Below are 288,358 nucleotides of genomic sequence, written 5' to 3' on the forward strand. Positions count from 1 at the left end.
TTGCAATCGTGCCTCTGAGATGTAGAAGCAAAATCAGATTCCACTGGAGTACCCCAAGTTCTCTGAAAGAGATGGTTTTGCTGTTCTCCTACATTAATTCATTTTAATAAAGAACATCTAAATCCCTGTAGTGATACTGATGGTAGAAAAGAGCAGCCAGAGAGTTGGTTGCAGTCCCAGGTAACTGAGTTCCTTTGCCTCAACCTTCAAAAAACAGGAAGGCATTCTTTTCATTTGGCAGAAAGCCCTCAGGCTGCAGGACTCTCTTCCCCTCTAACACCATGAGCCTTCCTGACTGGTGGTCTGTTGCAACTGCTCAGATCCTTGCAGGCAGCAGCAGTGAGCACAGCAGATGAACAAGGAAGGACCCTTGCCTGGGAGGAACAGCCCCTCCCACAGGGCACTGGCCACAGGCACTGCAGACCTACTCTGCAGTGTAGCAGCAGATGTGGGCACTGCCCCAACCCAAATTAAATAACAGCTCAAATGCTCATAAATAGATTTTTTTTTTTAATTGGCTTGTTAATGTATACACATGCAGCGCTATCCATCTGCAAAGCATGGTCTTGGTGGGACATGGGCTGCAGGAGCAGCCATGGGATCTGTGTGTGTGAGAAAAGCAGCTGATTGATGCAGCCACTGTGCTCAATGATCTCATGACTGAGTGTCAGTGCAAGGGGCTGCAATGTCACCCAGAGCCTCCTGTGATGGGGTGGAGGTTTCAAAGCTGTCTACTCTGTGCATATATCTATGCTTGGACTGCCTTCCTGGAACCTGGGCAAGGTGGGCCAATGCTCCTGCTGTTGGTTTCAGTAAAGGAGATGTAAAGGAATAGCCAGGCTGAGGATGCTGTAGAGATTGGTTTAGTGCTTTTCAGCGGGGGAGAGCACAGAGCTGGTAGGCAGGAGGTATGTTGCCTGTCCCACTCAGTGTTGGGGTTATGCTGAGCTCCTGGGGGTCGACAACAGACTTCAAGGTAAAGTTCTGCAAGATGGTGGCTATGAGTAAGAATATCTCCATTCGTGCCAAGCCCTCTCCAGGGCATATTCGCTTTCCTGAAAGTGGAAGCACAAACCAGCACTCAGTAGGTGTTTCTAAGTAGACCAGAGTTTGTACTAAGCAGATGTGTTGCACAGCTTTGTTTACTACCCACAGCCACAGCAGTGAGATGACTGTCAAGATTTACTAAGGACATTTTCAAGAGAAGAAAGTACCCTTGGCAGTTTGGATGGGTGTATGAAGGAAGAACAGGAGTAGGAGAAGTCTCAAACATGGAGACAACATCACAGGAGTGAAGATGAGAGAGAGCAAGGGGACATAAAGCACAGGTGAAAAAGTGGAAGGTTGAGGTTATTTTTAGGTGAGTGGTTGCATGTAGAGGTGCTGGGAAAAAGCGGAGCTACCACTGAAAAAGGTTGGTTCAGGATGACTTTGGTGGTTGTATAGGAAGGTGACAGGTATTTTAGAAAGTGTCAGTGGATCCCATTCACATCATTACATTGGCAACTCCTAGTAGGAAATTTGGGAAGCCTTCAGGTCTGAACAAGGTGGGACATGCCACTGGAGATGGGAGCAGCAGGGAAGAGTCATCCAGAGAGCAGTGAGCCCCGAGGAAGCCCCAGTGGGACCATGTTGAGAAGAGGCAGTGTGTGTTACAGGGAAAGGCCGGGTAGTCACCAGAGGAGAAGGCTGACAGACAGAGAAAAAGAGAAAGCCTGTGCTTTACCTGCTGAGAAGGGCATGAAGAAGTTGCTCTTCTTAAAGGTGCCATTCTTGTTCAAGAAATGTTCAGGGTTGAACTCATATGGATTTGCAAACTCTTTACTGTCATGGAGGACAGAACTGAGGACAGGATAAATTGTGGTTCCCTGAAGTAACACAAGAAGAGCAGAACGTGAAGGGGAGGTAACTTAGATCACTCAATTTGACTGCCTGCCAAGTTAAAACTGAGATTCCCAGTATAGCCCTACCAGTGCCTTTGGTTTCCCTTTGGGGACCCTTCTTTTGGGGAGGCAGCGTTAGGGAGACCCTAGTGGATGTCACAGCAGTGACAGTTGTTGGCTGCTCTTCCTTAATGTTCCCTCTCACTTCCAGAACATTTATCCTCACCTTGCTCTGGTCATCAGGGGACATCAGAGCTAATTCTTCCTCTTTCTTAGTGTTTCACAATAATGAACTTGTAGAGGCACCATGTCCCTTCTTTTCTGTGAGCCTCAAAAAGCGAAAGCACACAAGGTTGTGGAAATGAAGCTCACTTCCCCTCCCCTGACAGATTTCTCCTGCCACAATCCTCTTCCTGACCAGGCATTGATGGGGGCTGGATTAATCGGCAGTGATGACAGAAGAGCTCTTTGCTGGAAGTTGAGCAGTTCTCTGGATCCTGCCTTGTGATTTTACACAGACAGCTGGAAATCACAATGCCAACAGCACATGTGCTGCTGTTTACAGTCACCCAGAAGAGCAACGAGCATTGCTGCAGTGGACCAGGCCAAGCCATGGGCTGCTGTAACCCACCAGCCTGCCTCTGGCAGTGGCCAGCAGAGACTGCCTCAGGAAGTATGTGAGAACAGAGCAAACAGGTTTTGCTTGTTCCATTGAATGGAAACATACCCTCCAGCACTTTGTGGCTCAGGGGCTTTCTGTGCTCAATAACCAGCAACTGACTTTGCTCCCAAGCATGTGCATAGGCTGTCCTGGATGGTGGTGAGCAGCTCCATGACTTTGCTGCTCTGGGTTTTTGTGAACCCACTGTGCTTCCACAGATAGGTAAAGCAAGGGAACAAATGTGTTGGTCAGCGCTACTACTCTAGTCTTGGCCCATGGAGTGTCAACAAGGGAGTGCAAATGAGCTACAGAAGCCTGAGGATAAAACCTTCAACTAGGTCTGGGTGAAAACAAGGTCAAGCCACAACAGTTCTGGCTTCTGGCTGTAACAGCCTAAGGGCAAATGTACTGCCACCTCGTGCTGAACTTAAGGGAGCTTGCCCACTAACCTTAGGAATGATGTACTCTCTGAAGGAGGTGTCTTTGGTCACAGTGTGAGGGAGAGCCAGGGGGACAAGAGAGATGAAGCGCTGGATTTCATGGACCACCGCATCTGTGTAGGGCATCTGGGTCCGGTCAGCCACACACGGTTTTCGTGATCGTCCTATTACTTGGTCAATCTCTTCTTGAACTTTCTCTGTCATGAGAGGCACAAACCATAAAATGGGTAAATATAACCAAACCTACATAAATAGGTTGCCCTAAGCTGTTTACAAATCGCAGATGGCAGGGGCATTGATGTTGGTTTTGGTGTTCACTAGAACACAGTTCCACTGCTGCCCATGAAAAGAAAGTTTTCCTATTGACTTGGCTAAACAGGAGTACTGGGAGATAAAGGTGTGGACACAGTCAGGTGCCAGGCTGTGAAGGGACTGTAGATGATAATGATACCAGTGGAGCTGAGGGGCCTCCATTGGCCACCATGAGGAATGACAGTGTAAGGATTTTGTCCATTTGGGTAAAATATGCGAAAGAGAGAGAGAGACAAAGGAAAAGCTGGGAGAAGGATGTGGTGTGAGGCATGTGCCCAGCCCAGGGAAAATGCTAGAAAGGAAGAGATCACAAACTGGTACCTTGTATCTTTGGATGTTTGAGAAGCAGCAGAAGCCCATATCGTATGGTGGTGCTTGTTGTCTCAGATCCAGCAATAAACAAGTCAAAGGTGCTTGTTATCAGGTTCTTCAGGTGGAAACTGGAATCCGGACGATCTTTCTCCTAGGGAAAAGGCTGGGTTGTTTCTCTGGCTAAGCTGAGAAAAATGGCCCTTTCTCATGTCATCCCTGGCCTTTCTTTTCACCTAGACCTTTTGCATTTTTGTGTTAAAGTGCAGCACCATCTGGGGCACAGCAATGCTACCTTGAGCAGTAAACTCAAACTGCCTTGATCAACCTTCTTTCAAGCTGAGCATCGAATGGTACTCAAGTGCTTGTTTGCCCTTGCTATACCAACTGCTTTCCAGTGAAAGAAGTGCAAGACTAGAGTGAAAATGTCCTGTGTTATGGTGAGAGCAGATGAAGCTCTCCCTGTCCAAGCAGCTGCAGGTAGTGGGGGCTGGGGAGCATGCACACCCAGAACTATAAGCTCTGGCACAGGCAATATCTGGGATATGTCTTCCCATTGCACAGCTGACAGGGAAGGGGTCATCCCAATGTCTGTGTTACTTATGAGAGGGAACAGACTCAGCATAGGTGTGTTTGGGGATGAGCTGGTGCTGTATGCTGTCTCCTTACCTCCTGCATTTTGCTGAGGAAACAGTCGATGAAATCCTGAGGGGAGTTGGGATCTAGGGAGGCTTGGTGCAACTTCACCTCCTCTGCCACAAAGGCTTTGAGAGTCTCAAATTCTTCAAATATTTTGTTGTGTGGGCCAGGCAAGTAATCCATGATCTTTGAGAACATCTGGTAGAGCTAGAAGGAAAGAAACAGGAAGGTTGCTAGTATGACCATTAACGCATCCTTTGATATTAAGAGAAAAAACAAGGAAAGCCACAACCCTGTCAACTGAGCCAAGCAGAAGGACTATGAGCCTGGGCAGTCTGGCAGGGCTGTAGGGGCTTGCTTAGTAGTAATAGGAACCTTAGAGTTGGAGAAGAAGGGTGTTCAGGACTAATGGGAAGCTGCACTTAGCAAAGCCAATTCCATTGGTGAGGGTGCTTCTTGCTCTCAAATGAAATCCCTTCTGTGCAGCAGAGCATTGATGGGCTCCTAATTAGAAGACTGAAATGGAACTTCATTGGGAGGGAGGCCTCCTGCTCCTCTGGGAGAATGTTGCCACTGTGAAATGGCTACTGAATGTACCTGTCCCCAATGGGAGCTCGTCATCTCAAAGATGTTGTTCATGTTGTTCATCAGAGCCAGGAACTTCTTGTCTTTGTAATCATACCGTTTCCCAAAGACGATGGAGCATATGACATTGGAGACAGAACAGCTCAGCATGAAGGTTGGGTCAAAAGGTGTTCCTGTGATTTCAGGAAAGTTACAGCTATAAAAAAAACTCACAAAACTATATTTACTTATGGCTACTGTGGGTAATCTGAACTCTGGTTGTTGGTGGAAATATCAGATCACAGTCTCTGAGTGACACAGAAGGGTCCTCCAAAGAGAACAGTACATGATCATGAAATTATTTACACCTTTGTAATGAGGGGTATCTGATGCATGGACCAAATCCATAGGAACTTCAGTTCTTTGCTAAAGACATGAGCTCCCCTACTACAGTAAATTTTTTTCAAACCTAAGATATATTAAAAATGGACCATACCCTTTGTTTTGTTTATCTCTTCCAGCAAGTAGTCAGATTCCTCCTGTATCCTCTCTTCGATGCTCCTCTTCCCCATTCCAAAGTTCCGCAGAGTGGTGAGAGCAAACCGCCGGACTTGTAACCACGGCTCGTTGTTGCTAAAAATAATCCCTGCAGACGAAGAAGGAAGAGGGAAGACCTGGTTTGGGCATGCTGGGTGTGGGATGAACGGTGGCTCACAGTGACAGAGAATCCTGTCCCTGGAGAGCACTGACATGGTAGGGTCACAGAGTCCTGTGGTTTGGAGGCAATCTCTGGAGGTTCTGTAGTCCAACTGTCTGCTTCTGGCCTTCTCCACTACATACCCAACCTCCTTGTGAATAATTGATCACTCATATCCACTCACAGCTTCCCTTGCTGCAGCTGGGAGCTGTTGCCCCTTGCCCCTTCCCAGCCCATCTCTGAGAACAACTGGCTCCACTTCTCTGATACCTCTCCCCCTTTGGGTGGTGGAAGCCAGGAACTACAGCCCACTTTGCCTTCCCTTCTCCAGGTGGGACGCACCCACACCCTGCAGTCTCCCTCATGCATGGTACATTCCAGCTCTAATCTGCTGAACACACCCTCACAGCCCTTCCCTTCTCAGAAGGAGGTCAGTCAGCAAACAGACCTAATCCATTGTTGGCCCTCTCTCCTATTGGCATGTGTCCTCTGGCAGCAAACTCATCCGCACGATCAACCAAAGCTTCTTTCACCACATCGTGTCCGTGCAGCACCACCACTGGGTCAGAGCCCAGGTGCACTGTGAACACTGGTCCATACTCTTCACTGAGCTGTAAAAATGCAAGAGAGAACACAACCATGTAGCAAATAGGAAGGAAGAGCTGAAAAGTGTCCTTGCTGCTGCATCCCACTGCAGGCAGTGAGCCTCACACACCAGCAACATCGAGATTTGGTCCTCTCGTGATAAATGTGGCTACAGAGAGGAGTCCCAGCTATCCAGCCCTGAACAACCAGGGCAACAGCAACAAGGGGGAGCAGCTGCAATCCCCATGACTCTGCTGCTCCTCTGGGATTGCAATTCATCAAGCTATAGCCAGAGGTTGTCCCCATGCATAGGTGCCACACGTTTCTCATCCACAGAAGAATGAGAGAAAAAGAAAGTGGCCTTACCTTCTCAAGGGTTTTGGCCAAGTTACTTGGTTTTACATGCAGCAAGTTACCTAGAATGGGAAGGGGAGTTGGTCCTGGAGGCATCTTCCCCTTTCCAGATTTCCCTTTCCATGATGCAAGGGAGAGCAGGCAAGCAATGCAAATCAGAAGGACAACAGTGGCTGCTCCCAGGAGCTCCATTTGTTTCTGCAGTTCAGGAGAGGGTGAGTCTGGCTGCCAGAGTTCGAGTTATATACTCAGGGCTGTGTTAGCTCAAGAGCAGGTTTTAGGTCACATGGCTGAGTTAGTCAGTGTTACTAGTCAATCATTTGTTACATTGCCCTGTGTTATGAAACTAAGACTTTTATTGCTATTAATTGGTCATTGAAGACACGCCTCATCTCAAACAAATTTAAAATGTGCTCATAAATCTTGTTTTGTTTACCCTACAGTTAATTGTTAAAGAGATCACACCAAGGGTGCATTCTTGTACTGAGGCGCTCACAGTAATTCCCTCTCATGGGAGCATCTTCAGTGCCATTTAGGATTTTAATTCTTCAGTATCAATTGTGCAAACTCTCAGTGATGTGAGCCATCCTTGATTGTTCCTGAAATCTTCCTGACACTGGTAGAGTTTGCGCTGCATGTGACTTGCCAAAGGACATACAGAAAGTGCACAGCAATTAAATGCCTCAGTCTCTCTCCCTAGGGGTGTCTGGCCTCACAAGAGAGGAAAGTGTAAAATATCCATCTAGCATGGGCAGAAAGGTCTCCAGACATCACAGTAGACAAAGACATAAGAAAAGTGGATGAGACCTTGGGACTCTGACCTCTTCAAGGAGAGGAGTTTTCTCTAGAGGAGAAAACAATTGAGAAAAGCAGGCAGAGAAGAGAAATTAAGAACTTGAGAGGGTCTCTGGGGAATGGCTTCCCAAATTGTGACAGAGCAGAGGCTGAGTATAGGTTAGTGCAACCTGGCAACTAGTCCTTGCACTTGTAATGACCAAAGAAGATCACCCAAACTACTGCTGGAAGCTGGCATGCACAAGCTCTTGTTTTGTTATGTCTGACTCCACTAGGAGGAACTGCTGCCCCAGAAGGTCCATAGGTGCTCTGAGAAACAGCAGAGCATGTCTGGGAAAGGACCCTCAAGGTTGTTCTCAGCTTGCTCAGTCTGGCCTTATCCCACTGTCTCTCCTGAACTGTGACACTTTTGCAGGCAGACAGATCCAACTGATCAGGTGTTGCAAGAACAGGGGATGCAGGACTTGGCAGGAATTAGCAAGAGGCCTGGGTGAATTGAGTGCTTAGCTGGACTGTGCTGGGTTTGCTCTAAGTCCGTGTGTTAATGTGAGTTTCCCCTTCCACTCAGAGGTGCTAGGGAAAGTCTCCATCCCTTGCAAAAGTTTCTGTACCTTCCCTTCCCTATGAGTTCTTAAGTCACCCTCGCTCTCTTGCATAGGTGCAATAATTTGCTAATTGTTCTTTTTAAACCTCATTTTACTTCTTAAAGACCCACACTAGATATTTTAGTGGGAAAACTGAATTACCAACAACTTTTGGCTGGGTGCTTATCTGCTGGCCTAAATTCCTGCATCAGCTCAGATGTCAGGGCAGTTCATGGAAGTTCATGTAGCTTTATGGACTTTCACCTGATAAAAGTAAAGTTCATGAGAGTTTGCACTGCTATATGAGGTAGCTGCCAGCTAACAGCAATCATGAACTTTCCACCTTGTCTGTAAAGTTCCCTTGTTCCCATGACCCTCACTGATCAGCTTCAGGCTAGTGGACCACAGAGACATTTGCTTCTCCTGTCCTCATCCTCTCCATGTCCTGTTTGTGGTGGTCTTGGGTGCTGCCTAAACTGGTGCTTACAGCTGGGTCATTGTAATGCACGAGAACTATCAAATGGGTGAGGAAAAGATCTGTGAGGAAGAGAAACCTGCCTGTTTTATCTCAGCCAGGCTGCTTCCCACTTTCTATAACAACTTCTTTCAAACAAAGCATTTCACTTCCATGAATTTCAGGCTCATTTCAAGTGCCTCTCATCCCTGTCCAGTGTGTGTGTAGGTATTAGGAAAGGACAATTACCTGAAACTGTTCTCAGCACAGGTATTGCTTGTTGGATCTACAGCACTCTCAGGGTTCTTTCATGTAGAATTATTCTTTATCTCCATGTAGATATTTTTCCTGTCAGCATAAACAAAATATTAATGGGTTAAAGAGTAACTAAAGCTACATCCCTATAGCTCCAAAGTATTTTGTTTGTTATCTTTTACCTAATTATCATCAGGTAATGCAGTCAAATGAAGCATTCAGCAGTCAAGCAGTGGCAGTGCGATCTGAGCAAGCGCAAGACTCAGCTTCTACAAAGATGAAGCCTGCCTCCCTGCCAAAGTCCAAATGTTCTCCCTGCCAAAGTCCAAATGTCTTCCCTGGGTGCCTCCCCAACATCTCTGCCCAGTGCCCAGGCAGGAACTGTGGTGAGCACACTTGGTTCATGTGTGCTGCTCAAACCACAGCCCATTGAGATCCATTTGCTTGGGTTCCTGCTGTGCAAAGCAGCTCCGAAGGTCTTGTACTTTGTGGAACAGCCATCCTGACTGGTGCATGAAATTAGCAATGTGCAGGGTAGGCACAGTGATGTTCTTCACCCAGCTGGGATCATGGCAGCCTGTATACTTGCAGAGCAAAGATGGGCTGAGGTGAAAGAGCAGAGGGAATGGCTCCCACAGACTCAGTTACTGTCCACCCTTCCTGTGGTGAGGACTGGCTGGAGGGACAAGTGGCTGACTGCTGCACAGTGCTGTGCAGACATCCAGGAGCTGGAGGGTCTGATGAGGGCAGAAGCATGAGTGGCTACCAATGGAAGCACATTATTAAGGGTCAAGATTAGAAATCCCACACATCTAACGCACACCATGTTGGGATGTCTGTGTGTTGATCGACTCCCAAAGAAATAAGCAGACTACAAAAGAACATGGATGGCTCAGGCTATGCCAGCACTCCCACTGCAAAACATGGGGCACAAAAAGGCATGCACAAACACAAATGTGTGCATCACTTCTGCAACAGTGTAAAAACATTCACACCTCCATTGCATGAATGCAGAAACATCTGTATGGAAAGATGGACAACGAGGTGTGTGGCTGCCTGGTGCATGGCTAGGGAGAAGGCTCTACATGAGACACATTGCAGTTACAGGCAGGCAACGGGTGCTGGAAGGGCACAGTTTTCTCGGGGATCACAGAGGCTCCCCTTATGTGTGTTTCAAGCCCATCTAAGGGACCCCCTGTAAGTTTTTGGGAGCGGGGATCCAACAGAGCATACAGTCCTGCCACCTGCCAGCCAGGCCTAGACCAGTCCTGCAGCTTATCCCTGCACAACCACACTGCAAACAGGGCTGTAAGTCCATAGCCAAGAGTGTTTACAGGGAATCACCACCTTTTAGGTGTGCAAAGCCTCCTGAGCTCCATAGTTTCCCACAGATTTCATGTGAAGGGCTATTTCTGTGCTTTCATGTCAGCACCCTACATCTGGCATTTGAGGCAGTGTCAGCTTTAAGAGAATAAAAGAGCAAAAGAGCACTGTCACTCAGTTTCTGGCACTCATGCCTTGTAATGAGCAATTAGAGCAGCAATAGGGCACCTGGGGAAAAGCAGCCAGATGTCCTGCATGTCTCGGCCGTTGGAAGAACTGAGAGTGACAAAAAGGATTTGAAGACCCTGCTGGGGGTCTATGAATACAGACCCATCTCTTGACATACGCTCAGCTCTTGCTCTATGGTTTCCTCCAAAGGGTGCAAGCAGGCTCTGTTGGGTTCAGGTGAGGGCAATGACAGGTGCTAAAAACTGCTGGGCTGGGCCCACCTGGACACTTCAGGGATTTCTGATCCCAGCTGGCTCCACAATTTAAAAGGGCTAGGCTAAGGACAGTTACTTCATGGTCCTTAGCAAGAGAGCAGGATGGGTGTTGTAGGACAGTCTGGGGCTGCATTGGGTGCTGTGCTTTTCTGGGTGCTTCTTGGTCCCCTAGCTTTGGTTATGGGGGCTCGTAGTGTTTTTTCTGACCCCACCCTGCTGATTTGTGGCCAAGAAAGCTTACAGCTCACCTTACCTCTGGGCTGGGAAGGGAATGCTTCATTGGTGCTGACTACTTGGGGTAAGTGAGGGCAGTGTCCAGAGGCATTTTTAGCCGTATCTTTGCACACTGCAGAGGTATGCCTGGAAAGAGGAGGAAGGAGTGGGTTTTGATGGGAAGTGTTGCTGAACAGCTTTCAGTGCATCTTGTATAATCAGGGGGCTGTTTATATGACCCCGTAGTCAAGGGTTTTGGTGAAGTACTGTGCCTGGATCTAGATGGTCTTGGCTGCTGGATTCTCTCACATGCACCCCTCCTGGTCCAGACCCTAATACTGTCTAGGTCCCTGTTTCCTACAGAAAGGTAGGATTGTAGTGGACCCTATCTGTAATGTGGGATGTTAAAGCCACTGCTGCTGTGTCTTCTCTTTCCATAGATACTGAGGGGAAGGCACATGCTCTGCAGAATGACTCTGACTGTGGGCTCTTGGTATCTGAGACTCCAGATGGCTCCAGGAAAGTATTGGTTTCTTATACTGGCTGTTATATCTTTGAATGGGTGAGTGACCTTATGGATTCTGCTGGGACTGTGACTACTGCTGCTCTGGCTGCCCTGACTGGTGTGGCTTTCCCCTAGAATGGTCATTACCTTCTGCTGGTTGGGCTTGAAGGAACAGATGCTGCTGAGCAAAAGGTTCTTCATGAAGAGACGCTGCTCAGGTGCCCTGTGGACCTTCCTGGTAAGATTCTGATAGTTGCTTGTATCTTGTGGGTGATGAGTGCCATGCCTTTCAGTTGGCTGTTTCTGGTCAGTCTGGGGGCTAGGAAAGGAGACTTTCTGCTGGGCAGAAAACTCCCTGCAAAAGGGTTTGGACATAGGAACCACCAACTTGCTGGGAACTTGTGCGTCTTTGCAGGATCGGCAGGTGAACATGTTCACTGTGTCTCTAGCCATATTTTGACTGCTTGGGTCCCTGCAAGTTCAGGGATTGAGCCAGAGACTAGGTACAATGATTTTCCTAACTACCAAGAGTTGATCCAAAACACTGTATTTTGACAGATCTCATACAAGTCCAGTCTCCTGTACGTGGCTTCTAGGGGAGATTCTGTTCCAGGGAAATGCATGTCCCTTCTGAGCAGGCTTCCATGCCACCTCCAGGCCATGTGTTTAACCCTCACCTGACTTTAATTTCCCTTCATTTTTATGCAGAGTCACCAGGACATCTTCCACCAAAGTCCTTTGTCTTTGTCCCCCTGCTTTTGTGCTTTAGCTGCAAACTCCTGCTGTTTTTTTTTCCACCCCTAGATGCTCCAAGCAGTAGTGTCTGTTCGGCCGTTCCCAGCCAGGACCGGCTGCCATGTGCCTCCTTGCCTGTCAGCCAGGGAAACTGTGAAGTGCGAGGCTGCTGCTATGACCCTAGAGACAGGGTAAATCCTTGCTACTTTGGTAACACAGGTAAGCCTGAGCAGCTGTCCTCCCCTCCTGCTGAGTTGCTTCAAAACAGGATTCCTCACTTTGCTGTCAGAGTGGAGTTGGTGTATTATCAGTCCTGCAGGTGGCTCAGGGCTATGTTTTTGCCTGTCAAGAATACCATGTTCTATTGAGGTGTCCAGCCTTCTCAAGTGTATTGCAACAGACCTGGGTTTATGGCCAGAATCGATGTTGCTGTTAGAGCTGGTTGTACTTGTCTTGCCATGCTTAGCAATTGTTTCAGGGCTTAAAGGCAGGAGAACTCGCAAAACTTGCTGGCCTCATCTTTGCTGTGATGTTTTGAGTCTTCTTTCCATTCCTCTTCTTCCTGAGCTTAAGACTGATTGTATCTTTTCCTCTAGTGACAGCTCATTGCACACCAGATGGCCAGTTTTCCATTGCTGTTTCTCGAGATGTGACCCTGCCACCCATTGTCCTGGACTCTGTGCAACTGGCCAGTGGGCACAGTACTGGCTGTGTTCCTACTGTGAAAAACAATGCATTTGTTGTGTACCAGTTCCCACTCTCTGCCTGTGGCACCACTTTTCAGGTAAGAGTTGCAGCTGTCACTAGGCTGCAATAGCAGAAGCTGTCAGACCTGGCACAACCTGACGTGGCTTTGGCTACTTAATGGACACCCTATAGACTTCCAGAGGCCAAGTGGTGTTCTCCAGCCTCATAGTGATCCAGCTTGACTTTACCACAGTGATTGATGCCTGTCTGTTGTTCTAGGTGACTGGAGACCAAGCCATATATGAGAATGAGTTGGTGGCATCCAGGGATGTGAAAACTGCAAGCCTTGGCTCTGTCACTAGGGATAGCACTTTGAGGTATTACCCTGGGGCTGATGTTGCTGGGTGCCATTGTGTTCAATGTTACTGGAGAAATTCCTGCTTGTCACAAGCTCTGAATTCACAACAGGGCACTGGAGTAGACTAAGGACTGGTATGTCTCTAGTTAGTGGGAATAAAGCTGGTGCTGATCAGTGACAGTCTGGAGATTTTCAAATCTGAAGTCTAAAGAGAATGTCAAGTATTTCTTAAAAGAAAGTGTTGGAAGAAAGATTAGGAATATTAAGAGTATAACGAATTATAGTAGTTATTTTGTTGCCATATTGGGGAAAGGAGATATCGGAGTGACTTTTCTTATCTCCCTGATATGGAGCTTTCCTTTCCTACCAGGTTACATGTCCGATGTAGTTATTCCACCAGTGGGAGCACCATTCCCTTGAGTGTTCAAGTCTTCACATTGCCACCACTCCCTGTTGTGTCCCAGCCAGGTCCTCTGTCCTTGGAGCTGCGTGTTGCCTCAGGTAGGAGAGGTTTGCAGGACTTACTCAAGCCTCTTGGTGCAGGGCTCTGGTCTCTGAGTAATAAGGGAGTATTGACTGGTTAATCCAGCACTATTTCCCAGCCATGGTGGGAACTTACAGATATGGCTATAAAGGACTCTCTCAGGATACCTCTGCCTGTTTCTTCCTGCTCTAAAATGGCTCTTGGGTTTCTTCTGTTCCAGATGGAAGTTATACTTCCTACTATACTGACAGTGACTATCCTATTGTGAAGACTCTGAGAGACCCTGTTTATGCAGAAGTCAAAATCCTTCAGAGAACAGACCCAGACCTGATTTTAGTTCTGCACCACTGCTGGGCCACACCAAGTACCAATCCCCAGCAACAGCTGCAGTGGCCTGTTTTGGTGGATGGGTAAGTTACTTTTAAACAACTTTGGGTCAGGGGAATAACTGGCTCTTTTTTCACTGCTCACCTCTCCTCCTCAGGTGCCCTTATGCAGGGGACAACTATCAGACACAACTGGTGCCTCTGAATTTTGCCTCAGGACTACTGTTCCCCTCTCATTACCAGCGTTTCACCCTCTACACGTTCACTTTTATGGACTCCACTTCCCAAGAGAAGCTCTCTGGGCTGGTAAGATCCTGTCCTGGCTGCCTAGCTTCCTATTGAGGACAAGTAAAACATGAGCAATAAGAACCACTTTATAACTATGAAGTGCTTGGCCTCCTTGTGAGGGACTGGGGGGGCAAGGCAGGGGCAGGAGCAAAGACTAGGAAAATCCCCTCTTGAAACAGAAGAGGATAGGTTGATGCAAACTTTATTCCCTGAGATGAATATGGTAGAGGTAAGATACATCTCTGGAGGGATGTGACAGAAAATGAGCCTATTAGAAGGGTAGTAGTTTGCTTAACCAAAGGCTATTTTATTGCCTAAGCTGTTCTGGTGAATTAGCTTAAGTTGTGTGCTCTAGCTATATTAATCAATAGTCTCTAAACCAAATTTCTTAGCCAAAATGACTTGAAATAGCTTTGAGTATCTGTGAAGCATCTGGGTTTTGAATATCATGAACTTCTGCACAGTTAAGGCATATGAAGTTCACCATGCCTTGTGCTGTTTGCTCAGTGATCCTGGAACCAATTAATACTCAAAACAGGTCACAGCTGTATCCAACATTGGTCGCAGAGTAGTGGTGCTCGGGCAGCTGTATCCCAGGTGGGTGGGAGAAGTGCTGTAATGCCAGATTTCACCGAAATCTGTAAAGGTACCGAAGCTGCCTTGCAGTGGACAGCAGAGGGCTCCAAGGCTACAGCTTGGATGTGAAACAAGCCAAACCGATCTTCCTGCCTTCTCCTTTCTGTGACCTGGTGTGCTGGGTCTGGCTGATACGGAGTTAACTCTTCTCGTAGCAGTCCACATGGTGCTGTGTCTTTGGATTTGTGGCTAAAACTGTGTTGAAAATACTCTGATGTTCTCACTGTTTGCTGAATAGTGCTTGCATAGCAGCAAGGCTCTTTCTCCTCTCTCTGCTGTCTCTCAACCCCAAGGAATATTCCATGCTGGATGACTTCATGCCCAGCAATAAACACTGAGGGATTTCATCTTCCAGTGTAGCTGATGCTCTGATGTCTGGGCACCAGTCTGCCTGTAGGAGCAGAGTGGGTGATTTGCCTTTGCATCACTTGTGCTTTGGTTTTGTTCTTTTCTCTCCTCTCCTTCACTTAGGTAACTGTCTTTACCTCTCCAGCTACAGGTTTTCTTGCTTTTGCTCATCCTATTCTCTCTCTGTCCTACTGGGGCAGAGCAGGGGGAGTGAGGAAGCATCTGTGTGGGTGCTTAGCTGCTGGCTGGGGTCAAAGCACCTCAGCAGGCTGTCACCTGTCTATAGACGTTGCCTGAGTGATTCCAGGCTGTGTTCCATTCTTTCTAGGTGTACCTTCACTGCAGTGCTTCAGTGTGCCACCGATCTGTACAGGAGTCCTGCACCTCCACTTGCCCTGCTAGAACCAGTAAGTGTCCTACCCTTCTGCTTCCCTATCCAAAGGGGCAACAAGGTTCTAGTCTCCAAGATGCACAGGCAGGGGATATAAAGAGTATGGACTAATTCCCTTGAGCCATGGACAGCTTGACAAGGCTTTTCCTGCTCCTTTCCACTGGCTAAAGGCCCTTGCTCTTATGCCAAAAAGGCAGAGGTCTTCATAGGCTCCTAATTCTGTGTGGACTCACATGGAAACTTTTGGCCTTCAGAGCTTTGTGTGTGTTGAGAAGCTGACCTTCAGGGTTATACATTTTCTCACCTACAACCTTTACATTGCTCTGTAGGGGGTAAAAGGAGTGCTGAGCATCACTTTCAGGAAGGTGCCTCCCATGTCTCCAGCAAAGGCCCTGTGATTTTCCTCCAGGATGAGCTAAGATGGGGCACAGCTAAGGGTGGCCTTGGTAAGTGTGGCAGCCCAGCATAGCCAGTCTGGGGAAGGGGGCTGTTCTAAGGCTTTTCTGCAGACAGACTGCACCCCTAAAGCCTCCCTGTGCCTCTCTGGGAGCATTAACTGGGTTGTTTCTCCCCCACAGGAGCAGCTGTGCATGCTGCAGCCCCCTGGGCTCTGGGGTTTGCTGCTGTGGCAATCGGGGCAGTTCTGTGTATGGTCCTTGTAGCTGGTGTGCTGTGGCAAAGGAAGGTGTCAGCAAATGAAATCAATGGATTGCAATAAAGTGGCTGTCAAACCATTTGGTCTGTGGTACAGCTTCTCCTAGAGACCACAGCTGCAAAACTTTATTTGCAAGGCAAAAATTATCCCAATGGCTGTGAAAGCTTTCCAAATGCTCTGAATCCATCTCACTTTCTGGAATTCTTCTGCTGTGGGTTTGGTGTTAGCTGTCCACCAGTTACACGAGGGAGCCGTTGTCATGGCCTGGTCTGCAGACTGAGGCAGGAGTGATGCTGGGTGGTGTCTGCATTTCTCTCAGTGGCTGAGGTAGCCTTCAAAATTACTCTCCTTTCAAACACTGAGCAGAAGTGCAGCAAAACTAACTAAAAGTGGATCCTGCGACTCCTTCTCCTTTGGGAATGCAGAGCAGGTATTGTGTCTGTGCAGAGGAGCTGGAGATTGCCTGCTTGCCTGAGTCACTCGGTAAGTCAGGGCTGTCCTCATGTGCCAGGACTAGAAAGCAAGGATGCCAAAGCACTGCACAAATGGACCTTTCTATTGATGCTGTATGTGTGAACTTACATCTCTTGCCCTAGAAATAGAAGGCAGCAAGTGGGATTTTTCTGGGGAATGAGAGCAAAGAAACATAATTCCAACTGGGAAAAAATTCCCAAAGGGCCTAGGTGCTTTAAACTTCAGGGCAAAAATAATCAAATCTTAAAGATTAATCTCAAACCTTCATGTGAGACAAGGCAGTTAAGAGTCTTCAAGGTCTTGGATTAAAGCTTATTTCACATCACTGTGGGCACAACAGTGCCAGAGAAGTGCTGCTTTTTTTTTGAGATGAGAAATAAAACTTGCTGTTTTAAGCACTGGGGCAGTTCAGTGTGTTGTCAGTCACAGCAGCTGGGTAGCACTGTTCTTAGCTTTTTGAGGTCCTGAGTGAAAGCAGTGCAGCAAAACTCTCCAGGCACTAGAAGAGGAAAGGGGCTCCACCCCTCTCCTTCCTGCCCAGCCTGGGGTAGCTCTGGTGCTTGCATTCACACTGAGATCCCCTAATAGCTAATGGAGTATTCCTTGACAGGAAGGAAAAATGTATTTCCCTTTTCCTCTTTTTCCCCCACAGCCTTGATCAGAAATTCCCCCTGTTAAGGCAGGAGAGAATTCTTAATTGTACTGCTTTGGGGCCCCTAAAGGGGAAGAGTAGCACTTATACATGTGCTACTGACCAGTAGCTTGTTGAGGTAGCAGGTATTGTTTTTTTTAATTAGGCTACATGCTGTGTGATTAGAGGGTGTTAAGGTGCTGGAATCTGCTTTTTAATTCCTTTCCTACTCCAAGAAACTTCAGGAATCATGTTTTTATTTTTCTCACAGAACTGCTCTTCCCTGGTACTTTCCAGATAATGAGTGACTTAGTCTTGCCTGCTTTTAAAACTAATCAGAAGACAAGACTGTTTCAAGTTGTATGGTGGGAGGGTGAAGGAGATCATAGGCTGGAAACAATCTTCAGCTGAAGATAGGTCGAACAGCCTCCTCCTTTAAGGAGTGGCTCTAGCAATTAAATGACCTTGGTACAGGTGGAGCTCTGTCTGGCAAAGCAGAGTGTAAACATAATGTGCCTTATGACAAGTCTTTAGCAGCTGTCTGTAGTGTTAATTAACTGGGTAATTAGAGGAGTAATATAAACCACACCTTTTCAGCCCCCCAGGCAGGGTGCTCTGGCGCTGGTCTTAATTGAGTGTTCAAGCGGAGACTTAAACGCCTCTCTGGCTGCTGCTGGAACCTTCCTATCCCTCAGTAAGGGAGACAGAAATATTTACTTAGAGAGCTTGGAAACCTGTGTGGATACTGAAGGGGCTAGGAGAGCCAAGTCCCTGCTGCCCTCCATGGTGTTGCTGAACCATCCCACAGTAGCTGGGAGCTCTGGGGTCAATAGCCTCTGGGAATCAGACAGATTTCCCTGCAGGGACTGTCCCTTCTAGTACACAGCTGGGTCTTACTGTAATGGACCTGCTGCTTAGTGTAGGGTGCATGCAGTGCCAAGTGGGTAAGCAGAGAAGTGAACTTAATTCTCTTATCTACTCTGGGAAGTCTTCTGTGTTTAAGACTTGCTACTTGGTCAGGAGGACAGGGCAGGAGCAGCAGAGGGATGTGAGCTGTTCCTGTGAAACCCTGGCACAGGGTGAAAGGTAGGCCACGTGGAGATTTGCTCCACTGGTGTATTGGTCCTATCTTCCTTGCCTGTTCTCCAACTCCACTGGGGTGTTAGTGGCTCTTATGGCTCCTGCTATGTGAATTTTTTTTTTTCCTTCTGTGAAAGTGTATTATTTTCCTTCTACCTTCACAGGTGTGTTTCTGGCTTATTTTTTTCTAAGCCTCTACTTTCCCTAGTTGGGTCTCATTGACTTTTGCTTACTCTGTACCACCTGGTTGTGCTATTGAACTAAAGGTGGTGTGAGGTGCTATAGACAGTGGCTTAGACTTCTGCAGGTGAAGGAAAGCTGCTCTGTCCAGGAGGGTACTGCTGGCTGGGAATGAAGGAGCTGAGGAAAAGCAGTCCTGAGGCCATCTGTCAGTTGAGGCTGTTGTGCAGTGCTGAACCCAGATTTATGGAAAGAAACCCTGGTGCTGAGCATCAGCACACTTTGTCCCTAGTGCCTTCACTGGTTCTTCTTGGAAGTGGTGTGTGTGCTGCCTGTCTGTGGCTGCCTGCTCTGGGGCTTTGGAAGCACAGCCCAGCAACAGCACCTAATACAGGGCTGCTCAAAGTTAACACCTACACTTTGCTGTATCTGAATTTTCCAAAGGCTCTCTTTGCCATCTAGATCTTTAAGAACAGCACCTGCTTCAAAAGAGTAAACTTGGTTTTTTGCCAGAGTTAAAAGTTCTTTAGAAGCTTGGAGGTAACAATTCTTTTCCTGACCAACTATGCTCACCTGAAACCCTAAAGGTGTGGTAGTTGCTATACTACAAGCCAGGTGTTTGTTAATAAAATCTGAGGACAATTATCATAATAGTGATGCTTTTATTAAATTTCTTATGCTTGCATTACAATGCATCCTGGAGTAGAGAACTATACAGTATGTTACACATTATAAATACATTTATTTCTGAAAATACATGAATATATTTAATATAATGCTGTAATAAAAAAAGAGTGCTAGCTCATCTGAGTTTAAAAAAATCCAAACCAACAAACTTATAACATGAATGGAGATGGTGGTAGGAAATACCAGTTCATGATGCTACATCTTAAAACACATTAAATTCAGTTTGCACTGATTCACATTCGTTACAGTCTCTGTAAAGCTGGAGAGATAATGGGGGTGTATGTTAATGCAGGATTTTTGTTCCCTGTATGTATGGAGATATACAGATTATTCACAGAATAATCAAGTAATAAATCTTTCTAGCTTTGGATGAAGCTAGCAAGATACACAGTGAATAACCAAGTCCTGCAGCAGCAGCCGCTACAACTGAAACATTAAACACAGCACCTACTTTAGGGTGCTAACTTTGAGTCAGCACAGACCTTTTTCTTTTTAATTGGGCTTTGGTTATTTCGTTTGGGGGTTTTGTGGGGGTTTTTTTTGAGGTGCTAAGTAACAACAGTAGCAACCCTTCTGAGTACTTGGAGCACTAGGCGTGGGCTACTGCCTTCACTCATCCCTACAAACCACAGCTGCCCTTGGAGAGCATGGCTGAGCTGCTCTGAATTCCAGAAAAGATCCTGCTCTGGTTTGGAGGACTCCAAGGGCTCCAACTGATCTGGATGAGCAACGGTGAAGCATCTGTTACCGAGAGACCTTGTCTGCTGAAGCTTCTTAAATCTTGGTTCTCAGGCAAGTTTGGGTTGGGGAGAGATTTTTAAACACCAGTTGCTTAACTTCTAATTAGATTTTAATTTACGGGGTAGAATGATGCTTTATCAAGTGGCAAGTTTAGTTTACTTAAATCTTTACTCTGTGTGCATTAATTATTTTGCTAGTACCAATGAGAGCTAGTGCACAGAGACCACTGCAACCATGGGACTTTCAGAAGCATGCACTGTCTGTTCCTTGAGTCTGGAATCAGCAAACACGTGGCAATAAGGCAGCCACCAAATACATTAAGAACTGTATAACAGTACAAGTGTATCCCAAAAGAGCAGCAGTTTATAAAGAATGTATTTGAATAACTGCCTTGCAGCTCTGCTCTCCTTCTCACCTTTTCCCATCAGAGACTGCTGGCTGAGCCACACAGCAGCATGACTGCTCCACCTACAGCCTCAGGCTCTCACCTGCACAGACAGAGGACTTAAATGTAACTTAAAAGTAGGAATTCAAGCCTGGTGTCCCACCTTGCCCCTCCCCCTGCCGCCAAAAAAAAAAAAAAAAAAAAAAAAAAAAGGAAAGAAAAATTAAAAGACTGGTAGCACAAGAGTTGGGCTGCCCAGTGAAGCAGAGGCATTGCCCTGGGTGTGCCCTGCAGTCTCTGGAAAGGCTGATTCCTGCATTACCTCTCACTCTGGTCTCTACAATGAGCATGCACAATGCCAGCTTCTGTGTAGGGTAGTACTGGAGTCTGGGGGCCCCTGCAGAAGGAGTAGGCTCACAGGATGGGAAGCTAGTCCTGGATTAAGGAATGACTTCAGCTTTACACACTTGGTTTTCCTGTTGGATTCAAGCAAAATGGCACAGCTGGCCATATGCTGCTCTGAAGGGAGGAGCTGTGCTGGGGACAAGCAGAGACTGCAACTCAGACCCCCAGAAGGAGGAGGCTCTCCTTTCAGCAGCCACTTCTGCACTGGGCAAGGAATCCCTGGCACTCCTTTAGATGATGCTGTGTCCCATAAAGCTTACATTTATTTCACCTGGAGAAAGTCCCCAGAAAGCAATGACAGTTTAAAAGCTTCAGTGTTTCAGGTAGTTCTGTTCCTAACCCAGACTGGAGGAAGAATTTCTGAGTCTTAAAAGTCTCTGTTGGTTATGTTGCTATGATGCTAATAGAAATTTTCATCCATGACTTTTGTAAATACACTTCAAGTTCAGGAGCGAAGCCAAACATAGCTGAGGATGCCTCTGCCCACAGACCCTTCTCAACCTCCCCCTTCCCTCTTTCCCTTTCCATGCTCAAATCAGAGTTGCTCTGTTGACAACTGTAGGATGCAGATTGCACAAAGTAACCCTGGAGTTCTTGGTTTTGTGTCCTTTGGTGTTCTCATGTTGCCTTTCTGAAACAGAAACATACAGTGAATGTGAGATTAGGGAGAGTTTTTCTGCATTTAACCGGTAGGCTGAGTTGGGAAGGTGGCAGATGAAACAGAGGCTGGTTCTCATTTAGTCTTTATTAGGGACAGATTGTCTCTTTCCCAAGACATCTGGTTGGTTTATTATTTGGGAGTCTTTTGACTGACTGTAGGTAAATGAATTTGGTGCTATTTTTTATTTTTTGTAAAAAGGCTGTGTGATGTAGCCTGTATGACTACAGTTACCTTTAAATTGTGGGTTAAAATAAAAAAACCCAACAAACCAAAAACTGGAGGACTATAAAAATGAAGATATAGGGGCCAGTCATCAGCAGGTGTAAACCCATATAATCTGAACTTCAAAAATGAGACCTGTTGCTGTCTTTGCATGATGGACTGTGTCTGGAAGAAGGAACAGGACTACCTCATTTCTGTGCTGAGAAGAGGCAAAAAAATCCCCCAACCCACAAGGAAACACATGCTGCTTTACCTTGTTCCATTTGACTCGTGTTATCAGAAAGGCCACATGTTTTCATTCTTTGTATTTTGTCCCAGAATGATCATGGAGTTCCTCTCAGTTTTCTTCAGCTCCGAAGACATAATATCTGGCCTTAGCAAATGGAAAAATACAATTGAATTTGACAGGGGTCAGAATGCATGGCTGTGTTTTTAACGTTAATATGCTGTGCATATGTACCCAACATCCAAGCTGTACCCAAAGCAGCTCCCTCTTCTCCAGTCTGAAATTCCAAAACAGATGCTGTCCAAATATTTGTGGCAGCGTGCAAAAAAAGAGAGAGCCACAAAATGCAGCACTTGGCATGGAGTCACACTAATGGATGGACACAAACATCATTTTGTTGAGAGCAACCAGTATTTTCTGCCTAGCTAGCAGCCAGGGCACAGACTCATGATTCAATGTCACAGTGAAGTTAAAAATTCTGGCCTGAAGTAGTAAATAGGAAATTAAGTGTTTTGAAGAGCAACACTAAGCTAGCTGCTGTGGACTGTCTCCAGCCTATTTTTTTGTTCATTATTTATTACACATGATTGAAATAAGTATAATATATCCTGTTTGGTTGAAATTACTTAGCTTAGGCCTCCAGGACTTGTGTCCTTTTAGAATACCTTCTAAACATTTTTTAAAATAGCTTCTGTTTAAGAAAGAAAAGCTCTAGTTTGGGGTTTTTTTTAAGCAGTATTTGAAAGTTATTTACAGAAAATAAATGGCTATTTACTTCAAATATTTGATTTGAAAAATTTTCAACTGAAAGTCCTGACTGATGTGGTGCAGACTCTTTTTGTTGTCAACTACTATTTTGGTTTTTATCTAAATGTTGCATGTTTTCCTGTTTGTTCAGCTCTTAGTTCTTTTACAATGGGATGGTCAAACTTCTGCATTGATGATGTTCTTTAATTCTTTGTCTGTTTCTCAACACTGAGCACAGGGATCTCCCTTAGTAGTAATTTCCCAAGTGAAAAGCAGTGTTCAGACCTGGGTCTGAGGTTCTAGGGACCTTTTCAACCTTTGCTGTACAGTACTGAAGATAGGGGTTTGTAATACAAGAGCTGCACTTGTCATTCCTTAATGACTTTGCCCTAACCACAAAGTAGGTGTCATACAGCAGCAAGCTTTTGGTGGCTTCAAACTGAAACTATTATCTTTACCATGAAAAATACTGTATTTGAGGCTAGCTCATGCCCATGCAGCTGTATTAAAGCTATAGCTCCCATAGAGAGCCAGGTGGGTATGTCTGCACAGGAATGTCAGGAGGGGATTGCTCAAAGCTGCTCACATCAGGTCCTGTCCTGGAAAGCTGGGTCCATGTGCTGCCTAAGTTCATAACACCATGCTCAAGTCAGTCATCAGCCTGTTCTGCCCCTTTGCACAAAATAGATGTTGCTTTGCAGGAATAAATGTACTAGCAGGAAAAAGAAAATGAAATGAAAACCTGAGCCTGTTTAGAACAATGTATGACAAACCACTGAGTCCTGTGCCAGTATGTTTACCTTGGCAGGCCCCCCTCTCTCCTGCTAAAAGAACCAAGTTCTCTCTCTACTATGAGAATTCTTTTGTGGATGTTTAAAACAAAAAGAAAAAAAGGAGACAGAAAAGAAAAACAAAACAACTGCCCTGGAGTAGATCATTCATCATACACAGAGTGGGAGCATAAAAGGGGATTTGCTTTGACCTAGTTACAAAAACAAAAACAAAGAGACTTTCTCTAATTGCCCAAATGACTCAAGTGGGACTGGGTGTCAAAAGCAACAAACTCTTCTTCCTTGGGAGCTGTGTTAATATAGGGCACCGAGATCCAGCCTGTTCCAGTTTGAGACCTGGAGCCCAAGGAAGCCCGGGTAAGCAAAAGCCAGCCAGCTCCATATGCCTGCACGTATAAACAGGACTAGGAGCCAGGACAAACATGTTTCATAAATTATAACAAAGACAGTGGCTTTAAATGCTGAGAGTATCAGGCCTTCAAGGTTTGCTTTGCCAAGAGCTACAGATGAGTGAGACCTTCTCGCTTTACAAAGGGTCTGTCTTTCTGTCCAGCAGCATTTGCCAGCCTGTCATTGATCCATTAAGCCTAACTTTCTATTTCATAGGAGCCTGAAGGCAACTGCATATCCAAATGCCACGTGACCAAGGTGCCCAAATTTTCCAGGTCAGTGTCAGTACATTGTTATTGCTGGGTTTGGGGTAAAAAGAACAAGATCAAATACAGATAGGGCTAGGGAATAAGGAAATGGAGGCAGATAAAGGGGCATAAGTAGAGCCAAGGGGTCCATGTAGATATACACGAGAAGAAAGTTAGTGAAAGAAAAGGCCATTCATCAGCTATAGAAAGCAGCCTGGAAAAATCAGTGTACAAGATGTCTGGGGCTGCCCAGTTACAACCAGGTAAAAAATTGTCCATTTGGCATCTCACTGTATAGCATTTCCATGACAGCCATAGTTCTCATGGAAATTTCTAGGGAGCTAGAATTTCTGTTAGGAGCTATTGGGCTGGCCCTTTTTTGGAAGTATATCAGTTTAGGCACCTGAAGATCTAGCCTTCAATTCTCATGCAGAAAGCACTGGCACTGGCCTCTGTGCTGCAGGGAAAAAGCCAAGCAGGAGGTTAAAGAGACAGAACTTTTCTGAAACCCAAATAAAGTCCTGATTCTATTGAGGTTTAGAGGAAAGGTTCACAGGAGTTTGTATTTTTTCCCCAGCTGGTTCACCATCTATTTTAGATGGAACTGTTTGATCTCTTTCTGCTTTGTGTTTCTTTCAGTTTCCCAAACAATAGGAGGAAGTTCGCCTGTTACGTGTGCTTGGGCCCCAACCAAGCTTTTCCCAGCTGGAAAAGTCACTCCATGAACTACAGAGGGGTTTTTTTGAGCTGTAATTACAAGATTCCCAGTTCCCTTATGTATTTTGTAAGGTAGGTACAGGCTGTCTTAAGGGGAACAATAGGACATTCCTGAGTGCTTAAACAACTGCTGTTTCCCTACCATCACCCCCTCTAAAACCTGAGGAGGGCTTAAGCACATTTGAGCTGTTCTGCCCAAGGTTACTGAGACCTCAGCTGAAAAAACATACAGGGAGGTGCACAGCTCCATGTAATGCTCCTGCTTTGGTGAGTAAGATACCCAGGCTCTTCCTGTTACCTGATTATATACACAAACACTCCAAATTCATCAGACTAGCTGGGAGAACTTGGCAAGCACACTGGGAATATCTGTACAAGGGGTAGCTGGCAGCACTGTCAGATAGACGTGCACCACACAGTACAGCTCAGAGGCCAGCCTGTAACTAGCCTGGTAGACAAGCTTGTCTACGGGACCAGCATGGAACCCTTAATAGAAATAAGACCTCGTGCTTGACCCAAATATTCATCTACAGCAACAAGCAGGTCCCACTCATGAGCATATGCTCAGTAAACTTCATCTCCCTTCCTCTGACAGGAAACCATCCCGCTGATCCTGACTGTCCCATCCCATCACACATCAGGTGCCATATTGGTTACTGTTCACTGGATGAAAGGTGGGAAAGTGGACAAAGGAGAGCATTAACCTTGACTGTAATGCTTAGGAGGGAGCAGAAAGACAAGTAATTAGACTACAGAGTGGCTCTGGCTAATTGTCATCATCCCCTTGTCCTGCTGGGGGGCAAGCACCATCTTTTAGGGACCCTAATACTTCCATTATTCTTACACAGGTAACATCAAGTTGGGATCTTAGAGCATCTGGGCACTAAGGAAGCAAATGGCACTACTGGCCACGACCAGCATATGCAATGGAGAGAAGGTAAGGAGTGGTCTTCTCCAGGCATCAACAACGAGAGGTAAATCTTCTATCACCTCCTCCCAACACTGAGTGAAAATCTCCCGTAGCATTGCCTCACCTGTACAACTGTGGGCAGGACCTCTTCAGAGCAGCAGAGGTCAGTCCCAGCTTGTTCTGATTTCTCAACCGTGTCTTTCTCATAAGATCTCTCATTCTCCCCCAAGCATGGCTCTCACCCTAGGGAGCAAAAAGAAACCACAACTTGAAAGACCAGTGGCAAATTGCTGGCAGACCTCATCTGGCCAACATATGATACTTTGGGGTACTCCAGGGTGGTGGGAAGAGGGCAACTTCTTTCAGACAGATAGGGGGCAGGTCCCACAAAAGAATTTTTAACACTGTGCAATGATACCTAGTGGCCAGCCTGTACCTATACAGGAAACAAGGAGACAGGATGGAAGAATTGTGAGTAACACCATCCTTTTTTTGTATTTTGTTTGGTAACATTTCCCTGTCTAGGACGCTGCTGTTCTATTTGACTTCAGGGTTCAGAGAGTGAGGGCACCTCAGTGGTGAGTGCTAAGTAGCTGCCTAAGGGCAGTTTTACCCTATTGTTATACTGTACTAAAGGAAAAGATCTGTTTGGTTTCCTATCTACTCACATGCACCCAGGGGGCCTTTACAACAAAACCCAAAAAAGTAGTTTGACTCTCTTATCCTTTCTATTAGGCCAGGTGCACTGTTATCAGCCCTTTTCAAGGTGGTGACTTTTGTGGACCATGAATTAGAAGAGATCAGGCTTTTTTTTCCCCTGTCACGTCTGCAAGCCACAGCTATTGGGCCCTTACATTTGAAATGCTAATAGAGATTATCAGGAGGTCAGGGAGTCTCTGGAGGCCATCCCTAATGTTTATTCTCTCCAGGCTGAGGTCATCTGGACTCCTGAACTAAAAGGAGCTAAGCATCAAAAATTTTAATGTTCTTTTTCTATATTGTTTTAAATTTCCTAAAGTGATGGCTGGAAGACTTTGGGAACAGAACAAAAATGATCATGCCCCAGAACTAGCATAACGGGTAGAAACGATTCCCATTTCACTAAAGTTCTCAAACCATTATCACGGTTGGAGTATTGTTTTGCCCTGTCCCAAGGTTCCTGCCCACTGTGCCACCTGCAGAGCCATTACTACAGGAGTTGTGGCCACTTTGAGAGCACAACCTGGCAGCTGCCCAGCCACACGTACCAGCCCCAGCAGTGCCTACTGCAGTAACTGCTTGGGGCTCTACAAAGTTTTCAGTTCAAAACTTCAGATGAGGTCACAGGCTCAGCTGAGAACTGCAACACAAGATTCTGTGCTATTGAGTTAATTGCCTGTAAACGAGACTGTTTACTCATGGAAATAGCAAACCTTTGTGTTTACTACTAGGATTAATGTGTGCTGTAACAGGGTTTTGGAGGCCTCGGCAGTTAGTCCCTCGTTGTGCTGGTGCTGTCTCAGAAAAGCAAGAACAGCTGATACCGCAGAAAGCCTGAGCAGTTGCCTGCTCCTGAGGGCTGTCGTCTGCAGTGGGGGTGGCAGAACAAGGGGCCACACGGGTAAGTCATAATACTTGTGTGTCTGTTACTTTGATAGTAAACTTCGGGAGTCAACAAACCTCTTTTGTTCAAGTACAATGCTGTGCAGTACAGCAGCTTGGTCCCTGATAATGCAGGCACAAGTTAAAAATATTCTGCAAAGACAGTACGTACCGAGATGTTCTTGCTGACATCCAGACCCTAAAAACAAAAGGCAAATACATTGATAAATAACAAGCCAGTGAGACCATCTCCCATTGTTGGCAAAAGACTAGGCTTTGTTCTCAGCTCTGCCCTGGCATATACCCATAGCCTTGGTCAAGTCCTTTATCTCTTTACTGTTCAGTCTCTCACATGTGTGATAATCCCTTCTTTCTTTTACCACCTCTCATCTCTCTTTTGTATTTAGACTGCCAGTTCATGTCTATAGTACTTAGTACCCTTAGGATGAGCGTAGCAGACAGAATTCCAATACAGTAGGAATAAATGGGGCATTTCATGTTCAGGTTACAAAATCTAATACTAAGTGACAATACTAAGGTGTGATGTAACAAAAGAGCATGGATCTTGTTCTTCAGTCCTGTGAAGTCATCAGGACTTTCCGTGTGCTTAAAATACTCTGTAAACTGGCTGGACACGAGCCAGAACATGGAGCACCTTTCAGAATTCAGCCTTAATTTGATTTCTGAAGTTCATCGAAGTGTTTGTGACCTATTTCCAACTTCAGGGTGGAAATTTCATGAGAAGGTCTTTCCCATGAGAGACCTACTCCTTCCTCTTTCCTGTTGGGCTGGGAATATTCTGATTAGAGTCTCTGTGCTGGCATTTCAGCACTTCTGATCCCCACCGGAACATGAAAGTGCTGAGGCAGCCACAAACAATGGGAAAGAAAGGGAGAGGAAAGCACTCATCCTGGCTCCCTTGGACTTCAGAGCCATGGATTCCCTAAGATATGCTTTGGGGACTGGAGCTAATTACATTGATATACTGCTAGTCTAGTAGTAAGTGTGGCCAGCTAAGGATTGATCCACTAAAATTTTTTTATGTGGTCATGAATGCTTGGTTTAATCTCACTAACATCAGTAGTGAAGATACTTATGACAGAGTCTACACACTGAGCTGTTTGGAGTTAGTGAGGGCTAAAACCCATGCTGCTCTCTGCAGTGTTCCCCTCCCCTGCACCAGTGATCCATTTGTGCCTTTCTTGGCCTAAAGGCAGTCCTTCATTTAAATCTGGGAGTAGAGGGACACAGACCACCCTGGCCCTCACTGCCCCAGCCCTGCTTGATAGCAGACAGGTTGGTTTGTTCCCCTGGTACCCCACACTCATCTGCCTGAGCAGAACTTCTCTCTGCTTCTCCCATAGGTCCCACTCAGGGTCTGCCTTCAAGCTTATCACTCACCTTTCTTACTGAAGGGTCCTTTGACGGAAAAGCCTGTCCCTCAGCCATACTGCCAGCTTCTCTGAACTCATTCTCCTTGTTCCTGTTGTTTGATGACTTCCTGAGCCCCACCATCAACTGGCTCTTTCCTGATTCCGAGTCTCTCTCGCTTCCTGCAATAAAATGCAAGGACTTGCTCACTTTTCTTAGCAGTGTCCTGCTAGGATGGCCTCTGGGCAGTGCTTCCAGCAAGTTACGACTCCAGATGGGATGAGAACGCTAAGGACTTAAAGATGGGATGAGACTACGTGTGTCTTCATGCCACACTGCAGTGGAGAAAAGGTTAATGCTCTAATAAAGTGCCTGACCATGGCAGGACTTTCTAAGGGTTTCTTCGTGATCTTATTTTCCTTCCAAGCCTGCTCTGAAAGTGCCAGGAAAGGATAATTTTGAGCCTCAGCACTAGAGATCCCTAAGGCCAGTTATACCCTGACTCAGTCCTCCTAGGAGGTGTGCTGAGGTTCTGGGTTTCACTGGGTATTAGAGACAGGCTGAAGTCCAAGGTTTGAAATAAACTCATTAGCCTCACTTAGTGAGTTGGTTGACATCTAACATTGGATCCAGACTTTTCATCTGGCTTTATCATCAGTAGGCTGAGCCCAGTCTTTCTCAGCCTTCTGGGAAAGTTGGTCTCTGATCCAAGCTTTGCAGCTGGGGCTTATTTCCACTTGGTCTGTAGAACAAGTCATCCTCCAGGAATGTGTTCTGTGCCTACTTGAGAGGGTAGGAGACTAACAACAGGCTTAAGGCTTTCCATCTTAGATCAAATCCTACCTTGCCTGGGAAGATTTTAAAGCCACACAGAGGGGCTCCACTAATGGGCCCATTTGGGCATGCTAAGTTTCCAAAAGAAAGACCTATTTTATAATGCATTTATCCTGATCTTTCTAGCCACAGCTGCAGAGCAAAAAGCCCTGATTCACACAAGTGAAGCAGCCAGTGTTAAAATCCTAGGTATAGACAAAGCATTTTAAATTGCTTCTCTTGGATTTCCAGCTAAGGTTTAGTTCTACTAACACCTTGCTCTGTCCCCATCTGTCTTTCCTAGGGAGAAGAAAGTGGCTGGTCAGCTTATTTGACCAAGTGGTGGCAAACAGGAGGGCAGGTTAGGCATATCTGAACTCACCATTGCAGCTGCTCAGCTTTTCAGTGTTCGCTCCTATTTCTGGAATGATGGAAAGATCAGATGGGTTTCCAGTCTGAACCAAGAGGCTGTGAGGTCTGCTCCTCCCAGCAAACATTGTTTTAATGTCTTGATGTGAGCTGAGGAAGATGCTGGCAGCTCCACAGGAGCAATGCTGCAGAAGGTATTCCTATATCAGACAAAAAGAAAGTATGCAGGCTTTCAGGCTGCAACAGCCTCAGGTAACTGGGCAGCGTGATAGCACAGACAAATTGCAATCATTCCAGCCCAGGGATGTCCATCCTTGTCCTGAGACCCACTAGAACCCAGACAAATTATTTAATTTTCTAAAAGGCTGAGAAGCCTGGAGTTGGTAATACAGAGTTTTCATGGATTCATTAGCATTTAACTTAAATTGCCCGATACTAAGCATCTTTTTGGTTTGTTTCCTAGGAAGAACTGAATACAAGTGTCTAAACACAGAGCTGCACAGCTAAGGCATTAGTGTAAATAAACAGATCCATTATAACAATGACTCAAATTTTAAGATAATGTTATTTGTTTTGGAACGTGCACAGACAACAATATCTTGTATTTTTGTTGGTGGGATGCCACAGTTCTCTTGCATTTTATCAGTCAGATTGACTGTATGTGGTATTTCAGCCAGTGTACTTCTGCTGTAGCTTGTGGGGCAGAAAGGGGAGATTTTCTACCTTGCATGACCATGTTGCACAAGAATTTAGTAGGGCAGGAAGCAAGAAGAGTTTTATCCAGCCGAAGCAGAAAAGGAACCACACTGTTTATTGGTTTTGGAACCAGGACAGGCCAACACCAGTTTAGCTCCTCTGGAGACAAGCAATTGACAGTTTCAATGTCACTTCTCATCTGGTTATGTTGTCACAACAGCATGGCACTTTGCGTTACTTATACCTTTGGGAGGTGCTTTGAAAATCTGATGAAAGATGCTGGGTTTGGCCCATGGTATTATAGATTTCCCTGTAAAGCAAAGAATGGGGAGCAACACTGTTCCCTTTGTGTCCCAGGATCGAAGTGTCATCAGTCTCTGTGGTGATGTCTGTACTACTCTCAAGAACAGCATTGGGAGCACTGGTTACCTACAATCCTCATGACCAGCTCTTAATACCACACTAACCAATCTCTGCTTTGGGGGTTGTGTCTTCCTGAGCCATGGCTGGGACATGGAAACCTTTCCATGCTCATGAAGAGTGAACATAGTTTGTAAAGGAGCCTTTGGAATCCCTCCAAAAATATGATGTGGACAGCAATCTTCACGTCCCATGCCAAATGGGGTAGTAGTGTTCCTCTTCTACACAGAGGGGCTATGACTAAAGAACAAAATGGCAGAGAGCTGCTCAAATATAGGAGATGCAGGCACCACAGAGATACCTGGGAGAGCATCCAGTTTGGTAGAGCACACGGCAAGTGCTGAATGTTACAACTGGGGATCCAGTTCCCCACTGAACAGTATGGGACAAATGCATCTCCAAAGGCACTGCTGAGAGATCTTGAAGAGTACCAAAAAGATCAAAGTTTGAAATATTTAAATGAAAGCACGGTGCCTTTCATTTCAGTGGGAGCTGGGGAGGGGGCACATACACCAGATGAGTTTGCAGCTTGGAAGAGTTACTTTGAGCAATGACTCACAATTGTAAAGCTCCAGGAAATGTGTTAACAATTCCCAGGCTCTATGTAGGAGGCTGCATTCCTCTGAGCATGAGATGGGTACATGGAAATTACGAGCTACTTTGCTCTGCAACCTGACTCAGAACTTGGCTTTGGCTCTGAGGAGGAGTCAGTCACCTACTGCAGATCTAGTCCCAGCAGGTGGGAGAGCAGCACCAGGGGAAGAATGACGCTATCGGGAGAATAAAAGACTCGCCACAGCACAGCTGGGAAGAAATAGTTGAGTGTGACAAACTCCTTCTGTTCCTTTGGGGAGTGATAAAATAAATAGAAAAGCAGGGGAGGAAGAAAGCTGGAAACCTTGTGTGGTGGCTGAAGAAAAAAAAAAAGAGAAGTAGAGGTGGGGTAGAGCTGAACAAAATATGCGGGGGCAAAAAAATGCTGTTTAGGTGGACACTGAAATGATTTGCAAATTTCAGTCAAATTCCTCAGCTAGCTCTGGCTGATAAAAATGACAAATGGGAACACTGAGATGTTTTGTGTCAGAGATTCTTCATCTGGCAGCTCAGAAGCACAAGAAGGGAAAGAAAACATGGAGTTGGGTAGTAGCACCACTACTTCTCTTTCCCATTGTATCGTTTTGTGAGAAATTCTGGGATTTTGACATTTGAAGGAAGAAATATCTCTTAATTCAAAACACAATTGCTAAGGAGGTCTGCAGATTTCGTTTTGATAGCACTGAGGAGAGGAGATGTGTTCCTGGGAAGTTTACAACTGTAGAGAAGTAAAAGCTAATGACTTAAGAGCTGGCCATCGCATGAGGTGAGAGGGGTGCTTTTTAAGTCAACAGAAGCAAGCACATCTGGGAAGCAAAATTGAACAGGAACAGAAACCCAAGCCCACGCTCAGGAAACTAAGCCCATTGTGGTGGGCAAGAGTTCCCTGAAGACCAAAGTATCCAGCCCAGGTGGGTGATGGATCTGGTAAATTAGCATCTTCCCTCACACAGAACTTTCCATCTGGGCCATGACTATATAATTTAATGGAAGATGCTATGGTGTCTGCTTACCTCTTTTAACTGGCACATCTTCTGCTCTTTCTGCAAGCTGCACACCTGTTTTTGGAGACGCAGGTTGTGCTCCTGCAGCTGCCCAATCTTTTCAATCAGTTGGCAAATGTGTTCTAGGTATCCCAGACCAGATCCCAGGGCTTTGCTGTTACCTTGGTTCACCTGCAAAGACAATGCATCTTGGACCATGGAGTAACAACAGAGCAATTCTTACTAGCAGCTAAGAGACCTACACACTCCTTACAGTCATGTGTGCTTCCTCTTGCAAGGGACTTTGGTCATAGACAGATTTGAGCTACAGCATTGCTTGCTGGAGCTCTTTTCTGGATTACTCAGCAATATCCACCATCAGAGGGACTCCTGACTGATCACAGCCTGACACAGAGGAAAACCTCACGACAACTTGTTTCTAGTTCCACCTCTCAGGCTAATTTTTCTCTTTTAGTACACACAGGACCCTTACAAACAAATATGATTCTACTGTATGGTATAGATGGCTGGGGCTAGTATGGCTCACTTAGCCCATAGTCCTCAGTGCAAATCATGCTTATGTGTACTGAGGTTGAGCTTGGCTCCTACCCAAAGGCACGTATCTGCAGGTTGCATTGATTTGCTGCACTGTGGCCAACCTGAGGGTACATTTTGTCTGATGTACTCCGACTGGTACATCACAAGTGAGTCTCTAAGAGAGACGTGTGTCTGAACCAAGCTGCCAAAGAGAAAGAACATCTTTCCACTGGTCTTTACCAGATGCAAACTTACATCCCTGTTGTTGTTTTCTCAGTCTTTAAGAGATGCCCAAAGAAAGTCTGCAGGATCAACTTTGCTGTCTGGCTGTAGTAGGATAATCTCTACTACCACTCTCTCTTCACCTGCCGGAGTCTCACTGCTGCTCAGCCGAAGGCAGTGCCAGAGACTGAAATCCTGTGGGAGGGGAAAGGCAATGATGCTTCCCTGCCCCCTGCTCTGCACCTCACCATTTCTGGTCCCAGGACTTCCCTGTGCACAGCAAGTGTCCTCCCCTGTGCCGTGAGCAGGCTGTGTCGAACGTGATGCAAACAAACACATGCAGAGGCTCACTTCCACCTTGGCGCTGCCTGCTGATGTGCGTGTGATATCAGTAAGTAAAATAAGCTTCGATCTTTACAAAAGCAGTGCTCTAAGTTTATCTTACTTCAAAAAATAAGTTCCCTCTACAAAAGCAGGAAGCTTACTCTGTCTCCTTTCCCACAACAATCTACATTTTTGGGGAAATGCCAGCCTTAGGACTCTTCCTGTCTTTTCATTATGTCAGAAAGCTCATGGTGTGTTCAAAAATAATCAACATTAGGATTTACTTCTTTTTAAACAAATGATGATACAACGTTATTTATAAACAGGTATTATTATATCCAGATGGTTTTGTGTCTGAGGTTGGGACAGAGGTTGTTGACTCCAAGCCAACCAGTCATTCATATTCACGATTTTTTGTTTCCTCTCAGGCAGAGCCTGCAGAAGTGATGGCAAGACAAAAGTTACTCAGCCACGAAACTGAGTACTCAGTGTGGCTGTGCAGCGAGAAGGAGCACAGCCCCAGGACCCAAAGGGAGACCAAAGCCTGTGTGGTGTCCGGTGAGAAAAGCTTGAATCAAAAGCACTATAACCAACATATCTGAAAGCAGCTAGGGATTTGGGGGTGCCTAGCTTCAGAAGCATGATTTTCAGAAAGTACATGAGTATCAGCTTCTGAAAATTTGGCCATTTTGAGCAGTCCTGAAATGAATAGCAATTTTTTGTATGCTGTCCCAATGGGTTGTCAGATGTTCCTCATTAGCCTTGAAAATATAAGTTTTCTGCCACACTGCACCCTCTTTTTGCACATCTAGCAACTCCCCTTCCTGCCAGTTTGCTTTTGCATGACTGTTGGCACGTCTATTGCCTTAAGGAGTCACTGAGCCAAATCTAACTCCTTATATCTGTGGAAACAAAAGGGGAGGGTACAAGGGACAGAGGAGGTCTTGGAGAAGAGGATGATATAAAATATTTAGTTCTAACTTAGATTGCAGAAAAAGCATGAAGCATTTGTGACCTCTTTCAGTTAGAGATCCTCTTTTTGTTTGTCCTGTACTTAATGCTGTACGGTCCTGCTTCATGTCTGCAGCTGCTAGGTTGGTACGGCAAAATGGGCAGGGTGAAGAGAAGAGAAGGTGGCCCTGATTTCCAGTGCTCTGTGTCTAGGGCTGAAGGCACTGGAAAGAAAAGGTGTATTTGGGGCAGACATGGAGAAAATCTGGCTTCTAGCAAAAGTTAGACAGAACTTCTAACTCCTGAGAGTAAATTCAGGTGCCCAGAAAATGAGAGGGAAAAGGTGCAGAGTAGTTGCTCCAGGTCTTAGGTGGATCTACTCCTGCAGAGGACCTAAACCAGACTGAAGGTTGGACTCAATATGCTAAAGACCCCAGACAGAGGAAACAGCCAGCTTTCAGAGGCTGCTTAGGGCAGGCAGTTTGGCCTATTTGATAGGAAATTTATCTGCATTTTATTGAAGTGATCCCAGAAAGTGCAAATGAGCAAGAGGAAAATCAGGCAGAGCCTCCTGTGCCCGCACATTCCTGCAGGGCCAACCACCTCAGTGGTCAGCATGCAAGAGTAGAAACTTTTGGGGGGGGCTTGCTTCACCTGGCTTGCCCTGACACAGAGCCTGTTTAGCTTCAGAATTGCTCAGATGTGGTAGGCGTTTGATACAGAAAATTTGTGCAATGTAGCTGGTTTCCCCCAAAACAATTGCACAGAGAGGGCCTCTCTAGGAACCCTTCAAGGACTTCGTTTTTCCATAGACTAGAAATACCTAAACAGCCCTTGATATCTTCTGGTGATACCAAGTGCATAGAACCTGGTCTGTCCTATTCTGGTCTAAATATTTTCCTTTCAGCACCTGAGACAGTTTTATGCTAGTAGTGAACAGTAAGGAACCATAGAAAAACTGCAAACATTTTCCAGGATGAGTCTCTTCCACTTTCTGTCCTTCCAGTTGAAGCTTCCCAAAATATTCACCTAACAAGACCGAATTTTTTCCCACTCCACACATGGGAGTTATCAAGTAGTGTTGGAACAAAAGCTGTATGCCCATTTTTGAGCTGATGAAACCTACAAAGAAGGAAAAACACCTTGCCTACTTTTCTGCAAGGTAAAGATGAGAAGGATCAGACAGACACAATTTATGAATCGAATGGTTGAAGTTGCTCTAGGAAAGTAACGATATAATGTATAAGTAGGTGCCAGATTTTGCTTTTAGGTACATGAGACTGAGCCAGACCCTCATCTGGAAGAAAAGGAGTCAAAGGCACTCAGCTATGCTGTGCTGAGTTACTTCCATTACAGTTTTGACCCTGCAGAGTTGAGGTGCACTACACTGACTTTACACCTGTGTAACTAAAAAGAGATCTCTGCCCTTGTCAGTGCTCACCTGAGTAAGTTTTGGGGACAGCTTCTCAGTACATGTGTCTCTGGCAATAAACCATTACAGTTGTGCTGGCCCACAGATTTCTTAGGAAGTTTAAAAATACAGGATCAGTATCTGCACTGGGAACTATGGCTAATCCAGAGCCCTCCAGGCAATATTTTGACTAGTGTAAAATCACTTTTCCTCTGAGGCTACCCAAGTTGCAGAGGTGGAAGCCTGTCTCTCTTGTCTGTGTAACATTGTGCTCACTGCAGCATCTGAGAACTACAAAGATTTGAAGTTCAGTGGGAGATGCAAGAATGACAGTTGCTTTCAAGCCCCTTGTCCAATTGATCTATAATCAAAATCTGTATTTCTGGTCATCTAATCAGCAGTTTTCCTGCCTCATTTCAGCCATTATCTGTTACTTGGATACACATGGTGTGCTTTTCGTCAGTTGGGCTCAATGGAAAACTGTCCTGGGCTGGACCTGGCAGCAGGAGTTTAAGGTGATGGGCAGCTTGCAGGGGAAGATTTTCTTCATTCAGACAAGAGCTCACTGATGTATTTTGCATTGACTTAGGTTTCTGCACTTCACGCAATGCTCTTCACTTTCTCTTGTGGATAGTTTTTAGTTATACTGTGCTCCATCCTCCCATAAATCCCTCATTGCGTGCTCTTGCCACATTAGCATGGCCGGTACAGAGGCAGCACAGTCACTGCACCGACTGCCACCAAGGAACATAATTATGAACCTCCCATCACGGACTCGGAGCGACTGATTAGCGACGCCACAGGCTGAGCGGGAAGCATTTGTCACTGAAAGCTGACAGCACCAGGAGCCTTGTGAATAACAGGAAAGAGAGGGATTGTGCTGTATATTTCTGAGTGCTCCACCCTGCTGTCCAGGAGGGGCTGTGCTTGCTGATAGCTTCTGATTTCCTCTGAGCAGCATGCACAGGCTATGGGGATGACCATCACAGGTTGCCCTATTCTTCCCCTGAACCATACCACTCTGTAGAGAAGCATTTTGACTGCTTTGGCCCAGGATAAATTGCACTGCATGAATAATGGGGTTTTTTTCATTTAATGATGACAATGTTCCCACCCTCTCTCTTCGTCTAGGATATGGGCTGGCTTTAAATGTAAACTTTATGAAGTGTGAGGAAATGTTTGTAAAGCAAAAGCATCAAAAGCTATGTATCTTCAAACTGACCCTGAACATTTAATTTTGATTAAAAGGAAATGCTTTTATTTAGGCTTCAAAGTTCTTTCTCTTGTTGTTTGACAGCTTCTACTTTCTTTCATCTTTCCAAATGCAGGCAAATTTCAAAATAACAATAGTTCAAAACAAAAGATCAGAAAGTTTTGTTTAAGAAATGCTGGACTGAAATGATTTGATGTATATTTTCAGCCAAAGCTATTCACCAACTGAATCCAAATGGTCAAAACATTTGGTCATTTCCAGTCTCTCTTTTTCAGTATTTTCCTTCCTGTTCTCTTGGAAGAGGCCTCAGCAGTGAGGGAGGTCAGGAGGACATTAAGGGGCAACCTCATCCAGAGACTGAATCCTTGCTGGGCTGTGGTGAGCTGGTAAGTGCAGCGCTGTTGGCATTGCCACAGCCAGCTGGGCTAGGGAAACTCAACTGTTCTCCTCTCACATAAAAGCTCTATTCCCAAAACAAGCAACAGAACTGAGGAAGTTGCTGTCACCTATAATTAAATAATGCTGTCACTTAGCATTAAATATAAGCCAGTGTAAGCATGTCTATCAACATTATTGCAGCAGGAATTGATTTGATGGAGCAATTTGGTTGGCCATGTTCTTGCCAAGCAGGGCGGGCATACCCTGTACTGGCCTGATTTCTTTCAGACAACACTGATTGCATTTCTAGAGGTATCTGAGTCCCTCAGAAGACATCAGGCCATAGAAGAGATTGGCTTCTAAGTACCATGTTGTGTCTTGGGACAGGTTACAGGCAAATGTGAAAACCACAGAGTATGCCTGAAGCAGAGCCTCAGCTGGGATGAACCAAGATGGATTCGTCAGCTGCATGGACAGATGATCATCTGGACATTGCTTCTGAGCAAGTCTCACTGTGTCCCACCTCTGTTATATGACAGTAAAGGCAGGTCAGCCTTGTGCAGATTTGGTGAGGGCAGAAGGCTCTGCAGCTACAAGAGGCTGTCCTGATGTTCTGAGGCACACAGAGCAGCACCAGCCACAGGGCTGTGCAGCAGCCAGTGGGCATTTCTTGTCCCAGTCAGCCTGAGTGCTACCTGGCATCCCAGCAGTTTAGAGTGCTGCTCTTGAGATACAGCAGCCTGGAGGTGCTCTGTGAAGAGGGGCAAACTTCCTTAGCATCTAGGTCACAGCTGTATTTATACAGCTCAAAAAACAAAGACAGAAAAGTGCTCTGGGGCACAGAGCTTTAGCACTCAGCCAGTGAGGATATTAAAAAGGAGGGGAGATAAGCCACCAAGAGCTTCATTTCCTCTTCAGCTTCTTTCTAATTTATTCTCGTGTTTATTTAAATGCTCTGCTTTGGGAAACTGAGACTCCATTTCACAAAGTATTTAAAAGAATTTCACAGGCATAAAGAGCTGTCAGACAAGACCAATCTGGCTGCAAACCCTCCAGAGTGCAACAGAGAATTTAGGTAACTTTTTATGAAGTCTCCTTATGGTCAGACTCTGCTGCTCTGATCCTTTCTTGAACTCTCTGCCACACGAACAGATCGCTGACTGTTTGGGATCTGTGAGAAATAGGTATCTGTCTTCTGCCATGTGTGAGACAGCTCTGGGGAGGAAGAGACTGCTCAGATGGATTGTGTGTTGCTTGTACTGCCTTGATATGCAATGTTAACAGAGATGGGACATCTCTGACCTTTCTTGCTGCTTGAGAGGGTTTGGCATGCTGGAGAGGAAGTCCAGCGCCTGATAGTTCATGGCTGGGGCAGAGAGGTCATGGTTAAATTGTATGCACAGCACACATCACTTGCTACTTGGCTTCCTCCCACCCATCTCCCATTCCAATTCATCGCTATTACTGCAATGAATGCCCTAAAAAGAAATCCCCACTATGCACGGTTTGATGCTGGTTCCTGGAATCCACTGCAGTGGGCAGACAAGGCAGGGACCTGTCACCACTTCAGCAGCATGAGCCTTCAGGCAAAGCACTGGGGTGAGTGCTTGCCAGCATCTGCTATGGGAGAAGGTGCACAGAAGAGCTTTTTATTCTCCCATCAGTAGCACAGTGTCCTCAGCAATAGGGAATAGAGGAACTATGGAATGGGACAACCTGCTGAAATTATGTCTTTGCAGTTTGGTCCATCACAGCTGTGCTCGTGAGTTAAAATGGCATCTCCAGCTCCAGCCCTGCAAAGATCTGAATTTGTGCATTAGCTCCCTGCTCATATATTATTTGGGAGAGCTGGCTCAAGAGGACACAACAGGCCTGGACAGAAATGAAATATCCCTTAGACAAGTTCTGTCCAAATTTCAGTGTCCCAACAGCAGTCCAGCTGTTCCCAGGGATGATGACTAAGTTCACAACCTTCATTTTGAGACCAGAACCAAGTCCATTCTCTACTCTGGGGCTTTTTGAAACATCACATCTCTAAGAGCCATTTGTCATCCTTACCGAGACCTGATATTTATGAATTACTTCAGAATTTTACTGCTATGAAAAGCCATCTTAAAAATCAATTACCATTATTTATGGCTTACAACAGTTTCGGGGCAGGTATTCTAAACTCACTCAGATGTGTCTTAGTTCGTGACAAACAGGACTTGAACCCTGACTGGGGTGTTTGGACAGGCCTAGGTCTAATATTCAGTTTAGGTGCTTCTTACCTCACTCAGTCTACAGCATTCATCCATGTATTCATTCAGACTGTCACTTGTGGGGTACTTCTTCAGCGGATGTTCATGGATCTGAAGGTCTTGCACGCTGCCAAAATTCTCTGGGAAATTGTCAGCAATTGTCTTTGGCTCTTCTATGGGACCTGGGGTGGAAAGAGTGCTTTCCCTGGAAAGGTCCATCTCTGGGGTAGGTTCCTTTTCTGGAAACTGCTTGTCACTCTGGTCAAAATCAGGATTTTCTTCCTGAGGGACGCTGAAGTCTTCAAGGGAAGCTGTAGGACCCTGCACAGCATCTGCCTCCTGGCTGTAGTAATCATCTTGGTTTTTGCTCTCTGGATCTTGGAGGCTCACTTTTCTGGCATGTTCTTTACATGTTCTCATTAGCTGATGGTCAATTTCTGGAGAAGAAGAGGTGCTAAGCACACCCGAGTCACAAAATGAGTCTCTGCTGTGAAGCACAAAGCTCTTCTCTGAGCCAGTCGGTGTCGATGGAGAATTAGCCCCACTTGGCAATTCAACCCCTGAGTCCTCAGATTCAAATTTGGAGAATCTATGAAGCCGGCACTTGGACTCAAAGGCGCTGAGGTCAGGCAGGGTGGGTACGTAGTCAGTGCTTGCCGGGCCATCTGCACAGTTTGGATCTGCCGGTGCGGCTGCTGCATTTGGATTTTCCAAGCAGTCTGGTGGGAGGCTGGCGCCGGGAAGATGGGACTCTTCTGTGCAGGCTGTGTCAGCTGGAGCCTCTGGGATTAACCCTGGGTTTTGAATTCCTTCATTGCTCAATATCTTCATGTGTGTTAACACAACTTTGTCCTCAGCAGGTGGGCTCTTCTTACCTGCTTAAAAGAAAACAAGCAGAAGGTCACAGAAGGCAACAAAACTCAGTGTCTAATGCATCCCCTGAGGAATGTGGAACATATAACTGCCTATACTAAGGTGATAGAAGGGGACAGCCCTAATTTGTTTTTCTTGAGCTATATGAAGTTTTCTTGTAAGCTTTGCTACAACAAAAGTGTTGTGTTTCATAGCCCCAGAGTCCTTTAGGGGGACTCAAGTGCACACAGAGTTCTGATTTAGTAGATAGGTAGAAAACAACACAGGTAGCCAGATGACTTTTTAGTGATTACCTGCATATAGATGCAGAGAAGTACATGTTCCTTCAGCATGATAGATATTAATTTAAGGCTAAATATTTTCTCTGATTTAAATGTATTCTGAACCAGCAGAAAAAAGAGTAAAACAAAATCTGTCCACAGGCTTAAGTGAATTTGGGGTTGCAATAAGCAATTTGCAAACTGTTTGGTAATCTCTGCAGTATTCTCTGCACACATACAGGTGACAAAAAGCAAGTCCTGATAAGAAAAGCAAATGAGGCACTGTAAATCTTTTTCACTCCCTGAATGGTTTTAGCTATGAAGTAATTTCTTTAAATGAAATTACTATTACTCTTTACCTATTTGTAAAGAGTAAGGAGATGGGGGCAGCTTTGTTCAAGAGCTTTTTGCACACAGACAAAGAAGACTTGTTTTCAAATCACAATTATTTTACACAGTAACCTGGTAGAACAGTCTCTGGATGAAAAGCTGATCTTCAGGAGATGAAGATCTGCCCCAGGTTTTCTTACAGCTTTTTATTAATATAATATTTCATAGTGCAGACTTCTGGATCACAGTGGTATGAGAGCCAGTGGGAAAGTTCTGCATCTACCCTTTAGCAAACTGCAAATCTCAGTTCCAAATCCATCTGATTGTGGATTTGGAACCAAGAATTACTGCAGTACAAAACTTCAGTTTCTCTGGTATCTTTTCCCTTACTAGTGCCTAACCCAGAGCACCTCAGAGGGCTACAATGCGTACACTTTTCTGGATATCTTACTTCCTACTTCATTTCCGATCATTCCCCCCTCCTCTTTCCTTTTTGCCTGAATCAAACCAGCAGCAGCTTCACAAACTCGCTCCCAGTAACGTAACTGTGCCTTGGATCCACACCACCAGTGTGGAGCAAGTTCTGCTGTGCAGCTCTCCTTCATAGTAACCTAGAAAAATTCCTGTTTCAGAAATAACCCGTTTTCCAGCCTTCCCTCCTCCAGCTTGCTTTCTGCAATATACACAGACAAGGCAGACTTTTACTCATTAAGGCCAAGCTAACTAGTACATGGACATTTTCTACTGTATTTAAATTTCCTTTTATTTGATCTTTTGAATTTCCTGGGATGCCACTGAAATGTGCCCTTTGCTGTTCATAGACACCCACAGATTTAATATTTTACATTGGATTTTCATAAAGGGCAGTGAGTGATAAATAATCCCATCTGATGGGCTTTTTTGTGGCACTTGGGCACACAGTGCTTACAACACCTTATATAAGATCTTGTTTATCATATATAGAATTGCACTGCCTCTCTTAGCAGGATTCACAGACATCTTTCCAGTGCAAAGAGTCACATTTGGGACAGTCAGTGCCAGACCTCAGCAATACAACACCAGTACATTGCTGTGGTGAGGGACAAGAAAAAGACATTGCCCACAGAAATGCTCAGGGAAGTTCATCAGGAGCTGCCTGTGCCGGGCTGTGTTGTCATTCTTCCAATTTTTGGATAAGCATGAGGGACCCTGAACTGAGGACAAAGAATAGGATGGCTGGTTTGCAGCTTCACACACAGCAAAACACCAGCTGTAAGAGAGAGCTGAGTGCCAGGTCTTGGAAGGAGGTGGAGCTGAGTCACTTTTGATTTGAAGTGAAGAGGATCTACCTGCTCAGCTGCAAACATCTCTTGGCAGTGAGAAGCAAAGCGTGTATCTGCATGAAAAAATACAAGGCTTACAGGCTCTTCTGATGGCATCACCACCCCAGCTAGCCAACAAAACCACTGAGAGTCAGGAGGACAGCAGTTGCACTCCTCCACTTACTTTTAAGAACAAACCATAGAAGTGTCACTCTTACCAGGAATTACTATATGCAATAGTAGTTCCTTCCCACAGACTGATTGCCTTCACTTATTAATCATGCCATGCTGGATTCTCTTACTTCTTTCAATCTGCCCCTTTTTCTTCTTGCTTAACTGGTTTTGCTCTGGCCTACACAAACATTTCTTTGTCTGAAATCAGGAAGCAGCATGTTAAAATGAGGTCTTGCTACTTACAGAAGATGTCAGACACTTTAATTCATATCTTTTATGACTACAAAAACTGCAACATGTACCAAAAAGTTTGGCTGCAGTAGAAAAAAAATAGAAGATGAGATGAAATCTCTGACTCTCTGTGTGAGGATTGCCTTGATGCCAACAACAAAGCCCTTTGCTCTCCCCCTACTGTGGTCACTAACAACATCACATGGTTTCACAAAAACTTCTTGTTTATCTGTTCTAGACTGCAAACCATTGATCTCAGCACTGTCATATCCTGTTAACCCCAGTGTTGAGTATTTCTTATTTATCCTCCCAACCCTTTGTGATGATGCAAAATGTTATCATCCCCCTACCACAAGAGCAGAATAGAGGCAAAGGATGGCAGGATTTTGCAACACACTTAGGCACCTCATCCTCATTCATTCAATGATACTTTCCCATGGTCAGTGAGGTCATCTGTGCTACAGCAGAGATCTCCCATGATTAAGGCAGTGACCTGAAACTCAAGTTATTCTTGTTGCACCTCACTGACACAGCAGTCTCTTTTCTTCCTCTCTGTTAATTGAGTTATGGAATCTAAACCATGGGGCTTCCAACAAGCAGATTTTTTCTGCTACATATCTTGAAAGAGGCATACAAAAGTGCTCAGTTCTTTCAAGCATATCGCTAACAAACACCAGAATGGTGCAAATAAAGCTCATCTGCGCAATTACAAAAAAAAAAAAAAGTGAGCCAGAACCTCAGCTGCTATAAATTTACTAATTTCCAGGGCCCTTAACAGAACTGTGTTAGCTAGCTAATTTTGGCTGAGGACTTGGCTTGTAAGTGCTTTGTTAGGGGCCCTAAGCAAAGCAAGCAAGGGAGATGAACTTCTGCCTGGCACGGAGGGAGCATGCTGTAGGGGTATGGTTACAATCCTGCTCAGAGACTTCTGAAAGGAGGTGTGAAGAACTTCAGAGAGCTGAACAATGGCATTAACGATGGTAAGATGTATTTAATTGCGCTGGAGGCCAGCCAGGTTTGACACTGCTGCTCCTGGGAATTCAGCCAAGATTTTTTTGTTGTTGTTTTTTGTTTCTTTTGCCCTGGACTGGTTTTCCACACCCCTCTGGGGTGGGGGTAAGGTATCAAACACTGCAGCTTTTAGGCAGCTGGCTGGTCCACTGGTATGGCAGCCAGGGAAGGAATGGAGTTTTGTGTGCATGTTTCAGAATAAGTATAGCTTCCTCAAGCATCTCAGCATGCGTGCCCAGGCCAAACTTTGTCTCAGGGTAGCTTGTGCTACTTGCCTAGTAGCCCTCTCAAAGGATTATACGGCTCTGTAATCACCCTAGAGATAAACAGGGTTCCCTGCATTGAAATATATGCTGTAACTGACAGTGACTGATTATGTATAACCTTGGGAAAGTTGCTGGGTTTCTTGTGCCTGTACAGCTGGAGAATAATATTGCTTCCCAACTCATGGGAAGGTGGTAACACTGAAGTAGCTATTAGCTGAAGGTCATTATTAGGGAGTAAAAGGAATGGATGTGTCCCACCTAAGTCTGTAGAACTTTGCTTTGAATCGTTTTCAGATCGTTTTCTAGGATATTTCTCTGCTGGCAGTTAGCATAGCCTAACAGGGAAACTTAAGTCTTTCAAAGGTGAATACCCTCCCATCAGCTCCTGTCCCAAGGCTTCCCTTTTTTGGAGTTTTAAGTCCAAGTATATTTTTCCAGTTGCATAATAACTAGCAGCTGCCACAGCTCAGCCTCATGCATTAATACAGAGATTTCTGACCAGGAGAAAGAGGGTGAGTATCTAAACATGAAATTGCTTTCAAGCATTTTCTTTATCCCAAGTAACTTGCATGCAAGAGATGAACAACTGCTCAGGCAAAACTCCTGTGTGTTTCCAGTCCTGCTCAGGCCCAATTCCTGCAAAAGCTCCCATCTTTCTAGTAAACCAATCTAAAGTCTGTATCCAAATCCCCATGCTCCAAAGCACTGGAACCCATGTCTGATTTTTTTTCCTTTTCTTTTTTGCATCTATGCCTGTAGCTCAAAGCTGTGTTTCATTGGCATTTTCTTCAGTGCAAGCCTTGTTAAGCTACATCCCTGAGAGGGTCCTTGGCCTCTGATGCACTGACTTAAGTATCATAGCACATGGTCTTCTGATGTATCTGGCTAACTGCTGGATGGGAAGAGGCCAGGCTGGCAGTGGGATGAGTGCTCCTAGTGGCAGTAAAGAGCTATACTATACAGCACTGCCCTTTGCTGCTCTCCTCCCTTCCAATCTCTGCCCACCTGTCTTCTCAAAATGTTCATCTTCATTTGTAAGTTACTTGGCAGAGGAGGATCTCTGTTAAACATGTGCACAGTGACTGGCACAACTGGAACCAAAGCTTTCCTTGTCTTCATCTGCTGCTGGAGCAGCATTAGAGCTGTGGCAGCCTTCTGCTTGTCCCCAGAGCTGATGCAAGGTCTGTGTGCACAGTAAACCCATCCACGGTGGGTGGTGCTGGCGGGGTTGTGCAGGGTGAACAGTCCAAAGATACTCAGAGAATCTATTCCTCCCTCTACTACTGTCTGCCACAAGACATGCAACACCCTCTACACTGCAGTTCTTTCCAACTGTACTGTGTCACAGGAGCAGAGCACCAAAAATAAAGGGCATCCCCAATGACTTGGGTTGTTAGAGTAGAGGGACTTTGCATAGCTGCCTTGCAAAGGAAGACCAAAGTCAAACCCCAGCACTCCTACCAATCTGCTTAGCCCTCAGTACAGGAGTAAGATGCACATGCAAAGCCGCAGAAAAGGTTTTTCATCATCCTATAGGGAACGCACACAGCCTGCCTAGCAACTCCTCTCTGGCTCCAGCTTAAAACCCTGTGCCATGCAAGACTGGTTCTGTGATGAGCCTGTGGCCTTCAAGTAACAGACTAGAGATGATTGTCAGCTTTTGAAAAATCATTAGGTAGCAGTGACTGGTGAGCTGGAGTCAAACTCATGACCTAGAAATGGAAGGCTGCCTCTCCCATTAAGTCCTTGCATTCCCTCATTTCCCTTCCTTCCTTTACAAAAAGTCTCCCTTTAGTTCTGTCACTGTGCCACATTCTCTAACGCTGCTGGCAGTACAGCTCAGGTGGTATTTCCCTTTAACTTCGAAGAGGTGATTTTTTTTTTTTCTCACCAATGATGAGGTCTCAATTTCCCAGCATTTAAGAGAAAAGGGGTCACTTCCTTTCTGAAACAATAGGCATTTTTTGCTGCTGACTCTTCCCCCATATGTGCTGAGGGGTGGGGCTGGGTGCTGGGGCGTGCTGGCACCTCCTCAGCACCAGCAGCCCCCACACAGTGCCTGAGGGAGCTGTGTTACTTTCCCGGCTGGGCAAGGGCTGTCCCTTGCATAGCCCTGTGGGCACAGAGAGGCACTGCATAGACAGGACCTCAGTACTCACAGGAACTGGATTACTCTTATGCTGCCAAAAAACTAAACCCAAACAAAACAATCCAACAAACGAAAGAAATTCCCACCCCAAAAAAATGAGCAATTACTACCAATCGACGCTCTGGGAAGAAAATCTGTCTCTACAGAGCTTTGCCGTGTATTTCCATGGGCCAGGGATCTCCCCAACCACCTGGCGCTTTAATGGACTGTTGAAGACCTGATCCCAGTCCCGGCAATGGCAGGGGTGCTGCTTGGCACTAAGGGTCTGCAATCTGCCTTCCCAATGCCTTTCAAGCAAAGCATGCTGAGTATGCTGCTGGATCTTGGGCTGCCCAATCTGAGCAAAGGCTTCTCCTTAACAATTAGGGCAATCATGAGCCTAAGAATTTCTAAGAAGAGCTTATCAGAAGGTCTTGTGTCTTCAGTGCACCCGTTACTGCGACTGGAAAATTCACATTTGCAGAAGAACACACTCCCATGTGGTAACTGAATATTTGCACCATAGACCAAATTCTTGAAATTTCAGTTTATCCAACCAGGAAACTGAAATGCATGTGGATTTCATGAGAGTACATACACAATTTGATTTGCTTGAAATTCGAATGCAAAGGCATAGTTATGACAAAGCTGAGATTTTAGACAGTCCTTGGAAAAAGCACAAATTTTTTGGATCTTTTGGCTCCAAGGTGGTCTCTAGTCTCACTGTTAGTTAAGTGTGTGAAGTTCCTTTGGATCCTAGTTCAGTAATAAAATGTGACCAGAAATTTTATAGGTCAGCACAGCTGCAGCTGGTAATGATAAATCCATATAAAGTAGATGCTGAGAGAAAGATAACACGGTTCAAGGACTCTGACTGAGGAGGCATTCATGACTTTAGTACATATGTTTTAGAAGAGGAGGAGATAATTATAGCTCTTTGCAAGCATTTGAGGAGGAATGAGAAGGAGATTGATTGTTTACTGATTGATACAGTTGGGTGAACTAAAGAGGAAATGGATTTCCAAGTGGAGAGGCCACTTGACACTTTTACAGCTTGCTTCTATTCATTCCAAGTGACCTGTGAAGTTTTTGAAACCTAAAGACAGGTCTGATAGATTAGTGACCTCTGTTAGAAAGTCCCAGGGCACAGCAGGTCCCCACAGACCACCTGGTTTATCAGTTATTTGTGTAGGCTGTCAGTGTTCAGTTTTTAGACCAACACCTGACCCTGTGCATAGTGCCAGCTGAAGAGCCTGTCTCACTCATTACTGCATTTACCCTGCAACTTATTTCTTTATATATTATATATATGTGTTATATATATATTAATATTTATATATGATATATGGCCCAGTGGGAAAACTGGGACAAGGATAATTTCAGTGCACAAGGATCAGTGCCCAAGTCCTCTCCACTCTGCAATGTAACCACTCCTGATGTTGGGGGTAGGTTCAGCTCTCACAATCACCTATGGTGCTTATTTGTGAGATTTTGTCAGGGAGATGACAGCTGTCACTAAAATCCTTCTCCTTGGAAATTCCCATGTGCTCCTTCAGGAGAAAGGTTCAAAACATTAACTAAATAAAACAGTGTTTTCAGGAGTAGCCCTGTATAACAGCAAAAGATTGTTTAGCACACAGGTCACAGATGTGTCTGACCAGAAAATGAAAACAATGGAAACAAATATACCACAAATTAGCAAAGACTGTCTAATTTAGGAGATCTTTTCCATGTTCATCTGATCTGCAGGCTGCCTCAAATCATGGAGGATTATTCAACCAGAAATGAACTGGGAGACAGGAGGCCCTTTGCAAGGAGGGAACGTGTCCCCCAGGGATGACAGGTATGTAGTAATTCAGGTTTTATTGCCTATAATAAGCTTGGATAAACAACTGTTCAATAGCCCCAGAGACCAAGGCCATTTAGACACCAGTGCTTCAACTGAAGCCAGAGGAACCCATGAATTGTATTGGAAAGGTCACTGTTAACCCATTCTTCATGTGCAGTCATTGCTGTCCTTAGGCAAAACCTGGAGAGCTGCTTCTGCTCAAACAAGGTAGCGATGGACAGGTGTGTAACCATACTCTTGCATGTCTGAAATCTTTTATGGTTGCAATAAGAGCAGTGACGGTTTTGGGGTTTGTTGCTCATGCTGAGGCCACAAAAGGACCTTGGGGAAATGATGAGGTGGTGGTGATGCAGAGTGATTCTGTAACTGCAGTGAACTGAACTCGCAGGTACAGAAGCTCCTGCCACACTGACACTTCTGCTCTAATAGCCCCCTCGGGGGGGGGGGGGGGCAAAATCCAACCTATATCCCTGTTACTGAGCTGCCACTTAAAAAAAAGTTTTGTTTGGTTTAAGTTCTCTATCTTAGGCTGCAGCTGGAGATACAACTTTTTAAGTCCCTGCCACAAAGCTTGCAAGAAAGAGCATTCTTGGTTCTTTCTTAGTAGAGATGTGGTCCAAACCAGGATATATATATATAATATTTGGTGCCTCCTTCTAGCTGAGGTGATTAGGGAGCACTGTCCCTGTTTCTTATTTGGAGAAATTCTAGCTGAATCTCTTTGATTCCTTAGTCCTCTGTGTGATAAGTCTGTTCCTCCACCAAAGCTTTCACCTATCCTGCCAACAATACTGCTGTGCCTGGGCGATGAGGGACATTTCCAGGTGGAAGAGCAAGCTTCCTTCCCCCCCCTAACCCTACCATTAGGTTTGCACTACATATCTTGGAGGGAATAAGTTCATGGTCAAATTACATCCAGGGAAAAATGGAGCAGTTTCTTCCATACTGTGAAATGACATCTCTTCAAACACTTCCCACATCTTATGGGCATGCTGGCATGCTCTCACAGCAGCACTGCTCTAGAGCCCTTCGTGTCATTGGGTAGCAGTCTCCAGACCAAACCCAGGCAGAGCAATGTGCTTCAGTAGCCTTGCTGGCAACAGTGCTCAGCAGTTACCTGCTAGGGCACTTCCGAGAGGCTCCAGTTCACACTGAGCTCTAAGTAGCTGCCCCAGACCAGGATAGCTGGGAAACACAATCCAAGCCTTGAGTACCTGAGTGGATGCCCATGGATGTGGTGCCTCCGGTGACTCTGTGGGAACTGCCTGTGCTGCAGCAGTCCAAGGAGATAGATCTTTTTTGGCATAAAGATGGGAAGTCAGGACTCCAGGAGGCAAAACCACCCCAAACACAGTGTTTTGCAACATCTTTACCATCCTGCTGTTGTGCAGCAGGCTGCATTTAGACCCTGGCAAACACTGTCTGGAGCCACCTCCATGCCAAGCAAACCAACCCAGTGCAGTGATGCTAATGGGACAGAAGCTGCTGGTCTCGTTTACAGCTGACACAGGGCAAGCTGAGGGGTGAACAGGGATGTTAAAAGAATTCTGCTACCTGGGGCTTGTGATCTCAGAGCCTGTAGCTCTGGCTAAGGAATAAAATACATTGGACCCGTTACGCCTGAAAAAGACATACTGAGACCACATAATTTGCTTTCACAACAGACTTAAAAAGTTACAAAGTGATCAGCTGCAGAACCATAGCTGCCTTCCCTGCCAGGGTCACCTCCTCTGCGCAGAGCAGGAGGGAGCACGTAGAACATTTCGAACCCGCGATAGAATTATCTATCTGCTGCACGGGGATGTACCAGCCTAGAAAGCGATCCGATGTCCGCTGCCCGCGCAGTGACGGGCGGAGGGCAGCCCCGACCCGAGCGGTGCGGGGGGCAGCGTGTGCCCAGCGCTCCGATGGGTGCCGGTCCCTGGGCAGCACGGCGCTCGGAGCCACAGCGCTCCCACCTCCCCTGCTCCTCTCTCCCAAGCTTTGCCGCGCTTACCAAGGCGAAATAAACCCATTTAAAGAGGGAAATCAAACCGGTTCCTGAACCGCGATCCTTGTCCCCGCCGGACCCGGGGCAGGAGCGGAGGGGCCGGAGGCTGAAGCGGGAGGGGACGCGCTCATGGCAGACTCACCTGCGTGGGGACAGAGGCAGCCGGAGAGCAGGGAGCGCAGCATGGGGACGGGGCGGCCGCGGCGCCGTGCCCGGCCGGCGGGGCCCAGGAGCCGGGCGGGCCGGGATGGGCTTGCCCTAAGTACCGTCTGCGCGGCCGCTGAGGGGAAGGAAGGGGGTGGCGGAGAAGCGGCTTTGGGGAGGTGTTGGCAGCCGCGGGGGCCCCGGGGAGGGCGGAGGACTCACCTCTCCAGGGCGCTCCCAGGGTGAAGCTCCGGTGCCAGCTGAACATCCCGGCAGCAGCCGCCCTCAGGGGCGGGCGGGGCACGGGGACGGGGGTGCCATCGCTGCCGGCTGTCCCCGAGCTTTGCGCGTCCCTCGGCGGGCGAGCGGGACCGGGCACCGGGCTTAGGGCATGGCCGGGCAGCGGGGGCAGCGCGGAGCGGGCAGTGCTGCCGGCGCGGAGGCTGCGGAGCGGAGGGCGGGCGGGCGCCCGGCCAGCAGTGACTTATAAAGGGAGCAGCCCAGAGGAATGCATCTCCTGCGCCTGATAAGCCGAGATGACTGGAGGGGTTTGAACTACCTTTGCAGCCCCCAGAGGGGGGGGGGAGAGAGGGAAAAAAAGGACGTGAGAGGAAAAAAAAGAAAAATATTTCAGTACTTGCATAATGTCAATAAACAACTCCCCTCTCTAGTGGCAGGGAAGGCTGGAATGTTTTGGGTGGGGAGGAGAGAGTAAAGTGGGTTTGGTGTTTTGTTTTTGTTTTCTTTTCAGGTTTTTTCTTGTTCTCTATTTAAATCACACGTTGTTTGTTCATAATGCAAAAGTGCCTTGGTTGTCGCTGGGGCTACAGGTTATAGGTAAGAAGGGTGAGGAGGAAGCGGAAGGACTGCCGCGGGTGCAAAATCTCATGGGCAGGTTTGTGGTGTCACCCCACTGGAGTGAACTGGGAATATGCAGGCCAGGCATGAAGAGTTCTGGGCACGGTTGAGCTACCTGGAGTGCTGCCTTGGGAAACATGTAGGAAATTACTCCTAGGCTAGGTTTAAGCAGTACAAGTTCCCTACAACCAGCAGCCCCATAACCTATTTGGGGTCTCTGCTTGCTAAGAGAGCACCAGTCCCTGCATTACTCTCCCATCCAGACTTCTGCTGACACAAGCACTCTCAGGAGAAAATGTCCTGCTCCACCGGTTAAACCGGCCTAATTCTGTGGACTTCAGCTGTCCATAGGATCAGTGGCCCCAAGGAGATCACAGAGGGGCAGTGGTGCTACAAATACCATAAGAAAGTGAGGCGGGGGGAGATCAGTCCAGTTGCCCGCTTGCTCTGCAGGTGCAGGTCCTCCCGTGCCTCTGCAACACTCATCTCAGGACAGGTATCAAGTAAAGTAAATTGACTTTTTGTTGTAGCAGTCACTGGAGTTTGCAGATTAGCACCAGTTACAATCTAAAGACAGGGTGTTTAATTGGCCCCTTTTCTCCACCACATGCTTTATTAATTGTTCCCAAACTTGTGTCATCCAACAAAGGGCATCCTTCCTCCCCAGGCTGAGAGATTCTTTATATTGCTCCCCCCTTGCCTCCCACTACAGTGGGACAGAGTTTTTGTGGGCTGCATCTGATTTTCTTGCAACACTCCAGGCACTCACTGTGCATCCAGTGCCTGTTCATGTTTTTCTGAGAAACCAAAGAGTGTGGGTTTTTTGTGTGGACAGAAGCGGGTTTTCCACACTCTTTGGGCTGGTGAGAAGGAAAGCTGTAGGTTCCCTTGGGGAAGGAGGTCCCTGTTTCCTGCAGTGAGACAGTCCCAGGCCAGGGAGGTGTGCAGGACTGTGGTTAGTGCTGTGTGCTTGGTGTGAGACGTGCTGCCATGTTCTACACGTGCAACCAGCCCAGGCTCACCATCTCAGCTCCCAGCTGCAGTGGGCAGACTTAAATTATTAGAGCAGCAGAAGAGTAGTTTACAGATGCCTTAGCATGAATTCAGTAGCATTGTTAGCAGCCAAAGGAATTCTGGAGACCAAGTATTATTCTCTCACCTTCAGCTCTGCCACCCATATACCATTTCATCTCCGTTCTTTCTGCCCTCTTGCTGTATTGTTTTGTACACTGCTGAGCACATCACACTCCTATATTACCCAGAAACTTTTTTTTTTATAGTAACTATTTTGGAGAAGGAAAAAAGCTACAATGCTGAGGTCTGTAAATAGCTGCAACCCAAAGTGCTCTGAAATGTATATATTTTGTAGTAAGCAAAATGTTTTATGCTGTCAGAAATCTAGATTTCTAAGGAGAGTCTCAAGCTGGCTTGAGACTCAAGCTCAGTTTACCCCCTTGTGTTCAACAAATGCTTGAGGCCAACAGAAATTACTGTGTTACCAAATATAATAAATAAAAGAATCCACTGACAGTAAGCTTTTGAACAAGAATAAAACATCCCTTGGAATGTGCACAAGACAAGTGCTCTAGCCCTGGGCTAGGGCAAATATGGAATGAAAATGGCTGGCAATGAGCACAAGATTTTAATGCTCCAGGTATTCTCACAAGAGGGAGTGTTTGTGTGTATGAAACTGATAATTAAATTGGAAATGCCCTGTGTTGACAAAATATGGGACAGTAGCAAAGTTGTTGTTAGTTGTTGTACATGGTTATTTTTGTCTACACTTAAAAAGTTTTAGTAGCATAACTGTGGTTTTTGTATTTTTTCAACTCAGATTTATTTGCTGTATTAGCATCAAAATGTTTTACACTTGAATAGCTTAGCACTAAATCGGGAAAAAGCATTAGCATGCTTTGAACTTTTATTCCAGTGTAAAAGCATCTACCTGGAGGGAGATTTTACCATTTTATTCTTGTATTATTAATAACAGTGAAACCTTCCAAAGGGTGGACACCACTGATTGCAGCCCTCATCAAAAACAGCCCACAAACAAGAAATGGAAGTGATGCCTGGTTTTGGTGTCCAAACTTGAAAAAAGTGCAGAAAAGGGAAACTGATTATTAATGTGCTTTTGTCTAAACCTTGTGAACACCCTTGACACGGGAAAGGTCATATCCCCTATGTACAGAAATACATTGAACCTTGTTGCTGCTATAGTACGAAAAAGAAAGGATGCCTCTATCCTGCAGCCTCATCTCTTGTCTGGCAGTGAGAGTATTGCCAGATCTCACTATTTAATTGGGAGTTTTGAGGCACATTGGCTCATTTTCCCTAAAGTCCAGCCTGTTAGTGAGGGGACTGTGGGGCGCTGGGGCTGAGCTGTACAGTGCTGTGCTGGGACTGAGCACAAGAATGGAGAGGAACCTGCCTCAGGGACAGCCTGAAGACTGGGGACACATTACCACTGACTTCCAAAAACCTTGTGGGTTTTGGTACATGCTACATCTGCCCTTTCCCTGCAGCTGCCGGTTCTTGTGCTGTGTCTCCTTCCCATTCATCCGGGTGCTGAGAGTATGGGATGGGTTCTCCAAACTGTAACTGGGCAGGAAATTCCCTCTTGAGCTGCACAGGATGTAACAGGAAGAGGAAAAACCTCTTAGTCAGCATCAGCTTCATTTCTGATGGATGCATCAATTTCCTCAGTCATAAGAAAACCCTCCACCCAAAGAAGTCCCCAGTTGTGGAAAGCTGTTGTGTCTCTGGATCCCCTGGGCATACAGCTGCATCCTATCTTTCTTGTCATCTTTGTCAACTTGGGGCTTCTAGGAAGCATCTTCAGAGCAGAGGGCACTTCCCTACTGTGGAAAAGTCAGGCACAAGCTCTCAGGGAGCTGCTCACACCAAGGAGGGTGGGTGAGGGTATTAGCCAAGGTCTGTTTATAGTGTAATTCCCAAGTTAGGCACCTCGAAAGCAAGAGAGGTAAAAAGATTTCATGGTGCCTCCTAAAAGTATGTGGGCCATTGTGTTGTTCCCTCATGCCCCAGTTAGGGGCGTGTGCAATCCCAAATCTTCCATAAAAATGATTGCCACTGAGATGCTCTGCAGGATGCCTGTCAAATGTGAGCCATGCTTCAAAAAACTCCCCAGGAGCCAAATTATGCAGTAGCAGGACAGAGCCCTGAGCAAGTGCAGCTCTGCATGGGTGAGCATTCCTGGTTGGGACAGGTGTTCCTCTGCTGTTTGGCTTTAGGCATGTCCCATGTGCAAATAACTTCATCTCCTTCTGCTGCAGCTTGTCTGGGAGAACAGGATTTTTCTAAGTAGTTTCAAGACCCATCTTCTTTAAGTTGTATGGCCCCCAAATCACAGGATTTCTCATGCATGTAAAAAGCCTCTCCACCTGGCGTGAAGTATTTGTGGTGACGAAAAACACATTCCAGTGTCATTGTCACTGTGGTTTTCACACTGAAGCACATAATGAAATAACTGTCAACCTTTCATCATATGTATATATTAGACCTTGTTTTCCATCCCATTCCCTGACCCCTCAGTTAAAGGCTGGATCTGGACAGGTTGCTTGACTAGGTCCCGGATTGTTTTGTACACCTGCAGTGTGGCAAAAAAGGACCCTGTGTAATTCAATCACATCCTTGACTTGAATATGATTTCTTTCATTCTGATACAACAAGTTTTTGAGATGTAGCTGGCAGAGGGACATCGGATCTGTGTAATGGTTTGGGAAAAAGGGGTGAATTTGATGTGGTGTTATGGGGAGGCTCCCCAGCAGCAGAGAAAGGACAGGGAGGATATGGTCTGTGCAGCATCCATCAGGGTTGGCTTGGACCTGTTCCCTATGGGTGACTATAAGGAGTTGCTCTCTGTTTTAAGTTTTAGCTACTTTTGCCATGCCAGATCAGCCATGCCAGCAGTGCTGTATTGATATCACTTAAGTGAGCACTCGCAGCACCTTCTGCATGAGGGTGTCAGTGCCATCCTGGGGGTAGCCTGGTGCCATGGGGCTCTTGCCTTGCACTGCACCTGCATGCATGGCTCAGGGGAGCCCTTGCTGTCTCAGTCAGGAGCCCCTCGCAGGAGGGCCAGGTCAAGGGAAAAAAAAGAGGTGTGGGTTCAAAGAGAAATTGCATTATATTTGCATTCCTGTAAACAGAAGTTTCCAGAACACTCCAGCTTCCTGTGAAATGGTTCTCTTGCTAACTTGGCAGTGGTATGCATGTGTACAGCTTGTACGGGTGAAGGTTTGGAATCACACAAGAGGAAGTTGTTTTACTGCCATGCACTTATGGTGCAAAAAATAGATTGCTGGGGTAGTGACCAGCTCTCAAATCCGTTAGCAGTAGTGTGTTAACTCTTGCAAATCTTGTGTTGTGCTCCAGACACTTGTTTTAGTCTAAATACATTTCAGTTTTTGCCCTTCCCTCAGGGAATCAGATATGCTTAATTAACACTTATTAACCCTTAATACTCAAAATGAGAAAAAACCCTGTCTGTACAAGCAAAACCCCTCTGTATCTTCTCTGCCTCTCTCATGGATGCTGCTGTCCCAAGCCATTCCCCAAACTGAGCAGGGAGAAATCTACCACCTAGCTCAGCACCAGTTCTGCTTGCTGGTGTGTCCACTAGCATTTTCAGAGCAGAGAAGGCTCAAATGCCAGGTATGTTTGGATCCTGTAGCAGCTGTGTGGTGCCCACTCCTCCCTGCTGTGAAAGGAGCCCTGGTGAACCACAAGGGAAGCAGCTGCCCAGCACTCTGCCCTCGGAAGTCAGGGCCAGTGGCTTGCCAAGAACATTGCTTCCTCTGGTGCATAATGGAAGCACCTTTGTGCTCACTGAGCTGGGCTGAAGGGACCACTGAGTTCCAAACCTTTTGCAACAAGTGCTTAAGCTCAGGTTGCTGCTCCCTAAGGCTCCAGGGCCAGGACAGTCCCCTTCACTTTCCTATGGACTACTTGCCCTGAGCATCCACACCTTTCCCAGCCAAGGGACAAACTGGCATGCCCCATCAACACCTTCCAAAGGCAGGCTGAACTGCACTGTACTGTGCTGTGCTGCTTATTTTTCCACTGGGACTTCAGTATCCTGGGGGTGCCAGTGGGTTGCTTCTGTGGTCCTAACAAAGGACAAGTCGTGGTCAGGGACACTCTGCTCCTGGGCTCCCTGGAGACAGTGAGCCTGGGCTCTGCCATCAGTCCAGATCACAGCTTTCTCTGGAGCTGGGCCAAGCTGTGTGCCTGTTCCCATAAGTCCTTTCACAAAGACAGCAGTGAGCGACACTGAGTCCAACCTCACATCCTTGTGTGCACGCGCTGGCCTGAAAACACTGGGATGGAGCAGGGAAAGGCGGGGGGTCGCGGCACATCAGGGCTGCGTGCACGGCAGCAGGAGCCCTTCCCCTCTGCGCAGCCCTGGCTGAGCACACTGGAAGGAGGGCATACTTTCATTGCTCTGTTTTGTCAAGAGGAGACTGGTAAAATGAGATGGTAATCCAGGGGACCTTGACAGAAAAGACAGAAGGCATGAGGGAAGAATTGAGGAAATTGTGTGAAAAGGTGATGAGGAGGAACTCAGAGGAGGGCTGTTGCTGACCTGGGCCTCCCTTTTCACCCTCTGAGGTGTCTGCAGCCCTGCAAACCTTCAGCCAGGCCTGGGCTTGGCTTGTTTCTCTATCTCCATCATGACTCTGCCCAGTCCAGAAAAATGGGTGCCCTCTGCCCTCGCTTGGTCCGCTGCTGGGAGGCAGCCAGTCTGGGCAGGTTCTGCTAGGCATGTGCCAACACTGTGTCCTGGGCCAGAGCTGGGGAGCGAGGGGATTCAGAGCATCCCTCAGACTATTTGTTTCTTTGCTTTTAATGCCTGGGGAATCCCAGGAGCTGTGAAAATGCTGCTTAAACTTTGCAATTAATGGGGCTGAGCGTGTGGGGATCTATGCCTCATTTACCTTGTTGCAAATGCTGCATTGTTTTAAATGCTGCAATTGCTTTAGTTTGGAAATGCTCACTCTCAGTTTAAAGCAATCTGTTTCAGTGGAGTACAACAGAAGAATTTCTAAAACATCACCAGAGTTTAAAGCAGTAACAGTAGCAATTAATGAAATCCTGGGCAATTTGCATTGCTTTTCCCTGAATATATGTGCAGTCATGAGTAGAACTAAATATTTTTCTTCTATAACAATTTAATTAGAAGTGATTAAAGTAAACATGTCTTGAAGGTTTGAATATGATAGCAGTGCTGCATTATAAATGTCATTTTGATTAAATAATGGTTTCTTTGCTTGAACGGGATAACTATCCACCCAAAACACGGAGGTGAAACTTTAGTTAATAATAAAACTCCCACCAACTTCAATAGAGTTATATTTCACCTTAATTGTACTCATAATTATGCTTTCACAACTTGATTACAGAATTTACTGTTTCCTGCTTGGAGGGGGTATACATTGTACACTTTCTACAAAAAAAATGGGAACAGAGGACTGTTGACATGCAGTACGTGAGCCGGGATTTCCCCCATTCAGTGAAATGATGGAGCTCCCTTGTCCCAGGATTCAACAGGAGCACTGAGAGTTGCCACATGGGCTCTCACTAAAAAAGATACCATAAGATTATCCTGGAGCAGTGGTTGCCAGTTCCTGTGGATCTGGCTGCTCCGGTACTGGGGAGAAGTAATTGAGGAAAGCAGGCTGACTTTTAGCAGGTTTAATTACACTGCATGAGACCTGACCTCCACTAGTAAAGTATACAGGGGCTTCCCAGGCTGAAAAATGTTGAAAACAACTGTCCTTGATGAGCAGATAGTGTTCAGTAGTCAAGGACCTGTCTGGATGACCCCAGGACATACTTCACAAATAGCATCTGTTTCTGCAAACCTACTGTTTAAAAAATCTTTTGCTGAAGCCAAATCGATGCTCTTTCATTTGTGTACAACTCTGATATCCAGTTCTTGGGTGTGTATTTCCTCTGGACATCCCGGAGGATATCTGTGGCTCCACTGTTTGTGAACTGAAGTTTGTAACGTGACTGTGGATCTTACACCATGGTCTGTGTACATGACTGTGCAGCAGCAGGTGACAGCTGCTGTGTGGTCCCACAGCTGGCACCTCTTCATGCAGTGGAATGGGCACAGGAGCTCAGATTTAGCACCAGCACTGAGGTGCTCTGCTTCCTCAACTCATTGGTTCGGTGCTCACTCTGTACTTTTCATCCCCCTACCTCAAAAAAGGAGGTAAACCCTTTCTCCTTTGGAAAGCTGGCTGGGCATTAAAGCTGTGAGTCTGTATTAAACTGTCTGTTTGTATAAACATTAAATGACCATGGCTGCCCAGAGTAACAAAAACAAGTTCACCATTAAGAGACATTTTTTCCCTTCCAAACTAACCCCAAAGCAGGCTCTTCTAGGTCTGAATGGGAAATGTCAGTGATATATTCATATTCCCTCTGTTCAGATCTGATTTAAGCCCACCATAGAAAATTAAATACTACCAAGGACTTTCGGGGTTGGGACATTTGTGAATTTTATCTTAGCAGTGCTATTTGTGCTTTTATCTATAAAATTCTGCTTCTCTTTGTATGCTTGTTTAGTGGGGGATGAATGGGGAGAGTCTGCTTTTTTACTGCAGACTTCCCTGTACTTACTAATTTAAGACTGCCATTCAGACTGAAATTTCCAGGTTGGCTCATGATGAATCCGCAGTCTATATGCAGCTCTTGGGAGATATTTCTGTATCCTGAAATAACAGGAGGCTTGTGATACATCATTACATGACTTTGCAGTGCTCTGCAACTCATGAGATGGAGGACAGATGTCACCAAACTGTTGTACACCAAAACAGTCACTGCCAAACTATCCTTCATTGAAAGCCAATACGACTGAACTGATGCACAGGCTTCCATGCCAAGTAAAAATAATGGGCATATGTCTTTTTTGTGGATTTGTATAATGAGAGCTTTCCTGGGTACCTTCCACTGGTAGTGCTCTTAAGAACAACAGCAACAACAACAACAACAACAAAAACAAACAAACAAACAAAAAAGAGAATACTGACCTCCAGATGACCCAGCTTTGAAACTTCTTGATTTGAAGCCTGGTAGCACAATTTGCTTGCCCCCAAGGTAGTTTTAATGTGAATGAACAGGCAAAGACACAACAAAGTATTGTCCCAAGTTTGCAAACTAAATCAATCAAGATCCAGTCTGTCAAAATCAGCAGTAGGTAGGGGCCAGCCTTACCCTTGCCCCAATAACCTGCATTGTGCAGGCTGAGGAGGCAGCAGGAAACAAGGGCTCAGGAGAGCTGCAAAGGGCTGCAGAGCAGATTTCAGGTGAGCTTGACTGCCAGGGAGGCGCTGAGCTACAGTCTGATTTTTCAGAAAAAGCTCCGCATCTACCTGTTTCAGGGATATTTAAAGTAATGCTTTCAAATCACACCATTAGAGAGAGCCCTCTGGGAATCACCCTCTGGCTGGTGATTTTAGTGCCCAAAAATGCAGGCTAAACTGTTCTGAAGATCTAGCTCTGTTTGTGGCTGCTGAACTGTTTTAAAAACCAAACCTTTTTTTTCATATAAACACCAAACTGCCTGATGTCAAGTCAGGTTTGCAAGATAAGATAAGAGTGCTTCAGTGAGGAATAAATGGAGGAGAGTTTATGGAAACCAAGTTATTGTAAATAGATAGCACCAGGAAGGGGGGTTTATATGGTGCTGTGCAGAGCAGAGGTACATAGGGAGTGAATACATATTTTTTAGAGCTGTGGCAAGAGACAATGAGTGGGAGGCCAGGGTTTCCCACCCCTCTCATTCCAGTGGCCAGGAACCCCATGGCACAGGTCTAAGCAAGGGGATCTGGAAGCCAGTGCGCTGCAGCAGCACGGGCTCAGTGTTTCAGAGGCAAGCTCAGAGGGTGATGAGAGGAATGGAGGGAATGTGATAAGGCCAAGGGAGGATTCGGTGAGGGAACGAGCAGGGAAAAGGAGAGGGTGTGGGGAGTGCCCCTTTCCACTGTCTCCCACTTTCCCCATGCTGAAGGCAGGTTTGGGTCCCTCAGCTGAAACAGCAGGGAACTACTGTACTGAGGGGTGTCCCTGATGCTCTTATGGATGAAGCAGATACCCTGACTAGTGTCTTTTCAGCCAACCCTGATGTCAAGAACAGTGGACAGTGTGCTGCCAACAGTCACTGGCAACCAGCAACTAGCCACTAGCAACCTCAGAAATAGCAAGCCTTTGTTGTCATTGTCCTTGTGTTTGTAGGTGACTTGGCCTAAGCAAAGATGAAAGCCAGTGGAAATCTCTAAGCTGCTGTGGATGTTCCTGTGAAGACAGACCAGATTTGGAGGATCATACCTTAGAGGGTTTTTTTTTAATAGAGAGCTCTTGTTTTTTGAAAAGGTGGAGCAGTGTAATTCCACAGCACAGAAAAAAGCTCAGGGGATCACAAGTGGTTATGCTGCCAGCCCCTGGGAAGCTGCTGAGCTGCACTATGTGACCATGGTGTTCCTGAACGCTGAAGGCAGAGCAGACACAGTGGTGCACCGTCACTCCCCATCAGATCTGGTGTAACGTTCCTGGCTCCAGTACTAACCAAGTGTCTGCACATTTTTATCAGCAAGACTTGCAGGTAGCATTACATGTTTGTCCACTTGGCATAGAAATATTCCTTAACTCTGAACATCCCTGGCCTCTCTCTTCATATGTTAGTCTCTCTTGGTGGACAGTAGATTGAAATATTTATATTTAACATTTCTGGCTATATAAATTCATGTCTGCAATGACTCACAACCATAATGGCAAATGTATGAATGAGTTTGTAACTTGCTATCCCAACACATGAGAGCTAATAACCTGAAAATTTTGATATATAACATAACCCAAGCCCTATATCTGAACAACTGGACATTTACAGGGATTTAATACAGATTTCAATTGGGTAGCTCATTACCACTTTGAGAAAGCTCTAGGAGAAGGAGAAGTAATCTTTAAAGGCATGGGTGGAAGAAAACAGAGGGATATAAGACAGACACAGCTAGACAACCTAGACAGCTCTAGTTAGCACTTGACTGTGATTTTTTTAGGAGATTCTTTGGCATAGATACAAAACTTTTATGATTAATTGATCAGTTTTAACTGTCAGTTTCTTGCAAGCCATCATACTTTTAGCTGAAAGAACTAGAAGGATGGTGCTGGCCTCCTAGAGCAGATCAGACTTCACTTCTGGCACAGAAAATCCTATGTGGAAAGAATTGTGGTAAGCAAAAGATTTCACAATGTCAGTAGTGCCCAAGGGAGGACAAGGTGGAGCTCTCAATGAGTAATATGAGGTTTGGTACCAGCAGGTCTAAGTATCTCAGATAAAGTTTGTGATTTCATCCTGATATTTTGGTGAAGACCTGGCCACCCTGCTTTCTGCTCACAAAAAAAAAACAAACAAACAAACAAAAAAAACAACCAAGGAGTAATCTCCCCTCCATTGTTATCAACATCCTGGCCTCCTGCAAGGGAGAGTGCTATATCCCTGTTCTCAGTCCATGCCACAATCCAGGCAGCACAACAGTCTCCTTATCTTTGCAGTGGTGCTTCCTAGACATCTCTTCCTATATTGAGTGGGCATATCTTAGGCAATCTCTATCTCTTCAAAACCACCCTACTTTTCCCCAAACCAGATGCTGTTTTCCCACCACTACACACACTAACCATGCTCTCTGCTGCAAAATACACTAACAAGGGTTTAAGTCAATGTCAGGTGGATCCTGAAATGTAACATCTATCTGAGAATCAGGCAGCTGAATTCTGTTTGCGCTGCAGCAAAGGGCCATGGAGATAGATCTCAGTGGGATATTTTGATCTTAGTCAGATGATGTGCTACTGAAAAAGATGTGTGATTGGTGTGCTGTCATTTTGAGTTGAAGGAGAAAATGGTGAGGAGCCTGCATTAATTAGTATTAAACCGCACTTGGCAGACGCTAACTCCTCCACAAAGTATCCGTCGCTAGAGGGCATGAAAATATACCTGTTGAGTTGGATGGGTGAGGTGCAGAGATAGTGCCAGGAAGCAGGACTTACACCAAGCTGGTGCAGAAACCAGCATGATATTCTTGGGTGAAAAATCACTTAAAAGCAAGTAGCGATGTTCATGAATTACACCCCCCTTTTCACTTGGGCACTGAAGTCAGCAGCTATTAGAAAGAAAATGGTTGGCCTGTTCTAGGCAGGAAAATGTGACTGTGATGCTAAATGTCTGAGAACTCTTGGAAAAAACATCCCAGGATGTGGAAGTGACAATGTGTCTCTACTGGTATTTTACCAGCAGATCTCAATGTGTTTTGCAGCAGAAGTCTCTATGGTTATTTCCACTTTTCTGTGGGGAATACGAAGTTCAGGTACCTAAGGGACAAGGAAGGAAGGGTAGTCAGGCATTGTAGTAAACCTGCATAAACGGTTACCCTCTTTAGTAACATAGGATCATTAAAGCAAACTTAGAGAGCCTTTGGCTGCCACAAGGTTTCAATAAACTAAAATCAAGGTACCTGCAATTCATTGCATCAATTTTGTGACAGTCATTCAAGTGTAAGAACATTTCTTGTACAGGAATGGGTAATTTTTATTTTCCTGTTTACCTCTTTCCAGCAGGTGAAAACCAGGGTTTCCAATAAAAAAACCAAAACAAGTTACCAGCATAGCTGACAATGGTAATAACTCCCTAGGCTCTCAGGTTGGTCTCCATCTCCTAGGAACCTCTGCCTCAGTCAGTCATGTGGGTGTATTCAATGTTCATAGTCACATTCTCACAAGTTTCAGGGGAAAAGAAGTGTCACTTCATTGTTTTTCCCCACAAATCTTTGGTTTTACCACCACCCTAACAAACACTGAACACAATAGATCGTTAAACCTAAATTGATGTGTTCAGTATTACTGGAACACAAGTAAAGAAAATTTCAACACAGCATTAAAAATACATCACCTTCACTGCAGCACTGTACAGGAACAGACATGACTTCTTATTTTATTTGCCCATGGAAAGGAACTGTCATTTTCATTGCTAAAATATTTGTCCATTGGATGGAAATAATTACAAGTGGAACAAAACAAAATGTTTTGATTAAATACTGGGCTGGTCTTGTTTTTTCCAGTAAATGTTTCATGTTTTCAATTCTCTTCCCCCTCTGCTGGGGATAATATAATGGACAGTTAGAGATCACCTTCTGCCTCAGAAGAGCCTAGATTGCATAGGGATCCCTTCCTTTGCCACTGAAATTTTGGTACCCAGGGAGCAAACACCAGTGAGCAATTTATTCCCATAGAGTACCACAGTGAAGGTGAGTCATCTGCTGCAGAGCAGGGGAGTTTTCAGGAGACAGACTCCAGTTCATAATTCATGCCAAACCCAAGGGTTAACACTGAAGTGTCAGATCTGACTAGCCCATGGCTGAGGAATGAAAACCAGCAGCTGTCTGAATTCCAGGGATGGTGCTGGGAATAGCTGCTATGAAACAAAGTCCCACCAACTTTGATCTTGGATCTCCTGTACAGGATTAAAGGAGTAACTGAGTTTGGGCCTGAGGCACAGACATTTGGGGAAGCAGCAGGGGGAATTCACTAACTTTTCATGGGGGTTTACTAAGCATATGTTGGTAAAGCAAAGATAACTCTTTTATCATTGCAATCCATTTCTTTTAACTGAGTGCTTTGAGGCCCCAGCAGGATCACAGCAGATTTGCAGTGCTCCCTGCATAGTGCTGCTTTGTTTGGATTGAAGAGGTGACTTTTTGTCCTGGATCGACCTTGTAAATAAGAATGGAGCAAGATGAGATTTGTTTGTGAGGATCCAAATACTTTCATCATTTCTTCTGCTTCCTCCCAAACTTGATGTGATCAGTTCATATACCTGCCACTTCCCTAGGATATGAGCAGTTTCCAGAACCCTCTGTGGTTGCTGTCACTCTGACTCAGGGCATCTTTGCAGGAGTAGCTCCAAGAGAAGAGAATGTTGTCCATGCAGATACAGCATTTGATCTCCACCATTGTCAGAGCAAGGAATCATATTTCCCTCACCCCTGCCCTCGGGATAAGAAAAGGCAAACTTATCATAAAGGTACCATAATAAGTCTGCTAGAGATGTCTTTGCAGCCTCTTTCTCCTCCCCAAATTGGAATGTGCCTAAGCTCCTTCTGGTCTGCTTATTTCTTTTTTCTAGCAGCCCTTGGGGAAGATACCTAATACCTTTTCGTAAACATTATTTGTGGACTCAGAATGCCAGAAATGTGTCTTTACAAATAGTATGTACAGTATGTCCTGAGCCCTCCTGTCTGGCACCTACTTATGTCAGTCCACAATGGACAGATTTCTTTGGCTTTTTGCTGTAAGCCAAATTTACTGATGCGAGGTTGTTTCCACATGAGCAGAGTACTGTAATGACCGATGAGCTGCACTCATGTGACTTGCACAGTAGCAAGTCCTGATTGTTCATGGTTCCTGGTGATTCCTGCTTAGGTCCTAGAGCCGATGTTTAGCGTTTCAGGGAAATAGGAAGGTCAGTGCTAGCCCTGCAGTGCCAGTGTTATGTTGCACAGCACCCCAGAAAGCCCCACAGAGCCCGCTTGATCTATAGTGGACCACCTCTTACCTAGCACCACTGCTTTCTGCCATGTCTGTATTAATTAGATTCATGTGGGTGCTCTGTCTATCTATCCAGCACTAAGGTTAAAGAGCAGGTTCATACCAGAGAGGCAGCTGTATGTATACTTTTTATCAAAACCACCTAAAAACCTTCCTTTGGATTAAAATCACTGGCTTTGTTAGTATTTCTGTCTTTTCAGAATCAAAACCACGGTACAAAAATCTTCTGAAAGAAGCTTAGTGGGTTTTTCCATTTCTCTTACCTAAAATGAAGAGGAAAATGCTGCCCTTTCACACTTTTATAGCATTTCCCATTCCCTGCGAATCTGGAATACTTTATAAATGAGGTAGATCTTGGTCTCAGTGTAAGAGTATTAAAGGAAATGCCTCACTTCCAGTCAAGAGTTTAAGAGAAAATGGAAAACTGTATCCAAATGAAACCATAGGGCATTAAAACTGATCTGAGCAAGAATTTTGTCTGGGTGCGTATATTAACATCTATTATTCAGTGAATACTGCATGGCTCTTAATTACTGTAGTTGCATGAAAACTTCAGTTTTACTTTTAAATTGAAGTGCAGTACCTCCACCAGCAAAGGTCTTGTAGGTTATCCTGTGTTGTTTTCACTTGTAGCTTGTACTGGAATGCCTTCTGTGACTTGGGGGTTAAAAAAGCAGAGCATCACTAGGCTACCTCTTATAATGGCTTGTCTTCTGCTCGTCCTTTATGTTGAGTCATTCATTCTTGGACTGTACAGTCTCACAGAAGAAGCTTTCATCAATAGCAGACTCTAGTGGTGCATAAAATTTCTGGTAAAATCCTGAGACTTTTGACAGACATTTGGTGAGGAGAGAATATACTCTGACAGTGCAAAATAGCCAGTAGGTTCACTGAGGCTGGGATTCCTTCCAGTTACCCTTGGATGTTTGGCTGGCCATCTCAGTCCCTCACCAAGGCCTCACCTACACTGACTCCTGAACCACTGCACTCCTTGGTTTTTCTTTAAAGGCTCTTTAAGACCAGTGTTTTCTGAATACTGGCAGAAAGGATGTGACTTGCTGACTTTGGACAAGGTGCCAAAGCATGCAGAGGGTACTCTACTGTAAACAATCTCTTAGAATTCATTTTAAAATGAGAAAGGGATGAGGGGAGGAAAAACAAAATACTTGGAGGTGCTGACTTGCCATCTACAGGCATCCTCCCTTACTGGTGATTAATCATCTCTCCCTTTGAGCCCAACAGACCAGATACACACATTCCTCATTCTCTATGTTGATGGAAAAATTTGATTTTTGGCATGCCTTTTGTAGGATTCAAAATACCTTTGTGCTGTGGTGAGTATGAGAGAAGGGAGTTTCACTTCTCAGCAGATATGCTAAAAGCATGTATTAAAGGCTGGGCTCTCCACCCCACTAAGGTTGCAAGGAGCCATTTGTGGCTGCCTGATCCCACAACTCTGGTACATGCTGGACTTACCAGGCTGGAGATTCTGCACGTGTGTATGCTGCTGCCTGCTGCTGGAGATCAACGCACTCTTGCATAGTGGAAGTTACTTATGAATCACCAAAAATTGAGTGTGGAGAAATCAGAAGGAATGGGATTTTAAATGAGATAAGTAAATGTGATGAGTAACTTTCCTTTGCTGTCTGCATGCTGTAAACTAAGTGAATTTCAGGTCCTATATTACAAAACATAAATAAATCATATTAATAAGTACAGTTGCAGGCAAACCATGTACCAAGTAGATTCCCCTGGAGAAAATCTAAGCTTAGTAATAGTGTTGACTAAGCACAGGGAAAAAAAATTTTAATGGCACTGACAGGTCCCTTGCCACCATGGCTGTGGTTCCAGAGGTTTTTGAGAAGGCAATGTGAATGTGAATCTGGCCCTCCTGATTGCTGGGCTTAAACCACGGATTTGCTAATGGTGCAGCGTTTCCTGATATTTGTAATGACAATTAAATAAGTAAAAAAACATTAGCTGGTGATAAAGCTTGACTCAGTTCTGAAGGAGTTACCAAAAGAGAAGACTGATTATCTCATGCAAACCAGCTGTCATCCAATGCAGCTGAATCACCGTGATCAAATGCCACAAATGCCATATTACCCATGGACAGAGTTTTGTGAACACTGTGATGCATGGACCACTCTCCTATGTCATCAGTACTGGGTCTGCCTGTACATTAAGTGTCTCTCCACTCTGTGTTCTCAACTTGTAGTAAAATTTCACCATGCTTGTTTGGTATACATTGAGGTCACAGATGTTTGTGCTCCCCCTTTGCCTGCCAGCAAAAATTTCACAAGAGTGTTTTTTTTAGCATGACTTAGTAGAGGTCATTAGAGGTCATTGTCTCATGTGACACTGAAAAATGTAATCGTTCCTGGTTGGAGCTGACTCTGACCATGGGGAGAAGCAGGGAGTTGGCATGTTCAAACCTAGGTGAAGACTCTCTGAGTCCACACCTCTGTGGGTTGCTGTGCAGCACATGCAAAGCTGCACCTGTGATCAGCTTTTCCAGATCCCTTAGAAACAGTCTGTGAACTCCCAGCATCCAGTAGGTCACAGGCTGCAGTTGGTGGGATGCTGGGACCCCCAGGCTTCACTGGCAAATTGTCAAGAGTGATGGACAGGCAGCAAACTGCAGCACAGCAGGATTTCTGTGCTCTTCCTCGTTGCCTCACCCGTAACATTCTAATTTCTTGCAGCCACAAGCAAAGAGGTGGTTTAGGGACCAGGAGCTTTGTCCAACATGGTTGGATGCCTTCCAGGGTTTGGTTCTACCTTGCCTACCTGGGGTGCCTGGAAATGAAGTCATAAGCATTGATCCTAGTACATTTATGTGTCAAGTGACAGCAGAATGTAGTTTTGAAGCAGAAGGTTATCAGGATGAGTACTGTTATTGTGCATGAAATTGGTGCCTGTGAATACGCACAGCCACAAATCATCGTGAAGAGCCAAACAGTTACGGGCAGAGAAACTAGAAGGGGATTTCATTACAGTTACCCAAATGTAAGCCAGGAAACACATTGCCAACAGAACTTAGGCTTGGAAGATTTGGACCAGGTGATGAGCTGGATAAAACTGTCATTTCTTAGCAGATGTTGTATTCTCAGTTACAAGCAGAAGTGCTGAAACATCCAGACCTAATCATAGTGAAAAAACACAAGCAATCTTTCATGTAATGCATGAATAAAAGCTGTGTATTCAAAGACCAGGTTAAGAGCTCACTGAAACAGTCAGACTTATATGGTTATTATTTTGTCACTTTTGCAGCAGCAAGGAAGAATCCTGTCCCCCAAGGGAACTGATTACTCACTGAAGAGTAACATCACACTATCAATTCTTTCCCCTGACAACCCTAATCCTGCTCTGTCTTGTCTGGGCTGCATGCTACAGAAGGAACTAGAAAACTGAGAGCTGTATCCTGAAAAGCCTTGAGATGCTGATGTACAGAATGGTGGGTGGTATTATTTAGATGTCCTCACAAACAAACAAATATGGCTGATTAAAGCTGAATGGCCACAGAGGTTTCTGCCTCCCATTGCACACCCCACCCTTTGCCTGGCAGTTACGGGTATATCAGGTTTCTCAAAAGGCCAGGCTGGAAATGAGTGTCTCAGGAGTTGCTTCACATGTAGTTCAGCTCCCATGGACAGAGACATAGCAAATCTGGAGGTAGGCTGCCTCACCATAGCATGATATTCTAGTTATTTGGTGGGATGCTTAAGTCCAGCTGTCAGCAAATGCCATTCTTGCAGCTTACAGGAGAACTCGATTGCTTACTAACATGTTTCGCTGATCAGCACATCTTACCGTATATATTTCAGGCCCACAAGCTACATAATCAAACTTGCAGACAACAGCAGTTTCTTGGAGACTGTGCAGCCATCTAGCGTTATTGTATATATAGCATGCTGGTTACCTGCCCAGACCCAGATCCTTCAGTACTTTTTTCCTACACATCTCCCAGTTGGATGTATAACTTTCAGTCACAGGAGAGGTAGTTAAACTTGCTGATCCACTGGACTTGATCTCTCAAATTTCTGACCACGTGAAGATTGTGCTTGTGGATGGAGAAAAGACTCCTGCTATAGTATTTCTTTTAGCCATAGCAAGTGTTGCTAATATAAAGAAGAGCAACCAGTCTCCTTGCTGGAGACTGCTACTGCTGCATTTTAACAGCCATTGATTCTTAAGGAAGTAAAAAAAAAGAAAAAAAAAAATTTAAATTTGAACATCAGTGAGCAAACATCAGGGATGCTATTGCTGTCTGCCAGAGTGCTTTGGAGACTTTCTCATTTTCTCAGGAAGAAGAAAGTCTTATACATATATGAATGAATAAGACAAGGACAAAAAAGCCTGAATTTATGTATCTCACTTTTCTCATCTAAACTATTTTATTTCAAAGTCCCAGCTTCCTCTTTGGTCATTCTGCAGACAAGGCAATTAGTACAACAAACTACTTCTACAGTTTGTAGTAAATTCATTAGGTAACTTGTGCAGGCATGGTGCATGATGAAACAACACACATTCTTGTACTGCATACCAGAGTGACAAGTAAATCTCAAAGGTGACAACCCAGGGTTACTGTGACTTAGCAGCAGCCACTTGGCCAACCTGAGAACAGAACTGTCTTTGTTTACAATCTGCATTTTTCTAACTCTTATCTGCTCTCTTGCACTGTAATTTCCCCCAGCCCCCTCTGTGCCACTAAGTTCATCTTTCTCCGCACCTTGCATTACACTGTAGAAGCATCCAGGTGTATTATGAGGGACTTTCATCTTCTGAAACAAAAGGTGATGGACTGGTGACTTTCTGTACTGCACTGATAAGTCACTGACTAATGAGGTAAAATTAATTGCTTCTGCATAAAAGCTACGTTATGACTTCTTTGCTTGGGCAGTGAATGGAGATTCGTGCCATGGAGACACATAATTTTTTGGATCCTGCTACACTTACAGAAAGTGCTCCCATCTCTGCCTGCTTAACAGTGAAATAGCCCTATTCCCAATCCCTTAGAATCTACCCCATGAACAATTTACATAAACACTGCCTTATTCCTCTTGTTACCTCAGACTTTTAATATCAAATAGTGATGTCTCAGTCTTTAGAGCCGTTGGAGAGGAGCAGTGAGAAGCAGCACATACGCATTCAACGGTAATAGCTGGATCTGGAGGAGGATGTTTGTTGACAGCACCTTACTCACGTGTGCTAAGCCAGGCTAATTGCCCTTGTCTGCAAGACTGGACACGAATCTTTTGCACACTCCCCTTCTAAGTGTCTGTCTGTCTATGGGATGTTAAAAACAGACAATGGTATGTGCCCAGCAGGTTTCAACCACAACTGACTGATCTGGTAGCATTTACCTGGAATATTTTTTTAAAGACATGTTTTACAAAGCTTTCACTGCATCAAGTTTTGTGGATGTTGGATATAAGAATGTCACCAAAGAGATGGCTAATTAATTACCATTCTGTCATTTATTTCTGATGACTCTTACCAATGAACAGGGAAAATAACATTCTATCCCTAAATTACAACGGGTTGAACACAGAAACACACTGCACACACAAAGGCAGATAAATACTCTCCTGCTAACAGAGCTCCTCTCCTGTTGCAGGGTATAGCAGGGGGTCCATGGGCACATGGACGTGGACACAGCCACAGCAGCTGTGGTGGGATGGACGACAAGGGTCACTGCACAGCAGCACAGTCTCTTCCTGCAAAAATGAATGGCAGTTGTGATGCTGAGCCATCCACAGGGAGCCACAACTCCACTACCCACAGGCAAATCCCTTCCTCCTGAAGAGCTTGCAGACAAAGGTGTTGGGCAGAGCAGGAAATGGCTGAAACAAAGTTGTCTGATTTAAGTGATAATCTGAGGTAAGGTGGAGTAGGTCTGTCTCACAATTCTAAAAATGGTTGTAATGATGTTACCAAATAACACGTATGGATGCAGGAATGAGATGAAACATTTGTATTCTATTACGTATTTTACTGAGAGGCTTATTTTTTTCTTTGGATAAGAGCCATATATTTGTTCCTCACAATTTCTGAGCAGCAAAAATTTTATGGTTTTGTTTTGGGTTTTTTTTAAGTAGTAGAGGTGTTAACGTTCGTATCTCAGACAAAATCTTTGCAAGTGCTCCTTAAGTTCTAGTTACATCTTTGGGATCCCTGTTTCCTGCCTGCAACTGATATTCAGAGCCACTGAAGCCATATTCCAGCTTGGATGCCTTTCTGTTGTCATCTAGGTGACTTTTCGGCTTTAATGGTATAGTTTGGAAAGCACCTTAGGTCTCACAGAATTAAAGGTGCCTTGGAAAAGAAAGGTTTTCTTTGTTTATTCACTGTGATGCCTTGAGAATATTTGCTAGTGAAACAGAAGCTTGAAAAAGCCTGCATTCAATTGCCACAATGCCAATAAAATAACTTTATTGGGGGTTAATAACATTCCTCTCTGCTAACTTTCCCTCAAATGGATGCAGCGCTGTCTCCAGTTAACCTCTCAACTATGCCTTAGAGAGCAGAATCACTTTGCCATAAACCATATTATGACATCCAGAATCGGCCTGTCAGGCTTTGGGAATGAGAAGAATGCCATCCACCTCAGTTATTACCAGATTTGTGTTTCTGTTTCTTCTTCCTTCCCCCTTTCCAGGTCTCTTTTTAGAACCAGGAGCGCTGGTCGCAGTGTGCGTGGAGCAGGATTAAAACAGGGATCCATTTGACAGGCGCGAACAATTACCAGCACAGCACTCGAAGTGATAAGCCCGGTTATTTTGACAGCTTGTGCGTTATTTAGGTGAAGCAAAAGTGTTTGTTTTCTGAACACTGGAAATATTTATTTTAAGGCAGTCCCTGTTTGGGGAAAGAGCGTTTTCCATCGGCTGAGGAAGCGCAGCTTCCACCCGGGTTTCCAGGGTTCCGCTGCCCTCTCGTGGCACAGCCAGCAGTGTCCAAGGAAGTGCCCAGGCCCCTGCACTAACGGAGCCGACAAGGCGGTGCCGTGTCCCGCTGTCCAGGTGACGATGGGCGCCGGACAGGATCACAGCTTGGAAAAGAGCCCTGACATCTTCGAGTCCAGCCTGTGACCGAAGACCACCACGTCAGTTAGACCACGGCACTCAGTGCCACGTCCAGTCTTTCCTCAAGCACCCCCAGGGACGGTGTCTCCCCCACGTCCCCGGGCAGCCCATTCCAGCGGGAGCGGAGCAGCCCGAGCGGAGCAGCCCGAGCACGGCGCCGTGCCCGGCCGTGCCAGGAACCAGCCAGGAGCCAGCAGTGCCCCCGCGCGGGCCCCCGAGGGGGCGGGGCGGCATCGCGAGAGTGGCGCGTCCTCTCGCGGGGCTTGTGCAGCGCGCGGTTTTTGTTCTCGCGAGGCGGGCGCTGAGGCGGCGCGCGCGGGAGCGGCGGTGCCGGAGCGGGGGCGATGCCCGCCAGGAACGGAGAGGCCGGCGGAGGAAGCAGCGAGGGTGAGGGTAAGGGGCGGCCGGGGGGGGCCGAGGGGGGCCGAGAGTGACCGGCCCGGGGTCACCCAGGGTAACCGTGCGCTCGTTGCAGAACCGCTGGGAGCCGAGATGGGGGAGCAGGCAGAGGCGGTGATCACGCCGGCCATGCTGAAGGAAGAGGAGCAGCTGGAGGCAGCGGGGCTGGAGCAGGAGCGGCAGATGCTGGAGAAGGTGAGGGCAGCCCGCGCGGCGGGGCTTGTCAGGGTGCCTGCGGGCCGTGCGGCTCCTTGGGTTTCAAAACAAACACGCGTGAGCGGCTGCCAAAGGCCGGGCGGTGACTGGCGCACAAGCGCCTTTTTCTCATCCCCTGGAGGCTTTCATTTTTATTTTTATTTTTTAAAGGCTAACGGCAAGAAGCTTGCTGCGTTTTGTACGCATTGAAATTTGCAGTGAGAAGACTGCCTCTTTGCTTTTGTTATTCTGAGCCAAAAAATGTAAGGTATCATGCCTTTAAAGTGAGCTGATTTCAGAAAGGGTAGTAAGTTCATATTTTTCTGAATTTCTGTCTGAAACATTAAAGACAATTTTTTTCTCTTCGTGTTTCTGTATGTGTACATAACCATTCTTTCCCTCCTTGTGGTCCTTATTTAGTTAAAAAGACCCCACCAAACAAGTTACTTGAGCGGAGCTCTCCAGAACAGTTGTATAAATTCCATTTATTTTTTCCAGAATTAAGCCCGGTTATGTGTTTCTTTCGGTAGCAGGTATAGTTTATGCAGAACTGCATCGAGGAAGTAGCCTAGCTTACAAAGCCCAGCTGAAAGGATCGGGTTTATGCCAGTCACTCTCTTGGTCTGCACTGCTTCATTTCCCTGCATGCAGCTGTCCAGGAGCTGCTCTTGACTTGGCATTGCTGCCAGGAGAAATGTACGTGTGATCATCCTGGGAGACGGTGTTTGGTTTGCATACCTCGGTTTGCTTGTGTTACAGGAAATACAGACTGCTTCAGGGAAATGGTACATCCCCAGAGCCAGTGGTGTGTGCTTCATTTCTCTCTTGCTGTGAATGTTTTCATATGTTGATGCTAAGCACTGATGGATACTAACCAGTCTGTTCTGGGGAGAGAATATGAAAGCATGATGCTCCCAGACCTGTGCAGATAAAAATTATCAGTATGAGAGTACAAACTTGAAAGAACTATTCTCTTAAATGCTCTTTTGGGGAATTGTGTTCTAAGGGGTCATAGAATGGTTGGGGTTGGAAGGGACCTTAAGGATCTTCTAGTTCAAGGCAGTAGTACTATTACTCAATATACTTTAGAAGTGAAGTGGATATGTTTTTTTCACTGTCTTAAAAATTGAAGCATTATTTTAAGGGCATGAAAAATACCAATCTCTTAAAGCTTGGAACTAATTTTGATTACTCTTTTCCCTACAAAAAGTTGGAATTTATAAGGACATGTTTATAGAATGCAGTATTCTGTGATACTGTAGTTAGAAAATAGTACCGATTCTCCCAGAAGTGTCACGATATTCTTTGTTGCAAACAGTAAATGATGATACAGCCTGTCTGAACTTCAAGTATTCCTTAGTCAGACTAGGAACAAAAAATTTACAGGCAATTCTTTTGGATGAAAGGAGGAGGAAACCCTTGTAGAGCAAATTATCTCATTGCACAGGAAGTATTGAGAAAAGGACTTAGAATTTCTTTCACAACAACCACTCCTGTAGCAATGCTATAATGTGATAGAGTTGTGGTGTTTTTCGAGTTGTCTCCATTTCTTGAGAATCCACAGAACTTACCTCTAGCAAGGGTTATTGCTCCATTATCCTTTGTGCTTCTGTCAGTCTTTCTTTGTGCAATCTGGGGCCAGTCAGACCAAGGGGAATTACTCATGTAGTTAACTCAGGCTTACTGGCATTTTGGGGGCAGCTTCTGTGTTTCTTATGCTTGTCACTTCAGCAAACCCCCCACCAGGTGATTTGTACAGCAGTTCAACAAAAGAGTTCCTAGTCCTTTTTGAGGGCTAATGGCAAAATACCACTGTGCAAATACGTATGAATGTAGAGTGATGAAAAAGAGTGGCAAGTTTTTGACCTTTTCAGTCAAAGGGAAAGAAACCTCCACTTTCATGAGGCTTGAAGGTTTCACTTAAAGTGAGATATCACGAGTTCAGTGCTGTGCATCTTTGAGTTTTCTTTTTTCCCCTTGAAATTTTTGCAGTTGGTCAAGGGAGGAGTCTTTCAGTTTGACCAGTTAATGGAAGAATGCTGTGTTCACTACAATAAAAAATGAGCGATAGCAATTTGCTAAATGAGTAGTTTAGTTTTAATTATATTCTCTCTTGGCATTGCCATCAAGAGTTGATCTTTCTGAGCTCAGGTACTTGTCATCTGAAGGTGAAACCTGGATTGGGGAGAGCAGAAGGAAATAAAAACTGGATGAAGAATCACGAGAATGCAATCTCTTCCCCCAGAGAAATTGTGGAGATAGATCTTTCTCGCATAAAAGAATAAGGTGATAACTACCTGATTAGAATGCCTTGTGGAAAATAAAGATTTGATTTCTGGGGGGAGAAACGTGCTCCACCTTTTCAGTGTCACACAATTTGTCTCATTATTCAGGAAATACCCCATTTACCTGCCTATTGTGTATTAAGTTTCAGAAGATGCCCTTGTCTTTATCTTAGTGTGCCCTTCCCCCAGTTTCTTCTGAAGGTGATGGCACAGATAAGCATCATGTAAAGCTCTGCATCTTGCCTCTCTGAGGTTTCTCTTGGAGATGCTAATTTATACCTTTTTGCTTTCTACGACCAGCTGAAGGAGGCTGTAGACTGATGAGGGAGTCTCTTCTCCCTGGAAACAAGCAGTAAGACAAGAGGTTGAGCCAGGGGAGGTTTAGAGAGGATATTCTGAAAAATTTCTTCACTGAAAGGCTGGTGCAGCATTGGTCCAGTCTGCCTGGGGAAGTGATGATTCCACCATCCCTGGAAGCACGTTCAAAGAGTGCACAGACTTTGCTCTTACAGACATGGTTTAATGATGAACTTGGCAGTGCTAGTTAATGGTTGGACTTAATGGTATTAGGTCTGTTCCAAACTAGATGATTCTATGACTTGTTTGATATTTCAATTTGACAGGCAATGTTAGATGAATCTGTAAAGGTGCATGCTTTTTTACTTTTTGGGGGAGTCTTGACCTGAGTTTTGAAGAGTAATTTGCAAACTTCTAAATTACTAATTCAGCAGAAGTTACTTTGAAAAGTGTGTCTAGATTTTGTAAGCAAAGCGAGCAGAAGTTATTGCTTTCACATTGGGAGTTGTGTTGAGCTCTGTAAACTGAGTGTGATAGTTTCATAGCTATCTGAATATCTTGTTCTTAATGAGAAACTGTAACTTTGTGCAAATGGCACATGGAGGAGTCCCAACTAATACTTGGGAAGCTGTGCTGAAATTTACCAGGTGGGGTTTTTTTCCTTACAAATTTGCAGACTCCAAATAAACTTAAATTTCATTTTGCTCTAAATCTATAAATTGGAGTTAAAGCACCTTTGAGCCCTTGAATTCCATGTGCTGCTACACGGGGTGTTTGTATGGTGCATATGCAAGTGAATGCAGCCCTCAGTTACTTTCATTTTGCAGCACTTCACAGCTGCATGTGAGTCCATACAATCACGAATCCAAGATGTATAATGGCTGTAAGGGAAAAGGGAGTGTGTGTGTGAGACACAATTGTAGTTATCCTGAAGAACCATTTATATTAAAAACATTAACTCTGAAGTATCTATAAATACTTGATGTCTCTTTCTGTTGGGCAGGCTCGCTCTTCTTGGGACAGGGAATCAAGTGAAATGCGCTATAAGAGGCTTCAACATTTGCTTGAAAAAAGCAACATTTATTCCAAATTCTTACTAACCAAAATGGAACAGCAGCAACTAGAGGTAGGTGTATTTTGATCTGCAGTGATGATTTTTAAGGTGCTGCCTGTTGAGGGTTTTTTGCCATCCAGCTGTTTAAAGTAAAATGCTTTTAAGATTTCATTTGTAACATTAAAATCTACTGGACCCTACTGCACAGGAATGAAGTGGTGCTTTACATTGTATTCAGAATTTGTTCTATAAGTTAATAGATGAATCAGACTGGGAAGAGCATGAATTATGATTTTCAAGTCACAGAGTAAAGGTGGAACTGATGCCTTTACAATTCTTCATTTGGCCTGAGTGCTAGGAAAACAAGTATTTGAAATAAGAAATGAAGTTTAAGGGAGCTAGAAGACCTGAAGGGAGGATAGAAGATGCAAAGAATTGGGAAGTAGGAAGTTTAGTAACCTGTTTGTGTTATTTACTGAAAGCTGAGGATGAGGTGTGCCTTCAACATGCTAATGTAGGCCTCCTTCAAACAAGTTTATAAATTACAGTGATCTGAGGCCATGCTGTTCTCAAACAATAGCTTCCATAAAACAGTTTTATGTGTTTTTTTTAATCAATGGGCTGCTGAGTTCATATGTAGCTTTATCTTGACTTTCTCAACTGTACCTTTATGGACAAGCTTATAAGAATTTATGCATTAGAGAGGGGGAGAAACTTAGGAAAAGATTGAGGACAATGTTCTCCAAAAAGGGACATTGACAGACTGCAGGAACTTCCTTTCTAGAGTGAGTGTTTCAGTACTAAGTCTTGCTCCATCTGAAATACCGAGGTCTCTTATCTCTTTCTCCAGGATCCTTTTGCTTTCAGCAAGTAGAAATACTAGATGGAGTGAGAATCTTAAGTTTTTCAAGACATAAAAGCACTTCTTCATTAAAGACATTCTAGGCTACTTACATTGCTGTCTGTTCTGCAATGAACATGAGTGGTAATACGTAGAACTTAAAGGGAAACTGGATACATGGAAAACTAACTGCAATATATGTGAACTTCACGACTTTGCAGTTGGGAATATTTTTATTGGAATCTTCCTAAATTACTGTATTTAAGTGTTTAAAGCATTTACTGACAAGCAATTCAGAGCAGTTGTACTTTCTTGTCCAAATTTTGCTTTATCATTTTAAGCTGTGTCAGAACAGAGACTTTTAGTGACATTGCAAAAACGAAGTCTATAAAGTACATGGAACTCGGTATTAGCAATGTAATCTATACCTGTTATCATTTCTGTAATGGATAGTACTCTTGTGGGTGTTATGAAAAGATAAGAATTGCGTGTGTGGTTTTTATTTTGTTTAGGAACAGAGGAGGAAAGAGAAGTTAGAAAAAAAGAGAGAGATGATGTTAAAATCTGCCAAGGTAAGATTAGGTAGCTATTTTATGCAACTTTTTGACTAAAAGTCTGAGAAATTACAATGCTAGTTTTGATCGAGGTAGCTAAAATAAGTAAGTTTGATTAGCCAGTATTTTACTTGTAGAATCTGTCTAATATACCATATATATTTTAACCATAATAAATCATGGCTGGGCTTCGCAAACGAAGATCTGGGAAGGGCTCTACCCACGTTTGTTGCAAGCACGTACCATAATAAATAAGATTGTTTAAAAGTGCTTAAAAATTGCATACCATGGCAGTCATCTTAAGAGGATGTTTCTGACTAATTAATATTAGAGAAAATGGTTTCAATTTGTTTTCAGCAGTTTTTTTGTTTTAGCAATGATTGCTTATTCAACCAAGTTACTGAATAACTAATAAAGATAAACAGAGCCTTTCTTTTGCTTTATTTTTGAAAACTGTCTAATAGTGGATTGTTTCAAGAAGCTTTCAAAGGCAATGGTTTGAGTCTGATTACATCTTTTTATCTGTGTCATGATAGAGAGTCATAAGATGATGAACCTTTTCCTATGTTTATTTTCTAGGGTCAAAACCCCGCTGATGGCAAAGAGGAGAAATCAGGTGATGCATTAGGTTTTGCCTTTTTTCAATACTGGTGGTTTTGGTTTCTTTAATGTTTGATGCATTATATAAACTCAAATGTTATCTTTATAGGTGCAAAAAAGAAGAGGGGGAGGGAAGATGGAACATATAACATCTCAGAAATTATGTCCAAAGAGGTAGGCCTTAACTATAAATAGCTTGTCTGGATTTTTGTTGCACAACTTTTAATGGGTCAAGCAATTGCTGTGACATCTCTATTTTAGAGCAATCCTTTTTCTTATACATTGCTACCAGAGATCATCAGCCATCTCTAGTCTGTCTGTGAGGTATGACTTTCTTCCAACAAAGGTCCATGTAACAAGCAATGTTTTGACACCTGTAGAATTTGGATGCTCTTTTGTTTTTTCAAGTCTTTAGGGAGGCAAGCTGTGAAGAGTCTACATTGCCAGTTGAATTTTCAGCTACCCTTTGTAATTGAGATGTATTCTCTGGTGTGTGGTCTGGTTTTAGAGGCTGTTGTATGATTAATGGTGTTGCATGGAAAGCTTTTAAAATATGTTCAGATTGCAGAATAAATGAAAAGGTCACATAAAATACAAATTATAGTAGCCTTTAAGGTTGAAAAGCCTATAAGCATGTTTTTTTTCCCCTTTGTTTCCAGGAAATATTATCAGTGGCAAAAAAGAGTAAAGTGGAAAATCAGGTATGTCAGCACATATTATTGCAGTTAAAGTGCATTAAGCCCAAAGGGAGGAAGGGCTTTTTATACTTTATAACATATTTCTAAACTTGCCTGTAAATAAACATCTCTGCTAGTTACTGAAGTCCTGAATTAAAGTTTAAAAAGGTGGTGTGAATGCACTTAAATACTTATTTCAGAAATCAAAGGTGAATTTCTAATTTTATTTTTTAAAAGACTGAATTTGAATGTATTTATACTTTATAGAATGCCTGTAGTTACAAAAATAAAAGAAATAGGAATTTACTAAAAAGTATTTGTACTGGTGTTTAAGACCTTAAGAAATTTTTAAGCATTTAGGTGTGGAGATAGTGGGTGAGGTCTCTCTTGCTTTTGCTGCAGTTCAGAAGCTACATGCTTAATTGAATTGCTTCCCAACATTCTTTAGAACCCACTTCCAGAAGGGAAATAGCTGCATTAAGTGCCGGCTGCTATGAGGAAGGTTTTAAGTTTGCTTACTTTATGGGTGGAAAATTATAAACCAAATAGCTTCAGTAGCTGTCACTGCTCTTCAGTTCTAAAGAAGTAAAGAATCTAAAAAGTCTGCTCTTGAGTTGACAGATGCCCAAAAGAAGCCTTTGTGTCAGGGGCTGACTTACTCCACTGTACATTAAGGGTGGTGTAAATTCAGGAAACGTATCTTAGCTGGGCTTTGATGTGCATTCCACTTGTCATGTGTTCCTTGAACTTCCTTTTATAGGATGAAAGCTCTTCTGACAACCTGCATCCAGAAGACCTGCAGAAAAATGGAGACTCAAATAGTGTCATTAAGGATAGATTGTGTCAAGCTGTACGACACACTGCCAAACAATCTCTTGATCCAGTACGAAAATATAATGGACAACCAGTGCCTTTTCAGCAGCCAAAGATTTTTACTGGTGGTGTAATGAGGTGGTACCAAGTGGAAGGCATGGAGTGGCTAAGGGTATGGAGCAATTGTTGATGAGATTTAACTTCTATGTCTTCCTCTCTGTTCTTTTGTGAGAGGTTGCTCTGTCGCTTGTCAGAATGGGCAGTGTCTGCACAAAGAACTGTGGCTGGAGCAGGTGGCTGTGTTGGCCAGGAGGTGCACCTTTTTCCTGTAGTGAGATAGCTATGCCCACAGAAGCTACTTGATTACATAAAACTGAAACATCAGCACAGTAACTTGGTCTTTTAGAGAGGGAAACTAAGTAAATGTTTTGGAGCTGGGATGAGTAAAACCTGGGATAATATAATGTGAAGTGCCTTTTGATATAACACTAAGTTACATACTTTCCTTTGATACTGTTCTGTGTTCTTGCACCATAGTCAGGCATATGGTGCTGGAATGCATACATCTACATGAGAATATCTGGGGTTTACCAGATACTTGTATTTATTCATAATGGAGGGAATCGTCCTCATTTGTAATATAAAATGGACCTAGTAGAGTTTCCACGGGTAGTACATTCCTAAAGATCTTTGTTTTTTCTGAAGGTGTGTTGATTCTTTTGCACTTACTTTTGTTTTTTTGCATATGCAGATGCTTTGGGAAAATGGTATTAATGGCATTTTAGCTGATGAAATGGGGTTGGGGAAGACGATCCAGTGTATTGCAACAATAGCCCTGATGGTGGAGCGAGGAGTCCCTGGTCCATTCTTAGTATGTGGTCCTTTGTCTACTCTTCCAAATTGGATGTCTGAATTCAAGAGATTTACTCCAGAGGTAAAAGAAATTAAGACTTTTCTTTTTCTTCCTTAGGTTTAAAAGCACAAATTATTTAATTTTTATTCTAATTCTTTGCCTTGAAACTTTCTCTGTATAGAACATTGGTTTAATTGTGGTGTTTATGTGGTTACTACACACTGCCGTGGTTTGCTGTGTATTTACAGCCTTCTTGTAAGAGATCTCATCATTTCTACTGTCTTCTCTTTAGGTTAAAAATGAGCTTAGTTTGCCTGACTTGTAACCTCCTTTTTACAGATTCCACTGATGCTCTATCATGGAGCTCAGCAGGAGCGTCGGAAACTGGTTCGTAAAATCCATGGACGACAAGGATCACTCCAGATCCATCCCGTGGTCATTACTTCGTTTGAAATAGCGATGCGAGACAGAAATGCCCTGCAGGTATCTGAGTGCTCCTGGAAGCCCTAGGACAGTGTTGTGCCTCATCGCTGGCAGCACTGCTTTTGAATACAGTAAAAAAACTCGCATGCTGCCTGTACAGTCAGTGTCATACTGTAGCATGTGCGCTGGCATTTGCTTCTGCTTCCTTGGTAGAGTAGTGCTGGAATTTAATGCTTAAGAAGTTCTTCAAACAGAACATTATCCAAAAAGTAAGCAGATAGTTACAGCCTACCTGCTATTTTCATTACCTTTCTATTGGTGGTAGTTGGGGAGGCTTGGAATAAAAACTATAGTGTATAAATATTGTGGTTAACATCCAAATGGTTCATTCAGCAAGTTGAGTTTCTTGTAGTTTTATTTTAACCACCTAAGCTTACTAAATGCAGTCACCATGAAGCAGATGTATGGCATTAACTGTTTGGACTCAGCTCTAGGAGTGTGGCACAGTGAAATACAGTAAATAGAATCTTTGTAGGAGGCAGTATCAGTCTTACTACTGCTGCTTAATTCATTTGGCCCCTGTTTTGATGGAATAAAAAAGGCTAAAATTTGCTGAAATAAAGCTAAAATTTACTGAAATACCCTTCCTTTTTGTAGCAGTGCTACTGGAAATACCTGATAGTAGATGAAGGTCACAGGATTAAAAATATGAACTGCCGCCTTATCAGAGAATTGAAACGTTTTAATGCAGACAATAAACTCCTGTTGACTGGTACTCCCCTGCAAAACAACTTGGCAGAGCTTTGGTCATTGCTTAACTTCCTGTTGCCAGATGTGTTTGATGATTTGAAAAGGTAGGTTGCAGTCTGATAGTGGGAACTATCTCTGTTTGTTCTGTTTGAGCATTATTGTGACTCTTTAATTATTAAACTTATATCAGCTTGTGAAGAGCTGTTTTATGGTATGGTTGTAATTTGGTGTGATTTGTTGAAATGTGCCTTGCTTCACACTTAGTTGTTTCAGAAAGGAAGGAATTAATTGTCATCTCCATGATAGTGGAAGCTCAACTCTGAGCAAAGACTTGAGCATTTGTGGTGAGAGAGGTTTGTCTTACCGTAAGTGCCTGGTGCTGCTTTGAGATTCTCCTGAGGTGCTGGAGAAAGCTGTGTGAGGCTGGCAGACACAGGACCCACAGGTCCTTTTCTGCAGTGGTAGGGGTCAGGTGGAAGAACCACTGCCAAGACAGTCTTTAGACTAATTTTGGAAAAAGTTACAGACTAGATTGAATATAATAGATCACAGTGAATATTTCAACTTAATGTAAGTATTTTTACAAATCACTTACAACCTCAAGCATCTGAATTGACAGGTGTATTTCAGAAATTCCTCCTGTACACCTTCTATTCATGATGGATATTAGGGCTTTATTTTTCTTAAATCACAGGATAAGAGAAGAATAGTATACTTAAATAATGAAGAATAATAGCTGCGAAGGTACCAATTTTTTTCCCTTCTTTTGTTTTTATAGCTTTGAATCCTGGTTTGATATTACCAGCATTACAGAAACTGCTGAAGATATTATTGCTAAAGAAAGGGAGCAAAACATCTTGCATATGCTGCATCAGGTTTTCACTTATCCTTTGTGTTGTATTTTTCACGGTTTATTTTTAGCACTAACCATTATTATGAAGTGTTTAAAAATCTTGTTTGTGGAGCTGAATTTTGGGTCTGAAGTTTTTGTTGTGGCACTTCTGACTTCCTTAGACTTGTGGGGGTTTTTTCAATTTACAGCACTTAAAAATGCTAAAGAAACAATATAACTCTTTGATAATTACTCATTTTTATTCTGGAATTGAGTTGACTTTAGTCATACTTAATTACAGTTTAGAGGCTTCAGTTTGTCAAAAGATTTAATTGGTGGATGTATTTTGTTGAAAGATAACTTTGATAGAAGTTATGTAACTTTTAGGTGTCAAACAGAATACCTTTTGACAAACTAGTTACATAATGTGCCTGTCTTCAGGCTAACACTCAAAGCTTTTTTTTTTTTAAGAGGGTGTGTGGAAGTAAATGCTTACAGACCTATCATTTTCCCGTCAAAGGCTGACAGTGAGAGATCTAAACTGTGTCTTCTGTATATAATTGTTGATGACTATTTATTTATTTTGGTTAAAGGTTTGAGACTTTTCCAGAATAACTTGATTTAGGAAATATAACAAGCAAAATGAGCTGTTTCATAATAAAATTACTTTCAGTTATTGGAGTTTATATGAAAGGTCTGTAATGTAGTTACTACTACACCCTTACTAAACACTTCAAGATTTTTAAAATGGCAATGGATGTGTTGTTTCAACACGTCATTACCAGCATGTGAGTGAAAGTTTTGGAGTAGGCATCCATATTAAAAAATCAAATATATATGCAAATTAACTCCCTTGCCTTAAATTGGCAAAATAGCATTACATTAGTAGGCCTGTTTGTGTCTTGTCTGTTTTTGTTTTTTTTTTTAAACTAGCCACGTTGAGAGTTTTGAGTAGTTGTAACATCTGCTCACCATTTCAGATTCTGACACCTTTCTTACTGAGAAGACTGAAATCTGATGTTGCTCTGGAGGTTCCTCCTAAACGAGAAGTTGTGGTATATGCACCGCTGGCAAAGAAGCAAGAAATTTTCTATACTGCCATTGTAAACCGCACCATTAGGAAACTGCTTGGAAATAATGAGGTATCTGCTGATACAGATGTTAGAAATGTGCTTGCTATTAGTAGTTTGTAGGTGAAACCACACTGGTATTCATTACTCTTGTAACTAGACCCCCTTTTTGCTTAAATTTTTAGTCTGATCCTTTTGTTATCTATTTTGGCAGTTACTGTGATAGGCCTGTGGGCACAGAACTAAAACAGTATAAGTGTAAATATGTTCTTGATTACTTGTAGCTTGAGGGGGAAAAGAACACAGTTTTCATAAAATTGACAGTTACAGCTTAAAAGGTGTTAATGTGGCTTTTTAAAATCAAACAAACTTTCAAAATCTACAATTAAAAAATTTACAATCTAAAATCTACAGTTTAAAATTTGGGCTGCGTTTTCTACTTAGCCAAACTCAAAGCTTCTGAGTCTAAGTAAGTCTTGCATGATGTACATCACTGAGACCTCTTTTTGGCTTTGAGAATTCTTGGGTCAGCACAGGCCTTCGAGTCTGAAGCAAACTGCTGCTGATGGAAACGTTCTCATTTCCCACAGGAAGAAGTAGTTGAGTTGAGTCCTACAGGCCGACCAAAACGCCGTAGTCGAAAAGTGGTTGATTATTGTGAAGAACATAATGGCTCACCTGATGACTTGGAAAGACTGATCAGCAAAATGCAAGAGGAAGTAGAAAAAGAGAGGTGCCTGCCCCAAAAGAGTCTTTATTATACTGTCTGTTTCCCTCTTAATTTGCTTCTAGAGCTTTGCTTATTGAAATTGATCAAGAAGAATGCGTTTAGTTGTTCACTATCCTTGAAGCTTTATGCTTTGTTTCTTTGATTTTACCTAGTATTCATTGAGCTATGATAACAATGGTTAGGTTGTACCATCACTCACTGACTCATTAGAGTTAACTTAAGGACACTGTTGTGGTTTAACCCCAGACAGCAGCCAAGCTCCACACAACCACTCACTCACTCACTTCTCCACCAGCGGGATCAGGGAGAGAATCGGAAGAGTGAAAGCTGGAAAACTTGTGGTTTGAGATAAAGACCGTTTAACAAGGAAATCAAAAGCTGCTCACACAAGCAAAGCAAAATAAGGAATTAATTCACTGCTTCCCATGAGCAGGCAGATGTTCAGCCATCTTCAGGAGAGCAGGGACCCATCACATGTAACAGTTACTTGGGAAGGCAAATGCCATCACTTCAAGTGTCCCCTACTTCTTCCTTCTGTTAGTGGCTCATAATTGGTTGAAAGTCCCTTGGGTATAAGGAAAACCAGGTTAATCTTTAGGGTTGAAATGCATTCACTTTGCTAGATTTTTACTGTAGTCCAGTGTGGCTTGCAAGAAGAGACAATTAAATATGTTTGTATTAGTTTTATGGTATGTATGGATCTATGTCAGAGACCAGTACTTAAATGTAGAAGAGCTCAGTAGCTGTATTTTGTTGTGAATCCTGCAATGTCTACCTGTGACTGAAATGGGATAGGCAGAGAGCTGATTGTGGAATATCTTATGTGTTGCTCCACAGGAGATCTCTTCATGTGTTCTGGAGAGGGCTTGGTTCTGTTCCATTTTGTGCTGGGTGACTTGCACAAGCTAAATTCTGCAAATTACTACTGACTGCCCTTTTGTATTTTAAAACAGCAATGGCACATTGCTGTGCCTTCATTGCCAAGTGTGGCACTATAAAAAATTTGGTTTGGTAATAGCTTTACTAATTCTGAGGGATTTTGAGGACATTTGATGCAGCATGTGAATCCACTGCTTGATTTTGTTGTGTTTTTTTTTTATTTTAAATATTTGTAGCATAATGACACTTTCAGTACTAATAAGATGATGTATGTTTTCAAGGCCAGTGGTAGAAGTGAGCATTCCCATGGATTCCGAGGTGAACCTTAAACTGCAGAATATTATGATGTTACTGAGGAAGTGTTGTAATCACCCCTATCTCATCGAATATCCGTTGGATCCTGCTACACAACAATTCAAGGTACATATTTTGAAAGCACTAGAGAAAATTTATTTCAGGCATTAAAAAGCAATAGACTGTGAGCTGATGGCAGTAAAAGAATGACCTTTTCAATGTATTTGGCATATGCTTCCCTGTTGAATTCCAGCAGTATATTGAATCATTATTTGAAACTTCCTGCAGCAGCACTTGCAGAGGCCCATTCAGCCTCTGTGCTTATTCAGTCCTTGCACAGTTATGCCGTAGTGTCCTTTACTATGGCAGCGCTCCTCCGCTGGTGGGAAAGTTGCGGAATACAGTTGCTGGGTTCCGTTGACTCCAGGTGCCTCAAGATCTCCTCACAAGAGTTATTTTTTGAAACATGCTCACCCTTGGTGAACTGTTCATGACATAAATTGTACACACTGCAGGAGGTGCAGCGGTAACATCTAAGTGTGAGTTGTTGAAGGACTGAACCAAGTACAACAGAGTCGTCTGCTTAGAGAATACAGTATCCCTTCTCTTCCTCAAAAGGGGAAGAATCCAAGTTATATCACAAAGGCCAGATGGTACTTTAATCTACACAAAACAGTTGGCAATATAGGAAAGTATGAAGTAATTTAAATTGGAAGAATCTTGGAACAACTGGGCATTGTGTGCACGTTCTAAATGTACGTTTGTGGGCATGTGTAGTCATGTTTTCCTATTTACCTGTGATAACAGGTTCAGCTCCACTCAGGAGCAAGCAAGTTTATCAGTGTAAAGTTAGTGTATAAAAAGCAGATACCCCAGTCCGGGGGGGTGAGGGAAAATTAGTTAATGTGTAGAAAATGCAGACTCTTTGACAGTTGACACCACCTGCAGGAGTTAGTACCTGCTCAGCCAAATGCAGGTAGCTGCTGTATGGTTCAAACCTTAGTTTGTTTCTATATCCCTGCTCTTGGCCCATAGCAAGAATTAGATCTGACAAACTCTTGAGCAGAAGAGGGGTTTAAGACCACAGTGTGGAAACTTGTGCTGTGAACTTTTACCTCTTGGCTGATGCATAGTAACTTGCTCAGCGGTGCCTCCGTGTCCAGTAGGTGGAAGCCTTGTGCCTTAGTTACAAGCAGGGAAAGAAACATCAGCGCTCTTCCATGAGGAAAAATTAACAACATCAGGGTTTCTCCTTCTAGAAATGGGATGAAAACTAATTAGTTTTATTTTTTAAATTATTTGGGCATATAAAATGCCCAATTTTGGGTTCAATTTAGTTTTATCATGATTTAACTGATTCAAGGTCGTTTGCTGAAATTAGTGTTGCTTCCAGTCTTAGGCTTTTAGTTAAAAAGGTGGTGCACGTTTGTTTCAGTGAGAGGCTTTCAGACAGCTGTTTTTGATGCTTCTGAGTTGGGGAAGCCTTTGGTATCCTGCCCTCCTAATATATGATCCCCTCTTCCCCGTTCCAAGGTTGATGAAGATCTAGTAAAGAATTCAGGCAAGTTTCTACTCTTGGACCGAATGCTTCCAGAACTGAAGAAGAGAGGACATAAGGTAAAGCTAAAGATTTGTTGCTGAAGGGGGTGGGGGAGGGAGGAGATACACTTGTCTCCTTATGAACAAAAAATTGTATTGAGGAATCTTTCTGGTTTTGTAGGTCTTGTTGTTCTCACAAATGACTATGATGCTTGACATTCTGATGGATTACTGTTATCTGAGAGACTTCAAATTCAGTCGATTGGATGGCTCTATGTCCTACTCGGAGAGAGAAGAAAATGTAAGTAGGTGTACATGCCCTTCAAGAGTGTTAGCAAATTCTGCTTGTCCCTCTGACATTGGAACATGATTTTGTACAGTATTTAGCCTTTAATAGGCAAAACACATCTATGTTGAAAAGTGTCTTTACTTCTGCTTTGATATCTGCAGCACAGAAATACTAAAGCAATTAGGTGTGCTACACACCAGTATCTTGGGGTATGCCTGGACTGGTGGGTGCTCATATACTCTGTTTCCACATTTTTTTTCTGTGCCACTGATGTGGCTGAGGAAAACTGAACCCCTAAACACTGAGGTTGCTACTGTTAAACCTGATTTGTAAAGAGGAAAGGCTAACTAACATGTCAACAAGCTATAATGACTTTTATTAAGCTGGTAGAATTTTGTACTGCAAATTCAGCAAGGCTCTTCTCAGTTCCATGATTTGCTAGTGTCCAGGGGATCCCAGAGGTTATGGGTCTTTTAGAGAGCCTGGGTGTGGGATAATGGTTTCTTTTTCTCTGCTGTGATCAAAGTCCTGAAAATTATATACACTCTCGTTTTTCTACCAGAGTGGCTGAAAGTTACAGTCATGTTGGCATTAGACTCTCATTGTATCCAGAAGTAACTATGTCTTTAGACTTTGCCAGCTTGGACGATGGACACCTTGCTCATCACTGGGTGATAGATCATGTGGAGGTGAATGTAATTTGGACCATACCTCACTGTAGTCATCTCCACTCTATGTGTTAGACATCTCACTGATTGGAAGCATAAGATAAGAAAACACAGTTGTTTCACTTCTTGGTCTTGTCCTGTCCCAGGTGCATGCAGTGTTTTTTAAAGGCTCTGACAGCTTGTGCTGTATTTTATCTTTTTAAATGTAGGTCTCTCAAAATAAAAGATAAGCTATGGTGTGTTGGATCCATCTGCTTTTTTTAATGGATGAATTCTCTTCCAGATGCATCAATTTAACACTGACCCTGAAGTCTTCCTGTTCTTAGTGAGTACAAGAGCTGGAGGCCTGGGCATTAACTTAACAGCGGCAGACACAGTTATCATATATGACAGTGACTGGGTATGTTGACAGATTGTTAAACCTAGTGATATGTGTCATACAATTCTTTCTCTGTTGCTGCTTTTGACAATCATTTACGAACCCCTTATGGCATAGACCATTTCTATAACTTTAAAGAGGTGTTACATGAAGATAATAGTATGTAGTGTGTGCAAACATTTTGTGAGATAATGCAGCCTCATTTGAAAAGTCCTACATTATTGAATACAACATCACAAGTTGGTTTCTAAAACTAGCCTGTTTGCCTCTGAGTTACCAAAAAGCAGGAGGGTTTTTCTGTTGCAGATACATTTCCTTCTTTTGATTTTTAGCTAGCTAGGATTGTACTGTTCCTGTATGTCTGGAGGCTGGGAAGAAGAGAGCTATGGAAGTAAATGACTGAGGACCTCTTCACTTTGTTTTAGTAGACAGTGCTGCTGTTGGCATGACTGTTCAGATTCAGAAGAGCTAAAGCACCTTTAGAAATGCCTGAAAACTTTTAAAATACTTTTCTTACTCTCAAAAAAAATTTCCACAAACCTACAACTAAAACTCTAATCTAAATCTCTCATTAAACACATCAGTATGGTGAAAACTGCAGCACAGGGTGCAGAAGCACCCAAGCTGGTGGGTTCCTCTGCCTGTGCAGCTACAGCAGCAGAGCTTGTCATGGATGAGCTTAAGAGTCAAAAGATTCAAGAGTCAAGTAGAGTTCTATTACACAATGTCTCTCCTGCCTACTGCTTCTGCTCTGACTCTCAGCTCACCATTGAAAATGCTGCTTGTGATATGTCCCTTTAAAAAAGGATAATGGCGTAGCTGAATTGTTTTTAACTTGTTTCTTTGTCTGCTCAGAACCCCCAGTCAGACTTGCAGGCCCAAGACAGGTGTCACAGAATTGGCCAGACAAAGCCAGTAGTTGTTTATCGTCTTGTGACAGCAAATACTATTGACCAGAAGATTGTGGAGAGAGCTGCTGCCAAGAGGAAGCTGGAGAAGCTGATAATCCACAAAAGTTAGTATCTGTCTCTTATGATGTCATGTCAACATGTGTTACTTCTTCAAATCTCAAGCTGTAACAAATTTCAGCGTCCTGTTTGCACCTGTCTGGTATAACCACAACAGACAAGTTCTGTTTGAACAATGAAACAGTGCTGAATAGAACAATAGGCCTTGGTTTCATGGATGGGCAGTGGTGATTCTTGATTATATAGCTGGTCATACTCAAAAGCCTTTAGAATGTGATTGGTTTGAGGTGTCTCAGGGATAAATTTTTCTCATATAGAATCTATATGAATTCTGCTTTGCTTCTGCAGCTTACTCTGACATTTGGACTGTAGTTCTGCATATGTAGCAATTTCAAACATTAAGCTCTCTTGAAAAATTGCAATTCTTGTGACTTGGTGTGGGCTTCTGAACAGTAACTAGTCTTATATTAGGAGGTTAAAAACTTCTCATAGTTCTTATATTCTCATATTAAGGGGAAAAAAAGGCATTTTCATGAGGGCATAAAGGGGCAAAAAGGCCACACCTCTAACTGCCTACTGCATGGTGCAATGCTTGTCAAGCCTAAGCTGTGGTTTGTCTGTGGTTTTGGATTATGTTAGCTAATCTTTGTTAGATGCTTACTTTATCCTAGCATTAGCCTTCTTTGTAATGCCTTTGCCACTGCTGTCCTAGTATGACTGCTGAGACTGCCATCTGACTTTTTATAGGCATGTTATTGACCAATGTAAGTTTTTTTTTGGTTGGTTTGGGTTTTTTAATGATTTGATTATGGTCCAAACTGAAGTTAAAACCAAAGCGGCACAATGAGCACACAAGAGCACATGAGCAAGATGAGTGCAGAATGGGCTGTAATAGTATATTCCTGCCATATACTGAAGTATATAATATTTTATGTGGGTTATTTGGACTGACATCCAGGCTTGCTGTAAATAGGTACTAGCATAGTCTTCAAGAACCCAGCCTGTGTCACAGTATTATCTTGTCATGTCTGTCTGTTTCATTAAACTGAGGGCTGGTCTCTCTGCAAACCACGACCTTTCACATATTTACTGTCTCGAGGTTAATACTGCTTACTTTGTTTCAACCAGCTTACAATACAAAGGGAACAAACCTCAGCATCCACCATCTAACTTTATTTACAATGTTTTTGCTGTAAGTAGAACTGAAGGCTTTTCTTCTCTGTGTGTGCGTGTGTGCATGTTGAATTGGTGTTTCAATCAGTTCTTCTGCATACTATATATATAAATACATACACATCATAGAAAGTGAAAGGCCTGCATGTAAACCTTCATGTCATCTGAGTTTTTCACCAGTTAGACTGTTAGTGTAAGGTGTGTTTATCTGAGGGCTAGAGCAATGAAACATAGCATTAATTCTGATTTGCAAGAGTAATTTGTTCAATACATGCATCCAATATTGATTTAACTATTTACATTATTTGTTCCAGTCTCTGTGTACTTTCTTAAAATTTCTTCTTTCTACAGATCAGTTTAAAGGTGGCAAATCTGGCCTGGCACAGTCAAAGAGCTGCCTGGACCCTCAGGAATTAATAGAATTACTGAAATCCAGAGACTATGAGAGGTATGCAGATTTCATGTTTTCTTGGACCATGAGTTTGTAACTAGTAGCTTTCAAGCAGCTATCAATAGCTCTCTTGTCTTAGGAAGTGGTATGTGGATCTTCTTAGTAGAAAGAATGTCCTAGGGATTCTGCTATGTGGCAAAACTGACTATGCAATACTAACATGCTTTTATCTGTATTAAGAAAGATTATTTCTTCTTCAACAGGGAGGTTAAAGGATCTAAAGAAAAAGTAATAAGTGATAAAGATCTAGAGTTACTTTTGGATAGAAGTGATCTTATTGGTAAGTCTGAGTTTTCATCTGTTTTCTTTATTCAACAGTAAATTCATATTTTGTAAGAGTCTTTATAGTATATAGCATATAGAAAGCTGCCATAGCTTCACTTCCCTACAGCTGTGTTGTTCATGTGGAAAAGGATATTTTATGGTCCTTCGCTGACATTTTCAGTATGGTTTGCTGAAGAAGAAATAACAGAACTTAAAATTACTCCAGAAAACCACATTCAGGCATAGTGTGCCCTGAGCATACTGTGAATGAAGAGCATAGATTAGGAAGTGTTCTGCAAAGCAACTTTCAAGGAAAGTTGCTCTAATTGATCAAAATAGAAATTATTCTTAGTAAAGGTTTATTTCAGCAAACTTGTTTAAAAACCTATTTTGATATGATTGTATTTCAAAATATAGTCTAACATTTTTTTGGGAAATAAATCAAGCTTTTCACCGTGGCTTGTCAGTGGATCAACTATTTAAAAAAAAGCCCAGCCAAACCACAACTTTTTTTTTGAGATTGTCTGCAAATTCTCGTGCTTGATCGGGCCAAAATACTATTAAAAAAGCCTTAACTTTCCTGAGAGAGCAAAAATTCTTGTTCAGTTCATAGATGTAACATGCTTTTGTAAGATTAATAGATTTAGTATGCCTGGTTTCCTTCAGCATCTTTAGCAGAACAATCCCCAATGCACAGATGCAGAAAAAAACCCAGTCATTACAGAATTTAGAAGTAAAAATTATAGCCGTAAATAAGTGTGCTGTGTGTAGTTTGCATAAAATAAATCTGCCTTAGGAAATTTTTGCTATATTTTATATAATTTAGGAAAAAAGTTTAAGACCTTGTTCTATAAAACTGCTTATGTCAGTTAACTGACTGCTAATATAGAAAATTATTCTTGGTGCATGGATAATATGGTCTACCTTTATCTTTACAAGTTCAGACTTCAAAACAATCTAATTTCTCTTTTCAAGTTGAAGAAGGTGCCATTTATTTTGTGTTATTAGTGTGCATCATATTTATCCTGGTTGCTTTTTTATTTCTTGGCTATACTAGCAAAATAACTATAATAAAGTTGTCAAAAAATGTTAATACGAAGATATTAGTCTAGCATTATGTACTGAATATTTACTGACACTAACTGCAGTTAATGCTTTAGAAACTGAAATGCCACCTTCCACCCTGATAAGCCATAATTATTACATTTTATATGAATAAATAGTTTTTTATTAGCTTTAAATTCACTGGAAGGGCATCATAGTGATGGCAAGTGCTAGGAAAACAAGTTGCAGGTCTTTAAATTTTAGAAAAGAATATTACTTATCAGGGCTGTAACTTTTTCTGTTTCTCCTAGTAATTTCACTAAATAGGTTTACTGCATTCTGGATTTTTTTCCTCTGGAAAATGAGACCATTTCAGGCAGCTTTTAGAACTGTTTATTTCCGTTCAGATTTAGCCAGAGATGTTGGAATTTTTTTCTAGAAGTATACAACTGAAAAATATTTTCAAATACAAACTTAGTGGCAAACTGTTGATGAAGGAGCAAAATGATTTAATCAATTTGTTTTCCAAATCCCCAAAAAAATGTGTCTGCTATATCACTTGTTATTGTTGACCTTTGTTTGTTTTAATCTTAGATCAAATGAAGACCTCTGAAAAAATGAAAAAGGAAAAAATGGGTGTCTTCAAAGTCCTGGAAGAGTCATCAGAGTCCAATGGAGAATGTGTATTTTAATGTGCAAATGTGGCCTCTGTGTAGTCTTTCAGATCTTCCAGAGATGTCACTTACACCTGATCCTTGATGCTGACTTCCTTTACAGCCTCGTTCAAATCCCTTGTGTTCTTCCAGTGAACTTTAACATGTTCTAGAGTATAATGCAAGTGATAGTTTGTTGTAGCTTTAGTAGACTCGCACAAAGAAAATGAGCATATTTCACACTTACAGCTAGTTCTTGTGCTCAGTGGTAAAACCTGGCAGATTTGTGTAAAAAAAAAATCTTCCTGTGGAAGTCCTAAAACACCATTTGTTTTGCTTTAAAATATGGAGTCAATTATGGTTGTACTTGGGAGAGAACTTGCGCCTTTGTTCAAGCCATTTGTGTAGCTTCTGTTTTTAACTTCTGCTAATTATTTTGGTTAAATAAATATCTGTTTTGTTCTAAAGGTCTAGGGATTTTGGCTTCTTAAATAAGCAAAGCTTATTTTGTGTCCATTAATTCACACTTTCCTATTCATTTAGCACATTAGCTAATCTCACATTTGAAAAACCAACCAACCCCCCCATTAGCATGGTACTGCTGCATCTACCACTTGACTTTCAGTGAAGAAATTTTTCCTAATATGCAATCTCAGCCTTTTCTGGTGCAACTTGAGGCCGTCTCCTCTTGTCCTGTCATTTGTTACTTGGGAGAAGAGACCAACACCCACCTTGCTACAACCTCCTTTTGGGTAGTTGTAGGGAGTGATGAGGTCTTCCTTCTCCAGGCTAAACACCCACAGCTCCCTCAGCCACTCCTTTTAAGACTTGTGCTCCAGACCCTTCACCAGCTACTTACCCTTTTCTGGACACACTCCAGCACCTCAATGTCCTTCTCATTGTGAGGGGCCCAGAACTGAACACAGTATTGGAGGAAACAGGCAGCTTTCAAACTTTCAGCTCTGGTTTGTGAAAATGTCATCCAGGTGTCACTAGAAGCTGCGGTCATGGAATTGCAGCTGGAGCTGTCACACTTGCAGTTGTACTAGTTATGCCACTTACCTTATCACACTGCAGAAAATAGTTTTCACTCACTTCATGATCATTTGCTCTCCACAGAGAGTAATCTGTTGGCCTGATTTAGAGAAAGTTATTTTGTAATAGAGATATTTCGCCTTACCTTTCTGAGGGGACAGCTAAATCTGTTAAGTTAATGAGTAGGCTGGCTTTGACCTTTGCCTGTTGAAAGCCCTGTTTTGTCGTTCATTGCCGAAGACAAAAGTTGCTATGTTTTCTGCTCAGTTACTAGCCTGAATAATGCAAAGTCCAACATATGCTGGCTCCACTTGTACTTACATTTACACACTATGGTACTCTTCTTCATGCAGCCTTTAATTCTAGTGAGGACCTATACAAGATTTAAGAGTAAATGATTGTGCTGGTTTTGGCTGGGGCAGAATTAGTTTTCTTCACAGTGGCTGGTATGGGGCTGTGTTTTGGATTTGTGCTTAACACAGGGTTGATAGAGATGTTTTTGTTATTGCTGAGCAGGGCTTGCACAGAGCCAGGGCCTTTTCTGCTTTTACTGCCACACTGGTGAGGAGGCTGGATGTGTGTAAGGGGCTGGGAGGAGACATAGCTGGGGCAGATGATTTGAACTGGCCAAAGGGATATTCCAGATCACATGGCATCATGGTCAGTATATAAAGTGGAGGGAAGAAGGAGGAAGGGGGGACATTCAGAGTGATGCGGTAACGTGCAAAATAAAAAAGAAGAGTTTTTACCCCAGATCCAGCACAACTAATATCAATTGGTGCCTTCCTAAAAATGCATAAACTAGCATTAATGCTAATGGTAGCACCAGTGAAATGGAGAGTTTATCACTGTTTATCAGTGTGTGGAGCTTGATGTTATTTAGAGAGACTTTGCAGAGCTGTGGCTGCTTTTCTAGCCCTCCTTCGGAAAGTGAAAGCAATGCATATTTTTTGCTTGCTGTAAGGGAGGAGCCTCATGTCCTCATCCCTTTTTTTTTTTTGCTCCAAAAGTACTACAATTATCATTGCTTAAAGCAAGCATGGTACCTTCTTAGCACAACCTTGCATTTCTTATTCCTGCAGTCCAGAGTAATGACTGTACTTGCTACACCTGAGCTCTGAAGGGGCATTGGTGCACTGAATGCTTACAGGAAGAGCAGGGTGTGCTCCAAAGGGGGCTGGTGTTGCAGAAAGCAGCCTTTCTTCCTGCAGATGGGTGGTGGGGAACACCACAAGGAAGTGCAATAATGAAAATGTGAGGATGCTATGGGTTGGGGGTGACTGGTGCTAACAAATTGTTCATTGTGAAATAATGTCCCCCTGACTGTTCATTAGAGAGAGAAAATATTTCAGCAGATACAAGACAAATTACTGAAGCATAGATTTATCCTGGTGACTTGGAAGCAGTGCTTCTGTCCTCTCTGTACCCAGATACATCTAGCTCTTGTTCTTCTATCTTCTTTGTGGATGTTTGAGTTCTGAGACCCAAATGCATGGACAGAAATGTGGGGTCTTGGCTTGCTTGTGTGTTGCTACTGTGTGTCTATTAGCAGGTTTTCTTTTTCCAAAGTTTTTCCAGGTGATGACAGAAAATGTGTGGTAAGCTCATCTAATGTTAGAATATATTTAATGGCATTTCACCAGCACTCAAATGTACTCTGTACATGCCAGCATCCAGGTATTCTTACTTACCTGCCTTAGCAATGATGTTTGAGCTGCCAAGACCCTGCCTTGACAACAACCTGAGCCATTAGCAAATGAAACTTGCATGTGAGAACTGGAGCAACTGGCCATGCTGCTCAGTGGTGGCAGGGAGGGACTGCAAATGGAAACCCAAGTAATCAGTGTTAAAAATGACAGATTGTGCTTTGTGCTGCGCTGCCCACCTTCATGAGACAGTCCTGACAGGATACTCGTGAACTTATAAACTTCCCGACACACTTCACATAGGAACCTGCTATGTATTTCTTACATTGTTGTTAACCTCTGAAGCAGGCAGCTCAGTGTGGTTGCAAGGCATGAGTGACCCCATTTAACCTATCTTGTTATTGTTGACAGATTGCAGCTGCTAACTGTTAAACTCCAGAGGAATTTGGAAAGTCAGACTACAGTGAACACTGCAGTTGTCAAATATTTTGTCCTGCATTATAAAAAAATTAATACATTCCTTTTCTCAGCCAGCTACAGCAAAGACTGATCAAAGTCTTCTCCAAGTAATGAATGTGAATTGCCTCAGCTAACCCGTTCCCACAGTAATAAACTGGATCAACACTGGCATCCATGTTAGAAACCTACACTTCCAGAGCTATCCTACAAATCTTTTGTAGTTCCCGACTCCTGCGTCAAGCCCCACACAACTGGTGTTTTCCCAGCACTGCTGCCAGCAGGAGCTCGGACAGGTGATAAAGCAGCGGCTCTGGACAAAGCAGGGCTTGTCGCCTGTTTGCAGCGCTGGGGTGGGGAGGGCAGGGGAAATGCCAGGCACGGCTCAGGCTCTTCCGTCCTCACCCCCAACGTGAGAGCAAGCTCAGGAGGTTATCTGGAATGAGCCCTCTTTTGCTGACAGATGTTTGTAGTGACTTTGCAGGTGCTCGTGGGCTCAGCCCATGCTCCAGGGCCGGGACACAGAGCACCAGATGGCCTCGGCAGCCGGTGTTCTCCCCAAGCCAGCCTGCTGAGAGTGGGCAATATGGAGTGTGCAGTGCTGGGAACAGCCATGGCCCCACAGCGGGGCCTGAGGCTGGTCTGCAATGCAGCCAGAGCAATTTGTGCCTACAGGGTTCTCCTTCACCCTGCAGGTCTGTGCTTTCCACCACTGCACTGGCTTATTGTCCAGTCTGGCCATCAGCACTGCAGCACGGAGAGCCTTTCCCTGCAGAACTGTGCTGCAGAGGGGAGGGAATTAACCACCATTAGCAGCAGTGAGGGGAGATGTCATCTCAGCAGGCCAAAACACCCCTCCACTCTCACCTTGAAAAACAAAGCCGCTTGTGTTACTATCTGGAGTTTGTGCAGCTGTGTGTGCCATTGCACAGAAAAAGCCAGGCTTTTCCCAGGGATGAGCTGGACAAGGAGTTTGCTGGTTGAGCTATGGCATCCTTTGTTGCTTGCCACTGCCCATAGAAGGAGCCTGTGGGGATGAACTAAATTTAGCTGGGTTGGTGAATTAGTCCCCTCCCCAACATGCCTAAGAGCTGCACAGGTTATCTGAACAGCAGGGGGCTTACAGCCTTGGTGACAGGTCAGCTTTAACTCACATGAGGACTGGCTTTGGCGTTGTGGTTTGAGTTTGGGTTTTTTGTTATGATTTGGTTTGGTTTTTTGGGTCTTTTTGAAAGGCAGCTGTGCTGTGGTGAGATTAATTGTGAAGGAGAGGGAACAGAGGGTGCAGCAGTACAGCGTTACTGAAGACAGCCAGGACTTTTCAGGACAGGGACATGACCCTGTCTGTAGCTGTTGCAGACTCACCCACTAACCCTGTGCCTGCCAGAGAGGGCCTGTGTGGGGGTTACAAACTCTTCTGTTTTCAACCACTGGCAATTAGTTTTAAGGGAAAGATGACACTACATCAGAACTGTTAATTTTTATACCATTAGGAACAGCCAGCATCTCATATAGAGGTATGAGCAGAGAAATAATCACTGCAGAACACCTCTGTGCTATATGTGGGTGGAGGTTCTGCTGCTCAGGCACCATCAGCCCCTCGTCCAGTGCACAAGGGGCATGTGCTCCCCTGTCTGCATCAATTGCAATGGCACCCTCCAGCAGCTGTGCACAGCAGCAGCACAGGGAACAGGGTATTCCCTTGGGCAGCCACAGCACCGAGGACTGTCCCAAATGTCTGCAGACACGAACAACTATGGCCATGGGATGAGGGATGTGCAATGGCAAGAACCACCCCCACCAGCCTGCACCCAGCCCCAAGGGGGAGCCAGAACAGGGACTATGGCTACTCAAACCTTCCCCTCTTTGCTCTAAGATTCCCTGGTTTCCAGCAAGCATCAAGTGAACATTTTTTCACAGAGCTGTTTCTGACTTTGGGGAACGAAGGGACACCTGGGTGATGCAGTAACAGGAAACACTGACATGTCTGGTCCCATCATCATGAAGCAGTGCTGCACACAGAGGCAGCTCTTGGCTGCCTTGCACAAGGGACAAGCCACCACAGTCTGAGGCCTGGCTGTGCCCACCTGGCCCTTGCTGGGTGCCAGCAGGCAGCTGCTCACAGCCAGACCAGTCTGACTCAAGTTTGTAAATCCCTCCCATTATTCTCTGGGATAAACACAGCCAGGCACTGGGCACCTCTTTTGCTGCCCAGGGAACCCCAATCCCGTGCACAAGGGAAACAGCAGAAAGCAGACACTTCTGCTTTGTGGATTCACCCCATTTATTGAAGGCAAACAGAAGGCAAATAACGGGGACATAGAAGAGTTGTAATCTGACTTTGGCCTCTGATTTTCCTGTGTGATTGACAGCATAAAGGAGGGGGGGAAATCTGTGTATTAAAAAAAAAACCAAACAGTGAAAGAGGGGATGAAAAAATGTTGGACAATTAGTGACATCTTGTGAACAGATGGAGGATTAATAATGACAAGGAAATTCAAAGCCATGCCTAGCATTCCTTATTGCAAATAAGATTCTGCAGGGGGCAGGGATAATGCTTTCCAAGGAAAAGCAGCAGAGGATAAACCATCCACATTGGCTTTGTGAGCAGCACGATTTACTTTGGGAAGACAGTGACCACCTCGTAGCCCTCTGGGGGAACCACCCGCTCCCGCGCGTGCTTCTCACAGTAGATTTGGTCTTCCACGAAGAAGTGTCCTTTCTGCTTGAGATTGGTGCCACAGTCACTGCACACGTAGCACTCGGGGTGACGCTGCTTGTCCCGGATCTTCACAAACATCCCTCTGGGGAAGGAACCAGCACCCCTCAATGCCAGGTGCCCACCACCATCTCCCTTTTCCTCAGCCACCTCCCATCCAGCCCAGACCCACATCAGCCCTGAAGGTGGACCATTTTCTCCTGCTCCTGACAAGTCAAAGTATAGGTTCTACCTCTGGTCAGGCAGATGTTAACAGCACTTTTAGAAGCCCAACATGTGCTGGCATGGCAGCCCTCATCTAGAAGGTGTTTCCCAGCACTGGCCTGCCTAAGTTTCACCGGGACAGTCCTATCACCTGTGGTGACAAGAATTACTGTGATGGCATCTTTAACTGATGGATAAAGCATTCAAATGCCCAGGATCAAACGGCAGACCATCTGGGGGAGCAAAATCCAGGTCCAGAATGACCAGATGGCAAAATTCAGAAATGACTGCCTGCCAACAGCTGAGGTGGATGAAGGCTGCTCAGCCAGCCACTGCCTTTTTGCTAGTGACTGGTACATGTGGGAGAAGCACAGATCCGGGTTCTGATCTCTAGCACTGCTGTTCAGGAGCTGCAGTGAACAGATCCAGCCAAATGTGGGCCAGCCCTTACTGGAAAACTTCATAGCTTAACCCAGCAGATGATGAGGAGAACTACACAGCAACTCATTAACTACCGCCAGCCACAACACAACAATTTTCCAGTATTGTTTTGTTCCAGCAGCCATCTATATTTTCCATAATTCATTACTTTTGAGTGCTATTCATAGCTCTGTGCTTTCTCTCCAGATCTACCCAGCTGGTAGAATAATTACAGGGTTTGTCTCTGATTCATATTTTACAGAGTATGGATTGCCTCTGTAATGACTCTGCTGGTCCAGGTGCTCCAGGCATGCCAGGACCAGGCAATCACAGTGCAGTGAGTCTCAGCAACAGTCTGATAGCTTGTGGTGGGCAGCACTGGAGAAATTGGAATTCTTTCATGACAGTGCAGGTGGGCTACCAGTACTTGACTTCTGTAGTCAACTGTTAAGGGGATTGCAGGCAAGAATATGTGGTTGAGAAACTGAACAATAACTCAGAGACATGGGTTGGGTCCCTCATGCTGTCACACACAGTACAGCAGCTCTGTATCAAACCCAAACCCCTGCTATGCTGGAAGCTGGATTTTACCCACATAAAGACAACAAAAAATATGTCTGTGCAGACGCAGTGGAGGTGTGTGCTCCTACAGGAGAGCAGGGAGCAGAACACAGCTCTACTGGTCCCCATTGCCTCTGACCACCAAGGCACGTCATCCTACCACGTCTGGGAGCGCCAAAACATGAAATGCATTAAATACACAGGCCCTGAATGGAAAGGTCATTTTCTTTCCAGATGCTGTAAATAGATTTCAGGTAAGAAGCAAAACAATGCAGCAACAACTGCTTCGAAGTTCATCTCAGAGGGACTTGCTTTGGTTTTCATTGATATGGATCTGTAGATGGAAACCCAGCTCCTGCCTCACTGCAGAGGACTGCCACATTAGCATTATTAAAGCTGGTGAGAATAACTGTGCCCTGAGCTGGCTCCTGGGTGCACTGGATGTGGGTAAGTGAAGTGGTTTGGGTGCGGTACCTCAGCCCCTCACACAGGCATAGGATGCTTGGCTTGCAACCCCAGGGACAGGCTTACTTACACAATGCCAGATCCACACTTCTCACACATGGGCAGCTTCTGGGCATTCCCAATCGATGAGGCCACCTTTGTGGTGGGGGCTTTGACACTCCTAAATCCAGATGGTTTGGTAGGGTCTCCTGGAGGTGGAAGAAAAGTGCTTCAGAGCATGTGAGCTGTGTGGCTGAAGGCTATTCCACCCAAGCCAGTGCTGTGCTGGGGGCATGATGTTCTTTAATCCCAGCTCTGAGGCAGGGATTCATGCATGGAAAGTGGGCAGGGATTTAGGGATGTGTGAGGAGGAGGGAGAGAAGGGACACAGCTGAACCCGGCCCTGGAAATTTGAGGGCCTGAGGTTGTGGGCAGTCAGATGAGTCTCTTCTCATCTTAAAAGCCCATCAGACTTCAGCTGATGTGTTTCACATGCACAGATGCACAAAGCAAAGCAAAGCCTCAGCCCCAGCCTTGGCAGCACTCAAATCTGCCTGATGTGTCCTGATCACACATTCAGGATCAAGCTTATTTCCAGATTTGGGCTCAGAAAGAGATGGGTGTCCTGGCAAGATAGGGAGGGCTGCACAGTCCTTTTCCAGTCTGCTGTCTGCTATACAGTGGAGCTGGCTGCCCCAAGACTCCTGCAAGATTTAGTTAACAAACTCCTTGTTCTTGTAGAGCCCTGAGATACTGGGGATAACCTTGCACACCCCTGCTGCTGCGTAACGTGCTCCAGGGATCTCCCTAGTGCAACTTCCCTGGGCAGGGATGTTCTGCAGGGCCTTAGCAGGAGACATGTGCTGACCTGGATGCCTAAAACAGCAGTGGATCCTAGATGTGGGATACAAGGCAAGCCTTTAAATCTGCAGGGAAAAAGAAGCCTCTTAAAAAATGACACCAGTGATGGGACATCTTATCTATATGGCTTTTGCAAGGAGTTTCACACAAGAGAAGGAGGGTTGCTGAAACTTCCATGATATCTCACCAACACACCTTGGACTGGGAGGAACACTGATACCTTCTGACTGGTGTCAAATCAAGAGCACACTTACAATGAGTGTTCCTGGTGCAATGGGCAGAAAACCCTCAAAGGCACACCCTAGTGACCAGCAAGGTCAGGGACATGTCACAGCCCAGAGCAGCATCACTGATAGAAGAGCTGAAGGAAAAAGGGGTGAACTGCCTACCACACCTCCCTGTCACCACTGCTCACCCATGGGGCAGGTAATGCTGCACTGGTTTGCCTTTGGAGCAGCCTTCAGCTCAGAGGTTTACACCCAGTGCAGAGATGCTGGTCAGAGGTGCAAGTTCCTTAACCCTCCAAACACAGCAGGAAGCACCTGGCCTCCAACAGAGTTGCTGCAAGTGACTCTCACTGGGAAGGATGCAGCAGCAACCACATTTTCAGACTCTTCCCTATCACCTCTCCCACTCCCTCTGTCTCAACCAGCACTTTGCTCATATCAGCAACACTGACAGCATGTTTTTAAATCTCTCTAAAGGAATTAGCTTAATCAAATACCCACAGGAAATATGACAGGTTCCACCCTGTGAAACACTCTCCACTTAGGAGTACAGGGTAAAGTCTAACCACAGACTAGTCATGGTGCTTCCAAACACCCATGCCCATGCTCAGCCCCTGGGGCCAGGCTCTCAGCTGGTGTAAGTCTGTGCAGGATACAGTCATCGATGCCCCAGGGGACTTGTCCCAGCTGCTCACAGCTGCTATTCACAAGCCATTGCCTGGAGACAGGCTGGGAGAAGCCGCCATCGATGTGCCATTTATCCATTTATTGCAGGACATGCTCTGACTCAATAGCAGTGTTTGAGGCTGGCCCAGCAGCACGGCAGGCTGGGGCACTGTCTCCTCGGGGACAGACATTCCTTTGGGGCTGCGTAACCTCCCGGCCCAGCTCCCCAAGGGTGATTATCAGCTCACGGTGGAGTAATGCCAGAGCCTATCCTGGCCTGTGATCCGGCAGGCAAACCTTGTGCCAGAGAATCCCAATAATGCTGCAAATCTTCAAAGAAAGATAAAACAGAGAGCCTTTTGCTTCTTATCTTCTTCAGCACTACTAAGCACAGGGCTGGACCTCGGCTTTGTGAGAAGTCCCGGCTACTCCAGTCCCTTCCATGCAGGAGCTGAACCCTGAGGGCAAGCTGCAAACACTCAATATTTAAAAGACGCTTTCGGGTAGGTATTTTAACAGCATATTAAAGACTCAAAGATTATGGTTTCTTTATTCCTATTGTTTCCTTATGTCCTCCATTTTGCTGTTTCCTTACAGATCCCTCAGACCTACTAGCACGTGGCTGATCTGTTTCTCTTTGTGGCGAATTGGATTAAACTGAACGTACCACTGCCAGGCTAATAACACAACAGAGAGAGTCTCAACTGGCCTAAGGAAAAATAAAGGTCATTCTTGGAATTCTTTTCCTATTCATTTGTTTATTTTATTTTATTTAAGGGGAGAAGAGAGTACAATTTGGCCCCCAACTACGTTAATTAGCTTTTCTATCTTTAACTCTATAGCCCTGAACTGTGCAAGTCCAGATGTCAGATCAAGAATGCCAAGCAGAGAGAATTTTCAGAGGTTAAAAGCTATGAACTGCTCATGACTCAGCTTCCATATTACAGTCAGCTGCAGAAGTGGATCTTTTTTCTTGTGTAGGGGATTCAGTTCAGAAGCATTAGGATTCACTGAAGAGCACTATCTTGTATTACCATCCAAAGTCTTGAAATAAGATGTCTTTAATCAGTGAATATTATCTTAAAGGTGGCCAAACTTTAGAATGTATAGAAGAATTCTTGTGACTTTTAAAATTCCTTCTTGATAACTAAATGTTGCAGAGGTTTATTTCTTAAGCAATGATATGGGCCCATAGACACTGAAACTAATCCATGAGAGGAGTCAAATTAGTGACAGTGTTTGTAGATTTCTGTAGAAATAACCTACACATGCTATCTTGGACAATCAACCGCTAAGGAAGGAAAATAAAGTTTTAAATGTTACTCTTAAACACTGTACATGGCCCAAGGAATGGCAGAAGGGAAGAGCACACTCAGATCAAGTGTGCTGTAAGTACTTACCTTTCTCTTCTGACTCCAAGATCTCTTGCAACACAAGGAATGAGGCAGACTGTCTGGGTGGCTCATTTGACTCTTGATTCTCCTGAAGCATCTTGTAAACCTCAGATTCTCTGCCTATGGCACTGCTGCCTGGGGGCTGACTATGTTGATCTAAACTGAGGAAGGAACAGAGAATACTCTTGTTAAACAGATAAACACCAACGCCAATCCCCCTAGCAAAGTTTTCACCATCATATGACTGAAGAATGAATGCACAAAACAAATGCACAACAGGAGGCCATAAATGCAGAGGTGCTGGATGTGCTCACACAAGTCAGTGCAGCCCAGGTGGGGTCACACTGGGCTGTCTGTGTTCGCTACTGTGAACAGGTTCTCGCTGACAGCCCCCAGCCAGTCCCCAAGTGTTCTCCCTGCTTCACAACAACTATATACTCCAGGAACTAAAGCTTTCTGCCCAGGAAATCACTGCTCTGTTAACAAGAAAATAAAGAACTCATGTGTTGGGATGGGAATCCCACATGGTAGCTGTACCATCCATGCATGTGCCTTGCATGCACAAACTACCTTACACTACTACTGTATACCAGTGTGAATCTCAAACTAAGAAAAGTTTATTCTATTAAAAAGAAATCCTTACCACTACCCTATGAATTAGTTCTAAATGCCACCTTCACAAAGTAAAAGCTGTAGAATCTAACCAGAAGATTCTCTGATTAGCAATAATTTAACCTGTTTTTCAAGTGAGTGTTATTATTTCCATTTTATAGGTGGAAGCTTTGAGCCACAACCCATTTACAGCATTTAACTAAGGTTAATGAGCAGGTCAAGGGCAGAGGAGATTTCTGCCTGCTAAGGCTAAGCCCTCCTTTCAGCTGTCCCCGAGGTGCTGCTGTCACCCTTCATGTCAGGAGGGACTTGCACCCTCAGCCTAGAGCCTGAGGTGCTTCAGGGGAGGCTTTTCACAGTGCAGAATGGCAGAAAGGGCGGTCGTTGTGCCACTGGAAGGGTCTTCACGGAAAAAAAAGGAGGCTGGAGGCAGTACCTAGGATGTTCTCCACATCCAGTGGGTATCTGATAAACTACAGGCTTAAACTGCAGGAGGATATTTAGCATATCCCTTGGGAAAAGTTTTCCAATGGACACTGAAATAGTAGAGGAGATTGCCATGGACAGGTGAGCAACCTCCATACTAAATAGTCTGGACAAATATCCACTGGGAATTATTTAAATCAATGGTTTAAATTGCTAAATGCTGGGCTAGGGGATGGACTGAAGGACAAAGGAAGTTTCTGCCTGCCTTGTACTCTGTAGCTGCAGTAAAACATACACAATAAAATAAGATATCTGACAAGTCTCCTCTGATGGTTCAATTCTATAATGCAGTCTTAAAAATCTAAATTGTCTATTCGGTTTCACCATTCCTGCACTCTGTGATTGCCTGAAAAGTACATAAACATCCTGAAGTTCAGACTAAATCGCAGAGGGAAATCCTTTTCTTGAGGAGGCAGCTACATACTTTCCATGCCAATGTGCAATTGAGTCATCCAGGAGTTACTCTACATAATAAACTCTTCAAGCATCAGAGGTAAAATCATCAAATTTGTTATAAAATGCTATTTCCATAAAAAGAATTTAATAAAATGTTTCCATATTTAGTAATTTTCAGAGGAGCAGGAAGCACGGACATGCAAGCAACTGAAACTTTGAATCCTGAATCTCAGGAATTCTGAATTACTGAAGCCTCTCGCCCCAAATAAAATAATGATGTGCCTTCTATTAGACAGAGAATGTCCCATGCTCCACATTACATTCAGCTCATGTAAACTCATATACTCCCACCACTCTGTCCACCCATAAAAGCATTACGCAAGAAGCCTTTCATTGCAGTTTGCATGCTAAGAATGTTTCAATAACATGCATCCAAAAAGCAAAGGCTAATCATCTTAAAGAGCACTAGAGTCAAACAAAGCCATCACATTTTAACCATGCACTGTGGTAGTGGAAAATACACAAATCAACTCTCCCAGAGATGCAGTCTATACATACGCTTACATATACAAGACTTCCAAAAGGCTATAAAGAAACCCCAAATCCTAGAATTTGTACCAGCAGAGTGAAATACCTCCAACTGCCAGGGCAGAAAAAACTTCATCCAAAAGCACATGTATCTTCTGAAAGGGTAAGGCCACAGACACAGAAATTATACTTGCAGGTTAAGGAGTCTCCCTATGCCAGTTGATTTATGGTACCTCCTGTTACAAAGGTATTTTTTTGCAGCAATCACTAGCAACTGGTGTCCTTTTCCATGAACACAAGTTCCCTGATGCAGAAACTTTGTAGGGGACAACTCCAACAACCTTTACTGTGTTTCAGACTCATACAACCATTACTGGATCTCATTGCTGCTACCATGGGCAACTTGCAATGCTGACTAACACTGGACCACTGAGCCTTCAATATTGGCAAGAAGATGGGAATAAAACCCATAAAAAAAAAAGAAAAGCACAGCTTATTTTTTACTAATGATATTTTACTATTTTATGCCAGCACATTTTGCAAAGTTTACAAGGATCTCAAAGCTGGGCTACAGGAAGGTCCAGTGCTCAGAGCGCTCACTTTTGGAATGAAACAATTGCTGATGCCTGGGGCTCTTTTGTGACCATTATCAGCCGTCCAGGCCAGCACAGCCAGCTGGCAGTGTGACCACTTCTGGCATGCACAGCACTGACTATAAGCCAGAGCAGTGACTTACAGCAAGTAACTGCACTGACTAACAAGGAAGGAGTAAATCCTCAGCCTCCCATTATCTCTAGGCTGCTGGCATGCAGCAAAGCTTGGCTATGTGGGTCCATGGATGAAGACACCAGTTTTTCTGCTCTGAACTACATGGTGGTCAGCCCAGAAGAGGACTGGGAGCAGCTGAGGAGCCATGAGGTCTGGCTGTGTCCTTTTGTTCTGTCTCATGAAGGCCACAGGACTGAACACCTCCCTAGACCACGTCACACAGCTGCAAACTGCTTGTTCACATAGTGGGATAACTCTGCTGAAGGTTCACAATTCAGCCTTGACTGGAGACCTCCTGTGAGATAGCTAAATGTGCCTTCTGCTTCACCTGTCTCAATACTGAAGTCCTCCCTGTAAAACCCTGTAGCCTGTCACTCAGAGGCATGAGCAAGGGGGTTCTCAACTTCCACAAAGCAAACATCAAAGAGCACGCAGGCCTTGTGATGCTGAGGCTCTCTGCAGGTCCTCTAAACCTCAGAGCGTGTTGAGCATCCCCCGCTCCTACAGGCAAACAGGTAGCCTGTGATGCAGCAACCTCTGCAGACAAGCGGGCAGGGGTGGGAACATGGACTGAGCCCTCCACATGCCTGCTGCTCCAAATCCATGAATGCTATGAGCCAAAGATGGAGACCACGGGTATCTGTTTCAGCCTGAAATGAAATATGCCCAGCACAAACCCCATGGCCAGCGAAACAAAAGAACAAAGTCGTGTGGCAGCACCTGCCAGTCACAAACAACAACAGTCATTTCAAGTGCAGGAGAAACACCAGCTTTCAGGATAAAGCACTCTCCTACTCTCATCAAACCCATCTGCTGCAGGTGGCTCCTCCAGGAAAGCCACCAGCTGCCATCAGGCCCCGCTGTGTGGGTGTGCAGGGGCAATGGACACACTGACAGGCTAAAGCCATGTTTTGGTGTTTCCCAGAGTGTTGGGCACAGGCAAAATGCAAACAAAGCTCCTGTGAAGAGTCATGCACTAATGTCAGAAGGGTGAAATGTAAATGTTGTTTTCTTGTGACCGGCCAATGTCATGAGCCACAGACAGGGACGAGGGACTTGTGGACACTAAAATGCAGACGAGCAGATGTGCTGAGCTGGCTGCAGAGGCAGTGGACAGGTTACCTGGGGAAATCAGGGCTAACAGAAGAGATTTGCCCCTGCAGGGTGTCCATGATGTTGCTCTGCGAATAGAGCTGCAAGGGAGAATTGAACTGCCTGTGCAGCACTTTGAGTCCTGGCACCTCCACTTCCACGGGGCTGTTGGGGCAGACCTGGGCCACGTGCTTCAGCTGCTCAGGCCCCACTCGGACCTGGCTGGGGACGGAGGAGGTGCTGTGCCTCCGCTGCGGTGACCCGGAGCTCGGTGCCTGCAGAGGGTTATAGACAGAGGCGACGGGAGCCCGCATGGCACCCACTGGCAATGGGCAGCTACGGCCCCACGTGTTCACATGGGCAGTGAAAGTTGTGTTTGTTTGGGGGTACATTTGGAGATTACATTGTGGAATTGAGGGAAAAATGCGCAGGAGGAAGAAAGGAAAGAAGAAAGAAATTAATGAAGGATAAAACCAAATACTCCAAGCCATCAAGCAGCTGCAGAATACTGTCTGAAGGACACCCACTGAATATATGACTTTACATTAAAGGCTTCTGGCTAATGCTGTGGCTCTGGTCTCGCACTCCAGGTGTGTCCACACAAAAACTAAAATGCAGGCACTCTACTGATGAGCAAATGCAGGGGTTGTAAAACCATGAACATGTGGCTGCAGGGTTTTCACTACGCGCTAGCTCCCTGCACAGACACTCATGGTCCCACTGTCCAGACAAGGAATGCCACCTTCATTGCTGCTCTTCCCAAAGCTAGCCTGCGCATCCTACTGATGGGCAAGCTCACCTCCCGTCCCAAAACAGATGTGCTCAGCAGCAGGGCTTCTCCCTTCCTGCCTGCTTTGTGACACCGAATCCAGCGCAGATGTTTGCTTTTTTTTCTGTATGTACCCCAGCCCTGCATTTACATCACACACCCTTTAAGGATGAAGCATGGACTAGGTCCCCAGTCATGTCACCATGTGCAGTGGCAGGATCAAGCTGCCAGGTTCAGACAGACTGTGTATCTGCAGGGTGCAGGATGGGGATGCAGACAAATGTCAGGTAAACCCAGAGCAAGGTCAGCCATGTACCAAGTAACTCAGCAAAACAGATGGGCAGAAATTTAATGGTAGCTGGAAGGCTGTGTGTAGGGAGAACCTACTGGGAGAACCAATCCTGTGCTTGTGCAGTGGGGAGACAACAGCAGGTTTTTAGTGGCAGGCTGAGGTCCCTGGCTCCCACTGAAAAGTGGCAGCAATTAATTTGCTTTTGGTGACACTGTAAACAAAAGCATCCAAGGTTTCATCCACAGTTACCCCAGCATTCCTTTGCAACTTGCTGTGTTTCAGCAAGGAAAAGATTAAGGAGATGCCATGTATCCCACATGCAGCAGGGCTGGCAATGGACCTTCCTGTTAGGAGGAGCACAGTGAGCCACAGCACCAGAAGGAACCCTCTTCTTTGCTGATCCCTGAAAAAAAAGGGATCAGCCACAAGTTTCCAGCCAAATCTACCTGGCTTCCAGGAAAGCGCTCTCACCTGGAGGGGACTCCAGACTAGACCAGAGGTATTATTTGACTGCCAGCTGGTCCCATCAGGTTAATGCAAAGTCAGATTTTCCTTGTCCTGCTCTGCCTCTGCTCAGCCCTTGAACAAGGTTGCTGAGTCTACAAAGCAAATGAGGAACAATCTGTCACCTTGTCTGCCAGCTGCAGCACTGTAACTCTGCCTAGAAGGGACCATGTTGCAGACAGGGCTGCCAATGCAAGGGGCCAGCTTCAGTCAGGGACAAGTTTTCAGGTTTGTGTTCAACCACAGTCTCAGGTCTTTGTACCCTGCAAAAACAGAGGTTGAAGTTGCTTTTGTCTCCCCATTCACAAGTCAGAAATTTAGTCAAATTACCAAAAGCATTGGTATTGCAGCTTTTATTGTAAAAGTGGCCAAAGTCTTCCAAGCAGTTCGATATTGTTATGCAGAGACTTAGGGCAGTTAAGTAGCCTGACCAACACAGCTAAAAAGATTTCAGACAGCTCCTGGTTTATTACCTCCAATGAAAAAAAAGGGAAACGTTAACTTCTAGGATAAAGTAATGTCTTTGGTGAGGCCCAAATGCAAATACAAAAATTAACAGGCCCTTTAAAGGTTGGGACTCTTTGTAATCTCACACATAAAATCACTCACACAGGTATGAATGTTTCAGCTACTTTTAAAAAGTCCTGTGGAAAGCAAAGTTTGCTAACAAAACACAGAAATACCCTAACTGTGCCAGAGCCTGTTTATGAATCCCAGGCTAGCCAGGAACAGGGATGGGTGCGCTTTCTGTTCTAGTTGGTACCTTTCCTGCCCAGCACTGCAGCAAAGCCAAAACAAAACATTAACTTTACAAAGTGCTCATAACAAGCTGTCAGGCACCTGTTCAGACCAGCAGGTTGGTATGTCATGCTGAATGCACGTGGAAACTGCGTCGGTCTCTGCTAAACAAAGAAACACAACAGCATTAATTTCATTTCTGCATCTCATGAAACGTTCCCCACTCCTTTGAGCCCTGCTCCTGGGAACAATATCCACGCTTGTGCCTCTGCTACTTCCCTTGATCTGGAAGAGAACTTTTCTGGGTTAACAAATTGGTGCCGTCGCAGCAAACTCGTGTCTCCTGGAGCCTTCCCCTGGAGGCCCAGGGAAGGATGGGAGGCAAAGAAGGTACTTACGGCTTGGTAGGCTCTGGGGCCCCAGGTGATGTTTTTGACTCCACTGCACTGTTGAAGGTCTGGATGTTCTCTGAGGAGTAGAGGCCTGCCGGGCTGTTGTATTGAGCAGTGATCACTCTGGGGGCAGAAGCTGTGGCAGCAGTGAAGGGCACTGCGCTCCGATTGTGTGCACTTCCTATGTGCCTTATTTCCTGCATGCAAAGGAGCAAAGGCAAAAATCAGAGGTGCTCAGGCATGCAGGTGGATGTGAGAGGGCAGCCTGGAGCAAGCAGCCACTGCACTGGTGGCCTTTGCGTGTGGTGTCAGCCAAGGAACAGGCGACCACAACCACCAAAGCAGGTGAGCATCCTCCACATGTCATGAGGGCCCACCCTGGAGGGCTTCAGGATGACCTTCAGGACATTTCAGAGTTGACATACTGGGAACATAAGAGCTGAGAAACACTGCCAGAGCTATTAGCTCAAGGTGCCACACACCTGGGAACTCCTCCAAGCCTATGATAAGCCACAGGACCTACCTTCTCGTGCAAGACTATAGATTTTAAGCATTCCTTGCAATTCCTGAGAGGAGGGCTGATTTCTATGGAAAAGTGAAGATGAGGGGCAGAAGGAGGAGCACAGCTCAATGACATCTGAAAATTTGGCTTCCCTTAGATAAGGGCTACCCAAAAGGAAGGGATTTGCCATTACTACAAGTGCTCTGGAGCATCTCTGCTCCTTCAGCTAAGACTGGGGTTCACAGCTCTCTTTGATGAACAACTTTGGAATTTCGGGATATGAAATTGCCAAAATAAAGGTGGGAAGATGACCATTGTTAATACAAAAGACTGTCCACAGGCAGTGACAGCTAACTGTCAGCAACTTCTTCAGCATCAGAAGTATAAGATATCACCCAGATGGTTCTGGGTTTGCTGCAAACTGGAGGCTCCCAGCAGTATTAGTGTATACTTAGAAATATGGCTACAATTTAATAAGGGGCAAATCCAAGTTAAATAAGCCAAAAAGTAAGACTCTTCTTAATCACAGGCAGCGCTAACAAAAATGGGGATATTTCTAAGCCCATCATCAGTTCAGCAGGCTGGGAATTGGCAGACTTAGGGTGGAGATAACAACATCCAGGGTTTACTTTTCCCCAGAGAAAATACTTGACCAAAGCAAGTAGAAAGTACAATGGGGCCTTACTAGAGCAGGACTAACAGTCACAGAGGTGGCTGAGATATGGAGGGTTAAAAGATGGCACCAAAACATGCTTTTTGAAATGTTTCAGCCAGCTGTAAAGATCTGGCATGGCTTCAACACAGGGCTAATGTCCAATGGCACAGGACGAAACAGGGCACTTCTTAGCGTGCTGGGCCCATGGGTCCCAGCTCTAATTAACACAACCAGTTCCCACTCCCACTCTATACAGGCGCTGACTTTTACAGCAATGACGTGAGCCTTCACTGCACTGTAAACATCTCACAGCATTTGTTTGATAGAGATACAGTTACAGGATAAACAGTCTCCAGAAAAAAAGTATGACTAAATCCACCTACAGATTTTTCTTTAAATCACTTTTATGTCCCCAGACTTCCTTAGGCAGTTGGATAGCCTTCCCAGACTGACAGATGGGAGTCATCTCATTTCATGGCGTTCAAATGCTACTTATGGCATCAAGCAGAGCATAGGATCCCTCAGAGAAGAGTAGCATGGATCCAAACACTCATTAGTTACAAGTCATTTGAAATCAGTGGGGTAGCTCAAGTTGTTCAGGTGTGGGGTGACAGGGCTGCTCTCCCATGGCTTTCTGGCCAATGTGTATGGATGTCAGCCATGAAGCTTTCCCACACACCAAAGGAACAAAGAGTGGGGTAATTAGCTAATCTCCCTTTGTTTCAATCTCATTCAAACCACAGAATAGCACTCAAGAAAACAGTCTTTTCCCATGGCAAAAGTGTAGACTTCAGCAAAAGAAAAAAAAGTTACTTCAGCCTGTATATCACACCATAGGGAAAAATGATCTGATATCAGCATTAAATACACATGCCACCATTTGGAGGCCACGAATGGGAGAGGATTACAGATATGCACATAAATAGTCGCTTTAATGAAAGACAGGCAGAAGATTTAGGCTAAGGGGGCTATACTCATAGGTCAAATAGGCTCAAAGTTGAAAACGTGTCACAAAACGTATTGCAGAAACATTTAAGTAACAACCAAGAATTAGAGAAAATAATTTACAGTATTTTTTTTTTTTTAATTCTGATTTCCTAAGGAAGTAAAACATCTCCATTACACACCCCAAATCCACATGGGCACATTTCCACATCCACCTTTCTCAGCCAAGCCCAAATCAGCTTGACAGTGATGAAGGCCTCAAGGATCCTTAAGTTCCTACAAGTGTTCAGAAAATAAGGCAGCTAGATGGAGAAAAGAGACTGACACCACATTAGAACCTTGATTCCAAGAAGAACTGCAACACGCACTCAGGCACAGAATCCAAACAGGAGCTTTTGGCCTACTTTTGACCACCAGATAGGTTTTCTGCTGTGTAGTAACATCTAAGACCATAAAGGAAGCTTTCAAAAGTATCAGGACACCTTGTAGTAGCTCTCAGGTGGACAAAGGTCACTGATCATAAGGGAGTTTATAATGGTTAAATAGAGAAATCGGTGCAAAAGGTGGTGTCTGAAGATTAGATTAGAAAAATCCCATCTGGAGAACAGTGCTGAAGGTGTATAACCCAAGAGTCTGTACACAAGTATTACAAGAGCAGTAACATTATAAAGGTCATTTGGATAATCCAAATTCTCCAGCGCTTCCTGTCACGCCACGCTGCTCTTTCTGCTTGAGCTGTGGAAGGAATTTGCAAAGAACAAGTGCCTTCATGATCCCAAGATCAAAAGATAATGTGTTTTCACTGTCAAATATATTTACCCAGGGATTTTCCAGAACTGCCAATCCAGGCCCTGTGCTGTGCAGCAGTTTTGTTAAAGCCCCAGCTTCTGGAATCATGTGCTTCTGTGAGAGTCTCTGACTTAGTACTGGAAAAAAAGTCAGATATGTGATATTCCCAAAAACCTGTCCACCAGCAGGCAAGTGAAAAATGTTAGTACAAAAATGCTGCTATACTCTGTGTATGTGTGGGGACAGCAACTGGTTTATGCAGTTCAGGTGCCTGCGGTTTGCAGCGTCTCTAAAGCTGTGGCTTTCCCAGGACCAACACAAGGAAAAGAGGGCAAGCAGCACTAAACAGCATCCATGGCTGGGGCACACACTGCAAGAGCAGTAAGCAATCATCTGTTTGCAAAGGAAGAATAAAAGGACAAGATCTTATCCAGTCAGGACATGACCTGCTCTTTCTTTGACAGTAGTACAGAGGACGGTGACTAACATTAGATCTCTTCAGAGATATCTTCGGTGGGCACCTGCAGGCAGATCTGAATCACTTGCCTCACCTTCCTTGCAAGCTTTCCTCGCTGCCTCAGTTCCCTTACACCAGCCCTGTCTGCAGCGGGCTGCAGTCAGCAGCAAGCAGGGATACTGACAGTGGCTATTTTGGTCTGAAGCTGGGATATGGAAGCTCCAAATCCTCCAGGCAGGATATTCAAGAGCAGTATTTTACCACTATAATCTGATACTGTGATAGTTGAATTGCCTTGTCTGCACAGACACCAGCCCTGTTCCCCTCCTTCCTCTGCAGAGGTATGTCTCCAGAGGGGCTGGCAGAGTAGCTAGACCAAGCTAAAATAGATTAGCAACTGCACAAACTTCTCTGCTAGCTGCTTCTGAACTCCCACGTCAAAATTTAGCCATTCCTTCAACAGCCCTCTCCCTACCTGAAACTACCTCCCCTATAAGAACAAGCTCCAAGTGGCTTTGGAGCCCAACCTCATGTGCTCCAGGCACCAGTGCCAATCTTCCCATCCCACAGAAATCCCAAGGACAAACAAGGTTTGCAGGACCCCAGCTTTCAGTTAAATATGCCCGTCTTCTGCCAGATGAGTTTTTTGGGTGCCGGCTGTTAATGTCAGTAGCCCTCTCTGGGGGCAGATGGGGGCACTGCACCACAGCCATTCCAGCTGGGTGCTAAGGGGCTTCACCACCGTCACTCCAGTCCTCCTGGTAGAGAGCTGCCAGCAAAGGTACCAGTCTGGGGGGACAGAGAAAACATCCCTGTGCCGGGGCAGGAAGCAGATCAGCATTTCCTACTGCACCGGCTGCAGGCTGCGTCATGGGGAATTTTCTGGGAAAACAATGGCCCCTTCCTCCCTCTCAGGCCATGCTTGGCGACACTGATACCCAGCCCACAGCTACATCAGCTGTCACCTCTGTGCCTGGGGCCAGCCACCAGCTCATGGTGTGGGCAGCTGCTGCCTCTTCACCATACACCATACACGGCTACCACCACTCAACCTGTTTGTACCAGGAATTGGGATGTGGGACTCCAGGGAAATTCCCAGCTGTGAGCGAGGCAGACAGACAGACAGCCAGTCCAGGATGAGCCACTTTGATCAGCTAAGCTGGGGCTCATCCCATGAACCAGGGGCACAAAGCCATCTGGAAACCTCCACGGCCTCGTGTGTCCTTGGGCAGGCTGGGGGTAGACTAGGGTGAGGGTGGGCTTTTGGCACCCTTCCACCCTGCAGTGACATGTCCAAGGCCATTCTGGCTGCTCTGACCTCACCACCACCATAAACAGGAAACTGGAAGCTTTTTGTACTCACTAAATAAACTAAACCAAGATGTGAGGGGTCAGACAGCCTCTCCCGTTTAGTGGGGTTTCCTCTCCCCACAGCACAACCTGAAGGCAGCCAGCAGGGCTGGGGCCTCAGAGGTGCTGGCTACTGCCCTGCTGCCACCACACCTACAGAACCCTCTCTCCCCTGCCTGCCCTCTGCCCCTTCCCAGACCATCTCTCTGCAGTCCTCAGAGGAAAGACAGGCCAAATACAGAGCAGGGGGCTGCTTGAAGCCACCAAAAATTAGTTTCAGGTGCGGAGTAATGATTTGGAGACTGGCCAGCATAGTTATTTCCTAAAGCTCCAGCTCTTGGAATAGGGGGATTCACTCCGACCTCATGTTACAAATTAAAAAAAAATAAATTAGCGCCCAGGCCCTGCAGTTGCAAGGAAAAGCAAAAGCCTCCGCAGCCCCACAGAGCAGCTCCCCACCCCTGGAGGAGCTGAGTGAGCCGACAAAACCCACTGCCCCATATGGCCCCAGAAACGTGGGATATTTTTGCATCCCAAGTCAGAACCTGGAGGCTCGGGGCCGGCGATGCTGGATTGCACACCTCGAGAGCCATGCCAAAAGGAAACAAGATTAAACATCTCTCAGTATAAATGTTTACTCAGCTCTAAGAAAGCAGGCCCCTGACCAAACCTCAGGGAGCAAGAGCATTCTGGTCCTGCTGGCAGTGAAGGAGAGCAAAGACCAGCAGGCAAACCCCAGCTCCATCCCTGCCCTTGCAAAGCCACCCATGGGCAAATGCTCATGCCCAGCAGGCGTGCTGGGGAGGGAGGCTGCTTGTGCCAAACATGCAGCAATGGCTCAGAAGAGGACATCTTCATGGCAAACTCTACCCCATGCTATGTTTCATCAGCTGTGATCACAAGTATTAAAAAGTGCCTTTACTTTCACCTCTCCCTCTGTTATTGTTTGGGGTTTTTCAGCTATGGAAAGATCTTTTGCAATGCTTTGAAATCTGATTAGAAATTAGGAAGGGTTTGGGGTTTTATTATTGTAGGGGGGTAAAACAACAAGACTGGCTTCCCACATCTTCTGCCTTCACGTCCCTAACACATTCCACACCCATGCAGTAACGCCTTTTAACCAAAACCAGCAGGTCGCGATATGCCAGCACAGTTCCCTGTCTGAAACAGTGTTGTTACTTTATATGCTTATTGCTTCATGCATTGCCCACACACGCACGGCCTTATCAAAAGCCAAGTCAGCCACACACCCAGTTTCTATAGCCCTTGCCTTCTTTGTATCCAAGGAAATAAAATACATAAGATGGAAACAATGACATCACTCTGCAAGGATAAGGATGAGCATGGGACAGGCACTTCTAAGAAGTCTTGGGAAGACAGAAGTGGCTGTCTGACTCTCTCATCCTACAACTACCCTGATTCACCTTCAGAGCTCCTCCAGATACATGTCTGGAGATTATTTCTCTTTTAAAAAACCAAACAACAAAACAACGGGCTTTCCTTGTGTTTGAAAGCCCATACTTTCTGGGGCTAAGAGAAGCTGATCTATCCATCTCAAACCAAGAGTTTTCACAGACATTCTTGAGGGCTGATGTTAATACCTGTGCCTTGCTGCAAACGGGGTATGTGGTCTTCAGGGAGCTGGACAAGTTTATCTGGAAATAGTTCTGGTGTTCACTGCCCTTGCAGATGGACTCTCAGCTCTTTCCTGCCATTAGCTCACTCAGCAAAAACAGAGACCTTCTCCCACAGAGCCCAGCTCTGACAAGACAGTCAGAGGGTATAGAGTTTTATTGTTTATTTTACCAAGGGGCAACACAGCCATGCACACCAGTGCATGAGTCCAGAGCTTAATGCCTGGTCCAGGATCACCAGAGCACATGGCTGACTCTGAAAGGTATGCTGGTCTCTGGTCAGTATCATGAGCAATTAAAATTACCTTAGTCACCAAGTAACTTGTTCTCTCTTGCTGAGATCACTTTTCTCAAGAAACATTATGCAGAGGGGAGAGGCAGACACGTTATTTTAATCTTTCCCACTGTGGTGAGGAAAAGTTCTTGATGGGAAAATGCCTGTGATGCGAGTGATTGCCCTTAGGAGCTGGGTGAGAAGGGCAAGTGAAATAACTCAGTAAATATACTAAGAAACCGTCATTTCCTTCCTCTAATGTTGCCATGGTCACACCAAAACAAAGCTGCCTCAGCTGCTGAGCCATCACCACCAATGAGCTGCTGCAGCTTTTGATGAAATGCAATTTTGTCACTCTTATCTCAGTTTAAATTAATTTAGAAGGATAAGGATAATGGCAATGAAATAATAATAAAGCTCTATGGGCAAAGGTCAGCTTAGACAATGAAGTCAGTCTTTGGATTCAGAACTTTGGGGAATGCATGGGAGGTTGTAGAATGCCTTTTTGTTTTCCAAAGGCAAATAAAAGTATCTTGAACTTACATTCCAAGTAAGGGAAAACACTTCCACAGGGATGACACAGCATGTCACCAAATGTCAGCCTCCTAAAGGATTACAGAAGTAAAGAAATAGTCTGTTTCAAATTGGGTAAAAAGTGTGTAAGCAGTGATCTTAAAAGTGATCTAGCTAGTCATACAGTTCTTGAGACAAACTGAAAATTTTTTTGCAAGATCTAGTAACTGCATTGATAAAATAGGAAGACAAAAAGGAAGTGGACAAGCGTGAGAAATTTTTTTTAAGACACTGAAGGTAGGAAAGGTAACATCAAACATTAATTCTAAGAAAGGTGGTAACATATCTGAATAACTACAGTCCAATTACGACAGCAAAGGTTTAAAAGCTTTTTTTTTCTTCAGCCTGAAGTAAGGCTATTCATATGATTGTATGTCTGCATTCAAAAGGCTATGTGTGAAGCCAGTGACAACCATTGTCAGAGGACTCTGGATCAGGGCTTCAACGAACCCCTCGGACTTAGTGTATCCTATTTTCTTTGGTAAGTGAGTTAATAAGTGTTCTGCACAAGACTGATGCCAAGGAAAGCAAATATACTGTTTTCACTGGCCAGCAAGTTAAAAAAAACCTGAATAGCTCAGCACTGCCTTCGAAGATTCAGCTCTACTCACAGCTTCAACCGATCCTGTTGGAAAAATGAGATCAGCATCTTTGTGGTAAACTTCATAGCAGTTTGCCATGTTGGTATACATATGCACAGCATCTTCTGCCCTCTGCTACTGCTGCTGTGCAGCAGGCCTGGCCAAAACTCCTGCCGATGCTGCAAAGACACAGCCCCACAGCAACTTGGCTGACACTCGCCACAGTCTCTGACAGGAGTCAGCTGCTCTGCTGATTTCATGCTCCAAGCAGACAGACCTCACTACAAACCTTACCTGGTGCCCTCAGCTACTGAAAAAGGAAATGGGTATATTTAAAAGAGAAAAAGCCAAACAACAACTCACCAAACAAAAAACCTAACACCTTAAAACTTGATGGTGTTCACACTTTTCTTTGGCACGGCAGATTAGGATGTTTGGGCACTACTATGCAGTAAGAGTAAATAGGAGCTTGTGGTTTGGAGATATGATACACGTCCACTCACACTGCTGAACTCCTCTGTTTGAATATGTGGCAGGCAATGCCCTTTAGAGGAAAGCCCAGTGCTCTGAACAACAGCAAGCCCCACTCACATAGGCAACTGCAAACTACTTGATTGGCTTAATTTTAAGGAAAGGAAGAAGAAAAGGCAAGACTTCTGTGGAATTTTGAATGTTCCTTTCACATTAGGAAATAATTTTTCTAGTATCAGCCATCAGGAGGGGTCAAAGCCTAATTTTCAGGCAACAGTTGATTCTTAGTACAACAGTAAGACAAGGGTCACTGATCAGAGAGCTTTGTAACAGGAATCTCTCCATAGTCAGTTTTGCATCAAATTCTTCTGCTCAAATCAGTTACAGGTTGTTACCAACAAATTCAGTTGTGCCATACTTACAAACTAGCAGTATCAGGATATCTATCCAATGGCCAGAGCTAGAGGACTAGGACTGAGGTTACGATTTAGGAGGGGGAGTGCTCCACCACCAGCATTATTACTAAATCCTGACTAGTCTGACCTTCATGATGCCCTTTAACGGGACTTTCAAAAATCAGGGCAAGACTAGAGTTAAGGTTGGTCTCTCTCACCCATGTTTCTTTCTTAGTTGCAGTAAAATCCCTGAAAGAGTCCAGGGCTGATTCACATACAAATACACCAGACAAAAGGCAGTTGACTAAAGGAAAGCCATCGATTAGGGTTAAAACTGCCACAGGAAGTGAGTTTAAGAGGTGGCACCAGTTAATTATAATAGCTTATTGTTTAGTACTTGACCAGCAGTGGACATCCATTCAGTGACCCAGGCTGGACTGGGGAGAAAAGTGCGGTGGTGGGGCAGCAAGTGACAGGAGGGCTGCAGCAGCAGGTCTCTTGCTGAAGTTAACTAAACTTAGTGAGCTATTTTAATTTCCTTCTTGAGGCATGTGTTGTGCCCTATGTTTAATTTTGATACATTTCGCTAAATTCTGATAAATGGCTGAGCTGGGAAATTGGTCTCTAGGATTGAGTCTCCTGCTGAATTAAATGACAGCCCTCTGCAGCCTTGAAGCAAAGCCTCAGTGCAGACTCTGCCCCACTACTTTGGCAAGAAATAGCCTCCAAGATTCAAGGCTGAAGCAGAGCATTTCAAGAACTTGGGCAGCAGAAGAGAGACCAGATCTCAGCTCAACAGTGTCACAGACAGGTGTCACCACACGGCCCCAGCTCAAACTAAGTCCAAATGGTTCAGTCTCACACTGTGCCTTGGCTGAGTTATGAAATACCTGGAGAATGCTGCACTGAATTCTCAAGCCAAGCAACACAGAGCAGCTTGATGTGAAAGGGAGCATGGACAGATCCCAGGCCAAGGTCTGGGCAGGGTGTTGCTGCACATGTGCTGCTTTAGTTTCAGGTTCTTTCCAACCCAAACATCAATATTAGAGCTTAATTAATTGCAGAGTCAAAAGTAGTTGTATAATCTACTTATTTTGCTAGAAAGACTCACAGAGGACGTGTGCTAGGGCCAGAATCCATGTCACTGCCCCAGTAAAAATCCATAGGAATGCCACTGATTTTAGTGTAGTTATTAAAGATTTTTGCAGTGTTAATCCTCTAAATCTAGTCCAGGTGATGCCCTTGCACAGATCACTGTTTTTACTGCATTTACTTGACAGAGACAGCAGACCATCAAAGCAAGGCTGTCAACAGGTTACAACTCCAACCTCCTAGACAGAGGGTGCAAGATCTGCCACACAGATAAAAATGTAACCGGCTGGAGTGTTTCTCTTCCACTTCCTCCACAGCTAGACTGCTAGTAAGAGAAAAAAATCCAAACCCACAGAAAACACTGTAAGACTGAATAATATTCCTTGCCTCTCAAGACTTTTCTACCTATGAAAATCAACTGGTTTAGCATAGTAGCAATGACTTATTGAGCCACAGCTCTACAGTGCTCTTTGTGCCTCACGGTAGATGCAAGCATACAGATGGCAGAGGATGCCCCTGACCCACGCACTTTACCCCTGGCAAGGTATCTGACTCGCTCTTACAGCAGCAGGCTTCTCACCATGAGGGAGGGAGTCTGTCTCTCAAGGTTTCCAAGGGCCACATGATCCCTAGACGGTATGGGGCATGGTGCTATCCCCAACAGGATCAATGGAACGACACATGCTCAGCTCCTTGGAGGATCAGGCCAGGAACTGCTCTTACAGGAGCAGGCAGGAACAAGAGCATACAGTTACTCCATCACTTACCTGTGGCTCAGAGGCCAGATTCATCTTATAAGGATGCGTCTTTCCCTCCTCGTTTACAAGTGGTGACCAGACTTTTGCCTCTGTTCTGCAACACAAAAATTTTGAACAGTTAATCTGTTTTCATCAGTGAGAAATCCTCAATCTCTCCTATACAGCACTATCCCCATTAGGAGAGATGTAGACAGCCTCATTTTAGGCACATAAAGCAGATGACTTAGATATGTTGCATGAGATCCTTGGAGAAAGACAAAATCTCAGTAGTGACTGTCCTAGCTTACCCTTTGTGACTCTATGGGCTCCAACCCAGGCAGTCAAGTTGGGGCCTACCCAACAGCAGAAGTTGGGGATATTTCTTAGATGCAGATCCTTTAATTAAGTGAGACAATTAAGACTGCTGTGTGTTTCAGCTTTTACAGGTAGTCAGGGAGAGGAACGGTTCTTGTCTGTATTGACTATATAGAGAACATTTTGTTCTTTAAGTTAAACTGCCTTAGATAAACCAAAAATACTTTTTGGTTTGAGTCTCCAGAATTTTCTTCTTATTTATACAGTGGTATCCATGATGAACTAACAGAGGCTTTTGGGAATTACAAAAAAAAAGAAAAAAAAAAGAAGGATCCAAGCCTGCAATGGGACTAAGAACTGAAATGACATCATGTGTTAGAGAAAGTCTACATAACCTTTACTAATCTGTGGTCTGACCCAATTACTCACAGCAGCCTGAAACACAAGTCAAGTTCTGCAACTGAAACCAACTGCTTTTGCCATAATCATTTTGGAATTTTGCTATGTCCCAAAGAATGACAAACAAGTGGGGAGGAAGAAACAGAGTGCTTAGATTTGCTTGAGATACTTTGTAGGAAATATATGCTACGTACATTTCTCAGAAGTACAGACAGTAGTTAGCATCTCAAATGGACTAAAAAGTGCAGCTTTTCCCAAACTTTTTAAAAGTAGGGAATGAGTGACTGCAGTATTGCTGAATGAAAAGCGTTGTTCAATGCTAAACATTGCATCATGCAGCAATCAGATGCCTGATAAACTCTTAGGATGAGGTCTGAAAATCATGTCCTGTTTTGACAGGAGCCCCTTCCGGAATCTGAAACTGCAGATAGATGTATTTCCCAGACATTTGTAGATCCAGGACCAGTTATAATTTAAGTACTTAGTTAGCAAAACAGGAATTAACTGGATAACTGGAAAGAGACTTTCCAGTTAAAGAAAGAGAAAGAGACTAGAAACAGAAAAGACACATAAAACTGACAAGGATGGAGAAACAGGGTATAGAGCTACCCAGGATAAATTCAGTCTGGTCTGCACCACTACTCTAAAAGCCCTTCAAAGTCACAACATTTTTTAAAGAGCCCAGTCTTAGCTGTGATGCACATATAAATATATATATCCCAGACATTTGCTGCATAACTAGTATTTTAATACTTGCATCCAGAAGGCAGTTCAGTGGGAGGAGATGGGAGGCACCATTCTCACTCAGGGAAGAGGAAAAGTTTTACTGACCTGATATTATCTTTATTACACTCTGGACTTTATACAGAAGAAACCTGAACAAAGTCTGCTGTGCTGTACCTCCTTTCACAGGAAAGTACAATCACACAGGTCACACCACATATCTTTTACAAGCATTCAGGTATAGCAAATCTTTGACTCCTAGCTATTGCATCCTGCTGTGCTGATACCTGACAACCTATGCCACCCAAATCCTGCTGTCTGGCAAGGTGGGGCACACACAGACTAACAAGTATTGAGTATTGAGTAATAGCTGCATGGAATCAGATCTATGCCAATCTGATCATCTTGTTGCAACAGCTGCTGCTACTGGATGCACAATATGCCCCATGTGAATACAAAACAACCGTTCTCTCCCTGCTTCTAGTAACCTGTGCTTTAAGGTACCTGAGAAACCAGCAGTTTTACCCAGATTATAGCTATCGAGCATCACAAAGTCACAGCCATCTCTAGGATGGCTGTATTTTGCACCAGATGACTGTATTTGTACATAGGGGAGCAGCCTGTTGACTGACACAAAGCCTTATTCCTTGGAAGGTCAGGCAACCTGCATGCCCTTATATGATCAAGTTTCATCTCCTTTGAAAAAACAGGGGATACAGCAAAGTAGATGGAAATCAAACATTCTGCCAGTCAGGCTCTAAGCAAGTGGACATCAGCTGAAAACGAAAGAGCAGCTCAGAAAGCATTAAACACTTCAGCTGATTTCTAGCATGAGCATCTCTGTGCCAATTCTCACAGCAGTGACCCAAGAACTTTTGAGGTAGCGTTTTCTTTTACAGCAGTTTAATATTATCAGCTTTCAGAAGCACCAGAAGGCTTTATTCAGACTGAAAAAATTAAGCCTAGAGCAGGTCAGTGCATGAATACAGAACAGAAATTTCCCCCTAGGCACTTGCTTTCTCCCCACTGCCCCTCGCTCAGTGAGTTTAAGGTGACACAGTATTTTGGTCTCCAGTGTAGGGGAGGCAGCTATGGCCAACTACTGCAGCCAACGGGTTTTTGGCCAGATTTTTCTCCCTTATTTATTAACAAGGCAAATAGCTCAAGTTTGTGTCCCAGCCTGCTGCCATTCTGATCTGTCACTGGATATAAATGGAAGCAGCAAGATCACTCCAAGCTTTACTTTCAATCCAGTTTAAAAAGTTATCCAAATAGAAAGGTTAAATAGCCCGTGCATCTGCCCCTCTAAGGCAGGGAAGATAAAGTTTCCCTTTGTCTTCAAAACAGCTGCAGCAGAGCCCCTTGGCCACTCTCAACAGCCCATTTATGGCCCCCGTGAAGCTGCAAAGAGGAGACAGCTTTGCTCCTGCCCAGCTTTACCAAGTAGGCCTTTCAAGGCATGTGGTCCTTCCCACAGCACTGCCTGTGGAGCCCACAGCCTGTAGGTTTTAGGTAGGGCCACTATGGTCCCAGTTCTCAGCAAGGGTTTCCTGGCTCTGCTCCTGGTGTCAGTAGCTGTAATTCTACTGAAGTGGTGGCAGAAGGAAGAAAAATAGCACCTAGAAGTTGACCTTATGTCCCACTGCTGGCCCAGGGCTTATTTTCTGCAGCGCTGGGAAGTGTGGGCACCACAGCAGGGCAGATTAGATTGACCATGTTTGCATCTTATCTATATGTTTTCACATCTTATTTATATGAAGCAGGGAACAGGCATCAGAGTAGATAGCCAAACCCAAACTTGGTAACAGTGCTTTCAGTTTGCAGCAGGCTGCTACTGGTAATGGCTTTCTTGAGGATTTTTTCCCAAACTTGGGGGAGAGGACCTCCAGTGGAAGGACTGGATGTCCCAACAGCCTGCTGGGGAATCCTACTCTGTCTAGTGAAAGCCAGCAGGCTTCAGCATCCTTACTGTAGCTCAGAGACTCCTGATAAACTAATGATTTATTTTATAATATGGTTTCTAATGCATATTCTTTCAAATGAGACTCCAGCAGAGAGCAATGCTCAAACAGTGCAGAGAAGACAAAAACATGACACAAACAGGCCTGAGAATTAGTGTCAAGCAAATTAATTGCAGACACGTAGATATACAAACGTTTTCATGTTTGGAGTTTACATTTACATGCTGTTTCCTTACTACAGGATAGAGAGTTACCAAGACAGGGGCAGGGAATAAGCCATGCATTTGATGTTTTATCCAGACAGAAACCAAGACCCAAATTTAGAAAGAAATTTCTCCCATGCTAGTTTGGATGGGGAGGTACTGGTAGCAAGAGGAGGAAGGAAACTGCATGCAAGTCAAGGCAGGAATCTGGAGAGGTATTTATGAAACACAACCTTTTTCAAGCAACTTGGCTTCAACACAGTATAACAGAAGCATCACAAGAGCCTAGATTTTGCTAGCAGTGCTTTGTGTGCAAAGTTGGGCCATATCTTCAAGAGAAAATTCAGAGCTGGAAAATGAGGGTCTAGTTCTGTGACAGGTACTATGTAATTTCCATAAAGAAGAAAGGCACATCTACATTCCCATTTCAAACACTAGGATGGACACAACTAAGAAACCAAAGCAGAGAATAAACCTCAAAAGACCGAGAAGTTTCTTGCGCAACACAAAATTTGTGAGCTGAAAAATGAGGAAAGACCTAAAGAATTTATCTTTCACCAATCCCGTCCCCAGAGTTTTAGACAGGCATTCTAAAAATGTTTAGAAACTAACTACAAGAGCTCTCAGGCCACCAGGAGGATACCTTTCAATCAACCCTTTAGCTGCAACAGCTGAAAAATACATGCTCTTGGCCCTAAACATGAGAAGCAACAACCCACTAATGGACATATTCACTTTGCAAGTAGAACTGTACTTGGGCTGCATGCAGTCCACTGTCAATTCAAACAGCACTGATAGTCACAACTCCCTAGAGACAGGAGGCCCCAAATGCATTTCTCCATGCACGGCCCTCTTGCATTTCAGGTGTCTCTTCACACAACCACTAAAAACAAAAAGGCAATTCCAGTTACACAGAAGAAGCAACAGAAGTTTATTACAAGCAAGTTCATTACAGAGCTACAAAAGATAAGATTCACCTGACACTCAAGCTCACGCTGCTCTTCCACTAGCCAGCTGCAGAGTTAACTATTTTTACCTTGCCAAACAGGCTGTAAAATGCCAACAAATACCTATCTCGACTTGCCAAAATCACTCTGAATTTGTCAGCTGCTAGTAAAAGCTGCTGGCATGCACCCAGTAGGACTGGGAGCACCACACTGGCCATGGAGAGGTTTGTGAGCAGCCACTCAGGGTCAGGCAACCTGCATGCCCTTATATAGCTGCACACTGAGCAGCTGGCTTTTCCCAGGGCCAAAAGAATTATTAGTAAGATGACAGAAACTGGAAAACTCTCCTTGGCAGGGAAGCAAAAAAGCAAACCTAAATGAGTCAACGGATTCCATGAACTTCCTAGAACACAAATTTGAGCCTATTGTGGCTTCGTGCAACTCGTTCCCACAGCTCAGACCTGGGTACACATGGAGCAAGCAAGAGCACAACTGAACCTACTGAATGAAACGCAGAGGGCAACACACATGCTCCCTTCTTCTTCATAAGCATCTACACATGATCCTTTCTGACAAGGCATTTAACATGTGCTGGTGCACCATGCTGGTGCTGGTGCACTTTTCAAAGAACAAATACATAGCTTCGCTCCTTGGGAGAACTTTTAGCAAATTAAAAGACTGTTTTGCAAACAAAAAAGGTGCATTAATATATTATAAGCTGGCAGAAGAGCTGCAGAAAAACAGCTTGAAATTTGAGGAAAATGACAGTAGGAGCAGAACAAGAGATGACATGTTTGCAATCCCTTTTCACAAATATTCCTCTCTTATTACCACCCCCAAACTGCCTCCAGACATAAAGGGAAGGACAGACCCACTATAGGAACGCTTCTTTTTTTGTTTGAAAAAAAAGATCACCATATAAATACATACTTTACCTTTGAGTTGCCTCAGGGCTGCACAGCTCTACCACCCATCTGGTGACTATAGCCACAGGCAAAGAGCCATTTGTTTCAGAAATAATTTTCACCCGTGCTGCAATGAACATTTGTCTGCTTCTGTACCTCTGCAGCTACAACAGAGCTCTGTGTCAAATTCATCATGAGCGTTTCCACCAACACTGGTTATGCCTGGATCTTTGGCTACCAGGTGTGTTTTGTGGTAGTATTTGTTCCTCCTGTACCTTCCTTTCTTTGAATGTTCTTTGTAAGAACAAGCGTCTTACCCAAAATACACTATATTTCCAATGGAGGGTGATACCTTTCTCCAATCTGTTGGACACATGTTGCTGCTTACCCCCACTAATGGAGTGCAGCAGCCTGGGACAAAACTTTGCTCGACCCTAAAATGTCAGTGCAGCGATATACACACTCTATTCGTAAAAAAAAAAAAAAAGAAAGGAAAAAAAAAGGAAAAAGAAGAGATCCCAAACTTCATTATTCTCATGAATGGGAAAGGCTCTAAAATCTCTCTGAATTTCTCAGTTTAGCAACCAGGTGGGCTTCAGTTGACTGAAGCATACTGTCTTGAGCTTGATTTTATAATGTTGAAGACAATAATGGAACCTTTACTTTGGTTCCTTGGAAACTACATTTCTCTAAGCACTCTCTGTCCTGAAACAAAAAGCAAAAGGAATGAACAAACACAGGCTCAGAAAAGAGCAGGGAGCTGCCCAACACAGTAAGTTCAGCAGGAATTTGGTATATGCACCAACATTGTTGAACACCCACTTTGGAGGCAGAAAACAGACCTTTCCAACTCTGTTCACACATCAAACAGCAAAGCACCTGGCAGTGCCACTTAAAAAAAGAGTATTCAGAGAAAGCAATTTGTGGCTGAGTTTTAAATCCTAGGAAATTAAGAGATTTGCACCCTTGGGTGAAAAAGCAGACACCAGGCATGTTTTTTTCAGCTAGAAATTTGATCCATTTTTAATGGTGACATGTGTTAAGACTCGATTTCCTGCCTACAATCTGTTTTGAAATATTTTTCGACTGTTACCATCGTTAAGAAAAATACTGAAACAGGAAACATTGGAATGCTGTTGATATACACAATCAAGTATACAGTGCAAACAGCATTTCCTTTACCAGAAGTATTTAAGTCCTTTCAATTCTCTATAATTACACTTCTCTTACTTAATCATTAGTACAGCCAAACATGAAGACATCTTAACTGCTTGACTACCATTAAAAGAGAAGAGGATTGCCTATTTGGAGTACAAATGCTTAAAGTTTTTTTTGGTTCACAGAAGAGCCCAAGAAAAAGATAAGCAAAGTACAACACTTCCATAAAATACTCTCCTAGCCTCCAGTTACTTGCAGCTTAAAGGCTTTCTGCAGCAGAGATACTCCATTGTATATATCAACCTTTATAGATTTGTCTACCGTTAATTCACCCACTAGGCTTTTGAAACCACATACTTTTCACATTCACAGCACAGTCACATACGAAGTCTCCACTGTCATGATGGTGTTGATCCTTTGGTGGAACTTATCACCTGATGTGATCTCAGACCTATGTCTAAAATCTCATCTGGCACAACCTTGCTGCCACTCTGAATGCAGGTCAGAGAACATTTAGCTTGGGTAATCATTTACATGAGTAAACATTTAAAATTCATCAGCTAGCAATTTAAAAATCACTAAGGATTTATGCTTTCACAAGACATCTCTACAACGATAAGTACAAAAGGACTGGAAGACTTTTCACTCCAGAAAACCTGGCCCAGCTGGGCACATCCTCAGTGTGTGATGCTCCAGCCCACAGAGCTGCTGTCCTGTCAGACCAATGGTCCATGCCAGCACAGCTCCTTGTGCAACTAATTCAGGTAACGAGTTACAACTACACAGCATAGACACCAGACCCTAGAGTTGGTGGTGTTGAAGTGCAAATTATATACTTTCCTTTTCATACTCAGCCAACTACTTACAGAGCTACTCTGACCACTGAGTACAGCTGTTTTTAGGACAACGCAGTGCAGTGGGGGCCTAGAAGGAGACAGCTGGGCACTAGGGATAAAATATTCTCAAAAGAGTACAACCAGGATAGATAACATGATGCACACAGATTTTATATAGAGCAGTGGCAAGTGGTCAGATCATTGCTTTCACATCTTTGCAGTCTTGACACTCTTCTTGGCTACTCTGTCATCAATACTCGGCGATCAGTACAGCAGTAGAAGAGCCAGCACACGCTCATGCTACCTCACTAAAGGGAGGTCATGAAAGAGTTGAGCTGTGCAAACTCAAAGCCCCTGCACAGTTTTACACAGCTGCATATCCAGCTAGAAATCTCTCCCTGGGCAGCTTCCACACCCAAGGCCAATGAAATGTGCATGGGGTAGTTATAAAGTTAATGACTTTGTAATTAACATTAGCAAACACATTTTACAGACTCAATGATCTGTAAGAGTGAACTTGCCTGCAGGCTGAAAGAGCCCTTGCTACCCTTCCTGTCTCCCAGCCGGAACCACATGGCACTCGTTTGTCAAGTCAAACAGCTGGATATTTCGGAGAGGAAAAGAAGCACTCTTTTGCAGCCTTACAGGCTGCCAAATTCAAGGCCAGTGTGAGAAATTCTGGGGTTAACAGGCCATCGCAAAGCTCACCATCCATTCACACTGCCTGCACTGTGATCTGCTCTTCCCTCTGTGAATTCCCTCAATGAACCATCAGGCTTTTTTTGGCCAAGACCCATCACTTCTTCCTGAACTGGGAAATGCCTCCTGAACTCCTGGCATTGTCCAAGCTACGGTAAAAGACTTCTGTTTATCACAGAAAAGCACTGAACAACTGAACCACTGTGTCACTTAAGGCATGCTTTTGCACTCCTTTTGAAGGCACTTCCTCTGCATCTGCCCTGAAACTGATGGATGATCACTCTGGGGGAAGGTAGGCACGGGAAAAACTCACTCCAGATGCCAACACTGTATCTACCATCTGACTTTGAGAAGCGCTGGCACCCATGGCTGCAATTCAAACCAAAAGGAAGAATAAATCCCCAGCATCCTCAAAAAACAAAACCAAAAAAACCAAAAAGCAGGTTCCAGTTCTTTTAAGCAGCAACAGGTCAATGCAAAGCAGACCCCTGCCTTCCCATCTCCATTTCCTCTCTTTACAAAGATGGTCCAAAAATAAAGCATGGCTAGGGAAAAGAATGAAGCTGTCCATTTCTCTGCAGTTCAAGATGGTGGGAAGGCTGAAGTCAGCCTGTGTTCTACACTAGTGACAGAGATTGTGGCTCAGCTGTCAGCTTCCTTTACTTTTTCAGGACTTGGAGAGACTGATGTCTAACAGTCTTGCTGCACCCTGGGTTGTCACTGTTTAGCACTGACAGTGCTGTTTGATCAAGAGGCTTCACAACATACATTTCTGAGTCTCTCTGTGCCAGAAACCAGGCAATTAATCACTTGGAACAACACACAACCATATATTTTAACTGCTAAATCAGTGCAACAGGAAGGAAGGTCATCTTGTACCTCCTCTGCTATGAGTGAAGTTTTCATGAGACCATCTTTGATTTCTTGCTCTCAGGAGCCACAGAATAAGCTGAGAGACTCTGCCACAAAGAATCAGCCAATTCCTCACTTGAAAGGTTGCTTTTGTAAGGTCAAGTGCAGCAAATGCAAGCAGCATTAGGATTAAAGGATGAAATGCAGTTCCCTCTTGCTAGCCAGCACCTGCCAGACAGAGCACTAAGAGGTCAAATTAGCCACCCAGAGAGGTCTACTGTCAAACCAAAACACAGCTACTGCCCACCCTGCAACCCTCCCTCTATGCATCCCCAGCCTTGCTCAGCAACGTACCTGCTGACTGTCAGAGTGAGTTCGTCTGTGCAACCCTTGATTTTGTTCTGAGCCTCAAGGTGTGTCATGTTATCCGTGTTCACTCCATCAATGGCTATGATCTGGTCTCCTATACACAAGTTGGCTATTGCAGCTTTGCTACCTGGAGTCACCTAAGAGAAAACAAAAAGAGTAAATGGACTTTCCAGTGAGGAGCTTTCCACAGCAACATCTGAAAAACAGTTGGACAAGTTGTGCTTTCTCTCACTGGTACCTGGAAGCAAAGAGGTGAAAACTAAAGTAAATTCTTAGCAGAAATCTATCTGGGTCTATTAGATACTCCTCAGCAATAGTTAGTGGTAGGATTCTTTTTTTTTTTTGTCACCCACAGATAGAAATTTGGAGAGGGAACAACAGGTAGACTGAAAAAAAAAAAATCATATTTTCACTCAAGGCAATTGATTTCATGCTAGAGAGCAAGATCATCCAGAAAGCAACTCTCTGCTGGATGGAGAAGTGCTCTGTGGAACAAGGTGCTGAGTAAAGCCAGAAGTCCAAGCCTCTAAGAACAGAGATGACAGAAAAGTATCAGACTCACTGCAATACAGTCAATGCCAATCACAAACACCTTTGCCTGTATAACGATCTCATCTGTTTCCTTCCCTGGAAGAAAGGTTTGGGCTCAAGATTTTGGATTGCTTCTTTAGTTGTAATAAACTGGTTTTGCCCAGGAACAGGTGCAACACACACTCACTGGCTTCAGCAAGATCAATCCCAAACCAGTGCATGATCTAATGAGTAGAATGGAAGGGAGAAAGGCATCAGAAACTTCATCTTTTAAACCACAAGCTGACAATAGTTTCTGAAAAAGTAGAAGCATCACCCCCAGCCTGACAACAGCTCACCTTAATACCTTCTGCCACATTACATCTCCCTTTCCTCTCCATGCATGGTGCTTTGCTTTCCAGATACACCACTGCACTGCTAAAGAGGTGCTGAGCTCTGCCTGAGAAACGACTGATGGAAGGAGCCTGGGGTAATCTCATTGAGATCCCAGACAGAAGAAACTATGCAGCAATGTCATTGGCATGACACTCCAAATTAAAAGGTCCCAGCTAAAACTTGGCATTTTCAAGAAAATCAACTAAGTGGATGGTTCATTTTTCCCTACTTCTTATAAAGATGTGTCCTCTTAACAACTGAGACCTCTTTGGGCCAAACATACTGCTTAGGTGGAGGGTGAATAATGTCATGTTTGTGGCTTTGCAAGCACTATATAAGATTTTGTGCAGTTTTAATGACTTTGTGGAAGAATTGTAATGATTTCTGTGGGCTTTCATCAATTATTTAATAGGCAGAGGAAATGAGAAGGGCGGACTGCTCCCAGACATGAGTACAGATTAAAACACGCCTCGCAGCTGAGACATACCTCATTTATGAGTCCATCGCAAGTGGTACTCATTCTACACACTCATGCTAGGTTTCAGCATGCTGGAAAGCAGCTGAGCAAACCCAGCAGAGCTGTCAGACGTAAATAAACACTGCTCACAAGATTTAGAGATCCCTCCTAACGTGGGTTTGGTTGGCAAATCACTGCCCCCAGGAAAACACTTCCCTTCTAGAAGTGTCACACATTATCAGCAAATACAATTACTGTTTTCCCTGGGCTGAAACTGAGGTTTTCAGCACATCCCCTCACAGCTGTAGTGGGGGTATTTTCCCTAACCAGAAGAAAGATCACAATATGCTTTTCTTTTTTCACGTCTCTACTAGGATAGTATTTCACGGAAAGGGGAAGGACACAGATGTGTATCACAGATGTCCAAGGTTGACTAAGGTGCTCAACATTAATCCAAAGAGCTTCAGATGGATCAAACAAATAGTTGGTGTCTACCTGCACACCACTTCTAATGCTGCAAGCAGTCTATGAACTGACAGAGGAAGTACTGCTGAAAAGACCAAACAAGGCAACAGATGGATATAGAAAATCTGCTTTAAATGTCAAGATCATCATCTCCCAAGCTGCAGCCTGCAGCTGACTGGTGGACTATGGAGGCCACTGAGTGTAATCTACAGCCACTCCACTGTATACCCTGCCTTGAGAGTACCTTCTGTAAACCTTGTGACAGGGTGTCATGGTTCAACCCCACCCAGCAACTAAGCACCACACAGCCACTCGTTAACCCCCCCACCAGCAGGACCAGAGAGAGAATTGAAGAGTAGAAGTGAAAAAACTCCCGGGTTGAGATACAGACACTTTAAAAGGTAAAGCAAAAGCTGCTCATGCAAGCAAAGCAAAACAAGAAATTAATTCACTGCTTCCCATGGGCAGGCAGGTGTTCACCCATCTCCAGGAGCACAGGGCTCCATCACACATTATGGTTACTTGGAAAGACAAACGCCATTAACTCCAAACATCCCTCCCTTCTACCTTCTTTCCCTTCTTTATATAACTGAGCATGATGCCATATGGTACATAATATCCCTTTGATCAGTTGGAGTCAGCTGTCCCAGCTGTGTCTCCTCCCAGCCTCCCATGCACCCTCAGCCTCCTCACCAGCATGGCAGTACAAAAAGCAGAAAAGGCCTTGGCTCTGTGCAAGCTCTGCTCAGCAATAACAAAAACATCTCTATATTATCAATGCTGCGTTCAGCACAAATCCAAAACACAGCCACATACCAGCCACTGTGAAGAAAATAAACTCTACCCCAGCCAAAACCAGCACACGGGGACAGCTAGCAGCCGTGAAGAAACCCTGAGCACTGAAAGCTGCCCACAGTCCCACCAGACTTGGAAGCTGTCATTAGAGAAACTCTGAGACATATCCCTAAGGACCTGTCCTCCTGTTGCACGAGGCACAGTGTGGGTCCTACCCTGGTTGCTGGGCCTTCACCATGTTACTTGTTTTCCTGGTGCATTTATTTCCTCTGGTACCAAAGGAGGGAGAGGGGCACATTACTCACTCCCCTGAGGAACACCAAGCTCAGCACACTATTACCATGATTCATTTTCAATCAGACAAGACTGTCAAAGGGTCAAGAATAACAGTGGATTGACGCCAACGCTGGAACACTGCTGGAGACTCAGCTATACATCTTGCATTTCAAGACTGATAATCTACACAATATGTGGTAGGCTACTAGAAATTATCCTGTACCACCAGGAACAGCTAAGCTGGAGCAGCCAGGGACACTGAAATGTTGAAGCCTCCTGAATAAACTCCTAGAGCCCCCAGGATGAGCATTCACAGTGACACCTCAGCACTTTGCCAGTGCTTGTGGTGTCAGTTCCCCTTCTGTCAGAGAAATTTGAAGTGTGAGTGCTCTTCTCCATCAGATAAGAGCCATTGGTAGTACAAGGGCTAATAAATCCACTAAGGTACCACCCAAACCTCTTCCCCAAGGAGAAGCTAGAAGGATTGCACAGCAATAAAAAGGATAAGTGAATTTGCCAAAAGGAAACGTTTTAAAATTCAGTTTCTTCATTCTGGAAATAACTTGCCCTGAAATGCAACCTTCCACAAACTGCTGCACTGCAACATCCAGCTTGTACTCCCTGCCAGGACTGCTCATAGGAAACATGTCTGCACAAGGGCAGGGTACCGGACGTAACCCATCCCCCACCCTTTTAGGATGATTAATAGCTACTAATAATGTTCCCTTCCCCCCTCGCAGTAAGGCCTGGGCTTATCTCAGTGCTGTCAATGCTGCTTTTGATATTTGCTCACCTACCAGTTAAGTCAGGAAAGCAAAAGGCGTTTCTGTTATTAAGTGAGGAGCACAAAGCTGCCACTGGGAAGACCTTTTCCTGCTTTTATTTTTGTCCCATCCCTCCCTGGTCCATGGGAAGCAGCAGGGTGGGCAGGCAGAGCTACTCAGAGCACTGACAGCTATCAGCCAGCTTACACAAAAGGACTCCATAAATGAACAAAAGCTTTCAGGCTCACAGGCATCCACTAAATTTTGCGCCACCTGAAACTGCTTTGCTCCTGCTCTCAAATGATCTAAAGCTTTGCCCCAACCTCTTTCCTTACCCTTTGCTCTTGACTGAGTATGGAGCAGACAGCGGCAGGAGACAAGGGGACAGCAGGCAGTGCCTTGCACACCTTGTACAAGCAGATGACCCAATAATGAGCAGATACAGCTGCACTTCTGCATGGAAAGGCAAGGAGGTGCGAAAGACACTGCAAGGAACAAAACCAGCAAACACAACTTTGCCCAAATCACACCTCGTACAAAGGCACAGCCTCTTGTCTCCTTTAAAAGAGCTCCCTGACTAGCTTGGGCTTCCTCCACTGTCTTTGAGCAGCCTCTGGCAGATGGGACGTGGGCAGCATCACAAGGTGCCAGGAGCCTCCCAGTTCCAGGGACACTATGGGCAGGTGAATAAAGCTCTGCACACCTTCTAACATCATGCCCAAGGGCATCCTTTGGAAAAAAGCCATGCCCTGCCTTGAGGTGACTGCTCCCAGGCAATTGAGTAACAGTGCCATTAGGTCATTTCACTGTTGAACAGACAATGCTGAGACAGGCAGAGCAGCACTTCTTTGTACTGTATCCAGAACAGGTCCCAGAGCTCACCAGACTGTGCTTACAGTAATGCTCTTTTTGGCTGGTGTTCTGTGTAAGAAATCTGGGCTACTACAGAAATAATCTAGATACTTATAACCAGACACATCAAGCTACACCCTTGACACCAGCTCAGACACATGAGCCAGCACATGGAAGAAACAAATAATCCCCATAATCCATGGGCTTGATTGTGCACTCTTTACTCATGTAAAACTCAATGTAGTAGATTAACAGTTTAGACCAGTTATATGCTTGGACCCCTCTTTTTAATAGAGGTCCCACAGATTCAGGATTGGTTTGGATAGAAGAAAAACCTACATTATTTCCTTATACTGCAAAGTGAAGCTTTGTGGAGATGTGTGCATGCACACACAGGTGTGTGAATATATATATATACATATGTATATATACACTGCCCCCTCATACACACACTTTGGGCTCCCCCTTGTCAGCACCACCAGGATTTTGTAAAGTTCAGATGTCCATCTGAATTCAGGCAGTTTGCTGGCTGTCATCTCCTTGTACTGGCGGCCAAGCAGCAAACAAGCATTCAGCTGTGACATATCAAGTCTTCAGGCTGTCTTTGGGCAAGTGCATTTACAATAGAAAACACTTAGATTTAGCAGAGGGAGACACATTTGGCTGCTTATCCAGCTCCCAGGACCTCTAAAAAACTTCTGTCTGTCCCAGAGCTTGCCAAACAAAACCACACTTTACGTTTGATGCAATCCCTCCATACACGCTACCTAACAAGCTCTGCAGTCCCTGGACAGGGATTATGGTGCCTGTTTTCCTTCTGCAGGCAAGGATCCAAGAGGCAGCAGTGGGTATATCAAGGGAAGCTGCTGCCCACAGCAGAGGAAGGGTGGGAAGCATTTCTATGAAAAGCAGCATAATGCAGCTCTGTGTATAAAGATAGCTGGGTGGGTCTAAAATTCATTCAATTCTTTCTGGCTTTCTCCCCTCATCCCTTCCAACACACTACTTGCTCACTCTGTCATCTCTTCACAGTTTCTCACAGACCCTACAGCCTCCGGCATCACTCATCACTCCACACCTACACACACATTGTAAGAAGTGATGAAGAGGCAAAATTAACATCAGCCAAGAAAAAGATCTGGAGAAACTGCACCTATGTGCACTTGAGAGGAAAACCCAGCTGGATCTTTGTTGGACAGGACAGACATGTAGCAACATTCTTCCAAGGCCACGAGTGACAACAAGACATCTCTGACATTCAGTTTAATCCTCCCCACCCACACACACTGCTCTTTTACCATGAGTAATGTCCTCAGTGCTGGAGTATTATGCTAAGCAGTCACAATTTCTCCCAGCAAAAGCATGCAGCTGGGTCAGCAGAGATCAGAGGCTATGAGAAAATTCAGGCAGGCACGTTCCCCACCCTTTCTCTTCAGGGGAGGGGGAATGACAGGCTGGTTCCTTACAACTGGCTCCAGGAGAGCTTCCTTCAAAGCTGTTCCCACTCTCTGCACCATTACAGTCCAACACAGCTGCAGCTCAAATCTCACTGGCTGGGCTGGTCTAGACCACACCATCACCAAAAGAGGAGAAAGGGAAGGTGGACATACCTCTGGCTGGTGAAACCCTTGAGCATCAGCCCACCCCAGTGAGATCTGGGCTTTCACTGCACAAGCTCCTCCAGCAGCCCAGCCCTCACCTTCCCGCCTGCCTTCACATCCTACCCTGACAGCCAGATGAGCATTATTAACACAGAAAGGGAAAGGCATCAGATACTGCACAGAAAGGGCTGACCTCAGTAAGGCAATACAAAAAACCAAAGATTATTTGCTCAGAAAGATGCTCAAATAGCGGTCAAGGAGTTACTCAGCCTCACTGCTTGTTTTGCAACATGCCTCCCAGTTAAACAAACAAACGAACATCTCAGAAACAGCTGAGCTTTTCCTGATGGTTTATTTCATCCTCTAAATAAATCCACATGTCCAGTAATCAGCAACCATCTAAGATACTGTGTCACTGTCCAGAACAACATCAATTGTTTATGCAGTTAAGGTCTCCTATAATTTCCCCATTTATACTGAAAAAAAATTAATAATTTTGATGCTGCATCCTTCAAATCAATTAATTGTCCAAACCAACTACCTTTCCTGATGGACAAACTGATTTTTGAGGACAAAAGGTACCGAGAAGCCTGCAACCATGCACAGCTTGACATCTGGGAACAAGCAGATCAGGGAACAAAAAGGACTTTTTCCTATGAAGTCCAATATTTACTTTTATCTCACATAGGGTTGGGGCTTGTACATTCTCTCCAAATGTGGAGTTCTCTCTTTAGGTTCTTTAGGGAACTAATCTAGAACAAGGTGGGTCAGACACCACTAAAAGAGATTATACTGGTCACAAAGAAGAGGCACAGAGAAAAAGGAATTCCAAAGTTTGGGTGACATCAAGCTGTTGCATAACAAATTGGTCTGAAAAGGTGAACTGTAGAAAATACAACCCTGGCTCCTAGGAGAGACAAGGATACTGCTCCTGTGTGTAACTCCGGTAGAAGGAGTTTAATTAGCATGCCAATTCTTTCAGAAGTTATTTCCAAGATAAAACTGCCCCCCAAGACTCAGGAAACAGGACTGGAAAAGATCAAGCCTGTCCTGTGCCCCAAAGTACTCTGCATTTACCACGAGAAAATTCTGCTGCTTTGCCTTTGCTACAATTAAGGATGATTTCTTGTCATCCAAACCCTGGCAGCCAGGGAGATCAGAAAGGTCTTTTCCTCTTCTCAGCAGCCATTTCTATCTTTGAAGCACAGGCCTTCCCAGCCACAACAGCTGCCCAGGAAACTGTCAGAGTTGATGTTGACTTCAAAGTCTGTAGGAGCACAACCTCTGTTGTCCATACTTGACGTGCTCAGACAGACCAGACAGGACTCCCTCTGAGCAAAGGCACAAGACATCGTCCCATCCTCTAAACACCAACCCAACTACTTCTGCAGGGCCAGAAGCTCTTGGCAGGTGACCCTAATGGCCAGTGTTCCATAGGCACTTATCAGGTGTCTAGTTCTGGAGCAGCTCTGCCCAGCACCCTGGGCAGCACAGCACAGCACAGCAGGGCTGGTACTGCCACAGCCCCCACCCCACCCAGCAGCCAGGAACAGAAGCACAAGAGTAAACATCAGAGCAGGAAACATAGCCACCTTCACCTTCCTATAAACCCCAGCAGCTTTCCCCAGCTGTCTCCCTCTGCCCAACCAACCTCAGAACAAGACCCAGGCACAATGCTGGTGTTTGCAGTTACAAGCACAAAAGCTGGACGGTGCAGCAGAGGAACTTCAGCCATAGGTGTGCACAGTGGGGTTCAGCCAAGGCTCCCCAGGCTGAGAAGGAAAGCCAGCCCAACCCTAAATCCTATCACATCCACCACACCCCATGTTTCCTTTGGCAGAGCGGAGGCATTCCAGCTCCCCTCTGGGAGCACTGGCCTCCCTGGAAAGCAGCTCTCCCTCTGTCTCAGAAAAATACCCTGCAGCCACAGCCTTTTTTTCCCACCTGGAGAAGAGGCTGCAGCCCAGCTCCCGCTGCTTGTGCCATTCAGCTGAGCCCTGGCATGCTCCAGCAGGAGGATGGTCTCCACCCTCACAAGAGTTGCTCATCAGCAGCATGTCCCACACCACTGGGGCTTTCTCTCATCAGTGGCTTCAGGATGCCTTTGCTCAGCTGCTTCCTACCGGGGTGACTGGCTGACAGGGGAAGAATATGAGTCAGTACCAAAGCTAAACATCGTGTCTTTTGACACCACAAGATTCAGTCCCATGCTTGCTTTCAGACCATTAAGTCCAGTTTTATCACTAAATCAACCTTTAAGTTTATAAAGCTGGTTCAGAGGTCCGTGCTCAAAAAACAAAACGAACACACTCAAACACCCAATTATGATCAAATTCTGTACTTTATATAAATTCTGAGCTTTTAAAATACCATGAATAGATAAAACATCAAACTAAACAGAGATGAATTCATATTATTGCAACAAGCATAATGTTGCGATTTCATCTTTTTAATCTATTTGCATAACTGGTCTGTCTTGAAACCATTTTTTCACTGGAAAATTGCTCACTTTTATAACAAAAGTGTCCAGTTTCACAGACCCTGAGAGACACCTTTCTTTTAATGGGGCTGGGAGGTTTTTGACATGACAAAACAGAGCAAAACTCCACTCTGCCCATATTTCGGGTCAAATGTTCAAGATCACTACCACAAACTACAAAAATAATCAATAACAAGGGTTTACAGTTCCATGTATACATTCAACTGGAAACAAAAAGCCCCAATGTTTATCAAAATCAAATGTAACCAAACAGGTAGCAGATCATGTTACCTGAGAGATGGGGTCTGTCAACTGCACTGCTTTTTACACAGCTCCACTTCATCAGCATCTCTCCTCATAAAATATGCTGCTTGCTTCCTCCATCAGCTCCACCAGCCTCAATGGGATTTAACTGGGAACTACCCTGTGCATAGGTCAGCTCTACAGAAACTGTTATCCTGTATTGTGTCCATCCACAGTTCAGAAAGAGCTTTTTTCAAATTCTACCCCACTGACTCACTGTACAGTATCACCCAAAGAGTGATAAAGACAAGGGTCTTTCCTACTCCTGTAAGGCAATCCAGCAGACTGCGGCTCAGGGTTCATCACACTGATCAATACAAGTTTGGGGGTTTTTTTTCTGAACAAAGACTGTTATAAAGTGTCCACTAGAATCCTGCAGTTTTGAAAAGAAATGTAAGCTAGAAACATCTGTGAAGCACCTCTCCTAAAGAGAAGGGAAACTCCCCAAAAAAGTCTCATGAGCAGCACTTGTGAAATCCCCACACTCGGCTTGCACTGGGAAAACGGGTCCAACACAACCAAGAAACCAGAAGCATTCTCACAACAAGATGCTTGTGATGTATTTGGGCCTGAAGCAGGTTTGAACACACATTTCAAGTGGAAAGGGAGGTAGGGCAGTGACAAGAGACAAGATAGAGCAGCTGTGGAAACGCCACAATCTTTCATCTGCTGCTCTCCTAAGGCACAAGCAGGCATTGGTGCCATGCAGCTGCTGTCAGCCAGAAGCACCAGGCTTGGCCATGCTGCTCTGCTGGCTCCTACGCTCACGGCACCAGTGCTCCTCATCCTTCTGGGAGCCAGGACTACAACACCAAGCTCCAATGACCTCCTCTGGAGAATGAAATGCCTTGGCAACTCAAGCAGTGCTGCCTCTCACCAGCATGACCGGGATAAACCCTCCCTACATCACCATAGAGGAGCTTGAGAAGCCATAAGCTACTAGCAAGGAGCTGAGGTACAGTGGTGATGAGGGCCATAAATACCAAGATGAGCTCAAGAGGTCATCATCAGAATAATGCTACCAGAAACCAAATATGAGCTCCCGGCAGGCAATGCAGGCTGAATTTAGGCACCTACTTCAAAGAGAGCTGCAAGACACCCAGTTCAGGCCCATGACTGGATGGATGTGTCTCTCCTGGCATCCCACCACGCCAGCATACACCTGGAGCAGCATGGTGACCCCATCAGTGCATCAATGAGACAGGCAGCCCTGGATAAGGCAGAGACAAGCTCCGCTGGCTACGTGGGAGGGGACTTATCCCACACATAGCATACTTGAATTGCAGTGCTCTCAACTGTCAGTGGCAGGAGGATCCTGCTCCGGGGAGCAATCCAGAACACACATCTGGCCTGAGGCAGGCAGCCCCGTGCACCCCTGCTAACAGAACTCCCCCAAGTGCATATGTGCCACTGACACACCTCCTGCTGCTACAGCACAAAGCAAACTTGTAAGTGCTGAGGAGGGATAGCCACATGCCCCCCTGCTCCTAGAACAATGCTCTTATCACAGCTTACAGCCTCCCCACCTTCTTGTTCCCCTCAGGTAGCCCCCCACATCATACCTGAGTGGGACCAAGGCTCTCATAACCCTTGGCAGTCCTACAGCCAGAGCTCACCCCATCGTGAGAGGGAAAGAGGGGTCTGTGCCCAAAAAGGTCTCTGGTGAGAGCCCAGGTACCAAATGAAATAAGCAAGAACAGCAAAGTTATAGCCCTGTAAAGTCACCACACAAGGAGGATCACATTCTTTAAAACAGGTCAAAACTGGATCAGATAATTTTTTACATGGTAAAAGAAGAACTTGCCAAGAGCTTCGCTCCTGAGCCAAGGGGACAAACCCAGGACTCTTAGGAGCAAGCCACAGGAAAGATTAATCACTTGAAGTCTTAGAGGGGAAATTAAAAATGTCAGAGGGGCCACAAGAGAAAGCCCTGATAAGAGCTGTTAATTGTCAGCATTTACGTCACCACCACCAGATAGGCTCTTTTATTACATTTTAGTCCCCAGGGCCACAATTTCTCATGAGGGGTTATTTTTGCCACTTAGCTGATCTATGTCCCTTGGTATGTGCCTATCAGCATTGACAAAGGCGACCAAGAAGAGGTAAGAGCAGTGAGGTAGGGCTTCAGACACACGTCTGCCTGAGTCTTTTGCTGGAAGGAAATAGCAATTATTACCATAACAATGAAGTAAATATCACTTCCTTCATGCTAAAGCTGCTTTCATGTCCCAAAAATGCTTTAGAAAAATGAGGCATTACTGTAATTGAAAGAGATTACACAGAACACTAGTAAATTTCCCCCCCTCGGTGGGTTTGACAGCACTTCCAGCTGTGCCCTTCCTGGAGCTGGCAGCTTCCCCCGTAGCACCTGGGGTCCTTCAGGCTGTGGGACCCCATGGCAGGAGACCCTGTGGCAGGAGGCATTTATAAAAATTCTCAAGTTTGACCATCCTGGTCTTCTTTAAGGGCAGTTCAAAGAAGTTCAAGTTCCTGTATATTCCACTTCCCACAGCCCTTCCTCACCTGGGGCCTGCGGGCACATCAAAATTGTACCATGGTGGCAGAGCCCAGGGCTCTCAGCAGCTCGCTGGATGCCGTTGGTTTTTAGCGGGATTTCTGGAAAAAGGAGCAATTCCTTCATTGCTTCTCCCCTGGGAGAGGCCTGCAGCCAGCCCTGACAAGACACTGAGCAGCACACCCCACTGTGCCGAGCCAGGAAGGCACAGGGAGTTCACTGCCCCCACGGACGTGCCTGTGCTCCGGTCGGCCTGCTGGTCCTCCCGGCCAGGAACAGCCCGGCCGAGCACCTGCGTGCACCTGGTGCAGGTGGGGACGGGGACAGCAGAGAGAGGCAGCCTGAACCGAGCCCTGGCGTTCCACGGGCAAGAGCTGGAGCGGAGCCGGGAAAATCAAGGTACGATTCTAAAATTGTTTAGATGCAAAACTTCATTTCCTAACTAATTTCTCTTTAAGGGGGGGACAAGAAGGACTTCGAACAGAGTCGGGCAAAGGCACTTAACACACCTTAACATGGCTTCTGTAAACAAAGACTTAACTATACATGGCAAGCAAAGGCAGGCGAGCATTCAACCCACCTCGGGGAGACGGATTCCCACGGGGTGGGCTGCCAAATCCGAACCAGGGGCTGGTGGGGCTGAGGAAACTCCCACTGCCTTCGCCGAGGGGTTCCCTACGGACAGGCTGAGGAGGGAGGTTCGGTGGGAAGCAAAGATTTCAGTCTGTATCAGGTGAAGGGGCTGCGTGAGCCACCACGGATTTCCCCGTTAACATTACACACACACCCAAAAAAACCACCCAAACAAACCAGGGGGGAGAAAAAGACAATCCAACCCCCCCACACACACGCCCTCCTGCCACGGCTCTGCCACCAACCCCGCTGTTGTGCCACCTGCCAGCCCGGGCAGACCCCGGCCCCGGCCGCCCCCAGCGCCGCCCGCCCTACCCGGGAGATGGCGAGGGGCTGCTCGAAGTCCCGGCCGCCCACCAGGCGGAAGCCCCAGGGCCCGGGGCCCGACAGCACGATGCGATGCGTCCCCATGTGCGCGCTGCACCTCGCGGGTCACCCGGCAGCGCCGCCGCCTGCACCGGCACGGCCCGCCCGCCCACGGCCCGCCCCGCCCCGCCGGCCCCGCCCCGGGGGAGCGCAGCTCCCGCAGCCCCGGGCCGGTGCCGCCTTGCCGGGCAGGAATCGCGGCGCCGCGACCCCTCACCCGCCCCCGGCGGAGCTGACCGCGGCCCGCAGGCAGGACAAGCCACCGCACGCAGGAGTGCCCCGGTGCGGCATCTCCCCGGCAAATATGTCTCGGCCTGCTCCATCCTGGAGCAGTGTTAACTCTGAAACCTAATGGGGGCGATGCAAATAAGCGGCCTTGGCGTGCAGTTGCCCAGCCAGGAATTGATGAGTGAGGGCGGAGCCTGGGAAGGGTATTATCTTTCTGCTAATTTATGCCAGGTTCATCACTGCTTTAGGCAGGGGTTTGTTTATATCTAACCCCTTAGGCATGGTACCACTAACAAAAGGAATTCTTCTATATGGTTTTTTCAGCCAACCTTCTCAGCTGTGATTCAGGAAAAATAAGTTGTTCCAGTTGCATGTTAAGCCCACACTACTCTGATGATGGAGAACGTGGGAGAGGTTGGTTACAACTCGAGTTCAAGCATTGCTGCCTATTTAGTTAATAAATACAGCTCACCCACAAGCAGAACATCAGTGAGCCGCAGCTCAAGGCTGCTACTGAGGCTGGGATTTAGGCACAGCTAGGGAGCATGGAGCAGTCGGCAAGTAGGGATGACCACTGGTCTTACAAGGCACTGGTCTTACAAGACATGGATGGCTATGAATGATCCCATTGCAAGGCTCACCCTTACTTCTGCAGTCCCTTTTCTTGTGTGCCTTCATTTTCCTACCTTAACTTGTCATTTCACAGGTATTTTCTTTCCAGGGTCCATGCGTCCAGACTATTAATCTTGTTTCTATCAGAGAGTAGTTCTTCAACCACATCATTACACATCTCCTGGCAGTGAAGAAAGTGACACTGAAAGCTCCTTTACCCCAGGGTATGCAGGACTTCCAAAGGACTGTGGCACACTGCTGGGTCATCTTCCCCTCTCTGCAATCACAAAACCATCTCTAGCTTGTTCCTTACCTTAGATTAGGATAGAGAGTGACATCAGTAAATACCCATGTTCAGCAGCTGTAGATGAGTCTCTCTCCCCTCCCTGTCCGGGATGCTGTAAAGCAAAGGCGAGCAGTGCTTGTGATTGCAGCAAAGCCATGGCCAGGCTGCTCTTTCGCTTTTATATAAGGTAACCTGCGAAAGAGAAAGATGGGCTTGTGTCTGTGTGCTTTCTAAGGACACGCAAAATAGCCTGAGGCTTTTGTTGTCCTGGTAGTTTGGTTTTAGGATTGGCTTGTTTATAGTTTGGCTTCCTAAAATCATTGTGAGTGCAGCTGTGATGTTTATCTGTCTGCTGGGCCATCCGGTCACATCACCACAGTTTGAATCTGTTGCCCAATTTTGGCTCAGTTTGAGGTGGAGGTCTCAAAGAAGTTAAAACTCCTTGTGAAATACCAGTCTTTAGAGTGAACCCAGTCCTGCACAGGCAGCATGCAGGAGCCAGACATGTGGAGGTGCACAGGGCGCTTTTGGGGTACTCGTGCATTACTGGACCCCAGGGAGCCCACCTAGGTAGCTCTGCTGTCACCTTCCCTTGCTCTACTCCTTCAGGGACTGTTCCCTTACAGAAGGCACTCCCAAAAAATCCCAGCTAGCTATATTGCTACAGGGCTGGGAGATGTGACATGATCACCACAGACCTTGCACAAACCCCTTGATTCAATGCTGTAGCCATACTTGCCCAGTCAGAGTGCAGCTACCACAGAAGTGAGGGTCTTAAAGCTTCTGACCTGAGTCAGGGTTAAAAATGCACACATAAGCCCAACATCAACTGACATCCCTTCCTACACATAGGCTGGCATTTTGGGTTTCTTGTCTGACTTTACCTGTGTGGTCTTCTCATCTGAGTCACAAAGACCCTTTGTAAACCAGTGGACTTGGGTGTACTCCTGCCCCACAGGTCTGCATGCATGCCACGGCAGCTGCACTCTGACCCCACATTACAGTGAGATCTGGGTGTAAACCAGCTTTGTCTCTGCTTTACACCTTGGTTTCAAAAAAGTCACAGCCAGCCTACGGCTCAGGAGAAGAACCAGTGAGCTCAGGCCAAGTCACAAGCAGGATCCTCAGGTGCAGAACAGTGGGGAAGCCCATGGCAAATACCTACAGCTCAGTATGGACACAGCCAAAGACAGCCACAGCAGGGCACTACTACAAAAGTACAGGAACAACCAGAATAGATTTTATTTAATAATTTGTACAAGGAACACGATAGTAATTCAATAATTCCATTTATTAATTGTCAAATAGTAATCCACTGCAATAAGAAACAAAAAATCAACACAAAAATAAGTTGCATTTTGTGTGGATGTGTGTGTGTGTGTGTGTGTGTGTGTAACTTAAACTGGCAAGAGCAAGAACCGAAAATTAACCTCTAAACAAGTATGTTATATACAATCAATATCAACATGTTATTATTTTGCTGGATAGATTAATTTGATGTTATCCAATCTTAGCAACAAGCCTAAATATTGCTGCAAATAACTGGAGGGCAAACCCAAAGCAGAACAACAAACCCATAAATAAGATGCAGGATTCAAGGTATCTCCTGCAGAAAAGAAACAGTAGTGCTTTGTGTCATATCTGAAAGCCTTTCATAATGAATATTTTGTGCTAAAACTCTTTATGTGAACATACATGGAACTCCATCATTTAAATAAAAGTGGAAAAAAATCTCAACCTTTCACAACTGCCTTTTTTTCCCTCCCTTCACTCAATGTGTTTAAATTATTTTTCTATACAAGGTAAGTACATTGTCTGTACAAAGTTAAATATACATATTTACAGTCAAACTTCTGAGACACAGAGTCTTCTCTTCCACTGACCTAGGCGGAAGACAAGCCTACTTGATTTCAAACCCAGGAGCATGGCTAGTTTATCAAAACATTGCAAGTCGTGCTAACAGTTAGTCGTAGTTACTCTTAATAAATCTGTATAAAAGCATCAGCATAAAAATAGGCATTTTATATTATTAAATACGGCTTATGACAAAATAGCAATCTAACCCTTTGCTATTTGTACGGTAATTGTAGGAAGCAGAGTCTGATAGAACCGGTTTTGTTTATGCTTTTTCTTGATAACAAAATGTCTATCAAAAGAGTATTCATAGTGGATTTACAGGCAAGCATCCAGCCAAGCCATGTTATTTTTTTTCCTCAAGGAAATACGAATCTGTGTAACTGGTAGTAACTGCTGGGAACAGCTTTCGAAATTGATTAGCCTTTTTTGTATGACTAAGAGGCAGCCAAAATGCATGTATTTATTTGAGGCCTACCATCAACACTGTAACAAAAAGGAAAAAAAAAAGGCACCCTCAGTGATACGCTGCTCAGATTTATTAGAGCTTCTATGATTTAATGCTGGGAAAGAAGCAAAATCTTCATCCCGAGGCATATACTGCAAAAAGTGTGTGATCCTTTAGGGCCAGCAATAGGGCACGAGGAGCAGAGAAAGTGAGCAACCGTAGGACTCAAACCCAGGATTTGCTCTCACGGATGTTCTATTTATTGGTTCTATTCTTTGTGCAGATAAATGTCAAAGCCAGGCTGCTTTCTCTTTAAAAACAAGGACTCAGTTCATTTTGATGCACACGATACACTCACACACACACACACCCTGCACAAAAGAAAAAACCCTGCAGAGACTGGTAATACATTATTAAAGGGTTTGGGATTTTTGCACATTTGCATTATACTTTATCTGACGTCTCTGGATTAAACCAGTCCCAAACTCTTTTTCCACACAGAGCTCTGCAGTTTAACTGTATCAGCTGTCCTCTGCCTCTGCTGGGTCTTAAGATGCATGACATGAAGTGGAAAGCAGAGCAAAGTGAATCTTCAGCAAGGCAGAAACTGGGCAGAAAGCCTGGCCTCTCTGAACCTTGCCAATGAACATGAGTGGCTGTGTACTGCCCCAAAGCACTATCCTACCTCAACACAAACAAAACCTATACCACATGCTTCCCTGAAGCCTTCTCAGAGGTAAGTACTCCGTACAAATTAAGATTATCATCAAAACTCTTGCCGAGGAAGGGAGAAGAATACACAAAGGCAGCACTGTAAACTAGAAACTGTCTCTTCTTCAGCAAACAAATCACACCCTGACTCCATGGAAGCAGGGCTACACATTCAACTCAATACTGTACCACATAACCACATCCTCCTAACACATCTCATATCTTGTCCATTACATTCATAAATTGTCTGTTTCTTCACTGTTTAAAAACATCATCTGGAAAACAATCCCATCACTGACATGGTGGGATCACTGTTATTTTACAGGTACAAAAGCTTCACGTAGTTGCCTGGGAAGGTGCCGAATTGCCTTGTTCTCCTGGATGTACCTGTTGCAGAATAAAACAAAAGGAATGCAGAGTAAGAGGGAGACATGCAAGGAAGGCTTAGGGGTTTAAAAAGGTGGAAGGGACAACCTCTTCTGCCTGCAGGCATTGATTTCTAATACTAAATAGGAGTCCTGATCAAAGAGCCTTTTGGTACAGACCAGATCACAATTAGTTCTGCTACTAATCATCTTTGGTCTTCCCTTTTAACAACTAATAAGCTGCTGGTGAAAGCTCTTAGGCCTATAGTCTAGAAGCCAAATTCTTATCAGTGTAAGTGAGCTAATCTCCCTTAAGAAGAGATAACAAGTCTAGATTTGCAGTGTTGAGATGGAGAACACTGTCCAGACTTGCACTCTTTGAAGGTAAAGGATTTTGCTAAACATACAGTTGAGTCTGTCTTTTCAGGGACTGCAACTCCTACCCATGTGTTCCCTTCATCCCCTACTTGCCACTTTCTGTAACTTGTCATGGCTCCCTCAGCTTTGGAAATGCTACAGAAATCCAGTTTTCCTTGGTTCCCTCTGTTGCTCTGCCACCCGTGTAAGCAAGAAGGATCAGGAGGAAGAGGGGAATGGAGATACTGAGAAGATAAAAAAGGGAAAACTAGAGACCTAGCAAGGAAAACAAAGGTCCACCACCCTGCAGCTTAACTTTCATGTTCTTGGTGGGAAAAGATCAGAAACTGTGGAAAAGTTTGAGTTGATTTTTTCACCATTTTGACCCCACAAATGAAAGCAGCTTCCAGACATCCTGCAAAATTGCTCATCCCAAAAAGCTCTGCTGACAGGCAAGTATCACACTCACCCACAAACCAGCCGTCATCACATTTCTCCATGACATCGACAATGTCACCGTCCCTCAGTTCCAGCTCATCGTCATTCTGAGGAGTATAGCTGTAGAGGGCTTGATAGCTAACTCTAAAACCAGAAAGATACTACATGTTAGCAACTGGATTTCTCTGACACCCCATCAGGAGGAGACGTTTCCCTTCCCCTGATTCCTACTATATGTTGTTCAATGCAGTCTGGACCTGCATTTTCCTCTTGAGAGCTGGAAGCCAACTGCATAGAGCTGGCTGTTGTCAAAGGGCCACAGTAGTAAAAACTGTCATGCCTGCACTGTGTGGGATATGTGGAGAGCTTCTGTTTCCTCTTTGCCATGTAGTTGTCTGCACAGACTGAAACAACCAGAGTCTTCCTAACATGTAGCACCTAGAGACCCTGTGAGTACAGACACCCTATTGAATGCAAGCCAAAACCTAGATACACTTGTTCCTGGCTACATGAGACATCTGTTCCCTTGCCCAGACACATAGGCAGGGCTGTGAGTAACCAAATGGCAGAGAAAAGGACTTTAGAAAAAGATACTGCCTACTCTACAACACTAAGTTTGCTAGATAAATCATGCCTGAGGAGGTATGGCGCAAACAAAACCCAAGGTTGAATCCTGCCCTGAGACACCACTTGCTTCAGAGGAACTCTGTATTTATTAGAGAGGAGCCTTATGGAGTGGAAACAAACAAGTGGGCAAATTTGGGAAGGCTTTGGTCCCCTGCCTGTAGGAAGTGAAAACGGAGCTAATGTGAGACTTTCTGTTCTGCATAAAGGGAAGGCAAAGGCTCCTTTCATGAGCCAGCTGCCAAGGAGTGTCAGTCCCCAGGACACAGTGCAGGCTACTATTCTCAAAATCACCAGCAAAAGGCCCCACCAAGCTCAGTGGCAGCTCTACTGGACAGCTTTGAAAATCTCAGCCTTGGTCTCTCAGCCACCAGTTCACCTGCGAAACTGGCCAACAATGCACCAAGTGGCATCAGTGTTGGGACAGCTCACTGTACTGTGAGGAGCCAAGAACAGCAGCGAACACATTGAGCCACACCAATGAGTCAGGTGTAGCCAGTGCATATTAATTTGTCTCCAGCTTCAAGATACAAAAACACAGTCTCCGTAATAGAGACCCAGTCCTGGATCATGGGGTCATTGTTTCAAGTGCTATACAGACATAAAGGTCACAGTCTGAAACTATCCATTATGATGTATGTGGCTATTTTTGTTCTTTAAAGCAAAGCTGACGTTTCTGCATAATTCTAATTTAACTCCTGAATCACTGAAAACTCCCATACCTCCTTATCTTCACCATCAGTCAGAAATAAGGCCCTTGGAAGAGACGGGAACCAAAAGGACTTACATGTCTCGTGGTGTTTGACTTCGCTCAGGGCTGGCTCCTTGCTGCTGTGCTTGAGGTTGCTGAGAAATGATGAGAGATGGTTTATGGTCATTAGAGGTCACCTTGTGGCGAGAGTCAAGAGGCTGAGAAATAGTACTGCAGTAATGAACAGACTTTTCTGCAATGTTTATGATCTCATTGCAAACAGCTTCCTGCGTGGTAGGCAGCATTGACATCCAAGAACACCCAAAGGACAGTCAACAGGGGGAAGGGAGGGGAAAATATAGACAAGAAGAGATGGGACATTCCAGTTGCAGCACATAAGTCCAGTAAAAAAAAAAAAAAAAAAAAAAGAGTTGTAGATCCACGTAAATATCCAGGTAGTGGAGTGCAGAAGGGATCCAGGTGTAAGCATGGAAAAACAGGCAAGATACAGAAGAATTTGGCATTTAGTTTAAAGATTTGTAACAAATACATATGCATATATTTTTAAAAGCAGCAGCCTAAGAGGTTGCAATTAGTTATGCAGTGGCACCATTACAAATGCTATGAAGTCAGTTCAGAATGCAAGGTGAGGTGGGCTACTCCATTCATGCATTTAGCTTCATTTAACTTATACTCAGGGTCTGGCAGCACAATTAGCCCAACTTCTCATTGACTATGACAGTTTTTCTAATTGTTAAATTCCTTTTTTCTGTTGCAAACAAAACAGTATATGCAGATAGATAAATATGTACCTACTTTGCAACTAAAAATAGTGCTGGCATTTATCTCTACTGAGGTGTTACTGTCTGGGTGAAGAGTGTCTAGGACTACACATCTGAGTTAAACAGGGGCCTTACCACATAGCTCTTTTCAGACTCTGTGAGATCTGGTCCAGCTCTCAATGAATGGTGAGAAGGCTGTGTGATCACCAAGCAAATGATAAGGAAGACATTTTAGCAGATGTTACATTGGTCAGAATTAAAAAAAAAAGTCAGTGGAGTGCAGACAAAAGAAAATGAAAAACTATTCCCCTCCCCACCCCAACACCACACTTCTTAGACAGCAAGGTCCTTCATTTACTCAAGAGACATTGAGGCTACAGTAACACAACTGCACTGCAGCACACAAAATGCTGCAAAGAGAAAGATGACAGCAAAACAGAAGCGTAGAGCAGGGAATCGGAGTGGAATGTTATGGACACCGCTACAGCCAGAAATGGTACATAGTGTCATACTGCATTCCTGTAGGGGAAAAAGAACAAGGACAGGAACACATACTTGAGAGCATCAAAACTGAAAGGCCAAAAGCATGCTGAGAAAAATCTGCTGCTGTTTTTAGAAAAGTCCGCAATGACTTTGACGCGGAAGAGAACAGCAACTCGCTTTCTTCTTAAAAAAAACCAGCTCAAGTCCTCAGAATGCCATTTAGCTCCATCAAAATCACTTCAGCCTGTACCAAGCAAGGATCTGAAATGTTCTGTTAATTCCCACAACAGGCAGAGGAGGACCTGATTGGAAAACCCATCTCCAAACACCACCACCAGTGAAACTGCTGGACTCTGCCCTGCCTCTCTCCCCAGTCACAACTCTTCACAGAGACTTGTGTGTGTCCCCGGGCACAGCCAGGAAAATCAGGGTGTTTGAGGCTGGAGGTTTTATGAGGAAGGGGAACATCACTGAAAAAGTCACACAGGTATCCATAGCCTGGTTTTGCACGCTTTTTGCATATTCATACACCCACTGAAAGCAAGGGGCATGCTGTGAGCAAATGGGATGTCTGAACTAGTGTACTGCCTGCAGTGCTACTTGGTAAAGTGGATTGGACAAGATACAGAGCATGGCCATCCTCTGTGATCATTCAACACAATTTTCAAACTAAATGTCAAAGGCCTAAATTGTTATGCTTTCTGTCCACCTCTTTATTCACTTCAACAGTGCCCTTCAGTAAGGGCTTGCTTTCTCATGGCATACCGAGACAGAGCAGAAGCAGAAGATAGAGGTCTGTGATACCTTCAGCACAAGCATGCTCAAAGAGTTTGGAGAAGTGCAGGGTGATGAGCTCATCCCTGTCTAAGTCCTGTTCTCAAAGCTCCTCTGAACCACATCTTGGACCCCTGGAGCTCTATCCATTGTTGTATTAAATAAAGCAAACTGTCTCTTTTCTCAACGACTGTGACCCATTCTAGGCCAATGCAGTCCCACAGCAACTTCTTTGTTGTCAGCTCTACTGTCTGGGGCTGGAATCTGGGATCACTGCCCTAAGAAGCATTGCTTTGTTACCATGTATATTTCTATAGAAAGAAAATTACATGTAACTTGAATGGACTAACTGCAGTGCAATTTGCATCAAAGCATTTACTGGAGCCCGAAATTGTCACAGGATTTCTAGAAGTCCTTTCTGCCTGCCTATCATCAGCCCTGAAAGGCAAATGGAAAAATTAGAAATTTAAAGTTAATACTGAGCAGACTAACCAGATATAGTGCATCAAATATGATGAGATCAGAGCTAACTCAGGTGGTTAAGTAGCTGGGGAAATCAATTTCCAGGCTGAGGCAGCTGTAAGAATGATTTTTTTTTTCTTTTATTCAAGAAAGTGCCTCTTGGCTCCATACTAATAAATTGACTGCTGGAATTGCTCCATGAGCTCCTAAGACCACATGGTCCATTTCCCATTGATTACTTGAGACCTTCCTGACCCGCTTTTCCTCCTGTAAGCATTAATAACTATGAATTAAATTAGTTATTTGAAAGCTAAAAAATTGACACTACCTCTGAATGCTCCATGGTGCAAGCTTCTATGTGCATTACCAGGAGGTGCAGCCTACCAGCAACAGAACTCTGGCCACTTTCCCTTTCCTGGCAGGATCCTCATAGGGACTTCTATGAGGTAGCTGGGCAGGAGCAAAGGCCAAGCAGTTCCCTGCCCTCCTAGCAGCTTCCAGTTCCTGACAAGACACATGACTAAGTGGATCCCTCTGGTCTCTGCTCCAGAGATCCAGGCAGCTCCTACCAAAGCACTAACTCCCAGGGCTCCAGCAGAGCTCTGCAGTGAGGTGATGAAACACCTTACAGTCAGCAACTATGCAGTATTAGCCAAACAGGATGAAAAACCACCAGATCAAACACTATAATTTTAGGCTGTAAATGTACCACCCCACTGCTTTAAACAAGTGACCTTGATAGCATGATCTAGATGGCTTTTGTTGTTTTTTTTTTAATCAACGAAACAAACCCTACACTATTCTTACAGGGAGATAATAGATTAAAGGGAGAAAAAAAAGTGTTATAGGTCCAAATGCTCTTCAAACACAGTTTCAGAAAGCCTATATACTACCTACATTGGTGGCTCCTTGTGCCACAGGTGGCTGAGGAATCAGCAAGTGTGGGGCACAGCTCCACAGTATAAAACACAGAGGTTCCCCAAAAAGAGTGAACCAGCCCTGCTACTGCTGGAGCTAAACAGAGGGCCCTAAAAGTGACCAAGTACTCACAACCCACGAGGACACCTCAACTCCTACTCCCTCAGCCACACTTACTCTTTGTAAAGACTAAGTGAATAAACTTAACTGAGTGCTTAAGGCTCTCTGTCTCCATGTCTACAGACTATGTATACAAAGGTGCAGTACAGTCAGTCCTAAAACACAGCTGGCCACTGTTTCCAACTCATATAGTGTTTGAGGATGGGTCTAAAGAGCACCACAAGTTTGTAAAACTACCAGAAAAAGGTTCTACATTAAGAGCCTAGAAAAGCTCTAAGGCGGGTTTTAAATATTAGGAAGAAAGATGCTGGAGCTACTCAACAGTGCTCTCCCTGCTCCTAGACAGGTCAAGTAGCATCAAGTAGCATCCGTTGCAGGTCTCATTTACATGTCTTCTTTCATCCATTTCAGGTGGAAGTTAAAGGACTACATGACCAAAGAAAAAGTGAAACAGAACAGACTGACAGATAGACAAGACAGACAGAAAAATTGTTATCCCCTCAGAGAAGGGCAAACATCAGCAGTGATGCTCCCACACATGAATGGAGAACCATGAGCAAGGAGGCCTCTCCAGCCCAGGCAAAAGAAAAAAGAAAAACCTCTGCACACACCAAGCCCCAGCTTTGGTGAAAGCAAATGGAAAGCTGGCTGAAGAGTTCTCACAAAGGACACTGAAAAGGCTGCAGAGTGGAGCAGCCTGACCTGAAGGCTGCCACAGTCAGTGGAAAGACTCCCCAGCCCCTGGATCAGAAGCTGAAGGCTGTGTCTACAGCAGAAAAATGCATTTCCCATGAAAGCAGGTACCAACGCCTGCTGCAGGCTGGGCAGCTCTGCCTTGGACAGTAAGCACTCAGCAGAAACACTGCTGTGCTGAATCTGTGGAGCAACAGAAAACCACTGGAGGGGGAATAAAAGTTTACCTTGGATATGGTGCAAAGTAATGAACATGCTAAGGAAGGGTAGTTGGTCTGTACTGGGGAACATGGGGGTCTGAACATATGCCTCATATGCTCTCCTCTCTACTGGCCAAAACCAGGTGAAATTACTCTGCCTGAGTGGTTCTGTACAAGTGCAAAGGAGCAGAGAGGTCCCCACTAACAACCCTCATGCTGCCAGGTGATACAGGGACCTTTGGCCAGTCACTCTTGCCTTCCCCACCCCACAGCCACAGTCCAGCCCCAGGGCTGAAGCTGTTGCACTGATCACACTGTGTTAGCACCACTGCTGACTGTCACAGTGTGCTAATAAGACCTCAAAGTAAAACAGGAATTAAATTAGAAAATTCTTGTGGGTCCCCTGAAATAAACTGATCTGACAGATTACATTATTCCTTAATATCATGTTTTTCTAGAATATTGAAATAAATTCCAAGTAAGTTATACTTGGAATATCTTTCACATGCTGTGGGGTGGTTCCTTTTTCTTTTTAGTTTCAACTAAAAGCAAACAAAAGGAAACTTCAGAGTAGCTCAAAGAGCCATTGCAATTTATATTTTCAATTAACAGAACAGGCAAGAACACAGTCCTAACACCAGTCCTGTACCAAAAGGGGTCTTAAACTTGCAAATAATCCTCAGTCAGAATTTTATAACTGGAGAGGCTCTCTATTATGAGAGAGAAAACTAAAATTCAAAATCGTAAAGTACCAGGGATGGACAGTAATGGAAACAAAACTCAAATGTAATGGCTCATTTCCATGTCTGCTAAGTGCTTTTCTCATTCAATTACAATCAATCAAGAGGTACAGATTTTTGAAAAGCCTCCAGGGTACTACCTGAAGTTCTGCTGAAGTCATCAGCCTCTGTATGGGTCACACAGATAATAAGAAGTCATTTGCACATATAAATACCACTCCTGCTCCCTAAACAACTGTAGATCCAGAGCTGGAAAGGAGGTCAAAGCTACTGGGTAATGTCACACACAGTTTTAACTTGACACTGACAATGCTCTGATTGTCAAGGCATATAAAACATAAATATTGACTTGACATTGACTCCAGAAAAAGGCCACAGGGTCCTATTACAACCAGGTGCAACACCCAAAATAGAACTGTGTGCTAGCCATCCCTTGGGAGAAACATCTTTCTCTAAATGCAGCTCTTTCGGATCACATACATCCAGTGTAAGCACCCGCAGGACCAAGCAGATCAGGGGTCAGGAGAAAGGCCAACATAGGAAACTTATGTGGATTTTTAACATGAAGCAGAACAGATATCCTATTGGATGCAGATATTGAAACTGAAAGGGAAGCAGGAGGTGGTTGTTCAGTAAAAAGTTGCGCAAGCTCACAATTGGAGGAAAATCAGTAAAGGTAACAGGAAAATGTTAGGGTTAAAGCTGTATCTCTCATAAACTGATCGAGAAAATAAGGAACATTGGCAACTGCTTCCCACACTCATCCTACCAAGCAGCCTGATTGGTTCACTGATCAAGCCAAAGATTGCTTCCCCAATACCCATCACTACAAACAGTCCAGTTTTTGCTAATTGTGAGCTTTCTGTTTCAAATATTGCCATCTTGTGGAAGCTGCCTGGAAAGACTGATGAGGCACCAGCAGCTGGGAGCACCACTCATTCCCAGACCCTGGACACTCCAGCCACACAGTGCTGAGGCTGACATATGCTGCACAGACCCTACTGCATCCCTCTTTAAAAACATTTGTAGCTCTCAGCAATAGAGCTCAGAACCTCTGAATCCTACCTGGGAAGACCAGAACAGACCCCTAACATTGTGGATACCAAGTTGTGTATGCCTTATCCCCAGCTCTGAGATGCTCAAATCCTGAATCCTGATCTCAGGTGGTTAAACAATACTTGAAACAAAGTATCTCATGCTATGTCTTTCCTGCTAAGGAGGCCACCAGCACTGCTTTATAAAGCAACCAAGATGGAGGAACTCAAGGTCAGAACTAAGTAAGCCCCGAGTTAATCTTTTGGAGGAACAGAAAAGCAGATCCTCAGCTGGTACAAATGGACAGAAACCTGGACTTGAGCTATGTGGATTTGCACCAGCTGAAGATGTTGCAGAAGATCTGCTCTTCTGCACAGTCTGGAAGTAATTTTATTTTTTTTTTTAAAGAAAAATTCTAAATTAGAGGAAAATTATCTCACGAACAGCTAAATAAGCATATGACAAAACAATGGCATGGCACGGAAACAACTCTAATTAATGGAACAGTAATCAGCAAAGATGATTACCTGTGGCTTATTGACTCTGCGTGTAAGTCTGGGAGGTGGCTGTGTTGTGACAGTAGAGGAAGAGAGGGTAGAGGAAGTAAGAGAAGCAGATGAAGAGAATACTTTTGAGTCTGCAGTCTTTTGAAGAAAAGAAAATTTGGTCAGCTTGGCACACACTCTCTTATCACAATCACTGCTAGTGATAAGAGCATCTACTACCCAGTAAATTTGAAGCACACACAGCAACAGTTACTCCATGCAAGGGCAAGTGCAGCTTCCAGTTGGTTTGTCTGAGCTGACCACCTCATTCTGTTTTAAACATGCAGGTTATGTCTGGAAAAAATGCTACTAAAACATATCTAGATGGTAAACAGTACAGTCTTTACACAGCTCTCAGTACACTTCTGGTTATGATTCAAGCAGAAATCAAATTATTTGTCATAAGATTTCCCAGTGTGAAACATGTCATCTTGGAAACCCTAGTTTCTCATTATTTAGTGTTGTCTAGATGGGGTATGTCATGGAGGCTTTCGCAGTCCATCCAAGACAGTATTTATAATTCTATGACTTTGAGCTCTCCAAAGTTCCACTCATGGGGGTGCTATAATGTACTTGGGCTGGCTGTAGCCCACAATGGACCCCAAGTCAACCGAGAGCTGCAAGGAGAGGATATCTCCTATACCAAGACTGAGGGCAAAAGATAGGTTGTAGAAGCTATGGAGAGTTTCACATGTATCCTCTCATTGTAACATACAGCTATATAACTAAAAACTCTTGGGCAAAAGTATCACTAGGTCTAATTCCCATTTGTGGGAATTGTGGCTACAGCCTTTCACATTATTTTAGAAATGCAAAGGTAATAAATTCCACTCAATGCAGAGATAACAATCAAGACTCCCTTAGTCAGGCACACCCCAGACTAAGGTTCACTAAATCATAGGCTGCAGGACCAAAAGGGGACAGCTTTTGTGATTCTAGGAGCCAGGCTGATGTTTACAAGGCTTTTCAGCCCTTGGATTTAGAAGGAACAAATAAATTCTATAACCAAAGATGATCCACTGCACACTGGAAAATCTCTGAATAGCAAGGAATTGTCTGTGTTCTACACAGTGAGGTATGCGGGCACGAGGCCTGTGTCATACTTTGATCTGACACATTTGGTAACAGCCACTGTCTGGGACAATCACTTCATTAGATGTGACTGATTGTGTCAGTCCTGTGTTATTATCCATTCTAAAGTAATTTGCACTACACTGCTCTTGAGCCCTCTTGTAAAACTTTTTGATCTGCTATCAAGTGAATGCCACTGGTGACCCCTGGAAGACAGCCTTAGGATCATCAAAATGACATGTGGCAGCCACTGGCTCTGCCTGGCCAGCAGAGCAGCACAAACCTCAACACGTCAGTTAAATAAAAATCAGCAGTCCAGAGCAGCACACACACATGCAGGAGAAGTACCTTCTTTTCCCCGCTTTGAAACTTTCCCAGATCACCTTTCCTCACATCTTTTTTCTCTGTTTTACCTCCCTGAACAATAGCCATTAGCTCCTGACACAACTGGTTGTCCTCAGAGGAACCCACAGGTCTCTTTTCTGGGCTCGCACGCATGTCTAGTTGGGATGGTTTCAGGCAGCGCTCAACAGAGATCTTGGGAACAGCATGAGCGCTCTGCTCGGGGTTGCTGCTGCCCTCTCTAGTCTTTTGGAACCAGGCTTGGCTGCCAGTGGTGTCCCGCTGCTCTGCCAGGATGCTTTCGGGGCTCTCCGCTGCCCAGCGAGAGGAGCTAGAGTAGGTCACGCTGGGAGGAGGGGAGTCAACAAACTTTTCTTCGCTTTGTGGAGTGGCCTGAGAGAAACTGTGGGCAGAGGACTGAGGTCTAGATGAGTAAGAGGGCAATGGGGATTTAATGGACCTGGGAGTCGAGGAGCCAGAGAGATGAGAATGGTGGAGGCTGACTGTGGGGGAAGGGCTGGCTGCAGCAGAAGGCGAGAGATAGTCAGTGTGAGAGAGGGAAGCTTCAGGCGGAGGAGGCAGTGGAGGAGTTATGGCAGGAGTGGTGCTGGGAGACACTCCCACGGTCAGAGCAATCCACTCAGAGGTGACCGCCTGCACCTCTGGAGATAGGGCACGGCGCGCGAAAGGCAAAGGCGGAGGAGTTGGTGTATGGAGCAGCTCAGAGCTGGGAGACTTGAAAGAGACAAAAGCAGGAGAGAAAAAGAAAGAAATGAACAAAAAAATAATAAAGGAAATACAAAAACTGAGCACAAGTAAAAGGAGAGAGAGCGAGTGTAGAGAGAAGCAGATCTATGACCACGTGCGTAAGTTTTCTATGGTGCATCCTGTTGGAGAACATGCTGTTCACAGCTACCCCAACCACAGGGTTCAGTCTGTATCTATGCTGCTAATACCCCTCTCCAGACTTTGCAGGGATCCCAGACACAAAACATCTTGTGGAAGACCTCTGACTTCATACCATATGCCCTAAGTTCCTCAGGGAGCAGCTGAAGCCACCATCCATGACGGCAGAACGCAGCATTTGTCTGGCCTGGCAGCAATAGCTGGGGGCCCATAACTCACACTGCAGACCCAGCCAGAATTCACTGCTGCAGTGAATTTTGACTTCATCCAACCCTAGTATGAGCAATGCCTTCTCCTCAAGAAACTTGTATTGCGGAAGCTGTGCAGGAGAAAGGGATCACAAAAGCCACCTGTGGCTATTTGCTCTTTAGATGATTAAAATACATCCTATGTTTATAAGGGCAGAACATATACAAGTCTTGCCCTTAGCTCTTACGACCGGTGACATCAGTGAGAACAGCTACATTAGCACTGGTCAGAGTAGTTCTCAGTCCTCTGCCAAGTCAGGTAAAAAAGCAGGGAGAGAATTGATTTACTAGGGGAGGAATCAAAAGAATAGCAAAGGAAACCAAAAAAAGGTGGATATGATCCCTTCCATCAGAAGCTTGCAGAGAGCTTGTGGCAGAGAGGCCACAGCTATGGAGAGGCTACCAAGCTCAAACAGAAAAGCTCAGCCGAGGTCCACTTTCACAGGCAATTCCAAACAAGCAACAAGTTTTTCCTCTTTATACAGTGGCTAAGACTAAAGCCACTCCTTTTCAGGAAGATCCAGACAGACAACAGGCATGAGTCATGGCATTTTTTTCCCCATCCATCTTGTATTGTATATCCTTTCCTCCCAGTCCCAGTTCTTCACTTATGTTCCTTACAGTCCTTACAGAATGACCTTGCTTTAGTCCCACAGGTGAGAGGGGGATGCACCAGAACCTCATGGCCATGACCCAGGTATGCATACTGACCTTCTAACTTAAGTATTTGCAGGATGGGAGCAAAACAAAGGGATTTAGAGACTCAGTGCCTCCCTGATAAATTTTCCACAGTAAACATTCTGGGATCCCCATACCTGCTGCCATTTTGACTTCTGCTTTGAATTACAGTATGATTTATAGTGAATCTAATATTCATGGCAAATGCCAGACTGACCTGCTCTCAAAACCTGAGTTCATTTAGCACCCATTTCAAACAATACAGGCTCCTCTCCTGACCCTGTCTCTCAAAATCTTGGTCACAAGCTGGAACAGATAGGGGCAAGTATACAGCTTAATTCAAGCTGTCTGGGATCAACATAATGACCATAGCAGTCTGTGACACCCTTTTAATAGTCATAATGTGAAATTCACTTATCACGGTGAAGGTCTGTAAAGTGTAAACGCACACTTAGGAGAGGCTGGATCACCAATTCGTTCCATCTCTGGCAGTGAAATTTAATCCCATGGCTGTGAACTGCAGCACTTTCAACCTGGACTGGATTGAAGCTACAGATCAGAGGTAAAAAGCTGGGTCTCCAAGTCCCCAAATGATCCACTCATTAACCCTTCTGGTAATGAAACATGACCTTTTCCTGCAGTTGCAGCATACTGGAGGGACCACATGGCTTTTATGGCACAAAATACTAGTCTTAGCTACAGCTTTTTTTCAGCTATTGCTTCTTGCACAGCAATGGCAAAATCCCTCTGTTCTGCAAGGTGCTGAAACTGGCTGCACTTAGTCCAAATACCTGTGGTGAAGCTGTGATGCTGCGGCTGGGGGAGAGGGACATTGGCGGGTCAGGATAGTCAACAGCATTCTTGACCACTGGCCTTTTGAGCACTTCCACATAAGTGACAGGGAAGATGCCTTGGCGACTGGTGCCAGAGATTCTTCCTTCATACCAGTTCTCATCCACTCGTCGAATCAATGTGATCCTTTCACCCTATGAGAAGGAATAGCAATGTAGTTCTGATTTTAACAGATTTCATCATTCCAAAGCAGATGACATTTTTAATCTTGCTGCAGCTGACCTAATAATAGTCAGCTTGCCCTATTTCCAGTTATGTGATCCTAACCTTAAACTCTGGGTGGGAATGATATTTTTCAGCTGAGAGAAGGAAAAAATGCAGATCTTCTGGTGTTGACTTGGGCTGTCTGCAGACTAAGTTATGCTCACATTTTCAAGACCCTACTTGCTAAAGCCAGTTAAAAAATGGAAACCAGCAGTTTTAGGCTGACCACAAGCCTCTCAGGGGTATAAGGTGTACAGAAAGTATGCACAGGTCTGCAGTTTAACCTAGGTCTCTCTATGCTCTCTACTGTTTTGCTGACAAATGAAGTGACTTCCAGATTCTTAATATGAACTGCAAGTCCCAGCTTCATGTATAATTAAAAGAGCAGACAGACAAGAACTAATCTGAGCATCAAAACAGAAGGTTGGTTGAGATGTAGAAATACTGCTACTTAATCTAAATACGGTTGACTTTGTTCTGAACAGCCATTACACAATCCCTTCCCATCCCTTCACTCTGCAGTCAGGTCTAGCCAGTCACTTCAATACCACAGAACTTCACTTGCTCGGTTTGTAGTATGAAGGAAGGTGAATCCAGTTTCCTTCTTTTCTAAATCACCATTATCGTGGACTGTGTGCATCTCCACTGAATACTATCAGACTGGAGAGGCATGTCACCAAGTATCTAACTTGCCTTGCAGAGCCAGGCTCTCAGCACTTGTGCTCAAAGTATCTTCTCAGTTAGCCCCAAGGAAGCAATTGGCTCGTCTTGATTCAGTCTACTTGCAACAATACCTACAATGCACTAAATAATGACTGTAGAGTAAAAACATGGATGATGAGAAGGAATCCTTCCTGAATACAGAGTTCATCTTATTGGAACTTTCATTTGGACATTGCAAGTTACTAGTATTAAAAACATAATCATGTCTGAATTCAATTCATCAGTACAACAAAAGTCCTACCTTTCTGAAGGACATTTCCACTTGGGTATCCCCATTGAAGTTGAATTTAGCAATAGCATCTCCGTATTCCAATACTTGCAATGGTAATGGCTTTTTGGGCTGAGCTTTCTCAGCTGGTGGAAGGAGCTAGAAAGAACAAACAGAATCAGGTAAGTCTCATACGAAAAGCCCATAAACTGGTCAGTGGCAGAAAGGGAGTGGACAAAGAGAACACCTGCAAGGAAAGCAGCTACCTCTATGTATGATCGTGGGAAGATGCCAACTCTGCCATGGTGTTCACCTTCGAACCAGTTCTGGTCAATCTGCTTGTAAATGTAAACAATATCTCCTTTTTGCAGAGGAAGTTCCCTGTTAACAACACAAACACTCCATCAGAACTTCACTGGAGGAGAACAGACGTGTTCCTTTTCTGTCCAGCAATCCCTAGGTACTAAGGTCTGCATCAGCCTGTTGATACACAGTGTGCTCCACCCCAAGTGAAAGCTAAATGTTGAGAATTACTCTGTTTGCATTGTGATGTGCAGGGACTCTCTTGCTCTTTGAGCATCCTATCAAAAAAAGCTGGCCTATGAGGGCCCTATTAACCACACACTCTACAGCAGCAATGAGGTCAAGCTTAAGCCAAAGATGACACTGGCTGCTTTCCATGCTGGATACGATGAACAGCCCTCAATTACTGTTTTAAAACAGTCATGTCACAAGTGCCTTCCACAGTGACACATGATTTTAATGTGAGCTAGTTTGTTGATTAGATTAACCTCCTCACATGCCAATGCTGATCCTGCAATGATTACATTTCTGGCCAGCCTGTGGTTGCGCAACCACTGATCTCAACTGGGCTAACAACTGGAATTTTAATCTACAGTCTTCAGTGCTAAATTTAGGAATGTCTGCAGCTTGAAGAACATCTACTATGGGCAGCCTGTACTACACTCATAAACCTACTACTTGGATCCCCAGAAGAAAACAAACAACACAGCCTTTCCTAAGACGTTTTTCACAAGCTCTCCTTTACTTTTGTTTGGCACCCTGGTATGTTCTGCTCAAGGGACACAACAGTTACACCTTACATCTGCCTCAGTTTTACTAGAAGTGTTGGGGAGATGTTATGTAAATCATTACAAATCATCACCTATAGAACATATAACAAAAATATTCCCAGGACATTAGCATCTGAGAAGAAAAACAACAGGTCCTTCACTGAATTCTGTTCTTCTTTCTTCCCTCCTAGCAATATTAAAATGAGAGTTTCTCCAGCCCTATGCAGAAGGAAAGGCCTTCCAGGCTTTCTCTTCAAAGCAGTGTTTCCCAAAAAGAACAAGTAGTGCTGTGTAATTCACCCAAAGGACCATAACAGGGCTTGGAGGTACAACAATGACACCACAAACACCCGCTATGTACCCACAGATGCCAGGAGAGCAGTGACCACTCTGCAGACTTACAGGTCCTGAATCAGGGAAATCCTGAGTCAAGGGCCCACCTACACACTTGAAGCTAGGCATCTTTTTTAGTCCCTTCTGCCTTTGGGCTATGCTTGGCACAGTGAAGTGAATGCTGCTCTCCTGTGGCTCCACCCACCCTCAGAGGAGCACTCACTTGTTCCAGTAAAGAATGTGGGTTTGCCCTAAAAAACATGTGGGACAGAAATGCACTGAGAAATAAGACATTTTCCTTAAGGTCCTTCAGAAGCTACAATCTGCAACATTCATATTACTTTTCCCTGCCTTATTACGGACACCTTTGCTTTATGCTGCTGGGAAGACACTTCAAAAACATGAATCCAGTTGCATGACACTTCATAAATACTGCATCCTAGAGGAAAAAGCAGAGGAATAACACTCAAGGCAGTCATAGCAAGCTGTACTCACTTTAGCGTTTGTGCTTTAAAGTCAAACTTGGCTCTAGCAGGTCTCATCTAGAGATCAAAAAAAAAAAATCAACACGTTAAAATAATAACTAGGTTTTCAACCCTCTTCTGAGGAAAAGCACCCAAACTCTTCTATAGCTAACATTAGCATGGGGAAAAACTTGGATGCAGGTATTCTGCTACAAGCTTGCGTGCAACTGGTATTACGGTCCAAGTATGCTGGATGGGCATCTCCCACCAGGACACAAAGTGCCAACTTCTGGTATAGCAGTAATTAAGAGCTCTACAGGAAATGGATTTAGCAGCAGTAACTTTTAAATGTGACTAATCCTGAAAAATGAAAGCTGCTCCAGTAACTAAATTTACTGGGGCTCCAGGACCAAATTTCTCTTGACATTTAAATGGAAAAGGAAAATTTACTAGCTGGGAAAAAACAGTAGGATATTATTTGATGTGGCTCTTATTGATTATTACCTGACCCTGTTGAATACTGCAATATGACCCATGTACTCCATGTCAATTGGTAGGAAAGAGACAAAGGTGAGGAGAAAATATAAATAAATTAAGCATATGTCTAAAAAAAGTCTTCAGTGGCTACAAAGACAAAAATGATGTTGACAGCAGGCGCAGGCTTTAAGGCTTGATTTACTTGGCTAATCTTCTAATGGCCACAAAATATTCAGACAATTTTAAAGTCATTTTGGTAACAGAGCATAAAATAAGTAGCAGTCGCATTCTTGAGGCTCCAGAGCATCTGAAATCAGATAAAGGGCAGACAGGTGTACTCCAGCCATATGGTGACCACCCCACCCACCACCGCAATGCGGCACCTCTGGGGAAACAGAGCTGATGCCAGGAGTCCAGCAGCAGTCCATGTGAGGCAGAAAAGGCATTTGGCCATGACACCTGGACTAGCATCCAGTCTCCGGGAGAAGTGCCTTGGGCTCTTGGAAAAGCCATCTACCTCTTCCTTTGTCTCTTTCAGAAAGTCCAACCAGGTCATACGCAGTGAAATATGCTGAGACTTTTTCCGATTGTTTCTAAAGCACATTAAGCATATTTCAAGAGAAAAAACTATGTATTTCTAAAAAAAACCACCTCCTATGTCACATGGCCAGGATCAACAAGACATGAAGTTTCTAAGCATAAGGCACAGACAAGAAGACAATGTAGCAATATGATGCAAAAGATGTAGAATGCCTTTGATTCACTAAGTAGCTGATATTTAAAGGCATGCATCACAGGTGTGCACCAGCAATTCTCAGCAGGCATGCTTTAATATATGCAGCTTGGTATAGAGCTATCAATTAATTTACCAGGCACAAGAGTCAAAGCAGATCTAAATGAAGCCAGAATGGGAAAGGGGAAGGTGGAAAAAAAACAACAAACGACATTCTCTGAAGAGCTAATGTCGGCCTAAAGCACAACATTGTGAGAGGCAATTATTGCTTTGGGTCAAGCAGCAGACTGAGGTAACTAAAACAGACCTCTGACCCAGATTTCCTCTTTGCTGTATCGTCTACATTTAGGAGGTCCCCAAATCGCTCATTAGTGATAAACTGATGGTGCGTTGGAATAACCCCTGTGTGCCTTCTAGCTGCAATATCAGCTTCTTCTTGCTCACGTTTAAGCCGTCTCTGGTCCTCTAAAAGTTTCTGCCATAAAATTGCATAAAATGGGCAGTAAATCATCTAGTTAAAGGCATTCAAAAGCTGCCATAAATGTGACTAAAATTCCTGAGGTCCCTGCAAATATCTGGGGTTTTACAGTTCAATATCAAATATTGATTCTACTAACTATCTACTATCTACTAACAATACCCTTTCATTTTGCAAGCACAGAAGGTACATCATCATTATGGCATAACTGAAATCCATCTCATACAGAGGATCTGATCCAAAGTTGATGAAAGTCAATGAGTTTTTCTAAGTTTTGGGCAGCTCCTGAGAGCTTCTAAGAAGATTGCTGATAATGCAGAGAGCTGATCCAAACCCCCTTCAACCAACAAGGAGTTTCTCTCATTGACTTTCAAGAGACCTGAATCAGCCCCACTGGTAAGTTATGAGGCACTGAACTCCCCTGAGCCTTGCAAGGAGCTTGGGAGAGTGTGTAACCACATTCAAGTTCTCCCACACTTCCTTTTGGCTCGTGTAACACACTTGGTAAAATAAGGTAAATAAACCCCAAAGAATTATTTGGGACTTCTTCAGTCTCCAGCACACTAATGGAAACGTGCATTCTTGAGTACCTGGGCAGAGGGATTCTCCCACCTTTTGGGGCTGACTGTAGGCTAAAGAGTTCAGCTCTGTACTAACTCATTTAAAGCCAGCAGGCCTTACTGAACGCAGAGTTCTGGTCTTATACGAGTTCTCATGCTGGATTTTGGAAGTCGGAGGACTACTAACTATTTCACAGGAGAAGACAGCAAAAATACATTTTTCACATAGGAATTAAGAGCGGGTTTTACCGTATTTCAAAGCATAGATAAACATTATCTGAACTCAGAAAATTAACATGAAAAATAAAAATTTTTATTCCCCCCTCCCCCAGGCAGGGGAAATTAATTCCACCTTCCTGGAAAGCAATCACTTTATAACTTCTTTAACTCAGCTTGAGTACAGTCGGTGCTGAAAAGTCTATGTGGCTTTTCCATTATTTTGCCTTGTCCCAGTGTTGCTCAGACAGTTCAAAAAGGACTGGTACAACTTCAGACACCATAAAGAATTCCATTTTGCACTGGAGAAAAACTTCCCACTTTCTGATAGCTTAAAATATCTCACATTTGCTATTCAAAACCTGAGGACCCCCACAGGAAAAATACTGTTTTTCACCAGTTTGATCAATACCGACTCAAGTGGCTTGCATGAAGAACAACAACAGATTAATAACCATCTTTATCTGAGAGTACTGGGGTGTTGGACCACATCTCACATACATCTCCAACCTTTATTATTTAAGGCCCCTATATATAATTTTGTGCAACTGATAAGAACTATCAGGTTAATTTGAAACAAAAGCTAAACTGAACTATACACATTATACATCAAATCAGTGGCAGAGATAGTATTGAAATTAAAACATTCTAGTTCCTGCTTGGTGCTCTATTTTCCAGTACAGTGTCATGGACGTACAAGCTGTCCTTCCATAAGGCTCAATGCTATGTTTCTTCTATTTGAGGCTCCTACAACTGTTATGAGGCCATAAAGGAGAGCATTACCTCTTTGTCATCATGCCGCCTGCGGATAATTTCTTCTGGAGTTTCCATGTAATCAACTGGTGCAAAATGCCTTGGTGATTCTGAATCTACTTCAAAACAACATAAGGAAGTTAAAATACGGATGGATTTATCTAGCATAACCAGAAAGGAAAAAAATAGATATTTTTAAACAATTTGTTTCCATTATAACAGTAAGGATTCTCAATTGCCATTGACCAAATTGCCAATCAGATGTTGATAATTTATCCATTTTCATTTTTTTCCCTTTTGGGCTGTACATGTGAACAAAGATCCAAAAATAGGGAGAAAATAACGGTACAGGAAAGTGTAAAGACATAGAAGGACTTTGTAAAGAAAAGATTCACTGCCATCAAAGAATGATTTGGCATTTTACTGTTGAGAAAAGTTTAATACACACACACACGCACACACAACTAGACCTTGAGAAACTACTCCTTTAAGCAAATCATCTGGGTTTGCTTTATAATTCCCATGTGTGTAAATGATACAGGATAAGAAACATCTCATGTTGAGATTCTTGCATCCCCAGAGCTGCTTGAGAGATAAACTGAACCTGATGTGATTAGAAAGGCAGCGGAAATCGTTTCTCAGAAGTGCAGCTGTTAACAAGTCCTGAACAAAAATGCTGAGCAAGACACGCAAAGGACGTTAGACACACTAGGGGGAAAAAAAAAAAGAGTCAGGGGATGCAAAGGTGAGGAGTAAAAATGCAAGGGTTGTGGAAGAAAAGGGGAGGAGAAAGGAAGCAAGAAGACAGATGAAGAGAAACTGGTAAAGAACACAAAAACCACCTCCTAGGTACGTCCCAAGTTCACTTTGCGGGTTGTTGTTTGTGTCCAGGCTGAGAGCATATGGAACAGGGTTCCCATTGTTTAAGGAGTCAGGAGTGTCAGCCCGGCCCATGAAGCTATCTCGGCTAGGTCCCATGGTGGGGAAGTAGCCAAGCCTTTCCACAATGTCAAAGGAAGACAGGCGCCTGGGGGCAAGAGGCCTGCTTCTGGAGAACAGTTGGTGCTGGGAGTGGTGAGTCTTGTTTCCTACATTCCCCTGCAGCTGTATGGGGTCATCTGGGTTCTCAGGGCTGGGCACTGCCAGGCTTGCCAGGCAGTCTGGGGGTGGAGTTCTGCAGGATTTGTGTTGGAAGGGCTTTTTCAATCGAAATGGGAGCGGGCTCATTAGGTAGACATTTCTGGGGAGCATGTGCCTGTCCCCATAGACTTCCCCTTTGGAATCAGGGTTCCTGGAGGCTTGCTGCTGTTCATGCCTTCGGATGGTAGTGAACCTGGTGTAGGAAGCTGGGCATGGGCCTTTGCATCTGTTGATTTTATGTTTCTGAGGCCCATTGAGGTTGCTGCTGCTGCTGCCACTGTCATTGGAGGCATTTGAGAGAAGATCTATCTCATCTGTGCAAGCTGAAAGTGTGTCCATAGGGATGGCGTCACTGACATCCGAAGCCGTGTCCTCCACATTGCTGCAGGAGCGGGAGGATTTGTCGGCCAAGCAGGCAGCATCCTTCTCTTCTTGGTGTGCTTTTGACAAATCCAGAAGAATCTCTGCAGAATATGCAGCACTCAGACAAATTTTAGACTGAAGAGAAGTGGTGGATTTGTTTTGTCCAGCAGAAAAGTCAAGTGAGGGCATTGATCGGGATCTCTGGATCAGCTGCTCGAAGGCACTGATACGGGAGGAAACAGTGTCTTTGGGGATCTGCTCTGAATCCTCTCTACTAAGGCTGTGCTCCATCTTGTCCTTTGCTTCATTCTCAAACTGAGATGCAATATCCTTCACGCTGCAGGAGGAGACTGTGTCCAAATGGATCCTGGAACGGTTGATCTGGTGCATGTCTTTATAGAGCGTTGTAAACTCCATCCCACTTTTTCTGGAGGCAGGGAACAGGCAGCCTTTCCTAGAGTTGGTGCCATACTCCTGCAGGCTCATGGTACTGCCAGATTTGATGGCATACTCTTGCTTTGACTTCATAAAGATGTTTTCTATGCTTTCCCCTATATCTACCATGAAAGCCTTTTTATTATCAAACAAGGCAACGGAGCTACGAAGGTTTTCGCAGCTTTGAGCTTTCTCGTGAGACAGCAAGATACCCGTCTTGTCCTGCACAAGAGCAGCTGGAGCTGCTAGTTTGGGTTTGAATTTAGAAGGGAGGATTTCAGTAATGCAGGCTTTTGCAGCTGATAAGGGCTTCTTATGTTTACATGCGTGACCTAACATACCGGTATGACTAGCGTTAAAGGTTCGGCTATTAACTGAAGAGGGTGCAGTCATATGAGCATTCCCACCTTTACGATCCACTGGTAAGCATGCAGAATAAAATAAATACAACCTGTTAGCTTAAGTGCTAGAAAGCTATTGAGAAAGGAGAAAGAACATGCTTGGATGTCATAAAATGCACTTTAAAGAAACAAAATTCCAAAACAAAGAAAAGCAGGAAGAAACTGCAAAACAAGCTGCGCTTACAGGAGTGGGTGAAGTGCTGCTAATGTCTCTAAAATGAGAGGCTTGGCCAGAAGCAGATCTGGAGCACTTTGAAGGTACCCTCCTAAAAAGTGCTAAGCTTCCAAGGAAGCTCTGGCACCATGGAAAAGGGAACTGAACTCTGGGCAGGATCAGGGTGTCAGCAAGAATGCAGAGGCACTAACATCACAAAAATGGCTTTATACCAAGCCTATAATCACACCTACTATGGTCTCACCACAGTGCTTGCCAAACAGTTTATTCCTTGGGAGGGAGAAAACAATCAGTGGCTGACTGTGCCAGCACAAGCACACCACATCAGCTGACCTTGCCCAAGAGATGCCTGCTTAGAGATTCCCCATACTAGGAATAAGCTGAGTGTCCTTCAGACAATGTGGCTGACCATGTTTGCTTTAAAATTCAAGGAGTCAGATCAGGACATTTTTTTTTTTTTTAAGAAGGATGCAGTCTGGTTTCAGCTTAGACTGCAGCTTTTAGGTCTGTTTCCAATTTGAGTTCGAATTCAAATGTCAAAATAATGATTCAGGTTCAATTGCAGTTTGGGGAAAAATAACTGAACAGATTTTTTTTGTTCAGATCCAGTTTGACTTCCTGCCCTACAGGCCTGACAAAATGCTGAAAAACAGCTGGAAGATGGAGACAGAGAGACCTTTTTGGTGTGATGTACTATTTTTAGGGAGAGCAGTTCAGAAACCCAACACATTCCTTCTCCAGTCCTCTCCCCATCTCAAGCCATTTTTAGGTTGAAGTTGGCTCAGAGACACATTCCCCAGTACAACTCCCTGATGGGAGTCAGGCTCTTCCTTGTCTTACTCTTCTAGAGAGTCTGTGATGGGGGGAGGAAAGGGGAGGAGATAGATCTCTTCTGGCTTCACAGTCCCAGAGCTGGCTGGTTCAGCCAGCAATTGCTGGTTCAGTGACCCATGCATTCTCTGTACATCCCTGGCAGGCAGGAGGCTGTGGAGCACATGGCACCAGCTACACCAGGGTAGCCAGGCCAGCAGACTGGTGTGGCCTGCTGAGATACTGCAGCGGGAAGAACAGAAAAGGCAAGGAAGGGCTCTAGCATGGCAAGGCAGTGGGAGCAAATGGATTACAAGGCCAGCCTAAGCTACCTCGAGGAAGAACATGAGGGTTTGGGGTGTGGCTGAGGTGCTGGATGCAGGGAGCTGGTCTCTCTTGGGAAGAGGAACCTGGATCGGTTAAAGGCATCATGAAAAATATTGGCCAGCGTGGTCTGAGAGAAAAAAGGGTGGGAACACAGAGGATGGCAAGGAGGAAGGACAGCAAAAATCTCAACTGGCTTGAATAGGACTCTAAACCTTGCAGCAGTTTGCCCCGTATCACCTGGCTTTTGACACTGTGCAGAATGCAGAAGATGTTAGTGCCCTGACCACCTACCTTTTGTGGAAGCAGAGCTTGAAGGTCGCTTGAGACCACTCAGTCCCTGGAATGGGATATCTCCACCTTCCAGTACACTCTTATAAATCTGCCTTTCATTCTCCAAGGAAGCAGGGTCTCCCAGAGCTTGCTCTGACTCCCTCTTCACTGCATTGTAGTTGGGTGAATAGGTGGAGCTGGAATACACAAAAAAGGGGAGGGACACCAGGGGGTCAGTTCTGTTTGCTGAGAGCTTTATGTAAAAGTAAGGGAAAACCACACTTTTGAACCCAGAATAGATTGTATATGAAGAACTGGTGCTGAATGAAGAGGTTATGAATACACTGCGATGTTCTAGGTTTGGCACTACGAAGCATTCTCCATCTGAGTTGAGGTGGAGCAGGTCCAGGCTCCACCTGAAAACAGGAAGGCACTCCTCTATTTTACAGATAAGGCAACAGTCAGAGCAGATGCATGGTTTCTTTGCAGACACGAAGAAATTCATTGGTTAGCTGGAAGTAGCACAAATACCTTCTAACTCCCAGTTCCCTCTCCTTAAACACTAGCCGTGTCTGTCTCTTGCTTATAAAGTACAGCTCAACCAGCTCACCTCAACCAGTTCAGCCTCCCAGTCAACACTACAGTTCAAGACTCCCAGAGCAACTTCTGAAGCCCATTAGTGAGGAACCATGCAGAGAAGCAATAGTACAAGGCTATAGACACTACTGTTTTAATTGCCAAAGAAATTCCCAGATGTGCAGAGTTCTGCTCAGCTTTGTCTCAGGCTTCTGCTACAGGGAATAAAAACCCCTGGACTCTAGGTCTACCATGCAGATATATAAACAGAATGCTGTTAAAATGAGCATAATTTTAATTTAAGAGGCTTTTAAAGACTAGAAATTTATTTCAAACCCCTTTTCTAGTCATGCACCGACACAAGTACGCTCACACATCTGATTTCTAGATTTCACTGTTTTCTCTCTAAAAGATTAACCAATAATGCCATGGTATAAATGACCTTTCAGGTGTAAAAACTTACTGAGCAATCAGGCAGACTATGTCTTCCTAAAAGCTAAGCTCATCTGATACCAGCTCTTGTGCTCAACTTGAATAAGACTGAGTCTCACACAGAGCTATTCTGGGGCCAAAGCATGACTGCTGGAAAGTTTGAAAAAATAAAAATATACAGATTTGCCAATTAATAGAAATATTTGACATCCTGATATCCAAGAGTGATTCAAATGTGAATGTGGAAATGCTTATGGTTATGCCTGCTTGTTGTGGATAAATTTGTACATGCATCTGTTTATTTTGGACAGACATTGTACTTCTGGGGCAAAGAGAAAGCTTTCAAACACATCAGAGGACTGGCTATGGAGGTGAAATTACACAATGTCTGGATCACAAAGATGATTTTAGTTTCCAGACAAGGAAAAACAGGTCATATGCAGTCAAATTACTTTCTGGAGTAAAAGCTCATGAAAAGCACCACAAAAGGGGAAGGGAATACTGTCACTTTTTCAACCTAAACAATGCTCAAACAGGCCCACTGCTACAAAGCTGTTGTTTCCTATAAGGGTTATCCCAGTGCTTCTCTTTGTCAGGTACCTGAGGAAGTCCTGCAGGTGCTGCAGGGAATAACGACTGCCATGAGGTAAGTTGTTAGCCTAGTTGTTAAAAAACAAAGGGTTAAAACAATCCTCTTTCAGCATACACCTGTGGGAGAGAGAGGAGGCATTTCAAAGAATCCTTTTACCAGCTGCTCCCTTATTAATAAGGCCAGCAAGCAGTACTGTAGTAGGACCAAAGCAGTCTGCAAGATCAGGATTGGGTGAATGGAGAGAAGTGCAACACTCCAAAAATAAGACAATAAACTCCAGCGATCTTTTCTCCCTGCTCTCTAAAAGCAGGACAGGAAACAGTGTGCAACTCCACTGGGCCTCACTATTGTGTCCCATTCCCAGCATACTCAGGTTGCTTCCTCTCCACTGGATCAGACATTGGCACTTCTGAATGTTTTGGGTGGCAGAGACAGTGCTGCCATGGGCAGAAACCTTATCAGTCATGGGCAAAAATAAGCTATTTATGCTAATCTCTGATTTGTCCATTTATTTTATTGCTCTCTTCCTACCAAAACAAAGAGTCATAGGAGCAATCGACAAGATGCAGCAGTGTGTGTTTCCCAGCAGAATGAACCCAGACAGAAGGGAATTGAGTTGAAAGAAGCACAAGAGACCTCTAAGGCCCCCAGAGGGGCTATGAACACACATGGTATTAATGGGTATCTGGAGAAGAATTTGCCTTTTTTAACAAACCATCCTCGTAGAGGGGATCACTGTGCCTATGGACAATATTAAGTATTCAGTCCAATTACAAGGAGCAGCAGGCTCACAGTAGGAGTTGGCTCCATGGCTCAAATAACTCAGTACGACTCAAGTAACTCAGCACAGCTCAGCATCTTTCTCTGGTTTTTTTTTGTCATGTGTTCCTCTTTTAAGAAAAACCAACTCATTTAGACAGAATATACTGCTTATTATATATTCCTCTGAAAAATCAGTGCCACGTTAGATCTTTGAGAAATACTGTTACTCCTACCACTGTTCCCTTTCTGTAGACTGGAAAATTATTGCCTTCCATCAACAGCATCCTTTTGATCTGGTGCACATAACAGGGAATACCTAGCAGGCACCAATCTATCATACACATGTAACAAACAATTTTTCTTTATTCCACACAATAATGTTACTTGCATGAAGATACAGTCAATTTGCAAACTTCATCAAGATGAAGTTAAAAGTCTCTTGGGTTTTTTTTAAGCCACTGCCTGGCACAATCAGCAAATCTTGTCTAGACAATCCAATCTCTCATGTAATCGCTTCAAAATTCATTCAAGATCAAAGAGCAGATATTGTACCTGGACTCATCTAAAGCACACGTATAATTCTTAAGGTACATGCATTTGCCTATATCCATCCCCAAAAAATAAAGCCAACCCATTTCCAGTTCACAAACCCCTGTCCTACATGACCTCAGACCGCAAAAGAGACATCAAAAAGCAACTGAAAAACTTACTAGGAAGAATGGTCTGTGGAAGTTTCCAGAGGAGTAACACCTGCCGTATTCTGCAAAAGTCCAAACAAAGGAGTCATTGATACGCACTTATACGTGAGAAGAAAAAAAAAGGCTTGCTTAAGTAATTTTCCATCTATTGCTTGAATATTAGCCTATAGGAGACACTGGGGTTTAAGTCTAAAATGCAGTTTAAGCTGCCAGTGTCTTTGCAGAAAAGCAACGATTTCTGAGTTCCTTCAGGGCAGTGACAGGTTTTTAGCACAGCCGATGCCTTTTCGCAGTGCCTATTCTTTTGTCTGCAAATGAGTCATTGTGAATAAAGCCAAAAGCAAGAAGAGATAACCAGCTGGGCCATGACCAGGAGACACATGCTCATAATTATTTCCCCAAGCTTTTCCCCCGGCCGGTCACTGCCCGCCTTTGCTTTAAAGGTATATTACATTTCTGCAGCAGAGTACATTCCTCAGCGTTCAAAAAAATATCAAAGCTCTAATAAGAAAAGCAACATTTCAGTTCAGTTTCCTTACTTAAGAGAAGCAATGCCAGCTGCACAGGTTCAATAGCAAAAGCCAGTTCTTATCCGCTTGCTTTAAATCCATCTAACACTTCCTAGGCACATTATTTAAAAATTGAAGACAATTTTAGCAGAAATGCTCTATCTGGTGTCCCCTCATATATGTGAGGATTCCCATGTAAGAAGAAAAAGCAAATCTTGGGTTTGATAAAGCAGCTTTTTCAAGTCCTGGTGAAATGCCGCAGCTTCAAAAAAAAAAAATCAACAACAGAAAAAAATAGAAAAAATGGCGTGTTACCAATTAATCTATCATTTCATGGTTCGAGTCCTGCAGACCCTCGAAGCAGCAGCTGCAGCTGACCTGCCCTAGAAGGCCACGACAAGGTGCAGTGTAAGGAAAATTGTGTAAAATCTCTTGGGAATATCCAAAATCTTGGGTAGGCGTGAGCTCCTAGCACAGAGCAGAGCTTGTATGAAGGGAGGGTAGATGGCAACACGCTTGAAAGGCACGAGATGATGACGTGACACGCCAACCAAGAATTTTAAGCTGATTGCTGCTGCCTATTCATGTGAAAAATAGAGAGGGTTTTTTTTGCAGACACTGAACTCTAAACCCGAAAGGGGGACTGAGATGGGGGTGGGGGGCAGCTGAAAGCAAATGGGGGAGAGAGGAAATCACTGTATCTGAAATGGATTTCAAGCCGGATTCTCAGCATCATGTTCTATTATTTCTGACAGCGACACAGCAAGCCATGCAGTCAGAACGGTCAGAGCCATTATTTATCCCAACCTCATTTAATAATCATCCAGCAGTGAATAGATTAGAGCAGAGAGTTTGGAAACAGGGATTGGCAGCATGAAAAGAATAGGAAATACCTTCTGTGGCTTTTTATGTGGCGCTTTATAAAGCTTCTCCATTTTTTCTAAATCTGCCTCTAACTCAGTCTGGTAGAGGTAGAGGTCTTTTTCTAGATCAGTCTGGTTAAAGAAGGAGAAGAAGAATGGGAAAATAATGCTTAGGGTTAGGGGAAACCAAAGGAATGTTAATTTTGAAAAAAAAAGCGAGCCTTTTTAATTGAAAAAAAGATGAAGGTGGTATGAACAATACACAGAAATTCACTAGCAATTAATCATGTTTCAATCATTACAGAGGAAATTGTTTTAAGCACTTAACATTCAAATCAAGAGATGCACAGGCCTGCTAGAATCTATTTCTACAAACCATAAAGTTATAAAACCCACCTGTAAGAAAAAAAAAGATACTGTAACAATATGCATTATGCTGTTAGTATAATTATCATTGCAAGTCAAGATAGCAAAACCACCACTCTAAATTACAGCTGATTATGATTTAAGAATTGTTTATTAAATCAATTTACTAGCTACTTAATTGTTAGGCTAATGAGCTCAAGCCCAATTAAAAAAAAATCACTCACAAGCACACAAAACCCAAGCAATGTTACAAAAAAAAAAACCCAAACAAAAAACCACATACACACATACATACACGCTGGATGCTGTAGTGCATGAGACACAATTACCTTTCTATCCTCTCTAGTAAGGATAGAGCAATCTCCAGGAGTATAATCCCAAATCTTTTTTGGAGGCTGATGGAAAGCAGAGGAAGGAAATGAGGAAATGAAGATAAGGAAAGACATCACAGAGAATATGGAAACTGGATTAGAACAGAGGGGGAATACAAAAGGGGATTTGCATCAACACTGAAAAGAAATTATAAAAAAACAACAAATCACAACAGAGAAAGAGAGAGAGAAAGACGGATAAATCTGCTATAGCACAAATATCAAGAAATCATGGGGGGCAAAAGGGAACATACATGCAGTCTGGGAGGGGCTGTTTTCAGTAGTATGGGAGGAAATTTTTATTTTTGCAGGGTGCTCTACAGATTTTTGGACTCTCCGAGGGAGCCCACAGCTGTTCGTTAAAGCGTTCTTAACATAAAACCAAAACAAAATGGGGAAAAAAACACATAGTCATAAAAAGCATTTGTTTTGCTCATTCTTCTTTCAAAAGGAAAGGATAATACAAGGGCCTTTGATAAAGAAAAGGGAAAATCTTTCCCACCTGCGTCAGACTATGAATACATACCATGTGAACAAATGGCTGATTTTCCAGTGGTGGCATTGTGGGGCAATGAGAATGCAGATTTGTTATTTTGTATTTCACTGGTTTGGGGGTTTGTTTGTGGTGATTTTTGGTGGAGAGAGTGGCAAACACGAAAGTTTGGGAACTAGTAATTTAAAATTCATCCTACAGGTGAAGGTGCCAATTTCAAAATAGGATTTTCCTATTTGAATGCCCATGCAAATAACAGGTAGGATTATTCAAAGTGAAAGACCTTTGTCTTGACACTCCTATCCAAATAATGCCAAGATAGCATCCTCATTTCACCAGATATGCACCTCTCATTGATATGCTCAAAGAGACTTTGTTCTTATTTTGTGAAAAATCTTTGAAAAGCCCAGATGCTAGTGAGTATCAGTTGAAACTCTCAGCTGAGAGGCTTAGCCACTAGCTGGTCACAAAAATCTGGCCCTCCCATGACTGGAGTGAGCAAAGCTACAAAAAGCATGCTCTTTTGGCTGTGATAATGAAGCTCAGAGAGGCCTTTGCTAGCTATAAAAGTCTGAGATGGCATCCTGAATTCAAGTGCCTGATGTCGAAAAACTATTTACAGAGTACGACATTCAGGAGCTGGCATAGTTCTTGGGGAGCATGGCTGCACGGCTGTGGAGCTGGAGCAAGTTGACATGGGATATCGTTTCAAGGCAAGTTGTAAGAAAGCAGCACTTAACAACAGTGCCTTGAGCAAGGCAGAGGACCTGTCACTAGAACAGATGCTCTGCTGAACACAAGACGGATTGCTGGTGTAGCCTGAGATGCTCTCTTCGGAAATAAGGCCAAGGCTGCTTGACTGAAAGTACAAATTCACACTTCTAAGGAACAGGTATACCCCCACACCTAGAAAGGACCAAGGGCACAAATGCTCTCCTTTCTTTGACACATTTTCAATTAACTCATGCTAAGTCAAAAGACCATAGAGATGACAAGCCTCCACTCATTGCAAAAGCATATAGCTATTAATTACGTGAGCAAAGATAAGTGGGTTTCTTCTCACTGTGGAAATCTTAAACCATGACAACTTGTAAAGGGTTAAATCCTTATACTCACAACACTTAAAAGCCTCAGTGAGGTGAGATTTATCTGACTTCTACCGCCTAAAAATTAGGGGGTCTCATCTCCAGCATTGCTGTAGCTCCTTCCTTAGCTTAGGATGGAAGGTCCATAGCTATAAAATATAGTTTTCTGTGAAAGAATGTACTACCCAACCACTGTACATGTTTGCTTCTCAGCAAAAATTACACTATATTTCTATGACATGATTGGAGTGAGCACTCAACTCCAGGCAGCTACATTCTGTGCAGAGGAACTTTGACACTTCTGTCAGAACAAAGACTAGATTTAAAGAAAACCTGCTCTCTGGTGTTCATGTGCAGTTGCCTCTGAAGACAGTACTGAACCTTAAAACATATTTCTGTTTTGTTGTACATGCAGGGAAATCTCAGCAGCACTCAAAAACAGAGTGTATGGGAATTTGACAACTGACCTCAAGGAGGAAGGAGAAGCAACAACCAACCACTATGCTCCAATACATGTGAGAGGCTGATATTGACCCCCTGGTGCAGTAAGAGTAGCTTATTAAACAGTATTTAGTAACGAACTTAATAGTGTTTAATCAGTAAGAACCAGGCCATAAAATGCTTTAAAGTCGTATTTTTTGCAGTAGCCATGACCACTGATGTGTTCCCTCCATCAAAATGTCCTTTGTCCCACCGAATAATTAAGCTTTGGTTCATCCTTTTCCAGAGGGGAAATCAAGGCTTTTTTTTTTCCCCCTCTCTCCACACAGAGCAACACAGGTCCATTTGAAAAGAAAGCACGCTGTTCTCAGACTCCTTTGGTTTCAGGGAATGGCAAGGGCTATTCAACACAAGCTGATGCCCTCTATTTAGGCAATGGGCAGCTACATGCACAGGGAAATGATCAGGAAAAAAAAAGTGTTGTGATCTGTTTATGGATAGTTGGAAATTACTGACTTACAGTTTACAAGCCAGGGATAGGAATAAATGATTCTCCTTGACTTAAAGCTACCTCTCAGCTATCCTAGATCTTGTTAGGCAGAGGGAGAACAGAGGCTTTGAATAATGAGAATAGGATATTATTTCTAACATTAACAACAAAAATGCAGTTTGAACTATGGTGTGTGAGAAAACATTGCCTTGTTGATACATGGTGCTGGAAGGTGGGAAATGTTTGCAAATGGCCTCAAAATCCTAAAAGTGGCCACAGAACAGCTGCTTTACATTAGTACCAGGATGACGTTACGTACAATCACATCTTTATATGAGTAAGACAGCTGCTTCGGGTTTAGGGCCTAGCAAAGAGATGTGACAATCATTAAAAAAAAAAAAAAGTCAGGTTGACTTCATTGGTCATTGCAACTATCAAACTTACCGGTTTCCCAAACTCCAATTCCGAAAAGAATTTATACCAAGGTTCATTCTTTAAATCTATCTCTTCTGGGCTTATATCCCGAGTCTAAAGGAGTTGGTGATAGGGGAATGGAAGAGAGAGAAGGATAACATTATGCAAAGAATACACAGAAAGGGACTGTTAGAGATGCAGATCCTATGGTTTCCATTCTGAAATGTAGATATTTAGCCTTATAATTTGGCATTTCTATAGCACCTCTCTCATAAAGGCCATGAATTTCTTTGCAAACATCAGTTAAGCCTAATAGCATCATTGTGAGCAACATGAATATGAATGAATTGCATTTTACAGATCAGGAGACCCACATAGAGAGAGATTATGCAGCTTGCCCAGAGTCACAGGAAGACTCAATGGAAGAGCTGGGAGTCAAGGAGTCCTACTGTCAGACACTTTCATCAAGTCCAAAGCTGCATGTACTTTAAATTTTTTTTAAATTGTTGTTTGATTAAAAAAAGAGAGATTTAGTGAGACCTGAATCAGATACTGCATCTTTAACAGCACATGAATATGTGAGAAACCCTGTTCTATACACTGCAAACAGAGTGGAAGGTGGTTTTCTAAATCAAATGAGACACAAGTCAGAGAGAGCGCATCCTGAAAGATCTCTGAAGGGATGGATAGAGCGACAATATTACGTTTCCTCACAAATAAATGTTAAAGTATCAGACAAAATTACAGTGAAGGAAAACCAGACAAGACAGAAAACAGTACAGCTGAAAAGGAAATTCCCTTTCGTTCATACCATCTGTTTTAATGAAACAAAAAAAAGTTGAAATAGTTGTAGCTGTTTAAAAACACTACTAGTAAGGTAAGAGAATAAAAGTCCATTGCTGAGGCTTATGAAATGCCACTCCCCAAAAGATATCTAGCTAATTCTTGCATTTCAGTACATCTTAGTACATTAGTCTTAGACATAATGGATCTCGGTGCATTAAAAATATAAACACATTATGTCTGATTTGCTAGTGTGATCCCAAGTACTCCATCACAATAAGCAATGAGCCACACAGAGGCACCATGTGTCCCATGGAAATTGTTCTGTGATGGTGTTACTGAGGCAGCTGACAACAGTGCTGGACTTAGACATCCCAGACTCTGACACAGCCATTAGCATCACAAAAAAGGTTCTGGGACAAGAGCTCAGGATTGATGTTGAATGAGAGGCAATGCTTCAATCTGTAAGATAAATAGTTACATCATGTTTGATGCCTGATGGCCTGGAGAATCATTTGGCTATTTCTTAAAGGCAGAATAGAATCAATGCCTCCATTTTTTATTTACTGCACTCCAACTAAAAGCACTCATCTTCTTATATAACTGCCTTTACATTAAAACAAAGTGCACTGATGTCAACAGGAGGCTCTTCGTTGATCTGAAATAGTTTTTGGGTTGGGATTCTGATAATCACAGCTAGGAGATTACTAGGAGATATCCACAAATCTCCTTCACCCTTCTTGAAAGATCTAGTCACTAACCACTACTGTTATATTTAATGAGACTGATGGAGACTGTGAAGACCTTCTTTAAATTAAAGCTCATAAAAAACATTGGAAGTAACACAGCTATCACATTCATCTTGGTTTTGACGAGCTCTGTACGTACAACTTTTCTCAATTATGCTGATGATGGTCCTGCTTGTGGCTTATAGACTCTGACTCCACAGTTCAGTTAAGTGTCTGATGAAGTCTGAACATGTAAACAGTGCCACTGGTGATGACAGACCTTTTGCAAATGCTTAAGTACACAGATGAAGCCGGCCTTTTGCCACAAGTTTTAATCTTGTCTGTTTACCGTGAGACAAAATTGCCGCTTAAGTCAGCAGAAATCTTGTTCCAGGATGGACTGCAGGAATGGAGTTGTCATACCATGTTCAAACCACTCCTCACTGGCACTTCTCTAATGGGCTGAGGCAATGCCCAATAGTATCAAGAGGGAGTCATCCACCGCCCCTTTGAATAGGCACTAGGATCATGCTCCCATAAGGAGCAACTTTGTTGAAGTCAGTGAAGGGACACAGGTGTGAAAAGAAGTTGGTTGCAGGATCTTCAAAAAGTGATGGACCTCGATTGCACTTGGAAGGAAAAAAGAAAACCCACCAAAATACTAAGGAGAAATGTCAGGTCCCAGATTAGATTTGATTCTTACATTTCTATCGATTTAAATTGCTATTCATTCTTATGTAAAATCCTTGGCAGGTTTTCCAGGAGCATTCCTTTACCTACTTCATGCATAGATCAGTGCCTGAGCTGTTAAGGTACAAAGTCCAGTTTACATTTTGAATCTCACATGCAATTAGCACTTCTAATTGAATCCTTCAAATTAATGTCTATATAGAACTATATCTTTATGTACAAAACTTGCTATACATGACTAACATCATTCAGTATTTTCCAGCACTTACAGTGTCACACTTGCACCACTGATGGACATCTTAAATGATCTGTGGTGATTTACACAGGATTGGCTGATGAGGTTAGCATTACCTCTCTGCCCTGTTCTTTGTCAAGTGTTCTCAGCCAAGGCTTCAGGAAGAGACTTTTTTATGTCCCCTAGCTGTCACAATTCACAGCATTGCTTACTAATTTCATACTCAAATTGGTAACAGCTTGCTTAATACTCTAGGTTACCTTCTGGCATAGTTGGGGAGCTAGCTCCCTTTCAATCCTGCCACCCCTGCCACAGAAGTGGTGAGATCCAACTGATGAAGAAAGCACCCCAGGGGAGATGGCCATGTCCTAATGCACCTCAGAGGCATCCACTGAGGCACATTACAGGCATTCTAAAAACTAGATCAGTGTTTAAAGCATCAGACGAACAAAGAAACTGAACCTGCCTGCTTTGTTGCATAATGCCTTCAACCTTCCTGCATCAACTAATGCTGTGCCCTAGAAAAAGTACAGCTGGCAAAACAGCTGCTGAACAGGTCACAGTGTCAAACACGGATTAAAAACTAGGGTTAGTGATCCATACTTAACACGGAAAACAACACGTCCAAAAGGAAAGAAACCTCTCAGTCCCCCTGGATTTCGCTCTATAGAGAACAAAAATGTTAGGAAGTTATGCAGAACAGTTTTCAAAATCTATCACACGAGCACTGCAATGTAAGCATAAGGAATCCCATCCGAATAGAACCAGACAAGCATTTGGAGAGTATTTCATAATCGCAGGGTAAAGCCACAAACTAGGATAAATCAAACATTACCATCTTTTCATTGTTCAGAACGGAGGACTTTCCTGGCTGATAGTCATAAATGCTCCTGGGTTCTGCACGATATTTTCTGGTGTCCACCTTCTTGTCTGGAGGTTCCCAGTCCGTCCTGAGAAAAAAGATCAATTAATCCAAAATTCTGTGGTTTCTATGGAGACAAACACTTCATTTTGACAGACACTTTTCTCCATTAATTATGGTTTAATCAGGGTACATTTTTAATCTTGAAAAGGAGTCTGTTGCAAGAGGAACAGTTCAGATAGGGCTCCGGACATATATTTTTTATCTATAGCAAGCAGAGTTTGATACAGCTCAGCTGCTGAAACCATTGGAGCAGAGGGGGGTTATTCCAAGTACTTTCAATAAACTTTGAGATTTCCAAATCTTTCCTCATCGGAAATAGCTTAATGATGGGCTTCAACTAAACTCAAAAATATGAACAGAGCAAAACTCAGATTAAATTTCTTTTGATAAACTTCTTCATTTTAGCCACATTACTGATTACCTGACTACCACTGCTCTGGATTCTGGGAGCACTCTTGAGTCCAAGAGGAAGTCTCTTCTAGAGACATGAATGAATTCTCTCAGACTGGCATATCTAAAGATGACTACCCAAACCACTAAAATGTTGTGCAGTGTCTACACTGGCATAGTTCAGACAACAATAGTTACAAAGCATTCAGGGTCCATATCCTACAATGTCCAGCTGTTCTGAAAATTAATATACTCAAACACCTCATGCAGAAAAACAAATGCCCCCACAAACCCCCAGAAATCAGGCCATTTAAGATGGTAAACTAATTTTGATTTTGCTCCTGACATGTTCTCTTTGATGGGCAATGTGTATGTGGATTCATCTTACCTATCATTCACCAAACAAAAGGGAGGCATCTAACCAAAACCACTGCTCCACATTTCCTACCCTACTGATCTGGTTAGGATAGGAACAAACCACTGAGTTTCAGAGCCCAAACTCTCTCCACTGGCTGATGAGAGACAGAGACAACCAATTTAATTTTTTTTCTTTCTAAAGTAAGGCAAGATGACAGCCGAAATGACTGGCTTACAAACACTGTACTAATTTCAACAAGGTTGATTTTTGCTATCCAGAATAACTTGATTGCTTAAGATTCCAACCCCAGGAAAAATTCTCCCTACTGAAATACTCTTTTGCCACTAGATAATAGGAAGCACTAATTATTGTAATCCTTTCACTTGCAAGAGTTTTCTCAGAGGACAGACACTATGCCTTGAATTCCTGTGTCAGGAAGACATGTTGTATCAGTAAATTTTGTCTCCTGATCTGGTGACCTGAGATGCTCACTAAATCAGCAATCTCAAATTACAGCATTGCTCATTTGCAGCAAGGCAGCAAATGAAAAACATTAAGAGCCTGTGGAAGTTCATGAAAGAGTAAGGCACAGTTCAATAGCTGAGAAAATTCAACAGGACATAAAATATTCATTGCTCATTCTGCTTTCCCTTCACTTGGTAAGTGCATTCATTACTGTTACAGAAAGGTATAAAACACATGGTAATAAACAAAGCAAAAAAGTCATCCTGAAAGATCATAAATGACACTGCTAACTAGAACCTACTTCCAGTAAAGTTCATGTGAGTGGAACCTCTCAAAGATGAAAAATGTAACAAAGTTTTTATCAAGGTTCAATGTAGATCCAAATTTTGCTTCTCTGCAATTATGTCTACTTGCTTATATTCTGAAGTGACTTTATAGTATCACACTGAGCCAAGAGTTTCCACTGTACCTATGTGGTAGGCACTGTACAGGCATGACACCCAAGGAAACACTCCTCATCCAGGCAGGAGACTATGCAACAAACTGTGTGATATCTGATAAAAAAGACAGATGGAATGCAGGACTGGGCTATGATAATGAAGGAGTTCACTGCTGCCTAGTAGAAGACTTGGGGTAAAAACTATATATCCATTTTCCCAAAAAAGTTTAACTGCAGTAGTGGACTGAAAGCTTCCACTTTTGTCCCCTTCCCATTCACAGCTTTCAGATATTCTTCCAGTATGTATCCATATGTATCTCAGTTCAGGTCACCTTTCTGGGCTTGATTTCAGTGATGAAGTACGGTTTGGCAGTGGCAAAGTGGCAGACCTCTTTACAACCATCTCTGAATCAATATTGTCCATCTCACTCTTGGATCGGGGAACTGAAAGCTGGGTTCTGCCTGCATGATAAGTCAGAAATAGGAATATTGGTGAATTGGATAGGAGGCAAATAAATACATACTTTACATGCCCTTTCTGTTTGACAGATTAAACAAGACATGTGAATTACTTACTGTCCTCGGAATAGGAATAACGAGGAGAGTATGAATCAGAATCTTCATCTGAAAGACAAAAGCATTTTGCACGTGAGCTGAAAAAGCCCCAAAGAAGAAGGACCAAAAACCCTTTCATTTTCCCTACTAATACATTCACCATAATTTGAGTGATATGCCCAATACTTACCACGGGGAGAGGATCCTAAAAAATAAAATCCCAATGAGGTTTAAATTGCATTTAAATATAATTCCTAGATTAGATATAAATATTAACATACTACTTACACTAATACTTTTCTCCAGGCTCTCTAAGCACTTTAGAATCTAAACAATCTCTTTTTATCATAAAACTCCTGTACATCATGGGTTGTACACTTTATTAAAAGCTAAAATGAGATCCACTTTATTAAAAGCTGAAAGATAAATAGAGGATCTAAAAGTCACAGTATATGATTAAAATAACTTATTAGGTGCTAGACATAGGAATAGAGCTGAGGATTCCTGCTCCCAATTATATATGATAATTGCTGGGACACCTTTCTTGTATTAACTTGCATACCAAGTTGAAGCATAGTCACTGACTCAGATGATCTTCTAGGCACAGATGATGTTTCTGGCACAAAACATACACATAAACCTGGGCCAAGTGACAGTTCTTGTTCTGAAGAGCTTATAAAAGCAAAGAGGTATAGAATGTGTATAGAGATATTAACACAGCTCTAAAAGAGCTAGGAATGACATCAGTGTAACAGAGTGGTGTGGTCTGGCCCCCAAGCTGAACAACTTTCTCTTTTTGACAGTGACAGTGCTACACTGCATCAACACAGCAATGTCCTTTCCAGGACACAACTGCTACCTTGGGCCATGGAACCACACGATGCCTTATTCAAAGATAACATGGTACTGTAGTGCACAATGCAGATGTGCCCAAAAAGAAGGGAGGGTGGCCACATCACCACCTTCTACTCTACAGATGACGGTCAGAGAAGACTGACTTGATAAAAAACCTAGTGGTATCCTTCCACCATCTTAAACAGGCTTTGGAATGAATCCTCTGTGAATTGCAGGTAGTAGCAGGGGAGTTGCGATCAGTCCCGAAAATTGGACCCATAGGTCCCTTTCTCTGCAGATGAGGATTAAAACTTGCAGGGATGTGTGTATGAGAGACATGTACAGGACTTCCAAGGCAAAATGCATGAAAGTACAATGCAAGGACTACTCTACTCTCACTGGTGTAGCCTCACCTTGAGTACTGTGTGCGGTTTTGGGCACCACAATATAACAAAGACATTAAGCTATTAAGAGAATATCCAAAGGAAGGCAACAAAGATGGTAAAGGGCCTTGAGGGGAAGCCTTATGAGGAGTGGCTGAGGTCACTTGGCTTGTTCAGCCTGGAGAAGACCATACCTGAGGTCATAGACCTCATCGCAGTCTATTGCTTCCTCACAAGAGGAGGTGGAAAGGCAGGCACTGATCTCTTCACTCTGGTGACCAGTGACATAACCCAAGGGAATGGTCTGAAGTTGTGTCAGGGGAGGTTTAGGTAAGATACCAGAAAAAGGTTCTTCACCCAGAGGGTGGCTGGGCTCTGGAACAGGCTCCCCAGGGCAGTGTCCCAGCTCCAAGCCTGACAGAGCTCAATGCTCTCAGGCACACGGTGTGATTACTGGGCTGTACTGTGCAGGGATTAGAGTTGGACTGAATGATACTTGTGTGTCCCTTCCAACTCAGAATATTCTGTGATTCTGTGACTGTAAAGAGAGCTGTGAGCAAAAGTATTAGTAATATCCCTGCGAAGAAACCACTAGTGTGACAGAGATAAAAAGACAAAAAAAAAAAAAAATCGATGATGGTAGAATGAGGTAGATAAAAGAACATTCTAAGAAAGTGTTACGTGAATTTAGTGCTGTCAATCAACAGATTGAAACAATTTCCAAATTTTCTATCAAGGAGAATATCAATCAGCTGCTAAAGCCAATCTCATCTGCTGGAAAAACAATCTGGCTAACACAGCTGACCTGAAATTGCACTCAAGCTTTAATCAGGCCTTTCAGGAAGGCTCGGGGAAGTCTTAACTTTAGCCACTCTTCTTTAGTTCTCTTGGTGAATTAATCAGAAGGTTTAAGTTCCAAAAAGATAGTTACTGACTCTGGTGTGCTTATCATAACTTTCAGGCTTAAAAAATAGAAAAGGTCAATTTTCTGGCCAATTCCTGTATTTTAAATCTTAATGACAGAAAACAAATATTTATATTATACTGAATTGTTGACAAAATTGACTGGTATTCTTACATATAAGTTTGTTCTATTCAGATAGCAAAATACTTGGTAAATCAAAAAACTCTCAGTCCCTACCAATACAGATGAACAAATGTCTAATACTATCTTCACAACCATTCATTCACCTCTAATAATCCTACTTAGTGCTGGTGATCAATAAAAAATAATTTGATTTACTTACTTGAAGAGAAATGTCAATATTTATTGTAGCTCATCATTCAAACAAAAATACCATATAATAAAAAATTCACTTCAGATAATTGCTATTTTCCAATTTTTATTATTCTAATATCTAAAATAATAAGGAGAACAGGTATGTTTTGTCTCTGAGTATCTTATCAAGAAGAATGTTTACATTTCTTTCCTTTTGACAGCAAGAAATACTGAAACACAGAAATCTGGAACGACTTGATAACATTAAAAAGTAAATCAGAATTAAGCATTAAGACAACATCTCCTGTCTCTCAAAGCTTCATTCTATCTGTGGGACCCTCCTTAATGGAGCAGGGTATCAACAGTCTGTCATTTCAAAATCTGATTCCTTTAAAGAGAAGAGGCTGTTCCTTGCAGAACCTAGAGAATCTGCAGGGTTGGGTTTCTAGAGACTCTAAATATACTTTAGAGAGGAGCCCAAATCTTGATATTTCTAGGAGATCCTATGCATCAATCCAATCTGACTCTAATTGTATGAAATTGAGGCTCCCACCCACACTCCAAATAATCTACATCATCATATATTCCTTACCAAGGAAAGAATCCAAGCAAATATTAGAGAAATGTTTCTCAATGTATTGAGAATAAAAAATAGTGTTAGGTCCAATAAAGTTTCAACTACCTAAACAGCACATAACTTTCATATGCACATTTGTAAGTGCACAGGAGACATTTATGGGAAATCAGACTCTTAATATATTACCATAGTAGGTTTTGCAAACTATGTTAGTTCAGGCAAGTAAAATAAATGTTCAAACCTCATTATGAACAAGGACATTTTCTCTGTAAAACTCCTTTATCCATTAATAACTGAAACTGTTTCTCTCTCATCCATACCCACATACCATTCTGCTAATAGAAAATAACTTACACTGCATTATGATTTGCAAGGCAGGACTCTTCACCTAATAGGTTTCACCAAGAAATTATCAAGTATCTTAGACACCTGTATTACACTTTGTCCAGGTTCATTTTAACAGTGTAATGCACCTTACATCTCCTTGTCTTCTTTGAGCATCTCAGCTCATATTATATGCTTTCTTCTTACACAATCCCCACCAGATGTTTAATATGAACATTGAATGAAATGGTTGATTAACAGTCTCACCAGGGTTGGCTTGAGGCACAGGCTAAGTAGGCAAGTTCCTACATTGCAGGATCTAAAGTGTCACCAAAGCACCAAGTCAACAAGGCTGTCACCAACAACTTTCCCAATCAGGAAATGTTTGTACGCCCAATGTGTGCAGCAGATTCCATTGTTTCTCATATATAAGTGTTTTGCACAGTTACATGATTAACACTGCAGCAGATGCTATTTCCTCATCCCTGAAATACGACTGCAAAGGATTCTGATTTGAATATGAAGTTAAAAGGAATCTGCTGAGCACACGAGGAGATAAAGACAGTGTTATTTCAAGCTGCGAGATGTGCTGATGAGACCTTCAAACTCTGTCCTTGCCTAGATATGCCAAGTGCACCTAAGGCCAGCCCTGAACCTATGTTACCAAGTTATGTTTATTTTAAAAGACTGTACTGAGGGACCGATCCAAAAGCCACTGAAGCAAGCAGCCTTTTTACCAATAGGCTTCAGTGACATTCTGGATCTGGCCCTAACACTGTTAATATTAAAAACCAGAAGCAAATAGTTAGCGAAATTTATTGATCTGAAAGGAGGGGAGAGAAATCTCAGTTAAACATCTTTATATGTAAGTCAGCAATCTAGACATGTTAAATAATCACTGCACGCACAACTGATAAGCGCATAAAACCAAGCAAACCCCAAGTCTGTAGCATTAGTCAAATACCAGTTACAAAGCCAGAGGAGCACTGCAAAGCCAAAAGGGCATCATACAGTCAAGGCATCGCTTAGAGTGCAGCAAATCATTATGAGGCAGCACAACGCTCAGCAACTAGAAAAAACTCGGGGAAGAAAATAAATGGATAAGGCAGCATTTGTGCAGAAAAATATATATGGACCTTTATGATTACCTTCAGAGATAGGACTAGGAGTAGACGCAGGAAACTGGTATGTAGGAGAATAAGGATTGTCTTCTGCAGCAGAGAAAAGCAGTGGATTTTGAGACTATCCACAATGAAGTGGAGGTCCTGCTTCATCCCCCAATTTCCTATCACTATATGATTTTATTGCCTACTTTAATAACACTAGTGTAGTTGGCATCATACTTTAAAAAAAGATTAATGGATTAGCAAAGATTTAGTTATTTTATGCATCACGTAAGAAGATATACTGGGCATAACTGAATTTCCAGCCAGTGTAATGTAACACGTGGGTAACAGAAAGCTAGAACCTGAATCTAGTTACTATTAGGGTGCTATAGTACAGTTAACTCAAAGCACAAGACAACAGATACTCTGACTAAACTTCTGGTACCTTCAGTTTTTTGCTGGATTTCAGGAAGTTCAGGAAATATGTAGGTAGGGCAATAAGGGTTTTCTTCAGGAGTGTCTAAGGAGAGGAACATGATTTGCAAAAAAGAACAAAGAGGACAGATTTAAAGGGGGAAAAGGGCAAGACAAGAATCCATTCAAGCTGACTGCAGAACAGGCCCTCTCATGCTGATCTTCTAGCATGACACAACCTAGAATGCCTCTTTGCTCACTGCTGCCTTGCATGTCTGGGCCTTATGAGAGATCCTGAAAGCCAAGGGAACTGTACTCATTCTCCTCCATCTGAGCACGGGCTCTGGCTGAGCTGAAGAACCTCTGTTAGGAGCAGTAGGATTAGGAAACTGTTCAACTCCTCATTCCATTCAACATAACACAGCATTTAATTATGCATAAAGCTCATCATGACAGCACCTGCAGCACCAAATACAGCTCCAGTTTTGCATGCTCTACATTTTATTATATAAGCACAGATCTGAACTGCATCTGCCTGCACATCAGGCTGTTCAGAGGGCTCAGTTTGCAAATGCTATTGCAGCCATTTCTCACACAGAAGAAAAATCTGAATGTATCAGCAGTCGGGCACAGAAGTGCCCCAAGGTGGGAATCTCCTGAAGTGCACCACCACAAAGTTTGCAAGTTCTCACCACAATTCCAGGTTTTGAAAGGAAAAAGCGTAAGGTTTTGAAAAAGCAGAGTTCAGATTCTGAACTCATAAAAAAATCAATGGAAACCTTTCCATTAGTTTCAGTGAACTTCACATCACTTTGTAGTGAAGATACTAAAGCTTTACAGTGTAAAAAGTTTTCTCTTATGCACAGAGGAGTTTCAGGGATAACCTACTGTCCTTTAAAAGTGTGTGGGATGGGGTTGTCTGCTAAAACAGGAGTTCAGGGATCTATTTTCTACAATTATGGAATTATTATCATCTTTCTGGTCTCAAATAGTACACTTGATTTCATGAGGGCACTACAGTTCACGTTTCAGAACAACTCAGACCTTTCTTTGGACTTCACTGCTCTCTCACCTTTGACTTCAGAGATTTTAAATACATTAGTTGAGTTTTGTGGTGCAGAGCAAACACTAGTTAACATAAAATGCTTTTATTTAACATCCAGTACAATTTTTCACATGAATGAAACAAAATGTCATCAAGGTAGTCTATTAAAGTAAATAAAAACTATCTGTGCTACAGTACCTCTGTTTAGCTTGTGGATCTGTTTGAACATCGTCTTGTACCAGTCCTTCGATCTGTCTGTATTCTATTGGAAAAATAAAAATAAATCATCACAACAATGATTTCTACCAGCCTTTCAAAGTCATTACAAATATTCCAGAAATGAAAAAGGTTTATGCTCTGCTATGTGAAGGCTATATGATGTTAATACTCTGAAATATGAGTGATTTCCCTCAAGATACACAATCTCATACGTAACAAAGCTATAGGTTTCACTCAAGTTACTAATAAAGTACAAACTTTGCAGAGGCAGGTTGTAACTTCTATAGAACTGCAGATTGTGTGGAAGGTTTTGCATATTAATCTGATTTGACATCTAAAATTAGGCACCTTGCCTATTTTAGTTATACATACCAATTTCCTAAGTATTCAATGGACAGTTAGAAACATTTAGTGTTCAATTCACTCCACATAACAGTCGTAAGAACAGGTTAATAGTTTTTTTCATAATTTCCCCTGAACACTGAAAGAACCTAAAAATGTTGTACAGAAGAGATATCTGCCTTTAAGATGGCTAAAATGAGACAAAACTCTCCTTCAGCTGATAGCTGTGAAAGAAACAGAGGAGCAGAAGACAGTATTTTCAAATATTATGAGAAGAAATATTAATTTTTAATTTTCTTTCCCCCTGAGGCAGCTGAAACAGGTCATTGATAGCAAATGGAATCATTCATCATAAAATACATTGAAACTAGAATTCTATCTTCCCTTACATCTCTGCATCTTTAGTGAATTCCCTCGTCCTAAGGTAGGCAGAATCGAGCCCAAGTTTTATCCATCAACCGCATGCTCAGTGTTGTCTTACCCTCAGTGGAATCCCAATATCATCAACGGAGGTATCAGCCATGTGGTGAGGGCTCTTGATAGTGCTTCTCTTTTCCTCCATTGATCTCTTCTCACTTGGCACTGTCTCCTGAACCAGCTTGTCCCGTGTGAGTGCTGAATCAACTTTATCAGAAACTAATCTGTCTGGCACTGAATCTGGAAATGACAATGGGGGATTGTTATCTCATCCCAGCATTTCACCACATCACCATATTCTGCTCTTTTAAGGCAAAAATCCCAGCAAGTAGTTGATGAGACAGACTGTGTCACTGCTAACTGTGGTTAGAAGCTGGATTGAAGGAAATCTCCCAGGAAACTGTCTGATGCCAGTAAAAGCAGGCTTGCATCTCTCAGGTGGTTACTGTCACACATTTCACAACAGTCTCAGCTATCATATAAAACAAGGGAAAATTTTATTTTCAAGGAGTGTTTGAGAGTTGGGGTTTTGTGTCCCTTTGACTAATTAGCAACTCTTCAATCTCATTCTTCATCAAAAAGCACCAGCGATAAGTCTCCTGGACATCTTTATTCTGCTGGTGTTCTCAATCTAAAGGAGCATCCTATGTGGCAGTGGGGCACTACTTTTTAACAGCTTGCACTCACCTGCCTGACAATCCCTTTTGTTACAGTCAGTATATGATGTTTCAATTAATTTCTGTGCATGCATGCACACATATGACATATGATTGCACGTAAGTCTGCATAAAGATGGAGGGAAATAGTAACTAACTGCTTCAGACCACTTCCAAAACTGGAATTCGGACTTGCTTCCAAACTGGAATTCCTTGACGCAGTCCAACTGACACTCAGAGGTAGCAGCAGGCACCACCACTGGCCAAGGAATCTAGGGATTTCAGGTTACTCTGAAGCTCTACTATGCCCTGGAGAGCTGCAGCTCAGCAACTCTTAGGCTCAGTCAAGAATTTCTTCTATGTGGATTTCTTGAAGAGGAAATATCTGTAATTTTACAGTCTGTCTCATCAAGACTTTGCCAAATCCTATCATTTTTACGTCACTGCATGCATTGAAGAGAGAGAGAGATGTTTATTCACATGCACATCACCATACTGCCCAAAGCCATTAAATGTGCAGAAATCTGAAAGGGCCAGATATCAGAGGAAAGGCTCATGCATAGCAGTGCATTGATCTGTTGGTACCTTGAGCAAACACAATTCTGCCCCGTGCAATTCAGTACTGAAGGATTTGCATTTAAAAGGTTGGTTTGAAATTACCATCAACCTTTAAATTTTCCTCCTCTTTAAGATAAAAACAAAACAATATATGTTTATGTAAAATAGTAACGTTTATAAATGTTCAAAATGGGGCAAAGCATCTATTAAATCCTTGGTTGGCATTTTCATCCTTTTCCCCCTCCCTATGTGTACAGTCTTCTATGTCCCTGGTGTACAGAATTCTCCATTTTGTAGGACATATTTGGGACTCTTTACTCAGCCTCTAGGAATTGCACATGAAAAGAGCAACTGAAACTAGACCATTCTTCCATGACCTTGGGGACCAAAAGGAAGCAGGTTTTTGTATGGGGATGGGGAGAGGATGCAAACTTTAGGAAAGGTCACAACTTTTCTCCATTACTTATCATTGTCACTGCTGATGTGACTTCTGGTCTAGAAAAGTCATTATTTTCTGCAGACTAAAGAATTCAATGCCAGAGAAGGGCACAAAGTCCTTCTCTAACAGGACTGGTAAACATATGTTTTTTCTCTTTGATTCCCTAGCTCCCTGCACTGGAAAAATGGCTGGCTGTTTGCCAGGCAGACCTCATCTGAAACTATGATGATAATAGTCAAAATACCTAATACAGACATAAACAACAGGGAAAATGTATTACAATCTGATTTCCCAGTGCCACCACCATGATCTAAGCAAAATCTTTATTTTGATGATTTTGCAAACACAAAACCCACCAGATGGCTCATGCTGGCCTTCTGCCAAACATTTGATTCACATTTTTAATATTAAAACATGAAGGTCTGGGAGCTACCTAGAATGACAGCGAGGGCAAAAATCTACCAGCCCCTTAAATGTATTTTGAAGGAGTTTTCAAAAATAATTTTTGGAGTGCATTTAGAACTGGTTGAAGGAGCTGGACTGAAAACCCTGGAGACAGGAAAGGCCTACTTGACAGCACAAGTTGTGTTAGGGCAAGTCCTCCCTGTGTACCCTCCAGGTAAGTCCTTCCTAGGTTCATAGGACTCAACCACTAGAACCAACTTATCTGCCGGTCCTCAGTGTGCTGGTTCTCAGGCGTGCAACACCTGTTGCATGAGTCTTTGCAGACAGAGGAACAAAAGCAGACATCTTTCGTCAAAGATTTCCTACAATATCCTACAACTTGGAGAATAATGGCTAAATGTCACCCTAACTTACTTGCCATGGTGCTCCAATAATTTCGAGAGAGTTTACGAAGATATATACCAGGCTTGGAGGTATTTAAAGATCAGAGCCAAATCTGGTGCCTAATCGCCCAAATAACCAGATCGCACCAGTCAGCACACTCCACAGCACCTGAGCCACCCTTTTGCAACAGCAGCAGCAACATGTGGTGTTGCACAGCAAGAGAGTTTGACTGCTGTGACCAACAGGACATAAAACTCAGGGAAGAGGTGGCAGTCAGCAGCTTTGTGTGGTTGTCTGGTACACTGAGAGCAGATGCAGACCCAGCTGTACCACAAAGTACAATCCTCCAGATTGAGGATCTTTCAGGCTATAACAGACTGCTCTGTGGCTATCTGTAGTTCAGAAAACAAAGGAGGTCCTGATAATGCAGGGAAACATCTTGCAAAGGGTCAAACCAACAGGAAACCCCTGTTCTGACTTGCAGGCAAGCGTTAAACTCTCAGCCGAGTGGTGTCTGATGAGACAACAGCTACACCAAGGAAAGGAGCTGAGAGAAACCACTGTAAGCTGTTATGGAGCCTGTCACCTCAGAAGGGTAGCAGCACAGAGGAGGGACAGTCTGGGGGTGCAGCTGAAGGAACCTAGTGTATGAAGTCCAACCAGGTCAGCAACTGCCTCAGGGGCAGATTCTGTCCTAGTGGGACAGGCTTTGTTAGTCCAGGGCCCACATGGGAGAGTAGGAGCATGCAGTATTGGTTCTCTTGGGTTTCTACTGTGATAATTCAAGTGCTTAGGCACTCTCCAGGACTCTCTTCTCTCTAACCTCTCCATTTACCCCACCATGGTCACAACCAAAGAATGATAATACAGCATAATGCGCTGTTCCTATAACACCCACTGCAGACTGAGCTGCTTCTAGTTGGGGCGTGGAAAGGAAAAGATGACCATGAAAACGACTTGCTCATCTTTCAAGGAGAGACTCTCACACCTGCGCAGAGAGGGGTAGCAACACACATGCATACGTGTATACTACAAATTTGCCATATATTTCTTGACATCTGGCACAAATACTTCTGCTCTTGCAGTCCTGTAAACACTGATTTTTATTTATCTTCCTCTCCCCTCACCACGCATGAGACTAACTGTACTGGATGTGTAGAGAAACATGAGAATATGCCCCCAAGGGAATAAAACTAAAGGCTCAAAAGGCAGCCGCAAAAGTCAATCAAACCATTTGTAAATCTTTTGACTTAGGAGGGACAGATGAGTAATTTAGTGTTTTGGTATATTCCTTTGCAGTTCCGGGGCAGTGTGTTTGCTAAAGGTACTCCACAAGCTACCAGCAGCAGCTTTGCTCCAGCAGAGGCAGCCATTGGGGAGTAGCAGACCTTTCACATCATACCTGCCAGGCTACTAAGCCTTTTTTGCTGTTCTGTGGTAAAGGGAGAAACAAAACAAAAAGAAATACAGAACAAATGGGTGAGACATAAACAGCAAGTGCTCTGGTGCTGCATTTCTGACAGGCAAGAAATACGCTGTAGACAGAATGGCAGCAGCTGCTGGAGAGAATCTGTTTTCAAATACCCTGCCAAAGTGACAGCCTACTGTCCCTTCTCCACACAGCAGCCTCGTGGAATAATATAGATCTCATGATGCAGTGACCAATACATTTGCAAAGAGCACTTTTATTTAAATTTTCATTTTTTCGTAACATCAGAGAATGAAAATGTTGGACAGAAGATAATTTGAAAAACAGTAAAAATTCACGGAGTCAAATAACTTGACAACTAACTCTGTAACCATTACCATGAAGTACATTTTGAAATAATACTGCTGTAGCATTTCAAAGGGATATAGGAAAGGAACAAGTCATTGTTGGTGCTTGCTGAGTCTCATCCTATATCACTGAGCACAGATTCAGTGATTTGTGCACAGACACAACTTGAAGGTTTCGATTCTCAGAATGGTCCCCTAAGTTAGGGGCCTCTCATTAATGAGTTTCTAGACTGGGACATTTGTGGTATCTTTCAGCATGTTTGACCACCCTAAAGTTGATGCTTTCTAAAGAGATGCCCATTTGTCTGGCTCAAATCTCAGCTTGGAATAAAACCACGAATTCTTAGCACTCCACTCTGCTTTTTCTACTCCCTAGCAATCAATCATTTTATTTATTTTATTTATTAGTAAAAAGATTTCAAAACTTTAATATATTAAACACAACTGTTATATATTCAAGATAAACCATGCCATGCAATGCCTGCCCAGGAAATAACTGTGCTTTGGGGTGGCATGTAACACTTGCCAAGTAAGTCTGCAGCAGGTCACAATAGCAGGTCCAGCTATACAGTGTTTGTTAGCAGAACCCACACCTTCACTAGACATTTGTACTAAGTGGATCATCACAGCAAGGGAACTGAGATATTTATCCTCGGTGAAGATCCCTTCTCAATACCTATGAACTTCATTCTTTAACCCCAGCCTTCGGCCCTGCTAATCACTGATGGCAAGCTGCTCCTGTGCATTATGTTCATCTGAGAGCTGCCAAGGAAACAAACCCCGATGTGTGCTGGGTAGAAGGAAGGGTTAGCAATCTGAACCAAAGAGTAGGTGGGAACCCCCTGCTGCAGGGTTCACTGGTCTAAGCAGGCCATCAGCAAAAGGCTGCTGTATTATAAGAACACACAAGTGAGAAATGGCAGGATGCCCATCTCTGATTACTTGAGAGAAAAAATGCAAGTGAGAACAGTCTCAGCTACAGTCAACACCTTCACTGAGGAGAACTACGTTGACTCACTAAACTCTTCTGACAAGAACACGTGGTTAAAAAAAGTCAGTCCTATCTCTTTTCCACAGGGAGAAAATACCACGAATTAATACACTCCTCATGAAAAAAATACTTTTTATGCGAAGAGATTTTTTTTCACTTGTATCTCTGTGTAGGAAAGGGAACTGCTGATGGATAGAAGCAGAAGGAGCAGGAGGTGTCTGCTACTTCACTATCCCACCTGACCAGAGCCAGATTGTAGCCCAGGCACACACCAACTAACTGAGCCTTTCACCCTTGATCTTGTGTTCTGGGACTGTAAGCAAAAGCCAAAAACTTGTTGGCTTCTCAGAGAAAGGGTCAAGCAGAGGGATTAAACTGCTCACAACAGTGAAAGAATGATTACACATGCCTTCAGAGTTCCTCCAGAGGAGGGAGCACTGGAGGAGAGTAAGACTTGAAACCAGTAAAAAAGAGGGAAAATGAAATAAGTATTTGAGAACATGTTGAGTGCAAAATAAAAGTGTCAAAAAGAATATTTATCCAGACACCAAACAGATTTAAAGGGAAAAAATTCTTACCTTGGTGCTAGAAATGACCAAGAAGATCTGAAATGACTTATTTATAAGCATGAATTTTATTCACTTGATATTATTGAAATCCAGTAGAAAAAAATTCTCAGATCTGTCATCACAACTTACTGAGTAAGACCAAGCAGACAAGAAAGGATACAGTGTACTATCTGTGTTTCAAATTCCATTACCTGTTCCTAAGTCTCTGATAGCTCAAAGTCAAAGGATTTTACATACAGATTAACAAACTAGCAAATAAAGCACAAAATACTAAAAAGTAATAGTAATAAGTAGGTGATATCTGCTATAAGAGTCACTTCAGAGAATAAGAGAACTAGCTGCTTAAAAAACAATCAATAATCCACTGAGGAGAAAGAAAGCCACATTATCCATCTGGAAGACTAACTAAACTACTGGAAATCTCAGACTGCCAGCATTAAAACGACCTTGAAATTTCTAATTCAGAGGGTATTTCAGAGCACACAAGAGGAATTTATATTAAACATCATCTTGACAGGAAGGAATTATTTTCAGCACAAAACATAATTAACCATTAAGGGGAAGGTAAAACATAACCTAGTAACAATTTGTTATATGCCATGAGACCAAACTAATCTTGAATAGATAAGGTTCATAAAGGCGAAACTAAATATGAATCACGTCAGCCAGGACAGCAATTCAATAGATAACTAAGATCTGAGAACCACTTAAAAACGATAAGTTAGCAGGAAGAAATCTTAATGCTTATGCTGGCATAAAGCCTAGATAGGAATGGAAGCATAAGGAACTGTAGGAAATCCTTAACACAAAAAGAAGGAAAACTAGGGAAATGTACACCTATAAGTAGGTACAAAATGAAAGAAAATTAAAATGTAAGTAAAAGCATTAACAGAATGTCTCAGACTCAAAAATGGAGTTTGAGGTACATGAAGAATAAACAGAAATCCAGCAATGATCTTGTTCTTTTACCAAATAGGCAGTGTGGAACTTTTAATAAGAGGGTAGAAAAGACGACAGATCTGATTACTATTTCCATTCTGCACTTGAAAAAAAAGAAGGGAAAAAAAAAGTATGATGTCCTACTGCCAGATGAAGAAATATTTTCCACTTCAACAGTAACTAAGGACTCTGCTAAATGACAAAAACTGAGGTCAGATGAAAATCAGCACATTGATATAAACCGAAGTTAAGAATTTTAGAGCAGTTTTCTGCTCTAAAGAGAGCAGCTATGGAGATTGCAGCTCACTGGACCATTCACATTCAAACTCAGTATGTCTTGGAATGCAAAGGAAACTCCACAGGACAAGGAAGAAAGCAAATGTTGTGACAATCTTTGAAAAACATTAGTTTGATGGCTGGGACATCTGTCAAGTCGACATAAATATTAATATTTTGTATGAGATTTTCTAATAAATACACAGTATGACACACAATGTCAGTCAATACAACTGTATGACTTAAATGCCTTGTCAAACCAGTTCAATATGGTTCTTGGAACTTACAAGTTTGACTAATACAGATTGAAAAATGGGCATTAGAATTATATACTTCACAGACCCGATCAATTTGCTCATCAGGCCATGATCTATATCACACAAAAACATGATGAGAGAAGGCTCTTCAATCTATCAGGATACAGTATCATGACTACTAATGGTCAAAAGCAATATTCAGACAGGACAAATTGTTAACTGTGAAGGTAATTAGCAAACAGAACAATTTCACATCAGCTCTCTCAGAGCCAGTGTGTGTGTATCATCATGTTATATAAATTTCTCTCTCATGCTCCTAAAGTCTAAATGCCCCAAATTTAATGAAAAAAAAAAAGTACCAAAAGCATATCCCACCCCAAGAAAGTCAACAAAAACGCTATCAGATATAAAAAGGTAGCCTCAAATAAGGTTTTCTCCTCTTGAAGCAGTTGAGGAATCCAGGCACCCTCATTCAGAAACACATAAGTAAAGCTACTTCAGATGCTAGCAAAAAAGGAAGAGATAACCCACTCATTACCCCTATAAGAGGCTGGGCTACAGTGAGGACACTATCTTGAGGATCAAAGACTGAAAACTGTTTTAAAAGGGCACTGAAAATACCCCATGAGGGATTGCAAAGGAGCTGTAATTAGAATGACTACAGTATGAGAAGTGCAGGCCTTGACCCTATTTTCTGATTTTATTTTTTTCTTTGCAAAAGGTAAGCCACAGCACTGTAGATTCCTGGAGTTTCCCAAGTCCACTAAAAATCAAGGCAAACTGGACTGCATCTGTGTGGCCTGCTATAAACTACTGTCTTTAGTGATGCACAATGAACTGGGAGGCTGGGGTAATGCCAGCCACCAGGAGAACTAGAAAGGACAAGCAAAGTTTCCCTCTAATGTCAGAGGTAAAGAGATGGAACTATTCACTCAGATAGAGCTGCTATAAGAAAGGCGTTGACTGCTGAGCATGGGAGTTCTCAAACAAGGTTGTTTTGCTCATATGCAAATCCAGAGCTCAAGGACTAGTGCAGTATGAGTTTGAGTTGACCCAGTTATGGGTAGAGGAACAAATTGCCCAGTTCAAACCTGTGGGACAGCAGATTATTTACTATTGGGCAAATTTTGCTACAAATTCAGAGGTCAAATCTCTCCCACAGTAACAGAAAATATAGCTGTATCACCTTTTCAAGTGAGGGAGAAACTACTCCAAGCTACCTTGTTTCTACAGACAGATATACAGGAGCATACACCCCTTTTCCACCATAACAAGATACCTGTTACCCTGCAATAGCTTATTCATTTGTCCATAGCCCAGTTAAATCCCCCCCCCAGACATTTCAGAGAGCTTCTGATCCACAGGTTTTAATTACAAAAAGTAGGCATTGTCACACACCTCTAACCTCTTACTTGCCTGTTGTATGTTCCAGTCACTACAACTTTTTTCAGGTAGCTTTGTTAGTTCGTAGTAGTCTGGACCTAATTGTCCACAGCACACACATTCTCCAGTTCCTTGTAGCATAGCAGGTTGCTCAGTTTGAGCTACAACTATCTATATGCAAGTCTCCTTACCTCGATTATGCTGCAAGAGGACAATAGTGGGATTGACGATTGTGGTAGAAGGATAGGCAGAGGCAGATTTGCTGATTGAAGTGATGGAGGTTGGATAGTCAGTGCCAGTGCCAGGCTGGGGCACTTCATTTAGCACAGGACTTGGGTCCTGAAAAGAAGAGCAACACATCATTAGTAACATGCAGAAGGCTGCTACACTGGGAAAATCTGGGGAAAATCCCAACATTTTAAGCTGAAAGAGAAGCATAATCACAGCAAATTTTAGTATAAAAAGCATAAGCACGAGTGTTACCCTGCTCCTTGTACATACCCTGCTTGTTGTTAATGGAATTAGTTTGCTAAGGCGGTACTATAATTATTTGGTGTTGGGTTTCACAACTCCAACTCCAAAAGAGGGCACTAAATTCATCTAGCAGACTCTTTGGAGCAAACACTAGGTGACAGAAATGAGCAAATCTGGTTGGGGGAGAAAATGCAGACATCTTTCCCCTGATACATACACACACAAATATTTTTGTTCCAAAAGTATTCCTTTCATAGCAAGTCAGACATGCAAAACTCATGCAGTTCTGGAGTAAAACATTATTACTGCAGATGGTTTGGTAAGGAAAGTCTGAGAAGTTAGCATCATCACTCAGGAGACAGCGTGATACCTACCTGATTAAAAAAATGACATAACAAAGCCCCAAAACTGATAGAGGGTAAAAGGTAGGACTCTAGCAAGGGAGATACTTAACATGGCTTTGCTGCTGGAGCACAGATAGCAATCTGTTCTTGCTCTCCTAAAGCATCCAGCTCCATTATTTGCTTATTTCAAACCCACCTCTGATATCACCACAGCTCTCACTATTCTGTAGAAATACAGGCTGTGTCAGCAGGGAGACTTTGAAAGCTAGCTCATCTTTGAAAAACCTCAGTCCAGGGATACTGGGCTTTGAGTGGTGGTAAGGGGAAAAAATAAAGAAGGGATGATGACTAAGACCGTGTGTGTGCCAGTTTAGACTGAGATTGTTCAAAGCTTCTTAAGGAATTTGGACAAACAATTACTGTTAATGGGGAATGAGCATCCAAACAAAGAGAGTATGGAACAGTGGACCAAATTCCTGCACTCCTGCTGCTCCACTGTCAGAATGAAATGCTGCAAGCCACTGATCTGTAAAATCAGCTGAGCATTCAACGGTACCTTCATCACTATTAAAAAAAACCCTGAATATGCACAGAATATTGCTCCAGAAAAATCCCTACTTCTGGCTTTTCTGGCCAAGTGCAACTGCAACTCAGTGCCCTTCATACCCACCAGCATCAGAGGAAAGGACTTACAGCATCAAGCAGGGGGCTGAACAGGGGCCAGAGTGAGGTCTGGCACCAGAGCTCAGACATAAATCATAGTGAGAATTGGCCATACTCAGAACAAGAATCTACAGTCTCTCCAACCTAGAGGGGAAATGGGGAAAAACAATCTTGTTCTGTCAGATGAAGGTGATCTTGGTCCAAGCAGCATCTGGTCAGGCCACAGACATTTCATGGGGACAGAAAAGAATCAGTGTTCTTCAGAAATACGTGTTCCCAAGAGAAAGACCCAGCCCCATTTTGCTGACTGTGATAATATTCCAAACTGTGCAATTAGGAAAAAGGAGCAAGAGGCGGGGAGAAGTATGAGAATTGGGTTTGAGCTTCACTTTGATAACTAAAATACAAAAAGGAATCCCTCAAAGCAAAGGGATGCTGGCTCAGGATAGGCTCAGGAGCCTCAAAAAAGTCACCAGAGTGGGTGAACAAAGACCATTTATATCATTGTGGAAAACAGCTCTGTGACCACATGCATGAATTGAGCATGTCCAAAAATTTTTCAAAACTCTCATCTCAAGAAAGTCAGATACAACAAAATTTCCAGTACTCCTCTACGATTTGGATGCCTCCTGATTTTTTTCTGGAGCCTGCAGATAGGGTCCATTTAAAAAACAAACAAACAAAACCCCCCAATCAAAAATGAAACACCAAACCCAAACTGATTACTCTCTGCAATAAAACCACCACTGATTTTAACAAAAGTAGAAAGGTCAATGCTGAGAACTTTTGAAAATATCCTCAGTTGATTTTTTCTTTCCCCCCTTCCACATGCCTGTTTGCTAGATCCCTACAGAGCCAGAGGGCAGACCAACCATCATGAGAGAATGGGATTTCTGCTGAACTTCTTCCTTGTCCTTACAAGCAAGCATATTAAAAAAAAAAAAGGTGGTTTTAAGACTTCCAGTGCAAGAAAGGTTGTGTACTTTTTGCCTCCTCTGCAACTTTAACTGAGAGCTACTTTTCCTCCTTGTCCCTGAGGACTTTTTAAAATAGTTGAGGTGCTGAAAGCGGAACAAAACCTAACTCAAGAAGAACACAGTAAATTCCAACTGTTGTGGACTGAATTCTTCAAAATTTTCAAAGACAAGCAATTCCAAAAAGAAGAGCACCTACATGCTTGGAAGACACTTAGCTCAGTAACTCATAACTTGTAGGTCATTGGATACTGGCAGCAATCTTACACTGATTTCATCAGGGATTTCTGTAGACACCATATGGTCTTGTGGCTCCAAGTGGAACAGAAAGCCAGTCCTAACCTTTAACTGGTCTGCTGTTGCTGCTTTAAATGTTATTCAAACACAATTAAGGATGCTATTAAAAGAGCCTGAAGAGATCGGTTAGTTGCAGCTATTCAGTTTATACAGAATCCATCATTCTGAGCAAATCCTGTGAAGATTCTCATGGTGTGCTTCACCTGGCAGAACGGGCACAAAGGGAGCCAGTCAAATGTTGCAAGAAGTCAATAGAAAGTTCAAAGCTGCACAAGGCAGGCAAAACGCATGCACTAGCACAGGACGCAAACAAGGTTTCAGTTGTCATGCTGCTGGTAGGGAGTGAGTCATCGCTTCTCTCTCAAGTTTAGTATTGCAAGGAGAAAGTAATTTTAATCTGGGAATACAAATTTAGGAAAAGGGCGAGGAGGGTACTTGGCAAGCTTACTGTATGTGAGATGACTCCAGTGATTTCAGGCTTCAAGCCCCTGTGCAAAGCCCCCGTGACTGGAGGGACAAGTGAAGGTGGTGATGAGAAGAATGGCAGTTTCGGGTAAACAGAGGGTAATGTGCCAGATGTGGAAGGTGCTTGGTTATGGTGGGAGCCCCTCTGGAGATGTGGGGGAATGAAATCGTCTAAAGTTGGAAAAGTCAGGGGTGAGCCAGGAGAAACAATCTCAGGGAATGCGGAGCCTTGCCCAAAAGGAACCAGAGGCGGTGGTGGAGTGCTGGAGCTGCTTTCTTGTTGTCTGTCTGGATTAACCTGGAGGAGGGGGACTACTATAACTCCAGGCTGAGCTGTGGTGGTGGCAGTGGCATCCTGTAGGAAACAAGGTGTTGTTATGCAACGGGGGAGGATTGATACTTTAGTTGAATGCAGCCATATAGTGTCATGCAAGGAATGTACCCAAAATGATACAAAGCCCCACCAGATTTTCTTTCCTTAGGGAGACATTCAGGCTTGCAGCCCTGGCCCCTATGAACATATGTTTTTCCACAAAAATCTTCATTCCCCTCACCACCCTTCTCCCATTCTGTGTAGAAAACCACAGAACAGGTCTGCATTCACTATCACTTGAGAAGCACTAGCCATCCCCATACAGAGTTTGCTTCTTTTACACCTTCCTAAAATAGAAAGATCCTCACCAGCCCAACCCAACTCCCTACAAACACCACACACACACAAACACACAGATCAACGTCGAAGGGGCACGCATGGGGTGTTAAATATTATCGAGTAGAAGATCGCAAGACTCAGGCAGCACAAGAAGTGCTCAGAAATTAGGTAGGAGGGGAATAAAGCATTAAGGGAACATTGTAATGAATTAAAGAACTGTTCACACGGCTGAAAGAAAACAAGGTTATGGAGAAAACATGTACCATGCTGCGTCCCATTGCCTTGTATGGTGGCTGTCGCTGCTGAGTAAGGTAAGGCTCTTTTCTCATCCTGTCCTCTGTGGCAGTTGTGCTCTGGGGCTCTAGCACTCTGTCCCTCACAGCTTGCAGAGCTGGCGACTGAGTCCGGGAGGGTTGGCTCGCACCATAACTAACTGCGTCTTTGCTGAGGACAATGTAAAAGGATGGCCTGGGAGGAATAGGAGGAGGAGGAGCAGCAGGAAGAGACTTTTCAGTGTCTGTTACAGAGGAAACAATGTTGGTGGCTGGTGCCTGAGTGAGCTCAGCGCCCAAACTGGTGCTGGCTGCTGGGTCATGTGTGGTGCCAGCGGAATTTTGAGATGCGGCTGAGCAAGTGCTGTTAGATAAACAAGCTACATATAGTTTGCTGACCTTTTTATCCGCCTTCGTCTCATGACTGGAATTCATTCCAGCCTTACTACTGGGATCTGCCCTGTCAGGGTTGTGTTGTATAGATGATGCACCCGACGAGGAACGACTTTCCAAGAGTGGCTGCCCAGCATGCACCTCGTCTTTGGGGCCTGAAGAGGGAGAATGCCCTGCTGGCAAGCCTTGCTTCCCACTGGGGATGGCCCCATAGGGGGTAGGTGATGACAAATAACACCGTGCACTGGCGTTTGGTGATGCACGCTGCGTATAAGGCTTGGGTGCATTCAGGTACACGCAGTCCATGATGGGCACTGGCAACAGGTTGGTCGCTTTAGTGTCAGTGCGGGGACGCCATGCAAAGCTTTCCTCTTTGGGAAGAGGAGGACGGGGAGGAGCAAGGGCCTGCCGAGGCAGAATCAAGGAGGTAGAAAAGGAGAAAGGAAGCATCATCAAATGAAAGGAAAAAGGAAGGAAAAAAAATTAAATTCTAAGAATGAATTTGATCATTAGACTTGGGTTAAGCAGGTTTTAATACAGCAAGAATAAAAAGCAAATACAGTATCTGGAAGGCCAGTGCAGAACTCACTCAGATCATCTCACGCATTCTCTCTTTCTTAGCACAGCTCACTGCAGCACACAAACTTTACCCAGCTCTCAAGTCTCTGCCTACATGTTTCTCTCTCTGGGCAAAATAAATCTCAATACTGTATTGTTTTAACAGACCTGCACAGCAACACCCACCATGCCCCTGGGAAAGCCCAAGTCAAGATTTAACATCATGGCTAACTAAACTCAGGCTCATGCTTGTATAACTAAATACTTCCCAGCACTGCGGACGTTTGAATCGCAAAGCCAAATTCAGAGCTCTAGGCCATGTCTGCATGTTAAGTGCACTGCTGAAAAATGAACGTTGTGAAGTTTCACCAGTGCTAATGAAAGCAGACATCATGTGAATACTGTAGCCTACAGTATTCACTGAGACTGGATGTGGCACTTAGTGCCATGGTCTAGTAACCACGGTGGTAGTGGATCAAGGGTTGGACTTGATAATCTCAGAGGTCCTTTCCAACCCAGCTGACTCTATTCTATTCTATGATTCTATTCTACCACAGCTGGCTAAGTAAAAAGTCAGCATTTCTTCCTTCTAAAGCCTAGCTCTTCAATTCTCTTCAGCATTTTTCCATCCTGAAAATGCTTTTGGGAACACCGGAACAATTAAAGTTTCTCGAGGAACTGAGTTCATCAGAATTTGCCTCCAGAATCAAGATCACCAACAGAGAAATCCTGTTGCTAGTAAATAATAAGAAAAGCTTTACTGGTTTTGGTACTTAGCAACACATAGCTTGCTAACTCCAAATTGCCTGCTGACTGCAATTCCAATTACAATGATTTTTTTTTCTGAGAAAAAAACTGAGAATGGAGATGCCTTAACAGTTTGCAACATTCAAATCTGAAAAGCAACATCCCTTAAAATTCATCAACATATGACAAGTTGTGGCCAGCAACTATTCTTGTTACATGAATATAGATGTAGAAAAGTTTCATAACATTACAGCTGCTGTCCCAAAATCTACTGTCCTCACACTGCCCCTCTGCCCCTCCCCACCTTCCCTGATGCATAAAGAAGTAGAGAAGAGGGTTGCTAAGTGCTCTTCTGAAGGGTTTCTGCCTCTTAACAGGCTCATTATTTTTGGAATTTCTTCCATTTCAGCTTAGTTTGAACAGCAGTTCTTGAGACTTCTGTAACAAGTACTATGTGTACGAGTGCTCCCTCTGTTCAACAAAATCAGGAAGGGACTACAGGAGAGCTGTATGTATTGAGCAGAAATGGGTCTCTCTTTAGGGTGCTGCTCCTTCCCACACCTTCATTCGGGCTGTACCTTCTTCCACTTTCACTTACGATTTCAGGAACAGTGTCTGGTCTGTAGCATTGCTTTAGGACCCTGATGATGGGAGCAGTCACGCTGATAGGGGGACAAGGCTTTAAAGGGACTCTGTTTCACACAAGAATGCAGTCTCTAATGAAAGGTTTCTTTGCAGGCTTTCAGACTGCTTCTGTGCAGACTGAGCATCCAAAAGAAAAAGCATGAACTTACACTTCTCTTAACAGATTGACTTCAACAATTTACCGTCAGGTAGAAATAACCTTTCCCTTGTTGGCTTGTATCAGTTACAGTGTTAAAACTGAAAGACATTCTCAATATATTATTTTTGATGTAGGGTGCAACTCTGATTTCAGCCTGCAGCAACCTCTAGGAAATAAAACCAACATAAAATACAAAATAGTTACAGATGACTACTTCACCTTTTTTCTTTTGAACAAGCGTTGTCTTCCTCCTTCATCCACCAAGGAAACACTATGGTGCGCCTGAATACATGAGCTCCACAACACTTTGCTGACGTAAGGGTTGCCCCCATTTTAAAGGTACAAAAAGCTGAGGCATAGCAACTTACCCATCTGCAGCCAAGTCTGGAGTTCAGCCCAGGACTCCTGACCATGAATCCAGCGCTTGAACCCAGATGATCACCCTCAGGGTCACAGAAGAAAGGCTTACCTGCGGTTTGCTATCTGAAGAAAGGTTTGGACGCACACTCCTATAACCCTTGGCAGCCAGAGAAGATGGTTGGGAATCCCCATTGGCATCAGTGTTAGACGACGACCTCCAATCATCTATGACGGGAAAGAAAACTCAGATCACAGAAGATTCCTTCCAGCTACAGGATAAGTGAAAGGAGGGGACTCTTTTCTTCCTTTTTTTTTTTCCATTTGTTTTTCCCAGGCAACAAGAAATAATTCCAATAATGCAGCAGAAGTAACAGCATAAGCAGACAATGTTTGTACCTGTTTCCGAGTTTTCTGGCTCCAGACCTAAGCATTTCACAGAAAGGAGGGACAGAGGAGGTGGGGGTGGAGGATAGGCAGAGAGGGAAAGAAAGAGGAAAAAAATAAACCATTACATTTACAGAAAACATGTACCAATTGCAGTTAAGAGTCAAGCTACTTCATTTCACACATAAAATGCTTTCTGACAGGGCAGCCTAATTACCATAGAGACCGTCCCTAAACATGATGCCCTCCTTGTTTCTGACCTTTGTAAACACAAGGCAATTCATTCAGAGTAATGAAGAAACAATTGTTCACTGACATTCTTATTTCAGAGACAAAAAGGCAGCCCAGCTTGCTACTTTTTAAAGCTGCAGCTTGACATCCGGACACCGCGAATTACTGGAAACGTGTGGACCCTGTATTCAGCCATGATACAGATTATGAAGACATATATATCCTTATCAACATCACTATATATGATTAATTGAGATAAAGGACTGCCAACAAATAGATCAGGTTTGCAGGCTAAGTGCATGAGGGGAGTTATAAGATACGATGTCACTTTACAACGCAGTCCCTGCAGCTACATGCAGCAGTCTCATCACATATTTACCCACCTCCCACTGGGCTCCTCCCTACCCCTCATTTTGCTGTTTAAGTTATATGCAAAAAGCTTTTCCAGCTCCAAAGTACATTTCATAAAGCGATTCAGAGAGTAAGCAAAGGAAGTATTAACGAGCTGATTTCCATAGTAATGGGCTCATTGCCATTCAAGCTGTTGGAAATTTATGAAGCCATCAACAGAAAGGAGAGAGGCAACAGTGGGGGGTATGAGTGAAGAAACAGAGAATGGCAAGCATAAAAAGGGGGTAGGGTCACGGGTGGGGCAGAATGGGAGAAGACAGAGCAGAAATCTGCACATTGGGGCTGGAATTAATGGAATTGCCCTTTCACCAACAATACAGTCAGAAACGATGTATGCTTTGCTTTCAAGAGCAAGTTTTACCCCCTCCCCCTTAACGGCATCTTGCCTTTGGGAGTTCATCCTCTCTGCCAGACCAACGACACTGGCCAGGTTTGTTATGCTTTGCCTGTCTCCTAAAATTAAGTAATTACACTTCTGCTATTGAAAGATGGCAGAGCTCTGTGGCGACGCTGTCTGTCTGGGACGCTATCCCCGCTCCCCTGACAACCCAACTGAAAGCTGTGGGGGCAGTAGCACCACTCAGCTTCTTTCTGTTCCACCTCACGCCTGGGATAAAAGGAGGTGACACGGGCCAGCCAGACGAAAAAAATAATAAAAAAAAGAGAACTGAGAGATTCTGGCAGTCATGACAAACTTAAGCCAATGACTGAGTGGTCATGAAACCTGCACTAGGAAAAAAACCACAAGTCAGTCTTCCTCTACTGGTCTGGGTCTTGCAAGAGGTTTCCAACTATGCTACAGAATTTTAGGCTCTAAACTATATCTAAATAGTCACCCCAAGAGCCTGGACTGACCTGTCTTGAGGTTACTGTAAGTAACATATTCCAGTTAACCTTCCACCCACTTACTTGCAGGTTGCTCAACATCCTGAGGACATGGCGAAGCGATATTCCGATTCCCTTCATAGGCTGGAGTTGCCCGGAGGGTTACAGCTCCTTTTCCACTGCAGACTTTAGTGGGATCCGTTTCTACAGGAAATGCACATGCATAGAGGAGACACACAGAAAGGGATGATACAAAGCTATTAGGAGCCATCAGAGTTCTAGAGTAATTTTAGCATGGCTGCCTCCAAGTGAATCAATCTAGTAATGTTTGTGCAGATGAACATTAGCTCTGTATTTAAAGCATTGAGAAATCAAAGCAGTTTCATATTCATGTAATTGATGAATGTAGCATTAAGTTCTGAGTTGGAGCAACAGAGCTAAGAAAGGAGGAAAAAAGGATGAATGTTTGAACCAGATGTCACAGGTCCATTGGCTTTATTTGTTCTGCTTTGCATGGAGATACTGTGCTAGCAAGGACAGTCTACCATTACACCTGTGGCTCCTCTATAGGGGATGTCCCAGTGGTATAATGCAATATGATTTTTGTGCTGAAGCTTAAAACTGCCTTTTGTGGAGGACTGAAAGAGAAAAAAAAACTTATGACCACTGAAAGACAAAATCTTGTAGCTATGCTGAATATGATCTAAAGGCAGGGCACTGCAAGCCACCTCCTTGCTATCTCCTCATTTCATGGCAGTGTTTCATCTTCTGACACAGGAACCCAACTCTCAAAACCTAGAAGGAGATTTAACATATACCTGTTCAGATCAACCAGCGAACGAGATACCAGATCATACCAGTGTCCTTGCTGAGGCACAGTTCAGCACAGTTTCTGTGCAGGCTTACCTTTGTGCATTTCAGTCCATGGATTTGGGTTTTCTCCTCCTGTCATCCTATTAAGTAATAACAAACCAGTGCTTCAAGGTTATCTTTCTCCCCCCTACTTAAAATCTTTCTGGGAAGTTGTTTCCTTTCAGATACCTACAGGAAAAAATAAGCCTAAAGAAACTCTCACTTCTCTAAGCTACTTCCAGAGAAAAACACATCAGCTCCTCTTCTCATGCACTCTTAGTAATCTAGCAGCTGCCATCAGACTTCACTTTGACCTACCTACCTAGAGATACCTACTGTGATGCTGCACAGGGAGCATGAAGAGGTACTGAGCACATGTTGCATTACACAAGTGATAACACAATGATTTTTATTTTTATGAGGTAAGGATCATGCTACCTCTGCATGGGGAGGGATGCAGCTCCTCTCCAGACCCATATTTAGGACTCCAGAAAGGATGGAGTAAGTAAGAAATCAGAGGATACTTTACTACAATTCAGCCTCTAGTTAACTTAGGCAGCATTGATGCAGCCTCTGTAAGGGGAAAGACTATCCACACAGACATATCAAAATCCTTAAATATGACACATTTGCACTCACACCACACACCTGATCACAACCTAAGATCACCCTTCTGCTTTGTGAAATAGAAGTTGACTTCAACTCATTTTCACATGATTCAGAAAGGGTCAGGATTCTTTTTGCCCAAGGGTGCAGTTCTGGCTATCACTTCCATCTGCACTGCAAAACATGCAGCCCAAGGACTCTACAGACTCACTTTCAAATCACAGGACAAAGGTTTAAGTTCCAAGACTCCAGTTTTAAGAGTGCTGGAACTCTAAGGTATGGACACACTGTTGGGAGTCGCTGGGCCTAATTCAGACATCCACAAAGAGTGCAAAGTAGCTGTTCTGCTACCCTATGCCTATATTCCCTTCACAGGCACTGGAGAGAAACGGAAACACTGAGAGTTCAACATGTCATATATGTCTAAATACCTTCTTCATCATATTGGAGCAGAATCAAATTTGGGAATCCATGTTTTTTTTTTTATTTTTCATACAACATATTAAACCTGTATACTGAACCAAAAGAATAAGAGTCAGAAAAAAATGCGCTGAACTAAAAAAAAAAAATGTTTTGAAAATAAAATCTTGCCAGACTATTTCATCTTGGGAGATGAAGACAAATACCTAAGATGTTGAATTCCCTCACAATTTAAGTGAAATGACAGGAAACAGAAATCTGAATATCTCAGCATAGAAATCCAGCAAATGGTAATAAACAGGACATTAGCACTGCACTAGTCCAACAAAGCACATGTGTAACAAATTAGGAGAGACAAGCAGTATCAGCTAGACTAGTCTGATTGTCCAAATCCAGGAAAGTACAAGAATAATCTTGTACTTTTAGTGTGCTTGTGGAGGGGTGACAGGCAGCCTAACATCCTTATTTATTCATATGAAGATTAAATTCAATGTATGTACAGAAAAACAAAACCATCCCACCAACATTGAACTACGCTTGAACCATTTATTTTCATAAAGACCAAAGATATGCAGAAAACATTCTTTGGTTCATCAGGAGTTTGGTTCAAAATAAATCTTTAATAATAGTATTTTTCATAATCAAGCATTAGTAGAAGAGTTTACAATGATCCCAGATTCCAGCAGACACAATTATGTCTGCAGAGGAGCAGCATAATTGAGAACAGTGCATTTGTGCCATCAAGAGCTAACTGCATTACCTACTGATGAAATCTACAGCTCTGGGAGGAGTGAGAAGAGGATGAAGTGAGAACTAGCCAAAGCATGTGGGTGAAGCAGAGAGACAGAGAAAGAGAGAGAGGAGAGAGAGAATGATGGTCAACTAATGCGTGGCGGGGGAGGAAGGAAGAAGATACCTGTAGGCAGCACTAGGTGAGGAGAACTTTTCACTTTCTTCACAGGGATTATTTTAACGGCAGAAATAGAGCGTGTACATAAAGGGACGCCAACAGCTGCAAACACAAAAGTGTAAATGGCACATCCAAAAAGGGAAGAACAGAGTTTGGGAAGCATGCCACAAAATTTTCTAATGTACTTGGAGACACAATAGCAGGAAATTTCAAATACAAAAGCAGTCTACAGAGCAATGATGCAACCGTTAAAAATATCCCTTCGTTCGCCCTAATTCAGGATGTGTCTGTTTTATGCAGCATACAGAACTGCTTACTGAATGGACTGCCACGATGCTGCTGGCGAAAAGAATCTGGAAGCATTAGTTTTTAGAAGCCATCAAAAAATTTTAGTGTAGTCATTTAACTGAGGTACACTACATGCAAAAATAAAAATGTTAAGTACAACATTAATATGGCTCAGTTAAAACAAAATAAAGTGAAAAAACAAGGACTGAAATGTTGAGAGAAGAACATTACATGAATTCTGAATTTTATGGCACATATTTTACAAGTTCAGCAACAGAAGGAAGTGAAACGTGAAATCATCTTGAAAATAGTCCCATGCCAAAGAGTAGCATCCATGTAGTTATTTCAGAAAAAATCCCCATCTGTATAAACAGTAAATTGAAGAGATTTCTACTGGACTCCATCAGCTAGCACACTAATTATACTAGATGTAGTAACATTGGGGAAAATCACACATAGCACTAAGCAAAATCCTAGTAATTGTTACAAAACTGCTCAAATCAACTGGTACAAACGAGGATCATTGTAAAAAAAGGCAAAACTACTCAGAGGTGAAGCTCAACAGGACCTGCTAAGATAAACATCTTGGATATCATGACTCTACCAGAATAACTTGTGTTCTTGATTTCTGCAGGGTCAGGATTTTCTCCTTTAGAACCTGTTTTCTGCATGTATTAGCTGCAAAATGCTAGATGCCTCCTCACATTCCACGGCATCTCTCTCAGGCCTGCAAAATCAGGAGTAAGAGGAACCACATTTCTAATACTTTACACACTAATACTGAGCACTGGGCCAGCCTGAGGGAGATGTTGACATCAGGGTAGTGTGTACACCCCCTCTTGTGGCAGATCTTTCTGATTCCTGGCAAAACTGGAAAGCACAGACTTCACCAACCTAGGAAAGGGATCTCAAGCAAAAGGATGGGGGAAGAGCTCGACAGAATTTTTTCAAACTTCAGAAAACCATTAGTTTTTAATTTGATAGGATTGGTTTAAGTTTTTTTTTATAAAAGAGGAACCCAAATCAAATCCTGTTTTCCGTGCTTCTCCCTGAGCACTAGAGACCTTGCGAATACAACAGATCCCAAATCGAACAGCCTGTGGTTTAGGAAACAATCCTAATTCTGTTCTGCTCTGAAACTGACTGAATTTATCCATCCACAATGCAGTCAAAATACTAACCACTATAAAAAGACATCAAAGGAAAAGAAAGGAAATTAAACCAGCAGAAAACCAACCCATACAACCACATACTTTCATCCTGCCAAAAGAGACACTATCACCATACAAAACTGAATGCTATAAAGCACACTGCAAAGCTGTTGATGTTAATATGAAGACTAGTTTGTTTCAATTTTTTTTTTAATCACTTAAATGGTTAGTTCCTGCCTTTTAATTCTGGTCTTAAACCTCCACCTCTCACTGACACACAGGCACCCATAAACCCATGCTGTCTCAACACACTAAGATATTGATTCACAGGTGGTCACAAGTACTGCAAGTAGTGTACAGCTTTGCTCAAAACAGCACTAAAAATATACAAAGAGGCAAGTCCAGCCTGCCACTTCTAAGAAACAAAGAACACTTGTTGAGCTAAGAAATGCTGCTGCTATTAGCATGGTGCAGCACAAGGCTCTTCTTGTATCAGTCGCCACACCAACTAAATTTGGAAACCCCTGCTACAGTGAATTCCCGGGGAAATCAACCACATCACGCAGCTGACATGCAGGGGGAGCTGCAGAGATGTCTCTGAAGCTCTTAACCCACCTTTTTCTTGTCCGTTGCTGCTCAGCCCATTGACAACAGTTTTTGCAACATCAATTTCTTCATGTTCTGCAAGACAAACGAAGAAGCGGTTTTCAAGAAAGATTTTTCAAGTCTGCAGCATCCTGAGCTGACTTGAATAAAACTGGCTCTTGTGAATTAAGAGAAACACAGAAGACAGTGCTTGAAAGGGCCACCAAAGGTCATCTAAAGCCCTATTCCTGAGCCATGACAGAAACAAATCTACCTCTGTTACTGCTGACAAATGTTTTCCTAATGAGTTCTTACAAACTTCCAGCATCACCCTAAAGCAACCTGTTCCAGTGCTTAACAGCCTGTAAGCTTATCAGTGCTTAAACCAAATTCTGAGGTCATGGTTTTCTGGACTCCATTCAAACAGTTCATGTTTTTCTCAAAATGTGGTGCCAAAACCAGGACATGATACTCCAGTTGAGACTTGTTAAAATGCTAAAATCAAGGGGGAATATTATTCCATAGATCCTACATATGGCACTTCAGTATGGCATCTGCTTTGTTTTTCACTCTGATTTAGCCTGTTCCCTGGGCAAGGCCAGGAGTTTTCCTCTTCCCAATCAGCCCCCATTTCCTGGTCCCCTTTTTTTTTTTTGAAGAGCTGATTTTTCCTATCCAGATGTCAAACTCCCAATTCATCTCTACAAAAACACATCAAATTCAGATAATTTTTTCAGGTAATCAGTAATTCTGAATTCTTGTATTCCAAACTGAAATAAGCCAAAGTGACCTACTCCAGCTCAAGATGTTTCTAGTAATTTTTTTAGCATTATGGGTCAAATTCAAACAACAAATGCAAATAATTGCATCAGAAACAGACAGGAATACTATGAGTAATAAAAAGGAAGGCCAATGACAGCAAGTAGAAAACAGAGACTTACCAGAGCTCATTGTGGCAGAGGGACTTTCCTTTTTCACTTCTGGATTTTGTTTATGTCTGTTTAAAGGGAAAGGCAGAATGATTACATTATGTTTCATGTCAGCCCAGAAAGCACTGGACACGATACTGAACATTCACAAGAGTCAAGACAGTTTCTTTAAAAAAATTAGTTTCAAACGCCAAATGGATTTGTGTCAAGCACCAGATACATTTTTTGCTGATAATTATCAGAAATTAAAGAGTATTTCCACCCAATATAGGTACTACTTCCAGACTTTAAGACTAATCTTCAATATTCAATTAAAATATACTGATTAAAGCCTAAGGGTCTATACAGGCCAAAGTACAAGTCTGCCTAGTTTCTAATACATAAAACATGCATCACCTTTCAAAAAAAATTTTACAAATCAAAGTGACACTAAAAGCTTTAAACCCCTCAACTTAGAGCATTTCCATATTTCAAGGCAATTTGTTGCTCAGATTAAAGTTTGTCTCTCCTTTGAAAGATATTACATTACAGAAGAGATGCACTTGTCAAAATGCCTATTAACTTCTGCACCAATTATTTCCAGTCCTGTGATGCTGCTGATATTTTCAGGATCAGACTCCAGTAAGTGAAACTTGAAAATTGGAAGCTTTAATCCTTCTGGAACCAAAGGCAGTGAAATTACCAACTCAAGAGAAAAAATACCAGATGGGGATCAGACAAGAAAAAAGTTAAATTTAATGGTCGTGACAGAGGACAACTCTGAGGCCTATTTGTACTCACTCCTGTGGGGAGTTGATACCTGCAGCAAACAAACAGGTTTCAATGTCATAGATATTGGTTTGAATAGCCAAAGAGCAGCCTTTCTACAAAACAAGTCCATGTCTGACAAGATCTCTCAACTCTCTAAAGGTCCTAGGTTGAATCAAAAACCCTTTAAAATTTTGTGTTCCAATCTACACCTCCCCCCCCCCAAAAAAAAAGTTAGTGCTAAAGAGAGTGAGATAAAGTGTAACTCCAGACAATTAATGGCTTCCATGACACAAGTAGAAATATGTATCTGAAACCATGAAATTATGCAGAAACCAGGACTGCAATCAGTGAAGTATAGGGGGAAATTGCTCAGAGAAACAAGAAACTAAACAAGAGAGCTGGAAATATTTGTTTTCTTGTTACATGAACTGGAGGCAGCAGTGGGACATTTTTAAGAGGTGGAAAATTCCTTCAGGGAACTGAATTTGCTCTCTTGCTTCAAGCGTCCCCATTCTTAACTAGCATTTGTTTCATACCAGCCAGAACACAATGAGCATGTTCAACAGACACCCAAAAGGAGAGAAAATTCAAGAAGCAAATATAGTAAGAGAAGAGTCCATAAAATCAGCCAATATCTGGGGTCCTCAGCATGCCACCCTAGGAACAGCTGCCAATACTTAATTATTTAAATAGTTTGTTCACTAAAATATCCATTCAAGATATATATTGCAGGTTGGTGAAGGCTCAGCAGGATGCAGCCTAACTCCAAGCTGATCCCAGTAAAATACAGTGTGAAGTGGAAGGTGCAATCTAAAACCAGTCAACAAAAGCCGAGTCCAAATTAAAGGTCTGCTGCCTGACTTTGCCTGCCCATACAGTATATGCTTTTTGTTTCTACCATTTCATATTAGCAGTGAGTACCCTGAAATAGTAATGGTTGACACAGCCTGAAAACACAGACAAATGTACTTAATAATAATGGTCTTTCTGATCTCCATATGTTTCCATAACAGAAAGGTGCCTTAGTTCAAGCAAACTAGAAAGAAACAGCCTAAAATGATAGCTTATCCAGCCTAAGGAGGTTTGTAGCAATATCACACTATTCTACACATAGAAAAATGTTACATGCTAAACTGACTGGGATAAATACAAGTCCCTCCATGGGGCAGGGAGAAAACCACAAGAAGGGGCAGTACTGCAAAAAATCTCAACTCAGCTGTAGGATTAATCCCTCTCTGAAGCTGAAGAGGTTGCTGGTACCCTGAAGTTTTAACTCAACACTGGCCCTTTCCATAGGCTTCATGCAAGTCAACACAAAGCTTCTTCCACTCCGAACATTCCCAGAAGGTTGCAATGCTTTCCTCTGGTATACGAGATAAAACAGGAGGGGAAAAATAATTTAGTGTGTTACCTTTTCAGGATAGAAAGATAATTTACTAGCTCCCATGTCTGGGCAAAGGCAGGGTTCCACTACTGCTGCAATCCCAGAGCAACACATGTCCCCTTCCACAATGGCAGTATCTGACCAATTAAACTCGTGACCACATGCTTTATACTTTTTAAACAGCCATTTGTTTAGAAACAGTGACATCACAAATGCCATAAAACTGTTTTCAGTGATGTCTTTTTGATTCAAGAGTCTTGACATTGCTTATAGTGTAAAGTACTGGCTTCCACTGCATTAACAAAAGCATTTAGGAAAGCATTCACAAAAAAAAGGTACAATTATTTAGCATTAATAGAACAAATTACTTTTTACAAAATGGTGATTTGAGGCTAAAAATAAAGTGATAATTAAAGAAGCTTGCTAAAATGCAATGAGTGTACAAACTCATTAGAACTAGATCTATAAAAATTACTTTCCCAAGTATCCCCACACTTCCTAGCAATTATAGAATTCAATTAAAATAACAAACATCCAGTGTTCACTTACTGTGAAACTAATCCACATCCTTCAAGCACACAAACACATGCTTAATGTGAGTTCCCATACACAGAATGGATTCAGCATATTCAGGGTGAGTGTAACTAATCCTGAGCCCCTGGGTTGGTCTAATTCCAGAAACTCCATTTCAAAGTTGATTTTGATCAGTTGAGAATCTGCATACAGACTTGCTGTATGCAGGTAGAATTAACTCTTGTTGAGATTGACATGTGCATGTTTGGAGTTGAGAACGTGCTTTGGCAACTCTTTGCATCAGGGCTACAGTTATTCTACCTGTCTCCCATATACTTTACCCAAACCACATACTGATGTCCTATTAGGTCTATCTCAGTCCTGAGTTGCTCTTGGGACCAGATAAACCAGCCAGATTGCACATCTGGCTCCATGGTCCCAGTACAGCAAACTGTTGCCTGCTCTAACACCTGGGAATGTACGTGCTGTAAGCCAGTGTGCCGTGAAGGTTTGGATGTAACATCCTTAGACAGAGCAGTCTCTGCCAGGTTTGACAGACCGAGCAGGTGGCTCTGGAAACATTTGCTGCTCCCAGTTTGCCTCAAGAACTTCCTGTAGACATGGCCAAGCCATTCCTTAGACATTGATGCAAGTATGCACAGCAGCACTTCAGAAGGGAGCCTTTCAAAGGGAACCAAGAATGAAATCCCTCATGTCAGTATTAAAAACACAGGAACCCATACTGACAGATCGGGCAAAGAAAATAAAAAATTAAAAAGCCAAAAAAAACCCCTCCAAAACAAAACCCCCACGTGTCTCCTTCCAGTTCCCTGCTCTAACCAGCTAACCAGAACCTCCTTACCAGTCTGGAACTAGTGCCTTTCCTGAAATGTGACAGACATAGCAACAAAGGCTTCAAAGCTGCAGACATTCTAAACACAATGAAAGGTAATGAATTCCTCAGGGCATAAGCCAGCAGCTGTAACCCTGAGCATGCCAATGTCCATATGTAACATCCACCAACTCCTTGTCAGTTCAGTCCTACCTCTAGGCGGATGTTTAACATTTCCTTCCTCCCTTTCACCCACAGCACATTTCTTCCAAGGCTGCAGTTCCTTCCCTACTTGGTGTGGAAAAGAGAGCAGTCTGTTCAGAAGCCTATTTAGGAGGAATGCAGATAAGTGGCAACTACTTCTGTACAGCGTGTCTGGATTATCTCACATGCTCTAAAGGTTTGAGTACTCCCCCTACAATGGCAGGGGGTAACAAACAGCTCATTAATAGTTCTGAGCAAGGACACACGCTCTTAAGTCACTGGTATCTCAGCTAAGAGTCGCAGGCGGTGGTTATTTTTGGTGGTCTAATGTGAGTGTGGGGAGAAGTAACTTCCTTTCGTTTCTTCTCTTGTTATTATTGACAGCTCTGATGACTCACACAGGATTTTAAAACAATTGCTAGATGGGGATTCAAAACTTACTGGGCTGGTCCCTTATATTCCTGAGATTTAGACTCCTGCTTTATTTTCTCAGGTCTGAGTTTTTCACATTTTCAAAGTTTTCTCTCTTTATACATGAGCTTTAAGTGTTTTGAGGTTGCATTTAAATTTAATATCAAATTCTTATTTATATTAATATAATCTAGGAGTTGAGGTTTTCAGAAGAATGGTAAGCTTTCAGACTTAAAGGATGATTAACAATCACCAAACTTACTTTTTACCTGGTCATGTCTTACACATCGCTGGCAGCACTCATTTTTTTCACCCCAGGCTCAGACCCTTTGTCACAATGCCACCAGTCTCCCTGACCCAAAGGCTCCGCTCAGTGAGCCATGTCAGCAATGCGGAGTCCCAAATCTGCAAAGATGGCAAGCGGTTGCACTGCAGTCAGTGCCTCCTACCAGCAGGTTCCTCTGCTTAAAGGAACTTGCTGGAAAGCACATCTCTGCACGTCTCACTTCGCATCACATAAAACGTGGCAAGAAGAAAAATAACTAGAATACAGTAGGCAGTTCCAGGTTAACCCAGGCAATCAGGCTCTCTCTCCAAGTATCATTATCTTTTATTCTGAAATATTGAAATACATTGCCTGTCATTTTTATTTTAAGGGTTAAAGAACAGCTTGTCATTCCTTCAGAAGATGTTATGCTCCTAAGAATAAATGTCATGAAAAGACTGAGTAAGTAAGCAGTGCACTTAGAAGAATCATACCAATTCTGTACAAGACAACAACATCCCCACGCTCTTCAGCACGTGTTACGACAGCAGAGAGAGAGCACTGAAAGATCACTAAATGAAACAAATGGCAGCATTAAACATCAGCTTGGGTAAGGTGTTCTTATAAATAATGGAACTTACAGCTGTTACAATAAAGAAACACAGCACATTTCATATGCAGTATTACTTCTCTATTTCTTTCTTTAAATATAATATGTGTTTGTTTCCTTCCTAATTGGTAAACCTAGGTTATCTGGGGCATATGTGCCAGGTTTTGGGCAATGTAAGGGGAATGTGCCTCTCTTAATAACAAAAGTCAAAAAGGAAAAGTAAACTAGGAGATGTGGCTTTAAGAATTCAGAGATGCTTTTGAACTAAGTCATCTTACAGTCATCAACTTCAGAGTAAACAAAATTTATCTGCAACCTGAGTTAACTCAGTTCAAGGTCACCACTTTTGGAGCAGAGGGCAGAAAAGGATCTCTTGGGTCATCAAGCCTACTCCCATGCTATTGCAGGAAACTGTGTCATACAATACTGTGCAAGAACACTTCACATTCCAGCTTAAAACTGGTAAGGTTTCCCGCCTCCACCACTCCTCCTGGAAGCCTGCTCCAGAATTCATTCCTCTTATGGTTTGAATGCTTTTTCTAATTCACAACCTAAATTAAATTCATGAACAGCTACAGCTAAATTGTTTAGCGCCAATACAATCTTTTTGTTTAAGCAGTTCTTCCTCCTCGCGCTTACCCCCATCCGTGCATTTTTTGAAAGCAGTTGCACCTCTGAGTCTTCGTTTTACAAGCCTGTAAACAAGCATTTCCAAAGAAATTGATCGGCACGTTGTTACCCATCTCATTAAAATCTGACAAACAGCAGAAGACTGTAAAAGATCATCAGGCCAAAGTCTAAACTCCACTTAACGTCACAGAACCGGAGAACAAAGCCTACAGCTGACATATCCAACAGCTGAAAAGCAAAGTTTAAAAGGTAAATCAGCTTTTTTTGATCATTCTCATTCTGACCTGTCTACTAAAATGAATTCCACGACCAGTGCTAGTTCAGATAGTGATTTGATGTCTATGGGAACCTCCCTGCAAAGAAATAGACTGGAATAATTTCACACCAGCCACTGAACCTTCCTCAAGTGACATTGACTTATACCTAGAGGGTTGTGGGGATGAAAAATGGCTCCTGCTTGAGTCATCAAGCTCCTGCTCTGCTACAGACTCGGGGCTTGAAAAACAGCCATCCAGAGGGTTTTTTTGGCACAGAGTAGACTCGACATACAGTGCATCACTGGTTCCCTCTGGATAAGTTAACTGCTCACATCCATCACCTTACAGTCAAAAACATTTCTTCTCATGATAATAGATTCCAAATGCACCGTAACTGGGCTTTGACTTCCTCCGGAGTCTGTCATGACTGCCCTCTGTCTTTAGTATTTGATGGCTGAGATCATGGTGACAGTAGCTTTGGCCCATATATCATGGGTGTCTGCTGAAGGAACAAATGCCTTTCTGCCACACCCATACACCCAAGCAGCTCACATTAACATTTTGAAACTTAAGGAACAAAAATAAATTTTTTTAGGTTATTTTAAATAAAATCTCACATTCATCTTAGCAGGAGACATAAAGCACAGCACTTGAGAGCAGCAGAAGCTGAGATTTCTGTTCAGATTTATCTGTGATAGGTATGCTCACACCTCATAGATGGAAGCATTATATAAACAAGCCACTGTACATCCTATACAAGGGAGCTCACTGAGCTCAGCTCTCAGGATGCCAGCTCCAGAGGGAAAGCTGTAAATGACTTAACAGCATACCACAACCTGGAACTGTTCAGGACACTTAACTGAGATTCATACAGGAATTGGGGCAGGGAGCATGTAACTACTGAAATTGGGATTTATTTATATTTAAGGGGTAAGTAATTCAGTGACATCCAACTTATCTTTGTTGCAATAGGAAAATCTTTCAGACAATCTGCAATGGCCACACCTAGCCAAGAGGATGCTGGTTTTATGCTTCAGCTGGAAGAAACAGAAGATTCATTCAGTTCCAAGCTGTTGTGAGACTACTTGTAAGAGCAGTGCAGCTGGAGTGCTCTGGGTACTGCACTTAACTCTGTATACCTCTGATATGGGGCCACTTGTGTCTCTGCAGAACAACTGCTGTAAATAAACAGACACGAATTCCAGAAGCCCTCATTATGTATAACAATGGATCCATTCAGCTGACTGCAGGATCAAGGGACACAAACACTGCATTGCATTTAGTATAGTGAATGGCATTCTATAAATACTATCAATTAGATCATCTAAACAACATCCAGCAGCTTCCCGTGCATGATTTTGTATAACAAAGACTACAAAGGCTGTCTTCACCTCTGTCACACACTATCAAACAGTGAAGTAGTAAATAAGAGGAAGTTGCATTAAGTAGAAATACTAATTAGAGATTGACAAGTATTACAAAGTTCAAATCCAGTTTACAGACATTTCACAAAAATGGGGGTAGAGAGAATATTCTGATGCACCTTTGACATATAAAACAGATACTTTAATGCTACAGACTACCTTATACCACCTCAGACATCCTGAGATTTCCAGTTGTGCAAGGCAGAGGAATTGCACAGGCATTAATGAGTGCTCACTGTGGCAACCACACCAAACATTAATTTTTAATTATGACCTCTTCTAGCATTAGCTATTCTGAAGTTTTGTACAAACACTGACTAAGCAACAGCTAACACTTTCAAGGTGTATAGGTGATAGTCCTACTTTACACAGAGATGGAAGACTCGGGCCTCTATTCTATGCAACATCTGAAATCAGCTGAGCTGGCATAGTGTAACAGGGTCTTATGGGTATCAGCCTTACAGGTTTGGGTTTTTTTATGGTTTCAGAATAAACTAAATCAGTTTGAGAGTTGGTCCCATTTACACACAACTGCACCAACCTCCAGGGAACCACATAAAGCTAAGTCAAATCAGTGCACATGGGGAGCCAGGCACATAATGCTTCCGACACACCTCTGACAAACAAGCCGAAACTAGACAGGGTCATTTTCCTTAGCCTTTGCCAACCTGGAAGCATTGGTACACTAGAAAAATTGCCATGGAACTGATTCATCTACCTGGATATCAGAAACAATATGGTCTCAGCAAAACTCAAAAGGCTGGTCACTGTCAGGCATCCAAGGCCAGACAGCAAACCTGTGTCTGCCAGGGATTTCAGGCTGGAGTGCTGGCTTGCTAGCCTTGCTGGACTGTGCTGCTTCTAAAGTCACCTACACACTAGAATGAAGAACACAGTAACTGCCTCTCTACTCAGTACTGAAAATACTTCCAGAAAACCAAACTGATGGGTGAAGCAACAATCTGATACTCCAAATGTCTCCAGAAATAGAAGAAAGTTACATTCCAGAAGCCAGTTCTCATCTTCACTTCCCTCTGACTCCTCCAGCCTCAGGTGACCAAATCCACATATTGCTGAGAATTCCACATCCACCCTTTTCACTTTCCTTTTAGTAACAGCCTCAGAATCAACATTCAGGAACTGATTTCAAAGTCTCCTTCCCATAAAAATGATTAGGAGAAAGATCCAATCACAAATGGTAAGGAGGCGAGAAGATGTCCATTTTTCTTAATGAGAACACAAATCCATGTATTACTACCTTGATACTGCCTTTTTTTCAATCAGCAACTGGAAATACCTATCCAAATGACAGCAGCATTATGAAAAGCAGTGTGCCCTATCAGACCTACCCACTCAGTGCACATTAGCATATGCCAGTGCCAAGTAAAGTCCTGAGAATTCAGCTCACAGCAGCTCTAGGAGAGCTAGATTTGACTAACTGTGACTAAAAATCCTACCAGTGTCCTTACCTTGATTCAGGCTTTTCAGTCAATGGTGCCATTTTCTTAGTCTCTTGATTTCATTCCATTAGAGGTACGAAAGAGTTAATGAAATCTTTCTCTGTGGTGCCCAGTCACTTGGCTGCTGAGGTGTAACAAGAAATTTGTGGAGGCATCTCTCTCTCTCTCTCTGGCACCCTTAAATACTTTGCTCCTCCTACTGCTGTGCTTTAATTAGCCAGCTGGTTCTTAGTCACTCCATCCTGTCACTAGGCTTGCTCACCAACAGCCACCCCCACCCAGCCTGCCTGTCACTCCCCTGCCCCTGTCAGCACGAAGGACACAGACTCTTCCTGCAGCTCTGGAGCTGGAGAAGGGAAAAAGGTTGGAGGTGACACTTCATGGTAGCTTTGGTATGGGATGCACTTCAGAAGAGAAGTGGCAGAAAGACTTTGAAGAGATATTAAAGTACTTGAAAAAGCACCTTTTTTTTTTTTTTTTAAACCAGGCAGCATCTGCTTGTGAAGGAAGGAAAATTTTTATTAGCATTGGCATGATAGATCCTATTTCAATGGGTAGGAGCTGAAGGGGCAGCTAAAGTTTCTGCATATGGCAGTTGAGATTTGTAGCATAAATACCTGACATGACACAAGGGGAAACTAACTGCTTACATATTATATGCTCACTCCATGGGCATCATAACAGGCATCAAAAAAGCTTCTGAGCCACAAGCTGTACTAGGGTGTCCCTAGAGTGGAGTGTCCCCACCACAGTGCAGCTTGGCTTCCTTTTAGGCAACCTAAGACTTGCACTGGAGTGGAGGAGGTGCCAGCTTTCAGGAGAGCGAGGGTATACTCATATATCCCCAGGCCTGGGCAGCCTATTAGTGAGCAAGGTGAGTTGCAGCACAGAATCACCCTTCCTTCCACAGCACATGCCTACTAAACAAACCACTGGAAGAAGACTTCCTCAACTCAGACCTTGAAGGTTGGCTTAAGGAAGACCAAGTGCTAGCCCAACAGCGGAAATAATTTGAAGGAACTCCCAAGTCCTTTGCAACTTTCCTTGTCACCAGCACTGCTGGTTTTCATAACTGACACTCCTGAGTGTCTCCATTTGCGATCTGTCTCTGGATTTTGGTTCCTCAAATATGCATGTACAGGCACTGATCTGCTGCCACACTCACAGATTGATAAAATATACTGAAAGTTATTGCAAGACAAACATTAGCATTCAAACAAGACCTAGAAAGCAACACAGATGGCAAGAATTGCTGATTGCAGAAGGGTACATTTAGATTTCAGTCCCTATACAAGTCAGGTATATTTGGTTTGGGTGGAGGAGGAAGAGGGTTATTTCAGATATATCAACAGTCAGAATAGAGGATGATGGAAAACAGTATGTTTTGAGTGGTCAGACCCTACTCTCCTATATGAAAAAAAAACAAACCTAAAAACAAAAAAACAAAAACCACCAAAACCTAACCATGTTGTTCTCAAAAACAAACCAGAAAAGCCAAAACACCCCCCTCCATTGTCCTAAGTAAGCTGTGCAGTCATCACCAGCACCAAATACTTGAAACATACTTATTTATACAACAGTACACAACAGGAAACCCTCCTCACAACTCAAGATAACCTCCTTGATCTCCTTCAAGTCTGTTGTGGAGCCTGGACCACATGAGAGCATGTCAGTTGGAAGCCACACTTGCTGTGTAGCAGAGGTTCATAAACAAGCCCCTGATAGTTTGTCTTCAGGTAATAAAAATGACCGAGACTAAAAGAACCACACTGTAAAAACTACAGCTAGTGAACAAAAGCATGGCACCTAGGGAGGGGCAAAGTAGGGAAGGATCCAGAAACCTGCTCAGGTCCAAAGTTAGGATGGTCAGTTCAATGACAGGGTCTGAAACATTTCTGGTCTTTGCAGGAACCAGCTTAGAGAACTTTCAAACAGCCTGACAAGGAGGGAGGAGTTTGTGCTACAGACCACCACTTGGATGGAAAACTGCATTTTCACAGAATTTGCTATTCCACTTGGGTGAAGGGCAGCAAACTTCATTGTTTCCAAAGTCAACCTTGAGTGCAGGATAAAAAGCTTCATTAAATGTTGCTGGTTTACCATCAACCCACAGAACTAGTGTACTGTGCACCACAATTTTCCTGGCATCTATTGCTACACAATCACTGCTGTATTTTTCTCCATAATATCTTTGTGAAAGATAACTTCACCATAACAGCTGAAGGAAATAGCAAGAGGGACAAAACAATTTGAACAACAAAGGGAGTCTTTGGCATAACAGAAGCAGATGCCAGTTCTAGGGTATTCTGGACCACTGCTATAGTAGTCACTGAACAAGCCTGCTTTCACTGGAGGGAGTAATTGTCCCAGTTACAAGCTACCCTGGAAAGTTTTGCTGCACAATCCACAGTTTTTCGGTTTCGATAAATGTCCCACAGCCATACTAGTTCTTTTACGCCCACCCCAAATTGCCATGGTGGCTTTCCAGCCACCAGAAGAGGTCAGAGGTGCTGTGACATGCAGTTTAGAAAACAATGTAATTTCATAGATCTGGGAGATGCTAAACAAAAGTGATTAAGGTTACTTCATTCTGCAGGTGGACAGGGAAGGCAAGCAAACTTACATCACGCTCATGCTTTTAGTTGAGCTCTGGGGTCTGAATTGCAAAACAAAACTCAGCCAAAATAACACGTTGCTGCTAGAGCTCCACCCAGCACCGTCAATGAGCACAAACTCATTCACCCAGCATCCTCGTCCTGCTGGGCTGGAGCTCCCGCTTTGTTACAAAACGGCCACCCAGGTTTTGGTTGGGATAGTTTTACAGCAACCTCCCTGCTATAAAAGATGAGCCCTACCTTGCCCCAAAGCTCCCAACACCCAGAAGATCCCCATGGATGCCTCAGACCTGAGCCTGAACTCTGCAGCTCAGTCCTCCCTAGCTAAAATCCATGGGAACCAGCACCACCATCGAATGAAATACTGCTGTCAGCAGCCCCTACAATATGCCAGGCCGCTCAGTGCAACTGCACAAGGACTCAGGAAGCACTTATAGCTGAGTCTGCAAGGCGTGAGGCGTTCAGACTGTCACTGGAGACTGAGCAAAACTCCTTATAAAGACGTATACAGGACTTCTAAGAGCTCCAGATAGGAACTTAATCTGTCAGTAGGAGTCCAAGTCTGCAGGGCAGAGGTTAAGAGCTAGCAAGCGGTCCTTCTAACAATAAGGTATGTATTAATCCAGTAAAAGCACATAGCCTTCTAAATGTACAGAAAGAAGAGCATGGACCACAAGACAAACTGCCAGAAAATTTTCTCAGGTGGCTGAGAAAAGCAAATGCATAATTCATCTTCCTTGCTGAAGAACTGTCCTAATGTCCCTTTCGGCTGTTGGAGATAAGGGCTGTGCTGTGGACTGGTGATCCCTCATTTGACAGAACAAAATTTAACGGAATTAAATACTACCTGGTAGGATCACAGTTTACCAGCATTTGGGATCCACAGCATCCTGAGAGAAATTTCAGTGAGAGGAGTGGCATCTGCTGCTGTTGTCTTCTGACTGCAGAACTCAGCAGAAGCTGGAAAGCACTCACACCAACGCAAGCTAGGACTGACCAGCTGTTTAGCAGTCACCTGAGTAGCAGTTTCTCCCAGCTCCCACTGATCTGCTGACCTATTTAAACTCCCACACATACAAGAAAGTATAACCTTGCTCCTCTACCTTGCACAGCAGCTGATCCTGGTCCAAGCAATTTTATGAAATTCAGACCTGCTAAATGCAACGCTCCAGGGCAAAAACTTAGGGCTCAGCTATGCTTACCCAAGTCCTAAGGAAATTAATGACAGTTACAGCATACAATCAACAAAACATGCATCCTCACCCACACATAAGCATCTCATGCCCTTTGTACCCGGTATTGCCATTTACACTCTGGCAAAATGGAAGCAAGTGATTTGCTAAGTTGTTCAGAGTAAAAAGAGAGGTAGGAGTGCGGTATAGAAGGGAACTTGTAGAAGCAGCAAAGAAAATTCAGACTGTGCTCTCTCTCCATCTCAGTATTTTCCTGCAATGCTTTTCACTGCACCCTAATTGCTAAAAACAAGTGAATATCACAAATCAGGCTATCCACAGCTGATCTTCTGTTCTCCAGAAACAGAACTGCAGAGCCAAAAGAGGCAGCATGCCATCCAGTAGACAAGCCTGGGCATTCATGGAAACTAAGCCCCAGCAGTTCTGGCCAATGGATTTGCTATGTGTGTCATTAATAAGCAGAAATCCAGCCCAAAACACCAGGCTGAGGAGAAATTTGGATTTGCTTCTAACTTGGCCAGCTGGCTGGAATTATTAACCAGTTACATTTGTAACTATGAAAGCTAATGAGAGACTAATCATATTTCACAGTTCACAGCTGAAAGTCATTTCCTTTAGGAGTTAATGAGAGTTAAAGTTCCCCCTTCTTGTTGATTCCTCTCCCTCAAACTGTGGCTGTCAAAGAGTTTTGAAGGCCTTACTGATTTTAAATCTGTCTTCTAAGGGCAACACTTGGGTATAGGTGTATTGAGAGGAAAAGTGCTTGAATCTCTTCAAGGAGATGAAGACAAAAGCTATCTTCCCCCATCCCCTCCCACCACACAAACATTTCTTGTCAGAGCAAAGAAACAGCAACTGGATGACTAAGTAATGATAATGACTGCTGCTCAGTGCACTGCTGGACTCTGATTAGATTGTTCTTGGCCTCTAACCAGATTTAAAAAAAAAACACAACACCACCAAAACACAAAACAACCAACAAAAAAACCCCAAAGAAAACACATTGGCAATTTAGAAGAGGCAGGACTAGCCTATTAGCAACAGTACAGCATGCAGTTAAGATGCTACTGGGTCATTGTCTCTGTCCAGATCCTACACTTTAGTGACCTGGAATGAAGTAAACAAAGACATTGCCCATCAGGCCATGAGCTGCTCCCACGACCCTTTGCATCAAGTTCCTTAGCCCAAAAAACACAGCTAAATAGGCCTTGGGAAACATCCACCTCTGAAGACCCAAGGGCGTTGAAATTTTCACATCCTATACTAACTGCCTTGTGCCAAACAGACAAGGAGCTATGAATCTATGAGCAGATTGGGAAGACATTAAGGAAAACATTTGAAACACACTGTCCCTTCCAGAATCTCTGCCTCATCGACTCTCCATCTGTTCCCAAAAGTTCAATGGAAAAAAATGGAAACTCCATTTTCCTGCTTTCTATAAACTCACTCTCACTGTTACCGCTCTGGTTTTCGGCACAGTGCTGCACCACTTAAAACCTCTTTACAGTCTAAGACGGGCAGAGCCAGTGTGGAGCTGGTGTGACAAACTGGCTGGAGCCAAAATGACATTCTGGGCAACACCTTCCTCTAGAAGACATTCTGCTCTGTCTCAAGGGAAAGTTGTGAAAGACTTGTTGCACCTTACAGCAGCCTGTCTGAATAACCTTCAGCATTCACCTGAAGAAATGAATTCCAGAACTGAATAATGCAGCAGCTACTGAGCAACAGACCCTGGAAAATCTGGCCATCAATAAGAACAGCAAATCTTTAGCAACCTCTGCAACAGTTCTGTGTGTGCACTATTGGCACTTTTTCTCCTTTTTGGGGAGAAATAATTTCTGAGTCTTGGACTTCCTGTACCATTTTCCATGCTTTGACTCCTCACCTATGACAGCAAAAGACACAGTCAAGATATACCCACTGTGTTTTCATACATTTACTTTGTTTCCTGGTGCACCGGGTAGGTATTTTCCTCCCCCCCTTTCTGTGCCTTTGGTCCAGCTTGACAGGCCTGGAACTGTTTTGTCTTCACCAAGTGACGGATTCCTAGATTAAAGGTCTGAACTGAGTAATTGATCTGCAGCATGCATTACAAGTCACATTAAAAACCAACACAACACCTTAATTTGATCTTAAAAAACATAAATACAAAATAGCATGGTATACAACTACTTCCCTATATTCCCATGAGCCTCCAACTAAAGGAAAAGAATCAGACTACAGAAAAGCAAATAAGTTTCTCTCACATAAAAAGGTAATGTAAAAAGAGCCAGTCAGGGCTCCACCTAACCTGGAATAGGGGCTAAAGAGTAAGTCATTCTCCTGCAAACTTCTATATGGGCTATCCAGGCCCTGGTACTTAATGCTGTGCACTCCCTGAAAAATAGATGTGCCATGCTTTGATGTCATTTGACAGCCAAAAGGCATCGAAGATAAGGGAAGAAGGAAATGCAGATGTCATCGCTTAGCTGATGACATAAATCAGCCACAGCACAAGCATGAGGCACTGTTACTCCCAGGCATGTCTCTGAGAATCAAGGCTTCTTGGAGATGCTCTTTTTCCAGATCAATGCCTGACTGCGTATTTCTGGCTGGAGAAGAACCAAGTATCACAATCTCTTCCCTCTAAAGCAGTCAAACTGAGGGGATGGAGCTTCCCTCCTTTTTGCAGCCAAAGTACAGGATCACATTCAGGCCTGGTGTAGAACAGCCCATCTCTAGAAGAGACCAAGTTATTGTACAGTTCAATAGTGGGGTCCATGTGATTTTGCTTATAAGGCAGCAGTAGGAGAATGACATAGAATTTGGCTTGATACCTCCCAAAAGTTTATCCAGCTTCCTCTCCAACATCCTGAACTTTCATTCCTCAGAGAGAACTAGTTCATAAAAGACAGTGCCATCAGGCTGACAACAGCTGCTGCATGTTCAGCATGCAAGAGGCTGATGTAGCCCTGCTGGAGGGGCTCTATATCCCCAAAGGAGAGAGACATAAGCAACACTTGAGAATCACAACATGAGTATGGATGTGACTGGCATGGAGACAAACATCAGGTACAGTGTTATATGGGAAAGGACTTGAGATTATCATACAGAGCTGAAATGTGAGACCACTAGAGAATCTATGCAGAGAAAAGGGAAAGGGAGAGACAGGAGAGATTGATGCTTTCAGCTTTTCAGTAAAAAAGAAAGGAGTAGCCAAAAAGAATTTCATTTGCCATGTCTAGGATGCCAGAGATTCAGTCTTTGGTAACTGCTGCTTTGACCTTTGCCTTCCTGATCACAAACAGGCTCTACAGAAGTCATCCTAAGGGGAAAAAATGGTCTCAAGAGCTTGACATGTGAGGCTCAGCCTTGATCATGTCTAAGATTTCCGCTTCAATGCAGAGTTCTCAAAAGCTGAGGTACTTTTGCCTCAGGCAAGTAAGAAAATCAAACCTCATCTCAGAACTCTCAAGTCTCTTTTATTCCAGGACTTAATCTTAGAGCAAACAGTACCAAAGACCTCACACCATCTCCTCTAAAGAAAACAAATCAGCTTCACCAGTATTTGTAGTTGTCTTGTCTGTAGCTACCCTAAACCTAGTCCAGTAGCCCACACTGGGGGTCTGACCATCATCAACTCCGTAATTTACCCCCCCAACAGTTCAATCCCAGTTCAAGAGCTCCTGTCTGCTCTAAATCTATACCAAGTCATCACACATGCTGACAGCCACTCAAATCTAACCTAATGGCCTCTTACAGATGAGGCAATGAATCCATTGCTCTCTATTACCATGCAAGCAAGCACCAGTGCTAAACCTGGATTTGTAGCCTATTCAAGGCCAACTGTTAAACTCTGGTCCTTATCCTAAAACTTTACTACTCCAATTCCAAAATCCCACTATCTCCATGTGTTTCTGATCTAGAATGAGGCACAAAATATTTACTGGCACTACCATCAATATAAATAGAAAAAGATGTCACAAATGTAGACAATAAACAAGGAGGATGTCAAAAACACAGACAGTAAACAAGGAAGACATCTGATGGTGGCAAAGGTGAATTTAATCCTTGTTGGGACTACTATGTTTTATCTAATGCATCCCTGAATCACCACAAAAATAGCACTTGGAGCTTTATCCTCTTTCAAGAACTGGAACTTCTGACTGGCTCACATACAAAAAAACCTCTATAATACAGTGATGCTCTCACCACCCTATAGCTTTTTGCTGCACAACCCAGGTAGGCTGCTACTAGGATGAAAACTGCTCCACTGCAAGTCATAAGAGACAGATGCGATTTTGGTGCCTCAAGTCAGGATAAGGTCTCCCAGTGACATGCTCCTTCCCCTCCCTTCAGGGTACTCACACCAGTCAGCTGGATGAACTCTTCAGGCCCAGCTTAGGACAGGATCCTCTGACAACGACTTCCACTCCGTCTTCTCTTCACATGCAACTGCTACGTAACAGCTCATACCTACAAAAGGCAAAGAGAAAGAAAATGCTTTTTATCACCACTAGTCCCGCTGTCCAACACAATCACAGAGGGCTGTACTAAAGCAATCAGCCTTCACAGAAATAATGCTACTTTTAGATAAAGCAATTCCCTCTGCTTACCATGCAGGAAGCATAGCATAGTTAGTATAAAGAGTAGTCTGACCAGACTCACATCAGAACATCTCCTGTGTGAGAACCAATATTTACAGTTGTCCCCAGGGAAGGCTGAAACCACATCCGTTTTCCTGCCTTTCTGCTTGAGATTCCCCCTCAAGGAGCAAGGACAGTTGATTAGCAGAAATATTCACGCCTCCCTACAACCTACAGTCTGTTTACTAATGTAAATTGCTGCTGATTTCAGCTTAATTTAGTATACTAGTTTGCAAAATGCAAAAAAAGAGAAGTAAATACACATCTATGCAGTTACCCCTGATGTGTGAATAGGCTCATCTGATACAGAGCCTGGTTTGGGAGCTAGGGGTAAGAAGCCACAAAATATAACTCCCTGCTCCCAGGAATAAAAACTCTCAAAGAAGAGCAGGTAATTGGCACACACACATCAGGTTGTCTTAGGACAAATTCCTTGGTTAGGGTACACAGCTAGACAGACAGACACAGAGGCAGAATTCACAGAAACAATTTAAATTTTTTTTGCATGCATTGAGAGTTAGTAAATGAGACTATTTAACTCCAGTCCTATATTAAGTCTAAATGGTATGATCTGACATTGATTTAATAGAGGGCTGTTCAGCTTTATTGTTTTACTCAGAAATATTTACAGCAGTCTACTTTAGTGAGATGTCTTTGCAGTTTGACTTATAAGGTAAGTATTGACACCCCTCAACTTTAATCATGTCATTTATCAGGCTGAACCAATCAGCCAGTCACCCTGAGCTTCTGCTGTACTGAGTGGACAGAGGGGTTCTTCCAGAGGGCAATGCAACCTCTCTCCCCACTGCCTTCTTCATACTTCTCTGTATTCAACAACTCTAAAAAGAACTTGAGGAGACCAACTAGCAAAGTTTCATGCCTACGCTGTATGATTGAACAAATCCTCATGAGTGTTTTATTCAAGCTCCGAGGGGAGTGAAATCACACTTCTTTCAACAAGCAATTCAAAACGAGAACTTCCAAGGGCCCTGTACAACCAGCCTGTCAGCCAATAAGCCTCACCAGTTAGATATTCTCGTGACAGTGCAGGTGGGGCATAAATATGACATGGAAAAAACAGAAGGTGATGCTTAGAGATAAAAGCACTCAGAGAGAGTATCAAGGACCTTGTCTAGGAGCCATCTCAGAATGTGCTCACAGAGCTTCAATAAGATGATGCTTTTACAAGCCTCAAGACTTCTTTCAAGACCCACAAATATCGCAAAAAATGAGCCTAGAAGAACTAGGCTAGTTTTTCAATAAAACTAGAATAGTCCTAAGAAAACACAAGCTGAGAAAAATTAGACTTTTCTGTCCAGGACAGCCTAGCAGCTTCTCCATCCCCAACAAGTAGAAAGGGATCAATGAAAGGACACACATTTGAAAGGTCTATTGCTAGTACTGGAAAGAAAATTTCCTATAAAGGTGCCCAGAGTATGCACCATGAGAGAGTTAATACTCCTGGGCAAGGTCAAGTCCTGGTTTTCCCGCAACACAAGAAGCTGCCCTGCTGGCACTAACTACAGTTTGTTTGCCTTCCCAACCTGCCTTGTCCTTGTGAGTTGGCAAAAGGCTGAAGCTGGCCAGACTCCCAGCTACCAAAAGCTGCCCAAAGCAGAGAACTGTTATCACAAGGACTAAGAGCTAGGTTGAGAGGAGGAGGAGAGAGTAAATGGATAGAAACTTCTCCGGTGCTGAGAATTGTTACAACTAAGTTTATAACCTGGCACATAGCCAGGGAGCACAGCAAGACACAGGAATACAGAGGCAGGTTATGACTGGTCTGTGCTCAAGTCTAGAAGAGACACCAAAACATTCAAACTTTCACCTTGGAAATATGCCCCACACTAGCTCCTGGAGGACCCTAAGAAGCCATTTTTTTTCTGAAAAATCAATGCAGGATTCACAGAAGGATTCAGTTAGACAAACTTTATACCCACTGCTGTTAGAGACAAAACTTCCCTTTCTGTCAGTGGCAGCAAAATTAGGGAGCTGACCGTGTCAGAGAGGAAGGACACTGCCAAAAAGTTTTCAACATATTTTAATTTTTTGGTATTCAGCTGTGTTATAGTTTTATCTGTTTTTAAGAGTTTGATTTCCAATAAAACTTTCCGTAACAGAAAAGTCTGCTGAAAGAGTTTCCAATGAATAACACAGGAGGTACTTTGACTCTGCCTGCACAAGCAGCCAGCACATTGGCACTGCTGGTAACTCAACTGCTCAGCAAGCGACAAAAAGCAGCTTACAAAAGGAAACTTTGAACGAATGCAGCAGGTGAGCAAATCAAGTAACAAAAAACCACCACCAAACCAAACCAAAACTTTACCACACTGCTAATAAAGAGGTTTCCCTGCAGGATTTTCCTTCTTTTTTTTCCTCCCCTTTGATTTTTATAAGTAGGGATTTCCCTAACTCTACACACTCCTTGAGTTAAAGACAAAATAAATCACTGTGGCTTAGAGCAGCTTGTGTAGTTCTGATGCACTGAGCTACAGCCTCAGAATGTCCTGGTACCCAAACCTGCCATAAGAGGCTTTTCAGAGTGACATGGGAAGAGCATAGCAGGAACAAGATGGGGAGGAGCCTCAAGTACAAAAGCAGAAGGTGTGTTTCTGGAGGCTGCTTTATTCATGCTAAGCACTGATACACTAGCTGACAATACTACGGTAGTGCAAAATCAAGCTATCTAGCTCCTTCTCCCTTTTTCAGATCAACAGTCAGTAATCTGGCACTTCTTAAAAGGGTTGGATACAGGCCACAGTCAACCACATACCTATAGAGAAAGGAACACTGCCAAAAATGAAAAGGAGAGGGTGAGAAACAGGAAAAAACTTCTTGCCGCAGACAGTGGCCAAGCATGATCCAGCAGGACAAGTCTATCTGCGAGCACACTTGTGAGCCCCAGCAATGACACCTAGACACAACTACCCCGCTGTACACATGAACATCAGCTCAGCATGCTGCTATTCTTGCAGTAATTTTCCATACTTCACAGCCTGAGCTCACATAACCAAGCAGACAGCGCAGCTTCCAGTACCCCCTTAGGCAGCAAGGGAAAACAGTGTCCAAGTGATCTCACACCTGAACACAACAGGAGGGCAGCACACACACACACAGAGCCTCAAGCTCAAGAACTGGAAGTGCCAAGTAAAAGAAACACAGGAGTTTCACATTGTTTTCAAGGTAAAAAGAGAAAGGGACTGACCCTGCTTGACTTCATCATCTTGTTTGTACAGCGCCCTGTGCTTTGGGCACGGAGCTGCAAAATCAAAGCAAGTACAATGGCAATGAAAACATAATCAAACACATCAGTGTGAGGCCAGCTTTCCAATGGAAAAGCAAAGGGTTGGAAACTAAAATCAACAAACAATACTCAGATCTAAAGGCCATTTAAAAAACCCTAACAAATTCAGCTCTGTAAGACTAGCAGGATAAAAATATTATATTCTGCCATTGTCCACATAAGAACAGGCAGCCCCTTTTCAAGGAATTTAAATGGACAAGACACACGAAGGGGAAACAGATGCATGGATGAAGAGTGATTTGTCCTGATCACCTAACACCAGGATCAGTGCCAGGAACAAACTATGACTCCAGCTTTCCTAGCAAAATGCTTCTTTCACTGGTCTGTACTGCCTAGAAGGTTGAAAATTGACACCCACCTTTTGAAGGCATTTTCAGTGAAAACTGCTTTCACCATCCCACCTGCTGGAGATTACAACTCCCTACAGTGCTGGTAGCAGAGATGTCCATGTGAGCACTCCATAATCCACAAAAGGCTGAATCCACCAAGTTAAACTGAACAATCAGTGAAGATAAATCAAGCTCATCTATTTTCTCAATGCTGATCACACAATGCACACATGCACTCTTCAGCTGGCAAAGCTGTGTGAAGCCAATCATCAGCAGTGTGGAAGAGAAGACAAGGGTACCTGTCTTCAACCTGAGCAACTGTTTGCTAAGTTGATGCTTGTCCTTAGTCTCATATATGGTCATGTCCTTCCACTCTGGAAGTCATAAGACTTGTGGATCTTTTAAAACTTTCTTCCCTGAGCCACTCCATCATCAGAGTTCTGGCTTAGTAAGCATCAAATACAACAAAAATTCCATCTCAGCCTCCATCTGTGGACTAGAATGACTCACAGAATATTGCTTTGGGCCAATAGGAACATTAGAGATAACAGCGATGCTGTTACTAATCTACATGCAAGGCCAAATCCTGCAAAAGCATGTCATTCCCAGTGAAGTCAACAAAAGAGGTGCAAGTACATTCCAGGATAGATCTTGATCTCTCAAAATTGGCTTAGATTTTCTCCAATATAAAAATGAACTCTTCTGACTGACAGACCTTTAATTTTAGTGAGTTTATGTAAACCAGGGGCTTTCTTCACCCACTGCTCAACAAACATCACCCATATAGTATGTGATCTCCAAACACAAATTCCTTACATGGACCACTTGGGTTCAACTCTGCTGAGAAAACACTGCCAGCACATAACAGATTAGCTCAAGCTGTCTCCTCAGAAGAGGCTGCTGCTGAAATTCCTCCTTCTAGTTTGCTCAATCCATGCCCAAAAGACTGCTTTTACCTGCCCAAATGAGCCAGCAAAATCCATTTCACCTCTTCTCCAAACACAACACAGGAAGCATACACCTCCATGGCACAGGCAGTGCGCCCTGTCTGCCAGCAAAGCACCCCTGTTTGCTCAGGTGTGGCTGTCCTGGTTGGGCACACCGGCAGGCAGCATGCCAGCAGCACTTTGCAGAAGAAAAACTGCTCAGAAGCAGCTAATATATATCCAAACCAGTAATGCAGACTCCCCCCCCCCCCCCCCCCCCCCCCCCCCAAAAATACCCATTTAGGCACTCAGGAAGCTGGAGAGAATGGTCAGTGGCAGCTCTCAGCCTAACACAGAGTTTACATGCACATCTGCATACAAAGGAGAAGTGGATAACTACAGAGCAGGTATCCTGTTTCTCCATTCTTCTACATCCCCAATTCAAAACTGAGGTCAGGAATAAGCAGAAAACAAACATACAAAGGAACAAGGTCATGGTACATCCTCACAACAATCACAGAGAACCAAGCTTGTAGATCAACACTGACCCACTCTCAGATTTGGTCCTTAAGATGTAATTTCAATAATATGCATTTGCTTCCCCCTTACAATTCATTGGTTGCCTTTTGAAAGGAAAAGAAAAAAAAGGTGTTGCCAATATGTAGATGGTGATCAGAAAGAAAACACTGCAGAAACGCCAGAGCTTAGGGCACATTCTCACTTTGTCGCCATTTTCCATTAGCTAATATTGTCAGCTCCACAGAGGTGAGATACGACTTACCCCAGAGTAATGCCATCCAGATACAGAGGTTACTCTCAACTGACCCCAACCTAAGTGAGATTAGAGTCAACCCCTCCCCCTTACCACCTCTTTCACCACCTCTATATTTAACTGCAGATTAACTCATTTCCTCTGTCCACATGTGAGATTAAAGTGCACCAAGTGCTGTCAGCTCAAGCAGAGTCTCAATGCATCCTCATGTAAATTACCACTCAGTGCATGTATTAAAGCATGTCAAGGAGAATGAGTCACACGCTTCATACTCACAAAACCACACACTTGCTTCTCAAGAAGTAAAACTGGCTGGCAGCCCAGGTCCCCGAAATAGTAAGAGATAGCTCCAATTCTAATCTTCTCCTGTCTGTTACATAAATCTTAAAGACATAAGAAGTGCCACTATTTACCAATAGTGTTTGAATGAAATGTGGGTCAGTGACCAAGGCAAAGGGTCAAACACATCACTATGACCTGGCCTCTGGCCACTGTGTTGACTACACTTCTCTAGAGGAAACAACAGCCCCTCGTTCCAGGGAGAGGGAAAAGTAAAGTAACAAAAATCTCACCGAGACCTCGCACTCACCATGTTGGGTTCAAAAAGGCTGAGAAAGAGAAGGCAGTGAAACACTTCTCCACCATGTGCAATATCACTCATGAAGGGCTTTGTACAGGGATGAAAATGCTGCTGTCAGGCTGTAGATCTCCATCTACTGTGAGGCACAGTTGCAGGAAGGAGAGAGGTACTCTACACTGGGAGGGGGATGGTAGCCACAGCTCTAGGGGCTGCACAGATCCCACGCTTCTCTGGTCACAGCACTGCTGTGCTCTGGCCCCACAGGGCCATAGCTAGCCCCTGTCACTCCCATGGAAGGCAGGTGCCTTTGGCACATGTATCCTCCCTCTGTATCTCAAGAACACTATGCCAGGAAGACAGCATTTTATTTCTACCTGAGCTCTCTGCAAATCACTTGGAGTCCTAAGTCATAAGATCTTTATCACAGCTTGAAGCAAACATTGGGTAGCTGCAAATAAAGCTGCGACTTTAAATCCAGCCACGTGAGTTAACTGCACAGCGAATATAATTTTTCACAGCTAACAACTATGGTAATGAATTTTACCTCAATGAACGCGGAAAGGGTGAAGCATGCAAAATTGAGAACAGGAGTAAGTTTTTTGCCTTAGATTTTATATCAATAATCCTTTAAAGTAAAAGCACTTATTTTCCTCATCTCCCTAATCTCCCTTGCTCTAACACTTCAAGCAATGAGGTCCCCTTAATTTTCAGCAGCTTAAGTAACAGGCCTCTGTATTTTTGCCAAGAATAATAGAAAATCAATGGAGACAGCAAGAGAGGAAACATGCAGAAGAGCCACTGGCATTTGCTTCAGCTGAACAGCTGGAATAAGTTGTCAAATCCCCTTACCGTATTCTCCAACTTCACTGTCTGGCAAAGGGGGCTATTAAAGGAAAGAAAATGCTTATAACAAGCTTATGACACATCTCAAAAGCAATCACTGTGTCTCCCTTATTCAGGAAACTCTGGAATGACAAACAGATGGAAATGAGAAAAGGAACAGTGGAATGAGGCTTCAGCCATAGATTGCAGGAGCAATGGGGCATGTCAGGCAGATGTACCATTGCCAGAGCAGAATCCATCTGATCTAACACAGAGACTGCATCGCCTGACAATGAAGTCACAACATGCTGGGCAAAGACAGACACAACTGTTAAGACTTGGTGCTGCCATGCATATACCAAAAGGGAGATGAACATATATCAAAATATAGAGAACAAAGAGTAAAGTGGCTGAAATCTCCCATGAAAAGAAAGATCTACCTTGCAGAGATCAATAACCACCAAGGTGGCGGTGATTATCTTTCAGCTCAGGCATTCCCAAAGGGCTATAAATAGATTGTCGTGATTTGCGAACATCTTCTGTTTATTTAAGGGTAGACTTTGGGCTGAAGGTGTCTCAAAATCTTTTTTTTCTGCCAGTATGAGGTCACTATATAAAATTTATGGCAAAGAGGACACATCTTAAAAATCAATAGCAGATTTCTAGTGATTTGAGAAGCTGAAACACTGAACAGATGGAAATGAGAAAAGGAACAATGCACTGCATGGGGTCACTATCAGCTCACAGAAAAGCTACACGCCACTCTGTCCCTGAGCTGTGTAACTGATGTGAAATGCCCGTCTGCTTTCTCTGCACATTAGCTCCATCTTGCAATGGAACTGCAAGTGTGTCTTATGGAAGCAAGTCACATTGCTTGCTCCTATCTCTGTCTGCCAATGTGCTTACACAGCCCCTCCTGCATTTGCACACATGCCTATTTTATTTTTCCACGGAGAGTTTAAAAATGGAGTTCTTTTTGCTGCTCTTGCAATTCAGAAGTTAGACTCATACCCTGAACACATGGTCTGTTCTTGGCAAAACAAAGGGCAAATGCTAAGGCTCTACAGGAAAAGAAGAATGCTTCCTGTTCTTTAGAACTAATTCATGTTTTGTATTTCTTTAAACCTCATGTTGTTTTGATGTCTTTATACAGAACAGAAGAAAAGAAAATCGATTGTAACCACTATAAGACAAATTCTCATCAGATTCTCTTCCAGCTCTGTATCTTGGGCTTGAACACTGCAAGTGATCAAGCAGCTGGCAGCCACATCCAGTGTGATTGTGGTTACGCTAATAGTAAAGCATCCTTAAAAAGGTTGAAAAAAACTTACAAAGAAACATCTTCTGCTCAGACAGTCTTTCTAGGAGTCTAAACCTGATCTAACAGCAGCTCTCAGAAGATCAGCGTTTGGGCCAGAGCATGACAAGTTACAACTACTTCACACTGCAAGGTACAGCTACAGGATGCTGAAGGGGGAACAGAGTGGACAATTTCAAGGCTGGTATTGCTGCTAGACTATGCACCACCCTGCCTATGGTGGCAGGGCCTCACAAACATGATTTAAGACAATTCCTTCTTGTCTTAAACACAAAGAAGGGAATAATGGAAGCAGCAGCCCTGAATCAGGTATGTGGAAGCTGTTGAAGTCCTGGGACCACATCATTACCTGGGCTGGGATTCATAACAATCCAGGCAACGGCCACAAAACAATCAGGCAGAGTCTTGGAGCAGCTAACCAGAAAATCTGACTCGTTAACCAATGTATAAATTGAATAATACTGAGGAACCTTATAAGATTAGACAACTGAATCAAATCAATGCCTAAGAGACTAAAAATGACAAATATACATTGAGGTTACGAGGAAAGATCAGAGGAATATTTAGCTGGAAAAGATGGAAGCAAAGAAGAAAAGCTGATTAATTTCAGGCTGCAAGTCAAGTAATGAATGAATAATTGTGAAGCAAGACTGGGATGCACCAATTTATCCTGTTCTTGCTATAAAAAGGGCATTAAGTGTAATAGATATTATTTTATAAAAATAATTTTTAAAAGGTGGCATAAAATCAGCCTGAGGAATTTATTACCACAGGGCAAGGAGGGAACACTGTAGGGAAATAGCTTTACTGGCTTTTAAAAATGATTAGACAATTATATTAACATAAATAATAGCTACAATTGGGAAAGCTACATGAAGAGTTACAAGAATTATCAACCAAAAGGCACCTCTCTCTTCCATTGGCAGCCCCATACTTGTGCCTTCAGGCAGGGTCTGCCCTTTCTGAGTCATTGTTAGAATTAAACAGGCTGTAAAATTCCTATTTGGCCCTTACATGGTTTTGTGTGTGATGGAAGCTCAGACCACAGGGGAGAAACAGCTCAGAGTCTCAACAGTTTTGGGTTGCGCCAATGCCAGTGAGCAAGGCTGGAGTTTTATCTGATAGAAACAACTGGTAATTCTACTGCTTTAGCAAGCTGGGAAGCTAAGGAGCACAGCAGCAAGTTGATTACTTTAGCTCAAGCATCCTCCCCATAAAGCCTGCCCCAACTGTGACTCAGCCTGCTCCTGTGAATGAAGATGAACACCAAAAAATTCCATCTTTGGTTTTCATACTCAGACCTTCCCAAAGGGCACAAGATTTGAGATTAATTTCTCATATAATGGCTTTAAAAGTCATCCTGTCTTCAGCAAAGCCTTCGTGCTAAAAAACAGCCCAGATTTTTAAATTCCACTGTTAGAGTAACTGAAATAGTTCCAAAATGTCACTGCAAAAGTACTGAAGTCTTCACGCGTAGCTCTAGTCAAGTAACAACATTCAGTCTTTAACCAAAAATCTCCTGGGGGATTCTTGAAGCTTGAACTCTTTCAGAATTGCCCACAAGAGAGCTCCTCTAAACCATGTAAAATCTCCCAGTCAGTTCAGAATGGGCACAGCACAAAGGGTCACTTCCCAGTTTGATACACCCTTGGGCACTGCACGTCTAGAATGGTGTTGTCAGCTCTACAATGTGTGATGTTTTCATAAAGCCACACCTGATGGAAACAAGAGACTGCATGAGAATTTCAGCTTTCATCTAAGGTAAATAAAAAAAAATTCCTAAAATTAAAAAAAAAAGAAAAAAAAAAAGAAAAAAAAAAGTTTTCTCTTCACTCATGGTGAAGAGAAATACTTGAAGATCAGAAAAGATCACAACAAGAAAGCAAAGAAAAGTAATTCTAATGTATATTCTTACATGATAAACAGAGATTGCTTAATTTGGGATGGGGGGAACCCACATGCTGATTCAAGAACATCCGAAGCTGCAATACCATGAACATACAACACAGGAGTTCACACTGTTCTCTGGGCATTCACTCTTGGGAAATACAGATCCTACTTTAACACTGAGGCCTACAGTACAAAGGGGGAGAGAGTCAAAAAGCAAGAAGCTGAAACGCTGTCATGCGGAACGGTTTTCTAAATACTTGGTGACATTTCTCAGGAGTCACTACCTCCCTTTGACCATCACATGAGTGCTCTGGGTGCTGGAGGCAGGACAATGTTGTGCTCAGTTGAGGATCCCACAGCAGGGCTCAGTCACTTCTGCCTGTGCACAATGAGACCCAGAGCAGCAAACACATCAGGCTGCTGCTACATCCTGCCTGGTGTCTGGCATAGATGAAAAAGCCAAACCTGAACAAAATCAGGCATCTTCTTCAGTCTCATAGTACTGAAGCACATGGTGTCCAGTAATTTCAGAAGCTCAAGAGAAGAAAGAGCTGAATCTCACAGGGACCACTGCTTTCCCATCTACCTTATATGAACATACTTGATTGGAAGTTCTGTCCTCCTAACACAGGAGGATGTGCCTTGGTCAGCCAGAGAAATGTGAGAACAGAGTGTCAAGCTCAGTGAAAAGAGGCACAAGTGTCAAAGCAGTAGTTCTCCTTGAGTCCAGCTCCTTTCACAGTTTACTCTGTGGCAGCACGAAATAGAATTCGATCCTGCCTCGCAGGAGGGTTTCCCTCCCTGTGAAGTCAGAGGACGCTAACCGGTAGCATGTCAAATGTGAACTGAATGCAGAAGGCGCAATCCTGCAAATTCTTGTGCTTTGATTGCAATTCCCATGATAGCTGGGTTTTTCTGCAAAGTCTGCAGCTCATGCAGTAGCCAGGAATCTTAGGTTTCAACTAAACAAAAAAAAAAAATAACGTTTTGGGAATGCCGGCTCTGCACAACACAGGGCTATACAGAGATACATGACCGAGCTCTGAGCTAGCTGCTTCCCAGCTATGGCAGCACCATGCTCCTGGGCACAGGAAAGGCTGCTGATCTCAACTGATCTCCCCGTTGAGATCAATTAAGTGTTTCATGTGGGTATTTCTAGTGTAAGTCTACACAAGGCCTAGGTAGTGTTTGCTTCTTACATTCATGACTTCCCCTCAAAGACCCTCCTTTCTGCTTCTGAAGGCCCGGGTTGTCAGCATCATCCTTCAGAGCCAATAACTACCTGCACTTTCTGTAAAAGTGAGCGCTGTACTTCCACTGTAGAAGAGCTGCAATGGCTCCATTGTCTTGCAGAGCAGGTACGGCCATCATTAAAGGGCTAATCTTTTATTTTTTAAATTTTTTTTAATTAATGAACGATATAAATATTTAAGAACCTCAGGTTTCTTTGTGGTTAAAGAAAACAAAAATATTATCAAAAGCTCAGAAGAAAACAGGAAACAAAATGGCACAGGAAGATTCCAGTGCTCTTTAAAAATCCACATACCTCTTAACAGATTAACCACAACTTTGTATTGCATTGAAAGTCTTTCTACTCATTGGGATTCTATTAAAGTGCAGAGACAGATACACTTCATAGCTAAATATCACACGGAATGTGACATATAATGGTAACCAGTTAAGAATGGAGCACATCTGCTCAGCTTGTACAGAACATCCCCCAGAATTTCTCTGTCTACAGGAACATCAATGCTTCCTTGTCCTGCACTGGTACGTTGGCCCCTCACATTTTAAAGATGTCACTCAGGATGGTGAAAGGGTACAACAAGAGTATGACGTATATGTCTTTGTACATGCTCCAAGAGGTCACTTGCCAAAATAGATGCTATCCATGTATCTGAATAACTGGCCTTTTCTTGTATTTCCCATGAGATATTATTAAAATATTTGTATCCGTGAACCAGTCAAGCTTTGATTACTCTCCTCTTGTTTACAGCTTTGCATAAAATGCAAGCCATCAAGTCAAGTTGTTTTTCAAATTCTGTAAGCACACTAAACTTTCAGAACTAATCCTATAAACTAGATTCTCTGGGCTTTCAGAGGTTCCCTAATATGGTCGTTAAATAACTGAGAGATGAGGACACCTCACAAAAACTCAAATGAACTATAAACTCTTCAGACTTATCATTAAAAAAAAAATTCAGAGACAAAAGATATGGCAGATTACAAACTGGCGCCAAGACACAACTAAGCCATGTACTTGATGAGAACAGCAAAGATGTCTAGGATAGCACAGACAGAGCAGTCAAATATGGTTACAGAATTCTGGAATGGAGGGAAGATACTGTTTGTAAGGCTAAGAAAAAATTATCCAATGGTCTCGTGATTTTTAAAATGGTCCTGAGGTGACACTACTCCATTTTTAAATTTTTAAAAATAATAAAAAGCATTAAAACCTGAGAGAAGTACATGAGTAACTTATTTGGCATTAGATCAAACTTGGCTTGGTTCTTATTCAGTGCTGTATAAGATCCTAGTTACTCTTACTGATGTCTTTGCAAATCTTTATACATTTAATCCAAGTAAAAACTTCAGTCTCAGATAGTGCTGCCATTTATGAGAGCACATCTTGGTTAGATGAATTCTCTATTAACCCTGTTCCAGATCTCGCACAGAGCCTCTTCCCTTTCATACCCTAGAACTGAAATTTGTACCTTGACTTCATGGAAATTCACCAGCTAGAGCAAATCAGTGCTGTGGAGAAACAAGTATCCTTTCACCCATCCATCATCTATCACACTGCACTTTTTTAACACAGGCTTGGAATTTAGCAGACACTCATGTAAGCAGGTCACCTGCCCTAGGAAAGGGGCCACTATGCAGAGCCTGGCCATGCATTCAGAAACAGAAAATGCTTTGACTCAAGCAGAGAATTTCCTCTGGATGGTAAGGTTGGAAAGACCTGTTGAACCTCACTTCATAGTAAATGTGACTCACGTTTCAGAAGACCAGTAATTCATCTGCTTTGTATTTGGCTATAATACAATAAATACTCTTCCTATGCATTCAGATAATAAAGGGCTTGGCTTGATTATAACACAGCTCAGCTAGCTATAAAGATGCTGGGCCAAAACATTTTCAACAAATTGTTCAAACTTTATTAGTCTTGTCCTGAAAAGAGCAAGGTGCTCACTTGTCTTGGGGGTTACTAACTAAACAGATCTTCAAACACTAACAAAGACATGGAGTGTCCAATAGCTAAGCTGTCGGGATCTCGGGAACTTCCATTGCATTGTACTCCTGTTTTCAGCAAGCATAAGTCAGCATTGTTTCGCCACATTTCCCTGTAATCAGAGTAAACAGAGCTGCTCCCAGCATGACAGGACTGGAATTACTTAGGAAGATATCCCAATTCCAAAGATCAGTATCAAGAGGCACAAAGCATTCAGGCTCAGTTCTTTGTTTCTTGACTGCTAAAATCTGTGAGGCCTGTACTCAGTGAAAGTGATGAACTGCTATACTGTCATTTGTAATGTGTGCTCATGACAATATATTTTACTCCTAAAACATGTTCAAACTTTAGAAGGAGAACTTCTAAACTCTCTATAGTTCACATATGTTACAACAGTCCCAGCTGTATTACATGCTAAAAGAAGCTGAATGAACTTTCACAATAATTAAAAATGTTACCCCCATTTCCCACATTTTATTGAGCTAGATACTTTTTGTGTTTTTTGAAGTGGGGATCAACAGAATAGTCTAAGGAGGCCCTGTAACAGTTAGAAGTTGCATTACTTAGAGCATCTAGGCACATGGAGCTAACTACATGAACAGTCTCTGTCTCTTGAGCCTCAGCTTCACCCCAAAGTCACATCCGAACTGGAAGAATTTCTTAACCAGGCTCACAGCTTTCCACAGCTCCTCTGAGCCAGCAGTTATCACACCTCTTTGTCTGATTGATGATGTAGTGACAATAAACCTTTCGTGTTCAGGAGATGAACATGGCATACTCTATGGCAAGCACCCATTGATTTCAAGGCATTTTTATGTGAGTGAATTCTTGAGCCCCATGTCAAAAGCAATAAAGCAGCAGCTCTTTGTTTAACAGGAATAAGACCAGGACCCTTGATAAGGAGGGAGCTGATGAAATGAAAACTGATCTGCTAACATACGAAGTATGATTGATCCATTACTAACTTTACCAAGCTTGTGTCACTGCAGTTATATCCATGCACTGGGATTCTGATGCTCCTGTTTAGAGAATGACAGAAGTAGAGTGATCTCTGTCCAGAAGGTGCAGTTATTCCATAACTTACATGCACACATTTCTGTCACAGTGTATCAGTTAAATGTTCTCATGGACCTGACTTCTTGAAGAAACTAACCCTCTCTTGCTTTGTTATCAGAAAATTGTCATGTAGTAACAAAGGAAGAGGAATGCTGCATGTACTTTGTGAAGTGATGGGTGACTAAACATGTTTTAATGTGGTTTAGATCACATATCTGAGAGTGAGTTATCTCAGTTGTACAGAATGAGATCTTCCAGAGAAGAGTGATTCACTGAGATCTCTAGTACATGTGTTTCCTAGAAAGACACAGAATTTTGCAATGCAAAGAACCTCTACTCCAGTTACTTCTGTGAACCAAATTTGGATGTATTCTGGTCTGTTTTGTTCTAATCGGCATTTGCATAATTCATGGGAAAGCATTCAGGAAGCCTAACCCTAGACAAGCAAAGGACAAATTCTAACTTACAGCTTTCAGAGTCAAAAGTCCTTACATAGATGATTCAGCAGATTTGATACTGGTAACTAAGTAGTATCTGCAGTTAACTAGCTTTCAGTGTTTGAGATGTTTCCTATGATAGCTTTTCAGAAACAAACAGCTGACACTTTATTGTCATGTATAACTAAATTGTATCACAAACTATAGACCTCCCTATCAGCAGAAAACCAGTAATGGCCCAAACCACATCTGGAAGTTCCAACTGTATTCTGTGTTCAACAAAACACTGCAGGAGCTCTTCTGAAACAGGAGTCTAAACTCACTTTCATCTTCTATCAAATCTTATCATTCCACTGTGTCACATAGAGAACTGTCCTAGGGGTTCAATCCAGAGGTAGGTCTGTCACCACACAGGCTGGAGACAAGGCATCTCCTTGGGAGCTTACAGCTTTTCCATTCTCCATTTGTCATTCAGAACTCTGCACTTCCCTAGCCCCAGGGTTCCTCCTTAGCTCAGACTGAGTAGGATGTATTTCACATCTTTGCTGAAGTAAATCACACAAATGCTTTGCATATTTGGCAAGCAATATCCTTCCCCAATCACTTCTATAACTAGATGCCAAGTCACGCTGTTTTACTAACTCAACTGCTAGAAGTCAGAACAGCACTTTCCATAAAGCCCACATTGCTTCAAGACCTGAGTTTGAGGAGCTGTGTCTTTTTTTCTGAGGGACGACTTAAAGCCAATTGCCTCACCATGAGGCTCTCCTGGGGACATCAGCACCCTTGAAGCAGTATTTTGTCACACACTCCACTCCAAGCGTAAACCATTCCTCATTCTTGGCTCCTGCACACAAAAAAACAAAGGATGCCTTCTGTGGGTCAGAGGTAGCCATGTCTTGCAGCAAGTTGGCTTCCACCAGCATTCTTCAGGAAGCAGAAGGCAAAAGTCAGTACTGCTGTTTACAGTCACAAGCCAATGCTGTTGTTTACTGATGACAATATAATACATCTTGTAACACACGTGGTAATTGCCCAGAATTGCAGAGAGGCAGTATTTGATTAGGAATTGTTTGTGACAGGTGACAACACTGTTGGCAATTAGTCAGGATTTCCATGCAAATCGCCAGCAGCAGGCAGCCTATTACCAGATATAGACCTATGAGGAGAATCACTGTGAAAACAGACTGAGTGCACTGTTACCTTCAGGGCTGGCTGCCAGTTCCAAATGTCAGGACTGTGCTACTGCAGGTCTCAGAATCCCGTCCACTGTGGGAGCCACTTGACATCTTAATAGGCTTGCCAAAACAAGGAGCGTTAGCTATTCAAACCCCTGTCTCTCTCTTGCATCAACAAGTCACTTGTATTTTAAACACTGCTAACAGCACTTACTGACGATGCAGAAGGGTGATCAACACTCAGGAAAGCAGCCTTGCTTCTGTCAATGCCAGCATGATAAGTAAGGTGAAGAGGAAACAGAATGAAAATATTTAAGCCTTATTTAGTCTCAGCAAAACCTCGGGTAGTTCAACCTGATCTACTGCCAACCCACTACATCTGGACTTGGTTTCTGATGAAAGCATCTACAGAAACAAATAAAGTGATATATTCCAGTCCTAACTAATGAGCAAAGCTTAGAAATAGTCTGTCATGACAAATGGAAACTATGCTGTTACAAATAGCAAGAACTTGCCCAGATTGCAGTAAGAGAACTGCTATCAGAGCTGAAGTCCTGGAACTCTCTTCTAAAAGATAATTACAAGGAGAACGGCAATGTTGCATTTCAGTCAGAACAAAATGATACATTTCTGTAACATATGTCATCTCAGCAACTTCATAGCAACTCTAAGCCCAGAAGTCCCTCTTGTTATGACTAAGCAAGACTTATCCCTGTTCTGTCAAGAGAGAAATTTGAAGCACCAGCAGGATGTTTTGTCTAAAGTCCCAAAGAAAGCCACAAGTGGCCTGATGAACTGAGTCTACAGTGCAGTCAATTGTCAGTAGACTCCTGAAATGACAAAGAGCATCCTTAATAATACAGCAAGCCCTCTCCAGGCTCTGCTTCGCTAAATAAGCAAAGTGATTTGGGGCTTCATGTCTACAATAAAGATAATAGGAGTTAATTAATATGCTTACACAGTGAAGTGTTGACTCCCTTCAACAGCCACACTCCACGAGCATGCCTAGAGAAGCACGTAAACAATATAATGAAGAAAGTGGATGACTCTGAAGGGAGCCACTCTCTACGTAATAACTGCTCTATGACGAAAGGATCTTGGATATTGAAGCCAGTCCAGGAGTGAACAGAAGTCATCTCTATATTATAACTTCATTGGACTGTGTGAAACAAGTTATCTGCCCAGTGCCTCACGAAGAGGAACTCATCACACGTGCATGGAAGCATCTTCCATCCAAACAGTCCCTATCAGGAAACAGCTTAGGTCTCGTCAGTGAAGCAGTTCTGCAGACAACAGAGTACTACTACTATTGGTACTAGACAAGGACACAGTATTTTACTCCTTCCTCCCACCCCCAACCAAATTCATACAAACAGAACACCAGCCCTCTTGCTGGAATGATAAACTGGGTCTCCTGACATTCTACATATTAAGGAAAGCCCAATATGGCTTGGATACCAGCAGGTACAGGTTTCAAAAAGCTACAAACCAAGGATTTATCCCTACAACTATTTAACTCTGTGTCCATGATCTGTTTCACTGAACAGAATTAAGTAGTACCGTAACTTTAAGGATGTAATCAGCTGCATTGCAGAAGGCTATCAAAGAGGCACACCACTTAGGCAAGTGTCACTGGACAGATTTAACTTCACCTCTAACTGCCTCTGGATACTTACATTCTTTGAAAATTCTTAACAATAAGGTTTTGCAACAATTATGTGTTCAGAGCAGAACTGTTGATTCCTAATTAATAGCGTCACATGTGCAAAAAGGTGAAATCTCAGTCAGCTCCAAGTAACCACTGAAGACATCATGCACTTGAAGCATTTGTAGCACAAAAATCTAGTATTTTTAAATTCTCAAAAATGTTAGATCTTGCAGAGAGCTGTAGTTTTCATTATCTCTTCATGATCCAGTATTTTCTATTTCCCAACACGACCAGCTACCCAGTGCTTTAAAGCAGTAAAAAACTTAACAAACAAACAAACAACACCCCCCCCCAAAAACACTGCCAAAGTGTAGCTTACAAATCAGCACACACATACAGGAACTTTGTAAAACATAATCTTCATTCAAGATGCCAATGATTCTAAACATGGACATTTCCACATGAATAAACATGAGAGATAAATAGTAATGGCAGGATCCACTTCACCTAACTGGAATCAGCAAAATGTCAGGCATCTAGACAGTTACCTCTGCAGTTAATGGTGAGCAACAAGGGCTTTGAGAGGACAAGTAATCCTGTGCTACAACAAGCACATAAGCTGGAACAAATCACCACGTGGCAGTGCTTTTCTTTCTCTACTCATGATGGAAAGAGTTTGGAAATCCAGTCTTTGTACAGAGGTGTGTGAGGTACTTCCCTCAGGAAACACAGCAACAACATCTCTGTCACAGCCTCAGGTAGCAATAGCCAAGATCACAACATCTAGGTAGAGGTGGATCATAGCACACAGGCAGCAGTTCCCACTTGATGGGCTGCTCTCATTCCCTGCTACATGGAGATGCTTAATAATCCTTTAAAAAAAAGAAAGGGAGTAACTGGCACTAAACAGCCATGCAGATTTCTTTGCCCACCAGAACAGTACATGCAGTGGTTAAGTAGCATCAGCTTGTAACAGGCTTAAATCTGTGGGTTTTAAAGTTGTGGTTTGCATTTTGGCAGAGAGATTGTTTGAAGCCAACCATATTTGGGGCAAATACCACAGCTGAAGGTGTCAACTCCAGATTGGAAAAGTGGTTGTACTTAAAATATAGACCAGGCTATGCTGGAACATTTGGGATCTCACGGCATTACGATAACTAACCAAATGCCCAAACGCACAGTTTCTTAGTGAAAGTGGAAGGACTGGAACGCTAAAACAGCAGCTCCATAACCGAAGTTCCCATGGGGGCTGTGTGGCTGAGCATTCAAATTAGACTAAAATCCTGGCATCCCTCTCTGCTCTGACAGAGGTGAGGCCAGGGCCCGTTTTGTAAAAGCTGTGTTAGGGTCTACAGTCCTCAGATGAAAAAGTTTGCACCCTTGGCTAAAAGCATAGTCCTAAGGATGGTCATTAATCCCTGTTGTTCTCTCTGAATACATCATCTTTGGAGTATCGGGGGATCTGGCCAGCTGTATCAATTGTAACACAGTGTAGCCAGTAAAGTGTAATGCATTTAAACATAAGCTGCTCAACATATGCTGCACTGGACACCAGAGATGGTGAGGACTTCTCTAAGATGGCTATGCAGTTATCGGAAAAGTGCTGATTTACTCATTTCCAACCTGCTTTACTGCTCCTGTGTTAACAAACCCCAGTTAGCCTTTTCTAATCCTAAGGTCAGGTTGCATTCCAGGAACAGTCAATATCAGCTGTATTTAATAATTTGTTCTGGCAGATTCTGTTGATAGATTCCAATGTTAGCAGAGACAAAAATACAACACCAAGGAAATACATATTAAGTCCATGAAAGATGTACATTATTGATCATGTAAATCCAGAGACAACACTAAAGAATGGAAACTGAACGAGCTGTTTCCTGAAATAACATTTTAGACCATGACCATTTTTGCACCATACTTATCTATTTAAAGGGATGTCGAAAGCTCTGTGCCTCAAGGCAATCCTCCCATTTGCAGAGAATAACTATGCTGCATACTTTATTTAGGATTTGATTTTGCAATTTCATACACAAACAGCCTGTTCTAAGCAAGTCCACCGACAGCGAGGCAGTCACTTACGTAGGCAGAGATTTTTCTCGCAGGGAAGGGTTTGTAGGCATCTGTTAGTATGTGTGTTCCAATTAAATTTACGCTTAATACTGTAGTCTCTTAATTTATCTAACAACCATTTCAGCTCATGTAACGAGTGCCCTTGAAATACATTTTTATTTTTACCTGCGTTAGGACTTTTAATACAAATGGAACGATATGATCCTAAGCTACCGTGTGGTATTAATTTGAGCTCTAGAATGTTAACAGGAGAAGAAAAGGCAGTTCATCAGGGTAACAAAATGCTCCATTATCAGTCTGCAAAATACACATGACATTTAGAAGACAGTGATCCTCATAGCCTTTTGAACTTTTGCAAGGATCTGATACAAAATGGCCTTAGCAACTGGTAGATTCTTGTAGCTTTGGAACAGAAAGCAATTGGCTCCCATCAACAGTCTTGTGACCTACAGTGTGGTCAACACGGGACCAAACACCCTCCTGCAATGATACAGCCCTGGGCATCGGAAGTCCTCATCACAGTCAAGGCTCTTAAATTCATGACCAAGACATCGTCTCACAAAACTAAATTACTTGGATTTGGGGATGTTTCTCAGAGAGATATAAAATATAATACAAAATTTTCACTGATCAGCAAGTTAGTTCAAGTTAATTATGCAAGTTGACACTTTAGGTAGCACTGGACATCTTCAAAGAGCAGGCAAACATTAAATTAGCTTTGTTGCATTTGTATGAAGTAGGTATGTGATTGTAGGCTTATTTTTACATTGGGAAAACACGGAAGCTGAAGTTGAAATTATTAAAAAGCTGCTGTGTTTTTTTAATCTTCCTTCCACAGAAGTCAATGGAAAAATTGTCAGTGCCAGATTTGCATTTCCATGGGGTCCCTTTATACTCCTTTGGTAGGGCAAAAAGCCAAGTTTTAAGTATCTTGACCTTGCCCAGGCAGTGTAATGGAGCCTTACTGGAAATAAGAATTAGGCCTCCATCGGCTTGAATAGGGATGGATTTACATAAATGGTATGTGCTTATGAAAATTCTACCCACAACTGGATTTGACCAATATGACACAACAGGCTTATGGCAGAGGCAGTATGGCAACTTTGCCTGACGTTGAGTACTAGACCAAATCAGTCCCTCTGAATATGTTTCTAGCTTGGAAGAAGGCTCAGTCACACAGAAATCTTTAAATTAAGGATATCTTAAAAATAGAAATGGTATACGACATTTGATCCAATAGTTCTGTTGATTATCCATTACCAAATTGCTCAAACGTAAGTGCTGTCTGTGATAAGCTACTTTAAGGGGAGAACAAGATAGATATGCAAAGGGTTCCCACCATTAAAGATCCAATAACCGAGTTATTTCAATAACGTGTGTAAAAGATGGACAAAGGTTAGAAAGGCTGAAGAAATATTGTAGAAATAAGATTCAAAGGATCCCGGCTAAGAAGATGGGCCTGTACGGAGCATAGAGGCTACCTACCCTCACTGGATACCAACAGACTGCATTCACTCTCTATGGATATTTAATTCCTCTAGCTGCCAGCACAATTAAGGCTAAGGAATGCCCTGCATGTGAATATATATGTATGACTTCGGACTGAAATGCTGTCTCAAGAAAACCACCCAAGTTTGTTTAAAATTCTATCAGTTCAGTAGGTTGTTCCCTCCATCCTCCCACTCCACCCCCAACCAGCAGTTACACTTTAACCATGTATGGAAGAGATTTCAGAGGTCTGAGTCATTAAAACCTACAGAGAATAGAAGAACTTGGCAAATATGAAAGAAAAGCATTTTAAATGGCTCTGAGACAGCCTGCTCTCCCTTGCTACTGAAGATGTGATGGATGTGTTGCCATTTCTGTGTAGGAGCTGGTGATCTGAGGTTTTGGACAAGTCCATAAACTTAATTACACACAAATGTGCCCCCTAAACTGTTCAAATACAAATTATCATGTCAAAAACTGCAGGAAACCTTTTGATCTTGTTAAAAAACGACAAACAACAACAAACCCCCCACACTCCAATATTTAAAGTAGTAGTCTTGTGTGTTATCTGCAGACAAGCTTCCTGCCAAGTATTCTTGTCCATGCCAAAACCTGTGGTTATTTTTGGATAGTTTCTTATTTACAACCTTATTTCTTATTTCATGTGCATGAAAACGTCTTTTTTAAGAGTTGTTGATCCCATGAAAAGCTCTAACACATCTCCTCTCACAGCACATGATTTACTGGGGAGAATATTACAGCAGTCTTCCTCTTTCCTATAAGAAACAGACATTTCAGGAAGAAAAAAAAAATCCAACACAACACTGAGGAAAGATCCAGGATACAGGAAACATTGTGTAGAAGCTTACACAATGATAAGACATTACCCAGAAGCATGTGGAATTTACCATGGACAACATCCCGCTCCTGGTAATACTGTAAGATGCAAAGAAAGCTAATGGATATGTTTTCTCCCCACCCCTCCATATTTTAGAAGACATTTATCCACGCATCTACCAGATTTGCCTTTATGAAAAACAGACTGTGTGATGACGCTCACTTTCAAACTTTTTAGGATATTCCCATTCAGAGTGTTGCTAAGTAATCACAATTCAGTGTGATATTTCCTCCCTGAAGATAATTCAGCGGGATTCAGATTCTCACAGAGCGCATTGAGGAACTGGAATTCAGGAAATCTGAGCTTTATTCCCAGCTTTCTGCAATCACTGCATTAGAGAGTAGCATCTCATTTTCTCAATTAAAAAAACAGAACTAAACCCACCAGTCTCTTTCTCAAACATTCAAAAACTTGATTAATACTCTATAAAAGCTTTCCCTTTTATCACCATGTTAAGTACTCAGTCCCTCCACCTGAAAACAACCAGATTTTGATATTTATTTTTCATACTCTCCTGGAATATTTCAGACAACATTTACACCAATTCAACCACAACATGATTATTCAAAAGCAGAGACTCCACTTACTGCCACGTCAATCCAGAATAATTGATTTCAAATGCAGTTAGTCCAGGTCTCAGTTCTATTGCTGTAAATCCAAGTCATGCCCCTCATCATGTAATCTGATCCATGACACTTCTTGCAGCCATACAGATCCCAACCAGAAAGTGTGCCTTTGTCTGCCCGATTACAAAATAATTTAGGAAGGGTAATACAGAGAAATACAGATCCAAAGTGATTCCCAGTGCCATTTGATTTCTGACAGCATCATTAACAATTCCTTTACTTCTATGAATCCCACCTTCTCTCCTACCCCCACCATCCTGACTCACAACAGGAATAAATTGGGAAAAATGAAAATACTGCATACATTGAAAGAAAAATGGACCTATGCCTTTTAATTACTTCATGGATGACAGTCTTTCTATGCATACTGTCCACATCAAACTATATCATTACAGATAATTAATACCCTATTCTTCATGAAATTCATTCATTTCATAAAATCTTTAAAGTGTCACTCCCACATCAAGCAGAAAATCATGCATTTAAATAATACTCTCTATAAATCTTTTACCATTTTACCCTCTGTCTCTTACTCATTAACGAGAACACAAATTTGCTGTTCACACATTTTTCTTCAACTTTTTTACCCCAACACCAGAATCAGTAGAGTTGAAAATTATTTTGTCACACAGAACATATTAGAACACTGAGTGAGGATGAAAACTCTGAAGAGGTATCTGGGAGCAGGCTGCAAAACAGGTTAGCAAAGATTTGAATGCAAAAAGTTCCTCATTACCTGGAAAAACAATGAGATATAGACAAAAAAAAAAAAAAAGCGGTTTCAGAGTTTATTCTCTCTAAAAATTAAGTGGGTCCTACAAGTCTTGGTTGCTCAGAACATACAACTGTGGAAATTCAGAAACTAATCAAGTCAGGGGTTGGATGGGGTTTCTTGTACAACAGGACACCCCCAAGTTATGTATTCTTGGCCCTGGGGAACCTGCCGCAAACAGAGCCAGATTTTAATTGAATCTTTAATTGAATTTAATTGGTCTTGTGCTAAACATTACTGCAGCTTGCCTAGTAGGGAACATCAACACATAAATCTCCGATTCCCACCTTTCAGATATTACCAGAAATTAAAAGAAGAGACAAATCTCTCACTTCTATGGATTAACTGGAGTAAAGTGAAGAAAAACAGACATGCTCTATGTGACAGATACAACTCATTTCTAATAAAGCTTTCAGTGGTTCTTTAATTCAGCATATGGCTTTTGTATGGATAAATACAGATGAAACATTTACCTGAAATAATGTTTTCATATTTCAGTATTTTTATCACAGCATTACCTAAAGGTCCAGTTCAAATCCTATCCATCATGTGCTAGGTGTGTATAAGACTATACTGACTAGTTCACAGCCAGTGCAGACAAACAAAGCATTATTACATTCAGAGGTAGGGAAACTGAATGCAGACAGATAAAATAACAGGCTTGAGATCACATGGAGTGCATGCCACAGAGTTAAATATTAAACTTGCTCCTCTTAGTGAGCCCCAGTTCACTGCCAAAGCTCATTTTCATCTGCCACAGGGGAGGTTGGACAAGGCTGCTGTGCCCATTTATGCCTGCATCTAGTTATTACTCTCACTTGTTGGCCATGGACCATAGGTGTGGAAGACAGTAAACTGTCCTATGCTGGTCATATAGAGAGGATATTTTGAATAAGGGGAGACCGTTCAGTCACCTCAAAGGAGTCTCAGGGGAAATCTCTGCTGCAGAACAGGCAGAAAGCTCTCTACAAGGTGCTTTAAAAGCTATTAGCCACACTCCGGGTTCTGGCTCTTCCTCTAAATGACTGTCTCTGTTGAACTGTTTGCCTTAGGAAGTTCTGGAATAACAAACCTTGTCGTTTAAATTTCAAGAAAATATTCTGGAAAAGCTTAACAGAAAACTGAGGCATGGTATTCAGAGCTACTCAGCCTCCCAAGCTCAGACCATTAGCAGCCATCTCAAGCCACTGAGGGGAGAACTGGGAAGGCACAAGTGCTGGAGAAGGCCCTGTAGAGCAGGACCCCACATGGAAGCAGCAGCAGCCTTTATTTGCAACAACATATCATGTAGCTCCAGCCTTTCAGGATGATCATAAATTACTAAACAAGATGATGAATACCTAAAGGAATCAAAGTTGAAGTCAATCATGAGAAAGAGAGAGGGTTACTATCTTCAGCTATCGCCCAAATCTACCTAAATCAAAGTGGTTTTTAAATGATCCTGGAGTTACTGTAAACTCTATCTGTGTAACTTAATCTTTGTTTTCTCAGCTACAACAGAGGGGCTGCTCATAGCCTGGAGCTATGTCAGAATGGAATGCAGATTAACTGCAGTTTTAATTCCTTAACCCAGAGCATACAGAAGAACTCTGGTACCCAAGAGCAGTAGCTGGGCTGCTCTACACAACACAGGCTAACTGTGGCCACAGGAAAGCCCAGAGCACTCATACCCTGTTAATGGGGAAGCACAGGTTATTGGCTGCCATGCAAGTCTCAGGTGAGGTGAATATTGCAAGGACAGATGCGGGTGATTACTGGAGTAGAATGAAATTGGAAAAGGAGAGTGAAGATCCTGCTCTGGTATCAACCACAATGCTTGTCTTAAAGCCCAAGCATCCCCATACTGGGAGACTGGAACTTTTGAAATGAAACTAATTCTCCTATAATTATGCCAGCATAACTAAGAAAGACCTAACCCTAGGTCTCATTTAAATGTTCTAAATGTGCTACTAATTATAGAGTCAAATCATCAAGTTTGAGACTGGCCCTAAATGGTTCCAGCTGCAGCTGAGAAATCTAGAATTAAACCCAAACTTTAAGCTTTAAAGGCTTAATGTCAGCCTTGATTTTCTGGTAAATTAAGGCAATAATTTAAGCCCAAAATTAATTAAGTTACTAAGCAGGCTTGAGGTTGAGCCCATCTTTACTTCCAGTTTTAGTAAAAAAATTCTCAACTTGAATTTGCAGTTATATGTATGGCATCTCTTTTACTTTTGTTTCAGGATGTTCATTTGGGGAAATTTAACAGGCAAGAGATGCCTATCTGAGAATGGAATCAATCAGGAATGCAGTTACAACAGAAAGAATTTCAGCAAACCATAAAAGAGAAAGACAGGAAAAAAGAAAAGCCTAGTATAAGAATAGTCCAGCAAAATGCAACTGTAGTGAGTTTGGGCTGTTTCCCAGTACTCCAGGGGGAATTCTGCTATTTGCTGAGTTTAGTGAATGTAATCTAGTGCAGAAGGAAAAACTGGGGGGGGGGGGGGGGGGGGGCGGCAGAAAATGCTGCTGCTTTCACCATTTTCTCAGTTCTATTTTGTATGAGAAAACATATAAAAGACAGAAAGATTATTGTATTACTGTGAAAGCACACAGAAACTTGCAAAACAGATGTTCTCAGCACACATAAGAAGGACTGATTGGACATTGAATAAAACCATACAACCAGAATGAAAAAAAAATAAAGTCACTCAGCAGGCAGAGATGAATCAAGAAACAGGGGACACGAAAAGCAGTTTGGAAATAACATCTGCAGTGGTAAGTCAGTCTCATTTTGTTATAAAGTAAAGGGGAATCAATGCTTTCTAGTACACTTTATAGATAGACAACACCATTTGAGTTACTTTCTTCCAAGAATCTCAGTATGCAACTTTAGGGAAATTAAAAATCATTCAGAAGATATAAAAACAGTTAACAGGAAATATAAAATGAAGTAATTCAAACAGAATCTACCTCCAAAACCAGCAGATACTCCACAAGTTATTTATAGCAGAAAATTTAGAAGAGATGGGAAAGATCTTAAAACTTCTGAGGTTTTAAATACTTACTTCTTGCAGCCAAAATCACATCAGTGGAATATCCAGGAAAATTTTAAAAAGATTGCATTAAGGAGCATAACTAGCTGAGAACATGATGTAGCCTTTCCTCTGGACTGTCCAGCCATAGGCATTTACTCATTCAACAGAAGCACAGAGCATAATACTGTACTGCAGCCTTTTACATAGCAATGCCAAAGAGGGGAGAGGGAGGGAAAAGCCCTTCCCCAAAGATTTTAGTTCAGCCCACTCATTAAAATACAGAGTGGAAACAGCTGCTGCAGAAAGGAAGAGGATGTCCAGGCTATTTTTTATTAACTTTCTTAGGTGTAAAATGGTTTCATTCTGGAAAATACGTAAGAAAAATAATTTTTCTTTTGAATGTCACTCTTCCTCTGCATTGCTCTTAAAGAAAGTGGCTCTAGCTTATCTTAGCAGTAAGTACAGCATAGTCACTCTCCATTTTCAAAATCATTACATCTTATTAAAGGAAAACAGATTTCTAACAGACACTCCCTCTCTCCCCTGCAAGGACTAGTACAAGCACACATGTGCTATGTAGTGCTTAAGTCTTCACAAAATGTAATCAATTCATCTTGAGTGACTTCCCACCAGTAAGTCCCAAGTAAACAACAAATACAAGCTCACAGATAGCAACATTTAGAATTGATAGCATGCCTCTTACAGATTAGCACCTCAATGCTAAAACTAGATAAGGAACAGAGGAAGGTGGTAAGAACAATGAAAGCTTCTCAACTGTTTGACATGGAGACACTGAATAAACAAGGATTCTTCAGTCTATGAGAGGATGCTATTAAATCGTGAAATGCATCAAAAATGCTGATCTGGGAATGGTGGCTGGTAACACAAAAACTAAGGGGCACCAAAAGAAATCTTCAGGTAGTTTTAAAACAAACAAAAGGAAGCTATTTTTTACATCATGCATAATTGGATCGCAGAGCTCATTGCCCAGGATCTTGTGGAGGTCTGCTCTGTGAGCAAGCTCAAAAAATGAAACTCAAAAACAGTGAAAGAACAAAGCTAAGCTAAAACTCTTGACTTGGGAAGTTATCAACCACAAGTCACTAGAAGGGGCGGATATCTCATATGAGGTAGCAATTTAAATTTGCCGTCTACATTAATCCTTCCCTTAAATGGGTGACACTGACCACTGCCAGAGCAGCAGACTGCATTAGAAGGATCTCTGAGACACAACTGTGCCCATTCCCAAACTCATATTTGTCTAGTTTTCACAACGCTCCTTGATGAGAAATTGTCTGTATTGTTAGATCCATTTCTCAGATAGGGAATTAACTATGTACATCAGGGCCCAAAGCAGCACAACTCTTTGGAAATTTTGACTACTAACCACAGTTCAGCAGTTAAGTAACTATCCCTAAATGTCATCCTGAAGTGACTTTGTACATCTAAAGGGCAACATCTGAGGTGGCCTGCTTCTCAAACCTCTGCACTTGTGACTGTTCCCTGTTCACTCCAGTATAACAACTTTCAGGAGTAAAGTCACTAATGCATGCTGATAGTGAAATCCAACTGTAGCAAAAGCTATTTTAAATACATATGTGCTTTTTAGATACTATAAAATAGCATTTTTCAGTGTAAGCAAGCTGGATGTTCTTAGAGCAGCAGTTAGCAAATAGTTTGTGCAATCAAGGTTGTTGTTCTGGTGGTTAGTTTTTGGGTTTTTTTTAATAAGAGACATACTTTAAATATACCCTTGTAGTGGCCAAGCGTTCATTGCGTGGTAAAAGGTGTAACTTCCCACTGACCTTGCTGGTTCAACAGCTGGTCTTAATTAATACCGAGAAATAAGATACTTCTATGCAAAACAAGTGAACTGAGTTGAGATTCTTTTCATATAAAGTCTGAGAAAAGCAGACAAAAACTCTGCTTCCCTTCTCTGCTCCTAATTTTAAACAGGGGCTTCATAGCTGTTTGTCTGTCTCCGTGTGTTTAATGTTTCCTGGAGGCCTGCAAAGGCATGCAAAATATTTTAGTTCAGGGCCTCTATATGGTTGTAATAGGAAATAGATGTCTCCTTTAAAGAGACGGGTCAGTATAGAAACAGATTATCTGAATGACAGCAGAGTCTTAAGCATTTATTTCAAAGGGAAGGAAAGGACAGATAAATATTTACTGCTTTCTGTCCACATCGTAAAATATAGATGCTGCCTATTTTTGGTTACTTCTTGTCTAAGTAATCCAAGTTAAGGTCTGATACTGTTCTCTTTGTCAGAATTTGTCTTCATGTTAAAAAGAAAGTTCTGATGCCATCTTTGCCAGATAGTTCCTTTAAATTGCAGAAGAGACACACAAAGAGAAATGTGGTTTCTAAATCCTGGGCTGGTTAAGGCTTTATGCTTGTACAAGATGTGTGGTCACCAGAAAGAAACAAATCACAGACTTTTATGTCTGCCTGAGAAAATGCATGTTTCCTGTGTAAGACTTCACACTATGTTGAATTAGCCTTCTGGAAAAATTCCGAGTGTTTTAGTGCTAACGGGTTGAAAAATGGTGGAGACACAAATGTAAAGAAGGGTTTGCTTTCATTCCTATCCCCTCTCTTGCTTCACACAACCTGAAAAATAAGTACCATCCCCTCCTCAGCAGGGTAGAGGATGATAGAACAAGAACAGACATTCTTTCTTCCTGTACAGGCCCTAGTCAACAATCTTCGGGTCCTGATCTTTGATCCATTTGTGGCAGCAAACTTTGATTCCAAGTTTCCTATTTCCTGACAAGTCCATCCTTTCTCCCTTTCACTTTATAATGTATCTACTGCTAGAGAACCAACAAAACTAAAAATAACTCAGGACAATTTACCTTTCCTAGATGCAGTCTCACCTTCCCTACTTCAAGACTTGACTAAAAGGGATGAGATCTCTCTTCCCCACCCCTTCTTTCCCTTTTTTAATTAAAAGTTGCATGGTAAATCAAGAGGAATCAAGAGCAGCTTACAGCAAATCTCATTATCTTCCTTTAGTCGCAACTACACCTCTTATGTAAGAAGACATTAAGGAAATGACTGATGGAGTAAGTGCAGTAGATGCAACTCAGTGGAATGCTGGTTACTGAAACAACAGCCAAGGGGCAACCATATACTCTGTTCAGTAGATTAATGAGAGATCAATACACTGATGGGACATATTCTGGGATTCTTCTGTGTCCACAGGCATTCCTCTTCATAAAGCCACTTCATAAAAATCCCCTGGAATTAGTAGACTTCTGACAATTCAATAGCTGGATAGGAAGTCCCTTAGGTGTTACGGAGGAAAATGGTCATTCAATAAGTGCTGTTCTGCTCTGAACAAGTACCTTAGCACAAAGCCTTCAAACACAAGTGTTTTTACAGATAAGGAAAGTTGCTATAGTGTTTGAAGGTGCAAATGGATAGCCTTTAGCATGCCCAGTTGATGAGAGTTACACCTGCATTATGAGCTGAAACTGCATAACAAATTATTGCAGTAACTGCAATCCAACAAGAATATTTTCTGTGCAGTTCCTCTGAGTTTTCATGTTGTCTCGTTTAAAAATATATATTCTTTTTTTAAAGTAATAAATCAGGTTTGTGATCACTGAGTTTCTCCCAATTCTGTTTCCTCCTTATCCTCTTTTCCATTGGGTGGAGCAAAGAGATGGAAAGGAGAGCAAAGCTATTTAGATTAAAGAAGAAGAAACAGAAAGAAGAACAATTTCCCAAGGAAAGAAAGGGATTTCAAAGCTGAAAAGTGAAAACTTTCTGTCCCGTTCTGAAAATAATGCAGTTATTTGTGACCTTAAAACTGAAGATATTCTTTTGCCACATTTTGTTATACAGCCTGGATCAGCAATTGTCTCCTTCTGGAAACATTCACAATTATTTTAAATTAAATACTGAGAGGGAGAGGTGAGTTGTAATATAAATGGACTGAATGGCCAAATGCATCAAAACAACAACCTTTTGGCTTTTGGTTCTGGAGTGGCATGCACTGTATTACTAGTGATGCTATTGTCTCTGGAAAATTCACAGTGATTTTATTAATACCTGTCATTATTAACTTAAGACAACATAAGGTTATTAACTTTGGCTTTAGACCAATGTTTCTATGACATAATCAGGGGGTTCCCAGGAATTTCCCAATTTCTGCCACATTTGACTTTTTCAGGCCATTTCTACAGTCTACATTGAAAAACAGCTTTGTGCTTCCACAGAGACAAAGATCACTGAAAAGCTGCCAGTTGACAACATCCAACCTGACTGCTCTCACCGCAAAACCCTAAAAGGCAGTAAAAGGCCACTGCTCCTTAACTAGCACGTGCGAGCAAATCCATGGGCCTCAGAAATCAGACCCAACACTAGGCTACAAGGGCGATTCTGCTGGATAAGCTCTCAATTCCCACTTTCAGCCTAACAAGCACTAATAAGTTCCTCAGCAGTGCTACCTTTTAAAAAAAATAAGCACTTTCTTAGCAAGTTGTCGGTGCCCAGCATTTTTCATGACTGTAGAACATAAAGATTCATTTTGACTAAGGCCACCAGAAACTGCAGGGCTTAAACTGAAGTCCCATGGGATATTTCAATACCCACTCGGAGCACAGAAGGTTCACATTTCTCAGGATCCAATAAAAAAAAATGCACATGCTTTATGGAACCAAACTGAGATTGACATAACTTGGAAAGCTGGCAGGCTGAAGCAATGTGATCAAGCATCTCAGATGCTGAGCAGAACCTCAACAGTCTCAATCTGTTCTTTGGATTGTGAAGCCTCTCCCTTCCAGCTCCCTTCTCCACCCACTCTGAAAGCACTCTGCTTGGGGAGTGGCTTTTCTCACCAGGGAAGCGAAACTTTCTTTTAATGTGGTTCATGGAAAGTTTAGTCGGTTTTCTTTCTCCAGCCCACCTAGGCTGGAAAAAACCATTAGTCTCAACCAAAATCCAGTATAATAACTCTGCCCATCTGCCCATCTTTTCAACTTGCAAGGAAGCAATCCCACAACTGCAATTTCTTCTGGCTGATTACGGGAACGGTGGTGCAGCACGACCACAGAAAGAGCTGTACTGGGATTGTTTGAGCATAGTTATTGTAGAGCACTTTGAGATGCTTTCATCCAAAAAATGCTTTTATGGAAACAGGGATTAGATCAATTTTAGGGCAATTGCAGTCTCTAAGTATAGGAAGAACTACCAATAAATTCAAAGGGTAATAAAGACAACTGGATGCATAGGATGAATTTTATTTAACTTGCCTTTAGTGATACACCATGGGATATAGAAACTGATCTGTGGAGTATAAACAGTACAACCCCCAGGCATAATAAATGGATTTATTTCTGATCCAAAGTCTGCTATCAGTAACATGTATCCTGTTATTGCTTGCAATAGGCTTTGGATCAGTCTCCCATGAGCACCATGTAAAGGATATGAAGTCAGATAACTGGATAAACAAGGACAGTGTAATTTCAGCAAGGGGGGGGGGAAGAAGAAAAATTACTTTAAAGAAAAAAAGGACCTGGGAGATACCACATATTATCAGATTACTGATTTACATAAAACAAAAGCCTTTACCAGTACCAGAAGCCTCAGGGTCACATGCAAGAAACCAATCAGCAATTCTAGGGAAGTTGCAGCTGGGTATCCCTCCCATTTGACAAAGGCACAAAACAGCTTCCTCATGTCAGTGAGGCACTATTTTATCTTTGCTGGATAAGTTTTTAGCTGGATTCGTTATTAGTTCACCTGATGTGACATTTCACATCAACACCAGAGCTAACACAAAGTAAGGGTGAAGCTGGGGTAGGGGTAGCGTGGGGCATATTCTTTCAGTAGCAGTCATGAAACCACAGATCCACAGAAGAACTTGAAAGATCTTCTGCAGTTCAGTGCAGCAAAGTAAAAGCCAAGATAACTCAGGTTCAGAAAACCAGTTATTTGGGAACAAGTAAGATTGTGCTTCCAGAGCAATCTACCTGGCACTTCTGAAGACCTAGAAACAAATTGACTGAATTGACTCATAAATGCTCTGCTTGAGGCCAAGTAAAGAACCTGTAGTAGAGTAAGAAGCAGAGTCTGGAAGCCCTAACCGAGCACCTTTTCTCTTTGGCTGACTTACTATTCTCCAGACAGCTCATTTCTCTTCTGATTATAAGATGGTATCTCCCCCTCCACAAAGGACACACCATTTCTGATAAATCATTCTGTATGTTTACCACCTACCCTGCTTTCAGCACTAGTCCAAAGCACCCTGCTCCTTTCCCTGAGAGGAGTCTAGGTTAAAGGCAGTACACCATCCACAGACACTCCAAATTTTCACTTTCAGTCTAGAGAGGTGTCTTGGCCATAAAGTTGCAGTCTAGGTCCTCCCTCTGCCTATTTCTTTGATTTGGCTGAAGCCTTATCCTAACACTGCCTCCTCTCCTGTTTCTCACTGCAGCCCTGGTGGTCCCTGCTTGCAGCACAGCTGCTTCTCCTTCCCTCCTGCGTAAGCTTATTTCTAAAATGCCTCCTTGGAGCAAATGTTTCCCATGTGTTTCACCCTCTGTTTTCTTGCCCACCCCCAACTTTTCCAATGCAAGTAACAGACTATTGCCTTCATCTTCCAGATCCAACCCTAAAACAGTGCAAGCACCCCTTAATCAACCTGCCCAGCTTGGTTCTGGGATAAGCAAAAAACAACAGTCTCTACTTTTTCCTCTATGGTAATACATGGGCAGGAGACAAAAATAAGCTTTAACCTCAGCACTGCCTTTGGTTCCCATTTCACGTTGAGATGATCGACTTTGGCTTTGATATTTTCTGGTTTCCTTTCATAATTAAATTTTATTTCTTGGAAATATTTTGTTAAACAGGATTAATACCTGCATCATTTGCCACTTTTCCTTCTACTTCATCCTTCTGTTTTCTAGCTGCCATTAAAGTCTTACTTACAGGTACAAATCTTAAGTTTATACATACTTCACAGGTCCCCTCCCCCTTCTCTGTGACATTTCCCTCTCTCCATCTGTCTTTCCTTGGACCAGTGCCTGCAGTGGCAGTAGACTTTTACACAAATTACCTTCGCTCTGCTTCATGTCTCAAGAACTGGTTTCAATATCAGGCCAATTCAATCTAGTTTCACAAGCTTATGTTAACTGTAGATCAGACCTAAACCAATACACTCCAGCTGGACTGGTACTGTAACCCCCATTTTAAGGTACTAGAACTTCCAGTCACTCATATGTAGGGACAGGTTTTGTGGAAGAGGGACGGGTGCAGCATTTGCAACCCCTCCTGTGCAATATTATGTTTCTCTGAGCAGGCTGACTGACTTTAGGCCAGGTCCTGAACACCATCATTGGTTTGCCAAAGGAGCACAAAACTGCATGGTCTAGTCAGCCAGCCCTGCTCCAAGGAAGGGGTGAGCATCAGAGTATGCAGCGCTGGCAGCTGCCAACAGAGAGATCAGCAGAAGAACCCAAGCACCTAGCAACCTGAAACTTAAGTCATGCAGATTTTGTCCATACCACAGACAGTCCACAAAATACTTGTCGATAGGGATTTCATTCTTTAAAGTCCTGACTCCGGTCTCAGTCTCAAGCAGGGAGTAGCTGGTAGCTGTGCTGGTTCTCAGTGCCCTGCAGCCATGGCACTTGTCCCTCTCAAATGGCCTTGAGCTAGCGAGTTGGCAGGCAGGGTGGGCAGCATGACCAGCCCCCTCACTCCACTGGCAACTGTGGTGGAAAACAAAAGCTGGTGGCAGGACATCCCTTTTCTGACAGCATTACTCCTGAATTTGCTGTCTCCATGTAAGTAGCTCTCCAGCACGTGATTTCCCACATTCCACAAGTGCTCCGATAAAAATTGTTGCATTCAGCCAAACTTTACTAACTCCTCTGATATCTGTATATTAGAAAGTACTGTGAGAGTGAGTGAGAGCAAAGAGAAGTGTAATGGTCGGAGAACATTAAGTGCAGTGCTGGGTAAAGAAAAATTTTACTTTCTAAATGCCGCATGCAGATTTATTGCAGGGACAAAATGGGTGTGTAGGCACTGAAAAGCTCTAAGCAAACACCTTCAATTCATTTTCAGCCTTACCCAGAGTCCTTCTCCAGGACTTGAGCTGTATCACTTAACTTTCTGGTGTTTCATAAATACCAAAAGGTTACATTAATGCTACATATTATTAAGGTTGTATACTCAAGAAGACTTTCATTATGCGGAGATCTCAGATGAAACTTCAAGGCACCACAAAACAAAATCAGCAGAAAGGTCCATAATTTTGTAGCACTGACATGAAATTTTTTTATGAGCTACCAAGAACTTGCACTTACTAGTTTTAACAGGTAACAAGCTTCCCAGCAGTATGGGCAAGATTAAATGCATTTTAATGATGAATCTGGATGCGTCAAAACTGCTGTGAAGCCCTGCTACTCCCAATACTGCCAACAGACAGTAGGGAGGAAAAGTAGCAACTGATGGCACTTCTTTCTCAACACTACCTACCTCACTGCTTCATGTAAGCTTTCACTTTGACAGTTTTAGTTTTACCAACTACAGAGGACATCAGGGGTTTTGGTTTTTGGGTTTTTTTGTTGTTGTTGTTTGTTAGGGGGGTTGTTGGTTTTTTTGGCTTGGAGCTTTTTTAGGGCTATCTAGTGCCCTAGACAGCTCTGCTCAGAGCCAGCCCCTGTTATAATATCACTTTTTCTCTCTTCCTATACAGTCTACTAGACTTACAGATTTATTGAGATTCTATTTGGCTGGAAGCTCATTATGCAGTGTTTCCTGTAGCTCCCATATAGGACACATTCCAGGCAACAGATAAAAATATCTGTACCACCCTTTGTTTTTCAATTCCTTGACACTGCTGTAAAAAAAAAAAAAAAAAAAAAAAAAAAGAGCTTTCCAGGTGGAGCACAGAGAAGAGGAAAAAAAAGTATAGAGCTCCAAATAGCAAAAGGTAAAGAGAAAACACTTGCATTTTGATCAGGGCACACCAAAGTAACTATATGTACTGCTTTAAAGACACAGACTTGCTCAGACTTTATTCCATTCTGTCCCATCCTCAATATCTGCAAGACACTTTCCATCAGGTCTGCATATTGAAGACATTGCCTGAGTGTTAAAAAGTGGCAAGAGAAAATTCTTCTATCCATACCTGACCATTTCATATTCAAGCTTATCTCACAGGTAACAACTTGTTTTCCATTCTTTACTACCTTCTAGACTTGTTATCTTGCCTCAGTTCCTATTTACACTCTTTTTACACCACCTGATTTGTTAGTTCCTAGACCTGCAAATCCCCTTCTCCAGTCACCACCGTCTCAGAAATCACTTTTTCTTCAAAGGTTTCTCACCCTTCCTCCTATAAGCAGCTGTGCTGTGTGTCATTATCTAGGCAGGATTTAGACTGATGACTCTACAGTGCAAAGAACAGGCCTTATTTATGTTTGTGAATCCTTGTCTAACTTTATGTTGCTGTATAAATGTTTAATAGGTACTAATGCATTTGCTGGAACACGCTAATACTCAGTGTACTGTTTGGATACAATCCTCGCTGACTGTCTGAAGCTTCTGGAATTAAAAAAAATGCAGTTGTTTGGTGACACTGCAGTTTCAAAGTGAAAGGATCCAACTGTTGAAATAGTCCAACGAACCATCACAGCCCTGGAAATGGCCTTATTTACTGTTCCCATGTTTGGATCAGGATAGAGTTTGAAATCTCAGTACTGTGACGTGAGGCCGTACTCAGTTACAACCACTGTACCTTAACTGCTCTATCTCCAGGCCCTCAAGGTCACGACATTTTAAAAAAATATTTCAGATCTTTGCTTTCTCTTTAATGTTGGCTGAAGAGTCTAGAATGGTCCCATCCACTTTTCACACTGGTCTCAGTATGATTTCCCTCTGGGTTTGACTGTATCACATCCTGTGTAGCATTAATTGGAAAACAGAAACCCCAGTAGCAGACCAGATGCAGAGTTTTTATTTCAGGGACCAAATAGAAGCTGTGATTCACCAGTGACACCACACAAGCAGCGACTGCTCAAGCAAACAGGGAATGTATGATGCCTTGGCCTCAGGGCCAGTGAATAAAATACGGTGATGCTAACGGAGAAAATCCAACAAGGGTGGCAGGGGAGTCAGGCCTTCATGTCATCTAGTCTCACACTAACACTCATGGAGACAAACAAACCACATCACAAATTTCCACAGTTACTATGAAAAGAAAAATATGGGGTTTGTTCTCTCTGTACCAGGTTGCTCCTAATGGTGAGACTAGAGACAAGTCTTATCCCACAATCTCAACAATTTGTGCACTGTTGCCATGAAATTCAGAGCTAGAAAGAATCACTGTTGTGGCATGTTCGTGGGGGCTCTGAAACAATGAGTGCTGGATGGTGCCCATCCAGCCATCCACTTTCCAACACTGCTTCCTACGATCAGGTTCTCTTTCTTATTAATTTTAATACAGTTTCAATGATAGTATTCTTAATGTCTTATCCTTGAAAGAGATTTGACCAAGAGATGAACTGAGAAGGTTTTCACAATGGCCAGCGTGCACTAGGAAAGAAAAAGCTATATCTCATGGAAGCAAGTCTAAGCAAACGTCAACAGTAATAGAAAAAAAACCTGTAAAAGTGACATCTATTGAACTTTATACAGTTTCTTCCATGGCATAAAACACACTCCACCACTTCAGTCATTTAAAAGTAGATTGGACCAAGCAGTACAAAAATACATTGCAGGGCCACAGCAATATCAGCACAGCAGTAAAAGAGCTAATACTTTCTTTTCTCTCATGTTCAGGATTATGCATGACAAGATTTCAGTACTAATCAACATCTATTTACCTGCAACCAATGCAATTTTCAGAGTTCAGATTTGGTGTAAATTCCTATCTGTCTGGGAGGAAAGAGGCACACAATTTATCAAGTGGTAAGCATTACAGATCTGAAGGGAGGTGAAGGGAGGGGCAAGGCTGCTTAGTGCAAGTGAGTTAGGGACAGAGACTTTCAGAAAGATCAGAACAGAAACACTTTAGAAAATCTGCCCCTATATGACTGAAAGCTGAACTCTTTACAGAAAGTCCCATTCAGCTGCAAGTGTTCAGCTCTTGTGGGAAAAAAAAAGCACCAAAACCTGTCCACAATTCTCTACCTACTGCAACTGGTGTCAGGAACATCTCCCCTGAAAATGTAATAATTTTCATGAGCTTTCCAGCTCATAAAATATCAAAGCTCACATGTGAGAGGATTTTCACAAGAGAATGTTTTATTTTGCCTCTAAATAACACAGTTTCAAGTTATACAAATAATCAAAAGGATAGTAAACTGAGCAACTAATCTTATACAATCAATTCAGAGCTCACAGCTTGTAGGAACTCCAAACCTGTTGCTGAATGTACGCCCCACCATGAATTAGTTTTGTCAAGGAATCCAGACCTAATTCACAACAATATATTTCTGTAGAAGTAATAAAACTTCTTTCAGAGACATTTTGCTTTGTCTCTGGCTCCTTCAAAATGTAACAAGCTCAGATTCAGATATGATTAGACTACTTTGCATTCATTCTGGTACTGAACAGATTTATGATGCCTTGTATATTCACAGAAAAGTCACATCTTCAAAAGGTTTCAAGCATGAACTGCTAAGCCTTGGGGACTAAAGAGCCCTTTAAAACTGGGGTCAACTAGGCATTTAGATTCAAAAATAATAACTAAATCCATTTGGAGACAAAGGCCTATTGTATACCAGTCTTCCAGGAAAACCCATGGGTGGTTGAGAATTACTTGGGAAAACTTTGCGGAAATTAATTCTGATTCATTCTCAGTTCTTTCTTCCACACTGAAAAGAGGGATCTATGGAGGCTGAAAAGCATTGGTGAGTTCACCCAGGGTCAGGGAATATCTGGCTTTCCAAATGAAGAACTAGAAAATGTTCATAGTTCCTGGGACACTGAAAGAGAGAACCAGAACCTTTTCTGCCCTTGGCTCACTGAGAATCTGGGCCACCACCGGCTCCAGCTACAAGGGGGTGGATGTACACTTAGAAGGTACTGCAGGGAGTACAAATTGCAGTTGTCAAAGCTTATGTGGTGCAACAGTTCAAAGGAACCACATCCTACCCTCTGCTCAAGAGGAAGAAAAAAAACCCCAAAAACCACCAAACCAAAAAAAGAGCCCCACTGTTCCTCATCATACATTACTTTCTGTTATTAGGAAGACACTGTCAAGCTGACATGTACATTAGAAATCAGAATTTTACTCAGGAATTTTGTATTTTTTATATATATAAAAATTAATCATTAGGTTACATAGTTCTTTGCACTAGTTTAAAAAAAAAGAAATATCATGCTATAGTAGGGGCTTTTACAGTTATCTTTATAGAAAAACACTATTGTTTACTCTTAACTCTGCAATCATATGTTAATAATTATCACCACGAAAGCTATTTCAATTCTTCCAAGTTATACAACAAACTAGACAGTAAAGACAGCTTTGAATCTTTGAACATCAGGTTCTTATTTACTATGTTAGCCTATTTTTAGGTCAAAATTTTACACACCTGCTGAAAGCACTTTCTCTACATCACGCAGTTCTGGTAAAACTACTTCAAGTACCAAGCTGCTGAGGAGGAGCTGTATAATCTTGATTCAGTGCCTAATTAGAAAACAAGACACTCTTACAGAGAGCTAGGAGAAAGACTCCCAGACTTAGCAGGTGGAGAAGACAGTGCTTCCATTATGCCACGTTATTTACTCAGGAGTGATAACTGAGTTAGGGTATAACCTTGGGAAATCATTAATTAACAGACACTCTGAAATCAGTGTATAACTGCTATTAAATAACTGTTCTTGTTCTTGAGCCTCTGAAAACAAGGGTTTACTTATTATCTACTATCAGGCAGCCCAAACTTGAACATCACTTGCAACAGTATACAAGCAAGATGGTCACTGTTGTATGAATTAACCTGAATTCTCAAGCTTAGTTCTGATTTGATGCAACTCTCCAGAGAAGACCTTTGTACTGTATTTGAAATACTGCATTCAAAAATCAAGGAAGCAGTCATCTTCTGCCAATAACTTTGAAACTCACTTTCCTGGAAGTTTCCATAGTGCAATTTAGATGAATACAGAAGAGAGTAACAGTGCTTAACATACATACCTTTGGCAGAGCTCAGAGAAAGAGAAGCCACAGCTCTACAGGTATTTTCTGGACTCCTACTGGAAAATAAAAAAAAAAAAAAAAGTGTCATAGAATGCAATAATCTAATGCAGCTGTTAGAAAAAATGAACAATAAAATCCTTTCTCAGTCTAAAATAAAAGAAACCAGCACCCTGGGATAAGCAAGAAAATTTGACAATTATTTCTAGCCCATCCAGTTCAACTAGCCTTGTTATCTTTTAAAGCTAAGAGTCACCATTTGCATATGAATCAGCTTTTATGAGGCAAGAGCCTCTGTGTCTATATGAAACCCAAGGCAACATCATGTGTGTTTATCATTCTGTAAAGAGAAACAGTGCCAAACTTCTGCAACACCCACTTAAGCTGCTGAAATCCAGAGAACTGAATGTGCTGCTGTTAGCATTTGGAGTCAGGGATATGTTTTTATCTAATACATCAGACACAGACTCATTCGGTGACAAGAAAGGACTAGATTCTGTAATAGGTTAAAATAGAGACAAATATGAAAACACCCTGTATGCAACTTATGCAGAATAACTTCTCATCATATTTGAATTTTTTCAAGAGCGTTCAAAATTTTCTAAAAATACCACGAAAGTTGGTAAATAGCTAAATTCTCATAGTTTGTCACATAAATGACAGCTTGATTGACGGATATGAATGCTCTAATACTACTTTAACTATGTTGAGTTTAATACAAAGTTACATGTGAGCCAGGACTAGGACAAATGTTCTTATATACAACAAAATCTGCTTCAGAACTTTGGCCATTATGATTTAGTCAGGTGCCTTCTTACTTGCCAAGGACACAGCCTGTGGAAACCTATATGTAGGGATACAGTGGGTGTGCCAGAGAGCCAGGTCCCTCCTGTGGACATTATGCTGCTGCTTCTCCATCTTGCAGTCTCTCAGGAATGTCTCTCCTCCTGCCTGAAGACACTGGCCTTTGCCTGTCTTTTCCTCCAGAAGAAAAAATTGGGAGCAGAGCTGGCTAAAATGACAGATCTGCAAAAGCTGGAGTATTTCAATGAAATCTAAGCCCTCTAGAAGATCTGGTTTAAGGATCTCTGCTCAAGGTTAAATCTCGTTTTTTCTCACCTCATTAAGGCCATATAGTGGGAACCCACCCAACAATCTCCCCCATCCACAACAGGTACTTCTGTACATGTTTTCAAGAGCAGGCAATAGCAGCTGGGAAATTCACTCTCTGCTGCTACCACCACCAAGGACAAATGATTAGAAATAGCAGCAAGTGGTGGAATTAAATTTGTACTCTCCAAGTCTAGTGTGGATGATACAAGCAGGGCCCATGCTCAAAGCTGTCTTTCACTTCATGCTACAGAGTCACAGGACAGGTGGAGCTCAAAGTTTTGCATCATCATTGTATTTAGATCCTGATAAGGGAACATTTATGCTTTCTGTATATTCCCAGTGAAAAGCTGTCCTCAATACAATAGATGGTGCTTCGTTGCTTTTCAAATGGTGGATCAGTAGATATCTCTGGATGGGAAAAAGACTTCTTCCCAGTGGGAAGGGCATAGGACGAAAAGTATTCATTCAGCTGGATATATACCATGTCCAAACTTCCCTTTCTCATACTGGAAGTTTTATGTGTGAGTCAGGACAGCTGTAGTCCTGAAGCAGAAGGAAAAAACAGCAGCTCTCCAAGACACCTTCTGTCACCAGAAAGGACTCCTAACCACAGTGGCAGGTAACCCCTCACATAAAGATCAGTCCATTGTCCTGTGCAATAGAAGCCCTTCTGGGGAGCTGCTCTACACTAGGTGGACAGCCTAGTGCTTTTCTTCACTATGATGGTGGTGAAGCATTGGAACTGGTTGCTCAGAGAAGCAGTGGATGCCATATCCCTGGACATGTTCAAGATCAGGCTGGATGGGGCTTTGAGCAAACTGGTCCAGTAGGAGGTTTTCCTGTCCATGGTGGGGGATTTGGAACTAGATGATCTTCAAGGTCCCTTCCAACCCAAACCATTCTGGGATTCTATGATTTTCTATCCTATTGATCCTTTCTCAATCACAAGATTTATGCATCTGTTGATATGCTCTTGTTGGTACTCCAGTCAATGAAGAACTTTTCTCTCCCTGTTGCTCTGAGAAATAAAATGCCTATCAACTTTCCTACCTCTTCTACCCTCTCAGAAAGCAATATGTCTCACTGCCTACCGGAACCCAGAAATAAGGACTGGGGCTAGGAACACCCCATCCCTTTTCACTCCATCTCCTCAGTTTCTGAGCCTCATTTTCCTCAAGAGTCAACAGATAAAGCCCACCACCCATAACCATGTCATAACACCACTGGGCATAACGATCAGATACCATGGGGTACCACTGATACCCTAAAGGCCCTTTCACCAGCATACATTCTGCCTGCATGCCTAGCTTAGCTGTGTTCCTGTGTCATTCAGTCCTTAATTTTACACTTACTGTCTGTGAAGTGAGAAGAGTAACCCTATCCTACCCAATTTGGGCACTAGGGTGTGTTGGCATCCCTACAGAGGAACTCTAATAAAGAAAAAAGAGAGGCATACTAGCAATGGCACAGCTATATCTTCCATTTCAGTCCTATACTTACTCTGGATCCAAGCTATCCAATGCCTATCTTATGCTCTAATGCCAATGCTGTTATGGAAAGTACAGTTTATTTTCCACCCTGCCTTAATTTATGACAGGCAAAAGCTGACTACAGGTTACCTGTAATGTGACAAACTTGGATTGTTTATCTGCACAACAGCTTTAAACTCAAATCATGCCCTACCCTCAGCCACACAAATAAATGCCTCTGGAAATAGAAACAAAACAAGAAGAAACAGAGTCAGACCTCTTTACAAAAAAATAAAAAAGGCCTGGATGTTTTTGGCTAGAACGTAGAGTCAAAGGCCAAGAACAGTAAGTGAGACACATATACCCTGATTCCAGCAGGAATTCCTCAAGGAAAATCCTGGACTTTCCATACACCGCAAAATGGCCAAAAGACTAAGTATAAAGGAGCAAACATTATTATGAATAGCAGCAATAGTAGGTGTTATCATTAGATAAGTAATTCTGACATGAACCATTCTTATCTAATGTTAATTCAGAGTGCCAAAGGGCTGTTCTTTCCATAGGTTTGCAATGGAGGAGAAAATCTTTGTAAGTCCAATTAAGTTCAATCAGTAACACATGCTTCCTACGGATATCCCTGAGGATCAGACACACTTTGCAACTACATTCCAAACAGCTTGAAAGGCAGAAACAGAAAAAATTAAATTGTACTTTTAAACTTTTGATTTACAGCTTGAAGAAACAGTATCCAGGATGCTGCCTGTTCCCTGCAAAATGGTTTGGTGAGGGCAAAACATGCAGAGATTTCCTTCTGGCAAGTGCAATAATCTTTTTGGTTAGGTGGCAGCCATGCACCTTCTCAACAGCTTGAGCCAGATGAGAATACAATATCTGAATTATCGAGTTTTCGATTAAGTAGTATGCAAAATAGGGCTCAAGCAAATTTTTTAAATTACTGACAAAAGTGAAATGTTTGGATATCCAGGTAGAAGTGGCAAAAATACATATTCTAGATACTGTCATTAAAGATGCTGCAGTACTAGAAGTTGCTGGAGGTAGGAGGAGCCCCTTCTGGGCAATCTTCCTTGCATCTCATGCAGAAATCTCATTATTAACTATCAAACCACCCTTTGCAGTACTGTCTAACTACTGTGCACCATGAGCTTTTCACTTTTCCCTTGTGCACTGTTCAACCTCCCAGACAATATTTCTGCCACACCTGCTAAACATTCAAGCAGCAACCAGTTAGAAGACCTGGCAGAGAGAAAGCTATCTGACAAAACTTGATAGTTTTCTGTACGCAAAACCCAGTGGGAAGCTTAAACAGAGATGTTTTGTATCCTAATATGATCTGTGCTGTGACAGAAAGGGTAAGAACATTTCCCTGTTGTTCTTTGATTTTGATGGAGTGAATATTGTCCTGAATTTACTGTTTCGAGTGTCAACTGCTGAATGTCTGCCCTTCTCTAACCACATCGTATCTTCAGGTGGACATGCCTTCCTGCCCCTCGCTCCTTGCCTCCCTAGAGCATATGAGCCAGGCTGGTGAAATGCAGAGGTTGGTGCCAGGCTGTTCAAAGCTTCACTCTTCATCATAGCTGCATGCAGGACCTTTTGACTGAGAGGGATCATTCAACTGCAGCATTATTATTAAACAGCTCACTCCTGAATATCTCAGGCAAAGTGTTAAGACCCATGGGAACACGGGTTCTTCCAAAATGAGCTCCTGCCTTGTGAGACAGGTCCAGTGGGCTCCAGAGAACTTGGTACCATCCTGTACTATTTGAGCACTATGAAAGTATTTCAAGCTTAATGTTTTACGCAGATTCCAGAATTACTTCATTTTTTAACCCTTGCAGGGAAAGGCTATGGAGCTCCCTGGAATAATCACTAAAACTTTTTGGAGCCGATCTTCATAGCTCAAGCATGCTGACAAATAGGATCCACATTTAAAAGAAACCCAAAAAACCAAACACACACTCCCCACCCCCCCAGTGTTCACACTATACAGAAGCACATGCTTATTAGAAAACAAAGAGCATGTATATCCATCCTTCTACCCACAAGAGCCTAACACAGTGCCAATTCTCGCCTGCAAAAAGTAGTCTGGCACATCAAAGGATGATTGCTGTGCCACTTGAAATAACGTGATGGCTGTCATTTTCCACACACTGCCTGTGAAAGACAGACATGCCCGGCTCTGCAGAGTACGTGACCCATCAGAGTCAGCATCCATGTCTGTAAAACCTGAGTGCTGGGAGAAGGGAGAAAGGAGAGGGTATAGAATGGAGTGTCATTGTCTCTGCCATTTTGGAGCACTTGTTCCTTTTCATCACAAAGCAGTCCATGTGCAAGGTACTGAAAGTTTAACTCACAGCATACAATGAAAATAAATCATCTTCCCCAACTTAATCACTGACTTTCAATGCTTTTTTAAACAAAAAGCCAGGAAAAGCATCAAGGAGCACAGCAGCAGTGCTGCTGTTGAAAGCTCAAAGCAAACATTAACATGCTTTTGGAAAAAATTACTTAGGTAATGCAAAGAAGAAGAGAAGATCACTAAAGGAAGCTGAAAGGACACTTTTCCCCCCACCTCTAGCTGTATGTGGACTCTAATCCTAGCAAATGGAATTGTTCAAAAGCGAGTGTAGGAGGATAGGGGGAAGAAAGGGGAGCATTGTTTATAGTACAGCAGGAGCCAAAAGAGGAGAATAACTTCTGTGCAAGAACGGAAGACTGAAAGGAAATGGGTAGGTAAGGACAATTGTAGGATTTGTACAGTACAGAAAAGAATCCCTTCCATGTAGGATGCAATTTCTTCCATGGAAAAAGATGTTTCATCCATGGAGCTGGATGATGTAACTCCTCTGGAATAGTAACCTTTGAGTGTCTGTTATCTGTGGTTCTGTTACTAAGCACGTTGCGGTTCTTATAATTAGCACTTTATCAGCTAAAAAGTCAAAACATTCCTTGCATCAATATTTAGTCTTATGTCACCTTTATGAGATGGATGTCAACTAAGACTGAAAGGAGTGTCTGGTGTGAATCATAAATGCTTTAAAGGGTTCTCAAAGTACAAATACTCAACACTTTCTGAAAGTAAACTTCCTGGAATAAGCTTCAGGGTCACTTCACATCAATAAGCCTTTCTGATATCCTGGCCATTTCCCCTCTTTTATAGCAAACAAAATGGAGGTGCACAGTGGCACCCGACAGCTTCTTTAAAGAAATCTTATTTACAAATCTAAAAGGAGGCAGGTTTTTTTTACCGGTTGTCAAGCACTTCAGATCTCACTAGGAAAATTACATTCCACCTGCAGAATGCTATAGAACAGTTTGAAAATCCATTGAAAGGCACATAATAAAACCCATGGGATTTAAAACAAATGCCTACCAAAAAACCATTGCATTCATCTAGCATCCACACAAGCTTCTGAATGGACAGATTAAGCAAAGTGGTCTGCTTGTTGACCTGCATTACTCAGTCCACTACTGTGAAAATACTCTCCTAACTGAATTGTGTCAGGACCAGAAATACATGCAGAGCCCATATTTTTTAACTAATGGCATTCTTTTACCACAATTACTTCTATGTGGACTCCTCTGTGTCACCGGGGGAGTTCAACCAGGCTGCTACTTACACGTGTTTTTTTTGGGGACTGCTTCAAAGATGACCATAAAGAAAAGAAAGTCTGCTTTCAACAGATTTAAGTCAGATAGGCAAGGATCTGCCACTAACAAAAAATCCTAAAGGGTCTACACACAGAAAACTGTTGAAAAACAATTATTTAAACTGATGGTACGTTAATTATTGCCCCGAAAATAATTTCATTAAGCCTCTTTACACAAACTAAATATTCACACTCTTATTCAATGATCTCAGAAAAACAGCCAAATCATCTGGAAATGCAAGTTGCAGCAAGGCAAAAATACACCAAAACAAAGTGAAAAAGGATCCCCGGGATTTGAAGGAGCTTTGACAAGCATTCAAAAGAAACACATTTCACCATTAAACTTCCTCATGTTATTTTCAACTGATTTTTGACACTGGAACTGACTTTTAATAGATGCAAAGGAGATAAATGTCTCATTACCAAAAATAAATTTGTCTGCTAAGGATGACAGAGAGAAGCAAAAGCATTGCACTGCCTATTATGGTATTGAGCAACAGATTTCATTCCCTCTGCTATACGCCCATTTATTAAAAATGTGACAAGCTTTACCAAAGAATTCCTGAGCTTCTTTGGTCCTCTCTTTAATTCCTCCATAATTCTTTGTATATATAAACATGTCGGGTCTGGAAAGAAGTTGGGCATGCACATAATTTAGCAGAGTTCTTTTTCTATTCAAATACTGGTAAGGAAACAATAACAGACAAAAGGGAAATAATGCAAAAAATTAATGCAACGAAACAAATGTGCCTGCAATTCCCTGTCCAGTCGCCAGATGAAGCTGCTTAAAACACCAGCACCAACATGTTTTTCTGCTTTTTGACCACAGAGACCTCCTATATCTGTATCAGAACTAGATGCATCAGCTCCCAGTGAGCTGAATCACTGCATTTCTGCCTCTGTTTCATGAACGTGCGAGACACTACTTTAATAGGAAATGGTCGCTCGCTTTAGTGTTAACGGTGTGTCACGCACAGCCATAACGCACTGCGGCCTTTGTTCTCTTCCCAATGTGTTGCTTTTGTAAAACCCCCTCCCTACGGCCAGGCAGAGTAGTAGAATTTTATTCTCACAATTGATGTAACACAGACAGAGCCCTTGCTCTGTCAAATACACACACACGGGTGCACGCTCTCCTAGACAGCCATACTCACAGATTGTCGCCTTTCTTCTTGTTCTCCTTTGATGAGATAAAAATCCCTCCACAATGAAAAACTGCACATCTGTGCAGTCAGAATGGTTTCTGCTCAGACCATTGTTACACTTTAAATAAAACAGCCTGGAAAAAATTTCTCTGGGATATTGCTGCTTCTGAGGTTCGAAGCTAGACATACATGTAAAAACAGAAGCATAGAAGCCCTTCCACCATATCCTACAGAAAATGTGATCCTGTGCTTTACTCAGCTGTTCATCTGCCCTTTAAAGCAAATTCAGTTGAAGCAATTATTCCCTGGCATACGGGAGGGCTAGATAGCCTAATAGGTCTCTTCCATCTCTAAGCAATTCATGCCTTGCATGGCTTGTTTTTATTGACTTATCTTACTGGCTGTTTGTAGGCAGAAGCACGTGCCTCATGCAAATGCCAAGATCTCTGTTGCTTTGGGATGCTACTGCGTAAATAGGAATTAAAATAAACAACATAATTTTACTTCTAAAGGATTAAATCTATATAATCATGCATAGTTTTTACACATATAGAGAGAAGCTTCAGCAATACCACCCCACAAACATTACATTTACCAATCTAGCCCTTTCTAGGCCGTACTTCTGCTTCACCACAGCTGATAGATACCTGAGCTGCTCTACAAAGATTAGAACTTTAACACCTTGAGCAGGGATTCCTGGTGCACTGAGAGAGAAGTCCTGACACCTGAGACAACCATCAAGATCAAATAAATACATACTCTAAATACATCAAACTGTTAAGGGTGAAAGAATCCTCCTCTTCATTAAACCAATTTCCTTCGTGCACATTTTATGTCAGCAGAGACTGGTGGTGACATTTCAAGACAGTAGAAGAAAATGCTGTATTTGTGGCCTTAGTTGATTAGATCCTCAGCTAATACAAATGGGGCAGCTATGTGCCTTCATAAACCAAGAGGAACCCAAATTCTGGGTATGCCTTAAGGAGTTACAGTAGCATCAATAGCAAATCACAACATTTATTAAAAGCACATTCCTGACCAAAAGAGCAAGCAATTAAACTTCTATTTCCAGGACAAAGTACAGAGGGGAAAAAAAACCAACCTCTTACCTTGAAAAAAACTTATTATACATTTCAGCACTAATTCACCACATAAAATTCTTCCCCTATCATCTGGAAGAGAGAAGCAGGCTGGGCAAGAGCACTGGGAGAGAAATAAAGGACTTCCAATTTCTAATTGTAAACCATGTTAAAATGATCAAGAAAGCTGTAGTTTTAAAAGTTAAGCAGCAAAACTTAACCACAGGAAAGGAAAGTCTGCTTTCACTGCTTGGAAATGTTCCTGATTTTTCCAGTGGGAACATTCAGTAGATGTTAATATTTAACTCTGTGTTTTTCCAGTATTACACCGATCTTCCTGCAGGAATGCAGAGGAAGGCACTGGCATAGCTGAACTGTTACTATCCTCCAAAAGTAAGAGAAAGTGACCATCACAGAAGAAAAAACAAAACAAAACAAAACCAACCAAACAAAAACCCACCAGCAGCAAAAAATACAAGCACAAGGAGGAAAGCTTCTGAAAAGACACTTTCTGTATCACACATCACGAGAACATCTTCATGAATCAGCAATTCACATAGACAGTAAGTGATGAAAAAGGCGTTAATAAAAATCATTAACTCTCCTCTTTAGGGCTGCTTGGAGAGCAACAGTACTGCTTCAGTTGGTCACTTAGTCTTGCTGAAAGTGCAATAAGTCAATCTCAAGAAAATCTTCAAACATTAGCCAGTGAACACCTGCTCTTATCTCTGCCATTGCTGCTCTAGTTGCCAGAGTAAACATAGCAAGCTCAGTGGGGGATGTCCCAGACACCCTACTGCAAGGAGTTCTTACTGTCTAGTTCTCTCTAATCTTGTTATGAGACACTCCCTTCTGCATGCCCATTTTTTCCCTAAATGCTTTCCAAGTCCATTTCCTTGTTTTTGGAATTAGCTAGAAACAAGACTTTCAAATGAAATGCCGAAAGGAATCTGCCCACACTCACAGTGAGACATAAGCAGGAAACAACTGTGTGTTCAGAGATGGTAGCACTTGTGGTCCTCTGGTGAATGCACACCCCATATCCTCTCCTGTGCCAGAGCACAGGGGTGTAAGATACTCACAGCCCCATTCTTCAAACACTCTGGGCAGGAAGAGCAGTCCTGACATTTCTGATGGAAACTGGTGGTACCTATGAGTGACCATCACCTTTAAAAGGAGAGACATGCCATTTTGGAGCTTCAAAGACTCTGGAGAGAAAAAGCCTTTAATTTTAGGAAATACAATGAGCAAACAGAAATTGGCATGTATTTCCAGATGCCAGCCTCATTGTAATGAGATGCACAGGGAAAGTCGATACTCCTACAGACAGAAAAAACCTCATCATATCAGTGCCTTCTACCCCCACCATTCTATTCAGCATCTTTAAGCAGGAGGTGTTCTCTAGCCTTTCACACTTGACCTCTTAATTAAAGCATGGTAAAATTAACATCTCAGATGCAATAGATCTTTTACCCACCTACATCAGTAATTAAACTAATTCTCCAGGGAGAAAGAACATTTGTTATGTGTAATGTAACTTTAGCTGGGGTATTCCAAAGAAGGAAAAAGAGCTGATGTAATAAATGTGGTCATTTATATTTTAAGGGAGCTATTGTAAATGAAAGAAGAACACCTGTGACAGCTTGAGGCAGCTCCAGTCAAATGAAATCTTTTGTGTTGTGCAGGGACAGTACACAGCGGTAATATTGAATAACTAAGTAGTGAAGCAGACAGATCCTATGCCTTCTCTGACTCTCAGATGTTAGAACTATAATCTGCTTTCAAAATCAATGGAACTGTACCTTACAGTAATTTCATATTCATTCTACATGAAAATCAGGATAGGCCAAAGTACGTCTAAGATCTTTCTTACGAGCAATACACCCTCTGTTTCGCATCTGTGAAAATCCTAGGAGGCCCTGACTCATGACTAAGACAAGTCTAAGACTCTATCACAGAACAAATAATTGAATAATCTTATACAAAGAGTTTATGTAATTAAAGATGAAAATGACACCACATCAGAGCAGCAGAATTAAATATTCTCTTTATCATGATGTATAAAAGACCAAGCAATTAGAAAAAAAGGTCCAAGAAGGTAACAAAAAATGGAACCAATGAGGTATAGAGGGTACTTGAAAAGCTACCAACAGCACAGAACACAAACCCCATTTTTCAGGAAACACAATTGATTGCTGACATCTTCTCAGAAGCAAGGTTGAAGGCTTTGGTTTGTGCTTGAGTCTGAAAGCATGACAAACACTATTTCAGTTGTCAAATCTGGTCCTTGCTCAAAGGGCACACTTACTCAGCCGAGGCATAACTGTTGAGACACATGGTCTGGCAAAGGTCCATGCAGTGACTAGGTAACCTTTCTAAGGATTTGTCTTAAGCTGCATAGAGGCAATCCAGCCTCACTGAGCTTCAGAGAGTCCTCCCTCCCAGGGACATCTCCACCCAAGGTTTAAATGCATAGTGTTCAGGTTATAAGCAGCCAGCATGTACGTGACATGCTGTCTCTCCTCAAAACAGTCAAATCCACATTAGGTAAGGTCAAAATTCCCCCAGCCCTTTTTTGCTGTATTACTAAGCAATTAAACAAACTGTATAAACTACAGTCTAAATGTCCATCCTCAAGTTTAGTTGATCCCATGATTCATTCATTCAAAGCTACTTAGTTAAGACTGACTGATTGCCAGTCAGAAAACAAAACAAAACAAAACACACCAATGTATTATTTCAGAAAGAGAACAGAGACCATTCCCAACTCTCATGCCTGTGGTGGAATTAGTAAGTCACCTGCAAGAGTGAATCATGACCTATTAAGAGGCATCCCATAGCAGAGTCAATACCTGTTACTCTGAAGGAAAGAAAGCGAGACCATATAATGTCCTTTTGATATAAGTATTAAGGGGTGGGGGGGAGGGATAAGATTGCTTTCAGTGGAGGTACTTGGTTTTTTGGTGAGGTGTTGGGGGAGGGTTATTTGGTTTGGTTTTTTTACACAGGTAATAACATGTTGCTATTGAGGCTACTACTTGATTTTAATATAAAAAAATCAGGCTACAAAATTATTCTCATAAAATAAGTAATATGATAATCAAAACAGTTAAAAATCAAACTCCAATTGCAAAGATTTCTAAGAATGCATTTGTATTTAGAGTAAAGTAAGTGAAAACAGAATACTTGCCCTAGATGTTTTAAAACCATCCCTCTCTTCACCATGCTGTTAAACTGAAAAAAACAGTTTAAGAGTTTATTTCTCACATGCAAACCCCAAGAGCAATCTCCAGCTGCTTGGAAGTCTATACCTTGGCCTCTGTCTGGGGTTTATCAAATGAGTGGCCACCCCTCCAACCCCAAGGGAGGCATATCCACTTCTGCCACTGGTGTTAAGCATCTGACTTAAGCATCTTACTTCAGTCTCATCAAAGGCCAAAAACCAGGCCCAGCAAATTTAGCCTTGCATATTTAAGAATTGCTCTATCGCGCTCATCCAAATTTCAGTCACATGAACAAGTCATTATGGTTGCTGTGAATTCTGCACCAAGTTATCAAAATATTGAGTCCAAGCAAAACACCGTGAAGAAAAACACTTAATTTCTAATCTATTTCAACTATCTTTTTCTTGGCTTACACTGCTTTCTATGATTAATCTTGAAAATATTGCTAAGGAAATGAGACAGCTAAATGGTCATTGTCTTAAGTATACACTGAATATCTCATAGCACAGCCAGTTTATTCCAGTTCTACTACGAAAAGCATCAAATACTGAGCACATGACAGCTAAAATAATCAGAGGCATTCAGTTGTGAATAAACAAGGCAGAACATCAATACAGAAAGGATTAAAAACCTTTAATAAACAGATTGTTATCAGCCCATGGAAGGCAAAATTGATTGGGCCACTTCCCATCATATCCAGGGTACCATCTGGGAAACTAAGAGAACATTTTTAGAAGTAATCAAGATAACTTTTTATTATAGTAACAGCAGTAATTGGAGTACATATATGTTCAAAAGATCAGATTCTCAATAAGTACAGTGAGAGTACTTTCTGAAGTCAACGGCATTACACCAGTTTACAGTGTAATACCATACTACCAACAAACACAGAATTTTACTTCTCCTCTTTCTGTTTTTATTTGCCAACACCAGAATTTCAAACCTGAAATACATCTCTTAGCTATAGATCCCACACAAGCTTTTGATCTTCATTACACTGCATCCAACACCTTCCCTCTAAATAGCATTACTCTCAACTTGGAGTAGTGTACTTTAGAATGAGAGCAATATCATTAATACCTGAAGTGTTGTAATTAGTCCAATTCCTTTAACTGTTTCAAATGTACCACAGGAGTACAAGACACATGATCTAAATCTTAGATTTGACTCTTTACCCCATGCAATGGAAATGCACCAATGCCAAGAACTGACATCTTTTTTGTCCACCTCAGTGCAGAGTCAATTATTTGTCACTTGAACAGATCCTATAAATTATATGTCAGAATGATGCAGAGTTCTAATTTTCACAACACTTGGATTTTCAAGTGAGAAAGTTTATATTTTTATAAGCAAGAGATTTGTGAAGAAAAGACTACACTAACATAAGGAAATAAGGCAATTTTTTTTTCAGTATAAAAGAATTTTTGGAAAGTTTTAGATATGAATTACATGTGAAGCTTTTTCCTAAACCTTCTGACATATAACAGTAGCCACAGATTATGAGACAGCTAATAAATAAAAGAACTCCAGTAGTCTGATTAAGACAATACAGATAAAGATTCATGACAAGCCAGAGGGTGACACTTTTTTACACACAGGAAACTGCTCCAACTTCACAGAGGGAGGGTACCACAGCATGAAGAGCAAAATTCATCTCTCCGGTGTGTGTGGAGTGACTAGTTTCTAGCAGATGCTTCTAAGGTCATGATTTCTGCTAGAAGCATCCCAAAAAATGCGAGAAATTAAAGGGAGTACAATCCTCCAAAACTACATTGACAAAAATGTTGTTGTCTCCAAAACTACATTGACAAAAATGTTGTTGTCTCCATCCAGAGACAAGCTTTGAGGTCACTCTATTTCTGCTCTGTTGGAGAAGGAACAGGGCAACAGACAGTAAGTCATTCACTTGAGGCACTCTCCCAGAAATTCTCTTGGGACCAAAAGGACCTGGACTATCCACTGTCACTGTATGGTATGTGATCCCCTTGAAAATTTGGTCTGAAAGAAAAACATTCTGAGCTGAAGTGCACAGAGCATTTGAAAAATGTATGAGATAAAGTAATCACTGAGTACAAGGCACAATGTAAGACTGGCAAAGATTCTCTGGACAAGTCTGCTTAGGACTTCATACCATCCTCTGCTGAAACAAACCCCACAATTTGCATCCTACCTGACAGCAACTCTCCTAAGTTGGCTGCTCTGGCTCTATCAGCCTGTGGTCCACACAGCCCATTTCCAGAGAGCCCTGGCTATCCACCCATGTCACCAACAACTAGCTTTTACCCTCATCTTCCCATACTCTCTTCTGTAATGAAGCCGAATGGTAGGGCTCTCCTAAGAGACAACTGCAAACTGTCTGTTATCTGCTATCACAGAGACTGTTACAGCTCGTATTCATTTCCTCATACACGAACCTGCTGTCACGAGAACAGCACCATAGGACAGATGGACAGAGGAGGACGGACAGACCTTTGTTCAGTTGATTTACAATAGTGTAAACTAAGTCAGGTCAAGGGCACTATGTTCAGCTCAACAGTGTTACGGGAAGGACAAATGATGTCCCCTGCAAAGGCATAGAACATTCAGGAGGGACTACAACTCCATCAGCATAAGGGTTCAACATGCCTGTATATTACATTTCTGAAGATCAAAGAAGAGGGAGTTGTAGGTACACATACCCTTCGGTCATTTCTGCGACCGTCAAGCATAGGACACCGATGGCTTTGCTAGCTCAGGTACGGATTGCAGTGCAGCCACAATCCCAGACAGCTCAGAGAAACCTGGCAGTCCAGGCTAAAAAGTAGAGTGAAAGCTCAAGAAGTTAGTTCATTTAGCTTGCCTAGTTCCTGATCTGGTATCTGACCTGGACAGGGTCACTGGAGGGGCTGTAGTGGGAAGTCTGAGGCAACATATACACTTTGTTTCACTTCTTGCTTCTTATTTTCTGAATTTCCTTCATTTTTTCTCAAATAAAAACTTAAGGGGGAAAAAGAAAGTTTCTTGCCACATGTCATCCTTGGAAGGACACTTTGATGACACTAATTATCACTTTGAGACAGCAGAATGGTCCACCCTTCCAATCAGGGACAATCGCTTAGGGACTTTACAGCGCAATTTACACTTTCCTTGTTACTCTGAGGCTCCCAGAAACTGAAAATTATGGTTGCAAAATAGCAGTATTTTTCATTCAAATCCCAGGGCATTAATTACATAAATACTATTATATACCGCATTTCACAGTCTCTCCCCAGGAAACTTGTTAGGCCCTTTTAATAATGCACAAGCATCATTTTATTCCCATGAAATGGAGGAAACCATGTTCAGTACAACTACAGATGTCACTGTGAGGTGTTCCTGCACAAAGATAACAGGCATCAACTTCTACACATAATCAGTGGCAGAAACTGGCCTTTACTGCAGTTGCATGTCCGATGATATCAGAAAGGATAAAATATTTTCATGAGGACAAGGGCAATGGCGCCCCAATCAAGGACTTGTCATCACTTCTGATTAGAAGCTCATGAACACAAAACCTGTTTTCACTCTAGAGATGCAGGCAAAATAGCACCAGACTCAGCAACGCAAGTGAGAAATAAAAAAGGAGAGGAGGAGGAAAAAAATCTCCAAATTTGAAAAAGCAAGGCTACCGTGTAATCACATTTCCATAGTGAGAAAGAAAACATTGCTAGTCTCCTTTAGGGGCTAAGTATACAGGCTCCAAAGAACAGAGAATGTTTTTTAATTTCCCCCGCTCCGTGTTGCTTTTCATCCAGGTTACCGTTCACTGAGATAGAAGAAGGAGCTAAAGAACGCGGGACCAGAAATAAGTACATTTTCTCCTCCACGGCCTCATAATTCCTGCCTGGTTTAAATCTTCTGTAACTACTGGGTATCGCTACATATTCCCTCAGGAAGTTAGGACAGCCCTAATTAGTCTATGATAATGAAAGATACCTTTCAACTGCTATATCCTTTCTATCACATACTGGAGGCCATCGGAAATTTTAACAAACTAAAGCATGCAGGGATTTGACCCAGACCAGCTGTGCCTGCATTCCTATTAACCCTAGTGGCCCATGGGCACCAGCTGGGACTACCAAACAATCCAGGCATGGTGACAGTGAGAGGACACCAGGCATCAATTCAAATACCAGTAGGTATCTCTTCTCACTGTGTGCATAGTGCAGCTTATGGAAGGAAGGGAAACACTACTATAGTTAAGGCCATCAATTACTATGGATGCTTCCTGGTTTTGCCATGCTATGTTACAGCTAAATAAGAAATACAATAATTAAAAAAGGGTTAAGTTTACCATTTTTTAGTTTAGAAGCTAAGAAAATAAAAGCCTTCCCCAACTGCGCCCACATGCTCCATTTTATGACTGAACCAAGGCATATAACAAGTTCCCTATTTTTATAGCTGAAGAACACAGGAAGAGAGCTTCTAATTTAGTTACAGTACGTACCACCACCCAAACCCTTATCATCACACCCACATGGGCACCTGGAGCCAGCCTTCAAGTGTAAAAAAGGTGGCTCCATTTTGCAACACGATTGATTCCATTATAGCTGGTCTACTTGGCAACACAGTGCTCTAGAACAGTGCACAAAAAGGCTAATTTTTAAGTGTGGGGAATTTTTCCATCTTTAGTTGTTTTTTCCTCTTCCTTAGAATGAAGGTGTATCAAATCTTTGTCCACTCTTCACAAAAGGGTGCAGAGCACTTGTTTAGGGCAAGCTGTGGATTCTGAAAGTGTGGAACCTGCAGCCCAGAGGCAGTTCACTCAGCATCTCCCCAGGGCAGTGACTCTGGGACGAAGTATTTCAGCAAATCAACAACCAAGGATCCAGACAGGCACACGGGAAATGTGTTTGGTCGATAGGATCCCATTTGCATTTTGTCAAAGTTGAGCTATCTCTGAAGCACATTTCAATTTCAGAGAATATGTGGCTTGCTAGAAATAATGCACTGGAATTCTTCCCACACCTCATAGTCATTGGAACCAAAGAGTAATGTACTTTAATGTGCATCAATATCGTCTAAGTGTCACACAGTATCTAAAGGTTTAAAATTATGAGCTCTGATGATCAGAATATTTCTCATTTTAATGCACTGCTTGAGAATGTTCATTCTTGAAAGTCATGTTTGGGGCTTACTCAAACTGGGGTGAAATTTGGGCTTTTTTTTTTTGTTTTTTCAAGCTTGGTTTTTATGTCTTGTTTGGCAGGAGTCCATCAGAGTTAGAATTTCCTATGTTTTGCTTTGGGATGATCTGAATAAAAGAGACATTTACTGTTCAATATTTCAAATTAAAAGGCTTCACAGGATGTAAACCACAAATGACTTGTTCTGTGCCATTAAAAAAAAGAAAACAACACCAAAAAAAATCCTAAACAAGCTTTTTTGATGTTAGAAGGACAACATATTCCCTATGGAAACATGTTTAGCATTTTGCTAAATAGATAAAACCAAATTTTAATGACAACGAAGAAGCTACTGTAACAGTACAACAAAACACAATGTTAAACAGCATTTATATGCTTTTCCAGACCCCTGAGGACATTACAGTTCTGCCATTCTGACAAAATATTTTTCATCTTTCTTTAAATCATCGCAGAGGTTTGGTGATTTGCCAAGAAACCTGTTGAAGGCAATGTGGTTTGCTGCACGAACTTAAAATATTAAAAATACCTCCTCTGTGTATCCCCTGACAATATTTATTTCAGTGTATACTGTTGCACCAAGTATCTGGAATGTTACATTTGCTGAAAAAGTTCTCTGAGCTCTGATGCCTGAAGATATTTTGTTTTACTTATGTATATTCCATGGTAGGTGTAAGTCAAAGAGATCTGATGCATGACTGGAATGAAATGCTCTTCCCATAATGAGACACCAAGAAATGCAGTGCAAAATTGATTCTAATAGCACAACCACATTTCAACTCACAATTTTATCTGTCCTGTGGCTCTGCACACACTGTTACATGTATGCTCATGTACACTGCACATTTGGACCATGATAACAAGGTGAGGAAAGACTTCCAAATCAAATTGTTTGAGGAGGTCTGGGGTTGAGGTTTTTCTTTTTTTTTTTTTTTCTTTGCAAACCCACAATACACCCAGCTTCCATTGCTGAGTTAGTACTGCTGAATTCATACAACATCTTACTCTAACAACAACTTTGCTGTGAATGGTTGACATGTAGATAAACTTAGATGCAGGATGTAGATGTCCAATAAAATGAGAATAAATGAATTGGAGAGGTCTGAGGCATAACCAGATAAACAGACATTCAGTAGCAGCCACTGCTACAGTTTGAGAGCATGGGAAACCACTCAATAATGTCATAAGGAAGAATTACACAGTATTGTTTTAGGCTAAATGAAAATTGCATTCCACTTCTTCTCAAGCTTACACTTCATTATATGATTCTTCAATCAGGCAGATAAAACAATGGTTTTGCACTATAGCATTTGTTTGAAATGTAAGCTTTTTGGGGCAAGAACCAAATTTGCTTTTGTTTAGAGCCTGAGAAATGGAGG

General features: G+C 43.1%; 7 protein-coding genes across 25 annotated transcripts; 2 read left to right on the forward strand and 5 right to left on the reverse strand.

The window, feature by feature from the left end:
- Positions 1–763: 763 nt before the first annotated feature.
- On the reverse strand, positions 764–6,638 carry LOC113987118 (cytochrome P450 2C19-like). Its single transcript, XM_027719508.2, has 9 exons — positions 6,457–6,638; positions 5,954–6,116; positions 5,305–5,454; positions 4,842–5,002; positions 4,275–4,451; positions 3,618–3,759; positions 2,994–3,181; positions 1,727–1,868; positions 764–1,055 (listed from the first exon to the last, which is right to left on the reverse strand). Exons 1-9 carry the CDS (start codon positions 6,634–6,636, stop codon positions 874–876), a joined length of 1,485 nt encoding a protein of 494 aa, XP_027575309.1. The 5' UTR covers positions 6,637–6,638; the 3' UTR covers positions 764–873.
- A 3,762-nt stretch (positions 6,639–10,400) lies between these two features.
- LOC113987112 (zona pellucida sperm-binding protein 4-like) lies at positions 10,401–15,987 on the forward strand. Its single transcript, XM_027719478.1, has 12 exons — positions 10,401–10,596; positions 10,952–11,073; positions 11,152–11,254; positions 11,815–11,970; positions 12,348–12,535; positions 12,718–12,815; positions 13,167–13,297; positions 13,501–13,690; positions 13,765–13,912; positions 15,207–15,285; positions 15,599–15,715; positions 15,848–15,987. The coding sequence occupies exons 1-12, from the start codon at positions 10,401–10,403 to the stop codon at positions 15,985–15,987; spliced, it is 1,668 nt and encodes a 555-aa protein (XP_027575279.1).
- A 4,314-nt stretch (positions 15,988–20,301) lies between these two features.
- Positions 20,302–50,489, reverse strand: LOC113987100. Of its 4 annotated transcripts, none has more exons than XM_027719439.2 (9): positions 50,302–50,489; positions 39,553–40,397; positions 32,277–32,438; positions 29,567–29,753; positions 28,402–28,553; positions 27,173–27,199; positions 25,544–25,662; positions 21,644–21,763; positions 20,302–21,138 (listed from the first exon to the last, which is right to left on the reverse strand). In XM_027719439.2, exons 1-8 carry the CDS (start codon positions 50,345–50,347, stop codon positions 21,667–21,669), a joined length of 1,635 nt encoding a protein of 544 aa, XP_027575240.1. In that variant the 5' UTR covers positions 50,348–50,489; the 3' UTR covers positions 20,302–21,138; positions 21,644–21,666. The 4 variants fall into 4 exon arrangements, with proteins under 4 accessions (XP_027575240.1, XP_027575232.1, XP_027575252.1 ...); XM_027719431.2 differs by having other exon boundaries at positions 39,553–40,400; XM_027719451.2 differs by lacking the exon at positions 50,302–50,489 and adding an exon at positions 50,078–50,157 and having other exon boundaries at positions 39,553–40,400.
- A 21,425-nt stretch (positions 50,490–71,914) lies between these two features.
- HELLS (helicase, lymphoid specific) lies at positions 71,915–93,092 on the forward strand. 3 transcript variants are annotated; one of them, XM_027719540.2, is made up of 22 exons: positions 71,921–72,038; positions 72,127–72,245; positions 75,831–75,953; positions 77,235–77,294; positions 77,856–77,892; positions 77,986–78,050; positions 78,536–78,577; positions 79,314–79,538; positions 80,118–80,300; positions 80,559–80,702; positions 81,300–81,496; positions 82,171–82,267; positions 83,205–83,366; positions 83,885–84,027; positions 85,185–85,323; positions 86,731–86,814; positions 86,918–87,037; positions 87,977–88,093; positions 88,928–89,087; positions 90,565–90,661; positions 90,868–90,944; positions 92,567–93,092. In XM_027719540.2, the coding sequence occupies exons 1-22, from the start codon at positions 71,996–71,998 to the stop codon at positions 92,662–92,664; spliced, it is 2,532 nt and encodes an 843-aa protein (XP_027575341.2). In that variant the 5' UTR covers positions 71,921–71,995; the 3' UTR covers positions 92,665–93,092. The 3 variants fall into 3 exon arrangements, with proteins under 3 accessions (XP_039233846.1, XP_027575341.2, XP_027575322.2); XM_027719521.2 differs by having other exon boundaries at positions 72,038–72,044; XM_039377912.1 differs by lacking the exons at positions 90,868–90,944; positions 92,567–93,092 and adding an exon at positions 90,169–90,232 and having other exon boundaries at positions 71,915–72,038; positions 90,565–90,656.
- Positions 93,093–98,022: 4,930 nt separating this feature from the next.
- PDLIM1 (PDZ and LIM domain 1) lies at positions 98,023–142,170 on the reverse strand. Of its 3 annotated transcripts, XM_027719557.2 has the most exons (7): positions 142,019–142,170; positions 129,643–129,794; positions 120,321–120,405; positions 109,842–110,032; positions 103,265–103,419; positions 100,202–100,319; positions 98,023–98,566 (listed from the first exon to the last, which is right to left on the reverse strand). In XM_027719557.2, exons 1-7 carry the CDS (start codon positions 142,112–142,114, stop codon positions 98,380–98,382), a joined length of 984 nt encoding a protein of 327 aa, XP_027575358.1. In that variant the 5' UTR covers positions 142,115–142,170; the 3' UTR covers positions 98,023–98,379. The 3 variants fall into 3 exon arrangements, with proteins under 3 accessions (XP_027575358.1, XP_039233821.1, XP_027575366.1); XM_039377887.1 differs by lacking the exons at positions 109,842–110,032; positions 120,321–120,405; positions 129,643–129,794; positions 142,019–142,170 and adding exons at positions 107,171–107,415; positions 109,546–109,825; XM_027719565.2 differs by lacking the exons at positions 109,842–110,032; positions 120,321–120,405; positions 129,643–129,794; positions 142,019–142,170 and adding an exon at positions 107,171–109,632.
- A 2,243-nt stretch (positions 142,171–144,413) lies between these two features.
- On the reverse strand, positions 144,414–222,296 carry SORBS1 (sorbin and SH3 domain containing 1). 12 transcript variants are annotated; one of them, XM_039391449.1, is made up of 36 exons: positions 222,173–222,296; positions 213,436–213,491; positions 212,525–212,590; positions 210,477–210,572; positions 207,767–207,886; positions 206,228–206,254; positions 205,941–206,056; positions 202,049–202,420; positions 199,040–199,187; positions 194,060–194,089; positions 190,280–190,455; positions 189,436–189,499; positions 188,224–188,298; positions 187,821–187,883; positions 183,357–183,404; positions 183,113–183,242; positions 181,039–181,153; positions 177,798–177,881; positions 175,371–175,385; positions 174,803–174,868; positions 174,138–174,239; positions 172,748–172,797; positions 169,697–169,872; positions 166,597–168,111; positions 165,785–165,870; positions 164,055–164,222; positions 162,569–162,615; positions 160,934–161,048; positions 160,701–160,826; positions 159,472–159,666; positions 156,855–157,583; positions 155,418–155,534; positions 149,601–149,660; positions 148,780–148,970; positions 147,400–147,512; positions 144,414–146,595 (listed from the first exon to the last, which is right to left on the reverse strand). In XM_039391449.1, the coding sequence occupies exons 1-36, from the start codon at positions 222,202–222,204 to the stop codon at positions 146,528–146,530; spliced, it is 5,757 nt and encodes a 1,918-aa protein (XP_039247383.1). In that variant the 5' UTR covers positions 222,205–222,296; the 3' UTR covers positions 144,414–146,527. The 12 variants fall into 12 exon arrangements, with proteins under 12 accessions (XP_039247383.1, XP_039247384.1, XP_039247385.1 ...); XM_039391450.1 differs by lacking the exon at positions 175,371–175,385; XM_039391451.1 differs by lacking the exons at positions 174,138–174,239; positions 175,371–175,385.
- On the reverse strand, positions 202,429–204,416 carry LOC120325365. Its single transcript, XM_039391469.1, has one exon. The coding sequence runs from the start codon at positions 203,833–203,835 to the stop codon at positions 202,882–202,884; it is 954 nt and encodes a 317-aa protein (XP_039247403.1). The 5' UTR covers positions 203,836–204,416; the 3' UTR covers positions 202,429–202,881.
- Positions 222,297–288,358: the final 66,062 nt, after the last annotated feature.

This window comes from Pipra filicauda, unplaced genomic scaffold, assembly GCF_003945595.2.
Source record: "Pipra filicauda isolate LSUMZ 115617 unplaced genomic scaffold, ASM394559v2 scaffold96_size2947999_pilon, whole genome shotgun sequence".
Taxonomy (NCBI): Eukaryota; Metazoa; Chordata; class Aves; order Passeriformes; family Pipridae; genus Pipra; species Pipra filicauda.

Excerpts from the sequence above, each read along its gene's own strand:
- LOC113987118 (XM_027719508.2), bottom strand. The coding sequence starts at position 6,636 with ATGGAGCTCCTGGGAGCAGCCACTGTTGTCCTTCTGATTTGCATTGCT. Across the intron at positions 6,117-6,456 it reads TGGCCAAAACCCTTGAGAAG|CTCAGTGAAGAGTATGGACC; the intron begins GTAAGGCCACTT and ends GCATTTTTACAG. Across the intron at positions 4,452-4,841 it reads CGAGCTCCCATTGGGGACAG|CTCTACCAGATGTTCTCAAA; the intron begins GTACATTCAGTA and ends CTTTCCTTCTAG.
- LOC113987112 (XM_027719478.1), top strand. The coding sequence starts at position 10,401 with ATGGGTGTTGTAGGACAGTCTGGGGCTGCATTGGGTGCTGTGCTTTTC. Across the intron at positions 12,816-13,166 it reads ACTAGGGATAGCACTTTGAG|GTTACATGTCCGATGTAGTT; the intron begins GTATTACCCTGG and ends CTTTCCTACCAG. Across the intron at positions 13,913-15,206 it reads AAGAGAAGCTCTCTGGGCTG|GTGTACCTTCACTGCAGTGC; the intron begins GTAAGATCCTGT and ends CATTCTTTCTAG.
- LOC113987100 (XM_027719431.2), bottom strand. The coding sequence starts at position 50,347 with ATGTTCAGCTGGCACCGGAGCTTCACCCTGGGAGCGCCCTGGAGAG. Across the intron at positions 40,401-50,301 it reads CCTGGGAGCGCCCTGGAGAG|CAGGTAAGAAGAGCCCACCT; the intron begins GTGAGTCCTCCG and ends TTTTCTTTTAAG. Across the intron at positions 25,663-27,172 it reads ATGTCAGCAAGAACATCTCG|GGTGAGAGCCATGCTTGGGG; the intron begins GTACGTACTGTC and ends TTTGCTCCCTAG.
- HELLS (XM_027719540.2), top strand. The coding sequence starts at position 71,996 with ATGCCCGCCAGGAACGGAGAGGCCGGCGGAGGAAGCAGCGAGG. Across the intron at positions 79,539-80,117 it reads AAGGCATGGAGTGGCTAAGG|ATGCTTTGGGAAAATGGTAT; the intron begins GTATGGAGCAAT and ends TTGCATATGCAG. Across the intron at positions 81,497-82,170 it reads GTGTTTGATGATTTGAAAAG|CTTTGAATCCTGGTTTGATA; the intron begins GTAGGTTGCAGT and ends TTGTTTTTATAG.
- PDLIM1 (XM_027719557.2), bottom strand. The coding sequence starts at position 142,114 with ATGGGGACGCATCGCATCGTGCTGTCGGGCCCCGGGCCCTGGGGCTTC. Across the intron at positions 129,795-142,018 it reads AGCCCCTCGCCATCTCCCGG|GTGACTCCAGGTAGCAAAGC; the intron begins GTAGGGCGGGCG and ends GTTTTCTCTTAG. Across the intron at positions 110,033-120,320 it reads ATCTGGCCTCTGAGCCACAG|GAAATAAGGCACATAGGAAG; the intron begins GTAAGTGATGGA and ends CTTTGCATGCAG.
- LOC120325365 (XM_039391469.1), bottom strand. The coding sequence starts at position 203,835 with ATGATGCTTCCTTTCTCCTTTTCTACCTCCTTGATTCTGCCTCGGCAG.
- SORBS1 (XM_039391449.1), bottom strand. The coding sequence starts at position 222,204 with ATGGCACCATTGACTGAAAAGCCTGAATCAAG. Across the intron at positions 199,188-202,048 it reads CTGGAGTCATCTCACATACA|GACCCAAGTCCTGTGCTAAA; the intron begins GTAAGCTTGCCA and ends TCTTCTTTTCAG. Across the intron at positions 181,154-183,112 it reads CTGAAATCAAGCCCAGAAAG|GACGGACTGGGAACCTCCAG; the intron begins GTGACCTGAACT and ends CTTTTTTCTCAG.